Consider the following 288,358-nt stretch of genomic DNA (forward strand, 5'->3'; position numbering starts at 1 on the left):
TCCTACTGTTAATTTTATGTACTAAAGAACTACAAATTCTATCCACAGGCATAAAAATATGAAGTTATTTTGTTTTGTTTTGCTAAGAACAAACACTGAGAAAAAAATAAACCTAACAGAGTAAATTTCAAAAATGTCCAGAGATGTCATTTAAATAATAGTTAACCTGTTTAAGGAAAGATAAGTTTTTAATCTATTAATCTGCAGAAGACCAAATAATAAAATAACAAAAGGTAATCTCAGTTGATTTTTTTTAAGGTAGAAGGAATAAGGAATGTGTGTAAACAGTGAATTATTTCATCATTAAACCTCTTTGTCCTGACTCATTGGCTTCAACTGAAAACAAAATTGTAAAGAAAAAGAAAAAAGTAAGATGACAGATTTTGTTTCTTCTAGTATTATTTCACAGTGGCTCACAGTTTTGACAAAAATCCTATATATGATGTGTAATAAGCAATCTCTGCAATGCTGGCATTAGAGTTCTCATGATCCAAGATGTTCTGACGACTCTAAACCAGGAAACCAAAAATGACAAGTAATTTTCATTGTTTCAGTAATGTGAACCATTTGCAATTCATGCTGGGAAATACATTATTCCACATTCTAATTGGTACAAAGTGTGTACGCAGTCATTGCTTTCGGAACTAACCTGTGACTGAAAAAGAAAATGAGCACTGTTTCAGTGTAGGCCTAAGGAACAAAAAAAAAAGTGATGGCCTGAACAACATAATTCTGCCAACTTAATCAAAGAAGAATGACAAGAAATCAAGGGTGGGTGGTTACAGGTTTGGAAAGCACATAATCTGATCAGTAGTAGGAGCAAGTAAGGGTACTTTTGTCAAACAGAATGAGAGAAGGTAGAAAGAAGGTGAAGCCAGACTTCGGCCCTATACAACCAAAGCCTTGCTCAGTTGTACAACAGCAGGACTATTTCCTACTAGATCATACAGACCATTGGAGGTGCCAACTCCCACTCCAGCACTGAAATTTAGTTCAAAATATTCTTTATAAAAGGCTGGCTATATTATATACACATTTTTTTCTACATAGCATAAAATAATTAATAGCGATTACAGAAGAACACTTTTCCAGATCCCTCTTACGGTTCCTACATTCAGACAAGTCTTTATACAAGTCATTTCAAGAAAGATGACACTGCCGTGATCACAAGGAAAAACCATTGGCCTCTAGTCCAGCAGAACTAAAATTATGACGTTACTAAAAACAGGGAAATATAACCCACTTTATTCTTCCCAGTTTACCTTAACATTTCAAAGATACAGAAAGCTATTGTCTTACATAGATAGATAAATTCTGATTTATCTTTCTTGCAGGCTATTTCAAATCTATGATGTAAAGCTACTGGAGATGTTTCAGTTAAACTAACATGTTGACAAACGGAGTTGATAATCCCTTTCATAAAACACATTTTCATTATTACAAGCTTTTGGGCTCAGAAACACGTCCTGAAAGTAAGACTTAGTCTAAAAAACCCAACACCTACTTTTTTATTTTGCTTTGTTGTATGTAAATGTTGTCTTTGATCAAAAGCAATACTCACTCTGATCTAGGTATAAGAAATTTAACATAGATACAAAGAACAAGTTGACAAAGAGAGAGAACAGAACAAAATGCCAGCATATAAACCCTGGTTCATAGTAAACTAAAACAAAAAAATAAGTAATATGCACAGTCAAATGAAGATAAATTTACATTCTCACACGCACATCTATTTCTCAATTAGTAACACTAATTTATTCCTGAAAATTGTCACTTAATAAAAAGTCATTAAATGAAAAACTATTTCCATTAATTTTAATGAGGAAAATTACATGTTTCATTTCAATCCAAAATACCCAATTTTCACAGAGGAAAAAACATGTCTATTGAATAATGAAAACAAGTTATGTAAGTGATAAATAACAATTTGAAAGTAAGTAGTTTTTATATAAAATAGAATGCAGGTTTATTGTATTTATTCACGTTACTTTCTGCACCTTTCTCTTCACCAATTTTCAAACTTTTAAGAGTTTATAATTGCATTCAAACCATACTTAAGAATGAAGATACAGCACAGAAAAAGACCACAAGGCCAAAATAAAGACAAAACATGAAAGAGTTTAGATACCCAAAGAAAACGTTGTGTGTCTCCATCAGACTGAGAAGTCTGCTCAACACACACTTGGCAAAGCAAAATGCTTTCGGTCATACAAACATAGCGTGAAACTGAAATTTGTTCCATATGACACTTTCTGATTAGAAACTTTAATGTTGGGTAAATTGGTGAGTGTGTCTTTACCTACAATCATAATGTTGAAATATAACTTCTTAAAATACACTTATTTAATGAATACTGCAGTGAAAAATCTGAAATACTGAAAACAAAATGTCATTCAAATTATTAGGGAAATGCAAATCAAAACTACAATGAGATATCACCTCACACCAATCAGAATGGCTATTATTAAAAAGACAAGAAACGACAAGTGTTGGAGAGGCTGTGGAGAAAAGGGAACCCTCATACACTGCTGATGGGAATGCAAACTGGTGCAGCTACTGTGGAAAACAGTATGGAGATTTCTCAAAAAATTAAAAATAGATATACCATATGATCTAGCTATTCCACTTCTGGGTATTCAACCAAAGAACATGAAAATACTAATTCAAATAGAAGTATGCAACCCTGTATTCATTGCAGCGTTATTCACAATGGCCCAGAATTCAAAAGGAAACTAAGTACCCCAAAATGGATGAATGGATAAAGATGTGGTATCTATATATACAATGGAATACCACTCAACCATAGAAAAGATGAAATTGTGCCATTTTCAACAACATGGATGGACTTTGAGGGTATCATGGTCAGATGGAGAAAGATACTTACTGTATGACTTCACTCATATTTGGAAGATAAACAAACAAACACACACACATAGACATGGAAAACAGATCTGTGGTTACCAGAGGGGAAGGTGGGAGGGGAGAGGATGAAAGGGGTAAACGGACACATATGTATGGCGACAGATGGAAACTAGACTTTTAGAGGTGAGCACAATGCAGTCTATACAAAAGCTGAAACATAATCATGTACACCTGAAATTTACACAATGTTGCAAAGCAATGTGACATCAATAAAATAATAATAACAAAATCCAAAAACAAAACAAAACAAAAGCAGAAAACCATTCAAGAATTGTTTGAAGAAAAACTCATTAACCAAACAGCTGTTATCTGACGTAAGCATCTATATAGATGTGTGTATGTGTCTGTGTGTATACTTCATAACTGCGTTAAGTAAAGCATGGATAAATATCTGTAAGATAAAAAGTTATATTCAGATCTAGAAGAAAAAATAAAATAAAGGATTATTTAAAAAGTTGTACTTTGTTTCTTTGCTCTCCTGATAACTCCTAACGCTTCTAATTTTTGAACCTCTGGTACATGCCATGCAGTGACAAAAAGTCCTGCATTTTTGTCAGGATGATAGGTAAACCACTATCACTAGCATGGCACACCCCTTATTGATTCTCCATTCTGACTACACTCCTTAAATAAAATATGAAGAATCCATTTTATTCATTCTAAAATTATGGAATAGCAAAAATCTCACAGTAGATCTTTCTATCTCCAAAATGACAATTTTTCATCATCAAAGAAGCCTAAATATGTGTACCTGATATTTCATAACTGTTTATCCAGATATGGATAATATTCTTAATTTAATTTTTAAATTGATTGACAAAAAATTATACTAAACCTGTCATCAAACAATAAAAGAATACACTGTCATAGAAATATAGAAATGAACATTATACTAAATAAAATATAAGGTATTGTACTTTTGAAGACTCAGAGATGCCGCAGGATCTTGTATTTTCTGCGGGTCATTTTGTGTGTTAGTGACTAGAGGGCCCTAATTTAGATGTGAATGTTTCAGGGGATTAGGTTTAATCCAAAAAGATTTTATAACACCTTCCTTAAATTGCCCATTTGGGGAAGAAAAAAAATCACCAAAATCTTGTTTATTTGTCATCCAAGTTTCCTGTGAAAATATATATAGGGTCAGTCAAAGATGCCAAGATAGCTTTCCCAATTATTTATATTTACTAGTGATTTTGAGTCTAAATTAGGAGAGCTTGCTTTAATAGACATTATGAGGTTACTTAGTTAAAAAATACAGTGCCTTCTAGCAAAATCTACCCATGCTTTACAAAAATTAACTTTACTAGCTAGCATTTACTACTCAGAAATATTTTCTGGGATCAAGTATAATTACTATACATTGCACAGAGTAATAAGTGTCCCTGTAAAGCAATTAGAAGAAAGAATTGTTATAAAGAAGAACGATGAACAAAGTCTACTTAGATGCTTAAAGGCGATGTGGATATGCAGTTAGCTGCTTTTATAGTGCTGAAAATATATGTATTTTATTTATTTTCATCCTCCATTTCCACAGTACATTCCAATTACACATTTTCTGTATTTTCTGAGAGACAATTATGCTCAGAATGTTTAATTCTCCTTAGCATGCTTGCTCATAAAAGGCAATTGTAATTATGATAAATTTTTCATCATTTCAAGTAAAATGATACACTAAACTGTTTCATATGCCTTCCTCTAGAGCAGTTTTGGTAGGAAACCAAAACCCATTTCATGATAGAGATTTCCTGACATTTTTTAAAATTTCAATCATGTTTAAAACAAAAACAAAAAATTAAAACCAAATGTGTGTCATTTCTAGTTAGATCAGGAATACCTACCACAGAATCAAACTCTGACGGATTTGAAAAGCTAAAATAGATGCATATCTATCCCCCCAAAATAGGAAAGGCCACCTAATGTAAGAAACTCATGGTTCTTAGCGGCAGGATCAAAGTTGGGGAGTCGTGTCAGGAACTCAGTTGCTGGTTAATCTCCCTATGCTGTTCTCCATGGGTTTTCTGCCTCTTTTTAGGTGTGCGTGTCCTGCTTCATGCCTGGAGAGGCTGGCCCCCAGGAATTCATGACCCTAGTTCTCTCGCACCATGGCTTCACAAGGTCAGGCCACGGGAGTCACCATAAGAGACTGGGGATGAGAGAAGGGAGAGAGCAGACTCTTTCTTCACCCAGCCCCTTCCGGCTTTGGTGCTCTAGAAGTGGCAGCCAGGGATCCTGTCTTCACCAGACTTTGGTAATACTGGTTCTCCCTCTGCATCCTGGCTTTGTGATGATTCTAGCTGTTGGTAATTCCTGCATGCCTCAGTATTCCTCATTGGTTGCAGTTAAATAGTCTCTTCATTAAATTCTTATTTTTAAAAGCCCAGTGAAGTGTGTCACCTGTTTTCTGCCTGGTCCCTGACTAATGACTGGAGACTAAGAATCGGAGAGTCTGAAGGCAATTAGGTCTAAAATGACCTTGTAGGGGTCAGCCCCATGGCCTAGTGGTTAAGTTTGGTGCGTTCTGCTTCAGCACCCCAGGGTTCACTGGTTTGGATGCTAGGCACAGACCCGCACTACTCATCAAGCCATGATGTGGCAGTGACCCACATACAAAACAGAGGAAGATTATCACAGATGTTAGCTCAGCAACAATGTTCCTCAAGCAAAAACAGGAAGATTGGCAATGGATGTCAGGTCAGGGCCAATCTGCTTCACCAAAAAAAAAAAAGTATAATTGCATACTCACATGCATTATGGATATCTAGAGCTATTTACGATAAAATTCCTTAAGATCTACAACTTAGTTAATGATAGCTTCTGACTACAATAACTTATACGTAAATATGCATGCTTTATTAATAAATGTAAAGCATCATTTTTTTAGGTTTTCTGTCAGTTACAATAAAACAAAGGTCAAAATAATATTTAGTAAGCAGCATAGAAGTTAATTTTTCTCACAAATACTCCGAACAGAAATAGTCTCCAAGGGCTGACATGGTGGTTCCATAAGAGAATCAAGTATCTTTCTATTTCATTCTTCTTCCATCTTCAAACCAGGCTTTTACTCACCGTCTAGGCAGGATCATGAGTAGGACCTTACTCAGGATCCTGGCTGCTCCAAGATAAAGGAAGAAGAGATAGAGAAGGGGCGTGCACACTCTCGTCCCATCTATCACTTCAGTTAATATCCTACTGTTCAGAACCAAATACATTACCAAACCTGGGTGCCAGAAAGACTGAGGAATTTATTCTTTCTTTGGTTGGCGATAGACCAGACTAACGCTTCTCTTCCAAGACAAGAAAAGAAGAAATACTAGGGAAACAACTGGAAGTGTTGCCTCATTGCTTTGTCCATATTGATGCATTTTCCACTTAAATTTTCCTTTTCGCTAATTACTATTCCCCCATCTGTTAGCTACAATATGAGGCCACCAGCTTCATGCCGATTTTTCACTAAACATATAGAGTTAGAAAAACTACCATGGTCTCCTTCACATTAGTGGCTATTTCTTCTGTATGTGTTGCTGGTTCACTCCTAAATTTCAGAGAGCTACTTAAGGAGATACAACAGATCATGGTAAGAGAAGTCAGTTAAAATAACTGATTGAATCATTTATTATGTTTTCAAGAAAAAATTAAGTAGAAAAGTCTTCAGAGTCAGAGGCAAAACACGTTTTCTTAAGGACGTAGCCTCTAAAACAGCTGCTATTGATATTCACTGAAGTTTAAAGAGTAGTCATTTGTCTAATCGTCTATAGTTAGTAAGGATTTGTCAATTGAGTAGGGAAACGCTAATTTTATTCATTTTAAAATTAAAATATCTGCTTGAAAATAGTATGTTGACAGATACTTGGTTTGGGTTGGAAAATGTAAAAAAGTACAGTGATCTAATCAACAATCGGATAGAAATACAATATACTATAAAATGATACACTTCATTATTGCTCTAATATGTTTCCTATCTCCTAATGGATTATTGCATATGCCACATTCAGTCTCCATTTTCTGAGTGTCAGTCATCTGTCTTTAATCACATCAAAATCTCACAGTGAAAATATTAATTACTTTAGGAAGCGTTTGAAATTACTAGTAAAGGAACTAGTAAAGGAACATAATTTTCAAACGGTTTGAACGATAAATTTTATACAGAAATGTCCTTTCCTTTCAAGTTTCAGGTTTGTAATTTGATTATTGATTTATTTATTTCCTTATTCAAGAAGCATTCGCTTAGGGGGCCAGCCCGGTGGCATAGAAGTTAAATTCACACACTCCACTTCAGTGGCCTGGGGTTCGCAGGTTCAGATCCCGGCTACACACCTAAAGACCACTCATCAAGCCATGCTGTGGTAGGCATCCCACAAAGTGGAGGATGATTGACACAGATGTCAGCTCAGGGATGATCTTCCTCAGCAAAAAAGGAAGATTGGCAACAGATGTTAGCTCATGGCCAATCTTCCTCACACAAAGAAAGAGGAAGGAAGGAAGGAAGGGAAGGGAAGAAAGAAAAGGAAGGAAGGAAGGAAGGAAGGAAGGAGAGAGAAAGAGAAAAAGAGAGAGAGAAAGAGAGGGAAAGAAAGAAAGAAAGAAAAAAAAAGAAAGAAAGAAAAAGAAAGAAAGAAAAAAAGAAAAAGAAAGAAAGAAAGAAAGAAAGAAAGAAAGAAAGAAAGAAAGAAGAAAGAAAGAAAGAGAAAGAAGTGTAGAAAAAAAAAAAAAAGAAGCATTTGCTTAGTAAATAGCTTGGGCTAGACATCATGTTCAGGAAAGTAAGGTCTTCCTATAGCCTTTGGCTTCCATTTCTACACAGAGTCCTGTACAGGTGCATTGCATTTCTGACCAAGCAGTCACAAAGTAAATTTAAGGCATCTGCCATACTCCTAGAATATTTATATTTATGGGATGTTAGTTTTATGCCAACAGTACAGCAATATGACTGGAGAGAAGGAGAGAAAGTTAAGAAGTTAGGGTTAAACGCAAGAGATAACAGTAAAAGAGTAACAAAGGTGTTGCTAATGACAAATGTCAGGTTCCCCACCCTGGTTAATATGGTTAATAGAAAGCACCAAGGTTCTCCTTGTTATCAGAGGGGAGAACTTTATTCGATGTTCTTGTTTTTTCCCAAAATAAAAGAAAGGTGGAATTTTACATTTTTAGGTGAAGACACCCCTTCCTAATTATAGATCATCAATATATGTGAAGCTTTACTCTCGGAGTTTTGAAATAATATCAATCGTTAATTCATAGTTATAGTTTATAATTTATCTTCAAAGGAAAGACAGAAAATTCCACTCCAAGTAGAAAACAACCTGTACTCCTTAAAGTTGCACATGTTAGGCAATCAATGAATATTTATTGAGTGAATGAAAAGTATTTCACTTAATTTGAATACTATGCCTGATTCCAATCAGCCATTAACTATAAGACTTTTGTCTATAGTTCATGAGACAAAACTGTCTACAACATTGATTTTGACCAAAATATTAACGTAGAAAACTAATTTCTTAGCTACTGGGATTTTTAAGCATTTAAGCAGGTCTTATTGCCTCTGTTGCCTAGTATTCAACTGTCCGTGACTTCAGAATTAAGCAGATAGATTGCACATTGTGGAAGTTTTGGAGACAGTTTAAGGGAAGATATGGTTACATTTCTGCTACAGTGCTTTAAGACTGGGCCCATTTTATTCAAGAACGATAGCTATGCAAGGCCAGTGAGATGGTCAATGAGGTCAAAGAGATGTGATCCTTTAAGTTTAGAGTTCTTTTCATGTGAAAAAGATTTTGTGATTAAATATAAAAGAGCTAGATAAAAAATCACTTAAAATATGTATATTTTTCTATTTGTTGTTTATGTTATTTTCTTTGATGTTTTACTTCATTATTTTTTTCTTTCTAATGGCTGTAAAATTTACCAAAAGAAATCTCAATTCCTATTCTGTGCAAATATCTGTGCATAGCTACTACTCAGCAAGCATTTGTTAAAGCCCATTGATATTCAATTTCATTGCTATTCTTAATTTTTAGAAGCAGCAAATAAATGTGAAATTAAATATTTCCCACTCTACGATTAAAGATATGCTTCTTTATCTTCTTCTTTATTTATTTGTTTGTTTTAAAGAAGCATGTAACAGATATTCTTCATTGCCTACCCAACAGCCATTTCCATTTCTCCCTTTTCCTATGTGGCAGAATCCCAATTTTGCTCAAGTTTCTATATTATTAGAAGTACATCCTGATAAGGTCTGATATAGCAGGAAAGGTACATATGACTTAGTAATGAAAAATGAGGTTTGAAGGAAGGTTTGTGGGAGGGACACCTTATGGGTAGTTTCCTCCCCCTTAAAAAGAGACCAAAAAAAGGAAGACTTTCTTCATCCAATGGATACACAAAGACTGGAGGAGTAACTGCAGCCTTTTTGTGGCCATGAGGAGAGAGAGACGGTAACAGGATAACTGGACATCTGAGAACCTAATCACATTATTGAGCCACTGAATTAACTGACCCTGGAACTACTTTGTCTCTGGACTACTTTCTACATGAATAATTTTTTCACGGCTTAATGTCTGTTAAGTAGAGATATGTCCACTACTCATAGCTGAAATTATTCTAACTGATATGAAACACTATGAACAATGATTACCAGTGAGCGGCATACATTAGCCGGCAAGAAGTTTTAAATTTATGCAAAAAAAGAAACTGCAATTTTGTTTATTTAGCTCTACTAGCTGATTCTTGAATTAAGTCCAATTATTCTTTATTATTCATTTAAGTAAGTGAAGCCACTTAGGTTCACTGTGGAATATTTCCTTCCAGCCCTTGTCTCCTATTTAAACACTGTATTCCAAATTAACTCCATACTTGTGTGTAAGGTAATGCTTCTAATATGAAATCATTATATTATCCAAACAAGGAAACTCACGGATTTTCTTTATGAATCGGTATTTTTGGGGGTGGCTCTGTGGCCAACCGGTCAAAGTTCTGTGCACTCGCTTTGGCAGCCCAGGGTTCCCAGCTTCAGATCCCGGGTGCAGACCCACTCCACTCACCAGCCACCCTGTGGAGGCATCCCATATACAAAGTGGAGGAAGATTGGCACGGATGTTAGCTCAGGGCTAATCTTCCTCAAGCAAAGGGGAAAAAAAAGAGGAGGATTGGCAACAGATATTAGCTCAGAGCGAATCTTACTCACAAAAAAAAAAAAAAGAATTGGTATTTCTTCATCTATTTCCCAGAAGTATGAATACAAATATAAGGTAGTACACATTTTAGAAGAGGAGAGATACTTTCAGAAGAGCATAGTTATAAAAGAATAGAGAATATTCTCAGGATAAATGGTTACTATACAAAATTAAATTTGGTTTGATTTTAAGACATCTCATTTTTAGTAAAGTGTTTATCTTTCACTACATGAGTTAGTTTCTTAGGAACAATATTTATTACAGCGCTTCATAAGGAGGAAATGGAACCAAAATCACCAAAGAACTTTTCAACATCACAGTAATTTTTAGCCATATTCTTTCTTCTCCTTAGCTCTCCCCCTCAAGTTAAGAACCAATAATTTACTGATTTAAAAGCAAAATATTGTTTCTATTGTTAAACACCAGGACAACTATAACCAGAAGGTTTTAAAAATATATGTAAGCTCTTGGTGAGTTTAATCAGTCATGGCATTTTATTAGAGGGGAAAAAAAGATTTTTTTAAAAAATATTCAAATAACATCTCCAAATGTAGAATTTCAACTCTAAGAAAACTATGTGAATTTGTATCTGTATTATATGAATCAAAATAAATGCACCAAATATTATCATGAAAATGATAAAAGGTTAGGAGAGAACATATATGTTTCTGTGTGTGTATCTACATGGCATGCATTTGTGCATGATATATAATAATTATATTTTGTTTAAAATTTTATATATCACATATTATTCTACTTATGACTATATACTAATGTAGACATGTAATTTTAATCATATCTGCATAATATTACTTTCCATTTTCCACGGATTCAAATATTCTTTGGAGAATTCGAGAGCACCATACCTTCCCAAACATCATAATTCATTAATCTGAGTATTAAATGAAGTAGGATTTCTACAAGGTGATTAAAATAAATTAGGAAGAATGGGCTCAAAGAAAATTAGTGTGATCAGTAGACCACATGTTGTCTTTTCTATCCCTCTGAGCTTTTAAACTGAATTAGCTCTTAAAGCATCTGTTATAAGAGGAATTGTCCTGTACACACATATTCTCTAGTATCTTTAAAAACATCCTCCTTGGTGTATCTATAGAACTAAATTAGCTGAAAATGTAAACAGAGAATTGGCATATGCCAGTGTAAGAAATCAATTCACCAGAGAATATCTTTGTCTTTTTCTTTCTACTTGCTAGTCATGAAATGTTTTGGGATTGTTTTGTTTTGTTTGCACTCAGTGGCATGACTCATTTAGCATTTCCCATAAAGAATAGCTCTAAATACTAAAAACATTTTCCAAGCAACAGTCTTGTTGTGCTTGTTTTAATAAACAGATAAGGATCATTTGTACTTAGCAGAATTTATTTGCATATAAACAATTAATGTGTTAAAGTTTTTAATCTGCCATTTTCAAGAGGAATGTTGAATACACATTCTGCAATTTTATTGTCACTACTATTTGTTTCCCTTAAGACTTCTTTGTCATATTGCATCAGGAGGTGTTAATTTGAAAAGGGAACAAAGAAGAAGGAAAGAAGAGAGAGAGAGATGGGAAGGGAGGAATGAAAAAGCCAGAAAACAATATGGTAATTTCTTCCCTTCTTTTTTGCAATAATCCCACTTTGACACCTCCATTCATTCAAATGTTCATTAAATATCCAGAAAATAGCATGAATAGGCTCTTAGATATAGAAGAAACTGTAAAACTGTTAAGAGTGTAGCACATAGTAGGCAATAGACACATACTCGTTAATTAAAAGAGGTTCAGGAAGTTGGCCATACTTTCGCTAAAATACAGTTCATTTTTGCTTTAATATTGGTCAATGTTCATTTCTTTCAGTTTGGGAGAATTCTGTAAGGAAAATGTTCTAGGTTACATTTTAAAAGGAAATAAATTTGGAAGGTCAATTTTGTGAGGGAGTAAATAAAATTAACAGCAAAGAATTTGACCAAGGTCTATGCAATGACTTTTATTCATTGTATTAACATGTTCATTATACAAAAGAAAACACGTTTCACCGATGGATTCATGATCTCCTGAGGGAAAGTTTTCTGGAAACACCTGCTTCAAATGGTCATTCTTGGTTTCCCTTGGACCTAAATCACAATAGTCAAAACAACAGTCTTGGCATTCATATTCTATTAAGCTTAAAGGACACTTCATATGTAGTTGTCATTTTAAAATACTTTATGAGGACGGTGATGCATTTTCCCAAGTAAAACCTCTCCCACCTTCAGAATGTTCTTTATTTCATTTCCTCCTTGACTCTCCATTGACTTTCGCTGTTTCACAGTCCAAAAGGCTCAGCTTGGCATTCCAGGCCCATCACAAGCTATCTACCTTCATTTCCTGCCATGCCACAAAACTGCCTGTGATACAGCCCAGCCTACTTTCTCACCCGACTCTGCACACGCCAGGCCCTTTCACAGACAAATGACTGGGTGCCTGTTTTACCTGAAATTGTCCTCTCCACACTCGGTCCCCACCCGCAGCATCACGTCACAAGGGGCAAGATCCTTGGCTCATTTACTTTTGTATCCCTTATGCTATAGCTTATTCATGCTTTATGTAACCCTGACATCAGTGTCCTCATCTTCACAAAGCAGCCTACTCATAGTATGTGTGAGCAAGTGAGGAAAGGAGAGATGAAAGGACAACTAACGCATTTGTTTATTTGTTCATCCATCCAATATGTATCGGGCACCTACCATGCACTAGGCATGACCAGCTCAGAGAAGACTGGCAAACAAGATGCAGCCCTGCCCTGAACTCGCAGTCTAGTCGGAGAAACGGAATCCAGATTAGGACACAGGCACTTCCTGGTTTACAATAAGGTTCTCTTCAAAGAGTGGCACAGGTGGCCCAGCTTCTCTCAGAAGTCTGAGTCCTCCCAGCTTCTGAAGCAGGATACAAATATACGTATTTGCTGTCAGTGTCTTTAAGTCGATTCTGACTCCTAGCGACCCTGTGGACAGCAGAGCAGAACCCTGCCTGGTCTTTCTGCACCATCCTCTCCCCTTCCAGCTCCGTATCAGACAATGCTCCACTGCTATTCATAGGGTTTTCACAGCCAATTTTTTCAGGAGTAGGTGGCCAGGTCCTTCTTCCTAGTCTGAATCAGTGTGGAAGTTCCACTGAAACCTTTCCACCATCGGGGACCCTGCTGGTATATTGGTGGCGCAGCTTTCAGCATCACGGCAACATGCAGCAGCCACAGTATGACAACCCGCAGACTGGTGGTGTGGTTCTCTGACCAGAAACTAACCCAGGCTGTGGCAGTGAGAGCACCAGATCTTAACCCCTAGACCACCAGGACTCGCTGCATACGAATAGATAGGTTAATACTTTTCAGACACTTTTCAGATTGTTTCAAAGCCATCAAAGTCTTGCCTAAACTCTTACTTAAAATTGTGTGTGTGCACATGTCTGTGTGTGTTCGGTTTGTTAGCAATCAAAACCATCATCAAAGATTGGCCGATTTTATAAAAAGTCTTTTTAAGTAACAATAGTAACACTGGTAGGAGAAATAGCATTTCCAAAATAGATTTGTAGCAGCTAAATGACCACTACTTCTTTAATTCAATCACAGTTGGAAAAGGTGTACAATTATTTGTTTAAAATTTTCAGTGGTTGGAAAATAATTTATTTTTCCACTACAGATTTAGGTGTCCAATGACCTAATCTATCCCTCTCTTTTTGTTCTTTTATTACTTTCTATTATAAATATCAAGAATACAGTCACAAAAATTAAAACTCCCAAATACACTTTAATTACAGTAATAATTGTAACTGAAATCAACTTAAAGCTTAATCATTATGCAATATATGTAAACAATCTAACTAAAAGCCTTTGAGCTTATTTTTCCAGGATTATTAGTGGTATGTAATTCATCTGATGAATTAAAAGGAATCTAAACTTAAATACATACATTGTCCAAGACTTAAAAATTCTAAATTTCCCTGCGATTTAGTGTATATTCAATTCATTCATTCTCCAAAAGAAAATATTTTGTATTCATTTCATATTTGCAAATATACCTAGCCCAGGCAGGTAAACTTATCATAACAAATGATGTGGAAAATGTGTTTGACCAAGCTGAATGTCACTGCTTAAGGGATTTAAGCTAGACTATAAATTTGAGAACGTGAATCATATTTAACCTTGAAAACAACTTGAGCTAAAGTTTTAAAGTTTTTTCTAAAAAAACCTCAGCATTTTTAACCGAGACATGTTAGGACCTCAAACTCTCCTAGAGAACATATCTCTGTGTATTCTCAGTCTTCAAAAATATTTACTTAATTCTCAACTGTCTATGAAAGTAGGGAATGTGTGGTTTAGGAAAAACAGACAGCAAGGATATAAAAATAACTAATATTTAGTAAAAGTCTCACATGAGCATTATCTGTAGTCATCACGCATATACACAAATAATATCATAGGAAGAAAAGTAGTTAAAAAACGATGGTTATAGTTCAGAAGAGGAGTTAAGTCTTTGATTAAAGAGTTCAGCAGTGGGTCCTATTCACTTAAACTACAAAATGATCCTTAAATATTAAAGGTGAAATGACCCAGGAGAGAAATATTACATTTCCATCTCCCCACGACCTGTGGCAGGATTTGAAGGGACCAGCTTGCTGGCTTTGGAATTCAGCTCTAGTTACAGAACCCTGCATAAAACTGTGTCTCAGTTTCCTCACCTGAAAAATGGCATAAAAGTAGTAAGTACATCAAAGGATTGTGAAGATTAAATAAGTTCATATGTTAAAGCACTTGGACCTTTATACAATCGAAAAGGCCCATGATTGGAGCTGCTATTACAACCCAATGCTTTTAAGTCTACTTTGAAAACCCCTTCTCCCAAAAACAGCAATATTCCTACACCAAAGTGCTATTGGTTTTTGTACTAATTCTTCATCAGCACAAAATTTTATTCCTGAAAACCCTTGCCTGAATAGATAATTGCCCTGGTGACATCCTCTTATTCTTTTCAATGGCCAAAATCCCTGAAGAGGATGTAAACACAGCTTTAGCTTCTTCAGAACATTGTTTTAATGAGTAATGGGAGAAGAAATTTGAAGCATGAACTCTAATATCTCTTAAAATACACCTGAATTCAAAATCTGCTTGAAAAAGGCTGGAACATAACACCTTATTTAATTTATGGCAAATCAAATACACTAGAAAATATTTTGAAAGCAGAATCACATTATTCTGTTTACATATCTTCTGGTTATTGTGACTAAGCAACAACTGCAAATATTCATTCTTTACTCTCTTCTACAACTTTGAAATTTGGATTTCCAAATCTTCATTTTTTGGAAGGAAAGTTACTAACCACTAACCCGAAAGTCTCAGAATCAGTGTTTAATGGTTGGCTGGCACCAATGTCAAACACATCGAGAGATCCCATGTACCAGTGGTAAAACAAACCAGCTTCACAACCGTGAACTTCTACAATGTTTTCTTATTCTGCTGTTGTAAGCTCCTAAAATTACCATTTCTGTTCAAGTCTTCTGCTCCCTCACAGTGAACTTCAGAGAGAATTTTGCCACTTTGAGGAAATTCTTCTGGGTTCTGTGTATTTGTTGTTTCTCATCCTAAACAAGCCAAAACAGCTTGAACTGGATTTATTTAAAACTAGATAGATAAAGGAAAGACGGCTTTCAAAAAAAATGTATTGAAATAAAAACTCCCAGATTAAAGGAATAGGTTCATACCAAAAAGTGTTTTGAAGCGACATTACAACTGGCACGCTTTGCCCACTGACTGAAAATTATTTAATGCCTGCTACTGAGGTTTTGCCACTTAAAATGATAACTATTAGGAGTGGAGGTAGAATTGGGGATATGGTTGTCCAGAACTTAAATTAGACAGGTAAGCCCAGTAGAAGCATTTGACTGGAAAGGCTAATATCATTCAAATTAAGTCTCCTTGATTCTAATAATATAATATATTTTTTTCTCTCAAATTCCCGATGTGACTTGGAATAGAAATCATAATAGCTTTCATGGAAGATATTTAGTAGAAGGATAAGTATCAAAAATATGGGAGATTTTTGGAATATTTTGTTTACTCTAATTTTATGCTTAGCTAAGCATGCTGAAGCATTTAGGACCAAAACACTATTGATGATACCTTCAAAACTGCACATATGGGATTGTTGACAAATTTGAATTGACTTACTATTTATTTTAACAGCTATTGAGTATTTTCTGTGTGTTAGGCACTGTTTTAAGCACTTTCCATGTATTAACTCATTTAATCCCTGTAACAATCCTATATAGCAGGTACTATCAAAAGGCAAATGAAAAAGACAAAACAAAACAGGCACAGAGTAGTTAAATAACTTTCCCAACACCAACAACCAAGAAATAGTAGAGTGAATTTGAACTCAGATAGTCTATATATGGTGTCCATATTCTCAAGCATTATTCTCTTATAACTGCTATTTCTTAAGATTCCCCATAATCCCATCTCAGGCTGAAATATCAGCAGCCAGTGAAGTATTATGGCAAAGTAGTAGAATACTTCTATATAAAAATATAGTATTTTTGCTTTTGGAACCATTTGGCCAAATATAATCAACAGTTTATCTAAAGTAGAGAAGAAGAAATCGAGGCCTAGTTAACTTTGACATTTATAATCATGGACCTCATCTTAAGACAAAACATAAGCAGTTACCTTAAAATTGCTCCAAAACATAAGCAGTTACCTTAAAATTGCTCCTTCTCAAACATGTGCCTATGTTAATATCCTAGTAGCTAAAAAGCTGGACCAAAATTCTCGTTGACATTCTTCTACTCTATAACTAGGCAATATGACTTATTAGAATATGCAGTCTTCTACTTATAGTCTTGACAAAGCTATTTTCCACTTTGCTTAAAATAAAATCAGACCTGTTAACATTTAATGCTTTCGGAGTTGACCCTTGTGCAAATCATTTTTCTCCTTGCTTTAATAAACATAGAGTTTCCACGTAGTTTTATTACTTCTAATTCAGTAAACTTTTGACCTGAAATATTTCTCATGTCCCAATCCTAAACACACACACATACACACCCACTACTTTCCTTTTGGTATAACTCAGAATGAAGCCAGCCTTGTTAGTGAAGTATTTTCTAAGAGGCGGTGACCACCGAAGTTTTTTCATGGTGGGCATCACAACCCTATCTTAAAAGTCGGACAGGTTCTACCTTCAAACAGATATCAGTATATAACTCACTGCGATAGGCACAATAATTTGCCCCCCACCCCCTAAAGGGGACTACATCCTAATTCCAGGAATCAGTGAATATGTCACTTTACTTGGCAAAAGGGACTTTGCAGATGTCATTAACAGTTTTGAGAAGGGAAGATTATCCTAGATTATCAGAGTGGGCCTAATGTAATCCCAAGGGTCCTTAGAAGAGGGATGTAGGAGGGTCAGAGTGAGAGGGAGAAGACATAAGGATTGAAGCTGGAGAGAGAAGAAGAGAGAGAGATTTGAAAACAGAAGTGAGCCATGAGCCAAGGAATACAGACATCCTTTAGAAGCTGGAGAAGGTAAGGAAATAGATTCTTCTCTAGAGCCTTCGGAAGTATACAGCCCTACTGACAACTTGATTTTATCCAAGTGAAATCCATTTTGAACTTCTGACCTCTCAAACTGTAAAAAAATAAATCTGTGTTGTTTTAAGCAGTAAGTTTGTGGTAATTTGTTACAGCAGCAAAAACAAACTAATACACTTGGGAAGTATAACCTGGGACATAGTTTTTAAAAGAAATGCAAAAGGAAATGTTAAAAATAACTGACCATTTCCTTTAAAACAAAATTCTCATCTTTTTATCTTAAGCATTGGCGTCTACCCTAAATTATAAATACTATACAGTGAGGTCAAGAGATCAACACCCAGCTTTTCCTGATGAGCGAAGTGGTAAGAATGTTGACACTAGGAAAAATGGAATACAGTCCTTATATGAGAAAGATCTCGATTCCACGTATGATGTCCTACTGAACATTTTCTGAGTGCTCCACAGTTTTCTTGCCCCAGGGTGGCATGCACTGGGAGAGTTGTGTCCTCCTGACAGAGCCCTTATTAACCTTAGAAAATTATGTGCAGGATCTGTGTGTGTAATTACTCATTTGGAACGTCTGACAACTGATTGCTCTGAACGCTCAACTTCTGATTGTAAAGCACTTACTTCTGGCTCTATCTGTTGACACAAGACTGACTTTTGTTTGTGGTCCTGGACCTCAGCACACTCACTCTCACACCCAGTCTTCGGCTCTCTCTAATCTGTGCATCTTTTTGTCTCCTGCATCTTTGAATCTTGCTCTCATCAGCCTCCTCTACGGCAATGCTAAAATAGGGGGAAAGGTGATATTATTCTTATCCCTTTAGTGACAAGAGTCCATGCTGGATTGGGGCTCAAATTCCATCACTGTGCCAACCCAGAGAGATTCTGCTGTAAGACAACTAAACATCTCTCTGCAAAATTGGCTCCGAAGTGTAACTGTTTCATATGCTCAAGGACAATACTGTAACCTGATGCCTGCAACTCAGTTTTCATCTCAAAAATTTTACCTTCCACATTTCAGTGTGAATGTATAATAAATAATTTAAACTGTATGTTTATATTAACTGAGACAATACAAACTAATAGTGTTTTTTTACATATTTATAATGGGTTTTATACATTTATATTTTCTTAGGCTCAGATTTTTATTTTTTAATGCAGGAACTCTCCCCCAAATGCCACATTATAAATTAGATGCCTTTGTTCTATAACAAAGGTTTTAATGCAAAATTTGTTTAGTGCAAATCTAGGTTTGAAAATATCTCATTGTCTCCATTTAGCTCAAGAGATGTTCCCAAATATTTAGAGGAAAAAAAGCTATAAATCGTTTTAAATATTATTATTTAATATTAAATCATTTAAAATATTTAAGATATAGTACATATATATTATTAGCACTATTAAGAGTTAGTGAGTAAAGACAGCAGACATAAAAATTTCCCAGTGGAAATCTGCAGGTATCAAAATAAGTCCACTAAGTTTAGGAATCACTGTATAAAAGCTAGAATACATGAGATGTTATCTTGCAAATGAGTGATGATGTAATTATCTAGTCATCCATTTTCCCCATTGTTTTATTTTATTTATTATTTTTGCTGAGGAAGATTTGCCCTGAGCTAACATCTGCTGCCAATCTTCCTCTTTTTGTTTGTGAGCTGCCACCATAGCATGGCCACTGACAGACAAGTAGTATAGGTCCACGCCCATGAACCAAACCCGGGCAGCCAAAGCGGAGTGCACTGAACTTAACCAGCAGGCCACTGGGGCTGGCCCCTCATTGTTTTATTTTCATTCCAGTTTTATTGATGTATGATTGACAAGTAAATATTGTATATATTTTGGTTCTACAATATGATTTTTTAAAGATGTACAGTGTGATTTAATATATGTATACATTATGAAATGATTAATTATTCTAGAGTGACGATTTTATTACATTTAGGGTATCATGACTTGAAAATTTTTTTCGGCTCACTATTACTACATAACAAATCATCCCCAAATTTAGTAACAACTAACTAAAATGCCTTATTTCTCATAATTCTGTGGGCTGTGGGCTGGCTCTTCTGCTGGTGTTGCCTGGGCTCACTCATGTGGCTGCATTCAGGAGTAAGGTCAGATGGTCTAGAAGGCCCAGTTAGCAATTGTTGCTGGGTGGCAGCTACAGCCCTTTGATTTTTCTCCACGTGGCCTCTCATCCTCATTTAGGACAGACGGTTTCCTTACGCAGTGGTCTTAGCACAGTGTTCCAAGAGGACAAAGGGAGAAACTGTGAGGTCTCTTGAAGCCAAGACCCAGAACTGACACGATGTCGTTTTTACCACATTTTGCTGGTCAAAGTCAGTCACAAGGTCGGCCTAGATTCAATGGGTGGGGAAATAGACTCCACTTATTCATGCAACACACCATGGCTATGTTGTTGAATCCAGCACACACAGGGAACTTCAGCCCTTGTGAGGGGTCATTATTTTATCAAAGCCCATTTACTTTTTTGAGCACATAGTAAAAGACAAACCTCAAATGAAGCATTTGAGGTTGTGTCTACATTTAACAATTCTTTTTTGTTTTCTGTTCTTCAGAGTAGATATGACCTGTTCTGAAGAAAAGAATGAGAGAAAACCCAATATCTTCACATAAAAAGAAGTTTCCCCTCAGAATGTGGCAAGGAATTTATTAAAGTCAATATTTGTTTAAAACGCAAATTGAAAGTATAATTTCATGAAAATAGGAGAAAGGAGAAGAAGGAATTTGTATCTTCCCAAGTAGAATTCTCAGTTGCAGATAATAAAAACTGAGGCAGAAATGGAATTTATTGGAGGGAATTCGATAGCTCACAGAAAATGCTGGTGAACCACAGCTGAAAACCAGTCATGAACCAAGAAATGATAGAAACTGTCAACTTAGGACCGAGTAGTACCCTCATCCCACTGCTAGACTCAGATGGCCCTGCCTCAAAAAGACAGGGGGGCCTAAAAATAACAGCTGATTATTAAAGTATCCTTTAATATAAATATAACATCCTAGCTAGATTTATTTGTCCATTCTTAGTTATTTCATCTGGTCCTTTACATAGGAGATATACATGTATATACATGCATATACATGTGTATCTAATGATGCATATAATATATACAAATAACACTATATGCTATGTATGTAGAGAAAGAGAAACTATATCATTATTTAAACTATAAACATTTTAATGTCACTGAGTAGGCTAATTAAAAATGGATAACTACGTAAATTTGGTTCAAAACCTTAACCTATTTGCATTTTTTACAACAGGTTATGGTTTTATGTTTGCCTCATTCTACTCAGACTGGGTGGCTTAAACAACAGACATTTATTTTTCACAGTTCTGGAAGCTGGAAAGTCCAAGATCAAGGTCTTTACATATTTGATTCATGGTGTGGGCCTTCTTCCTGGCTTGCAGACAGCAGCCTTCTCCCTGTGTCCTCACATGGTGGAGAGAGAGAGTTCTGGCCTCTCCCTCTTCTTAAAAGGATGCTAGTTCCATCCTGATGGACCCACCCTCATGACCTCATCTAAACCTAATTACCTCCAAAGGTCCCATCTCCAAAACCATCACCTTGAGGGTTAGGTATAGGGCCCAGGCCTTGCTTGCTCAGCAAGAGCCCCTGAGCGCATTGCAACCATGTGTCCTTCTGGCTCCCTTCTTGCCAGGACGCCCAGCTGGGATTTGTAACAATCCAGGACCTGGCCAGCCTTATCTCACTTTAAGAACATCACATCTTAAAGGGACACAGAGCCCCTCCAAGTGAGCTACTGTTCCTGGGAACCCTGGTCGTACCAGGGACAGCCCCTTGTGACAAGCATATAGCCTTTGTGTTGCCTGTCTATATAAGAAACCCCTCCCCACACCCGTTGTGGGTGCACATTTCCATCCAGCCAGCGGTCACTGGACATCTCTGTAAGAAACTCCCAATAAACCTGCATGTCTCCTTCACTGTCTCCAGGTCTTTTCTTCGGTCTCTCCACAACTTACCCCACCCTGCTGACCCAGCTGGGCGTGCTAACCAGGCATTAGGCCTTCAACGCATGAATTTAGTGGGAAGGGCAAACATATTCAATCCATAACATCGTTGGACTGTGAAAGAAGAAATGGTTATGTATTTTTCATCGAACTCCTGTTTTATAACTCAACAAGTAAAGGAAAACTTCAAACTAGGAGTTTTTCATAATTCTTCTCCATAATAAATATAGATAGTAAATTTCATCAACCTTTCAGGGTGTCTTTGTTCTAGTCTATCATATTCCACTCACTTTGATGGAAAGCTATTGAAAATTTAAGTTAGGAAATGAAAGGTTTTTTATGTATGATATTAGTCTGGAGTAATTCATACATGTAAATAACTTACGAAAAGAATTATTATACTTCGGCATAAGAAGAATTCAAATGAATGCATAACAATAGCAAATAGCTACAACTCCCCCTGAGATGTGGTTAAATTTGTATCCTAAAAGGAATTATTATAATATGTTCCTCAATAGCAACAGTAAGAACCACCACCACAATAATGGCTACTATTTACTGAGAGGCTACTATGTGCCAGTCTCTTTGCCAGTTAGGCATAGCTAAACACAAGGTAGTGAGCATGAGACAAGCATCTGGCTCACTATGGCACAGCTAGATTACAGTCTCGAGCCCAGTGTGACTCTGCGACTCCTGTTCCTTGCCCTCCACTGTGCTTTCTTGTCAAGGAAATTGATCTAGAGTCAGATTTGGGTATCAGGGCAAACCATAGGTTAGCAGGCTAATGGAATATCTGCAGAATGTGCAATTCACATTGAATATAATTTCTAACACACAAAGAAACTTACATCTTCTTTTATAACATGATTTGTTTAAAAGATACCTCACGGCTTTTCTCTGACCAAACTAGCTACGAAAGCTTTGCCAATTTTTAGAAACTTTAATTTTTACACAGAAATGATGCCCATTTTGGCTGGCATTTCATATTCCTTCATTCATTCACTCATTTCTTCATTGACTTAACAAATGCTTCTTGAACGACTGCCATGCGTAACCACAATGTTAGTCTTTTGTAAAATGTGTATTATGTTAGTGATAGCACAACAGCAAACATCTGAAGCTCACTTTCAGTCTAGATCGTAGGTGCAATTCTCTCAACCACTAAAGTAATTTAATCCCCATTAAACACAGAATTTATTTCTGTCTGTTTAATTTTTTAATCTTTTAAATTTGTGTGATAAAATTGAGCAATGCTGTTACTTATGAGATTGGAATGATCCAGGTGTTCTCAAAGTCATTGTCACTCTGAAATACTCTAGAGTTATAACTAATTATGATTTTCAGCCAGGAGGGAAACCGTGAAGGAAATGATGGCTTCCATTTAGGATTAGAAAGTAAATTAATAGATCATCTTTATAAACAAGAAATAAACCAGCTGATACCCCTCTGTACTCAGTAACATATAAATCCACAGTTTGCTAATACCTGCCAATAATATTAAAGTGGAAATTAGTAATTAAAATACAAACTACTTTCCAAGCAAACAAAGGATATATTTTATCAGCTTCAGAAAAAAGTAACCCTCAATTAAGAAATAAATGATGGCTACGAAACCTTTGGTGAAAAGTATCAAAGCTGTGCGGGAAAAAATATTTTTCTTGTTGTTTTCAATTGGGTGGAATAGGGAAAGCATTCTTTAATTGCATGACTTTCTGTTTCTCTGCCTAGCCAGTCACAACATGACAAATATTTAAGTGTTAATTACAAAAATAAATAGGAAGATTTGTAAAGAAGAATGAGAGTAACTTCAGATTATATGGCATAAAACTATTTTTCCTGGTTTTAAAGGACCCAAATCAAATTTTTAAGTTTTACTTGTGAAAATTATTCAACCGAAAGGGCCAACTCTATAGAAATTCATTTCTCTTTATCCAGGGTAAGTCACCCAGGTGTGTGCTTGGAGGGTTTTCACAAGCTCCTGAACCGTATCTTCATATCGAATGGGAATTCTGAAGGTATAAATGCTAATTTACATCTGTGGCTTCAAACTGGTTAAAGTTCCTAGAATTTAAATAAATTCTCTCTTGTTCCCAGATCTAAAAATGTGAAAATTCAGTAAGAGGCTCACTAGTATTCCACCAGGACTTCTTCAGCCCTCGGGTTTCCCTGTTGCTCCTGGTAACCACTCTTACCGCCCACAAGGTACCAGAATATGATCTGGCTGCTGTGCTGTGAACATAATGAGATAGAAAAGGCCTGAGTCTCATGAATTCTAACAGCAGTATCTAGACCTGGAGAGGAGTTGGGGGCATCACAGATGGCCTAAAGGTATGATGTGTGACAAATAACTATGAAACTCGCTTCCATGGTTGTCTCCTGTCTTATTACTGTTACGTGTAGTCACAGCACAGTCATGTGAAGAGGAATGAGCCAAGGTCAGAAATTAAGTTCTCTCAACAATATTCCTGAGTTGTAGGAACTATCAACATCATTAGAGATGAGAGAAGTGGAGAAATAAAAAGAATCTGGGCAGGGTCATGGAGCTGGTAAAAAGCTGGGCTGAGACACAAACCCATGTCTGTCTCACCCCAACGTCCCTCTTAGCTTCTGTCACCCTCCACCTCAGTGCCCCTTCTGGAATTTCATATTCTATTCCATTCTCAAAAACAATAGCTGTTTATTATAAGTGTTGTAATAAACATTCAAATGTAAATGGACATTGAGAAAGTTCTTAAACATTCTTTTCCCTTTGTATCTCCCTTGTCACTGGGACAGCAAAATCTCCACCCACCTCCATCCCCCCAATCATATCCACATTAAGGAAGTTGGAACAGAAGAGATCCCAGACACCTGCCAATAACTCAAGAGTTTTCTTCATATTTAATCATCTATAATCACATTTAATCATCTATAATCACATTTAATCTTCACAACAATCCAGAAAAGTAGAGTAAGTATTATCATCACTTCGTTTCATGGGTGAAGAGATATTCTTGGAAAATGTAAATTGCCGAAGGACACATGATTAATAAATGTTAGTACAAGGCCACTGAACCTCTCTCAGTGTTGGAGCTACATGAGCCACCTGAGTTAACCGTCTTCCTGTCTACATCTAGGCTTTCTGACAGGTACCATTCAAAGGTTTGTGATACTGCTACGCTGCCATCCTCAGCCCACGGGGAAAATTATGCTTAACCACTGCAAATACACGTTGCAATCTATAAAATTTGGGCCATTTGTTTTCCTTTTGGTAACATCCTTGAAAAAGCACAATCTAGACTTGTGGAACATTTTTCATAGCAGAATCGTTTCTCTATCTACCCTGACATCTCTCTTACTTTTCCAGTAAGAGATAGTTACTGTGTATATATATGTATATATATATATATATATACACAGTATACACAAAAATATCAAGCCAGTTGTGTCAACAATATTAAAAAATGCTCTTTCCATATTCACTTACTGTGCTTCTAAAGGATTTACCCATTAATATAGTTTTGTTTTTCACTCATTGTGCATGAATAAAATAATTAGGAATGTGTCCTCCTCTTGTTCCACAGATGCAACCACTCCGGATGCTAATGGGCCCATGTAAAGATCAGAAGGCCAGCACTCTAATATTAAAATGCCATATAATCAACTGGATAACAGTTTCAGAACTCAAGATGCTAAGTCAAAATCTTAAAGCAAACGAGGATTCCAAATGTAATATTTCACTACTGCTAATATTTGCCTACATAACAGCACCTGGAATGGGAATATTTCTCAAGTACTTTCTATAGTCAAACATTTTACATATATTCCTAAATTGTAGGGACTATCAATATCACTTAGAGATGAGAGAAATTAAAAAGGACCTGGGAAGAGCCACAGAGCTAGTAAAATGCTAAACTGAGACATGAACCCATGTCTGTCTGAACCCAAAGCCCCTCTTGCTTCTGTTATACCCTATCTCAGTCCCCTTTCTGGAATTTTGTATTCCATTCCACTCTCAGAAATAATATTTTCTTATGATAAGTAATTTCATCAAAATTCAAATATAAATGCATATTCTGAAATTTCTAAACATTCTTGGCCTTTTCTCTCGATTGTCACTGGGGATGATATAATCTATGGTGATGGGACTTTTATTTGGCTTCTCAATTATATCGATGTCAAGCTTAAGAGTCTGAAGCCCTTGATGGAACTGCAGTTTTTGTTACGTACATTTTTATCAGGATAGGCTCTAATAGAATACACAGGGCTTATGTAAAACATGCTCTTGACTCTGTGGATTTAACTATAGAGCAAGGAGCACATTGATTTTTCATGCAAATGCCACAGGCTACTTGAAACCTAAACTTGGTTTGGTTTGCATTTTTTTTAAATGGAGAAATGTGGTATTCATATATATTGCATGGTTATTGCAGCAAGTGATGAAAACAGAGTACAAACAAAAGGGAGAATGAATGAATTGCCAAGACCTTGTAAGGCCTACCATCAGGAAAGTCATTTAAAACACACACATGATTTTGCCAAAATATCATATGTAAAATAGCCAGTGCTTCAGGATCAATCATTTCCTTTTCCATCTAATGATCAATAATTTCCTTTTCCATTACTTATCCGAGAAACGACAATGATCTTAAAATAAGTAGAATAACTAATTTTGCAGTTCATTTACATACTATCCAAACAGAATTCAAACTGCTTATTTACTTTGAGTTATATAGCTTTCATATATACAGTTATATAACTATATATACAAAAGTGAGTTATATAGTTTTTGCTGCAAAACCAAAGTTTTCCTTATTTAATAAAGTCCTTTTGGACTATGTTTAGGTGATTCACAATAAAAATATTTCTCATTTTCTGTTGCTTTAGACTTATCATATATGAGAAAACAGAAATTTATGTGGCCAGAATTATTAATTTCTCCAACCATGACCAATTATAGTAGCTATTTACTCTCATTCTTATTATCCTATATCTCTTCAGTTTCTTGAAAACTGTTGAAGAGAACTTTCTATAACCAAAGGTACTAAAAAGACAGTTGGTCACCTTAAGATTGTTTCACAGTAATTATAAGGAGGTAAGCCACCAGGTAAAGTTTGCAGTTTATGAATTCTAGAAAGTCAAAGTCAAATAATGTTTTCTCCAACATAAAATTAAAACAATATTCATAAAGATTTTATCTGAGCAGTTGTTTATAGAAGGACATGCATGAATAAAAGGCAGGTTAGATAGCAATAGGAAATTAACATGAATTAAATCCACATTATCTATAATTATATTTTTTATTTTAATTTTTATCACCACCAGTAAAACATGTATACTTCAATCAAACTTGACAGCTTACTTTGTTCCTAAAAATGACTTGAATTTTTATGTATTCTATCTTACTGGAAAATGTACATATCAAGGGTCAGCTTTCCGTGATGTATTTCTCACCCAACTGGGGGCTTCCCTTGTTGGAAGGGATGACTTTGGAATGCTCACAGCCTTTGGAAGAATGGAACATCATACAAAAGAAGGACTCGTCCTAAGTACTGCCTTCTATAAAGCCTTTCCAGGCTCACTGATCATAGCGACCCTTCCGAAACACTCCTCAGAGTGTTGGTCATCTCTGCTTTTTATCGTAACTGTGTCCCACACGTGCTTCTATTATAACATTTAAAACAACCACCAGCAATTATTCGTTTATCTACCAGTCTGTCCCATCAAAGTGGCACTAATTGTACATAATATCACGTTGGGCTCAGCTCTATATCTCCAAAAATTTCACAGAAAACAGTTAGTAAAAGTTGAACAAATGAACATAGCCTTTTCTTTAACATCTTTTGTTCTAATTAAGTGAACAGAAATAAGCACATCTACAGTAGAATTTAAAATAGATTTAGTTCTTGAAAATATATTTCTAAAAACAGTTCAAGGTAACAATGAAACAGATTGTCACGCCAGTGTATGACTCTCTGCAAAATGAATTGATCAGTTTATAAATGCTACCCACATTTATGAAAGCAAAGATTCCTTCATGCCATGGTGGTCAAGGAAGGCTTTGCAGGAGAGGTGAGAAGTGAGCTCCATATTACAGGCTGAGTTGGTTGTGAGTAGTAGAAAGGGCCTTCTGGGAGGGGAGCCAACAAGAGCGTCACCATTTCATGAAAGTGGTGACTGATCCAATTAGCTGGAGAAGAAGGGTTTGTTTTTTGAGAAGATAAGAATAAGAAGATAAGCTGCTTTGATTGAGAGGAGTGTGTAATGAGTGACTAAAGAGATTTTTCTTCCAATAAGAAAAGGAGTCATCTAAGATTTTGTTTATAATGGCATAATCAGAGTGGTACTTTAGAAAGATTTAGAATGAGAAATGGATAAGAACTGGAGTGAAAGATAGGACAGAGGATATGAACTGAAAGCACGCTGTAATAAGACAAATATTATCTAATAAGGACTTAGAGTAGAAGTGCTTGCAGAAAAGAAGGATTAAATGCAAGTGATAGTGTCAAGAAACAATTCACAGAAACTCCAAAACTGAAGGGATACGGGGCTTGAGAAGGCAGACAGAGCAAAAGGATGGTTGTTAAGTTTCAAGTCTTTGTAGAGTGAGAATTTTGGAGTCACTAAAAGACACAGGGAAGTCAAGGGGCTAAGGAGTTTTATAAGAGGAAAAGTTGTTTCATTCCAGACATGCTAAGTTTGAGTTGATGGCAGGCTAATCATGCAGAAATGCCAGACAAGCGACTGGAAAAGTAGACCTTTGAGAGAAGAGAGGGCCAGACATTTAGCGAGAATCATTTTCCAGGATGAAGGTTTAAGTCCTGAAAATAAATGAGGCATGCTAAAAAGAAAAATTCGGGTAGACTGGAGACTGATAAAGTATCCATGTTTGAGAGACAGGAGGATGAAGAGGAACTGGAGAAAGAGGTGGAGGAATAACCAGAGAGACAGCAGGAGGACGGGGAGAGCTGGATGGTAGAAATCAGGGATGAAGAGTGTCCAGGCAGAGGAGCTGGGGGGAGCAGAGAGCCCAGTGGTGCCCACAGAACAAGGAGATGTATTATCCAGAAGTCCTTGGGGTTACTCAAGAGGTTAGGAAGTCCAGAGAAAGCAGGTTACAGCAGCAATCACAAGGACAGAAGAGCCATTGAAGAAGTAGAAGCAGAGGCTTCCCCATCACTCAACTAGAAAGTTTGGAAGCAAAAAGAAGAAAAGAGGAAGGAGCTAGAAAGAACAATAAGATTTCAAGGAGGGGTTTGAGATAGGAGAAACCAGAGCATTTTTATACGAAGGGGAAAGACAGAAAGTGAAGGGGATCCTTAAAAAATCTGGATAAGTTTAAAAGGGAGTTTAATATAAAGAACACTTATTCTAAGAGCAAATTTGTATCTAGTAGTTTGACAATTTTTACGTAACTTTCTCCAAACTCTACTGTCTGTAAGGAACATAGACTGATGAAAGCCTTGCACTTCCTTTGGTTGCCTAAGATGCTCTCAGATTTCTCCAAAATCTTAGGAAACTTTACTTAAATTTCTTAATCTCTATTAAATAAGTTTATAAATCTACTAAATATTGTTTACCTCTGTTGTTTAAAGAGGAGTCATAAAACAACAAAGTCACATGGGGAGATGTATATAGTGAAAAATAATTCCTTTCAAGGCCAAAAGGAGTTCCTTGGAAAAATGTGTAAGGAGGTCAAAGGAATCGATTCCCATGGTTTGCAGGAAAAGGGATGGGGGAGGGGCTCATCAGAGCCAGGCCAGGGATGTCAATTATTTCCAACATAATGTATGGTATATTATAGCAATAAATTAATTATCACCAGTGACAGGTATAGTTTGAGACATAATTTCTAACTAACCCATCCAAATAATTTGCTTGTAATCTATTCTGAAGTTTGTTTTATATTTAATTACCAGCCATTTCCATCTCATAAATAGAGTGATTTCCAGAAATGAGTTCATAAATCAGTTGTGAGAAACTCAGAATGTATTCTTCACAGGTTTTCTTCCCCAATGATAATATATGGTAATTCTATTAACACAGTAACCTACAAAGCCAATTTATTCCATAGTGTACCTGAAAACGGATGCATTTTGAGTGATAGTGACTTCACTGAAATCTCTCAAGAATTCTGTCAGGTTGTGATTATTAGAATCCTAAATTGACAATGAGTCAATTGAGGCATTAGAGGTCAAGTAATTTGCTCAAGGTCCCACATAAAAGTACATAGATATATACAATAGATATTATATATAGTATATAAGTATATAATATATATGCATAGATAATATTATATAGAATATATATGATACAATATTTATCATACATATATACACATAGAGAGAGATAATTTTTCTTAACACTATCTAAGGAGATACAACTTTTTTCAATAAAATACTGCATTTTTCATGGTAAAAAAGAGAGTTCTTCAGAGTGGCGCAGCAGAGTGAAAAGGAGTCCTAGATTTGGAGTTCTAAGAAACTGCTTGAAGTTCCAACCTTCGTACTCACTCATAATTTTGAGGGCATCACAAGAGTCTTCAGAATTTCCCTCTGAAAATCAATTGTTTAGATTAAATGACTTTTAAGACACACTTTAGAACCGAAATTATGTTTCTGTGATCTGTTTGTATTGTGTTATTTTATGTGCTTAGCTAGATTTACAAGGAAAATTAAATCCATGTATTGCAAAGCCTCTAAAGTTCTTTGACTTTCACACAGAATGTAGTTACAAGAGAATTCTCTTCTAAGAGGCTTTTGAGACTCTTCAAAAGGAGTGGTAAAAATTAAGGCCTCTAGAATTGGAGAGACTCGTACTCAATCTTCCCTTTTATTCCCATAATCTCTTCTTTCATTTATTTTTATAGTCAGACACAGAGAGAAAAGTTAAAGGTCAGCATAAAAATCAAAGAAAAGTGGTGACTTTTAGCTTGTCTTAAAATACCTATTTCAAGCATCAAAAAAGTAAAAGAAGCCCCAGCAGCTGATATTCAGTACTTTTTTGGGCTAGGCATTTTGCATAAGTTAAATCACAACTCTACAGCCGAAGAGATTGTAATTGTTCAAGGCCACACAGTCATCAACAGACAAAAATATCATACAAACTTGCATGCGTTGAGCTTTTCTTATCCTTGGCCACCACCAGTGACAGACACTATATTCATTGCCTAAACAAAGCCACTGCTCTTTTTTCTCCTATAGAGGAGGCTGGATATCTCTCAGCCCTAGGAGGTAAATATTTATTGTTCTCAGCTAATTGTGGTGGTCTCTCTAACCTTGCCAAATGATGAGTTTACTGGTGGGCCTATGAGGTAATCTGGGCCAACAGTATTTTAAGAGATGTCAGTAATGGGGTTTCTGGGAGGGCCTTACCCTTAAAAAAAAAGCCATTTCTCTTACTTTCCCACTGGGTGTTGTGTTTTGAAAATGTCCTTTCTTTTATGACCCTAAAGGACAAGGCTGAAAAAAAAAAGCCAGAATGTAAAGGATTTCTGTGCAGGAAAACAGAAAGAATTTGAATTCTACCATTATTGAGCTGCTGGAACCGAACAAACTCTGGATGCCCACTCATGTGGGATAGTAAATACTCATATTGTTATGCCACATTTAGGGGGAATTTGTTGTTATTTTCAGCCAAAAGTACCATGGCTGACACTCACCACATGGTATGAAGTCATTCATGGATCTCTCCTCTCCCAATGTTTTTATCCCATAAGAATTCTCTGTGACTCCTTTTCTCTAATTTCCCCAGTGTTCTTCCCTCTCAACCTCTTCTACTATGTCCTAATTCAACTCCATAACAAACTTCCATATAGTTGCAATTTGTTCATCAAACTTACCCTTTGCCTCTTTGCCTTAGTTGCAACCTGGCTCTTGCATCTTCACTGAGGAATTACTCCCCCAACAGCCAACTTTGAAATTACTCACTTTCACTCACTGTCTTTTAGACCCCAAGTCCTTCTATCTTCCTAAATAGTTTAACCTCCAAGCAAAAATTAAACAATTCAATGCTCTCTCATCTCCTTGTACTCCTCATCTCTAGTACATTTTATCACCAATCCCCTTCAGACACACACTCCCATGCCCGACACTCAGCTGAAACTCCTCTAGCTCTTAAAATCTAAACTTAAGCCTCATATGCTACCAATAATCTCCTATCGCTCCATCTCTCACTCAGTTACTCCTGCTAAACTTCAGTTTCCCCAACCAGTTTAGAATCTAATATTTACCATTTCAGAAGCTTCAATTCCCTTATTCCCCCAGTCTTTCCATTGCCTCTGCCTAGAAATCTTAGCTCAATCCAACTGTCCACATCTCCCACAATAACATCCAAGCTTCTGACTATTGTTATAAAAAAACTGCAAAACCCATGGATTAATTCACAATCTTCAGAAACCAGGCCCTCTCTCCTGACCAATATGCCTTCTGTGTTATCTAAGTTTATTCTTTTTCCCATTATCCATACAACTATTTCTCATCACCTGATCCTCCATCAAACCTCCTACCTCATCTCCACCGTCCATTCCCAGAGAAAGACCTGCCTTCAATGGAACAGCCAAAAGAGAAGCTCTCAAGGAGGAATTACCTGTTTCCTGCCACCATACCTACTACAAATTCGGCCTCACCTCTACCCATCCTTTCTTCCTCCGCACTGGGAAACAATGTCCTAGCCTCTCCTCCAAAGATAATCTCCTCACTTGTTCTCTAGGTTCTACCCTTTCCTCCTACTATAGGAACTGGCTCTAGTGATTATTTCCTGATTTTCTCATATCTTCAACTTTTCCCCTCTACTGACTCCTTTTCATCAGCACAAAAAACCATGTTCAAGTTCTCTCTTCTTGAAAGTTAAAAAGTGAAAATATCAGTGGTAGACTGAATCCTGGTCTCCAAAGATAACCTGGCCCCAATTCCTGGCCCCTGTGAATGTTACCTTATATGACAAAAGAGATTTTGCACATGTGATTAAATGAGGATCTTGAAATGGGGAAATGACTGTTGATTATCTGGATGGGCCCAAATTTAATCAAAGGAGGAAGGCAAGGGAGATTTGGTGACAGAAGAGGAACAAGGCAATGTGAGGACAGAAGCAGGGGGAGAAAAGGTGACTGGCTATGAGGAAGGGCTCACAAGTCAAGGAATGCAGGAGGCTTCCTGAAGCTAGCAAAGGCAAGGAAATGGATTCTCTCCCAGAGCCTGCAGGAGGAACCCTCCCTGCTGACACCTTCATCTTAACCCCACAAGATCCATGTCATACCTGGCCTCGAGAACTGTAAGAGTAAATTTATGTTGCTTCAAACCACTAAGTTTGTGTTTCTTTGGAAACTAACACACCATCCCTCAACTCCACGTGTCCCTCTAGCTACTCTCTATGTATATAAGTCTACTTGTGTAGAGGTGAATATTTCCTCAAGAGTAGACATCTTGTAAATATGATAATAGCAATAATACCATCAACTAACAGGTTATATTAAAGAAGGTTAGAAGACATAAATACTTGCATTTTCTTCTCCATCATGTCACATTCCAGTAAAAAGTTGTAACAATTGAAAAATATGTATTAAAACCCTCTGGGGACATATCATCAGGTAAGCCATTGGGGAATCTGAGTTATTGTTTTTCCCCATAGTTTTTAAACTGCTACCACTACCTGAGACTGGACCAACCTATCATAAAACAGACTGATTACTTAGAATGATGAAATATACAAGCCTTTGAATTCCATTTCTGTATGTAACTAGGACAGTTGTCTTTAATGTAACTATCTCTGATTAGATTCTGATTTGGGGATAAGGTTTCCAGTGATGTGAGCATTCAAGCTTTAACCTGAACACTGAGAAAAAGGCAGACTGATGAGGAAAACAAGCAAATGCCAATGTTATCAAATGAGGTTTTGAGTACGTATATTGATCAAGTTGCTCACAATAGTATTTCCATGCCTAGAAGGGATTCAAAAAACCTTTAAAGTTTCTCCTATGCTGATTAGTGGATCTTAAGAAATGACTTTATAGGCAGCTAAATAATAAAACATTCAAGATTATTCTAAATTTCCGGTTCTCAAGGGGTTTCTCCATTCTGTTAAGATCCATTATCCTTAATTAGAGTTGTTCTTATAATGATTTGGGCACTCTATACTGACATCAACACTAGCTAACTCACTTCATGAAGAGAAGTATGTTGTATAGAACTATACATGAGGAAAATCCTTTGAAGCCACAACTTAATGGATTAACTCTATTTAATCATTTTTATTTTTTAAGTGGGCCAACATAAAATGGATCTAAGAATTAAGCTCAGGATTTTTATGCTATCTCCTTTGAAGAGTCTTACAGAATGCTTTAGGATCTGTGGCTATTTTTTGTCATTGCTGCTTTATTAAAGTTGAGGATGGAGTTCACTGATACTCTCTTCTTAGGTCTGACTTCCCAGCTTCTCATCATTTAAACACATCATGCGGACTAATTGAGAGCCATGGGCAAAGCTCGAACAATATGTTATTTGTTAATGTGCTTAAATACATAGATTTCTCCTAAGAAGAACCCATGGACCTAGAGATACGAGAACAAAGGTTTTTGAGTATCTTAGGCAATAGACATAAATTTCTTTGAGGTAATGAGGAACTTTAGCTGGCAAACCTACTAATATGTTAAAAGTGTTGATTTTAGGTTTCCCCAAGGGACTAAAGAACCACCAATGGGCTGTAATGAGGGAAATACACTATGCAAAACAACTTCAACACCGTTACCTAGAAAATAGATGGTATTTAGCTTTCTTCTTTGGGGCAACAAGGTATAACTGACCACAGATCTGTTGAAATGAAAAAACATGGAAACTTGGCTTAGATATTTGCCTCTCAATGTTTGTGCTCAACATAATAAAAATTAGATTCTACTTAGTGGAATTTGAACAATTTTAATGCCCCAAAACATTTAATCACTCTTTTTCCACATTAAGGGGTAACATAAAGAGAGAAATTGGAAAATAGATTCTATCAGGTAAGCATAATTTATACTAAGTGCATTTTTAATAATTCCCTTTTAATTGCAGCTAAGCGTATACAAAGTTTAAGGGTAATTAGTGTTTATTAGTTCTTAAAGTTTTAACCAAATAATTGCAACAAGAGTGACTCTACTCCCAAAAACATTTATCAAGTACCTTCTAGGGGTTTTGATTTTTTAAAAGGTTGCCTCGTACAGAAGTAAAATACACACAAAAGTAAAATATACACATCTTTTTTTCCTATGGGAAATTATATAGAAAATATATATGAATTTACAGAAAAAAAATCAATGTTTCTGCATACAAAACATTCGAAGAGCCGAAGAAAAAAAGATTTATATTTGTGAAAAAAAGATGATTTTCTAACATAGCCTTATTATCAATAATAATTATGTTAAATATTAGTTAAAATTCTATCTAGCACTTCTCCGTTTGCTATACAGTATGAGTCCACACATCAAAACATTACAAATCCTAAGTGCCTTATTCTTACATAGATTTATAAATTTCATGGGATATAGGAATCTCTCTACATTGTACAAATAATTTTCAGAGGACTCCTATAGCAACAAAGCAAGAAGATGCTTGACATGAACATCAACCTCCGTCAACTTTCTGATCGACAAAAAATCATGATGCTATACATCTTGAGAAAACAGTAAACTCACAATTTGTAACTATTGGAATACTTTTAACCAGGAAAGTTAATGTTTTCTACTTTTTGCAAGGGATGAAATATCTCTGTGGGAAAAAAAGAACAATTCTAAGGAATTGCAACTATGAATGGTTATTAAAATGAAATTATACACTTGTTGTTCAGCTATACTCTGTGACCCTTAAGAATACAGATAGTTTTTAATTTACATAAGTCACCATTTTGTTTTAAAATGTGTCCCTGTTAAATTCAATTGACTAATAGAAGATTTTGCATACTCACTTTAGCCTGTCATAATTTTTATTCTAGTATAAGAAAATGCATACTGATGCTCAGCCATCGAATATAAAGTCTATTTTTATATATAATGAAAAGTAGGCACCAAAAATGACATTAAAAACATCTGTTATAACATGAGTAATCCATAATATAAAATTATTTACTTCTTTTTTCCTTTTTGGAATTATAAAATATTGTCAAGGTAAAAAACAAAAAATTTGATTTTTTTGTTTACCATGGAGGAATATGCAAAATAGTAGTCTAAAAATCACACATTAGTGAGAATCTTTATTATTTATAATATTCACTTTATACGAAAATCTAAAAACCCAACACTGCTGCTTTTATTTAATTTTTTTTTTCTTTGAGGAAGATTGGCCCTGAGCTAACATCCGTGCCTATCTTCCTCTATTTTATATGTAGGATGCCTGCCACAGCACAGCTTGACAAGCAGTATGTAGGTCCGCACCCGGGATCCAAACCAGCAAACCCCAGGCTGCTGAAGCAAAATGCCAAACAAAACCACTGTGCCACCCGGCTGACCCCTTCTGTTTAATTTTTGAAAGTTAACACTCATTGAGGTTTATTTGATTGTTTCAATTTTGACTCATCCAACCGTGATGTGTCTGTGATGTATATAATCACTTACATAATATGCAGTATACTAGCTAATCAAAATTAGGTTTGAAATTTAAAACCTCTGTGTAGTTTCTAATTGCTTCTTGGTTTTTGTCAGAATATTTTGTCATGCTGGCCATGCACCTCTGCCTGCCCAATCTCGGGCCAGTTTTCTGAATAGTGGAGAGCTCACGTTACAATTTATCTTCCTAAAAGAGCCATATTCCTTATAGACATCATTTTTAAGAAACCTCAGACACAAATTTTGAATGTTTTGACTTAACTTCCCCTTTTCAAGATAATTGCCCATCCAGGCTGCTGAAAGAGCAATTTTAAGGCTATAATCTGGCAATTGGTCTTTAGAGATTTTACTAAGAGCAAATGAAAACAGCAAACTCTATAAGAAATGAAGAGCAGGTGTTCTTTCAATTAGAAAGAAACAAGAAGTTTCAGATAATGAGACTATGATGAAACTAGTGGAAGATACAAATGTATAAAACACAACGTTCAGGTTGATATTCTTCCCACAAGCTCATCTGCATGCTTCCTTAATTAAATGAGCATGTTTGCATCTTTTAACATTTAATCTTGAAACAACTCCCTCTTTTCATCTTTAAATAATGACAATGTAGATTGCTGAATATGTAAAACACTGTAAGAAATTAGTTTATAAGTCACTTAGTTAACTGAAGCAGATTGTAGCATCTTGTGGCATTAAACTAGATACATCAGAATTACAATTAAGACAATCCTTGTTCTTCAAGATATTAATACGTGAATACTTTGCATTTGTATAAAGCAGTTTATAAAAGTCGTTCTACATAGACTGCCTGTAAAATACTTTTCCTGAAATTCATTGTCTGGTACCCACAAAAAGTAACTCATTTAAAGTTTCAGGAAAATTCCATTATCTGAATATAACACAAACAACCGAAATCTTGCTGAACTCGTTATTTTTACAGGCACTGTTTTACTTGCTTCAGGGGAAGTCTAGATTTCAGATTTCTGTCTAGAGCACACATACACCCACGTCTATCTATCTAGCAATGCCTATAGGTGTTTACGGTTGCATTTAGCCACTTAATGGATACTCAGGATGATTAGGGCCAACCGAATGTGAGACTATCATGAAGGCTGCCATGGGTATTTTTTAGCACAACAGGAGCAATAAATGTAAGCTTCTTGGTCCAAATTACAAAGGTTTATCACTAAGACAAGCTGAACCGAACCATCCGCTGCGGCAATCAGACCCCACCAACTTCTGATCAGTTTCAGCGAGCTCTGGAATAATAATAAACCACTAACAATCACCCATTAAAAGAACCATATGTGTTCCTATCGATAATAACCTGATAAAACACATTTCAAAAAATACTCTGGGGGTCTCTATGCAAACTGAGACACTGATGAGGCAGTACAAACTTTAATCCAAAGATAGAAATACCAATTTGCGCTCTCCAGAAAGCCGTTTTTCCTTCATTACGTTTGAATATTGGAAATGCATGCTTGCCAGTGGCCCAAGCTTTCCCTTATCAACAGTGCACCTTTCATGTCCTCTTGTAGTTTAGATAATAATGGAGCTAATGTAGCAGAACAGCATCCAGATCATTTCGCGGATGGTCCCACCTACTCTGATATCCATTACTACCAACATCTGCCCAGAGCCGGTAATTTCATTACCTGGAGATAAGGTTGAAAGCAAAGGCATTTCCAGTTTCAAGAAAAAGGAAGTTTTTATGTACTATTTTATTCCAAAAATTTTCTAAAGGAAGTTGGACATATCAAAAAGCCTGCACAAGTTCTGTATAGGTACACAAAATTCCCAGAAAACTGTCAAAAGGACTACGTGGATATCACTATTGTTGCCAACTCACTCACTATTAAAGAAAATATAGAAAACATCTTGTTACTGTAGATTCCTGGAATTGTATCTTCTAAATGTCAAGTATTTTAAAGAAGTACATGGATAAAATATGGTTATAATAGTTGCAGCCATCATAGAAATAGAGTTACCGACAGATAGAATGCTAGAATTAGGAGAGAATAAAATTCATCTTTCTTTGAACTATTTCCTTTTATACCAGGCTATAAGAAAGTTGTGGAAAGATTTTTGGCCAGAAGGGAAAATCAAAGGTTAAATAATTCTGCCATCATACTGAACACAATATTTGGGAGGACCAATAGAGTCTTTATCTTCCGGCATCATGTCCTGCCACGTGCTTATATTCTTTCACAAAATTGGTAGAATCAAAAAAACAACTATTAAAACAGCGAATATTAACCCCATCGAGTAGGGTTAAGGATCAAAGTCACTGAAATCACTCCTTGGACATTGCACTGATGGCTTCAGTTTGAATCCCGTAACCAGAAGCCTCTCTCAGCGATGACGAATTACACCAACTCAGGCAGGGCTATAATCAAGCTTCTTGTCCCCTGATGCTCCCAGCCCCACACTGAAAAATGTGGAGAGGAATACCACCAGCAATGCCTTCTCTTTTTTTCCTGATTTTCAGGCATTCATTTTTCCACTTAGCATTTTTGAAATATCGGCATATGCAAATAAACCAGCTTGTCTACTTTTACAAATTAAAAGATGAAACTCTCCTGTATAAAGTCTTCAAGCAAAGCAAAGCAATAGCAATAAGGCTTCTCAAACAAGGGCTCTGCATACTGAAGTGCTCTGCATATCAGAACAAATAAAAGTGTCATTTTAATTTTACTTTGGTAAATATACATGCAATAAATTCTATGCAAAATATAGAGCTTTTATTATGCAATGTGAATATATTAATAAAATTCTGCTTTTCCCTCTATTAGATTTTGCTTTCCCCAGTAGGTTGAGAGAGAACTTATTTATAGTATATAACTTTTCTCAAGTTTCTGATGAAAGCCTTTATATTTTAAAATATCTCAAGGAAACAATACTGCTGAAAGCATGCATACAATTAAGCAGAACAGTTGTTTTATGCAGGCCTGTGTAAGTTTAAACAACCTCTGTGCTCTATTATATATAAATAAAATACCCAGAACCTGAGACTAGTTGAGAAAAAAAAAAAAAGTAGTTAAACTTGGTGAGATGTGAAATTAGGTTTTAATGCATGCAAAACACATTCCAATGCATATTTTTAGGTGTAGGCTGATTGACTTTTCTCAGTGCTTAAAATTAAAAGCTGCCTTTAGGCAGTTAAGAACCTTTGGAGAGCTTTTGATAGTTTTAAACTCAAGCACTTACATTCAGCTCTATGATAGAGCCATGCAAAGACCAACACTTAATTCTCATCCAGGATAGATTTTTACATGGCCCATCTGTCAACACTGTCTCACACAGCCAGCTCACCACTTCTCTTCCCACGGTGAAACTGCCACCCTACACAGGTGAATACACTCACTTTTTAACATCCCAATCTTGTTTCACTCATTCTCAACAGCTCTCATGAATATCATATTAACAAATAATAATGAAATAGTGATGGATATGTGGATGGATAGCTCAGTGTCAAGCATTAGTGACTGCACCCACATAACTATCTCATTATAGCCTCAAAATCTACACAGGGTAAGATACAATTATTAATCCCATTTTACTATTTGAGGAAAGTGACATATAGTAAAGTTAAATAACCTGAGCAAGTTCACACAGCTCGCAAGAGATGGAAATAAATCCATGTCTACGAGGCTCCAAAGCTGAGCAAAGACAGAGCATGTGCTATAAACAGCTTCTCACAGACTGTTAGATTACGTTAGTCTTCTTCAATAAGCAGGTTGCAACTCATTTCACTCCAAGTTTTCCATGATTAGGAAAATAAAGATCTTTTATACTCAAATTAAACTCTGTTCAATAACTATGTATTGGGTACTTTTGGGCAAGATACTTGGCGAATAGGTGGCTATCATCATAATATATTTACTAGTCATTATTTAAAGTCATTTCTTTACAGAGTTTAATATTTTATGGATTTAAGTCTCTTAAAGGTTATATGTGGGTTACTATTTTCTTTAACTTTCTCTTGTGTTGCTCCAAAACAGTTTTGTTTTGATACATTTTACATAGACATGTAAGTGTGTGATTTGGGAAAATGCAAATTAACAATCTTGCTCCGTCTATGCTGCAGTCTCGCTCCATCTGTGCTGCAGTCTTGCTCCGTCTATGCTGAGTTAAAACACATTGCTGAGTCAGCATAATCCATAAAATCTGATGCATCAGGTGCAAAGCTTCAACTATAGGTTCTGCTTTCATATATTATCATTTATCTCCTATTACACACAGGTCACAGGTCAAGATAGAATACAAAATTCACTAGAATGGTCATTTGGGAAAGTCGCGTTTTTCTTTTTATGACCGTCAAATGGTGATGGAACTTTACCCCAGGATAATCCCAATGATTTTATTACACAATAGTGCAAGTGCCTCAGAAGCCTGAGTAGATGACATGTTTACCCAAATGCTATTATCTATCTCATCTAAATGAAGAAGGAATGAAAGAGGCGCTTTAACTAAGGAAATCTGTCCTGAGCATACAGGTCATTTCTAATCACGTACTCACTGTGCCTCATAATGAATTTGGAGGGGGAATGGCGGTATGATCAGTATTAGAAAACAACTTCCAATCCAAGGTTAACTCAACAAATACTTATTAAGTGTTTACTATGTGCAACGCACTTTTCTAGATGCTTGGGATAAAACAAAATCTTTTTTAAATGCAAAAATAATTTGATGATAGTTGTAAAAAGAAATACAGAAACAAAAGATATTCAGTTTGTTAACCATCTTACAAGTACCATGCATATGGTTTTAACAATGCCTTTGAAATGTACATATCTGTAATATAAATTTGTAAGTGACAAATACGGATCTCAAAATAATTTCAAGGACAAATAAAAAGCATCAATGCCTACAAATAAACTTAGCAATTGAATTAATAGGGGAAAATCACTTTCCTCAATATAGCCTAAACTAGAGACTAAAACCAGAAGTTTTTGAGGTAATTCATACATGTGGAATTGGTATTTCAAAAGTCATTTTTGTAGCTCTCTTTGGATAAACAGATGTTTATGTAAATAAAGTCTTACTCCAAACTTCGTGTTATCTAGTCTTGTTCCATTAAGTGTGAGATTCATGGATATAGCAGCAAGTATGTTTTCTTCATATCAGTTATCTACAGCAGCGGCTAACTGGGTCTAAAAAAAGACTGTGGAGATACCAAAGCCACAGACTCTTGGCCAATGGGACCTGTCTTGCTCTCACCTCTAATAATCTGGGCAATTCTGGTTACAATCAAAGACAATTTGTGTCCTAAACACCCAGTTTCTGGACCATTTAGACTCCACTAGGATACAAACTTTTACAAAGTGGCATAAACTATAGTACATTGAAATAATTTGATTTGCTCCAAGAAGTAGAAGTCAATATGAAAAGTCCCGAAGTTCCTCTGGATTTGAGAAGAGAGGGCTAGTATTAAAACAGATTATTTTAATTGCAAATGAGAGAAATCAAACTAAGCTAATGTGTAATGAGGAGGGAGGAGGCTGAAGAAGGGAAAGAAGCAAAATTTATTTTCAGGGAAATATCACAGGACTCTAGGAAGAATGGGTCCCTCTCCCTTCTCTCTGCTTAGCTTCATTCTTTCCAGCAGCAGGGGTCCAAGGCTGCGCACTGCCCTTGGTAGACTAAAAGTTTACTTTGCAACCTTTTAAAATCCTAGCGACACTAAGAAATAAGTCTACTTTATCATCAGCAAATCCAATAAATTCCAACAGAGGCAACACTGCCCCTCCAGGATGAATATTTGAAATTTGTTAAGACAGTTTTGGTTGTCACAGTGATTCGGGGAGCCCTCAAAACCCAGCAATATGTGGGACAGTTGTGCACCACTGTGCTGGGAACCTAAGTCCATTTGACACATTTTTTTCTTTTACAAAAGTTAATTAATTTTTGCATAATTAATGAATTGTCCAGGAATATAAAATCCATGTTAGTGGAAAGAAATGCTGTATCTTATTTTGTTCAGAATTTACCACGAGCTGCTCATTACTTCAAAAAATATCATGTCACCACTAGGAACACCTACTCATGGAGTTTGAATGGCATACACAACACATCTCTGTCGATCTTTACTTGTAGCATTTGCATTCACTGTATCCCAGCATTTACATTTTGAAATACTTAGAATATCATCATAAAGTGCTTTCCTCTTAATTTCTTTTATTTCTCCTTTGTATTGAAATTAGGTCATGATATTTTCAAAATTATGTGCAAGTAGATTATATTATCAAAGCATTTACAAGAGAATTCTAAAGGGAGATTTGTAAAATTATTTGCAAGTAAGTTATATTATCAAAGCATTTTAGAAGATAATTTCAAAGGAGGTTTTATAAAAACTCCTTGCTATAAAAAGTGGATATTGGATTCAATCAGGTTGAAATCAGGTTATTTCATCCATATATCCCATCCAGGGAGAAAGAATCTAATTGGCCCAGCTTGGGTCCTATGTCTCACCACGCCCTAATTAGCCAGCAAACAAGGTTGCCAGAAGTCCATCCTTAATGGCAGGGCAGGCCATCCCCAGAGATGCAGAACAGACAGCCTATTATAGAATTTTCCTATAATAATGCAGGTCTGGCACAGGGATAACTATAAACAATATCATAAATTAGGTCATTTTCTCAAACTAGCACTTTACCCCTTCCAGAATTCCATCTTTACCTTCCCCATTCCTTTCTCTACACTACAGTTATGAGATCTTTTTCTGTTCTCTGGTTATGTAGGACCTCATCCCAGACTGCCCTACACAGGCCTTCTCATTCATCCAATTATTCATTCCTTCATTCATTTAATAAAATTTCTAAGTATTTACTGTATGCCAGGCGTCAATCTAGATACAGGGAAGACAGTGATCCAAGAAGACCACTCACTGCCTTCATGAGCTTATACTTTACAGGGAGAAAGAAATAAACAAAAATCTTTTGTAAGCTTATTTTGGAATGTGAAACTGACACTACAAGAAAATGAGATTTGATGATATGATAGGGAATAACTGGGATGAATTTCTTCCTTTTCTCTCATGGAGAATATCCTGCCAGAAGAAAAAGCACCCCTTCAGGGACCTGCTGAACCAGCAAATCTGATAAATAAGTTTGTACTGAGAGATTAGTGCTCACAAATGATTTAATGCATTATCTTTCACCAGTAGTTATCTATGACAGAATCAGAAAGGATGTTTTTGCAATTATTTATTTTAGCATCTTCATTTTACATTTGAGGTGAATAAATATTCTTACAAGAGTATTTTTCGTGTGTTTGTTTTTTACATAGACATCCAAAGTTGCTTGGCTAGTCAAGGTCCTAGAAATCATGATGCTCTTTATGGATTCCAAAACTTTGATTTAGCAAGCTTAAACAAAAACCCTGTGCGTATGTATTACTAAATTAGAAAAAGAAATCTTATATTAAATTCTAGCACAGAGAAGCAGTGGTATCCAACAACAATTAAAAACAAATAAGAAAAGAAAATGTAAAATTGATCATTGCCAACATTCAATTTTCAGATAACTAGGATTTCATGAGGGTATTTTTTGAAAACCAATCTCTTAATCCAAAGAAATGAAATAAAGGATGGAAATTTCAGACAATTGGGGAAGCATTTTTTTCCCCAGGAAGTAGGGAGATCAGAGAATCTTAAATCATACCACATAGCTTTCAGAGAATGTGAAATCATACCAAATAGGTTACTTTCTATTTCTCCAATACTTAGAACATACCTGATGATGCCCAAGAATATCCTCATCTGTGGCTAATCTGAAATTGAGCTGAATTAGGATTACTGCCACTAGTCCCTGGAACCAGATGGCAAAGTTATGGAAACTGGAAAGAAATTTTTTCCTACGCTAAGAATTGCAGAGAAGAGAAATCTCAAAATCAACTGCATGGTGGAGAGTTTGCAGTAAGATCTCAGCTACAAAAATATAGTTTCTATAAAGTTTTGGTGTGCATCACATTAAAAGTTGGCCCCAAAAATCCAAAGGGAAAATTTCCCCATCTGACCCAAAGATGACTTCTTATGCCATCACTACATGGTAGTGATAAACTTATAAAAAGCCTAAAAAACAAACAAACAAAAAGAGCTCATAGATGCAGAGAACAGATTGGGAGTTGGCAGAGGCAGGGAGTGGGATGTTGGGCAAAACGGGTGAAAGGAGTCAAAAAGCACAAACTTCTAGTTATAAAATAAGTCACAGAGATGTAGTGTACAGCATAGTGACTATACTTAATAATACTGTATTGCATATTTGAAAGTTGGTAAGAGAGTAAATCTTAAAAGTTCTCCTCACAAGAAAAAAATTCTGTAACTATGTATGGTGATGAATGTTGACTTACTGTAGTGATTATTTCACAATATATACAAATATTGAATCATTATGTTATACACCTGAAACTAATATAATGTTGCATGTATAATGTTATACCTCAGTTTTTAAAAAGCCTTAGAAATACGTAGTTAATCATTAGTCACAGGTACTGGGTACCAGTTACTTCATCACTTGACTTATGTTTTACTCAACGTTGAACCAGGTAACAAAATAAGTAGACTAAAAAAGAGAACACTACTTCCTGCAATATAAAATTCTGGTTAACCACCATATATTGCCATGTGTATATCAACAAGGATGAAATAAATAATTAACATGTGTCAGAAATGTGGTAGGTAACACTAGATATGTAAAATGTAAAATACAATCTACAATCCCTATAAACATATAAGTGTTTATACTTGTATGTTTATATTTTGTACAATGCAGATAGTATAGAGTTGGTGCAGATTGTGTACATATATAAAAATAAGATCCAGGGCCGGCCCAGTGGCCGAGTGGTTAAGTTCACGTGCTCCACTGCGGCAGCCCAGGGTTCGGATCCTGGGCGCGGATATGGCACCGCTCGTCAGGCCACGTTGAGGCGGTGTCCTATATGCCACAACTAGAAGGACCTGCAAATAAGATATACAACTATGTACCAGGGGGGATTTGGGGAGATAAAGCAGAAAAAAAAAAAAAAAAGATTGGCACAGTTGTTAGCTCAGGTGCCGATCTTTAAAAAAAAAAATAATAATAGGATCTAAAAAGGTAATGAGTTGCATTTTCCAGGAGAAAACTTCTTAAAAGAGATAATATATACTCTAGAGTTTATATTATATTATCTAGTTGTATTATATTATCTATAGTATAATATCTATATTATATTATCTAGAGTTTATTCTTCAATAAACTCTATTAATAACCCAGTCCACTTTTCTCCTTTCACAAAGATTTAGGAAACTTATAAAACACCAAGTTGGATAAATAAAAAGAAAATCACAGATAGACGTATCATAGCAAAATTGAAGAACATTAAAAACGAAAAGAAGGTCTTCGAAGTAGCTAAAGGGAAAAGAAACATCACCTCTATACAATGCCATTTGGACTAAGATTTGATTTCTCACTAACAACACTGGAAGAAAGAAGATAGCCAAATAGTACCTTCGATATGCTGAAAGGAAATATCTGTTTATCTAGAGTTGTAAACCAGAAAAAATATTTCAAACATGAGGGTGAAACAAAGACATTTCAGGCTACCAAAGAAATTGAATTTGCCATCACCAGGTGGATTTCAGACAACAGGAAAGTGATTTCTTGGAGGAACAGAAATCATGAAGTAAGATGGCAGAAATAAATCCAAGGTATTAGAAATTACGGTAAATATAAAGACACTAAATGCAATGTAAATTAAAGGCAAATAATTATCCAAGTGGATTTCTAAAGTTTAGATGTGTGCTGTTTGCAAGACAGAAATATAAAACTAGTGTTTAAAGAGGTTGAAAACAAAAGGATGAAAGAAATAAAAATCAGAAACGCCAAAATAAAGTTGGGTAATAGTATAGTGATTGTAGTCAAATCTGCTGTAGCTATATTAAAACTAGAAAAAAAAAAATTTAAGACAGAACTCACTACCAGAGATAAAGAGGTCATTATATAACAATAAAGGTTTCAATTCACCAGGAAAATATTACAATTTAAACTTGTATGCATCTGATAACATAGTCTCAAATATATAAGGCAGAAGTAGAACACCATCATAACATAAAATTTTAACATTTCTCCTAAATAATTTATAGCTTAATCAAACAAAATAGAAAGATTATGGGGGATAAAAACAGCATAAATAATAAACTTAATCTAATAGGACTTGGTTTCTAATGAGTGAAAAAATACACATTCTTTTCAAGAAAACAGAACTTTTACAAATATTGACTTTATACTGGCACTTAAGCAATTTGTACCAAGCCTCAAAAGACAGGGATCAGACAGACCATTTTTTCTACCACATACAGTTCAGTCAAGAATGTATAGTAGAGTTAAATGTACAAAGTGTGTAGGAACACAAAGGAAGAAACAATCATCTCAAGACTCAGTATTAGTCAACAAGCAGGAGTACTCTCAGCAAAGAAGCAGAGATGTATTCCAGGGACAAGCATATGAAATCTTACAAATGAGGGAAAGGAACTGACATGATCAAGGAAAAGCGAGTTGTTCAGTGAAGTTATGGTAGAACGTGTGAGTGTGAGAGTGTGTGTGTCTGTGTGTGAGTGTGAGAGTGTGTGTGTGTGAGAGAGAGTGTGTGTGTGAGTGTGTGTGTGCGCGTGTGTGTGTGCGTGTGTGTGCGTGTGTGTGAGTGTGTGAGTGTGAGAGTGTGTGTGCGTGTGTATGTGTGAGTGTGTGTGTGCGTGTGCGTGTGCGTGTGTGTGTGAGTGTGAGTGTGTGTGTGTGTGTGTGTGTGTGTGTGTGTGTTGGAAGGTAGGTAGGAAAGTGGCTAGATAGCCTGGAAATAAGCAAGCTCTATATCATGCGGTATCACGTTGAGGAGTATGGATTATAAAATAAGCAACAGGGAATCAACGAAGACTTTTAAGCAGATAAGGGATCAGATATTATTACTTTATTCTAAAAGAGAAATCTGGAAGTGCGGAATGTGGATTGCTTGTCAAATAGGCTGGATAGAGATAGGCCAATTAGAAAGTGTCAGGAAGCTTATTGGTTCCTTAATAAGCAAGAATCTCCCTTTCAAGAACCATGAACAGATCTTGCTTCCCAGAATCTGCCATTTTTGCAAATCATATTTTCTTAGGAGATCCCTCATCAGCCACTGTTATCAACGGCCATTCTCAGTTAGATTTTGGTCCCCCATTCCTACTTCAATCTATGCATATCTACTTAACTTAGTCTTATTAGCCCATACTATAAGTCCCGTAGAACAGCTAAAACACAGCTATGATGATTAAGTAACTTTTACTAAAAGACTAAGAATAACCAGGATAAAATAATGACAAAGCCATCTAACTAACAGCTGAGATTCACAGGTCGCTAACAAACGGAGTTCATTAGCTATAATGTGCATTTCAGAATTCAAACACCTAGCCTATTTTTATTGAGATTCCTTCAGGCTCGCCTCTCTCCCTAGTCAGGTGGCTTACTCTGTCAGCATACAGTCTCTGGGCCACCTCTTGGAGACAGAGCCATCAAATTCCCAAAGGCAGATAATATTTTTGACTACAAGAAATCTGATCAAACTGTCAAAAATACAGAAAATCATCTAACGAAATTGTTGAACATAATTCATGGTAATGGGGCAGTGTAATGCAAAGATTTCATCAAGGCAAAACCCCAAAATTTACTGTTATACTCCAAATAATCTGTGGTTTCCTTTGCCCCAATCTCAACATTTTATTCATAGTTAATCAGTGGTTACTATCAGGTCTAGCTTCCAGGAACCATCTTTTCTTCACTTTTGAGGGTATTTTTAGGCATTTCTAGAAACCCCTAAATCCGTCTTCATCCAGCATCAGGCCCAGCCTTGGTACACCAGTTTCCAGTCTTTCTGGAAGTCTGAGACAACTTACGAAGAATCAGAAAGAAAATATAAATCCCTTCACAATGACTCCAACTCCACCCTTGACCCTAGGGCCTCAACTGCAACATCACATTAGAATTCACTGCAATATGGCCAGCACCACTGCAAGAAATATACATATACTTCTTGGAATAAGAACATTTGACAAAAATTCAGATTAGAGAAGATGAGAACTTGATCTAGGGTTTTAACAAAAAGTGGGGAGGGGAGAACTCAGACTATGTGGTTTGATGGACTTGATGACCAATTAGATGAGTGGGATGAGTCAATGGGCTAAGAAGAAAAGGGTCCCCGGAACTCCAGCTGGGTGCCTGAGTGAATGACAACACACTAAACAAACAGTGAATAAACTCTTTTAGATTGAGATGACCATGAAACATCCAGATAAGGATTTCTGTAGGATATCAACAATTGGGAAAGAGAGGACGTAGCTGAAGTGAGAGGTGCAAGGTGGATGTGCATTACCATGCATCATCTCCTTGTAAGTAAAAATAGACGTGGTGGGTAGATAAGACTACCTAGGAAGTATGTGTAAAGAGGCAATCAAAATATACCACGGACAAAATCCCAGCAACAGAAATTTTGGAGAGGGCATGCACAAAGCAGCTGAGAATGGAAAGTAAAAGATTCTCAGAGTGAAAGATCAAATTGATAAGAGTTCATAAACTGCATTTAGACTGAAAATATAAAAAAGTGAAATTCTTGCTAAGAATTCAATAACATGTATACAAAAGAGTTAATAAGGTTTACATTTACTAATACCATAGTGAATCATTGGTGTTGTAACGTAAAACTTTACATACTGGATTATTGAAATCCAAGAGACAGATAGAATAATGGTTAAGTCAAATGTCCCTTTGGAATGGGAGCATAATATTTATTCTGTTTATTTTTGTGTTTACTTGGAGTCGTTCTTTCTTTTTCAATTAAGCTTTAAACTCCCGTTAATTTTCTCAAATTTTAATTGATGTGTCTTCTTGTTATCTGTCTTCATTTGTACTCCAAGACTACTCAACATAAAACAGGAAGTGGAAAAAATGAGATTTCAATCTCTGGGATTTTGATTGCAATATGCATGCTGGAAAACACTAAAATATAGTTCTACGACTTTGAATGAATGCAGAATTTAAAATAAAATGGGTAGGGATCTCACTAAACATCAGAAAATGCAACAGAGAAGACACTCTGAGCATGTTCACAGATAATATTTACTACTATGCAAGACTAACATTAAGTTAAAGTATAGTATTAACTGTTTACTCATTTGAGTTAGGCTCTTACCATATATAGTAAGTTTTTAGTATACTTGAATCATATCTTTGCAAAATTTTCTGAAATTCACTTTATGTGTAAAACTGAAATAGATGTTGAAAAAAAGTTACTAGTTGCAAACGTTAAACACTTTAAAGTTAGCTGTATTTTTATTAGGTATTTAGAGCTATTCTTGTTTTAGGAAATAAGTGAAACAAATATACATGTAACAATATATTAGTATTTATAAAATGAAGTAAGTGTTATATAGTAATTGGACACAAAAGCAAATGAAAGACCCTCAATTGCACTTGCTACATGCCAAAATATGTCTAACCTAATGAGGCTGTATATTTCACATCCACAATTACTAAATGCCTTAATTTCTCCCAGGAATGTTTTAATAATGAGGACCTTTATCATTAAGACACTACTTGTGCATGGAATGCTTACTATTTGAACCACGACTCAAGCATGAACTTTAAAAAACTTTATAAGATAAAATAACATATCTAAAAGTCTAACTGTCTCTGCTACCTAGAGCAATCAACTGATCAAAACATTGATTTTACAAAGTGGATCTAAAAAAATTAAACAAAACGCTTATTAACATGAGCTGATTTATTTTAACTTTTCTTACAATACTGTGTCCACATCAGACAAAAGTGATAGGCATTAGAAATGAAAAGATTTAGAAATGCAGGTGATCATTCTGCACAAAGCCCAAATTTGAGAACAATAAAGAAGAAGAAGAATTTAAGACAGAATGTCTTAGAACAAGTAGAAGTTCTGATAACGTAAGTGCTAAATCGCAATCTTTTACTCTAAGAGTTTAGTGGATTTCATTTTGTGGCAAGCAGGTTCACAAGTTATGCAGCCACAATATGCAATGAAAGTCACGCACAGCATAAGTGGATACACACAGCATGATCATTCAAACTTTCTAAACTTTGTAGCCTGAGGCAAATTAAAGTAAATGCAAACAGAGGTATAAGCTATTCAGAAGAGATGTCAAATATCATGGCATGTCCACTGAAACATTATAAAAATAACTGAGTCTCTGCAAAAGGTCTTAATAACTTTTAAGTATATATCTATTTATAACCACTCATTCTTTGTGAAAGTATTTAAGAATAGCGAAGGAAAACAAAGTATGTTGAGACCAGAAATTAGGCTGACACAAGTATACTTGTCAGAGATGGACCACAAATCTGCCTCTAAGCTTTTTAGCAACTAAGGCAAAGGTGGAAATACAATCAGTTTTATGATGAAAAAGATTCATGAGATCAAATATCAATCAGTTGCTTGGAAGTATAACTAATTCTTGTACTCAGACTACATTGAATTTCTCCCTCATGAGTCTCACGTGGAGAGGGAGGTGGAAACCTAGAATATAATTCACTAAGTATTTGGGTAAGCACTTTCTCTCCTTGAATTAGTTAGCTTCTCCTTCTGACTTGGATTTTAAAAACCCTCAAATACTCTGAGTAGATGCAGACTTGTCAAATCGCAATGATAACAGGATTTTCCCATTCATAACATTGATTTATTATATCACGTTTCACAAAAACGCTCTTGCAGCTGAATTGGTTGTTTCTACCTAAGAAAGGATCAAAGGCTCTTTTATCTTAGGTAGATAATATGTATTTTTCTGGCCATTCTAAAGAAAGATGGGAGTTTAAAACCCAATGTGAAATGAAGTTAGATAATGATAATGAGTGGGTTAGTAATTGAAGCATTACATGCCTCCAGCAAAGAAGAATACAGTAGGCTCTCGGTTCTCTTGAATTTAAGGTTTGCATTTTTAACTATTTAGGAGTAACCAGAATGTTTGCAGCTTACAGCCATTAATAATTCAGCTGAAACAGTGACGAAATAGGTGTGAGTATGCAAGGCACTAGCACGGTGAGTCAGCCTGTTCCACTACCCAGAAGCCAAAGCTCCAATCAGCTTGGTCGTGTCCTCTTCTCCGTGTCACTTAAGCAGTCACTCTGGTGAGTGATAGAAGTGTTATTTCTTTGAGGAAAATGATCCATAAGATTGCCAAAATCTTTTTCTGATGGTGAAAGGGAAGAGATATCAGAAAATGATGGTTCTTAGGCAGAAAATATGTGTTATCAGACAAATCATACCATCTACTTACATCCTTCAATGTTGACACTTGCGAAGGTTTTGAAAAGCATTCCTCAAAAAAGGTACTGTTCATATTGACCCCCTCGTAAATACAAAAGAGATGTCTTTCCAAAGTAATATCAAGTTATCTATATATCTTCCTTTATGATTCCTGGTATAAATAAAGTTTGGAAAAACTAATATGAAAAAAATCACATCAAGATTCAAAACCAAATTTATATTACAATCACATTTAATTCTATTGTCTCCAAGATTGCCATTGACAACTTTAGTTATATTATGGATTAAATCATCTGGTATTTATTTCCAGACTTTTGGGATAACATAAATTAGAAGGACTTAATAATTTTAGTGTCAGTATAATCACTCAGATCGATTTTTTAAATTTCAAGATTAATAGTAAATGTACATCAAGTGAAAGCTATGCTGGAGGTTAAATCCAATTGATGGTCCTAACAAAATGAAAGTTATTTGCAGTGATCCAAGAGGGAGAGTCAAAGATTGGTACAAGGTTATGAAAATGTTATCCTGTGGCCTAAATTTGTGATTTATTCACCACTTCCTCATAGTTTTTATTTACAAATAGCAACCAACAGTAATTTGGCCCAAAGTAACCGATTAGGAATAAGCATATTGGTTAAAATAAATATGGACTGTGAACAATTATTCTGTAACAAGAATAAACACTATGACTACAGCTAAAATACTACTACTTGTCTTTGAAGCAAGAATATTAGAGAAATTCAGTGAGAAACTTCTACCATCAGAAATGCTACGAACTTTCTGGAATTTTGCCCTACATAAAAGAGCATAGGATTTAGAAATAGAGGGCATAGATATGAGTTCTTATTCCATTATTTGTTAACCTTGTAATCCTAGGCATTTCACTTAATTTTTCCAAGTCTCCATTTTGGTATCCACAAAATGAGAATCTAATATTCAGCGGACAAACTTATTATGATGTTCAAACAAGGAAATATTTAGGGAATAAAAAGAGCTATATTAACCTTATCAATTTGAAAATGATTTTCCTCCAGGAGGACACAGAAATGTCATTCTCAAAAAAGCGCTCAGAGCCCTAGACTCTGAGACCAAGAAGACAGAGATCAACTGGTCCTGAGGTTTTCACCCTGTGTTCCTCAGTCTTACAGTTCTAGGCAGTGTCCCAGGGTCAACTGCAGAGACCAAGGAGAAAAAGACCAGACAGAGTCCTCAATCTCTCTTGAAGAAGGGTTGCCCCCTTTTTATTGGTATTAGATGGTACAAAGATGTTATTTGAACAAATTCTTCAGCTGTGGCTAAAAATGATTACAGAACAACAAATGCACTAATCAGATCCAATTCTCACCCTGCAGCAACACCATCACCTAAGAACCTGAGGCAAAGAAGGATTGTGACGCACCCAAGGTGCCACTTCTGATTGACAGCAAAGCAAGGGTTTGAACAAGGTCTTCTAAATACTACTTCAACCAGAGCAGTCTGGTTGGGCATGATTTGGGCATGATCAAATCAATGCCCTTTGCACCACACAAATCAATCCCCTTAAAGGTTACATGCTGTGAGATTTGGAGGGACAGCTTTAGTGCTTTAGGGTGCCTCTGACTTCGAACTGCTTCTGATCTTCATTTTGGTGTAGGGTGATTGTTTCAATTAACATCTAAGGCTGAAGCTTCAGCTCTTGTTTCCCAGATGGACATTGCCATGGCAATTAAATCCTTTCTGGTTGGATAATGAAATCCTTTATTTTTAAAGGTTTCTGAAGTCAACTTGGCTGGCGTATTACCCTCCAGATAACCTATCTAATACCAACAAAGCAGTATAAATGTTCTAAAGTCTGGTCAGGGCTTACAATATTTTTCAGAGTCAATCTACAAAAATATTGTTTAGGAGCGTCAAGAAAACTCTCAGGACACTGGGCACAAGTTTTAATTTTTAGGATGTGAGTCTCTGCAATTCTCTTGGAGGGATGGTCATCCTTTAATTTGCTCATTCCATGGTTGGTCTAGAAGTCTAGTCAGTTTTATGGAGGATATAAGATCACCTCAGGCTTCTAAACATTTGCCAACAAAAAGAAGAGACTTAGAGTAAAATAAAAACTCACATGTTAGTGTATTGAAACCTACATTTATATCAAATGAGATAGCTCACTTTTCGTAGCACAGAGATTTAGAAGCTAAGAATTTTATCACAAATCAAGCAAAATTCTACCAATTTAAACTTACAGACTTTTATTTTGACACAAACATTTATTCTTTTACACAGTTACCTATTTAAATGAATATACTCAAAAATTTCAGAGATTTGAACAAAAGTACATGGTCATTTTCGTTTCTGACTTAAAGTCGTAGCGTCTGCCAAATCGCATTTTAGCTGAAATTCCAATGCAGTTTGAGAAACACCTCACTAAATATTACATAAAAGGAATGCCCCAAGAGACACAAGCTGATTTATTGTCTTATAGCATTAAGCCATCTTGTGTAGCTATGATTTTGAGTCCATAAATCTTAAAATACTTTCCTTTACTGGGCCTTCAAAAGTTGATGTATTTTCAATTGGTAAAGTCTGGAGATCAGCAAAGCTGTAATAGCAAGTATGGAGACGGGGATATATGCTTAGTGATGACAGCAGGCCACTGAAAATGTCTAAAACAGTCATTTGCACAATTTCACTCAAATGTATTTTTCTTAATTCTCTTTCCATTCATATCAAAAATGTCCCCTAGTCCTTCCTAACTGTATAAAACAAGAATGTTTCATCACTGTTGCCTGAAGTTTATTTCACCTTCAATGAAACAAGTCCATATTCTGGATATAAAGAATCAAGGTTAACTGTTTCTAAATCTTGATGACCGCTTTCTGTTACCAAAAGAGAATTGGAGCTACACCTGGGTGGAGAGAAGTTATAATTCCTTTGGATGTGAAAGAGGTCAAATAATTAAGTATTCACAAACATGTTTCCTTATTCTAAGCCAAGAAATGAATATATAAGGCAGGTTGCTAAAAATATGGCATTTGTTAGAGAGCACTATTTTTCACTATGGTATGACTAACAAAAAAATACCACCTACTTAGACTCATGCCAAAGCCTCCTACACCGCAGCAGCCTGGCTTTTCTGGGCTGAGTGTCTTATTGATGAAACAAAAAACATTTTTAGAATTCTTCTAACTGCCAACTCTCTTATTTGATTAAAATTGTACACAAATGTACTATGAAACTTGCATTTTTGAATCAACCGCTTGTTTAAACACCTATGCATATTTTTGCTAGATTATCATTTCTCAACCATGCAATACTTTCTTGATGACCTAATTGTATTATTCAATTGCCCTATCTAGGGCAAGTTTCAAGTTCTTGCTAGATGAAATTTTATTTAAATTAAAGAGATAAAATTAAGCAACAATGACTGGACTATATTTAATTAACTCAAACAAGTACAACTATATTATTGAAAAGTTGTTTCATGCATCTCAGAATTAACCATGTAGTTTATCATTTTTGCCCCTTACAAAATGATAATGAAGACGAGATTCCAGAATCACACTGTTTATGTTCTGCAAGTAATGGAAAAATTCCATTTTAGCTTCTAGCCAGTCATCCCATTAAAGGAACAGTCTTGACAAATAAATAAACAAAAGCTGGGATCGAATAAGACTGCAATAAATTGTACTATACTCTTGATGTGTTTTATGCTTTTGATCTCAAAGCAAATTACAATTACCCACAAATACCTGCTTAGCATCTGAAAGCATAATTTCTTGATTGTCAAATTTATATAAGTGCATTAAAACTCATATTTCAAATGCTGAGGACAAAGAATCACCAAAATCATATGTATTACTTAAACATAACCATTTATCCAGCCTTGTATCTCTTATAAATGCTACAAAAAGCAAATTTACAAGTGTCACCTATAAAAGTAAGTGGCATTTCCCATTCAAGTGCATAAGATAATGTTGTTTAAAAGATAGCAACGGCAGAGCTAATACAAAAGCTAAAGTTATTATTTTAAATATCAACTTCTAAAAGTGCTCTATAACTCAGACATACACCAGCATAGAGGGTGTTTTCTGTAGTATCAATATTCATTAACACCCACATTTCCAAAGTGGTAACCCATATTTTGGCTTGTTGGATGTTTTTTTTTTTTCTTTAAAAGAAATACCAGGGCAAAATCCAGAGTAAAGTTTGTACATTTATTGGAGAAAGAAACAGATAGAGATGAAAAGGAAAAGAACAGACTAAAGTTCTTTGAATGAGAACTCTCTTTTCAACACTGATCTGTTTCATCAGCAGCTTGTGACAGAAGAGAAGATGAAACACGTTTGTCTTCATTAGCAAGTTTTATACACAAGACTATATTTTAGTTTCCCACCAGTAAATCTTTTAATGTGTATACTATGTTTAGTTTTGTGATAATAATAGCAATGGCTTAATGCTTAATTATTGAAGCTTATCTTTGGTTTAAAAACTTGCAAAAGACAACACTATTTACTGAATAATATATACAAAAATCAATGACCACACATCCAGCATAGCAAAAAATATACTTTGTTAAAATCTCACACAGAAAAAATAGTTTATCACAAAGAAAGATAAAGAATTAGCAGAATCTTCCTTTCCTAAAACCTGAGGGAAGCAGCTTCATCTAAAAATGACAGTAATGATCTAAAATCAAGCTAAATGTTACTCTTAGAATATTACGCACTTTTATTTATTTATCATATTCCAGTAAGCAGTTGTTTTCCTTTTCATGCATATAAAGCACCATAGAAAGTAAAGTTTTATATGGCTGTGCCTTAATGTAAGCATCTCTGATTCATAGGAAGAAAAGTCAAGCAAATAATGTCAAAAATAAGCGTCCTCAGCTTTTTTCTCCCCTCTTTCCACTGGCCACCATGGGGATCTCTTCAGCAAGAAGCCACCAGAAAATAACTTTAACTGGAATTGTCTAGAAAACCCAAGCCAATGGGTTCTGCAGATAAGAGGAAATCCAGACAAGTTATTCCACATTTAGTATACCCATCTCCACAAAGTATATATATTCCAGAGTGTAAGCGTTTCAAAGCCTCTGTGTTACAGAAATAAAGTCAAACCTGACAATACAAATTTATTTCCCAAACTGGAGGATCTCAAACATTTTCTTATAAGTCTTGACTACATTTCCTCTCTTGCCAGGTTTGAATCTCAAGAGTAGCTTGCCCCTGACACAATTTTTTAACAATCTCAACAGATCTTTGCCTCTAACATGCCTGCATTTCTTCCTCCTCAGTCATTGCCAATACACTCCCTCATGCTCAAGCCCTGCCAGTTTCCACCCTTGCTCTGGCTGTGAGAATCTCTGAGGTAACGTGTAATAGTTTTGAGGTTAAGCTGAGATCTCCTACTAAACTAGACAGATGTTTCCACAGTAGGCTTGCACTTTTGCCGATTTTAACCACAATTTGGTGGTGCCAGAGTTCAGAAGGGGTTTAGCTAGCAGGAAACTAATGGAATATCAGGGGAAATGGTGACCCCAAAACATTTTTCCCTTCCACTCCTCATATGAAAAAGTTTTCCTCTGTGTCATATCGTATATTTAACAACAACAACAACAAAAAATCTGGATACTGCGCCCCTGCATGAAATATACATCACAAACGTTGTTCACGTGCTCTCATTTGCATCTCAGATAAAACCTACCCCTCTCCCAAGAGACTGGGATGCTTGGGAAAAGGCAGCAAGAGATACTTTCAAACACAAAGGGAATGTGTCCTATCTTAGTATAGCACAGAGATCATAGGAGACCTCCATTCCAGGCCATGGTCTACTGACTGTGACCTTGGCCATAACACAGAAACTTGTTGTTCACCAACTTTAACTGGAGCAGTAAATACGCCTCCCCCCTACTTTACTTTTTCCAACAAATCCAGTGTCCTAAATGAAGTGGTGTCTTCTGCTCATCCTCCCTCACCCCACCTTTATGTACAGTGGATGGCGGGGCTGATTCCACAACGGGTCACTGTTCTCTATCCCTCTCTCTTTCTCCTTCTATGCAATTTAGAGTGCCAGGAGATCTGGGGTCCACATTCCAGAACTGGGCTCCTGAGCTGGGCATGCTCGGTGGCCAGGGCAGAGAGCAGGCTGCAGACAGAGGCTCTTGCCCTCTACAGGGGATTTCTCGGGTCCTCTCAGCTTACTGGGCAAATCCACTTCTCTGACATTCTGGGAAAACCTCTACTCGTCGTTTACCCCATGGGTAGGGGGGACTAAAAGTCCTCACCTGAACAAAGAGTCCGTCTGAATTGAATTTCTAGCAAAAAAAATAATAATAATAACCCTCTGAAGCAATATAGTAGAGTGTAGAAAACGCCCGGGGTAAAGAAGAGTGGAGAATAAACAAAAAGAATGCGCCCAAGTATCGCCCCCTTTCCTGCTTTTTCATTACAGTGAGCGGGACATTTAAATTATTCTGTGGTTTGTTGGTGTTTTAAGTTTTTTGTTTTATTTTTTTAAACGAGCACTGCAGGCAGCTGTGCCCACAGGCAGAGGGGCAAACTGTCAGCCTGGATGCTTTTGCCAGCCAGCCCCTCGCTGCCTCGCGGGGACCGGGGAGGGAGAGGGCGCGGCGAGGGTTCCCGGCGGAGCGGCGGGGGATACGCGCGGATCCGGGACGGCGGCTGCTCCGACGGCGGGGGAAGGACGCCAGGAGCCTCCCCAAGTGCCGCCCCCCACCCCTCCCCGCAGCCCCGACCGACTCGCGCCTCCCTGCGCCCCTCCCCTCTTCCCCAGACCCGCTCCCGCGCAGGGATGCTCGGGGCAGGCACGTTCACGGCGCTGGTGTCGCCAGGCCCGCGGGGAAACCTCATCTGTCCCTTCCCCCGGCTGAACACGAGTTCGCGCCCCGGGCGGTGCAACCGAGGAGGTGAAACCGTGTCCGCGGTGGTGGGAGAAAACGGTCTCCTTAGGTGCTGGCATAAAAATGAGCCGTCACCGCCGACGCCGAGCGGAAATCGGCTGTCCCCGCGTCGGGCGGGGGGAGAAGCGGCTCGGAGTGGGGAGAGGAAGCAAAGTGGCCGCGCAGCTCGGGCAACTTTGCCGGGCGACCAGGCGACAGCGGGCAGAGACTGCTGTGGCCGCCGCTTCCCAGGGCGAGGTGAACGGGCTCTCGGCGCCGGCTCTGGTCCCCCAAGTGCTGCTGTAACTGACTAGGAGGAGGACAGGGTGACCGTTGTCAGGAGGAGCAGCCAGGGAGGCAGCCTGGCCCCGGAGGGCGAGCCGAGCTCCATGTCCTCGGCCCTAGGAGGGGCGCCTGCTCCCAGGCACGCTTCACCCCGATGCCCAGCCGCTGTCCCGCGGGGCCACCAACTATTCTAGCAGCGCAAGGAAGAGGCAGCGAAAACGAGAGAGAGGAGAGCAAGAGAGCAGGCGAGCGCGAGAAAAGGAGGCACGATGCCCGCCCGGAGGATCACGTACCTTGAGCTCCTCAATGTCCAGGTTTGTTGATCTGTCCATGGAGCGAAACTAAAGGAAGCGGAGAGGAACCGGACAAGTTGGACCAAAAAACAATCTAGTCTTTTAGTTTCCAGCCTAAACTCAGCTTTCTCCTCCTCCAAGCCCTGGCAGCTTCGCTCAGTCTCATTCTCCGTGATCACGCCGCCTCCACCGGTTAAAAATAATCAAAATAAATAAATAATAATTAGAATTCACTTTGTTTTCACTTCCTCAAAGATTTCGTGACAGGTGATCTTTACCGCGGTCCAACGCAGCTCAGTCGAATCAAGCCCGGGGGCAAAATCCACTCTAAGATTATTTCTTCTTCAGCAATAAGCTTTAGAAACCAGCGAATTGCTGCATCCCAAGAAAAAAAACTGCTTCCCTGGACAGCATCATGCGGCAAATTTCAAGCAAATGTGTTCAAACTGAAGAGAAGAGTAGATGATGAAAGCCTTCCTCGTCAGGCTTACTCTGATGGCTAATTTAGCACACTGAGTCCCAAGCATTAGCAATGATCAATTTCCCTGGCAAGATAACCACATCCCCGAAGTCCTGCATAGACTTAAAAAATGTCTTGCAGCTCCAACGTATTCTCTCAGTGGGGAAAAGAAGATAATAAAGTCTGAAGGGAACGTTTTCCTTTGAAGGTTATGCTAAAAGAGTTGAGAGAATAGGAGGTGGCTCCTCCAGAGGAGAGAAAAGAGGCAGAGAGAGAGAAAGCAGAGAGGGAGAGAAAAATTTTTCTCCTGCTTTGCTGTTTTACTGGCCTTCACCACCAGGTGACTGACTTCACTTCTCTCTTGCACAGCCAGCACTAACGGGATTTCTCTCATCTGTCAAAAAGCAACATTTCCTCTCCAGACAAATACTGCGCTGCTGGGTCTTAAAGACTGCTCTTTGCCCGGAATCCACTAGTTGAGGAGCATTTTAATGCATTTCCCATGTTGTCTCGGCTTGTTCCCGGAGATCTGCAAGGAAAGTGCGTGAGCGTGCCATACACATGTGTTCACATGTATTCACTTTACATGGCTGCTGCTTTCAGGGTCGGGGAGTTTGTTGTTGTTGTTTTTTTTAAACTTAAGAAAGACTTTCAAAGAAAGTGACAAAGAAATATTAAAGGAAATTTCTTGCACTGATGCTTCTTACAGTAAAGCAATCTTTTGTTGGAAAATTATTCTTTAAATAGACCCTGACAGGTAAGTACACTTAACTTGTAGGGTGTAGATTTTGGGAAAAGGGTCATTTTCTTCATTTACCTGTCTTAGTGTAAAAGCTTGACTTTTGAAGGGATTTGAATAGTCTCCTCTTATTTTATCACGGCACATAAACTAGTGAGACAAAAATATTTTCAGATTCAGAAAAAGTGCTGAATACATAATTACCTGTGTTTCTAAAGAGCATCTTTCCATCTTTCTTTTTTTTTTTTTTTTTTTTTTTTTTTTAGGATTGAGATGTGCACCGTCTAGTCTCCTGGCATCCCTCTTTAACCTCATCTTTGTCCTCCTCCCTTGCTGTGCTCCGGCCACATGGTCCACCCGGTCCACCTGCCAGTTTTCTTCTGCCACCAGCTCTGTACCATCAGCTCTTGTCCCTCAGTCAGGACAACTCTCTCTCACTCTCCTTCTTGGCATGTTTAATTCTCATGCTTCATGAAACTAAATCCATCTCTTTGGGGAGGATTTTCCTCAGGTGAGTCCCTCAGGTGAGTCCCTCAGGTGAGTCCCTCAGGTGAGTCCCTCGGATGTTCTCCTCCTCTGTCCTCTTTTCTTGGCAGTCACTTCAATTTCCCATCATTGAATGTATGCATTTGTTACGTGTTTGTCTGACTCCTCCAGTAGGCTACAAGCTCTGGAGGGCAAGTTCTGTACCTTGCTTATTCACCAATACCTCCCAAGAGTCTAGCAGATAATAAGCACACAAATATGCCTGAAACAGATAAATGTGTGTGGAAAGAATCCTTCACAGTTAATATTCTAATGTCTAAAAACCTCCATGACTTCCTCCCTCCCCAACACACAAATGCCAGGTTTTTCCCTTCCAGTCTGCAGCTAAGCAGATTCAGCTTTATGATCAAGCATGCAGAGTTCTTTAGTTTACTCCTGTTTTATTCCACAAAGCTAGCTTTCCATCAAACTTTGACTTGTGCCTACAGTTTTCAAGGTCAACATCCAGGAGCCAGGAGTCCATAATCAGTGGAGCTGAACATCAGATTCCCAAAATAAATTTTGCGTTCATTTTACAGAATTATTTTACATAATATATGACAAAAAATAATAAAGCTGCAGGTTGAGAATAAATGAACTTATATAAAATGTATAACTCAAAATGTGTAAATTTTCTGGAAATTATCAATTATTCAACATGAATAAACATAATTACATATGTTTTTTAAAAGTCAAGTTTTTCCATGTAATTTTATATTCCCTATCAATTTGTTATTGCCAAACTTTACAAAATTGAATATAACAAGCAGATTTATTTTGAGCTTATTAACAAAGTGATACTGTCTCTGAGATAGCTTTAAAATGAGCACTTGTGGAAATGCAGTTCAAGAAAGATATCTGCAGAAATAAACATTAACATTTAAACACTATTCAGAAAAGATGGACTCCAGATAGTTTCTCAGTATGGCATAAAATTATAGTTGGAAGAAAAAGTAATATTGTACTTAATAATAAAGGCTAAGCTTAACCATGTTTTTAAAAGTTGTATAAGTCATATATACAAGGACTTTAATTCATCTTTAATAAGATGAAATTATATCCAACACCTGAGGTTGACCAGACTGGTATTACATGAGCTACAGAAACTATTGGTGTTTTCCAAATCGGTTCTAATTTGGGTCTAATTAAAGGACTGCAGAGCAAGAAACTTCCAATTGTTTTACTATTTTGTGAATTCCCATGCAAATTAATTAGGCTAAATATCCCTAAAATCAAAAAATGAAATTCGATCACAAAAATATGACTTGCTAAGACATATTTATATAACCTTTCGAGGCAATCAGCACTCCATTCCACTTCAACTGGCATGTGACTAAGTGAGTCAACTGTCAGAAAATGAAATAACTTTAAATAAATTTGAAACAGGGCAACAGAAGGATGGGGAAGTGAATTGAGGAAAGGAATATTATCTAGATGTCCTGAATCACAATTTCAAGATGAAGACAGCTACCCATGGCTACTCCAGGAGATCATGCTGGCACATGGCAGGGTATGTGAAAGGAGCAAGATTCAATTTTAGCAAAGATGTATAATTCACAGGCAAACTGCAAATAGCAATTACATCGCCTGAGCAGGAGAAAGGCAGTGTAGAAACACCTGCAGGTCATGAGATGTTACATTTCAAGATTACTCGTCCATGGATACATTCGTCAATGTCACCTTCTACCATAAGTATTCAAGCAAATGTCCACATGCCATTATGAGCTCCTTTATCTTAACTAAATTACAGAAGTGCAAAACTTACAGATATTCTTTTTTCTAGTAGACAATGTAATTTTTATTCATCATATATAGTTTTAAAACACTTACAGTTTTCAATTTTGTAGGCCTTTATACTCCTTTTCTAACACTCTAGCCAAATTTACAATTTCTATGTTTTTGTTTTGATTTTCTTAGTGTACTACATAGTAAGATCATATTTTATTTCAATTTTCTATAATTATTAAAGGGATAAGTAATATATTAGCACTCATTAAAATAGAATAATAAATAACTTATTTACAGATTTTCCCCAACTACAATGGGTGACAGCCCAATAAACCCATTGTAAGTTGAACATACCGTAAGTTGAAAATGCATTTAATACATCATAGCTTAGCCCACTTTAAACCTGCTCAGAACACTTACGTTAGCCTGCAGTTGGGCAAAATAATCTAACACAAAGTCTATTTTATAATGAAGTGTTGACTTTCTCATGTAATTGATTGACTACTGTACTGAAAATTACAAACAGAATGGCCGCCTGGGTACAAAATGGTTGTATGTGTTTGGGTTGTTTACTCTCATGATCAGGGGCTGGCTGGGAGCTGCACTCGCTGGGGCTGCCCAGCATCACAAACAAGTATCCTACCACACATCGCCAGCCAGGGAAAAGACCAATATTCAAAATTCAAAGTATGATTTCTACTGAATGCTTCTTGCTTTCACTCCAGCGTAAAGTCGAAAAATGGTAAGTCGAAACTTTGTAAGTCAGGTACTGTCTGTACAAAGGTGCCCCCAGTTAGTCTCTAGTGTTTGTATAATCTGGTATTTGTGTTCATACAATCTAAACACTTGCCCCAGAAAAGGTTTATTTTTCAAAAATGTTATGCTTCATTCCATGATGTTTTAAAAAATATGCACTAGAAAATACCTAAATATAAAATATTAGGTTTTTTTTTAGTTTTATATGAGTAAGAGATGCAATTATTTATATGAGGAATAAGGGAGAAATAATAAATTAAATGAGCTGTTAACATTGTGATATAGTTGAAAGGATATCCTTTGGCTCTTTCCCAAAATGATTGCTTCTATTATAGCATAGATGTATATTTAAAAAAGAAAATCAATGTTGAAATTAAGTTAAAATAATTTCTGCTCACTTTTAACCCAGATCATGCTCCTACTCCACATTTTCTTCAAGAAAAGAAAAGAAAAATAGGATTAATACCTCAGACAACAAGAGAAAGCAAAAGATAAAAAGAATAAGAGGACCCAGACATGCCTTCTTCTAGCCAAAAAAGAAGCCAGAAGGTAGAGTTAAAGCTACCAAAAAGTTGAAACTGGGAACATGTTTTCCTCTCCTTTTAGATCTATGGAGAAAAATATTGGCAAATGTATCTTTTAGTTAAAATTATACTTAATTAGTCACATATGATTTAAAAAGTGCCTCAGTCATGAGGCACATAGTTGTCTGTAAAAGATAATGGAGGATCCTCTTTGCAGAATTTAGAGCTGTGATTAATACTGACAGTTTTAAAAGCATCCCCCAAACCATTATTTATTGCAGCTCAGAGTCATGAACATTGATAATTATAGTTTGAAGTTTTAAAAACAACCCACCTCAAAATGTTAAACTTCCTGTGGAGTATAAGAAATAGAAACATAACAAATCTCCAAAAAAAAACAAGATAGCCTGATCAAAACTTGAGTTAAAGTTCACAACAAATGCATAGCAGTTGATGCTATAACACGGTAATAAAACAATAGAGAAGCATATCAAAGAGATCACATCGCAATTATTAAGCACAAATAAATGGGAAAGATATGTTATCAAATGTCTTTGATCAAAAGGCACTGTTGATCCTCAATGCACTTTTCCATCAAAAATGATTATCAATTTACCTACAAGCTTTAGAAAGTCAGAAACAGTGAATCCTAAAATTATAACCATATACCAAATAAAATACAACTCTGAAGAATTTTTTAAATTGCAACCTTCACCCGAAGACCAAAGATCTTACTATTAGAAAAAAGCCGTTGGCTTCAATATTCATGTCGATTGTATAAGTTGGTTCATTTCAGTTCAATAGCTCAATTCTTGAGCAAAATTTATCTCTATAAACAAGGTTATGATCAATTAATCTATTGAAAGGAAAGCAACTTTTTTGGAAATATTTTTACTCCAACAGAAAAACCTAAGACTGTTACACCATCCTCTTACACACAGAGAGTGATAAAGCCATGTAATACCAACAACAATAAAACTTTTATGAACTGTCAGTCTTTCAACGTGTTCCAGTGGCATCCTCTAACAGGAAATGGAGAAGGATGAGGGACGAGGCCACAGATACGGAAGGAGGGGAGTAAAAAAGTAATTGATTGGAAAAGAAAGGTCTGGATAGCCAGGAATAACGGAAAGCAGTATTGGCCTTGGATGGAGGACATTTGGAGCAGCAAAAAAAATCTGAGTCTGGAAGAAAATATTTAATGCAATTAAATTCTAAAACAGGCCACTCACTTCCAATTAACTTCTAGTTTGGAAATTTTTCTATTCTAAGAATGACAAGGAATGATACCATAAAATAGAACATTATTGTTTTTCTGGTCTGTTCATTGCCATGTGCTTGTTGTTTGAAACTTGTTTTGAGGAAATTAGCTAATGTGAAATTTCTTCTCTTCTTATTCCCATGCCTGCACTAAATAAATTAAAAATAAAGATTAAATGAATGAATTTATATTTAATGTTATTCTCTTATGTGGTACTTTATGTAATAACTTAGTATAAAATTGAATTCTAAAGAATACGCTATACCTCATTATTAATAATGAAATTTTGATTCAGTTTTTTCCAATTCCTTCATATTTTGAGGGATAAGATAGGGTCCAAAAACTTTCCAAACTTCAATTTTACCTTTATCTTTTGGCAATGTTTCTTATTATCATTAATATGTACTATTGCCATGGATCTTTAAAACTTTGACAATTTTCTCTGAGAGAATTTTGGTTTCATGGTCATTGCTAATAGTCTTATTATATATGAAGTTCTTCAAAGTTCTCCAAGAATATAGAATGAAATCTAAAAAGAAGAAAGAAGGTACAATACTGTAGCGTTGAAAACTGTTGTTGACTTTCTTGAAAAAAAAAGGAGAGGAAGGCAAACTGGGGGCTTCTGGAGCTGTGAGTTACTTGGGACCATCTCTCTGGCATGACAAACTATGTTTACACCCAGTGGTCACAAACTGCTTAATCAGCTGTAGCAACATCTAAGCCCATGCAGCATGATAGCGCCTGGGTTCATTTCATACTCCACTCATTTGGGACTGTTGAGAGGATTGAGGTAGGGAGCATGTAGTTGAGGTTTTTAAAGCCTAATTATGCATGACAATTTTGTTACATCAACTGATAAAGTCTTGATATTGAACTGAGAGTACATTCTCCATATACTACAGCCTGGCTAATGCCATACGTCAGCATGACAAGGTTTCCTAAAAAGCCCAAGAATATCTCTTTCTCCTAATTACAAATAAAATGTCATGTGTTCAGCAATAACTTTTAGCCAGGAAGTTGTTCCTTCTCAAATGCGAGGTCCTTAGCCTCTTTCCTTTTTAATATTAAACTTCTCGCTCAGAACGCAGTCGCCTCCATCGACGTGTGCTTCATGATGTGGCTTGTTTTCCCCGTGCTCCTCAAAAAGTACCTGCAATAAAGACTGCAAACCCGCTTCTTTTCAAAGGTGATGCATTTGGAAATGTACATTTGAAAGGGTGAAGTTTCTTAAAAAAACATAATTGGACATGTGAATTTCTTTGATCTAGAAAATAAAGACATAACGTTTATCTGTGATTAAGTATTGTGTTTTGATTTGTAAAGCATATATGGATAAAGTGCATATTTATTAGAGGTGTGAACATTAAAGGCAGATGAAACATCTTTGTAGACTTTTCTTTCACTAATCCATTTTAGAAACAGTCTTAATATCTAGTAAACTTTAGTTTACGTTATAAAATCACCTTCATAATTCTTTGTTACTCTATTGTTCTTTTTCATATGGTAATATTGTAAACTTAGTTTGCTACCTGCTTTTCAGATCTGGAAGAAAAATATGAATTTTATATATTTTCATTAAAAACTAATTCACAAAAAATACATTTTCTAAATGTTTATGAATTGATTACGTATGAGACTGGAGAACTAAAGATTTTTTCACGTCTGCCTATATTTGCCATAGCCTTGAATTACAAAAAACAACCATCTATCCATTCTTCTATGCTAATCAACTTTTGCTGCTGTGCTACATAAGACATTGACTCAAATATAAAATTTCCATAATTCTGATAAATAAAAAATTACTTAATTGTTCTTTTATGATAAAAAGAAGAAAATGCCTTATTATCTTTAGTCAACTTATTTAATCTTCCATAAAAAATGAATAAATAAACTTTTGGCACAGTGATATTATGAATGGTAGGACCACCAACTGAACCTAATCTTTATAACAACTGGGTAATTTAAGTTAATCAGTAATATTTATTGAAAGTCAGTGTACTTAAAATCACACACTATTAAAAAGCTGTAAGAACCTGAGGATATCAATTTTACAATAGCAGGTAATACAAATGCAGATTAAAAGATGAGTTCTAGACAGTGATAAAGGACACACAACCAAGTGCTGTAATCCCGTTCTGAGTTTACAGTCAAGGATCAACAATGTCTCAACCTTTGTTCTATGGTTTCAGGTATAGAAAATATGCTTATACCTTTTGCTACCTCAAAACTTAGAATGTGGGGTGGTGGAAAGAGAACTAAACTGGAAATCAGGAGAAATGAATTATAGTCTTGGCTGATCCGCTCATTTGTGGCCTTATGACTAGTTTTTTACCTCTTCAGGTCTCAAGTCTCTATAAAATCATGAGCTCCTGTTAGAGGAGCTATAACTACTTTATAGCATACTGGGTTTTTTTGAACACTGAGATAAGTAAAGTAACACATGTAAAAAGCATAACCACAAAGACTAACTCAAAAGATGTTGGTACATTTTCCTTTACAGTTCCTCCTAGTTCTAAAAATCTATGATATACTTTCATTTCCTCACAGGTATTCACTAAATAAAAATATGCCAACTATTAAGAGTTTCTGTCTTTACTGGTGGGATTATAAGTGATTTTTATTTTCCAAATTTCCTACAATCTGTATATATTAAGTAGTAGGTTAAATAATAACTGACTGAACACAGATACCATAAAGGAGGCACATGTCAACAGGGAGAAGATATTCACAAAACACAAATAGCTAACAAGGAATTAGTAACTATATATACATAACTCTCTCTCTATAAGTATATATAACACTATATGTATATACACATATGCATATATGCATACATATGTATGAGTATATATATACATATATGCATATGAAAAAATGCAGAGGACTGAACAGAAACATGAGTAAAAGATTTGAACAAATACATCATGGAAGAAGTTAACCAAAGAGTTAATAAACATATGACCATCCTCATTAGTACTCAGGAAAATTCAAATTAAATCCTTAATAGATACTATTTTATACCACTATATTGGCAAATAATTTAAATATGACAATAGAAAGTGTTGGGAAGAATATGCAGCCACTAGAATACTTTTATAATTCACTCATAGGACTATAAGTCAGTTCTACGATATTGGAGAAATTGGCATTTTCTAGTAAAGTTGAACATATACATAGCCTATGATCCAGCAAGTCTAGTTATAAGCATGTTTCTGTATCAGTCAACATAAGTAATGCTAGTTATGGCAACACTCAAACCTCAGTGGCTTACTACAGCCAAGTTTTATTTCTTGCTCATATCACATACTGATGTGGGTCAGTGTGTCGAAAGTTCTGTGACACACAATTACTCAATCTAATGGCTCTTCTGAATTTTAGAGTCATAAGTCCTCTATTGAATTACCTTCAACCAGTCAGGAGACAAGAAAAGAAAATAAATGTAGAGTAGTAGATTTTAAGGGATAGACCTGGAAGTGGTCCACATCACCGCCTCCACCATTCTATCAACCCAAACTCAGACACGTGGCCTGACATAACTATAGGGGATGCTGGGTAATATAGTGTGGTTTTGTGGAGAGAAGAAAAAGATAACGTGGCTACCAATGAGCACTAGCAATCTCTGTCACAGTTACTGCTTTTGGTCACCAAATATCTCTTTGCTCCCTTATTACCACGCGTCAAATACATCACTCTATTTCTAAGGAAGACTGACCCATCCAAACCAATTATCCAGCCCAATGTCTAGGATCTCTGAGTTGTGTGCAGTCTTCTCCAGATGTGGCTTCTCATTGATTAACCACCTATGAGTTAAAAAAAAAAAATACTCAACTTTCTCCAAAACTCCCATATGCAAATGTGCAACAAGGACAAGATAACCATAAGAAATCATGCCTGTGTAGAAACAGGAAGAACTGGAGACACCCAACATTCACTGACCCTTAGCAATTATGAAGAAACCTTGACAAATATTGCACAGATACCTTATCTGGAAATAGAGAGTGTTCCTTGATTAGACGCTGATATTACTCAGAGAAACCCCCTGGTTCAACGCTGTCTTGTCTCCACACTCTAGAAGCTTATTTTGTGTTTATCATCCTCCTTATCCACATCTTATATGGATATTGAGCAATAGGATCTCCTTAGGGGCTGGAACACAGTTGCAAGCCGCTTCCTACTGATGTGAGTTTGGGAGGTGTATTAGTTTTCTAGTGCTGCCATAACAAGATATTACAGATTGGTAGCTTAAGCAACAGAAATTTATTTCCTCTCAGTTCTGGAGGTTAGAAGTCTGAGATCAAGGCATTGGCATGTTTGGTTTCTTCTGAGTGACGTGAGGGAAGGATCTGTTCCAGGCAGCTCTTTGACTTGCAGATCGCTGCCTTCTCACTGTGTCTTCACATGGCCTTTCCTCTGTATGTGTGCATCCTTTATGTCTCTTTGTGGGTCCAAATTTCCTCTTTCTGTAAGACCTCCAGTCAGACTGGATTAAGGTCCACCAAATGGCCTCATTTAACTTAATCACCACTTTAAAGGCCCTATGCCCACATATAGTCACATTAAGAGGTATTGGGGGCCAGAGCTTCAACATACGAATCTTAGAGGGGACACAATTCAACTTATAACAAGAGCTCAAATGCTGTCTTGCAGTTGGAACATCCAATATTAAAGGTAGTTTCTTTGGCAGTGGAATTCCCTGAAAATATTAGTAAGCTTATGATCTATTTGCTTCCATTTAATTTCCTGTATCAGTAACCACACCCAAATTTCTTTCCTAGATAAAATTTTCAGATGTGCTTTGTTTCTTTGTTTTCTCCTCAGTGACCCCCTTTGTTAAGCTAATGGGTGACTACATGATGACAAAGCAACAGTAGGCTTGGGTGGAAGACAACAATCCAAATTTGGCCACAAGTCTGACTATTAAACTGAAAAATTTTGCTGACCCTTTGCCACACAAAGCTTCTTAAAATTTTTCTCTCTTATTTTATGAGGCCTAAAGGCAGTTGATGCTTCCATCCTTTTGGTGCCCCAAATTTCCAGACCACCTCTATTCCCTTTTATTTTGCTTATACCTCTTTTTTACCATTCCTTGCCAAAGGCAGCTAATTTTAGTGAATATACACTATGAACATTTTTCCCAACTTTTTCCTCTTGAGCTGAAAGCTCAGTAGGTGGATGATTTGCCTTCCAAGTTCTCACTGGCAACAGTCTTAGAAGATTTTTGCCATGCTATAACACACTCTCCAGCCTTTTAATCTCTGATATCTGATCCCTTGCCATGGTTGACTGATAACCCAATGCCACATTTTAGGTGTTTCTGGCTAGGAGATAAGGAAAAGGGATGGACATGGAGAGATTTCCAGGAATAAGCCAGGAAATGACACACACCACTTCTATGCACATTGCATTGGCCAGAAGGTGTTCACACAGCCCCACCTAATCGCAGAGGAGCCTGGGAAATGCACTATTGATGTGTGACTGGAAAGGAGAGGAAAACATAGACTCGTGTGAGGACCGGCATCCTCTAACACAAGACCCTAGAAAATTTTTTGAACATTCGTTGATTGTAGCAAAAAAATACAAAACAACTAAAAATCACATTAAGACTGGAATGGATATATACATACATACATACATAGAGTCTGGTTCCATATACTAAGTGCGAAAACATGTAAAACAATAAAATATTAAAATGGTTGATAGTATTTAATTGTATAAACATGTTATAAAATTACAAAGAAATTCTAAGGTTTGGGAGACTGAGGCAGCTAGCACATTTGTTGGCCCCTATGCTTATCACGATACATCATTGCACCCACCCATTGGCGTATTCATTCACAGACACTCACGGAGAACATTCTACCTCCCAGGCCCTGAGCTCTTTACTGTCTACGCTTTAGTAAAAAAGCCCTGTGACTGTTAACAAAAGCCAGCCCTTTGCCACAGTAAAAGCCTCTAATGGGAACATCTCCTAATAGTTAAACAACCCATTAGGTCAGAAATAGAATAGTCAAGACAAGCAAAACAAATTGTCCCAAACATTCATTTCTAGACACTGTGTGTTCCAGCAAATGTTCATAGAAAAACAAAAAGGAACAGTATGCCTTTGATTTTTATGCATACCATCTCGTGCAATCACAGAATTTTTTGAAACTGGGAAGAGACCATAAAGATAATGCAGGTAAACCTTCATTTTATAGAAAAAAAAAAAAACCCAGATGCATACATAAATAAGATTGCCAAAAGTAGGTAGGGCCAGAGCCAAGACTAGAACCTCTCCAAGGACAGAATAAGAAATGTTCAAATGGGGAGCTATCTCAAATAGCAACAAAATAAGAGAAAGAAATTATAGAATTAATAATAGTTTAGTACATATGATTATTTTATATAACTATTCATAGTGATTTTCCACACACAGGAAATATGCTTATATCCTCAATAGACTAATTGTTTTATCATCTTTTTTTTTCCCTCCAATGTTTGGATCTATAGCTTTTGTTTAGAATATTCCTTATTTACTTTCAATTTACATCATTTTCTTGCTCCAACTGTGGGTTGAATATTATTCAATTTTAGTACTGCCCATAGCTCACCATTGACAGATTTTCTATTCAATTTTTAAAGGAAGCAATAGGAATATTTTCTTCTATTATGGAATAAATGCTGTTATAAGAGATAACATAAACACACCCTTTTTAGCCATACTGGAATTAATACGTCCCTCTTCTAAGCTCCTATTGCAGCATTTTATGTGTATTCATCTCTCTGCCAAGATTTTACACTTTTTAACAGGTTCGCATTTATTTGTCTAGCACGGTGCCTTGCACAGAAGAAAAGTCCCATAACTATTTGTGGAGTAAGTTAATCTTTACACATGTACAATCTCTCTCTCTCTCTCTGTCTCTCTCACATACACGCACAATAACAAGTGTTACGCTGCTTAATGGCTGATTATTGACTTAAATTCTTGAAGGTTTATTCTCCTATATTTGGCTTTAGGAATAGAAGTGTAGTCAGACTCATTATCTTTTGGTGACAAACATGAGAAAACTCAGATCTTTATTATAGTATTCCAATGTTTATTATTACTTAACACAATGTGATCCAGGGGAGGGGCTGCGTTTCACACATTATCCATAACAATGTGAAAGTAACTCACATGGTAACTCAGTCAAATCATATTTCGTTTTAGGCGGTTGGCATGGAAAGCGCAGAATGATTGCAAAACTTGCTTTTACACATTATCCCTCTAAAGTGGGAAGGGGGAATGAGGAAATTGTTCCAGGAATGTCAGACTACTGATGGCTCAGTAGGAACTTATCCGGAGAGCAGCTCGTGAGAGAGGAGCCTGAGCCTAGGCCAGAAAAGATGAGGCAGAAGACCTGAGAGGAAGCACAGCATACTGACTGGAGATGTGAGCTCCAGAGCGTAGGCCCTGTGTTGATAACTATGTACTTTGGACTAGTTACTTAACCTCTTTGTGGCACGATTTGCTGATCTGTAAATTGCAGGGAGGCCAGGGGTGAAATTAAATTGGTTAACATGTCAAGTGCTTAGGACAATGGCTGGCATCTGGTAGGCACGAGATAAATGTCAGCCATTGTTTTTATTATTATCATCATCATTATTATTGTTAGCCCATACACTGCAGGCCCAGAAGTTAGGGCTAAGTCCAGGGGCTGGGAAACCACGTGGTTGCCTGAATAGCTTAGTCCTAAGTGGAACTGAAGCAGATAATCTGCAGAGAATGTAAAATACACATGTGGAAGGCATGGTCACTGGACAAGATATCAGGACAAGCAGGGAAGTTTCTATCTGTTGCTGTGTACTTTTGTGCTTGTGATTCTGGGCTAGGGGCAGTGTCTTAAGTGTCCATCCATTTGTGGAATGTTATTATACAAATTGATTTGCATTTTCTTGCTGACACTGTCATAAGGATGTCTAATATAAAAACTAAACCTTTTTTTGTTGATGCATCTGTATTGGTCAAACCAATGTCTCCTGGCGATGTCTAGATAACTTTCTTTTATAGAGTGACTAAGAAAGGTGCTATTTTGCTTATTTTGTTTATCAGAGATTAACTGCTTTTAAAAGGAAACTATATTATTATTTCCTGTTTTAAAGTTTTAATAATAGTGAGAATATTTGCATTTGCTTTAAGAGAAGAGTTGAGAATGACAACGTTTACAATGTGCACACAATTCATTAAATGGCAAATCCAGAGGATGATATTTACTATGACGTGGCTGTGATTTTAGGCAATTCTTATTCATTAAACTTAAAAATGTATAATCAATAGTCCTATCCTAAAAGGATAATTTTTAAGTTAAAGTGAAATCAAGACTTGTTTGATTTTCTTTAACTACGTTATTATCCCTTATTCTTGCATGAGTAAACAGCCTTGTTTCTTAGTGCTAATAATAAATGACCTACACCAGAAGATGAAATTTTTATAAGACGAAGTTCTGAAAAGTTATCCAAAATGAAAATTTTATCATAACTTAAAAAATGAGAATAAGAAGCATATTTCAGAAACAGCAAGTTTTCTTCTATTTATCTGTTTAATATGAACATGATATTATAATCATATTATGAATAAAACCAAAACTATGAATATAAAAGAGTTGTGGTTATTATTTTATTCACAAAAAGTGTAATATTCTTAAGAGAATAGATAGCTTAAGTATAATGATATATTCTAGTCAAAATAACCAAACATCCAATATCTCACATATGTCAAGTATAACTGTAATGTCAGCTATAATCAGACTAATTTGTATAACTTCATATTTCACATCAATTTATAATACAATGTGTTCCTGTTTAAACAGGCTAACAAAGGTTGGTTATTCAAAGACAAAAATTAAAAAAAAAGGAAGCTTCTCTGACAAAATATTTGCCCACACGGGACCTCCCTTGTCACTGTTCCATGTAAGTTTGCATCTTGCATTCTAAGGGCCGATCTCTTAAAGGGTGAAAGAGATTTCAGCACTAAGAGCAGGGCTAACAGAGTGGGTGCTGGCTCCACATACTAGGTATGTGCATATCACTATTGATATTCATCTCTAAGTTTCAATTTTACAATGTGCTCAACTTGTAAAATAAAGATATTACCTTCCTTATGGATTTATATTTTTGCAAAGGAAATGAGATGATTCAGGTAAAACTTACAAAGTACTAGCACACAGGAGGTAAGCATGCTGTAAAATGTTCTCGTTACTGTGTCTATCATTTTAGCAGTGGTAGGAGGAGTACTGACAGTAGGAGTATTGACAGTAGGAGTAGGAGTAAAAGGTAGTAAGGACTTAGGAGCAAGAGAAAAAAGGAGAATTTAAGGCCTATAAATGTGAAACCCTTGTTTTCCCCGGCCATCCCACCGGGGGACTAAAGTAAGGATCTTACTATTAGTTCTGGCACAGTATTTCTCTGCCTCTGCTTTTTCCACACCCTAAGTCTCTCATCTTGGTTTCTGCCCAGTGCCTCTGGGAATGCCGCAGAGATGTCTCGCTGGTCTCCACAGATGAGTCCCCTAATAATAGTGTTAAGCCTGCCATTTCCCCTGCTGCAGCACCCCCGGGGGGTCTGCTCTGCCAGCATCAGGAGCTTGGCCTGCAACGCCCTCTGGCAGGGTCACCCCTGGGCCTCCCTAAGGTGCCGCCACTGTTCACAACCCCTGCCAACGTTTAGGCTGCTCCTGCCAATGCCTGGTAATGCCCGCACTGAGGCTGCAAAGCCCTTGTCAAGACTGCTGATGCATCAAGGACTCAGCCCAAAGTCATGGAGGAAGAAGACTATGCCAGAGACTGGGTCTTAATTTGGCCCAGCTTCCAGAAAATATTTGGATTCTCCAAACGTTTATTGAGGGACTCCTATGTGAGGCATTTTCCTGGACTTTTTAAATTATTATTTTTTTACTACATCATGCTATCATTGCAATTTTTTGGACTTCATAATTACTTATAGACTACACAATGATATAGTAGATGGTTTTAAAAATGCACAAAATAGACAATCTTATCCCTTCTTAAAGAAAATAATAGTGTAGTTATGCATTACTGTAAGGTAATTGCAAATGACAACAATCTTAGGAACAACAACATTAAGAACCCATAAAGAGAATTTTTGAGGAGGGAGAAATTAAAAAAGAGCTACAGGTATGTATTTTTAAATGTTTATTTTTTTATTTCTCTTCAAGAAAATAAATAAAACACTCTGTAAATAATCTTCTTGCCCAGCAGGTACTATTTTAATAAGTAAAATGCAAGTAAGAGTCAGTAGTCAGGGAGAGAACAGCATCATTAGTTTATAAATCTGGTTTTAGGCCAACTCTTGTATTATGGGCCTCAATGGTCCTCTGTAGTCCAATCTAAAGAGTGAGCACTTGACCATTGCTTCAGTAATTGAAAATTGCTTAATGAGTTTCACTAATGCATTTTTGGCCAACAGCCCCCCTGTTTTAGTAGTCTACTTGTTAACTCCATCTTCAAATTCATTTACCTCTACAAGCATTATTACTCCTTTCCTCCCACAGTAGAATTACGTGTCCCTCCCGCTATCTAGAGCTAATTAATCACTCCACCTACGTTCTGGTTTCTTCTCCTTTTTCAAACAGAATTTTCTTACTCTTCTCTCCTATATTTGCACGGTCTTCCTCTCCATTGGTTATGTAACAACAAGTCTTTGTCCCTTTGAACACAGAAAAAACTTTAAATCCTACAATTTCTCCGTGTTCAACTCCCCTTCCCAGCCAAGCTCTTAGAAATAATTTTGTAAATTCGCCTTCTCCATTTGCTCATGTCCCGCTCACTCTTCCCATTTCCTTTATAATCTGGTTTAAATTCCCCAAAGGGAGAGCAAAGACAAGAATAATGAAATGACTTTAAATCCAGTGGCTACTTTTTGGTTTCTACTTAACATTTCTACACTTTTTAATTGAATCTCTCTCTTGCATTGGCTCCCATAATATTTCATTTGCCTTCTCAGCCCAGATTACCTTTGTAAATTCATCTACTTCTCTCCTTCCCCAAAAAGTTGCTCCAACAAGATCACCGCCAAAGCCCTCTTTCTCAAATGCAAATCTAGGGCAACTCTGTTTTAAACCCATTTCCTGCAAGGCTTAATATTTTAGCCTAATGGTCTAGTCTATAAAACCAACTCCATTCTCCATCTGAACCATACGCAGTTTTTCAATGTGCCAGAATTTTTCATGCCTCAGAGCTTGTGCACATTTTATCTACCCGAGATAAACCTAGAACATCCACCTTCAGTCAGCAATTATTTATTAAACACCTACAATATATGAGAAAATATCCTGGGCTCCAGGGATGACATGAAGATGACCATTTGCCCCACCTTTAATATGAGCCATCTCATGGCCATAGCGAGGAATATTTTTATATGTTACCACATCGGACTTTATTAACCATTCCCTTAAAAATTTTGGTGGCTCCCCACTATGTTTCACCTCTAATACCTTTTCCAAATCTGTCATACACAACATAACTCCTCCATCCTTTCTGCTTCTCATCATACACCTGCCTCTAATATGTGTCCAAAAAGGTCTAGAAATATGTTTTTTTAATGAGATAGTCCATGGGGAGAGGGAATAGCAAAATGCATTTATTTAGATATTCAATAAGCCAAAAGATGCGAAATAAAAGTCTTCTCACTATTATCTCAATCAGTAAGATACGTGCAATAAATAGCTACAAATCAAGTAAAAATCCAGATGCCAGAAGCGTAAAGCAGTTTACACAGCTTCCGCATAGTGAAATTGAAAGTATACACATTGACACTCATAAAGATATATATTATCTTTTTCAGTAAAGAAATGCTATCTATCTCTATAAAAAAGAAAAAAAGACCCAAGGAAATGGAGATAATCAGCATTTCTCATTCACACTAAATATTCAGAGACATATGCCTCATTATTAGAGCCTGCAAATTCAACCAGGAAACTAATATCACATTATATTAAACACAGTAAGTAAATAACCCTCAATGTCATTCACTTCACTGTTATGTGTAGATAAACGACCTGTATACACATTTGCATATATTTAGATAAAGCACATATAAGTATAGCAAAAGCGTTTTCTATCAAATAGAAATACATTTTCTTCAACCTATAAGTCCATCAACTGACAGCTCATGAAAACATATCCTTTCTAGAGTATTCCCAAATTAAATAATAAGAACTAAATGATATTTCAATATAGCAAAGAGTGCATGGAACTTTTATGACCGAACTTTCTGAACTACAATCATTCATACATTTATTACTCAAAAGTTTTGCTCCCAAAACCATAGGCACACTTGTCTTTCAACACAGCTATTTTTAAACTGGGATATATAAATTCTAAATTTTTATTTTTGGATAATTTATTGTCTTATTTTATCTCTCCATTGTGCGTGCAATGTCTCTGCAAACTTTGTCACTATTGCCTGCTCATGTCCTGACCTTTCTTTTCTTTGACGTCTGATTTTTCTCTTAACTTTCCGGACTCACCTCTTATTCTCCTTTGCAGGTCTTTCTTCTCTAGCCTTTCAAATTGCTGTTCTCAAAGTCCTCTCTGCTCATTTATATCCTCTTCACTTTCTCCTTCTCTGAAAATACCATCCAAAGCAGAACTTCAATTATTACGTAAATAGTAATCACCCTCAGATTTATATTTGCAACTCAGATATTTCTCTCATGCTCTAGATTTATGTCATCTTTTTTAATATCATCCCCTGGTCATACCACCAGTATCTTATAGTTAACATATACAGAAATGAATCTATATATTCACTTCATAAATGCGTTTAATTCTGTGCATTCCTAATCTCTATTTAGAAATATTGGAATTATTTTCATATGTTTCTCTTTCATGCTCCACCATCCAATCAATTACCAAAACTTCTTGATTTTTTTCTGTAAATATGTCTCCAAATTTTATCCTTAAACCATTTACATCGCCATAGCTCTAGTTCAGATATGTATCATTTCTTGCTCAACACTCTCCAGTCCACATTTCTTTCTACTACCAGTGTTATATATTTCAATGGTATGTTTATCAAGTGTTAGATCTATGTCTTATTCGTCATCATTTTCCCCTAACACAGTGCCCAGGACATAAAATTAGCACAGTAGAAAGGCTTGATCGTTCATTCACTCAGCAACAATGTAGCAAGCACCTACTATGTTCTAGACACTGTTCTAGATGTTCTGGATCCATCATGGAAGCAAACTTGGAAAGACAGAAACTTCCTGAAGCTTACCTTCTAGCAGGGGACAACAGACAATGAGTAATAAAGAAAATAAAGACGTAAATTACTAGCATGTTAGTATGATGGGTGACTCAGAAAAAAGAAAAGGAAGACCAGATAACTAGGGATGAAGAAATACAGGGCAGGGCAAGTTGGAAATTAAATAAGGTGGTCAAAGCAGGCATGGCTGAGATGACATCTCAGTAAAAACTTTCAGGATGTGAGGGAGTTACATATGCATTTATTAGGAATACAAATTTTCAGGTAGAAAGAATAGCAAGTACAAAAGTCCCAAGATGAGAACATGAATAATGTGTTCAAGAAACAGTAAGAAAGCCATGGCTAGAGGGAAGTTATGAGGGGAACAGAAGTGAGAGGTGAAATCAGAGACTTAACAGGCATGTGGAACCATTGTGAGGACTTAGGCGTTTAATCTAGGTAAGTACGTTGAACAAAAGATGATAAAGCTCCTTACGAAAGAAATAGGTCTGAAATACTAAAATTATTCACCAAAATAAGAGAGAGAAGATAAATGATCTCTTCACAAACTATTAGTTAGCTCAATGGTCTAACATCCTCATTTAAAAATATTGTTAGATATATCATGTTGGATTCCTTTAATATGTCTTCTAAATTTAATTAGTCAAATCAAATCCACAGCCTTTTCAACCACACCGATTTGAAAGCTGACCATGGGTATGTGTCTGACACTGCAGCATGCTGAGCACAGTTGTTCAAGCTGCTTGAGCAACAAGAGTTTTGAAAACGTTCCTAATGGTCTAGAAGGAAAAGTGGCACCAAACCCTAGTTACCAGCTCTAAGAAGCACTTATTGCGACAGATCACACAATTTTAAAACTGCCACTATAAATCAAGTGTGAATGGAAAAGGGAGATTCTGGAAAGTGAAGCCACCATCCACAACTAATTAGTGAGAAGTAGCACATTATTTCGGAAATGACCTTTGAAGGCTGATTTTCCTGGGAGGTCCTGAGTCTCTAAGTTTACTTCCTTGGTTTAGAGAACTTTGATACTGATGGAAAGCTTTGATTTTGAGGGTAGAGGGAGTTGTGAGCCCTCTACAATTCCATCATGACCCAGTGCACTGGGAAACCACCTAATCTGGAGACAGCGCTTTCATCAGACCCCCTTGCAAGGTCTCAAGTGAGCTCCACTGCCTTAGGAGGGCATTTAATGAAGTGGCTGCAGATTAAGACAATATGTCCACTGCTTAAGGATGCCTACTGTACAAGTTATGTTTTACATTGTGTATCCAACCTAAAATTTAGTTTGATCTCTCTCAGTATATCTCTGGATATTATTTTTCCAAAGCTAAAAATACATTAGATAAATGGATTCTCTTCAATATGTCTTTTCAAAACATCTTTCTCTACATGTATAAAAAATAAATCCAGGGATGTATGGTTTCAGCTGCAACATGGCAAGAGTTTAGAAGTTGTCACTCCCATCTTTAAAATAAGAAAACTGTAACAAACTAAAAATCAATGGCTTTCCTTGGACTCATCAGAGACCTGTGGTGGCAGGGAAAATAGCCACCTCTAAATCTAGAGAGACAAGGGAATCTGGAGAGTCATAGCTGATGTCTGCTTACCTGGAGCAGAAGTCACAGGAACCATAAAATGGTGGGAAGACTTGAATAGTAATTTCAACAAATTGCTGGCAACTGAGTATAAACTAACATGACAGCAAGAAACTCCAGGGGCTTCAGTTTTAGGGGACATCTCATACGTTTGCTAATTCTACCTCTAGGAAACCCATCAGGATCTTTTGGTGAGGAGTCAAGGAAGATTCTGTCTTGGCTCTGGCAGGAGGAAGAGACGGGTAATTACGAAATAAGCCCAGAGTGCTCTCCAGAACAAAAGCTTGCTCTCCAGCTGAAAAGATCTATCAGAGCCTTACTCCACCTGAGAGAAGGGCATTTCTCCCAATCTAGCCTCCTTTATTCTTCCCGTCCCACCAAAAGAGAACAAAGCTATACTATTGGAGCAATACTTGTTGTAAAGTTCACAACTCAGGGAAACAGTCCACTAAAAGACTGATATTTAATGAAAAGACTATATAGTGTTTCCCCTACCCCACACCACCACACACAAAGCTCAATACAGTAACAGTGGATTACAGCTGACAGAGCTGCAAGACTGACTCTCAGGCTCTCTCTAAGAAGGAGTCTCAGGGAAGCCCCAAGCCAAGAAGGGAGACAAAAACAGGGATGCTAAAGGAATTTTAATCTTCTCCCACCTACAGCTTTAGCAAACATTAATCACAGCTTAACTCCTAGCCAGATTAACATAAATCCTCACAAGAGAGACCTATTTACCTTAGTTCCCATTATTTCATGAAACATGTCTAGCTACCAACAAAAATTACAATGCATGCCAAAAAGCGAAAAAAAGAACCCCAAAGTCTTAAAGAGACCAAAAAAATCATCATACTGAGACTTAGATATGACACAGATGTTGGAATTACATAACACAGAGAATTTAAAATAACTATTATTAAAATTCTAAAGGCTCTAATGGAAAGTGGAGTGAAACATTTGAAGTGCTGAAGGAAAAAAACAAACCTAGAACTCTATATCCAGCAAAATTCTCCTCAAATATGCGAGAGCAACAAAGACAACCAATACTGGGGGAATTCATTGCTACCAGAGCTTCCTTGCAAGAAATGTTAAAAGAAATTCTTCAGGCAGAAAGAAAAAAAAAAACCCAGTTCGGAAACTCAGATCTTCACAAAGAAAAGAAGAGCTATGGAAAAGCAATAAATTAAGGTAAAATAAAAATCTCTCATTTTTCTTATTCTTAGTTGATCTAAAAGATAGCTGTTTAAAGCAATGCATTGTGTGATTATAGCATATGAATAAGTGTAAAAATGGCAGAAATATGATAAGATACTGGAGAGAGGTACTGGGAATACTTACTTACAAGGTAACTACACAACCCGTGAAGCAGGATAGTTTTAACTGAAGATGGATTTGGATTGGTTAAAAAAGTGTAATGGAAACTTTAGGATAACCAGTAGAAAGGTTTCAAAAGAAGTATAATTGGTATGCTAAGTGAGGAAATAACATCAGATGTCTATGCAAAAAAAAAAATTTCACAATAATGACTCAATTAGAAATGATCTATGAGGGGCTGGTCCCATGGCCAAGTGGTTAAAATTCCACATGCTCCACTTCAGTGGCCCAGGTTTGGATCCTGGGTGCAGGCCTACACTCGTGAGCCATGCTGTGGAGGCATCCCACATACAAAGTAGAGGAATATTGGCATGAATATTAGGTCAGGGCTAATCTTGCTCAAGCAAAAACAAAGAGGAGGATTGGTAACAGATGTTAGCTCAAGGCAAATCTTCCTCACAAAAAAAAATAAATAAGAAAGAAATGATCTGTGACAGGATTCTCAGTTGCAAACCACAAAAGCTGACTGTGTCTGGTCAAGCAAAAAATGGAGTTTATTGGGTAAATATTAGGTGAGCAGGCTGGAGAACTAGGTTTAAAACTCAAGTCCTAAAAATAATGCTCTGAACCACACTACAGAAGGGACAATGAGAAAACCACTGCCACTGGCACTCCTACTAACAGGCTGTAGATAGTACATGCTTTTTTCATTTGTTGCAAAGAAGTTAATTTTATTGCAACTGCTCCAGGTGCTGGCCAGAAAGCCACTCCTGCACTAGCACGCATCCCAGACATCCACCACCATCACCCAAGCCAGATACACCTGACATCATCTTCCCCCCAAAATGGATTCTGCACAGCACAACCTTCCATAAACTGCTCACTTATGAGTTGGATTCTCCTGCTGACACACCCACTTGGTGGGGATTAGGATGCATGTCTTGGCTCCAGCTGCAAAGGAAGACAGAAAGCAAGTTTTCTGGCTTCTACACGGGAAGGCAAGACTCATAAGCGAGAAAATTTTCCAAACATGCAAGGTTATATTCAAAAGTTCTAGGCAGCAGGAAACCATGAAGCTGAAAGATACTTAGTACCTTTCAAACTGATATCACTGCCTGTTCGTTTGAAACCTTGGGAGCTTGCTGGGTGAAATCTGAAATTGGCCCCTGCACACACAGTGCAAGAAGAGACCGAAGAAAAAGGCAGGCCACTCCAGATTGGTGGGTGGCAGGTTTAATAAGCGATGGAACCTACATATGAGGTTTTTCTTGGGTGGTGGCAAGATGAGTAGATCTCTGCATCTGCTCGCCAGATTCTTAAGAGTTTATATAGAGGCCTTCACAAAGTTCAGTCACACATACTGACCAGATGTCTCAACAACGCATTGCTCTCTAAAGGTTACATCCTTGAAAATAGCTCCCACTGTGGGAACGGAACAGTGGGCAGAGAGTACATTCCAAGAAGATGGGAGGGGCATGAGGAGCCTCAATTGCCCAGGTTTAGTTCGTGGGTCAATTGGCGGTCACGTCCTTTCTATGACCTCCTCCAACACTGCCAGAATTCTAAAACATGATGATCTCATTACTTAAAGGAAAAGAATATAATACTCAATGGCCTTACTCAAGATTACATAGCAAATGAAAGAGCATTTGTATTTATACAAAAACTCATGAAGATTCCTGTATAAATAAAGACCGTCTTTAGGTTGTCTTTAACCAGCACGATGAGTAGAACATTGAAGCAGAGTAGATACATTGAAGCATAGCACCAATTGCCAAAGTGCTAAAAAGTCTAAAAGAACTCTTTGTCCAACTTTCTAGCACCAAACTTTTTATTGTGTGCAAATCTATATGCACTGAACCTTTTACTCGCAAAAAGTGTTTTAAGATCAATAAACAACATACTGAGCTGATGAACACACAAGAAAACGTTATATCTATCTCATAAAAATGAGGGTTACATTCTTAGTCACACAATACAAACTGCTATTTCTGTTTCTTAAATAGAAATATCTTGCTCTCAAAAATGTCATGCAGCTTTGAAAGGGGCTTAATTTATAATCAGGTATTATTTTCTGGTTTGGAAAAATCCGTTTCAAAAATATAAAGCATCATAGATAAGCATGAAAGATAAGGTTAATTGGTATATTTCTGTGTAAGCTGCTACCTAGTTGAAGAACCTGAAACCTGAGTAATAGGTATTTTTCTAAATATGTGTTATCATGTCCTTATGTAAACAAAATCTAATAATCCTTCAAAGCATTGCAATTTGTCACAATACAGCATATATTCTTATATTTTCTGATGAAAATACAGAGGAAACTAAGCACAACATGAAAAACTGGATGAATTCCAAGTCCATTGTGTTTCTTAAAAATACATTAACATTTAACACAATATATATTTTAATTTATTTTCCTATTCCAATTATAGTTCCATAATCCAATAATAAATTCCTCCTAACTTCATAAACTTACCAGATGTATATGTCAAGGTCAAAAAATATTTTTTGATGTAAACTAGTCTGTTTTTCTCTACATCTATGGCATCATGCAAATTTCTGGGCTAGCAGAAGTGTTGGTTTAACGAAACTGCATTCACAGAGCTTTCTATATAACATGCCCAAACTGACAATCCTCAAAAATCTCCAAAAATGAGAATTTCTGCACTAAACTAACTTGATATGTGAGCAGTAGAAAAATAATTGTAGTAGTAAACTATCAAAAAAGGAAAATAGATTTTTTTATTCTTGATGCTCTTAGCAAAGGGACCTGTATTATGGTGAGCCAAACTCTCTAAGTGCATAAAACAGTCACTGGGAATAAATTAAGTGCATTAGGAAGCTACATTAACTCTTTCTGCACACCAGAGTCCCATTTGTTGCCAGGAGACATTGATACAGGATGGCTTGCCCACACAAAAGTGCTAGGGGACACATTGATTCTTACCATTAACCACAACTTTCCATTATGGCATTTCTCTGGAGCAGATCTCCAATTTGTCATGTTGACACTTTTTCATGCATTGTGTTTTCTCTGATTTTGTAATAAAGACTTTTGGTTATCTAAGAGTCCAGAAAATTCAGTGAAAAATCCATCATGATCAGAAAGACTGGAAAATAAGACCTAAGATAAACTTCTGGAAGAGCTGATTAATTTACTCAAGAGACAAGAAGGCTGAAGACAATTTTAAAACAGTCTTAAAATACATGAGGGTTATAATGTATAGGTGATATTCTGCACAAAAATAGTAATTAGCTGTTCTGTATCTCAACTGAGGATAGAAAAAGAAAAAAAGATATATATCTTGGCAGTAACATGAGAGATTTGGTTTAAAAATAATGAAAAATTTCCTGACTGTTTTTATAAAACTGTTGTTGTTTTCCTCTCATTACAAAAGATATATATAGTCTGTGCAGAAAGGTTTTCAAAGTGCAAAAATAAAATGAAGGAATAAATTCATACATAATCCTGTTACTCAAGGATAAACACAAAATGAAATGTTGATGTATATATTTTCAGATATACACGTTATGTATACATACATGTTTATAGTAATTTGGACATGATTTTTTCATGGGACATGTCTTCAAATCAGTAAATATTCTTCTACTACATGATTTTTAATTTAATCATTATATCTGATGGATGTGCCCTAAATGATCTGTCATATATCACATTTTGACTATAATTTTGCTGTTATATTTAATTCTATGGTGAATAATCTTATACACTAATTTCTATGCACATATTTGATTTTTGCCTTAGTATATATTCACAGAATATACAAATCTGAAGAGTATAAATATTTTTTCATGGTGTAAAATACCTTTCAGAATGATTGTTTCACTTTCACTCCTAACAGCGAGTGTATGAGTGTCCTTGGTCTACATGGGTTGGTATTTATTTCATCTTTGATTTACTTTGTATTATTTTCATTATTGTTGTAACACCCTTTAATGAACTGCCGGCCCATTTTTCCACTGGGTGCATTGGTCTCATTCTTAAGATTGTGCAAATGTTCTCCATTTATTTAGAGTTTCCTAACTTATAGTTTATTTTTATTTTATTTATTACTTATTTTAATATGTCTTTTTTTCTCTTTATGGCTCCCTTCACTTTTCTATTCCTTTAAAACAAAAATCATCTCTAAGCCCCAGTTACAATTAATACTCAAGTATATTTTCTTCAAGTAATTTTATTCATTTTTAATGTTTAATTATCATTGTGTAGAGAAGCATGAAGGGGAGTTCTAATTTCATCTTTCCAAATAGTTAACCAAATACATTCAGTTATTGAGTAGGCCATATTTGTTCTGCTAACTCTAATTGCAATCCGAGAATGTCTACGAAATACTTCCATGGACATGAGTCTATTTCTGAGCTTTGTATTCTTTTCTGCTGATTTGTCTTTTTGTCAGTATAATGTTAATTTAATCAGTAGGTCTTGGAATACATTTTAATATCTAGTATAATGTTAATTTAATCAGTAGGTTTTGGAATACATTTTAATATCTAGCAGTTCATGCTAGCTCCATTCCCCTATTGTTTTTATTTTTCCAAAGTTACTTTGTATGTGCTTCATGTGGACTTCAGATGCAAAAGTGTAATTCATTTAGTATTCTTATTGTAATTGAACTAGGAATCTGAATCCACTTTGGTGTTAGTTCATACTTCAACATACCTTCCTTACACTCAATGTAATAATAATAGATAAAAATTGGAAAGACAACTGAAAATCAATAGCAAGAATAGCTGGAGCTAAGGATTTGCTCTACTTTGGGGCCAGGACCAGCTGTTGTGAGTCAAAGACAACCAAAATGCCCACTTGAGATGAGGGTCTGAAGCTTGAAGTCAGTAGCATAAGTAAGTTAAAAAAAGACAAAAAGGGGGTGCCTTCAAGGAAATTTCTTGTATCTATGTGTTATGAACTGAATTGTGTCCCCCCAAAATTTGTATGTTGAAGTCCTAATCCTCAGTACCTCAGAATGTGACTTTATCTGGAGATAGAACCTTTGCAGAGGCAATCCAGTTAAAATGAGGTCATTAAGGTGGTGTGGGTTCTAAACCAATATGACTGATGTCCTTATAAAAAGGGGAAATTTGGAGACACACACACACACAGGGAGAACACCATGTGCAGATGAAGGCAGTGATGAGGTCATGCTTCTAAAATCCAGGGAATGCCAAAGATTGCAAGGAAACCACTAGAAGCTAGGGGACAGGCATAGAACAGATTCTTCCTCAGAGCCCTTGTAAGGAATCAATCTTGCCTTGATCCAGAACTTCTAGAACCCAGAACTGTGAGGCAATAAACTTCTGTTGTTTAATCTGCCCTATTTGTGGTACTTTGTTACAGCAGCCCTAGAAAACTAATATACTATAACTTTATAGAAAACAGTGGACCTATAGAATTTGGAAGATAAAGACATGGCCTACTGACCAAAAACTTAGCCAAGCCAGCTGAGAGTTTGGTGACTAGATCTGTGATATACCCAGAGCCATCAAACAGTCTTTATAAGATGCAACTCTGGCCTGAGGGTCAATGGGAAAAGGCAGCAGGGAAAACACATATTAAATTAAAAGACAGCCAGACAGCTAAGGAAAGAGAAAGGAGAAAAGAAAATTAACACTCAAAATTAGTCCCCAAACTAAAACTCCAAAACATTAAATAATCAAAAGCTAATAAAGATAGATAAAATTTAAAAATCAGAAGATGAAATCAGCTCAGCTCAATTGAAAATAATGTCTGGAACTGTATGACAAAGATTTTAAAACAAGTATGTACACAAGCCTCAACAAGATAAAAATAAAACTAAAATCCTTCAAAAATCAGCATGTAATGAAGAAACACAAAAAAAGTATATAAAAATTTAGAAATCTTAACTATGAGTAATAACCATTGAACTAAAGAACTTCATGAGACGTAAACTCTAACCCAGAACAAATTGAAAAAAAAAGAAACACAATAATGACATAGGTATCCAAAAATTAATTCACAGATGAAGTAAAAAACATGAAAAGTGCAAATAGGATATATGGATAAAAGATTGAAAGACTGCTTTCAACCACAGTTCCAGAAGAAAAAAAGATAGAGAACGGCAGAGAAGCTATACTTAACAAGAACACAATTGAGAGTTTTCCAGAATTTAAAAAAACACAACTTCGCGAATCAAATGTTTCCTACACGAACTAGGTGGCATATAAACGTAAATGCAGACTTGGGCACAGCATTGTAAAACTGCAAATCATCAAAGGTTTTTTTTTTAATTCTTAAAATTTACCAGAGGGAAAAGACAGATTATCTACAAAGGATTGCAAATTAGCCTGAAGCTGATTTCGCAAAAGCAACAATAAAAACTAAAAAATAATAGAACAATATCTTCAAGGTATGAGGGGAAAAGAATGCAATGTTACACTCATCTAAAGAGTCATTTCAGCGCAAAGGCAAAACAAAGACATTTCAAACACACAAAGACTAAGTATGAGTTTACAGCCCTGGATCCTCATTCAATTTTTTTTTTAATAATGTAAGCCCAAAGGGATAACATGAGACTAAAACAACATCAATAAGTGAAAACATTGATAAAATTGTTAGAAAATTTAATTAAAAGTTGATAGTAAAATAATGATGGTTTTTGACAAAAGCAAATCTCTAGGAAGCACTATATGAGAATTTTAAACAGTAAATTAGGGCACCCTACTGTTCTTGTTATGTTTAGGAGGGCCATAGCAACAGTAAATAATTACAGATTTAGAATAAAAATTTGTGACTAACTGGATTTTTTTTTGAGAGAAATTACTAAAGAAATAGAAATTCAAACTATAACTTCAAAATTAGAAAAGGGAAATGTAAACATAAAAATAATTAATTCAATAGGACACAAGGAAGGAGAGAAAACAAACAAAGAAAAAAGATTAGACAATTGAATGTAAGTTGGAAGAAATAAATCCAAATAATAATCACAAGTGTAATTTAATTGTTCACATCTTTTATAAGGCAGAGATTATCAAATTTGAAGAGAAAATAAACCCAGCCTGTTATATTCTGCTTTCAAGAATTAAACCTTAAAAAAATTACTTAGAGGGTAAGATATAATGAAATGGAAAAAAAATCAACTAGCAGATGCTAATCAAAAGAAGTAAGATATAGTAATATTAATATAAGGCAAGTTAGATTTTAAGGTAAAAGATATGATTAGAAATAATGTAATGGCATAAAAGTAGGGTGATATGATAGAAGGTGATGGATGGCTGTTTTAGATTGGGGTCTCTGTCATGCAGTGCTATTTAAGCTGAGACCTGAATTCTGAGAAGAGGTTAGTCATGTAAAGATCTGGGAGCTGAGCTTTACAGGCAAAAGGAACAGATAGCACAAGACACCCAAAGTGGAATGAGTTTAGTGTGTGGAGGAGTCAACCGGAGGCAATATGACTAGATCATCAGGAAGGGGAGAGGGAGAAACGATGAGTATAGGGGTAGCAACGGATAGATCATACTGGCCTTTGTAGGCTATGTTAAGATGTGTGCTTTTTGTCCAAGGGTCATGGAAACCATTGGCGAATTTTAACCCACAATATGACATATTATAGTTTGTATTTTTAAAAAGATCATTGTAACTGACGTTTGGAGCATGAAGCAAGAGTGCAGGCAGGACGAACATTTAGCGATGTGTTCAATAATCTAGAAGAAAGGAGATGATAGCAACATTTTCTTCTTAAGTCCTGCACTTGTACACATTCCACTAAGGTTCTGTCTTTGCCTTTTATTTTTCTCTTCATTATCCATTTCCATAATTTACATTACTGCTTTACATAGATGAGTCATGAATATTTATCTATAACCTATCGTTTCCCAAGAAAAATCTTTTATTATCAATTCACTACTGGACATTTCCAATTAGATAACCTGTGAGCATCTCAAACTCTAAAGTGCAACTGATCAACTTCACCATAACTAACCAGCATCAAATCCAATATTATTGCCATAACTAGTTCTCCAGTCACCTAGTGTTGAATCCTAAGCATCACTTTGAGCTTCTTCTCTATTTGTTCTTCATATCCAATCAAATTACAATCCCTACAATGTCTCTTTCACTATCTACTCTTCTCCATTCCCACGGCCACCACTTATTTAGATCCTTATTTCATCTCTTTTGTAAACAAGATTTTGGCTCCATAGTCTTCATCCCCTGATGTTACACTCATTGCATTTTGTAGAAAAACAGACTTGGCAGATAGAATTAGGGTGGCCAATATGCTATCCTTAAAAGAGAGAGGTTATTTTGATTATCTGAGTGGACCCAACATAATCACATGGGCCCTTAAAAGTGGAAAGGAGGGCAGAAAGAGTCGGGCAAAGAGATCCGACAGGTGAGAAGTAGGAGAGAGTCAAAGCAAGAGAGGGGCTTGACTCACTGTTACTGACTTTCAAGATAAAGCCAGGAAATGCAGGTGGCCTCTAGAAGATAAGAATGACTCCGTGACCAACAGCCAGCAAGGAAACAACGACCTCAGTCTTACAACCACAAGGACTAAAATTTTGCCAACAACTTGAATGAGCCTTGAAGCAGATTTTCCCCTAGAGCTTCCAGGAAAGAATGCAGCCCTAATGACACCTGGATTTTGACCAGTGGAGCCTGGAGCAAAGAAATTGGCCATACTTACAGAATTTCTGAACTACAGAACTGTGAAATAAGGAATTTACGTTGATTAAGGCTGCTAAATTTGTAGTAATTTGTTACAGCAGCAAAAGGAAACTAATGCAACCTCCCAACTATTCTCTTTATTTTCATTCTCCTCTGCCTTCAAGTCCATTTTCCCCATCAGTTCAAGATTAAACACACACACACACACTATCTTGACATGCTCAGAACTTTAAATATTTTGTTGCCTGTAATATTAACTATACTTCCTCCCCAATTAAGGCAATCCACAACATGATAGCAGCTCTCCTTTCTACACTCTTCTCTGCCGAGGATACAAATTAGAACCAGCTAAAGGAAGAGATGTATGGGGCAGAATCTGGGAGGGTACCAAGTGCAAAGATTCAGCCATCCTCAGGGTGTTATCCTCCTGGCATTGTTGTGTGACAATATACACAGGGGAATGGCAAGCCAGGAAGCTCACTCTAGCTTCAGTGTCCAGAGATTTTGATTGAGGCGTCATTATGTAGGTGAAATCAACTGAATTGTCCATGTGACTGAACTCAATTTCCAGCCCCTTTCTCTCTCTAAAGGTCAAGATAATATTATGTGGCCCCAAGTCCCAACCCTCTAACCACATCGTTGACCTTTCTGGTGTGGCAAGCTCCCATCCTAAGCCATCCTGTTAGCATATGATGGAGGGGTCTACTATGAGTCACCTCTTAGCATAAACTATCAGAAATGATCTCTGGGACCCAACGTGAATAACAAAGACACTCTTATCCAAGGATTTAGAGGTTACCTCCCAGGAGCCAGAACAAAGGCCAGACCTCTCTTTGGGGATCAAAATCATTACTACACACTCTCCCACAACTACTCTGCTTCCTAATTTCCCACAAAACTGGAATGCTCATTGCTCCTTACTCACTGAGTTTCCTAACAACCGTCTTTGACTCACGCCACTCCTCAGTTTGGAACGGCCTCCCTCTAAGGTCATTCTTGAAAAAAACATTTAAGGATCCTTCAAGACCTAGATAAAGTGCCAGATTCTTCATCAATCCTTGTTTCTAATTCTATAAATCAGAAGCAATGCTCTGTCACGTGTATCCCTATCAAATTTTGCTGGCAATTCCCAGGTGGCTTTCCTCTTCCTTTTCCTTTATTTCAGCAAATTCTGGACTTGTTTTAACCCATCCCCTTCTTCACTCACCCTGTTACACTATGAGCTTCTCAGGAGTAAGGGCTCAATCTTACTCAGTAGTATCCTATACAGTAGCTGCATAATCTGTAATTGTTGAATTGCATTTACCACACAAATACTGCTTGGAAGGCACGTGATTCCAAGGCCCTAGTACCCACTAACATAATTCATCATTGAGTGGAGCAAGTTAGATAGCTGTCATATCTAGAGGTGGGACTGGAAGATGTGGGGATGGTGTCACAAAAAGAAGTGCTGAAAAGTCTGAAGAAAGACACTTCCCTTGGAAATTGCCATTGTGATGGATAGCCCCTGTACCGAGGTGCGCCAACAAAGTGATGGGCAATGGCAGTGGTGGGGGTACTGGGTGGGTGTGATGCAGAAAGGAGGTAGAAAATTTTAAGTGTGCTAACCCAATATCCTCTAGGATTTATCTTCCATATCTTATGATATAAAATTACTTCCAAGGCACGTCAATGAACTTTCAAGTGAAAAAGTATGAAAACAGTAGAAATACTCCAAGTGTAAAGCTTTATAGGAGGTAGGTGGTATGCAGGGTTCTAGGCATTTTTCTCTGTGAGAATCTCTGCCGCAAGTAGTTTCATGAGAAGTAAGTAATTTCCCCACACTTTCACCCCCCAGCTAAGCGGCAGTAAAGGCAATTTTGCTGTAAAAGATAAAATAACTGGTTGATTGACAGTTTGGTTTTATTATGGTTTCATTTGGTTACAAGTATGCACTGTGGTATTTGGATGAAATTGATATGTCTTTGAATGAAGGAAGACGTTTTAGCGAAAAAAATGTGATGCCCAACGAGGAAACTAATCAACAAGCAAAAAAAAATGTATAATAGTATGAACAAAAGACACGGAAGATAATTGCTTAAGCAGCAATCCACAAAATAAAATCAGTTCTTTACCCAGGATTGCCATGAATCTACACACATTTAAATTTTCAAATATTTGTATTCAAATATTTTTGCATTTTCATTTTTCGCAGTCAAGTTTTTTTAATTTTATTGTTCGTTTTTCACATTTCATTATGAAAACCATTTGTAACCAAATGAAACTATAGTGAAACCAAAACTGTCAACCAGTTATTTTATCTTTTACAGCAAAATTGCCTTACAACCAATTAGATGTATAGCGAAAATGTTTGTGGTGAAACTGCTTTTTGCAAAGATGCTTAGGGCAGAGATACCAGACATAGATGTGGAGAGTATGGCAAAACCAGTGTCCTCATTCTCTCCTACATCTTACTGTCTGACACACTCAGTTGCAGCTATTTTCATGGGGCCATGTTCTCGCCACTTCGATAGGCCATACAGCCTAGTTCTAGATGGAGCTAGGCAGATGTTAGGCACCAAAAGCAACCATCAGGTAACATGGCAGGGCTTGTAGATAAAATTTCAAAATAGTATTGTTTGTGAAAGCAAATCATATAAACAATGGGCCACCAGTGGTGTAGTGGTTAAGTTCAGGCACCCCACTTCGGCGGCCCTGGGTTCACAGGGTCAGATCCCTAGTGTGGGCCTAGCACCGCTCATCAAGCCATGCTGTGGCGGCATCCCACATAAAGTAGAGGAAGACTGGCACAGATGTTAGCTCAGCGTCAATCTTCCTCAAGCAAAAAGAGGAAGATTGGCAACAATGTTATCTCAGGGCCAATCTTCCTCACCAAAATCATGATCATAAAAATATAAATGATGCTGCCCATAACTGGAGATTAGGTAAACAAATTGTGACAAATCTATTAAATAGAAGATCAGGTATCCTTAATAAGAGAAGCTAGGCTCTGTGTCTGATAAAAACATTTTCCAAAATATATTGATAAGTTAAGAAACAAGTGAAGAATATTATATTTAATAGTATAAACATTTGTGTAAAAAATATTTGCTATACTTGCTTATATGTCAAATATTTTGAAGCATTCAAAATAGGCTCTTAATGACTACCCCTGCAAAGTGGGACTACGGGTTGGGGACAATGGAAGATTTTTCCGTTTCTACCCTTCTGTATTGTTTTGTTTTTGAATGGTGAACATGCATTATTTTATTTTTTAAAAGCCTTAGTCATTTTACAATTTTGCTTTATTACACTAGCCCTTCAATTTCCGTTTTACTCATTTATCCTGTATTTTACTAATTTGCCTGTCAAAAATCCCCACGTGAATTCTGTGGCAGCAAGGATGAAAACAAATTACTTAGGCATAATCTTATTTTACCTCTAGGTTGCCTATAATAGTGGAAATAAAAGGTGTGAAACTTGTTAATACTGTACGTTTAAGATTAAAATCTCTTAGAATTTTTTATAATTCCTTTAAATAGATCCTTTCTAAGTCAGATGAAAGTATTTGTTTTGACAGATAATTTTCTGTTCACGTTTAAAATTGACTCCATTTCTAACTTTTTTCTCTGAAATTGTGGAAAATGAGTCGCTAAAAAAAGGTCACCTAACATTTTTCTCCTGAATAAATTGAAAGATTAATATTTTTTTACTTTTTTTAAAAAAATACAATTTAATTTAGATAACCTGGGTTTATGATTCTTTCTATATAATTAATAGTCCAAATGATCTTCTATAATTATATTTAGAATGGCCTCTGTATTTACTAAGACATGTCTTTATGATTATAACTCATTTTCAGGAAAAACAAAATGAAATGTGTAGATTTACTCTAGGATTTTATCTGAACCCATTGATAAGTTTCTGAGGATACCATTTGGGAGGAAAAAAAGAATTCATCTTTTATTACGGAAATAAAAATATTTTTGCATTTTATAGTTTTTACACCTACTTTTCTTTCTCTGATATTGCTAGCATAAAATCAGATTTTATATATAATAAGATTAAGTGATCACAGCATGAACAAACTAGAGATAATACTTGGTAGTGGAGACTGGTAAACAGTGCAGACATATGCTAAGTATTAAATATCATCTTTCCTTGGGTGATTTTCAATGTGAGAGAGTGAAAGGAAATTGACAGCTATTGAATATCTCCACGTGCCACACATTCTATTTGGCTCTAAAAGAAATCTTAGGGGTCCAGCCCAGTGGCTTAGTGGTTAAGTTTGGCTCACTTCACTTCAGTGACCCAGGTTCGGTTCCTGGGCGCGGACCTACATTACTCATCAGCAGCCATGCTGTGGAGGCAACCCACATACAAAGTAGAGGAAGATTGGTGCAGATGTCAGTTCAGGGTGAGTCTCCCTCAGCAAAAAAAAAAAAAAAATCTTATAACATATCTATGAAAAGTATTTTAGCCCACCTCAGATGATGGCAGGAGGCAGAGCGGAACTTACTGTTAATAGTCTCGGGTTGCCTAAGTGAGAACAGTTTTTCTCAAAAACGTGTTCTATGGAACACTATTCTTTTGTGAATTTTAGGGAAAGAGATTTCCAATGTCAATGTTATATGATAGTCAACATGCCAAGCTTATTCCCACCTTGGTTCTTCCCACTTCCTCCTCCTTCTTTCTGAAATTCTCCTATCTCAAAACTTTGTAGGGCTCTTCCTTCTTCTCAGTCAGAGAAGTTTCCAGATCATTCCTTTTCTCTCCAGTTAATCTCTACTGTATCATTGTATGTTGTTTTCTCATTAAAACTTAACATTATCTCAAAGTTTCTGCCCCTGCCTCCACCAACCACAAGCCTTAACACTGGATTGTCAACTCCATGACAGCAAAGATCTTGTCTGTCTTATTTAACACTATATCACCAGCACCCAATGAACAGTGCCTCATACACAGGAGGTTTACACTAAATAGTTGTTAAATTAATGATTTTCCATAATCCAGTGTCTCCTTGTACACAATGCACATTGCCTGTTAAGGGCTCTGAGCAGTATTACAATAAATGAACCTGCTTAATTTTATTTAACTTAGTGTCTCCATAACGTATTTGATCAATTGTTTCCCTAGTTACATCAACATCTTCTAACTAGTAGTCAATTTAAAAAGTCCTTTGTGAAACGTTGCCACAGTGAAACCAAAAAGGATTCTTATTCCAAAATGCTGCCCACTTCATCTGCCAAAATTCCTATTCAAGTGCAAATGTCACCTAAAAGGTTGCTTATAGGTAGCCCTTGTCAGCAGTTAGTACCACACCAAAAGTGAGTTTGTCAACTTAACTAACAGAGAGCCTTGTATAGAGACAATAGATCCTGGGAGAAGATCATGCAGGCAGACACGGTAGGAGGGAAGACTACAAGGAAAGACTCCAGACATCCAGCACCACAGTGGGGATACTGGCCTGGGAGGAGCCTAAAAGGAAAGGGTACATTGGTGAAAGGAGCCTTCCCACATTTTCCTCCTCAACTAACTGGGGCTAATGGGTTTATTACAAGGTTATTTTTGAACTCCTCCAATTTAGTGCATACAAATGAAAAGATATTAGAATTCTCAATGGTTGGCTTATTGGTTTGTTTGAGTTAGGATTTATTTTAGCTAGTTTCATGTCAGAGCCACAAAATCACCCACTTATTTGTTTCACTTCACTGAGGAGAGAGCAAAGAGGACATACAGAGGCCACCAATGCTCTAATTAGTAACAATAGCACTAACACCAATAATCAATCCTTGAAAACCCTTACTCTCTGGCTGGCTGTTCATCTACGTGGTTTTATGTAATGCTCATAAGAGCATTACAAAGATTTAATGTGAGAAGATGCTGAGGCACAGAGAAATTGAATAACTTGGCCAAAATCAAGGTAGTTAGTGGAGTAATTAGGATCCAAACTTACCACTTACTGACCCCAAATCACATCATCTTTCTGCTCTGCCAGGATTCCATGCCACTTTTCTTTAATTAGTAAGAAATGGAAAGGGGGAAAATCATTGCTCCACCTCCAGACAGCGTCTACCTAGCTTTGCAGGGTCATTTGCTACAGGGTTGGTTGGTTGCATACCATGCAGCTTGAAAATAGGGAATGTCCTTGAGGACAAGCCAATGGAAAAGAGGACAAGGAAAGAACCATACTGGAGGTAAGATCTAATAAACTACCATGATGTCCCTTTCTTGATGCTTCAGAGAAAAATCGCGACATATGTCTTTATCTAAATGGTTATTACACGAGGAGAAAAGAAAATAATTCATCTTGTTCCTTAAAGTGTTATCAACATCAAGCAACCTTGGGGAATGTTTAGAGCTTGGAATTATCACCCAAGTACAAAAGACGTCATACAGAGTTCATGTCAGTTTCTTTGTTTCCTTGTTTTAAAATTAGAATTTACCTATTTCCGCTTGATTTTTGATGCCCCGTACAAGATTTGACAGTATGTTACACAATTAAATTGTATTGAGCATAGAACAAAACTCTCAATAAGTGGTAAATATATAGATGTTTATGAAACATTAGAGTAAGTTAGTTACTATAGTCAGTCAAGATTATATCAAAAGAAAAAGAACAAATGGAAATATTTTGAGCTGCGCAGAACTGTGACTAATCAGAGAAAATATACAAGTTTATCTGCAAGGGCAAACTTTTTACTTGAACTGAATTTCAAGGAGGAATGAATATTTTAAATAGGTCCCTTATATAAAAGGTTTCTTAGCAAATTAATTAGCAGAGTTTCCACTAGGAGTGAAGCCTAGAGCATAGCACATTCCAAATTCTTTGTTCTTAATAGGTTCTAGAATGCTAGTCATGCATTGATTACCAAAGGATATTTTGGGCAACATTTGGAAAGCAAAGTAATAAACAGATCTAGTCAATTCTCTTCTAAAGACCCTTTGAGAATAATCTAAACCCGAGACATTTATTGGCTTTAATAATGAGAAAAGTGAGTTGGGAAATACCAGATGTTAATGAAAATCTGTTCGAAGCTCTGCCTTGAATGGGAGGTTGATCAGTTTATTCAAGTCTAATTTAGACTAGAAGCATGTTATTTAATAATTATCCAATATGCTTCCCTCCAAAATGTGCTATAGAAATATTCTGAACCACCTGCTCTTCTTCTGAAATTGTACTTGTGAGCGGGCCGCTTTGTGATAGCCTTTCCCCAGCCTCCATGATTTCGGGGGGAGCACTGATTATATAGGAACTTTTACAGGTCATGGACTTTTTCTTTTTTTTTTGGTCTGAAGGAAACTGAATGCTATTGGGAATTAATAATCACAATAATGCTCTAAATTTGTGTGGTATCAAGTAGGCACATGGTATTTTTTCCTGTATTATCTCATTTGCAATTTACAATTTAAATGTACTCTAAACTGTGATTCTTTGGCATTTTGAAATGTGTCTTTTTTATCAAAGTTGAGCCTTTGAGATTACCAAGTGCTTTGATTACTTATTCTTGTATTTATGTATTCCGCAAATATTTATTGGACACTGTGCTAAGTTCTAGGAAAACAGAAGTGAACACAACAGAATTTTAATAGAACAGGCAATAAATAAGGAATTGCAAAATTAATTATTTCATGATGATTGTGGCAAGTGCTCTGAACGGAGAAGTACAGGGAGCTTTGTTAATGATTAAGAGGGAGATTTGACCCAATCTTGTAGATTAAGGAAGATGTCCCCAGGGAAGTGATATTTTCCATGAGCTCTAAAAGACAAGTAGGAATTAAGCAGCGGAAAGACTCTTCGAAGCAGATGAGAAAGCAAGTACAAACTCCTTAAGGCCGGATAAAGTAGTCCAAGTTCCATGATCCAAGAATTCAATGAAAGCAGGTATGGCTGGGCTGAAAAAGAGTGTGTGTGGAAAGGATTTGGAGGGGTAGGGGTTATAGAACAGTCAAGATGAGGTCAGTAGTGGCTGAATCATGCAAAATCTTGCTATAGATTTTCACCCATGTCCACATAACAGCAACAAATGCTTATTGAGTGTTATGTTACTACTATGTGCCTTGTGTTTTAAGTACTTCATATGCCTTAAACTTCACAACAATCCTATGAAGTAGACCCTGACATCATCCTCATTTTTACAGCTGAACAGACAGGGTAGAGAAGCTTAGGTCACTTGTCCAAGATTGCACAACTAAGAAATGAACAGGCTGGGATATGACCCAGGTGGTCCTGCTCCAGGGCCTTCTCACCTGCCTCCACACCGAGCACTGAAAAACCAATGAAGGCTTGAGAAGGGAGTGGACATATCCACTTACACGCCCTCACCCCGGGGTTTATGGGTTCCTGTCAAGGAACATTTATTGAATACAAGTGATGTACAAAGCACAGAAGTAGGTGCTGTGATATCTTATATACTTATATACACACATCATTCTATTGATATGAAGAAGAAGCAACTCAAATACGCAGATTGAATGGACAGTATATAAATGCAAAGTTTACATAGATGTAAACTGTGACAATTAAGGCAGTATTTTGACAGGCATGGATTGGTGGAGAATATGAAAGAAGTAACAATTATGATGATGGTGGGAATCAATGTTTTTACAGTATCTCAATTTCCTTAGTGCTATAATTTCATCGGATCCTCACAATAACCTGGTGATGTGAGCAGTACCAGGATTGTCCCCACTTTCGAGTAAAGGAGCTGAAGTTCAGAAAGGGCGAAGTACTTCTGCCAAACACACACAGTGATGAAGCCTGACTCCGCTGGATGCCTGCTGCTATACACTTTCGTGTAAACAGAAGGATGAGCCTGTAGAGAACTATAAAAGGAGCGGACACAAAGAGCTGTATGTGACAAATGTAGTAAAACATTTATAAACTTTTCCCGTAAACTAATGGAAACAAAAAAAGTAAAAACAATGTTATACTATGCAATCTTCTCTTCTGGTAAAAATTGGCATAAAACATCTTTCACAGAACTACTGTTGTGCCTCCTAACTGCTCTCCTGCTCTTACACATGCACCTCTTGGTTTTGTTTTTCTTGTTTGGGAGGAAGATTCACCCTGAGCTAATATCTGTTGCCAATCTTCCTCTTTTATTACTTGAGGAAGATTGTCGCTGAGCTAACATCTGTGCCAACCTTCCTCCATTTTATGTGGGACACCACCACAGTGTGGCTTGACAAGCGGTGCTAGGTCCGTGCCTGGGATCTGAATCCGTGAACCCCAGGCCGCCAAAGTGGAATGTGTGAACCCAATCACTATGCCACCGGGCCAGCCCCTGCACCTCTTGGTTTTTTATCTTTCCCAAACCTATGCAAGTATTAGGAGATTATTAGAGATTATTAGGAAGATGTGATGCCTTTCTAAATTGAAAACTAAGTAAATTAATTGAGTTGGGAAATACAATTAGTTGCCACTGCTTGTTTTAATTTTTTTCTGTAAAGAAGTAATTTATTATTTGAAAGTATCAAGAAAAATTTTGTAGTTACCAAATGCCTTTTTTCTATCATGACTCATATTATAAAAGGAAGATGCAATCAGTCTTGAGTTGTGACTCTTGGGTCAATACACTAGTAAAAGACAGGAAGTTGGCTGCTGCTAGATGGTGCCGATGTCACTGACAAGAAATCACGTTGTGTGTGACTGTGTGTGTGCGGGTGTGTGCAATTTATTTTCTACCTGAGTTTCTGATGTGCAGAGCACCCAAGGGGACACCTCTGCTGTGGACTTGACAAACCCCAATTTTGGTCATGAGTTCTGATATCTCAGGGTTGTGAACCCTACGAATAAAATCGATTAAAGGATATACAGTTACCCCTTTTGAATTATTGTTCATTTTGGCCCATCTTCTTTTCCCTCATTAGTCCTAGGCATAAAGCCAACATGAGATTTATTTCTCACTCGTGGCCTCCCCTTTCTAGAATGTCTTTCTGTTATTTATGGACAGTAAAACTAATGCCTGAACAAATGTTGAATTCCACTTAAACCCTCAGTCACCTAGAATAACAGATGATCAAGTTATCTGACAGCCTCTGCACACATTTCAAATGAGATGATAACTTACCTGTGTTGAAATAACTTTCTAGACCCAAGATGGAGCCACGTCTCCCTAGGGTGCCATGTCAGCAAACCGAAACTTAGATTTAGTGTCCCTGTAAAGGCTCGTCTTTACCAGAAGTGCAGTATATACAGTCAGCCAATCCCCAAATGTCAAGTCAACTCTGGGCCTTCTAGACCTAAATAAGGTGACTCTGTGTCCCCAGGCAATCAGGTAATTTCTATTTGTCTCTTCCTTGTTCTTTATTCTTTATCCTTCCACCTCATTTCACAGTCCTTCACAGGAGACTGTTCACTTCATGAAATGTTAAAGTTTCTTTGTATCAGCTAAATTGTTTTCCTTAATCACTTTCTTTTTTTTTGCTTGAGGAAGATTGTTGCTACACTAACATCTGTGCCAGTCTTCCTCTAATTTTTTGTATGTGGGATGCCACCACAGCATGGCTTAATGAGCAGTGTGTAGGTCTATACCCAGGTTCTGAACCCACAAACCCTGGGCTGCCAAAGTGTAGCACTCAAACTTAACCACTAGACCACTGGGCTGGCCCCTCTTTAATCATTCTTCAATAGTTTTTGGCAACACACAATGGTATTTGAAGCTGACACTAACAGCCTATGAAGGAGATGCACAGGCGAGGTACCCGCTGATCCCTTTGAGTTCACGATTCCTCTCTTCATTATAGAGGACTGGAGGTAAGTCACTCAAATTTGAGCTCCACTCCCTTACATGCAGCTCTCTGACCCAAACAAACTCAATTTAAAATATATATATATAATATATGTGTATGTATATATATATGCCCACATTTATTGTTTCAAGAAAGGTTCTAGGGTTTATTAAAATTTCCAGAAAGCTTCTGGGGTCCCAGAAAGGTTCTGGGATAGTTATACTGGGAGTCTCACAAGGAGTGGCAGCTCTTAGGGTGCTCACCAAACCTCAGGGTAAGTTCACAGCATAAACCACTGGAGGACTTGGGAAAATAAGTTAAGACAAAAAATTCAAACTATTTTGACCCTCAAAATCAAAATCGAAGTAGGCACAAGTCATACTGTTAAAAGCCATCAGAGCATCCACCACTGTAAAGAAGCTCCTGAAAGATCTCTTGCTAATAGGACTCTTAGAAGCCAAAGCTGCAAAATTGGTGGGTGTGGTTGAGCATGTAAAAGCTGTTAGAGGGCTCGCCACCTAACTCTGAGACTCCTGTGCTGGGATAAGTTGGTCACAGAATGGGTTAGATCAACACTAGATCACCCTCCAACCTCAAGAAAATTCCCATGAATGAGGTACACTGTAAAACACCACAAAATCCGCAACCCAGTGGCACATCCCTCTTAGGTATTAATTTGTCTCCAAGAGACCCAAGGCTTAGCTAAAGAAATGGGATCCCAGAATTTTCAAAGCCTTGAATGTACCTCCTTCTAGCATACCTGCTTATTTTATTTCTAAGAACTCTGGTCCAAGATGCTGTAGCTATCTACAAAATGGCAAAATCTCACTAAGACAATGCAAGATTGCAACGGCCACTATGGGGAATGTCCCCATTAGACAAGACCATTCATTTAAGTATCCTTGAAAGACAGGTTTCCCAAATCAAACAAACAGGAAGGGGTATCTACTTTAATTGGCACGGAGAAGCCTCCAAAAGGCTTCAAGATTCCAAAATAGCCTCATTAAAAGATTCATTACAAAGGCTACTGAAAATTTAAAGACAAGAGGTACCTGAAATAAAAAACTTCAAGACTAATGTCACTCCTCTTACTTCCCTCTGCCCTCCTTACCTGAGTATTCGGTCTACTAGTCCTCTGTCTGAATTGCTTTTCCACTCTGAAGAGACCACAATACCGTAAGCAAAAGTCCACCAAGCTAATGGCTGTACAACTGCCGCAGCTCCAAGGCCTGAAACCAAAAACACCTAGGCCTCCCCAATTGCAGCCTCCTAGGGTTCCACCATCAAATCACTGGCCCAGAAATCAGTGTCTCATTTGCAATCAACCAGGACTCTGGAAAAAACTGTGCTCAGAGATTTGATCCAATCCCTCCACACCAACTCAAACGCCCCCATATCTACCCTAGAAGGAAGACCCTTCATGTGGGCCCCTCCCATGGTTGATGAGACTGAGAGATTCTCTAGTAAACTGCCACCAGCTATTCCTTAAACAGCCAATGGAAAACTAAAATTAATATTAATAGAAAACCTTACCAAATTCTGGTAGATACCAGAGTTACACTATCTACTTTAAACGCTACTCACACCAGAGCCTGCAGATGTGATTCTGGGGAAAACGGCAGAAGCCAGTGATGAGTGAGAATTCTTACCAGAGTCAGCTCTCCTGGATCTCTGTAGTGTCAGTCAAGAAAGGAAGGTAAAATTTCACATTGTCCCTTCCTTTCCAAATCCAGACTTGTGAATTTGGGTTTGGGTTGCCCATTGGTTGTTGATCCTTTCTGTCCCAGCAACAGCTATTGCCTTCTTGTTTGTCTTGTTTTGTGTCCTGAGAACTTGGCTTGGCTTTCTATCTGCCTGGGACACGCAGGTTGTCAGTTCTTGCATATGCAGGTAGCTCAACTGTCAGGTTGGGCGACCGAAAATATGCCCAGACAAAAATGCATGTTGCATTCCATTGGTGGCTAGGGTCCTACCAACTGTTGCTGGGTCTCAGGGGAGTGGTCTAAGTCCTTCTTTCTTTTTGCTTTCTTTGGGAGTGGCTCTGGATCTTGGGAGGGTTGCATCTTTTAGAGTTTTTCAATACTGTTGGGAATATTTACTGTTTGTCCTGGCTGAAACTTGACAAGATATTTGAAAGAATTTTTTTGGAAGTAGCTCTATGGTCAGAAGTTGGCCAACTGGAAGCTGATATTCAGGGATGATAGAAACTTTTTTTTTAGATCTTCTCCCCTAAATGAAACTATGGACCTAGAGGGAACAAAAACGTTCCGGAGACACATAGCTCTAAATCCAGAACATAAGAATCCTTTGATTTCTGTCTTAATTGATGACCTCCCTAATATAAAGAAGCAAATTGAAGATAATGTAGTTGGATGAATGGGTCAACACCTTAATATCATTCAGGTTACAACCCAATTCTTTAGAGAATTGAAAACAACTGTCCTACAAATTGAAGACAACATGTGCAACTTGTCTTACAAATTGAGTCTTTACAAGAACAGAAGAAACTCACCTATCCTTTTACCGATCCCAAGACTTCCTCTATTCTTCTCAAAAGGCTTGTAGGCATTGTGTGCCAAGTAAGTTTGGGCTGCGTCCTGGACATTTTTAATATTATGCTGTGAGCCTTGGTTTTTAATCCTGTGGAGAATGTTGATATTTTTGTTTTAGCAGGCCACAAACGCAGTTTGGTTCCAGCCACATATTCAAATCAGTCTTTCGTGGGTTATTGTTTCAATGTCACTTGTTTGCAAAGTCTTTGAAGTGTTTTTCAGGTCTGTCCGATGTATGTGGCACCTATGGCCATTCTGACACTTGAGTGATGGTCTATTGCTTACTACTGTTCTCAAAGTCTTTGGTATATTGTTTACAAGTAGATTCATGCATGTGTAGCTCTTGGCTGAGCACAGGAGTTGATAACTTTATTGGGTCATTTTTCTGAGCTCCATGATCTTCCTGGTACTTTTGTTCCCCTTAGGCTCCCCTTTATGGACCTTTAGCAAAAAGCTGAGACTTTATTTACCTCGGTCTGCTATAGACTTCCTTCAAATGCACTCATGTCTGGAGTCAAGGGGCAGAAGGACAGAGAAAGAGAAAAACAGCAGAGTTTCACTCCCACACTCTTGAACCACAGCTTCTCTGAGTTGAGAGGAATCTTCCTCCTCTTCAGAATTTTAGTTGATTGTATGTCCCTGCTGCCCCCACTCTCACTGCCAAAGGACCCCTTTCCTACTCCTCAAATCAAAACTGGAGGACTTCTCCTGGAACTTCTGTCCATGCAGACATCCAATTATGAGTTCCAGAAGCCTTGAATCCAGGCCAGTAGACACAACAGCTGGGTATATGGTAAACTTACAACTATTTCAGTAGCACTTTAATTCTGGTCTCCTTCCCCAATCCATCTGCTACTATTTACTTTTGAGAGATTTCAAATAGCTGCTCCATGCCTTCTGCTTTGTTTTTGAAGCTATGTTCAGTAAGAGAGTTTGCTGATCTCACCTCACCCAGGACCAGCACTCACCTCATTAGCATCTTAAAAGTTCTAAGCTGTCCCGCAAGAGACCATTTTAAGTTTTTTTAACCCATGTTTTCTCAAACATATTTATCCTCAGAATCCACCTTTGTTAGTATTACTAACAGCTTACAGAACCCTAATTCCTCAGGAATACGTTCTTAAAACACTGCTTTAAAATAAAACCAATAATTTTTTTAAATATTAAAACTATTGGTAGTCTTCTTTTACTTAACTGCAAGAAAAATAAATACGAGGAGATCATGTGACATTATCAACACATTCTGTTAGGTCCATGTTTAGGAAAATAATGCCTACAGATAGAGGCTATATTTAAGCATCCCAACAATGCATGTAGATTAGTCTATGGTCCAGTTAATATTATCCTAATATCCTAAACTCAAAGTGGATTTAGAATCATTAATCACTGAAATTAGCTCTCTATGTTGATTCTACAGTCTTAATGCACAACCCAGTCCTGACTTATGTAATGTAATGTGTATTCTGAATCTTATTTATATAGGCACTGCTATGATCAGAGTGTTTGTGTCCTTCTCCAATTCATAGGTTGAAATCCTAACTCCTAATGCAATGGCATTAGGAAGTGGGGCTTTTGGAAGGTGACTAGGTCATGAAGATGGATTCTTCATGAATAGGATTAATGCCCTTGTAAAAGAGGTTCCAGAGAGATTCCTCAACCCTTCTGCCATGTGAAGTTACAATGATAAGATGGTCATCACTGACACCAAGTCTGCTGGTGCCTTGATCTTGGATTTCCCATCCTCCCAAACTGTGAGAAATAAGTTTTTGTTGTTTACAAGCCACCCAATTTATGTTATTTTTCTTGTAGCATCCCAAATGGGCTAAGACAGGAACATAGTGACAGATTTAGTGATAAATCTAGTGAAGGAAAGCAGGGCTGCAGGACCCATCCTTGTGAGTGGATCCACCCAGGACTGTCCTACAAGCATGCGAACAGTGGATCTCCTAATTTTGGATCTCTACCAAAAGAGGGACCTGTCAAAAGCACTTCAATATGTTGTTCCATTTTATGATGCCACACAAAAAAAGACAGATGAACAGACATACTTTAAGTGAACAATCTATTTCTACTTATGGCACATGAATTATGGAATGACTTCTCTTGACCTATCCACTTAAAATACCCCTTGGCTTCTTTGACAAACCCTACAAACATCGGTACTATTGATTGTTTTCTTGTCATCCTTTCCAGAAGAGCTACAATTTGACTTGGGCCGATTTGTTGCTATCAGTTATCAATCCAGAAATGATTACATAAAGCACTGCTTTATATGATGTCATTTCGCCGTGAAGCATGAAACAGAATTCCTCTCTTTGGCAAGTAAACATCTGTTAATAACCCATGGCTTCACCCAGATACAGTGTAAGACAATAGTAAAGAGCAAGCTTTCTTCCAGTGGTTTGGTAGGACTTGATAGCTTTTTGAATGTTCTGATTTTCAGAGCACTTTTATAATAAGAACTGTGCTTTTGCTTTATACTGAGATTTTTTATTTTTGCCTACATTCTGTTTGGTTCCTGTCTCTTTAAGAAATACTGATTTTGGGGCCAGCTGGTGGTGCGGAGGTTAAGTTAGCACGTTCTGCTGCAGTGGCCCTGGGTTCCCTGGTTCGGATCCCAGGTGTGGACCCATGCATTGCTTGTCAAGCCATGCTGTGGCAGGCGTCCCACATATAAAGTGGAGGAAGATGGGCACAGATGTTAGCTCAGGGCCAATCTTCCTCAGCAGAAAGAGGAGAATTGGTGGCAGATGTTACCTCAGGGCTAATCTTCCTCAAAAAAAAAAAACAGAAAAGAAAAGAAATACTGATTTCCAGTTTACCTGTCCCTCTTCTTGGAATTCTAACTATGCAAAGCATATAATTTGCATGTGTACATGTGTGGGGGGGGGGTGTGTGTGAAAGAGAGAATACCAATTCTTCTGCATGAAGCACTTTACTAAAAATATTAAAATCAAAGTGTGTGTAGAGATAGCAAGAGAATTTTTTTACACAGAAAAGCTTCCTCATTGGTGTACAATAGGTCGTCTCTCGTTAGCCCTACTTTTACTTGACTTATATCTAAAAGTAGAGGGAAGAAAAAGAGGAGACTAAATATGTAAGACTCGCCACAACATTCTACATCAAATATTGCGGTATGGTTGGAGAATATTCTCTGAGTGATGACATAAAAGTCTTTGGAGTCAGGCACGCCTATATTCATATCTAGTCTGGCACTAATTTATAAGAGTTTTAGTTTCTTATTATGTCTAGTGTAGATAAGATTTTCCTTGCAAGGTTATAAGATATTAGAGATAATATGTATAAAGCATTTAGTAGTGTTAATAATCCATTAATATAGGGTATGCAACATACTGAGAAAAACGCCTGATACAGAGTAGAGTCTGAATAGTTAGTATTAAGCCCCTTTAGTATTACTCTTTAACATGTGTCTAAAATGAGATTAGAAATAATATGAATTTTTGCTTGTCAAGAGGGATCTTTTTCTATTACATCTTGGGCTTGATGTAAGGTCATAGAGTTTTTATTAATATTTCCCTAAAAAATGTCATTTATGCTAAGCCCTTTTTAAATGTTTCCCTATATTTGTCTTTTAAGGAGTGTCAAACTGTTTTTGAAAAGAAAATGAAAGATTTTTTGAGATATTTTGTCAAATATTTCATTTTGTCTCTTAGCAAAATAATCTGTATGGGGTATAAATTTCCATTTAATAAGAATTTTAAGCAATCAGTTGTAGTCATTCATATTTTCTTCTTTTCCCTCTTTAAGGTCTCCTTATATTCACAAAAAAAAGTAATAAAAGATTAGAAGACTCTAGAGTCTGGAATAAAACTACATTCCATCGTCAATGGTTAAAATTATGATTTTCCAGGCTTCAATATTCTAATAAGTAAGAGTAGAATCAGATATTTCCTTAAATAATTCTCAGAAGGAAATATGAAACCATGATATCTACCCTCAAGGCTTATAAACGAAGAGGATCTTACATTATATTCAAGTAGGAAAAAATACCCTAATTCTGTAATTAAGGGAACTATGTGGAATTTTTTTTTACCCAAATTGCCTATTCATTCAGTCATAGCAGAGATTTATTTAGTCTCAACTAGGTACCATGCACTATATTAAGTGATCTGGGAGATACAATAATGAATAATACTTAGCATCTGCCTTCAAAAATTTATCATTTAATGTGGGAGGTAACGGACACTAGTGAGTATCTTGGTCAGGGAGGGAAGTTGGGTGTGGGAGTGATGGTTCAGGGTCTGTGAGGTGCTTTCTTTAATCTATGCATGATACTTTCAGTAAGATTCAAATAGCTCCCTACAGTGAAGATGCTACTGACCCATTCCTGTCTCAACCAATGAGAATCCCTGCTGTGACGAGTCACTATTATGGATAGGATATTAGAATTGTTGAATTTGTTAATGTAAAAAAGTGGGGAGGGGTTGAAAACAAGGGTGACAGTTAACTAGAATTCAAAAGAAGGCATGATATCTGTTGCGTTATTTGGTTTACTGTTTTCTCATTTTTATTCCCAATGCAGTAGCATTAACTGCCCTCACTTATTATTTGGTATCTTGTGTTTAAGAAACCCAGTAATTGACCTTGACTTTACCATTTACCCTTCCAGATCAGATGACCACCCACTTTACCTGTTAGCAATTCTCTAGTTTCTATCTTACTTTTAATCAGGAGGTGTCTTTTTGTAGGGAGGCAATCACTTCAAGTTTCAGAAGTCAGGAAAAATCAGGAAAGGCTTCACATAGTAGGGTGATTTTTAAGTTTCAATAAATAGAGACATAGAATAATATATGACAGGCAGAGGAAATAGTATGAGAAATTAATAAATGAACATTTTTTGAAAAATAAAAGAAGTATTCAGAATTCAATGAATATTATGAATGGAATGTGAATGGAGAATACATCAAAAAAAAAGTAATGGGGCATAAAATGTTTGGAAAGGGGAATTGTAATCATACTTTAGTTTGGATATATACAATTTAATTTATTAGGCAATGGAAAACCATTTTGTATTGGAGAATTAAATGATTAATTCTATGCTTAAGGAAGATTAATGTGGAAGTAACATGTAAAAAATTGGAATGGATACACAAATTATATTATGAAGAAATGGGAATATCAAAGACAACCTGGGAAATAGTGTGCAAGTTCAAGCTGGAGGAACTAGCAATCAACAAAGAGAATAGACAGGAAAGACAAAATCCAGAGATAAAGAAGAAAGGATTTTAGATCTAGAACAGCTACTTGTTGGTGAAACGACTGGGAAGAGTGAGTAACAGCAAAAAACACAACTATTTCTCTTACAGTTTCTGGCCAGAGTGACTGAATGAATCGTGCTATCATAAATCAAAATTTCAAAGTCCAGAAAAAGAATTGGTTTGGGGAAAACAGAATGAGTTCACTTTTATATCTGTTAAGTTTGAGGTTCTAGTAAAAAATCCTGCAGAATGTGGAAATAGATCTGACAGCTGGAAATACAAGATAAGAACTCTAGAGAATAAGCTCAGAAAAGGGAGACCTTGAGGGTGAACAGATTACTGTAAACAGAGAAAAGAGGAGATGATAACAATGATGATGATGACAATGACAATGGCGACAATAACAGTAGAAGTTAAACTCAAGGAAAACATAACAAATAGAATGTGGAAAAGGTAAGAAGTTTAAGCACAATAGAGAAAAAGCTAAAAATAAGTGAGAAAAATAGGTTAATGCTCTGGAAACGACAGAAGTTCATAAAAGAAGGCGGAGGAGGTGACCATGTGCACAGACGGAGGAGGAAAACTTGGGAAGTGAGATTACTCTCAGTGATTAGGGAGTCATTAAAGTGATGGGCTAAGAATTTAAACATCAAGAGGTAGAAAGGTGGCAGTGAAATTCAGACAGCAAGTATAAACTACTTTTTCAAGATATGTGGCAAGAAGAAAGATAAAGAATGTTAACTTGGGGGAGGGATTGTCTTAAGAGAGAGGAGATCTAAATACTTGCATTTGCAAGCAGAGAATGGCAATATACATGTGAAAAGAAATATATACTAGAAAAGAGCCCTGGGAGAGTCACTCACAAAACAAATTACTAAGAGAAAATTAGGGAATGGGAATATAGAGCATATATATGGATTGGAACTGGTCAAAAGGAAAGCACATCAAAAGAATGGAAGGATTGGAATGGAAGATATGTAAAGTCGTAAGCGTTCAGAAAAAACGTTGCCACAATCAGAGAAAAATAGAAGCAACATATATCATTGAGATGGAGCTTAAAAATAGTGGGACACGTTTGTGAAAAATGACTGTGGTTGGTAGGAACGACAATCAACAAGAGGTAAATAAAAAACTGCCTAGGGATAGAAACGGCTCATGTTTCAAGTTCCTCAGTCATGTTCAGATTCCAAGCTTTTGTAGTGGATGTTCTAAGATGCTTTTGTGAATTACTGCAGGAATGTTTAGCAGTTTAGGACAAGGAACAGTAAAATCAAGTGATAAAATTCATCCAGAGCTAGGGACCCTAGGGCTTAACAAGAGAAATTTAGGGAAGTCAGACATTCTACAGTTCTGATAAAGGTATTGCGATGATGATCAGACTAGGTAAACAAACAAGCTAGAAGATGACATGACAAATTTTGGTAATGGGGAAGAACGAAGGGCTTAAAAATTATGATAGCAGTGGAAAATTCAGCAGGTGTGACCATGTGGTGAGTTTAAAGATTGATAAATTCTCATTAGAAGTGGGATCTTCCAACTCCTGGGCCAAGACCCAAGGTTATGTCAGGACGCAACTGGACCAAAGAGGAGAGAAGGGATGACTCTCCTCATCTCTGTTGCTGGCTGCATCCACTTCTGTTTAACCACTAAATATTGAATTGACCCAAGATACGGTCCTGTGCCACTTTTTCTTCTCATTCACTTTAGATAATATCCAGTGCCAAGGCTTTGCATCTATTTGTACATGACTCTCAAAGCTATTTCTCCAGCTCTTTCATCACCTCTTAACCCCATTATTTACAAATTCATCTGCATACCTGACATCTCTAGCTGGATGTCATTTCAAAATCAAACTGTAATTTGAAAACCAAACCCCTGAGCCTGCTCCTTCACAGAATTTCCCATCACACGAACCTGCACAGCCATCCCCAAACTGCTTAAGCCGAAAGCCTAGGAACCATCCTTGATTTTTCTTCCCTCTGGTCCCTATCACCCACATTTAACTCCTCAGCAAGTCCTGTCTACTCTTCCTAGCACCTGTTCTCAATCTGAAAACTACTCCACCTTCACTCCCACCACCATTTTTCAGTTGGACTACAGCGATAGAATCCCGTCTGATTCTGTTTCCCTTTTCACCACCGCCCCTCCCCTGGGCCGCCCAACAAACTGTTCTCCACACAGCAGCCAAAACAATCTTTTTAAAACCTGGATCAGAGTTTGTTTCTCTTTGGATTAAAGCCTTGCACTGAATATCTTTGAACTTACGATAAAATTCAAACTCCTCACCACGCTCTGCATGATCCACTGATGGTTCCCCTGATGACATATCTAGCCTCATTTGTGACCATTCTCTCCCTTGCCTGTTCCTTACAATTCACCTTGCCCTTCTTCCTGTTATTAGATGCTTCTAACGCCTTCTCACCTTACAGTCTTTGTACTGTCCATTTCCTCTACCAAGATGAACCTTACATAGCTGATCATCTTTACAATTCAGGTCTCAGTTCAAATGTACTTCAGTGATATAACTCAGTCTTAAAACTGCCTCCCGGTCACTATTTACTTTATTACATACTGTTATTTCTCTGCAGAGCCCTTATTAGTATCTTACATTTTATTGCTATTTATCTACTTATTTTTCTATCTTCCACACTAGATTTTAAGCTTTGTCTGCCTTATTCATCACTATATAGGTACCTAATACAATGCCTAATATATAAAAGGCACTCAATATCTATTTCTCAAATAAATGAATAGGTGATTAAAATCACTAAAGTTGAATTTGTCATTATATATCATCTACATTCAAAACATACTGACAAAAGAACCTTAAAAATGTCTCTTATTCAGACCAATTCTTATTTTGTCTCTCATCTATGACACCAAGGGAGGACATATTCGTTTTCTTCCAGAAAAACTTCAGCTAACAATGCAGCCTGTACACAAGCCTTATCCTTCAATTGTTCGTTATTAATCTCTGATCCATTCGCTTAAATTGATCTTTGGATGATACAACCCCTTATAGTATTGGCTACCAGGTTTCCTATTTAGTACAATGGCTCTCCACTTGGGAAGCACTCAATAACCATCCTATTAGTGACACTTACTACTCATTTCATGATGAAAAGTCATATTTACTTGTCCTCAAATTATCTCAGACTTCTCTATTGCTTTCTGAAAGGCAAGGAGCCATAATTATTAACAAAATACATGGCATTTTATCACTCACTCTCTACTTCTTGATAAATACTTGAAAATGATGGTATTTTATTACTCACTCTCTACTTCTTGATAAATGTTTGAAACCTATTCGCCACGAGAAGGGTCCTCAGATACTCATCTCAGACATACAACTGGTGGTGAGGCCATTCCTGACTCTCTACATTTAAAGTTGGATGAAACAGGAATAAAGGAACTATACCAAAATTTTATAAGAAGGAATTTCATAGGGTTGGGGAAGCTTTGTCTCTCTACAATGGATTGTTTTGCCTTTTTCATCTGCTAAACACGATCTGCTGCCTTCTGGGGTTTCCATAGAGCAGAAGGCTCATAAATAAAGAGGCTGGATTGGAACTCTAAGTATTTAAATCTGTCAGAGGAAAAACTGCATGAAACTTGATTTCAGACTGTATGTTTTAGAAATTTATTTTTAAATCAACTTTTCCTTCTGAGGGTTTCCATTTACAAAGGAAATATTTTTATTTTTGACTGGAAAAATTGCTTCCTAGATCTTAATAATAGAGCTCTGAGAATAGCCTTGGGGACATTTGCAATTAAATCTGTTTGCCGATGTGGGTAAAAATCTCTGAATTATCTATTATTGAAGTGTATCATCACTTCAATTTTATTTACATGTTTCATAACAGGTAGAATTTAATCTATAAAATTCACAAGAACATGCATTATTTATACTTGTCAGTTATCCACTATATGACCTTTGCTACAATTGCAATCAAGTCACCATTGCAAGGAGAATGGCACATAGACATCTGCACAGGTTATTGTCAACAGATGGAGTGCTAAGGTGATCAGACCATATATCATAACTTCAAGTTTCCTAAATTATGAATCCCTTCTAGAAGTAAGAAAGCTGGTAGTAGCAATGATCATGACATATCACACCATTTGTTTTGCTGGATAAGTTCTTGTCAGTGCCCACATAGGTGGTTTATAGTGTCTATGGATGTGTTTTTTGCTAAAATGAAAGTAGAGGGTACAATATTTTGACAAGTGTCCATTAATCTTTCAACATCAGAATCTCTAGGGTCCTGCAAGTTTAGCTTTCCAAACATTTTCACTAATATCATGAGGGAGTGTTCAGTTAAATTATATTGTTGTCTTCTTATCCCGCTCTCTTCACCAACAGGATAATATGAAAGTCCCATTTACCGTAATATTTTTTACTCACTTTTCTTCCACTATGTAACAAGAAATCCCAAAAGTGTTTTCCCGTATAATGAAAAGTTATTTTGCACCCTATAAGCTTTGAACTTGATCAGAGGTTCTTGCGATAGACATTTGGGAACTCTTAATGCTAATGTTTCCACACTTGAAACTTCCAAAATATTCTACATCTTCCCCCTTGTCATAGTAACTGATGATATTTCTTAAAAAGACCCCAGTCAACCACAAGGCAGGGTCAAGCAAGCCTTGAATGGAACCCAAGGATTTCTTCAGAAATGTACTAAGAAAAATAGTCCCTGTCTGCAATTTTCTAACTCAACCAGGCAAGTGGGCAAATGATTGAAAAACAAAACCCAGAAGACTGTCATTTACAAGGTTGGCAGAGTTCAGATTTTCAAAGTAGTATTTTAATTCAGATCTAAAAATTAAGCGAAACAGTGTTTATATGCAAATTTAGACACAACTTAACTTTAAGGAAAAACGTACTGGATTGAGAATTAAGTAATAGGCGCCAGTGTTTATCCTGACACACCCTACTAACTGAATTTGAGATAAAACTTGATTTGTTTGGTGAATCATGAGGATTCATTGTTCAACAATACTTATTGAGCATATACTGTGGGTTAGTCACTCAAAGAGGAGAAAGATATTATCTGTAAGGTACTCCCAGCTCTAGTAACCTGCACTTCAAAATAACTGTAAGGTTTGGGGTATAAATATTAAGTAATTTTATTCTTTCAATAATCATTACCACTTTGACTTTGTTTACTGCTTCACTGGGTACTGAACTTCCTTAAAGGCAAATTAATCAAGTTCTTAAAATTGTTTATCGCTTTCAATTTTAAAGATATTTCTTCTTTCCTTTAGAAACTTCAAACTCATATTCAAAGCATAGTTCTCTTCTGGTCTTCTCTCTTCTTTACTCTTCCTCTTCCCCAACCCCACACATACTCTTCCCTGCACTAACACATGTGATGTTGAAACAGAGAGCAAGGAGGGAGATTTCTCCTTGGGAGAGTGACCATGGTTAGAATGCAGTCCCCTTATTTAGCTCATGTTTTCAGGCTCACTGAGGAAGAGTAGAGGACTCAAGAGCCCCTGTTGTTCATGCAGGGACTCAACCCCAATTAGCTCCCAGATGCTGAGGGCACGTGGTAAGCCTCGGCTACATCTTCTGGCTGATCTTCACTGGGAAGCCCTCATGCGTCACTCTTTTCTGAGACTAGTGTCTTTGTCATGTTACAGTGCTCCCATGCAAAATTCCAGCCTCCAATTCTATCACACTGGGTCCTGGGGTCACATGCAGGAGCCATCTTCCACCTGTCTCAGAGCCTAGGAACTCAAGGTGGTAGTCTTTTCTCCCCACTCTGATTATGCCATCTCTCCCCACCTATCACTTCACTGGTAGCAAGAGGACAAACTAGCAGGCTTGAGGCTACGCAAATTTCCAGCAGGGATGGCAGCCTCTCCTTCTTGGGGACATAACCAAACTTTAAGAATGATTCTTTTGAAGCCTCACTCCCTTAGCTTTAGGAAAGAAAATAGGATGAGCATATATCTCATTACCCATCCAAGAGGGAAGGCAAGGGGATAAGCTTTCCTCAGGAGCACTGCACTCTCTCCAGGCTTCTTGTCCTTCTCTTTGACTCCAAATGGCAAAAGATGCCATTCCACTGATCCAGTAGAGCCTGTCTCACCCCCGATGGCCAACTTGAGTCTTGTGCTGAGGAAAAGGTCCTCTTTCAACTCAGCCCAAGCAAATTTAGTAACTTTGTTCTTGAAAGTCCTCTAAATCTTTACACTGGCCAGTATTGTCTGAGGAAAACAGAATTCAAGCAGTACGTTCTGTAACACACAGTTCCTTGAAAACGTTCACTAAAGTTAGCCATAATCTAGTAGCTGCACTTAACTTAGTTAAGGAATATACCCCTTTTACACTATTGGCATTTTACTAGCAATAATATTAACACATTTTTATATGGTAGGTGAATTAAAAAGTAATCCAAGCCAAGAAGTCAGAAAAAAGGTAATCTTCAATTAATCATAAATATTATATAATAGATTGGTAACTTCAAATTTATATTGAAACCATGAATTTAAGTATCCAAACTTAAAGCATGTGATGTCCTTGGAAATTTCAAGGTAAAATATGTAGAAATTATCTGAAAGTTGGAGATCACTGAATTTTAGCCCTGACCTGGCAAAGTAGGGAATTATTGTGGTTGTCCAGATGCGCTTTTTCTTAACTATGAAAGTACATATAAGACATGACTTACCTAAACAATTCCTTTGATTTCTACATTATTTAACGCTACTTCTTATATTGATGATTAACATTGGATTTCTTTCCTTTCAATTTTTTGCAGAAAATAGGTGGTTAAAACTGTGGATTATCATTTTTAAAAAGTTATTCTTTATCAAACAAGAATAAGTTATTTACCAAGCTTGAGCTGTTCTGTTAACAAAGTAAAAGAAAACTAGCACAAAATTGTCCAAAAAAAGTAATTAATGTATAATTTAAACCATTTTTCTTAGCAAGCCATAGTGAAAACAGGGGTAAAATGTTTATATACTAAAGTCTAGTGCAGAGCTAATAAATCAGACTTAGTTTATAGAAACTCTAAACATATACATAATATATTCATACATACATACATAATTCTGTTCCTGTATCACTTGAAATATGAGCGGCAATGTTACTTATTAAACTTTTTTAAGAGGAGAGTATCTTCATAGTTTTCCTTGAATATCAACTTATTGAAACACTAATGTTATTTCTTTTATGCATTCTATATCTGGATTCTATATCTGGAGTGTGAGGTAGGAAACATTTCAGCTAGGAAAATTCTATCCTGGAGAACAAGCAGAAAACTCACAAGTCAGAATATTGAGGGCACGAGAGCCACAAATGCCATTTTACCACTTGCAGGAGCAGAAACTCTTGAGGTGTTAGCCCTGCGTTTGTCAAACTCACTAGTAAAGATACTACGTGAGATTAACAAAAGCTATACAATCACAACTTACCAACTAGACATGATGGACCAAGTAATTAAACAGTTTAACATTTAGCTGAGAAAACATAAAGAATGAGATTTCTGTAATTCTTATCATCTGAATGTGGTTGAAGTCTTTAGTAGCTCTAACATGAATATCCACACCTCTGAGTTATAGAGAGTATTATTTTATTATACCTTTGTGAAAATAAGGTTGTTAATAATAGGTTAATACAGAGGCTTCACTGTGCTTTGTCTAGAGATAATATTACAACTAATAGCTATGCTTGTGTGCAGGTGCTCCTGGGAGACAGAAGTAGTCAGTAAATATTCTGTACACATAAAGACTCTTTGTTTGGGGGTGTATGTTCAATAATAACATTTTTCCAAAATGATCAGGGAACATGTTGGAAGCACTTAAGAATGCATAGCAAGTATTTGGCAGAGAATAAATATTTATTGAGCAAATACAATGAATGAGCAAATAAATAAGTGAAGACTGATATGCTGAGCATTAACTCTGCCTTCAGAAAGAAAATCAGTTTCATGACTTTATGGCCATGCCATTTGCTAATTTTATTTTTTGCCAAAAATGCTTTTACCCCATTTAATCGCCTATTTTACCCACAATTGACTTCAAATTTCTTGTGGCCAATTCAAAGGGTGAAAAAATGTACACACTGATAAGTCACAAGGAATATATTTCAGTGTCTGAACATGATTTCAAAGTGGAATTTTCAAAAGTATTTTTCAACAATGGTGATATCGATTTTCACTTTTGATATGGCAAACGAGCACACACGGAAGTCTACTTCCTCGGCATAAAAGCCTAGAAATAACTGAAAGATGGTTTTTAAAATATAGCTACAGTTAAGTTTCTGAGGACCAGAAAGCATGAGGAATATCCAGAACACTAAAAGCAGAGAGGAATACATCAAAGAGGAAAACATCAGCCCAGAATATATGCAAGAGGCCAGAAAGGACAGCCAACAAAGGTAGAAACAACTCCAGTGAGGGCCAAGAAACCACAAACAAAAAGACAATGAGGGACCAATACACGGGGATAGGTTTCGATACGTCAGCAAGAGCAACCAAGTAGATGGACCCTTTCTATCCACTACTCCCTCTCCCAGGATAAGCAGCCAATGCATGTCTGGGTGGCTCTGAGAGCAGTGCCCTACTGTTTTGTTCAAATACTGTTTCATCAAAACCAAGGATGGTGTTTCAGAAAATGTATAGAATGAACGGATAAAATAAACCGTGTTTATCCAGAAAAGAAAGATTTGAGCTGTCTTGTCATGTGAATGCCAACTAAGCAAATTTATTTGACAGGATGCATCTATCTATCTATCTATCTTTCTATCTATCCATCTGTCCAACTATCTACCCATTCATCCATCCGTCCATCCATCCATCCATCTGTCTGTCTCTAATCTACTGCACATTAGGTGCCAGAAGCCCACACAGTTGATAAGCCTTTCTACACAAAATGATCACAGCTGCTCATTTACCATGGGCAAGATGCCTCTGGATCTCCTTCTCTGTCATGTGTATGGAGGATTCAAGTCTAACCACATTGGTGATGCCACTTGGAGTATGCCTTTGATTTTTGCCAAGCTGTATTTTAGTCCCATGAGCTGTCAGAGAAAGCATCACAGTGACTGCTGGTGTGTCTTCCACAGAATTAGAAGCAGTATTAACAGCATTATAAAGAAATAGTCTTTTAGCTTTATACAAGGAATATATCATTTCCTTTGAGAGTGCAAACCTGGAGCAAGGCCCGCTAAGCAGCTCCACACGCAACCTCTGGCAAGACACTTAATTTCACTGCACTCAGTTTTCTCATCTATAAAATTGGGTGAAATTATAATGACTGCCTCGTGGGATTTATGCAGATTACATGGGTTAATATGCATAAATCTCTTAAAATAGTCCGCATCACTTAATGTTTAATGAATAATAGTAGCTATTATTTGTTAAGATGAATTCCAGTAAAAATAGAAAAAACTTTCTAAATAGAATTTCACTCATTCTATTCTGAGACTTCGACCAAATTCTTTTCTTTTATTTCCTATTTTCACTAATCTAGGCAGAGTCTTTCAAGGCTTCAGCTCATCCGCCTTCCTCCCATATGAGATGCTGTCCAATAGGACTTGGGATCTAGGGAGAAAGGCAGCTACTTCTCGGCTTTAGCTGCTTTATCTCTAAAATAAGACTAAAAACCAATTTTTCCAAAAATAGATAACTTTGCAATTGCCCACCTATACTGCCCATCTAGAAAGTTCCGTTTTATCTTTAACTCTCATCTATAAATTCCAGCATGCTAAAAATTAGGAAGAGGAAATGGCTTCAGAGGAACAGAGAGAGGAAATTGTGCAAATAGCATTTTCTTTCCTGGGCTGGCCTGCATCTCCCGTTATTGCTTGTTTCTCTCGATTCTCAGAGACCTTTAAAACAGACTGGTGATAGCACCAGGGGACTCATTCAAAAAGAAGAGCAAGCTGAGTTATGTTAATGGAGAGTGTCCACACCAATTGTCTGAGGTTGTATAAGCAGTTTCTCTTTGCTTCTTCATCATCAGTCATTTTGTCACTCTGCCTCAAATTCTTTCACTTTTAGGAGATTAATATCAGTATCATAGCTCACAGGGATTTGGGGAAATTAATGAGATTATATAACTGTTAAGGAAAAAAAAAAAGCAGTTGAACATCTCAGGAGAAAGGCAGCCAGCCAACATTAAATCTGACATTCCAGCAAATGGCAGGTAGGGACCCCTAAACCCTTCTCATATAGTCTTTTGCCACATTCTTGACTCAAAAACAGGGATTGTACTTCTTGGGGGGTATGATGACTTTGAAACCGTTCTAAATTCCTCCTACAAAAATGTTTTGGATAGCTATTTATCACTTGTGAATGAAATCATAGAATAAAATCATTGAAAATAATTGCAGGAAATTCTGTGGTCTTGTCAATTTTGTAAATAAAAGAATCTTATTGGGGCCGGCCTGGTGGCACAGCGGTTAAGTTCGCACGTTCCACTTCTCCGCGGCCCGGGGTTCCCCGGTTCGGATCCCGGGTGCAGACGTGGTACTGCTTGGCACACCATGCTGTGGTAGGCGTCCCACATAGAAAGCAGAGGAAGATGGACACGGATGTTAGCTCAGGGCCAGCCTTCCTCAGCAAAAACAGGAGGATTGGCAGCAGTTAGCTCAGGGCTAATCTTCCTCAAAAAAAAAAAAAAAAAAGAATCGCAATTACAAGACAGGACAAGTGGATGTGAAAAGTGTGTTAGGCCATGTACTTCATCCACTAACAGAATGCAAGTCTGATGCTAAGTTCTGTTCTCAGGTTCTTTACTTGAAATACTTGAATTTTTTCAGGGATAAATATTTTCCAACTCATCCTGATAGACTCCTATCCTCAAACACATATCTTTCTACTCTGTTTTAAATAATACAAAAACATTTTCCCTCCTTTAATCCTTTCAATGCTCTGCTGAAGGGCTTCTTTCTGAGGATGGCACCATCCTGATATTTACAGAACAATGCGTATTTATACATGCATTCGATTGCCAGTGTTCAGTGTTTTGGAAATCAATGCTATTCTGGATCTGATGCAGTGAAATAAACAAAGCTTTTTGATGACTTCAGATTTAGACCTTTCCACTTTCCTTAATATCACCATGGTAGCTACAGTGAAGCAAGGTGACTTTTATTTAACGTTCAATGAGAACTCTGGGGTTTAACTGAAAATAATAGTGTTGACCTCGATATCTGATGGGAATGAAGCAAACTTTGGTGCACTCTCAAACAATAAATGATCCCAGGAAGTGCTAACATTTCTATTAAGTAAAAATACTTTCCCATAACTCTAAGAGGTCTTTTCACACAGTGTTTGAGGATATCCACTTCATCACTTAATAACTTGTGCTGGGTTAGTTCTTTCTATTTCAGAAAAGGGAGATTTCCCAGCCACCAAACAACTCTCGAGTGTTTACGAAGCAAATATTTTTTCTTCACTGAACAGAACCTAAAATAAAAATACAGTTTTCTAGAAAGTTTTTCAGTAACTACATAGAAGCCTACTTATAAATTTGACGTTTCTTTTTCAACTCCTTTTTTAAATAATACCTGTTTTTTTAATCGTAAGAGAAATACTTGTTTATTATCAGATTCTTTAAAATACAAAACCTCATGCAGAAAAAAATTAAAAGTCAGCTAAAATTTCAAACTCACATAATTTGGGATGACCAGGTTCTCTGCTTAGATGATTGCATTCTTGTAATTGGAGACTTTTTTAAAAATATTTTCATTTGTGCATTTCTTTCTGGAGCACAGTGAGCCCTTTCAATCTAATTGAAGAAATTATTCCTTCTTTTCGTTTATTATCATTTTTTTCTCTTTTCTCTGGTCCCTTTTTCATGCACATCCATCCTTCAGGTATTGGATCTGGAACTCTGTCTTACATATTGCCTCTATTTCTTTTTAACCTTTGTGTTCTTTTCCTCAAATATGGCATCAGGACTTCATTCCACATTGCTAAATTGATTTTACTATGTTTTTCAATTTACTAACTCTAATGTGAGTTTTAATTGTTTTTATATTTGAGGCTTCCTTGAAATTTTCTTCTGTTTATCTAACAGAGGCCATGTCTTGTTGCATCCTAAGATGTCAACTGTTTTCTTGATGTTTTCTCATAGCCTGCAGTGATTTATTTCCAAATTATATACATCCTCTTATCCTTAACCTCTTAAAGGTTAGTATGTTCTTCTCTTTTCAGTAGTACTTTTCTCCATATGATTTATTTTCTTCTACATTCTTTTTTTCATTCTTCTGTGCTTTGACCAGATTCATCCAGAATAAGCTTTAACTAACAAAACAGAATATTGATTCTGTTGGTTTCATTTTCTTTCCATTTGAGTGATGGTCCCTCTCAACTGAGTCTGCTCATTCAACCGTGTCCCACATATCTTGGTTTAGGAGTTTGGAGTTAAGTGTTCGCATCTTCCCAGTTCTCCTACCATTACTTTCCCATCATCAGGTAAAACTTGTCCTTATTTCAAGGCCACTCAATCTCTTTCTACCACAGTCTACCTCTCTTTGTTGCTGACCAACCACTGAACTCCTAGAACTCTCACTTATTTAGTGACAATTTGGTACCTGGTTCTCTGATTTTCATTTCAGCCCAAAATACTAGTTAATACACTGGATACTTTCAACTTTTATGTGGATAATCTCTTCTCTGCTTTCGAACTACCTTGTCAGGCCCATCTCCATGCTACTTTAGCATTGCTCTCCCATGACCACGCTCTGGATCAAGCCATCGCATGTAACTGCAGTAACTCTAAAATGCTAAATTAAAATACTCCAGGGGCCGGCCTGGTGGTGCAATGGTTAAGTGTGCACGTTCCGCTTTGGCGGCCTGGGGTTGGCCAGTTCGGATCCCGGGTGTGGACATGGCTCTGCTTGGCAAGCCATGCTGTGGTAGGCATCCCACAAATAAAGTAGAGGAAGATGGGCACAGGTGTTAGCTCAGGGCCAGTCTTCCTCAGCAACAAGAGGAGGATTGGCAGCAGATGTTAGCTCAGGGCTAATCTTCCTCAAATAAATAAATAAATAAATTCTCCATATTATGTCCCTGGATTCCTTATCTTTCAGATCTCTAAATTGTATATCTCTATTTATAGTTTCATCAGCTCAGAATCTATTATTCTTTGACCCTTTCAAATTTCTCCTCTTCTGTTCACTTCCTTCCCTATGTAGTATAAATTTAACAGCCCTTCATTCAACTGGCAAAATTTATATCTTCATTTTTTTCCGATTCTCTCCTTGATACCATATCAGAAAAGGGGAAACTGCTCAAGAACATAACAACAGCTTGAGACAAGTGAAACTACACATTAACAGTATTAATATCAACAAGATCCTTGCATTTTTCACAGTAAATATTTTTTATCTCTTCAGACATTTGACACACTACTTATAACCTCATTCACAAGAGATGAATAGCCTCTTACTTTACAAAAAAGGGGCAGCCATCAGATGGGGACTTCCTCACCTTATTGGTATCCAAAACAAACATTATCCTGTACTGATAGAGCTCAAATGCTTAGCAAACACTCAGCAAGAGAAAACTATACCAAGATGCATCATAATCAAATCGCTCAAAACCAAGAAATCTCAAAAGCATCCAGAAGTAAAAGAAACCTTATATACAGACAAACAAAAGATAATGATAACATAGATTTCTTGTTGGAAAAAATGCCAACAAGGAAAGAAGAGAGGACTGTCTTTGAAGTACTAGAAGACAAAAAAAAAAAACTTAATGAAAATATATTCCCAAAATAAAATTGTGATAAGATATTTTCAGACATGTGAAAGCTGAAAGGATTCACCACCAGCAGACTGAACTATCAGAAATGTTGTAGGCCTTCAGGCACAAGCAAACTGATATCAGATAGCAACATGGATCTAGAAAAAGGACTGAAGTGCACCAGAAATACAATCCAATGGAAATGATGCAAGAATTCTTTTAACATAAAATTACTAGAAAATTGGGAAGAGATTTATTTGAACATTAACAAATTGCTGTGAGATAGAAACCCATGGGATCATACAGTGCCTCATAGCCTTCCATCCAATATAGGTGAATAAAAATGCACTGTCTCAGCAGAATTCCAATTCACTCTAGATTAGAGAGAGCTGAGGTTGAGAGCGGCAGTGGACCAAGTACGTTGGTAAAATGATTAAAGTGTTATGAGCTCCTACAATGAGTGCTGTTGGACCCAGCATTTGTCCTTAAGCTAAATTGCTTATTAGAAAATCTTACAGCGACCTCAGGGACTATACTGATATGCAAAGAGGAACCTTAAGTAATTCCTCTTCTTCATGATACATCATCATGCAAGATCATTATGACACTTGATCATTATGAAAATTTGACACTGCTGTGCACCCCCTACTTCATGAAACAGTCTATTTAAGTACATGACACTACACTCTCCTACTTTTTTTCCCCCCGAATTCATCTGATTTCAAATCACAGAGTAGCAATATCCTTCTTCAGCAATTCATTGAAAAACCAGCTCTTCGGATATCCTCAACAAAATGAAATTATTGAAAACTATGATGGGTAGACAATAGACAACACTTTCAGAGAGCAGAATTTGACAAATCAGCAGTATAGTGACTTGCTATTCTGTGAATTGGTATTTGGTAAATTAGGTTCGGTGAATTTGATCTATTATTATTGGCAAGGTGCTGTCAGTGATCGTAGCTTCCACTTTCTCTGTCTACCCTTAAATGTTGGCTTTCCTCAGGATCCCCTTCTAGGTTCCCTTCTTCACTCCAGAACAGAATTCCGAACAGATGCCTCTGGGCTGAATCTATCCTCACACAGTTTTACCTAATTAGCACAGTGATTGAAATTTTCTGTGTCCAGCATTAAACTCATCTTTTTCAGTCTCTTGTAACTAAACACTCTTTCTGTGTATGCAGAGAAGGTCACAACTCCATCCAGCCTATAACTTTGATGTCATTATTATTTTCCCCCAAATTTTCTACCCTCACATCTTATTAAAGAGCATCTACTTAATCATTACATCTCACAGGTTTCTTGCCATGTGTTCTCCTTCATTCACTTTAGTTTAGGTCAGGATAATGTCTCAACCAGATTCCTACCAGTGCTTCAAAATTGGTCTCCTTCCCTCTTGTCTTTTCCCTAAGCTGCATCCAGGGTGTACTTTTCTAAAATGAAAATGTATTTGTGCCACACCTTTATCATCACCCATAAATGGCTTCATACCATTTTAAATAAAATAGAAACATTTAATTTTCACATAGAAGGTTTCTCTTAATCTCCCACCTATTGACCTGCGTTTAATTCATGACATTTTCTCACGGTCACAAAGGGGCTTTAAAAATGAGTAGTTGTGATAGGCTGTGAGATTTTTTCCCAAGTCCATTCTACCCTTTTTCTATAGCATAGAGCTTTATTTGGGCACAGGGTCATCCAGTCAGAGACTACACATTCTAGCCTCCCTTGCAGCTAAGTGTAGCCATATGACCATGATGTTGCCAATAGAAGATGAGTGTGGAAGTAATGTGTGAAACCCCTGGATCATTTCCCCCAAAAAAATTGTTTGCCACAATCTTTCTCTCTCTTGCTTTCCATGGACTAGAAGGTATACAAGGAGCTAAGTCAGTGGTAAGCAGGCAAATGAGGACAATATGCTGGAAACAATAAGAAGGAAGAACCTAGATCACCAAAAATCTTTCTAAAATCAGATCTGCTTTCTAGCCTTAAATCACCACCAACCTGCAGACTACTACATGTCAGCTAAATACATTTTTATCTGTTTAAGCTACAATATTTTGGAGTCTTTTCATTACATTAGCTTAGCCTGTAATTTAACCCATAAATAACTGAAGAGGAAAGGCTTATACATGTTCAATATACAAAATATATTAAAAATATATATATTGCAAAAATATATTTGCAGATGTAGTTGCAAAGAAAAGAAAAAGAATGAATATTTCTGTATCTTGAGTACTTATATCTTAAAAAAGTCTGCACAAATTCCAGTTAGATAAACGAACCATGCAGTCTCTCATTTCTGGGCTCTCATTTCTGGGTTCATGTATCTGTTATTTCCTCTCCCGGAACACATTTCCAATCTTCTTTTCAAGGGAAAACCCTACCAATCTTTCATGTTTTCACATAAACGTCACTTCATAAAGGAAGTTTTTGCTAAATTCCATAGCATGTCCAAATTTGAGGACCACTACTGTTGCTTCTCATGGGCACAGATCCCACTACCTTGTCATGACCTGTGTAGTTGCTGGTACTCACCACTAAATTGTGTGCTCCATGATGGGAGGGACAGTGTCTATCATCTGTGATGTCCTATTTCTAAAGCCTCATTCAATGTTTGGTACATAATAGGCTCTCAAAAATTATTTGTTGAATCAGAATTATATAACTCAGTTAATTATATGAAATTAACCCATTATGTAACCTCCACCTATGTCAAGAACTGCATAATGTTCAATTGATCAAGAATATATCAAAGTCCAAGAAACGTACTCATGGCTCCCTCCCAATCATAACTCCCCCTCCTCTCCCAAAATGACCACTATGTTGAATTCTAACATCATAAATTAGATTTGTTTGTTTTTGAAATTTAGTAAGTGGAATCATTCAGTATGAAAATATATCTTATTCAGTTCAGGCTGCTACAATAAAATAAAACAATAAATTGGGTGGCTTATAAACAACAGAAATTTATTTCTTATAGTTCTGGAGGCTGGAAGTCTGGGATCAGGCTGGCATGGTCAGGTTCTGGTGAGAACCTGGTTGTACACAGTCGTCTTCTTGTTATATCCTCTTAATACCATCACATTGGGGGTTAGGATTTCAGTGTATTAATTTTGGGGGAACATAAACATTCAGTCCATAACAAATTATAAATTACGGAAGGCAGCAAGGAAGGAAGAAGGAAGGAGGGAAGGGAAAAATATCAATAGATGATAACCAAGTGTTGCAAATCTGGGTAATTATAGTTGGAAGCTCACTTATTGGGGAATAGTTGACTACTTTTAAAAATAAGAATATTGTCTATTCATATATGACTATTTTACGCTCTTCAAATTATCTACTTTGAGCATTATTATTCCCTTTTTTAAGTGCCTGACTTCTGCCTAATAGTAGCACAAAACAAAACAAAACCAGTCTTTGAATCATTTTCAGTTATGGGTTTAACAGATTAAACTAACAAGTCTTAAAAATTAAGGCTTATCAATGCTCTATCTTACAAAACTCTTTTAATTAAGTGAATTTTCTCAAAATACTATTCTCCACCACTTTAAATCTAGTATCTAATAGTGATAAACAATAAAAATTAATAGTTTTAATTTATATCAACATGTATATAGCACTGCAAACTTTTTTCATTCTTTTTCTCAGGTTGCTTATCAGTATAAGAGATTGACTTATACAAAATGATTTCCTCAACTACAATCTCCTAGGAATAGCTTTCACCCTGTCAGTTCTTTTACTTCTGAGTTTAAACCTGAATAATAGAGTCTACACAGCCCCTTACTATTTATGTATTTACATACCATTCCAGAATCCCATTAGAATAATAATTGATTATCTAAATGCTATCATCTTCTTTTAAATATAAATGTATCTATTTTCCTAGAAATAAGAAGGCAGGTATTAAAGAAATAGAGTGTATTTCCAAATATTTCTCTTCTGCCTTTAACAGTCTCTTTAACTCCATGGCAATAAATATTCAGTCATTTTTTGTATATTTATTACTCAAAAGTAGATTTTTACCTATTCTACTCCACATACCTCCATGCTCTTTGTGTTTAACTTTAAGAGTATGAATACATTTGAAAATACTTATATTTTCTCATAAATTATTGATTAAAAAGACACATTTTATTTCTATCTTATTTATTTTCTTATTTATTTATTTATTTTTTTGGAAGAAGATCAGCCCTGAGCTAACATCTGCCAATCCTCCTCTTTTTGCTGAGGAAGGCTGGCCCTCAGCTAACATCCATGCCCATCTTCCTCTACTTTATATGTGGGACGCCTACCACAGCATGGCTTGATGAGTGGCTCCATGTCCGCACCCTGGATCCCAGCCAGCGGACCGGAGGCCGCTGAGAAGCAGAACGTGTGCACTTAACCGCTGCGCCACCGGGCCAGCCCTTCTTTTTCTTATTTAGATCATTTTTCTTTAAGTCATTTGTGAACAAAAGAACAAACCTGTATTATTAAAAATAGCTATTTTCATGATTTCCAAGACTTACCCTCTCAACCTACTGACTTGATGTAACTTGGGACAATCTTCAGCTATCTTATAAAATTTAATGAGAGGAATAATTCTGATTCCTGAAAACTGACATATTAATATTTTTTAAGTAATAGAATTTGACCTCAATATTGCTAACCTTAATTTTAAAGTAACATTAATGAGAAACTAAACAAGAAACCAAAAAATAATATATCTTGAAAAACTGAAAAGGTTCAATATATCAAAATAGGTTTAAGAAAAAGTAAGTCTATATCAGAGGAGTGGGAGGCATATTGAGAGCTTTTAATAAACCCCACCCCACCAACATCTGAAAATACATTAGGCATGGAACTAATTTTTTTCTTAATTCTGACAGAGAAAATGCATAGACTCCCACTTATCCTACAATATGAGGATATAGAAATAGTTCTTATTATCTGATTAACAGCAATCAAACCATTCCCCAGCTTTCTTTCTTCAGACCAAATCAACCCAATTTCCTTCTTTTTTTTATTAGTTGAATTTTAATCACCTTTTTGGCACTCAACTACAAAGCTATAAAATTTAGCCTCTGAGAAAATTAGAGTGGAAAGATAAGAAGTTAATCCAAACTGCGTATGGATGAAATCCAGACCAAAGCAAGCTTTTCATGATTCGTATTCATTGTAAAATCCAAGACATCATAAAAAAGGTCCCACACTATATTCAAATTCAATATTACTATTTTACCAGTTCTCAAGTCTCATGCTAGTTTTCTTAACTGTAATTTATTCCCTGTGGTTTTTTGCTCTCCATTTTGTATCTCCTAAGTTTTTGTATTAAATCTCGGCATTGTCAGAGATGCACAAAATTGTATTTGTTTTGTGTCTTTTTCCTCGTAAATTTTATAGCTCTATATTTATTTAAATTTCCCATTTGACCACTTAACACGTTCGCCATGATTAGTTAAGTCTGATCATGCCTTAACTATGTTTGTATGGGGTTATTCTGTCCATGGGTAATTCCCCATATTCTAGTTATCTGTTTGAAGCCTACTATATAACCTGTGGGCAACATTCCTAACCAGAACGTTTCCTATTGAACCCACTGGTGCCTTAGAATCCATCTCAATACACAAATTGAGGATCTTCCCAATCTTGGAGGAATCACTTTGCTCTCCTGGAGACTGATGCATAAATCCAATCAACAGACATGTACACCAGATTCCTCGGAAGAGAGCCATAGCAAAAAATAAAATAATATTATTGAATGAATATAATATTTTTAATATATTGAGGAAAAAATAAAAGTGTATCTGTTTTCTAGAGCAAGATTCTTTATGAAAGATTCTTGGTCATATATCTAAAAATCCTTAAATGAACTTCAGGAAGACCATTAGCATCTAAAATTTTTATACTTCATTTTGTGTGAATGTACATGTGAGTATTATGCTAAGAGAACTTATGGTTTTCCCCATGTTCTTAGAGTCATCTGTGACTTTGTCTATTCTAGACGCCCTACCATAGAGTACAACTTAGGATAAATATTTCACAGTAGTAAGGTACATCTTACAAGCTATATGTTAAAACTATTATTTTTCAACACAGTATAGGCTGCTTACTAAAGAAACATTGTCTCTGATTGCAGTCCACAGACCATAACTTTTTAGAAATGATCATCAGGGCAAAATCACGGGGACACCAGTGGCCATTAGATAGCTTGGCATTTGCCACAATGAAACATACAGTAGGAGTCATGTCTGTCTTGATGATTTTTCTCTTCTCAACAGCTAATACAGTGGTACAAATGAGGTACAATATTCAATTTAACTATGTTGTGTGGAATAAGTGATTGAAAAAAGGAATGGATGCATATTGATGAAGTTTTAATGCCATAGACATAAAGGATGAATGACTCTTTTAGTTCAGGGTTAAAAGTGAGGACTTAGGTTTAAAATAAAATTTCTAATAAAGTGAATAAATGTAATATTTTTAAGTACAAGTAAATATGCAAACAGAGGCACAATGGTCAACCAATACACTAAAGCAGAATTAGCTTATGATAAAGCCCTATGTAGGTACGTAGACATATTTTTAATGTCAAGTAGAAAAGTAATGTTATAGAGCCAAGTTCTACACCCCCTCCCAAAAGAAGATTCAAATTATATTATTTGTAATTTTATTTAAACAATAAAATTTTATTTAAAGAATAATCTTAACAAGACATATATATGTGGAAAAATCTGGTAAATTAGTCAAAATTTTAGTAGTGATTGAAGGTAATTCTGTTTCTGCTGCCTTGGATTTTTTGGTATTCTCCAAATTTTGTAATTCTACTGCATTAGCCTTTTACAGGTCTCTGTGCTTGTACACTAGTCCCCTGGAATCTATTCTCAACACAGCAGCTTGAAATATTCTTTTGAAATATGACTCAGTCATGTCATGGCTCTGCATAAAACTGTGATGGCTCGCAAGGTCTTCACATTGACTGCAAGGCTGTGTCTGATCTGCCCTCCCCAACTTGATCTCCTACTGCTACACTCCCTTGTTTAACTGCTCTAGCTGCATTGGGCTGCTTGCTCTTCCTCTAGAACATGTCCAGAACATTCTAACAGAGCATTTGACCCAGCTGTTTCCTCCACTAGGTGGATTCATCCCTTAGACATCTGCTTGGTTAATTTCTTCTCCTTAAGTCTTTACTCAGATCTCACCTTCTCCATGAGGCCAGCTCTGGCCATCCTACTTACTACCACCTGCCCAAAAATATCTGCAAGTACCTACTTGCCCTACTGACTGCCTTGATCCTGTTCAATCAATTTTCGTTATATCTAAAGCACTTATCACCTTCTAATATATATAATAATTTACCTATTTCTTACATTTATTTAATGTATGTCCTCCCTTTCCCAAACCCTAAATATAGAAACCACCAGCTGTTTGTCTGTTTCATTCATTCTTACATCCTGAATTCTTAGTAGAGTTCTGGGCCCATAGTATGTGCTCAATAAACATTTATTGAATACAATAAAACTTATTGAAACATCAAATGTTTTCACGTTTTATATAAAAGGGTAGGTAACAAGAGAAAAATAATTTCTTCTATTCTACTGCATTATTGGAAGTAGGAAGGAAACGAAGGTAGGAAACTGCAATGAGTTATTATTATAAGAAAGGGAGAAGAGAGGATGAGATTAAAGGGGATTTGCATTCTTTGTAAAATGACCTAATTGTAGCTGCCTTTCCTGACAGTGTCATCCTTCCAAACAATATATCCATGACTGTCCTCATTCCCCTCTCCATCTGTGACTTGGGACTTGACTATTTTTTTCTAATCGTTAATGTTAGAAGAGTCACAATAAATTACAGTAATATGACTACGTTGTGATAACCTTATTAACTTATTAATGTGGATGTGGATAAAGAAAATACTGTCAGCCACTGGTCTCAATACTCTCTTTCATTAATAGCATATGTACCAGATAATCTATAAGTCTTAAACTTCACAGAAGCACGGATTCTCAGAGTTTAAATAAATGTTGGAGACGATCTAATCCTATTCCCTGTCTGATTCTTAAATCCCTTCAATTCACTATCTCTGAAAGCAGCCTATTCTATTTTCAGATATTTCGACTCTTCTCCCTGTTGAGACAATCTATCAGCCACACTGGTGGCTTCACACAAGGGTCGAGTTCTGCCCTTGAGGCATTGTAGATAAAGTCTCTTCTGTTTTTCCAAAGGCTCTTGTCGTATTTGAAGACTGTTCCCATTTCAGCTTTAAGTCTCCACTTTTCCAGTATAGGTTCTTTAGAATGTTTTATATAAATCAAAGCTTCCTTAACTTTCTAAAAGACCTCCTGTACAAGCTTTAATTTGCCAAGTATTGCTGATCAGTGCATAATTAAGCAAAACTATCACCTCTCTTATTCTAAATATTTTATTTCTTTCAATGTATACAACAATTGCTTTAGCATATATGACAATTACAACATTTAGTCATTCAAATCACTTTGTAAAAATCTTTAGAAGTTATAACCATGAGAGAGATCCAAATTTCAGTTATATATCATGGTAACGTCCATAAGAATACTGTGGTCCTAAAAAGACATAATTTATCTTAAAAATTCAAGTTTGTATCAGATAAGAGTTGATCAGAATTATATGGAACAGAATAGAGAACCCAGAAATAGACTTCTGTAAATATATTCAACTGATATTTAACAAAAGAGCAAAGATAATACAACGAGCAAAGAGTCTCTTCAACAAATAGTCCTGGAACAACTGGGCATCCACATGCGAAAAATGAATCTAGACACAGACCTTACACCCTTCACAAAAAAGGAACTCAAAGTGTATCATAGATCTAAATGTAAAATGCAAAACTAAAAATTTCGAAATGACATAGGAGAAAACCTAGATGACCTTGGGTATGGTGATGCCTCTTTAGATACAATACCAAAGACATAATTCATGAAAGAAACAATTTATAAACTAGACTTCATTAAAGTTAAAATTTTCTGATCTGTGAGAGATAATATCAAGAGAATTAGAATACAAGCCACAGACTGAGAGAAAATATTTGTAAAAGACACATGTGATAAAAGACTATCACCGAAATATACAAAAAACTCTTGAAACTCCACAGTAAGGAGAAGAAAAAAACCTGATTAAAATGTGATCCAAAGACCTTAACAGACACCTCATCAAATAAGATATACAGATGGCAAATAAGCATATGAAATGATGCTACACATGATATGTCATCAGGGAAATACAAATTACTGAGATACCACTACACATCAATTAGAATGGCCAAAATCTGGAACACTGACAACACTAAGTGCTGACAAGGATATGGAGCATGGGAACTCTCATTCATCGCTGGTACAAATACAAAATGATATAGCCAATTTGGAAGACATTTTGTCAGTTTCTTACAAAAGCAAACAGACTCTTACCATTCAAACCTGCAACTGTCTGTGTTGCTATTTACCCAAAGGGGTTGAAAACTTATGTCCACACAAAAACCTGCACATACATGTTATAGCAGCTTTACTTGTAATTTTCAAACACTTGGAAGCCACTAAGATGTCCTTCAGTAGGTGAATGGATAAATAAACTGTGGTACATCCAGACGATGGAATATTATTTCATACTAAAAAGAAATCAGTTATCAAGCCATGAAAAGACAGGGGTATTACTAAGTGGAAGAATCTAATCTGAGAAGGCTACATACTGTATGATGAAAACCATATGACATTTTGGAAAAGGCAAAACTATAGGGACAATAAAAAGATCAGTGGTTGGCTTGGAGGAGGCAAAGATGAAAAGGCAGATCACAGAGGATTTTTAGGGCCATGAAAATACTCTATATGATATTATAGTGAGGGATATATATCATTATACACTTATCCAAACCTGTAGAACATACAACACCAAGAGTGAACCCTAAGGTAACCTGTGGACTTTGAGTGCTTATGATGTGTCAGTGAAGTTCACCTTTGATAAAGAAAATGTACCACTCTGGTGAGTGATGTTGATAATGGGGGAGGCTGTGTGTGTGGGGACAGGGGGTATATGGGAAATCTCCATACCTTCTTCTCAATTTTATAATAAACATAAAACTACTCTGAAAAATTAAAGTCTCAAAAAAAAACAATTAAACTTCTTAATAGTCTTTTCTACATACAATTTTAGCCTTGAAGGTATTGTAGGGGAGGAAGACATTTCCTCTTCCCAAATGGGGGTTTGTCTGGCTGGAGAACGAATTAAATTCACTTGAGACAGAATAGCAAGAGAAAATTAAAAAAAGCTTTTTGAGGAACCATGGCCTGGGGCCTTTCTTCCCTATGGAAGAAAGGGCACGGAAGAAGTGGGGTGCACAGAGTGGTAATATACCCCCAAACAGGGTGTTTCACATATGATTGAAATGTCCCTTTTACAATAGTCATGAGGCTGCTCTGTCAGCACAGTGCTTGATGGAAATGGCAGATAGGTCTGCTGTCTCAGTGAACGCCGTGGGGTGGCAGGTGTGTTGCCTAGGCCTGTGGGGGTCACAGATGAGCGCTGCAATCAGTTCCCAGCTAAAGAAAGATGCTTAATCTTTAAGGAGATGCCAACATTGGGAGGGGGAGGGAAGTCAGTTACAGGAGGTTACCAGAGAAGCACAATAAAATGCAGATTTTAAGTCCTTGCCTTTGGTATTGATTAAGAGTTTCTAGAGAGAAGGTCATCTCCTTTCTTCTTCCTGGTACAGAGAGGGAGGCACCTTTTACAGATAGAGATTTACCTTACAAATGTAAATGTGTCCTAACAAAGGGCAAGTTCCATTCCTCAGAGCCTCCTTCCCTGTCCCAGTTTATCAAAAGCAATTGGCCTCAAATAATCCTGATGCCAAAGAGACATATCTTGGGGTGGCCAATTCCAGGTCCCTACCGTATCAAAGTAAATCACATAATAGTTGTTAGTATTTACTGAGTGTCCACCATACCAGGAAATGTGCATATTACACTATTAATGTGTATATTCCAAATTGTTGTCTACCCTCTCTACCCTCTTCAGCTGCTCGCCACAAGTATACTGAGAATTCCTTTCTTCCTCATCACTCAGACATTCACAATTAATGTTTTGCACTCAAATGTAAAGGGACACTTATTACATTTTCTCCTTTAAATTGACTCTAATTTACCTCTCTACAACAAACAAGTGTTGATCCAATGAGGTGCAGTCAGTTTCATGGTTAGTTTACCAAACCTTCAATGAAGAGTTCATCACTATGCTCTGCACATTATTCCAGAAATTAGAATAAAACAGATTTTTTCCTCAATCCCTTTTAAGAATCTAGGGTTTCCCATATGAGATACTTCTAGGCAAGTGAGAAATTTTAGCTGGGCACATTGCCAGCCTGAACACAATCAAGATTCTGTAGTGAAAGAAGGCTGAAGGGAAACTGGGTAGCGGTTAACAGTATCTGTTCTCAAAAATTAGCAGATGGTGAGAGGAAGGGAGGGTAAGATAAAAGTGCAATTTGAGGCATGTTAAATTTAAGTTGTCTGTGGGGTATCCAAAGAGACATGTCAAGTGGCAGTTGCATATTTGAGTCTGCAATTCAGGGAAGAAGATTCTTGTGAATCTTCAGTGTATACCTGGTTTGTAAAGTGTTAAGAATGGATGAAATCATCTAAGGAATGAGTGGAGATAAAAATCTACAGAGAGTTTTCTCTGGTGGAGAAAACAAAACCCTGGAGCAAGCCAACACTGAGAGGACACAAAGAGGAAGAGGCCCCTGTAGCTGCCCCTGATGCAGGAAGGGTTAATAATCACTGGAAAAGGCTTGCCAACAAACTGTGACCCGGAGGTGAGAAGGCCAGTCAGCCAATGACAGGTAAGACCTCCATGGCGGGGCAACCTAAGACAGGCACGGTCGCCTGGGGGCACAGATGGAGAAACGATATAGATATTGGGAGCAGGAGGGGCCGTTGCCTAGGAGACCTTGCCTGCTCTGAGATAAAAATATACGAGCACAGCAATAACATGATAATATCAAAACGGAGGCCGAGGGAGGGCTCCTTGAGAAATCACTAAGAATTCTTGGCATTTGCTAATTACTTCATCCAGAACACCTGTGTATGTTTAACAGATGTAAGCTATGTATATATTAAAACGCTGGTTATAATAAACTCAGAGTGGTGATCACACCTCTCCGCATCTATCCTGATGTGTACATTGGATTGCGACACCAATAGCCCCAGCAATGAGACTGAGACTTAGCATCAGGTGAGTGGGGAAGCAGAAGTGGGCAGCACCCTGGAAACAAAGTGGAGAAAGGGCTCCAGGAAGGAGGGAATTTTCAAATGCCAATAGGAGGTCGAGTGAGGTGAGGACTCGTAATTGAACCTTTAATCTGGCAACGTGAAGTTCACTGGTGAACTTCAACCCAGAGATGTGTGAAGAAAAGCTTAAACTGCATGGGGTCAGTTAAAAAAGAAAAGATATTGATGATCTGGAGACAGATAATATAGACAACTTTTGCAAGAGATTTTGCTAGAAAGAGGAGCAGAAAAATAAAGTGGTAGCTGGAAGGGCTAGCCTGGTGGCACAGTGGTTAAGTTCACATGTTCTACTTCAGTGGCCCAGGGTTCACTGGTTCAGATCCAAGATGCAGACCTAAGCACCACTTGTCAAGCCATGCGTGGCAGCATCCCACATATAAAGTAGAAGAAGATGGGTATGGATGTTAGCTCAGGGCCAGTCTTCCTCAGCAAAAAGATGAAGATTGGTGGCAGATGTTAGCTCAGGGCTAATCTTCCTCAAGAAAAAACATAGTGGTAGCTGGAGTATGGAACATAGTTAGAAGAAGGTATGTTTTCCTAAGACTGAAAATATTTCATAGTGTTCATATGTTAATGGAAGTGATCTATTAGGGAGTAAAAAAATTGATGATACCAGAGAGCAAAAAGATAATTATAGAAGCAAAGACCTTAAACAGAAAGCAAGCAATGGAATCCAGCATCCAAGTGAAGAGTTTGGCCATAATGATGACCCATTATGATGGGTGGGGAAACAGAGCATTAGGACAATAACTGCTTTTAGGCTGGGCATCTGTGGTAGAAGGGAAATGAGGTTTTCTTCTGATCACTTCTACAGAGAAGTGGATGGAAGTTGGAGGAGAATGTGTAAAATAGTTGAGTTAACAAAGTAGAAGACCAAATTAACTAAAGAGGTATAGTTAAGCTTGCCAAGGCAGTGCTGAGTGCCTACCGGGGATTTGCAGTCACGCATTTAATGTAAGCACTGTCCACATGGTTGTGTTTTCTCCAAACACATTGTGCACATGCAAAGCAGATGATTATGCATTAAACCAACGTTTGAGTTTTGACCATGCAAGTATGACGGAGGGAAAGAGAAGTTCAAAGTTACTTTTTAACTAATGATGTGGATCTCTATATTTTAACATGGAAACTTGCCCTTGATATATTACAGTAATTTAAAGCTCCTAAGCAAACAGTATATATCATTTTATCCTCTTTGTTTCTATCCATATGTAAGTGAGTAGATGTGAGTACATATGTGTGCATAGAAAAGTAAAAGAACATACATCAAGTTATTAACAATTACTTTCAGGTCTCTTCGTTCTTTTCGGAATGCTTCCTTACAGCTGATCTAAATAGTTTGCTACATCATTCCCAGAGGTGTCTGGGGAAAGTAGTCTCTGTTCTGATTCCACAGCACCAAGCTGAGAAATGGACTCAGATCAGGCTAAATTAACCTGGATTACCACTCTGATTGCTCCTAATGTATTATGTACTGCATTCTGTGGTCACATGGTTCATTGACAAATTCTGAAATGTATCAGGTACTCATGGCCCAGGTACAAGGCCACGTGCAGGAATGCTCTAACTTCATGAATTTAAGATTTATGTATACGACTGAATCCAGAAGTAGGAAGTCATGTTTCCAGAAAATTTCATATGACTGTTATTCACTTATCTAAAATTGCTGTCCATAAATCTGCATTCCCTAATGAGATCTTTTTTGAGATGGAGAACTCGCATTTCTTCCGGTCCTGGATAATTATGCTGATTTCTTAGGGATGTGTCCTGACAGTAATACATATAATTCTGTATACTTTAGATAAAAACATGAGTGAATTACAATAACATTGCATTATAAAGAATAATATATAATTTTTCAATTTACCTATAATTATTTGATATCCATCATTACAGAGTTCATGTGTCAGTGGTCTAAAATATAAAATTCCTATTCCTCCCTCCCACATACACACCAAATTCACAGCCTAACCACTTATTGTCATTTTTATATGATTTTTACTTTTATAATTAGATAAGAATGAAGCCATTTCCACTTTGAAAAATAAAGACATAAAAAATACTGATTTTAATTCATTCAGAGTGATAGGATTGCTAAGTTTTTCTACGACTATTCAAATTCTACCAATCATTTGAGGTCCGGATCAAATTCAATCTCATCCATAAGCACTTTCCTGATGAATTCTAGCTTCACCAACTTTTTGGGTCTTTGACCTACTGCATTATCATCACCGTAGCTATCACCATCATCTGGTCAAAATCGGCATGTAAAATGGCGCTCTAAAGCTCTTTCTACTCACTGTCTGATAAATAACAGTAACAATAATAATGAGATAACAATAATAATTTAAAAGATCTGCACTGCTGTGAGTTGCTTTTTTTCTATCTGTCTATATTTGGTCTTGATTTCAAATGATACTTAATCTCCTTTATGAGAAAGATTTCGTTTTACATTTATTTTTAGTGGATTATCGATTTTTGACAAAGAATCATTTCATTATACCAAAGCTGACAAGGCAACTCTGTCTAATACAACTCATACACTAATCAGTTTTTAGAAATTGATGACTAATTTATGCATATGAGTTATATAAACAGAACTATATAAGTGTACATAAAAGTAATAAATATAATAGCTTTACATACACACACACACCCCTAACTGTATATGTTACGAAAAATACATAGATTGTATAAAATAGACATCCTAGAATCATATTTGACTAAAGGTGTAATTATTTTCATTTTATTTCTTGACAGTTATATTGGAAACTTAGCGATAAATTCATGAACATGATGGTCTAAATTTAGCCTGCTGTGAATAACGGAAATCCGGGATGTACTTCGTCTTTATTTTCTGTGCAGTGCCTTATATGTTCATATGCACTTGGCTAACTTTAAATGAGATTGCTCAGGCAATTAAGCCAATTGCATTACCCTGGTATTATTGAAATGAATTTTCTCATGCCACATAAAGGAGTTACCCAACTCCTTGTTAACTCTCATTACACGTTTGCATAATTTTTGCTGGGTTCACAAAGGTCCTGACAGGGTGGCTAATTGGATCCTACCGAGCGGTTAAACACAATGGCATTTTTTTAAATTGCAGAATTTAGAATTGGAATAGTTTAGAGAGGTCATCTGGTTTAACCTTCCACATGATGATAAATCCCTTCTTCAATATCCAAACATTTAAACGTGGATTTTTTTAGCTTGAATTTATTTTTCCTTAATTCATAAAGTGTATTTAATTCTTCAACCTCCTCACTGCATACATAAAACTGAGGAAAAAAACCCGACCAAATTAACTGGAGGCCTATAAAAAATAGCTCTTTTAAATCTGGTAATTCAATAACGACGATTTCTTCAAAGATGCATTTATTCACTGAAGATAAAATCATATTAAAATGCCTGCTCTCTTTAGTATTTGCTTAACTTGGGCAAAAATAAATAACTTATCTTTTTAAAGTACAAAGAACTGGGGCCTGGCCTGGTGGCATAGTGATTAAGTTCACATGCTCTGCTTCGGCAGCCTGGGGTTCACAGGTTCTGATCCCAGGCGCAGACCTAGCACTGCTTGTCAAGACATGCTGTGGATGCATCCCTCAGAAAATAGTGGAAGATTGGCACAGATGTTAGCTCAGCAACAATCTTCCTCATACAAAAAGAGGCTTGGCAACAGATGTAGCTCAGAGCCAATCTTCCTCACACAAGCAAAAAAATACGAAGGACAGTGGTTGATTTCCTTCATTATCTCAAGTGAAGACTGTTTGTGTTTTTGCTTTATGACTGTCCAAAGATATAGGGAAAATATTTCCTCAACTGTTGACTATTTGCCAGACTACTCAGTCTGTGCAACAAGATAACCAAGCCCTTCTGAAGAACATGTCATAGTAAAATACTGAAAGAGTGATCGTAGTGGCTCAGTAACAATTATTAAACCAATTCGTCTTACACATCTATTAAGCTATTTTTTGTTCTTATTATTAGAAGCTTCCTCCAATAACTTACCAGAAAATTTTTCTTAAAATATGTTTAATCTAAGGCCAAGGATTTCTCTTGGGGGGGGGGGGTGTGTGTGTGGGTGTGTGTTTGGTGTGCTTTGTTTCTAAAATCCATTCTTCATCCTAATCCTGTTCACAGATTAAATTTTCTGGCAAACATCAACTGGAAAGGACACTAGCTGTTATTCAAGGTCAAGTTATCTGGTCATTTCTAAGACACAATAGATATCTTTGCAGGTATAATTTGTCCAGTTGTGTCTTCTGAAAACCAGGACCTTAATTTTTCTTCCTTGATAAATCTAGACAAATCTCCAAAAAGAGTTCTCAACCTGAAACTATGAATAATATTTCAACTTCATTTTAAGCATCATAAACTTCTCTTTTATGAACAGACTATAAAGTTAATTTCTAACATTAAGTTATATCCATACAACTAACATCATACTCGATGGTAAAAGACCCTAAGATATGGAAGAAGACAAGGATGCCACTTCTGCCACTAATATTCAACATAGTATTAGAAGTTCCAGCTAGAGAAATTAGGCATGAAAAAGAAAGAAAAGACAACTGAGTTAGAAAGAAAGAAGTAAAATCATCTTTGTTTGCAGATGACATGATCTTCTATGTAGAAAATCCTAACATTCCACAAAAATACTATTAGAGGTAATACATAAATTTAGCAATGTTGCAGGATATAAAATCAAAACAAAAACACTTGCATTTCCGTATACTAGCATGAATAATCAAAAAAAGGAAATCAAGAAAATTCCATTTACAATGTCATAAAAAAAGACAAAGTATTTTAAATAAATGTAACCAAGGAGTCCAGAACCTGTACACTGAAAACTGTAAAACGTTGCTGAAATAAAGAAGATATAAATCACTGAAAAGACATCCCGTGTTTATGGATTGGAAAACCTAATATTGTTGACTATCTTACTCAAAGCAATCTACAGATTCCAAGCAATCCCTGTCAAAATTCCAAGGGCAGTCTTTGCAGAAATAGAAGGACTTATCTCAATTTTTATATGGAATCTCAAAAGACCTCGAATAGTTAATTTTGTATATGAACAAAGTTACAGGTCTCACACTTTCTGTTTTCAAGACATACTACAAAGCTAGGAAAGACTACAAAAGTTATCGAAACAGTATAGTACTAGCATAAGGACAAACATTCAGACCAATGGACTAGAGTAGAAAGCTCAGATATAAATCTAGTATATATGGTCAATTGACTTTCAACACGGGTGTCAAGGTCACTCAATGAGGAAAGGACAATCTTTTCTATATTTCCTTCTTTCTGAAGTATGAGTAATATTTCATTGTACATACATATACCACATTTTCTTTACCCATTCATCTGTTGACAGACACTTAGGTTGTTTCCATATCTTGGCTACTGTGAATAATGCTGCAATGAACATAGGGGTGCAGATACCTCTTTGAGATATTATTTCCTTTGGATATATACCCAAAGGGGGATTGCTGGATCACAGGGTAGTTCTATTTTTAATTGTATAAGGAAACTCTAGACCATTTTCCACAATGACTGCACCACTTTACATTCCCACCAACAGTGCACAAGGTTCTCTTTTCTCTGCATCCTCACCAACACTTGTTATCTCTTCTCTGTTTTGAAGTTAGCCATCCTAACAGACGTGAGGTGATATTTCATTGTGGTTTTGATTTGCATTTCCCTGATGATTAGAAATGTTAAACATCTTTTCATGTTAGCCATTTTTATGCTTTCTTTGGAAAAATATGTATTCAATTTCTTTGTCCATTTCTTAATCAAGTTATTTCTTCTTTTTCCACTGAGTGGTATGAATTCCTTATAGATTTTGGATATTAACCTCTTATCAGATATATGATTTGCAAATATTATCGCCCAAGGAATGCTTAACTTTAGAGGAATTTACTATGATTTAAGCCCAAGATCTCATTTGTGAGCATGGACCTTCATATATGGTTTGTAGTTAATCTTGATCAAATTCTAGAGTTATATATCGATGACTATGTAATTTACTGTTCAAGTCCTCTATACTTTCATGAATGAAAGAGAGCACTAGTAATAATTAGGCCAAGACATCTGACATAAACCAGACCTGTCCTGGGCAAAATGTCTAATCACCCAGCCATATATCACATCTGGAACAGGCCCTTTTTCTTAGAAAAGCAGTATCTCTTTCAGTTAAATTATCGAGACTTCCACTATGACTTGCCTTCCTAGAAAAATGGTGTGAGCGAATGAAAATTTCAATGCAGAAATTTGCTGGATTCTATCACCTATAGTATTACTCAAGTGCAAATATTTTACTGACGGGCATAACAGATGCTTATGTTCTTGCACAACTTTACTAAGAAAATATTTACGGAGGAGTTGTAAGGCCATAGTTTGAAATTGAAATCACAGAGCAAATACCTTATTACTTACTCGAAAAGCTTGCAGATGAGCGGGAATGTACTGTATGTCATTAATGTTTTAGCTTGTGAGAGCAACTCCTGCAAGCTAAGCAAGATAGCGGCTATCCAAATGGACAACGAAGGCTTTTAGTAAAGCACATTATGGAGGACAAAGCTGTTTTTAAAAATAACTGTTTCCAAAGAAGCACTACTTTTTAATATTGTGCCTTAGCAGGGCCACTTGTTAGGTAATTATTCCAGAAAGAATAATTTTTAAAAATGCATATTTACCTGTCCTTAATCATTCCATATGTACTATGTGTGTGGGAGTTTATGGAAGGACGTAAACAAGCAGAGAATAAAAAAGATTTCACAAACTTTGTGTCCAGATAAAACTTCTATGTGTCCAGATAATTCTCCACAGTCGTGGAATTGGAAAGCTGGAGCAGGACAGAGTTGACGTTGAAGTGAGATGCTTCTCGCTGTTCCTGAGAACATTCCTCCCGTGTGCAGAGAAAGCCAGGGCCTCAGAGGAGCGCCTCAGCTCTCTCTGCTTCTCCGCATACTCAGTCCCAGGGCCAGTACTCAGCTTAGTTTTGCCATGAGGTTCGTCACCAACATAAAGAACTCTCAGTTACTCCTGGGATTACTGGAGTAATTGTGGAACTTCGGGATTCAGTGTGTGGAAGTCTCTTTGGTTCCACACCAAGTTAAGCCTCCAACTATCCTTAATGAGCAATTGTGGAGATCATCTGAGGCCCCTCCTTCTACTCCTTTGTTCATATTCCAAGTAACTCAGCACAGATGTGATACAGAGGTGTTGACCCTTTAAGAGACCACAATACTTGAACGAGGATGCTCTGTCTTCCTACAGCTGAGATTTGTGATGATTGGCAAGTGAGAAGGGAGGCTTGGATAAAGAGGAACTGGTCTTTTCCGGATTTCTCCCTTCTCCTCAAGTGTATATGTGTTCTCCTTCTAATCAAAATTATTCCCATTTCTGTCAACATCTGAGGCATTAGAGTTGGGGTGATAGGGGAAAAAGTAACTGAAGGAAGAAAAAGGGGGAAAAATAAGAATTAAGGATCTATATTGGCCAGTTACTTTATGTTAAAATCTCAAATTCTTACAATAACGTTCCCAACTAGTTACAATTATCTCAAGTTCATAGATGAAGAATATTTCCTTTTTCTCTTGCTGTATAATAAACCACCCTCAAAACTTTGGCACTTAAAAGAGTGATGATATATTAGTTCTTACAATTCTGTAGCTTGCCTGGGCTCAGTCCAGCAGTTCTTCTGCTCCATTTGGTGATGACTGGGTCACACATATGGCTGCACCCCAGAAGGCTTCATTCATATATCTGGTGTCTCAAATGGGATGGCTGAAATCAATGGAAGCAGGACGGCCTCCATCTCCAGCAGGGTAATTGGACTTCTTGCATGGGGCCCCAGGGCTCCAGGACAGTGAAGGCAGACACTGCCTAAACTCTTAAGATCTAATCCAGATCTGGTACAGCATCCATTCTGACATGTTTTATTAATCTAGCAAGTCCCAAAGATGGCTCAGATTTAAAGGGAGGAGAAGAGACTCTGCCTCTTGACAGGATGAGCAGCATGTGTCTAAAGAGATAATAGATATTGATGGCAGCCTTTTGTGAAGACAACCTATTATAAATAAATTAAAGGCCAGAGCAGTTAAATATTGCATCCAAGATCACACACCTAGAAAGTGTCAAATCTGGTATTAAACTATGGTGTTTGTCTGATTCTAAAGCAAGGTCTCTCAATTCTACTAATGGTTTTCAACCTGTGCTTCACCTGACAACCCCTAGGGTTCACCCTGAGTCCTTCAGGGCCCCCAACTAGAGCAGTTCCACCCTCAGCTGCATGATAATGTATTCTTTAGGTATGATTTCCTTTGAAGGGACGGTTCAGAGGCTAACAAATTTGAAAAACAACACCCTACACTGCATTTGCTTGCTCTAAGAGATGAAGACAGCAACTATGTTCTCAAGTACTTTACAGTTACTCAAAAACGGGACAGCAGAATTTTGACCATAAAAGAAAGAACTAGAAGATTCTTCCCTCAGCCTTAAGAACTTTGGTTGCCATCTTCACAGGCATAAATATAAAAGTTCCTTCAATATTTTGCCATAAAAGTTCTTACACATCTCAGATAAGTTTTCAGTACAATTTTGCCACCTAAAAGCTTACTCTTAATATCACAGTATAAAATAATTTCCTATGAAATTAGGAAATTTTCTAAACCAGCTTCATTTGGCACCTTATATGCTTCCAGATTATTTTTATCTTCTGTCAGTTGGTGAGTGTTTAAAAGTTAGTCTGTGACAATTACATGGCCCATAAATAAAAGAAAATAATTTGACTGAAAAAATAATAGTTTTTGCAGTTTAAAGTCAAGTAGATAATTGCTTGAATAAGTTCCTATTTATGTAATCCCTGCTACTGTTTTATTCTTCGTATGGAAATACTTGAGATGATTATAATTATCTCAAATATAATTTTTATGGAAAGAAATCAGAATATCTTTCTTGACGGATTTGATGTTTTTATTAATAACCCAGGTTAAATGAATATGGACATTATGGTTAAATTCATTTATCCCAGGTTAAGTGAATATGGACAAGAAGTTTCAGAGACAGATTGTCATTTTATTTATTTGTGTTCATTACTCATGAGAATAAAAATAAACATAAGACCAACAAAAGGTGTTTTTTCTTCCTTTTTATAAAGTTTTGTAGAATATGCATCATTGTAGGGCTTATGGAAAAAGAAATATTTTAAAAATTTGACTAGATGACATACATATTCAGGGAAGGAATTTTATTGCGGATAATGGAATTGGATATTAGAATTGCAAAGCTAGAGAGAAGATTAAAATCATCTGGTTTATCTTTCATTTTAATTTGGGATCGCTAATGCCCAAAGGCTTGTTCTTTGCTTCAAGTATGCCATCTAAGGTAAGCATATTCCTAGGGAAAATCTCAGGTCATGTTTTCATCACCCCAAGTTACTACATACCTTGGCTTTCTGTCCTTGCGTTCCTTTGTCATTTAATAAACATTGACTCACATATCATAGTAGAAGGGAAGTTGAAACACAACATAAAAGATAATTCGAGTGTGTAAGGCAGCGTGGCTATCATAAATCTACCTTTAATAACTGACTTAATATATCCACGCCTAAGCTTAAGTGGGGTACAGTGTCATTTAACAAAATGCCGTCAGGTTTTAGAATTTTTTCTGTTCTCTAAGAAATGATAGAACACCATAATTTTATCCCTAAGCCTGTCAGCGCATTCCAAATTCTGATTTGAAGATTTTAAAATAACAAATGAATTGAATTGTGAGTAGGTTTGAAATAACGTTCTTTTATTTGATTGCATTAGAGTGTGCTTAGCAACCTATATGTAGGACATTAGCAAAGTAAATTCTGCTCAGACTAATGTCTTAGGTTTATTCTTTTCTTGTACTTTCGAATACATTATTCTCATCAGCTTAGTGGATGTCAGACATTCCTGCTTATTACTAAAGTACACACAGCAAGATTGTATTCAGCAAAGTTTGTATAACTCTGTTGACATAAAGTTATATATTAACCTACCCAAAACTTTAAGAAAATTCTCTTTCCTTCTGTGACCATATGCCTTATGAAATCAAGATGTGGAAGTAAATAAATGCCTAACATATTTTGAAAATGAATATAATTTTCATTGATCCCAAGGAGAGAAAAAAATCTTTCCTATTAACAACATATCACATACATGAGGTAACTGAGCACATGGCAAATATCAAATTTTCTAATTCTCGGAGTATCTAGTGTTTTTCTGATTTCTCTTTTATTTCAAAATAGAAAGGAAAATATTTCCTCTTTATGGGTAGCATTTCAAAAGCAATCAAATAACCTCCAAATCCTTGTGCTCTGGAACTGTTTTTCTTTTCTTTTTTTTTTTTTTTTTTTTCGCTGAGGAAGATTCACCCTGAGCTAACATCTGCCACCAATGTTCCTCTTTTTGGTTGAGGAAGATTCGCCCTGAGCTAGCATCTGTTATCAATCTTCTGTTATTTTGTATGTGGGTCTCTGCCACAGCACAGCTGCCAACAGGTGGTGTAGGCCCACACCCAGGAACCAAACCCAGGCTAATGAAGCACAGTATGCCTAACTTAAACATTACGCCACCAGGCTAGTCCCTGGAACTCTTTAAAATACCACTGAGGTGCTCTCAGCATGTAGCACTGGCTCAGTTTTCATTTCATTTATGTATTCATCTAACAACTACTTATTATATGACTAATATGTAAAAAGAAACATTAAGATACAGCTCTTGTCCTTGATAAACTTACCATGGATAGAGCAGGAGGAAAAAATAAATTCTTACTCTATTAGCAACAAAAATAACAAACTATAATTCTTTCTGCTTCCTGCATGGATAGTATAATTCCTACCAGTGGAAAAAATAAAGCTCTATATTTCTTCCTTCCATTTAGATGGACGTGAGTGTGATTAAAAAAAAAAAAAAAACTGAAATACCAGAGCATTAGGATTGCTAAAGGATAAAGTCTGAAATGATTGACGTTCTTTTTTCCTTTTTCTAAGTAGATCACATTAATTAATTTTGGGCAATGTAAAGTAAAACCCTTGAACTCTTTTATGTAGGTGATAGGGACAAAAATTATATGAAAATGGAAAGGCAGGAGTTTCATTTCAAGCATTGGCAGACGAGATGGTTGAGAGAAACCAGAAAACCAGCACAAACTATACAATGTATTTTGAACACATCAAGCAGGAGAAAAGATAACTCAGAGAAGTTAACCCAGCATCTGGGGCTGCTTTTCCTCCAGATGTTTCTGCTGAATCTGAAGCAGGTACTAAGAGACTGAGAAGCTGACCATAGGTTTTGAAAGACTTATGGAACTACAAGGAGAAAAACTGAATTTTAGAGCCACCAGTAAGGAATGGTTTTGGTAAGCCCAATAAGGAAGACATTTAGGAAAGACTGATCTGGAAATTCAATAGCAAAACCTCAAAGCTGGTTTTGCATCCTCTCAAGGGTTGATTGGATTGAGGTTATCGGATTCTACAACTGTTCCTAAAGTAACAGCCAACCAGAAGCAGACATCATTCCTCCCAGGAGAAAGATAGTATCATCCAGAGCCTCAAATGATCTCTAGTTGTTTCCTGTACTATGTCCAGCACTCAGTCAAAGGTGTCAGGCATATGAGAAGGAAAGACCAGGTTGGTAAAAACCAAAGGAAACAGCATGATGTATAAACACAGGCACAGGGGATCCAGAAAAAGGAGATGGCATACAGATTTTGAAACGATTTAGCTTTATATGCCCAAGGAATTAAGATATGTGATTAAGCGTTTTGACAGAGTACTGAAAGCTATAAAGCTACAGAAAGGGGCCAAGGATAAACTCAAAACTAAAAAATGTAAAAACTGAAATTAAAAGCTCATGGATGAGTTTAATAGAAAATTAGGCAAATGAGGAGAGATTTGGTTAACTGGAAGATTTACCAGATTAAATTATCCAGAGTGAAACACAGAGAACACAAATGATACAAAATACAGGAAATACAGTTGTTTAAGACTCTTACGCAGATATGGTGAAAATGTCTAACTTATGTGCAATTGGTCCCAGATTGAGAAGAAAGGTAAAAGAAGAGAATGGCTCAGAATGTCATTAAACTATAAGACAAATGAATTTTATTTTATAAAATAACAGAATGGCAAGTCATTAAGCTATAGTTTTAAGAAGTACTACATATTCCAACTAGAAAACACGTATATATTTAAAAAAAAAAAAAAGCACAAATTAAGCATTGTATTACTTTCCCAGAACTGTCATAAAAAATTACCACAAACTTAGTGGCTTCAAACAACATAAATTTAGGGGCTGGCCCGGTGGTACAGCAGTTAAGTGCGCATGTTCTGCTTTGGCAGCCCACTGTTCGGATCCCAGGTGCGGACATGGCACCACTTGGCAAGCCATGCTATGGTAGGTGTCCCACGTATAAAGTGTAGGAAGATGGGCACGGATGTTAGCTCAGGGACAGTCTTCCTCAGCAAAGAGAGGAAGATTGGCAGCAGATGTTAGCTCAGGGATGATCTTCCTCAAAAAAAAGACCCCAAAAAAACAAACAACATAAATTTATTCCCTCACTTTTAGGGGACCAGAAGTCTGAAATCAAAGTATCAGTAGGGCCATGCTCCTTCTGAAGGTTCTATAGAAGAATCCTTCCTTGAGCTCTTAGTTGCTGATGTCTCCCAGCAATTCTCTGACGTTCTTTGGCTTGTAGCTTCGTCACTAGGATCTCTTCTCTGCCTTCACATGGACTTCTTCTCTTTGCCTCTGTGAGCCCTTTTCTGTCTCTAAGGACGTTCACATTGGATGTAAGATCTACCCTAATCCAATATGATCTCATCTTGATCCTTTCCCTAATTACATTTGCAAAGACCCTATTTCCCATTAAGGTCATATGCTAACGTTCTGGGTGGGTATGAATTTTAGGGAAGACACTGTTCAACCTGCTACAAATGTATAATAATAAAATTTCTGAGAATAAATGAGGAAGAGAAATATTTAAAAGTTTGCATAGAAATAAGACTGATAGCTGACTCGTCAAGACAAATAAAAGAAGACAGAAGACAACAGAATTATACTTTAATAGTGCTGAAATAAAACTATTGCCAGTTTAAAATTCTATGCTGAATAAAATATCATTTACAAATAAGATTGAAACAAAGACTGTTTCAGAAAAATAAAAGCAGACAAAACATATCACAAAGACACTTGTATTAAATGAATCTGTGTTAAATGTTCTCAGAAGAAAATTTATCCCAGATAAAGTTCAAAGATGAAGCATCAGATAAACAGCAAAAGAAAGAATGGTTATGTGGGTAAATTTCAGGGGTGTGAATTGTATAAAGTAATTATGATAATTTATTATGAGGTTTAAAAATATGCACACATACACATGTGTGCACACACACATATCCCCATAGAAAAAAGGATGGAAACAGTATCCAGAAGTGGTGAGGGTATCCAAATTTCAAAGTAGACATTAGAGCAAAAGTCACTACTAGATATGAAAAGAGACACTTTGTAATAACTACAGAATGAAATCATGTGCAAACTAAAACAATTATAAATTTCTCTGTACATAAATAATAATGTGATTTCAAGTATATAAAGAAAAAGTTGACAGAATCAAAGTTAAATAGTCAAATCAACAATCACATTTTTAATACACTCATGTCAATAACTAATATAACAAGTAGGGAAAAAACAGGAAATTCAATCAACACAGTTAACAAAATGAACCTTGTTAACATACAGTGCACGGATCCAACAATTGCAGAATCTCTGTATATTGTTTTCCAAGTTCACATGGAACATTTACAAAAATTAATCATTATCTGGTTCATAAAGTCTCAACAGTTTCAAATGGAGTTTCGTAATGAAAACATGCAGAGTATATTCTTTTGCAGCACTGGAATTAAGCTAGAAATCAACAGAAACGGAAAATATTAAATCCCTAACCATTGGGAAATGAGTTCACTTATAAACAACACATCAAGGGAGATTTTAATAAAAATAAGAAGATACTTGATTAATTAGAAGTGAAAACATGTCATAGCAAAAGTTGGAGGACCTAAGGACAGCCATGTTTGTTACATTTAGTCACACACAAAGGAAAATTTTCTGGTAATTTAAAGTCAAATATTTTGAAGTGGCAAGTGAGTGATATAGATAAGCAGAAAGAGGTGAGAAAGATAACTCAATGTTCAAGCGATGAATAAAGGAAAACAGTCAGAATGCAGAATGCCATAAGTAAAAGGTCAAATTCAAATGGCCATAAAGAAGTTCACAGCATCTGAAGAACAGTTATAGATTTCCCAGGTGAAATGGAAACAAAAATATATTACAGACCTCCAAACTGTTGTGAAGTAGTTTGTCATAATTATTAAATATTGTTTAGGGTTTTTGCAAATTGTATTAAATTATTTAGAAGATATATAAATAAGGTGGTAGTTATTCTGTTTAATATAGTCTACGGATCTGTACATCATTTTCTTTAATTGTGGTAAAATGCACATAAATTTACCATCCTGGCCATTTTTAAGTGTACAGTTCAAAAGTGTCACATTGTTGTGCAATGTGCATATGTATGTCTAGCTTTTTCGTCCCTCATTTCCTCCTTTATTACGTTCATTTGTTTTTAGTTGATTTTTTGATAGTGACGTTGTAATTCCCTTATCATTTCCTATTTGGTATATTATATAGATGTTTTATTTGTGTTTTTCATGGAGATTACATAAAACATCTTAAAGCTGTGACAATCTATTTTCAACTAACTTTAATTGCATACGAACACTCTAATCCTTTATAGCTCTACCCCCTCTAGGTTATTGATGTCACAAATTATATCTTTACATATTCTGTTCCAATTAATATAGATTTATAGTTATTTTTATGCTTTTCTTCTTTTTTTTTTTTTAAATTGGCACCTGAGCTAACATCTGTTGCCAATCTTTTTTCTTCTTCTTCTCCCTAAAGCCTCACAGCACATAATTGTATATTCTAGTTGTAGGTCCTTCTGGCTCTGCAATGTAGGATGCTGCCTCAGCATGGCTTGATGAGTGGTGCTAGTTCCATGCCCAGGATCTGAACCGGCAAAACCCTGGGCCACTGAAGCAGAGCATGAGAACTTAACCACTCCGCCATGGGGCCAGCCCCATGCTTTTCTTCTTTTAAATCCTATAAAAGAATTAAATGAGAAGTTACAAACCAAAATTATAAAATAAATTTTAAAATTTTTCATATATTTGCCTTTGCCAGAGAACTTTATGTTTTCATATGACTTTGAGTTGCTGTGTAAAATGTTTTTATTTCTACTTGATGGACTACCATTAGCATTTCTTATAGGGCAAGTCTAGTGTTAATAAATTCCTTCAACTTTGACTTATCTGGGAAAATCTCAGTTTATCCTTTGATTTTGAAACACAGTTATGCCAGATATAATATTCTTGGTTAATAGTTTTATTTCCTTGAGCACTTTAAGTATAACATCTCATTGTCTTTTGACCTGCAAGCTTTCTGCTGATAAATCCACTGATAATCTTATAGAGATTCTGTTATGCATGATGAGTCACTTTTTCTCTTGCTGCTTTCAAGATTCTCTCTTTGATCTTTAACAGTTTGATTATAACTTTTTTCAGTGTAAGTTCTGTTGGGTTTATCCTACCTGAAGTTCATTGAGCGTTTTGTATATGTATATTCATTTCTTTCCTCAAGTTTGGGAAGTTTTTGGCCATTATTTCTTCAAATAAGCTTTCAACCACTTTGTTTCCCTCTTCACTTTCTGGGACTCCCATGATGAATATATTTGTCTGCTTAGTGATGTTCCATAAGTCTCAGGCTCTGTTCACTTTTCTTCATTCTTTTTTCTTTTTCTCCCTCTATTTTGATAATTTCAAATGATTTGTATTCAAGTTTGCTGATTCTTTCATTTGCCTGTTCAAATTTGCTGTTTAACCCTCTGGGTATTTTTTAAATTTAGATATTGTATTTTTTAGCACAGAATTTCTATTTGACTCTTTTTATCTGTTCTATTTCTTTGTTTATATTCTCATTTTATTCATGCATTTTTTTCTTGGTTTCATTTAGTTGTGTGTCCATGTTCTCTTTTAGCTCATTGAACATATTTAAGACAGTTGTTTTAAAGTGTTTTGTGATTTTTTGTTGAGATTTGGGTATTTGAAAAACCAGTCATCTTTCCCAGTCCTTACAGACTAACTTTGTGCAGAGGAAGAACTTCACTATTCGGTCTGGCTTAAAGATTCATGGTTCTCTCAAAGGTTTTTGGTAATGCAGCATCACTGGGCCTGTTTATGTGTTTTTATTTAAGTTCCTTCTATGACTGCTTTAAATGTGTTAATTTTCCAAAGAGTCTCACCCTTGTTTTTTCTCTGAATCTTAAGATTTTTGCTGTATTTCTCTGCCTATAATCTCTTATCTCCAGGTGTCCAAGTGTCTGTAGACCTCTTGTAGCCCTAATGCCCCATGGTGACTGCTATATCTTTCAGCAGCCTCCACCCTAATACCCAAACTATGTGACTGTTACAATTAGTCCTCAGGTCATGTGAGACAGAAAACAGTGCCTAGGGCATCCCCTTAAAACCCTAGAACATTGTGAGCAAGTTCTGGTATTGACCTTCTGTCCTGTGTAAGGAGCTAGGAAATGGGCAGCCTCCTCCCAACCACTCACCCTGTGCTGGGGAGGGAGTGGGGCAAAGATGAGCCAATGTCAGGGAATTTTTTATTGCTTTTACTGCAATTTTTTCTTGGTTAGGTATTCACTTTGTGGCTAGAGCATTTTAACTGGTTTATAGAGATCTCACAAAGGTATTTCAGTCCATTTATTGTTGTTTATTTGGTATCTCCATAGGGAAATGATGGCTGGCAGCCTCCCAGTCTATCATCTTGCTGACATCACCCCCATACATTTTCTTTAAAGAATGAGGCTGAGTTTATGTAAACCACGTGTTAAACTGTTACAAAATAAAGAACAGTGTTTAAAAAATAAAAATAAATTTATTTTAAACTGCATTATAATCTAAAGAGAAAGTGTGAAGGCTGCAATAAGTCAATAATTCTCAAACAGCTTTGTGTGTGTGGAATCTTGTGGTTCCCCTAAAGTTCTCCATGTGTGACCACAAGAGGCAAAGGGACCTGTTGACTTCTGATCCCACATCCAAACAAAAAGACATGTTTTTAAAATTCCACTCTAGATATTGAGTTTTAACATAAATATAAACTGGAAAAAATATTTGAAGAATCAAAGACATTTTTAATATTTTAAGAAAATTTGTAAAATTTTCCATAATTATAAAAATTAAAGTAACTTGGATTTGTCTTTGTGTAAAGGAACTAATGATTTATTAATTTTATGAATTATTGACATATTTTTGCTGAGGAAAATTTGCCCTGAGCTAACATCTGTTCTAGTCGTCCTCCATTTTGTATGTGGGTCACCACCACAGCATGGCTGACAAGTTGTGTATGTCTGGGCCCAGGATCTGAAACTGCAAACCTGGGCTGCTGAAGAGGAGCATGCCAAATTCAACCACTATGCTGTGGAGCTGACCCCTGACATTTTTATTCAAATAGTCAAAAGGTAGTCAGAGGCCTAAATTTACTGAACCCAGAGGGAATCCTATTAAAGGCCATGCTGATTTCTAAAAGCAAAATCACAATGAATAATTTTTATTGCCAAAACTGTACATTTCTAAATAACATGGATTTTCAATTATACGTAGAATTTTCAGATAATAATTTGGTATAATTAATATGTGTGTTTATAGAGCTATTCACAGGATGTTATGGAAGTGTATAGGAGAAGCATTTCGTTTTAAAAAGAATCAACATCTTCCTGAAGAGGATGACATCTAAATGGAAGAATAAGAATTATCTAAGTACAGAAATGTGAGAATAAACGTTGTTGCACAAGTGAATAGGAAGAGAAAGCATAAAGTAGCATTGAACAGGAACTCCTAATGTTTCTGTTTTATTAGAGCACACAATGTGAGAGAGTTGTAGAAAGATTGTTAGGAGCCATGTGTGGAAGTCCTTGTATGCCACGCTTATGGTATTGGGTTTGATACTCCAGGATTGTAAGAAAGGAAATGGCATTTTTTTGTTTGTATTTTAAATAAAGTGCTCTACCAACATTTTTAGTGGTTGGTTTGAGGATGAAGACTGGAGTCAGAGAGACCAGATAGGAAGCCATTGCATTACACCAGATGGAATAAGATAAAAATCTAATGAGCAGAGTATAGACAGAGATAACAAGGAGAATAGAGATTAAAACATATTGAAGAGATAAAAATAGATAGAATCTAATTGTTTGCATGCAGGGGAAACTTCAGGGAGGAATCTAGGATGACTTCCATTTTCTAGGTTGGCTGGGCTGACCAGCCTCTTTTAGTCTCAGTTTCCTGGTCTGTAAGATTGTATAATAATGTAGACACATCAAAGGATTAAATGAGATTTCATATGCAAATCCCTTGAAGATAGCCTGAGATATACCAGGCACAAATAAAATACACTTCCCTTTGCTTCCTCTTTCTACAGAAATATATAAAGAAAAATTGAGGAAGTCTGTCTGCAACTTTGAAGGAATGTTCCTTTCAGTCTTTGTCTTGTTGAGGAAGGAAAGTGAGATACAAGGCTATTGCTGGTTAGACTTAATCAACTAAATTTATTTCATTTAATGCAAATATCTCATTAATAAATTGATACATTTAGTCATTGTTATCACTTAGATTGTTTTGTGTAGAAAAATTATTCAACTTGTGGAGCATTCTTATTAAATGCTAAAATATGCAGTTGTATGCTTGTGAGAGAAAAAGGAATTGAGCCAAATTACTTTCCAATGAGCCCACACAAGAATTCCCAAATGTATAATCCCATGTATAATGTGTTTTTGTTATATCTATGCACTTTGTTACCACCGTGGTAAATATGTTAGGATTTAATTGCCAGTTAGTTCATAGAATTTTATACAGCTTTGTTCTGAGGCTATTGTGACTTCAGAGAAAAAGAATTTTTAAACATGCAACTTAAAGGGCAAATAAACCTTAAAGATATAAAATAGCAAGATTATTGAAAGTTTTGTAAGAAACTAAATCTTCTAAAATGAGAACATTGTTTTAGCAATAACACAGCAATAACATCTCTAATTGTCACTACTAAAGAAATATGAACATTTATAAGTTACAATTTCTATTCAGATTATACATTAATGGTATCCATCATACTTGTATTCCAAAATGATATTACATGCTGATAATATGGTTATAATCTCCAATAACAATCTCTTGTAGTTTATACATAAATGTTCTTTTGATGTGTCTACTGTGAATTTATTATTATGTAATAAACAAATGGTGCTGTTAAATAAATCAAAAACTAAATCTCATGCTCTAGACATAAGTACTATCCTAAAACTTCCACTTATTTGCTCCATGTAGAATGGTCTGAATTTTGTCTTCATTTGCTCAAGATCTGAAGTTTCAATATACTTAAGTTTGCTCTCCAGTGTTGTTGTTCTTTTCCATTGAAAAGGTGTTTCCAAACTTAATAGAATTACATATTTATTCTTGTATTTTGGCCTACAAGCATACAAGGAACATATTATAAATATTTATAAGTATAGAGCCTATATCACCTAAATGTAGTAAATAATCAGTGACTATTGAATTTAATCCAATCTGCAAGTCTTACTGAGAACAAATTGAGAGTTTGTTTTTTAAAGAAAACAGAAATGCAATAAGAAAAATGTCTAGTATTTTCTTTAAGGAGATTATTTTTTTCTTAAGATATAAACCATTTTTGTAACGCTTAAAGGAATTCTAGCTAAAATGATGAGGTGAGAACAGGCCTATAACTCCTTCCATTCTTATACCAAATCTCAATGAAAAGTTAAAAAGATGATGCATTGGAATTAGAACCTAAAGAAGTCTACCGCTCATGTGCCTTATATTTAGAAGAATTTCTGCTAGAAATGTAGTGCAAATAGAAACTTAAAAATCAGAAGGTACACACAGGTCAAAGTTAAGTACACAGCTCCATTTTCTGAAAAAGCAGGGCATATCCCTGGGAAGTGATAATAAGAGATTTTTGCTTGATTTAGTTCCAAGGACCAAGGCTGGAGGGGAAATGAGATCATGGTACTGACATCCTTCTAAGATGTGTTTAACCACAACATGTCATCAGACTTTAAAAGCAACTCTTCTTGTGGCTTAAGGATTCAAATAGGTATAAGAAACAGACATTCAGGAAGATGGCAGGGCTTCTCTGAGAACAGCCAAGATAAGACCTGATGGAACAGGTATTAGTGCTGGGAAGGAGTCCAGAGAAGGCCACATCACGTACTAGGATGTAGACCAGGCTCCTCTTGGGAGACAATTCTCCGTGGATTTCTCATATTCCCGCATGCTCAGGGCCATCTGAGCAAAACAGATGTTAAGTAACAAACAACCTTGGAAGATAGAGATAGTATTCCCTCTGGAGAGATTTAAGATGTACTTTCCTGAGATGTTCCAGAGTAGTAAAGATAGAACCGTCTTTCTCTCTCTGAAGACATTTGCTTATATTCCAGGGTAATAGATCCAGAGATGCCTCTCCCCCAACTCCCTTAGAGGAGATTTGCTTACATTCCAAGGTACTGAGGAATATCTTCTTCCAGCAGTCCCATAAAAACTCAGAGTCTCCCAATTTTAGAGTTTATTTCCTAAACCAGGTGTATCATTCAATCCTTATCACATCACCCTGATAGGTATTGGAACATGGCAATTTGATGCAAGATGCTGCTCTGGCTGCTGTTTTTGCTATGAGTAATAATGGTCTCTTTCTTTGACCCAGGGGTGGTCAATAGATAAAGATAGAGGTAGAGAGAAAGATGGAGACAGAGAGAGAGAGAGAGATGGAAATAGAGATGAGAGATGTATATACATACGTACACATAGGCACATACATATATATCTGTATCTTTATCTAAAGAACTGTGGCAGGCTAATGTTAGCTTGTAAAATAGGGTAAAATCTCAGTCCCTTCACACTGTTTCTGACCTAACGGCCCCAAAAGAAAATTGCCTTCTTGTAGAACAATTTTGTCAAACACAGAGGAGAAGTTAGACAAAGTGGAAATTTCTACTGGGATCACTTACACGTCTGGAACTAACCTTTCTTCTTTTGGGTCTCTGAATCACTAAGCTAATCATATAAATTTCTGGGAGGAAAATTCTAAACCACTCAGGTACACATTTTGAAAATCCATGGTGAACCCACGCACTCTGCTTAACAGAAAATACCAAACCTGGCTAAACCCCACAACAGATTGACATATGGCCCACCAAAATTTCTCAAAAATAAAAGGAGACATTAGCATTTATGGAGCATACTTTCATAAGGCATGTATAAGAAGGAATAAATTATGTGCAGTCATGCAAAATTCTATAAAAATGAGATTTGTGAGCAAGCCATGATAAATATGATAAATATGAAATGATCTGACAAAATATCAAAATAAAAGGATGACCAAAAGTCAAGCAGAAATTACAAGGAAGATTATGAGATAAAGACAGAATGAAAGAAATGCAGTGGGACAATATACAGTGCAGAAAGTTTGAAAGAAAAGTGGGTTATTATTAATGAGATTTTTTTCCTCAGAATGCAGAAGGAAAAGATTAAAAAATAAAAAAAATGAGAAAGAGGATGAGAGATATGAAAATAGACAATAGCTATTTGACAACATGGGTAGTAGGAATTGCAGAGGAAAGAGCAGTAAAAATTGGAACAGAAGAAAAACTCATTTCAATAGATGAAAATATTTCTGAGCTGAAGAAAGTCCCATTTTTACAGATGGAGAGGAATCACCATGATCGGGTGATTCTATGTTTGTGTTTGTGGGGAAGGCGCTAGGTTTTGCCTGTTAGTGTATACAGGAGGTGGGAGGTGGGGATAGAGGGGCGTGGTTCCACCCCTGGTGGCCTTCTCCTGCCTGACGTAGTCAAATAAAGGCCTCTGCTAACGTTTCTCTGGTTGGCTGATTCTCTTTTACCATCTTTAAAATTGAAATTTCTTCTTTATTTATTGCTAATTTTTTATTTTAAAACTAAAGAACAAATCAGCAAAATAAAGTATTGCATTAGGTATGCAATTTATTAATTGCCTAAATTATACCTTTTGAGACACTTTGGTTTTAGCAAAATTTACATTATCTAAGACTATTAGTGAATGGTCCAAGTTCAAACTGTTGGCAATACAAACTATTGAATAAATAGTTGTGCCTTTTTGTCGTACAGAAACTTGAGTTTTACACTATTTCTATAATATGAGCAACTGGTTCATACTTATTCTGAAAAAATTTCTTGAAAAAATTTTAAGTTGAGTATGTATGCCAACATGAAATGACATTGACCAGATCCAGTGTGAAGCTCAACAAAGAAGTATTTTTATAAAACAAAAAAGGATGTGATTGAAGCAATATATGAGTATAGTCAGATCTACTTGGAAACATCGAATGTCTTCAACATCATATATAGTTAAGAAAAATAGAAGAAACTGGAGAAACGCAAGCTGGCACATGCAGAGAAAACATACTAGAAATGAGACAGGATTCCAATGACACAAGGCTGAAAGATGACAAGATATCATCTTCTTTTTAGAGGTGTTGACATGACGAAGAGAAAAGAAATGATTCACTACAAACAGGGTTAAAAATAATAATACAGGAGAAGAAAAAGACAATAGGTAAGACTTTTCTTAACCATTTTATATCTATTACATTGTTTAAAAAAACTTTTCAAAATTAAATTCATAAATACTCCAACAACTAAGCTGAGATAGATTGAAAAATATGACTATACTGTATACTGAATGTGAGTACCTAGAGAAATTTTAACAAAATTATCAACATTTGCGAAAGTCCCCAAAGAGAAATTGCAATGTATTCATTACTGCAACCAGCCATACATAGATATAAATTATTCCCATTATAGAAAAAAATTAATATAATTAAAAATATTAACCCTTCATTCCTTTTTTATACTTTAATATTCATTTTATTTTTCAAATTTTTGATTTTTGCTTGAAACTGGCACAATTATATAAGCAAGTTCAAAATAGGAAAATTTTTACTGCCTACATTTCTTTTCTGGCCATTATTATTTCTTGTTTTATTTCATCACAATTACTGAAAATAATCTTGTCAGATATAAAAGGAGTATATATGGTTATTTATTGCTGCATAACAAATTACTCCACAAGTTAGCTTAAAAACAACAAGAATTTATTATCTCACAAAGTGTCTGTAAGTCAGAAATCCAGGCTCCGCTTTGCTGGGCGGTTCTGGTTCAAGGTCTCTCATGAGATTGCAGGGAAGCTGCTGGACTGGGCTGCAGTCTCGGATAATATGACTGGCTCTGGGGAGTCTGATTCCAAGCTCACTCACATAGCTGTTGGCAGGAGGCTCCAGTTTCTTGCTGTGTGGGCCTTTTCTTAGGATGCTCGCCACAGGGCTTTCCCCAGAGCAACTGACGTGTAAAAAAAAAGAGTGTCCAAAACAGAAGACATTTTTTTAATAACCTAATCTTGGAAGTACCTAGCATCACTTCTACCATGATCTATTGGGCACATACACCAACCTTGGTACAACATGGAAGGAGATTACACAAGCATATGAATACCAGGAGGCGGGGATCATTGGGTACCATCTTAGAGGTTGCTGACCACATGGCAATGTTGACAAATTATCTGCTCTGGGTTTCAAATAGCCTAGGTAGGTCACTGATTCCTCTTATCTGGAATGATTACTAATATTCATTAATTTTTTTCTCCACTTCCGATTCCATGTTCCAATTGTCTTCAGTCGGCATCCCAGCCAGTCAGTGTGCTTTTGCAGAGTAACTTAAATTCTTATTTCTAAAAGCTGTGAGCTTTTGGTAGACTTGCTTGCTCTTGATTGCTATTTTTATTTCCTGGGCATGGCAAAATTAGAATGTACCCTAGAAGATGCAATGGAACTAGACAGACATCTTTCTTCTCCCATAATAAATAAGTAAACCTGTGCCTTCCTACTAATTGGGACTATATTGTAACCCTCTGTTATTTGTTCAGTTAGCACATAAGGAGCAATAAATGGCGTGGGGGTAGTTAGCTTTCAATTTCCTGGAGCATTGTTGTGTAGCCTGATGAAAGTATTCCTTTCTTGGGAATAAAGACACAAACCAGAAGTGTGCAGAGTTGCAGAGAAAGAAAGCAAGAAAAATCCCAATTAGATAATTTCTTATGAAGCAAGAGATGCGATTCACATTTACAGCCCTTGTAAGTTGATGTACTTAACGTTATTGCCCTTCCACTCCCAGCAATTTCAAAATTTGGTTGAAGAGAAAACTTCAGGGTGAGCCAGAGTGGTAAAGAGAGCTACACCTGACAACAACTAAAAGCAAAGGCTTCTGAAACTCTCCAAGGTGTAGCCACAAATGTACCCTATGGCTCTAAAGAGGAACCACTTATTACATAGGTTATGATTAACTTTCCAATTTAGATACACAAGAAAAGAATGAGCATCTGTCCTGTACTAAGAGAAAATTATTGCTGTGGGTCAAAACAGAGTCAAGAATACTGACTTCTTTCTTTGTTATCATTTTTCTTAGGTTATTGAGGAAAAGTGAGGATAACGTTAAATATCTTTTGTTTGTTTGTTTGTTTGTTTGTTTGTTTGCTGAGAAAGATTCTCCCTGAGCTAACATCTGTGCCAATCTTCCTCTATTTTGTATGTGGGTCGTTGCCACAGCATGGCAGCTGATGAGTGGTATAGGTCCACGCCTGTGAACGGAACCCAGACCACCCAAGTGGAGTGTGCCAAGCTTTACCACTAGGCCACGAGGCCAGCCCCTAAATATCCCTTTTTTAATTCTACTGTTTGTTTCTCCAATAGAGGTTAGGCTAAAGACCGATTTATTTTTCCCTCTTCACCTCTTTTCCTTCAATTTGTGAGAATAATTCTAGAAATATGGTGAGAGAGTAAAAAGGATTCTAAAACTAGTTCACCTCTAGAGTTAACGTTGAATAGCTCTTGCATTCTATCAATATCTGATAGTCTTGGCTTTGCTATGTCTTTTTCATATCAGTTCAGTAATTATATGGTTAAATGGATTATATATGTCCTTCTTTCTTTTCTTCAACCAATTTGCTCTTGTTACACATCCTTAGTGAACACACAGCACACACTCTGAGTTAACAATAGCTACAGATTGATCAGGGGTAAGGTCTTGTAAAATACACTGATAAAATCAGACTTCTATTCAATTTCCTTTTCTTCTATAAGGGCTACATTGACTTTAAAGTTTAAACCACTGATTAAATTCAGTTACAAAAGATGAAATCACTAGTTAATTGTTCTTTCAGGAATTTGGGCAGACCCATAAAAAGGCTGCTACCTCCAGCAGTGGACATGAATCTCCAGAAAACAGAAATAAGCAGAGTGCCTAGGGGTGGTAGTTACTCAAAAGTATTTGTTGACTAAATGAACTATTTATTTAATGAAGTCACCTAGTTCCTAATAAAGGAGAGCAGCCTTCTTTGCCTGGAAATCTAAACATTTAGGGAAATATCTTGAGGTAGAAAACTTGTCCCCCTCAACATCTGCTCCTAGCATTCCTCGCAGCCTCCAGGACAACAACCAAGGTCAGGGTCAAGCACATCCTGAGCAGGAAAAGAATCTAGAGTACAGAAGGAAATAGTTATAAAATGAAGGAAATATAGGCAGGAGCTGGCTAATATATACCAGCAAGATCCTTAGGTATGTATGTGAGATTGCTTTGGACTGGTGTGAGTACAGAATATAGGTTGGTTAAGGGAGAATTTATTCAAATAATTCAGTGATTACTATTATGGCAAGAATACTTGCAATACAGCCTAATACATTGCCAGTATGGTTTTTTGAAACTTGGACGTGACAATGGACTATAGTAGATGAGGTGGAAATTAGAGAATTGCTTTCATAGAACACTAAAAAATAGATCAAAAGTCTCAGAGAGGTAGGATTGTGAGAATGAATTTATAATATGAGAATGGAAGACTCTCTACTTCTTTCCCTATGTTCTTTGGGATGGCGCAGTGGACACTTGGTGAAGTGGACAGTAGTATCCTTGAGAAGCTTGATAATGATAGCCTTCTGTAGTTGCCAAAAGGACATATCTCATGACACTGGGCTCCCTAGAATTATTGGTGAGATCAGATTCCAGAATGGCAGAGCCAAGAGGTAGTACTGAAAGTCAAAAAAATTCTTATCTTTTTCTTTGTTACTTTTTATTTTGAAATAATCTTATAGTTAACAGAAAAACTGTAAAAATAGCACAGAGGTCTTTTCAACAAATGGCATTGGGAAACTGGATATCCACGCGCAAAAGAATGAATTTGAACCCCTACTTCACACTATACAAGAATTAGCTCAAAATGAATTATTGATCTAAATGTAATAGCTAAAACTATAAAACACTTAGAAGAAAACATAGAAGTAAATCTACATGACCTTGCTTAGGAGATGGTTTCTTAGATATGATACCAAAATCCCAAGTGAGAAAAGAAAAAAAATAGATAAATTGGACAGCACCAAAATTATAAACTTTTGTGCTTCAAAGGGCATCATCCAGAACAGGAAAATACAGCTCACAGAAGGAGAGAAAATACTGGCAAATCATGTATCAGATGAGGAACTTGTGCCTTGAATATGTAAAGAACACTGACAATGCAAAAATAGAAATATAAATAATCCAATTTAAAAATTTGCAAAGGATTTGAATAGCCATTACTCCAAAAAGATAGGCAAATGGTCAACAAGCACATGAAAAGATGCTCCACATCATTAGTCACTAGGGAAATGCAAGTCAAACCACAACGAGATAAAATTAAAAAGACAATAACAAGTGTTTGGGAAGATGTGTAAAATTGGATCCCTCCTATTGCTGGTGGAAATATAAAATGGTATAGCCATTTTGGAAGACTTTGACAGTTCTTCAAAGTAGAGTTACCATAAGAACCTGCCAATCCATTTCTAGGTATATACCCAACAATGCCCATCAACCGATGAATGGATAAACAAATGTAGTATATCCATACAATGGAGTATTATTCAACCATAAAAGGAATGAAGTATTGACAAATATTATAATATTGATGGATTTTGAAAATATTACACTAAGTTGAGAGAAACAAGTCACAAAAAGACACAGTTTTTATATGAATGTCAAGAGCGGACAAATCCATAGAGACAGAAAGTAAATGAGTGGTTGCCAGGGGATGGGATGGGGGAGGGGGGGAGATGAGAAATGACTGTTAATGGGTATGGGATCTCTTTTTAGGGTGATGAAATGTTCTGAAATTAGGTAGTAGTGATGGTTGCACGATTCTTGCATTTTAAGAGAGTGAATTTTATGGTTTGTGAATTATATCCCAATACAGCCATTATTTAAAAAGAAAAATAATACAAAATCTAACAGAAAATCTTAAAAGCCCTATATTTATCAAAGAAATTTCAAAAAATAGTGCAGAGTGTTTATATATACTCTTCACTCAGCCTTCTCTAATGTTAACAACTCATGTAACTTTAGTATAATTATCAAAACTAGGAAATTAACGTTGGTATTGTACTAACAACTAAACTACAGAGCAGATTCAAATTTCACCAGTTTTGCCACTAATGTTCTTTTTCTGTTCCAGGATTCAATTCAGTAAGGGAGAAGTATGTCTGGAACCAGGGGATACTCTTGGATATCGCTTCAATCTTTTAAAATATTTACTTCAGGGATTAAGAATTGTAAGATTCTTTTAGATAGATAACAGGAAAGGGAGGGAAAGAGGAGGAGGGAGGGAGGACAAGAAAAGCCCTCAAGATAGAGGAACAGATGCTAAGTGAAGTCAGTCAGACTGAAAAAGAAAAATACAGTGTGGTCTCACTTATATGTGAATCTTAAAAAAAAAATGAACTCATAGATACAGAGAACAGATTGGTGGTTGCCAGGGGCAAGGGGTTGGGGATGGGGGAAATGAGTGAAGGTGATCAAAAGGTATAAACTTCCAGATATAAAATAAGTCCTGGGGGATGTAGTGTGTGGCATGGTGACTATAGTTAACATCACTGTATTGTATATTTAGAAGTTGCTAAAGAGCGTAGATCTAAAAGTTCTCATCACAAGAAAAAAATTTATGTGTATGTTGATAGAGATTAACTAAACTTATTGTGGTAACCATTTTACTATATATACATATATCAAATCATTATTCTGTACACCCAAAACTAATATTATGTTATATGTTAATCATATCTCAATAAAAAAATCAGTGGTTGACAAGGACTTGGGGTTGGCAGGCAGAAAAGGATGAATAGGAAGGTTAGGTGGAGCACAGGGGATTTTTAGGGAAGCAAAACTATTCTGCATGATACAGTAAGGGTGGATACCTGTCATTATACATTTGTCAAAAACCAAAGAAGGTACAACATAAAGAATGAACCATAATGTAAGCTAGGGACTTTGGTTGACAAAGATGTATCAATGATGGTTCATCATAACAAATGTACCACACTGGAAAAAGATGTTCATGGTGGGGAGGCTGTGGGAGAGGGGAGGGGCCATGTAGCAACACTCTGTACCTTCTGCTCAATTTTGCTGTGAAACTACAACTGCTCTAAAAATTAAAAATTAATTTAAAAAATGCACTAGACAAGATTAACAGCAGATTAGACATTGCAGAAGGAACAATTAGGAAACTCGAAGACATAGAAATGGAAACTCTCCAAAATGAAACATAAGATAGGAAAAAAATACTGAAAAACTATAAACAGAGCTTCAGGGAGCTGATGATTAACACTATAACCAATTTGACTTACTCTATGTGCACAAATGTGATAATCTAAATGAAAATTACGAATTACTTGAAAGACACAATCTGCCAAAACTCACACAAGAAGAAAGAAATGATCTGAAAGGCCTAAATCTATTAAAGAGATTGAATCAATAATCAATTACCTTCCAAAACAGAAAGCACCAGATCTTGCTGGGTTCACCGGTGAATTCTACCAAATGTTTAGGGAAGAAATTATACCAATTCTCTATAATCTCTTTCAAAGAATAGAAACTGTGGAACTACTTTCTGACTCATGGTAGGAGGCCAACATTACCCTAATACCAAAACAAAACAAAGATAGCATAAGAAAAAGAAACTACAGACAATATCTGTCATGAACATAGATGCAAAAATCCCCAGCAAAATATTAGCAAATCGAATCCAAAAAATTATAAAAAGAATTATATACCAAAAGCCAGTGGAATTTATCCCAGGTATGCAATGCTGGCTCAACATTCGAAAATCAATTAATGTTATCCATCGATCAGCAAAATAAAAAAGAAAAATCACACGATCATATCAACAGATGCAGAAAAAGCATTTGACAAATAAATAAAGAAGAAGATAGAGAAGCAGAAAAGAAATGCTCTGAAAGCATGGTGGAGGACACAGATATTATGAGTTCGAATCTCAGTCCACAAACTTGGCCATGCAAGAGATATAGTAGTTCTCAATTTTCTTTAATCAGCCTAAATCTGTTTTGTAGTCCTCGCTTTACCAATCTGGCAAGAAGTTCAGTGCCAGTCATTACTCTCATCCAGCTCCCCAGCCCATCTCCAAAGCTATCCCTTTTGTTTTTATTTGGCCGCGTGCATTTGGTCCCATTGGCTTATTCCCTATGGTCTCCCACCTCTTGTCACCTACTCTCATGGACCTGTATCTTATCATCCTTAGGACCCTGGAACTTTAGCTGATGCTGGGGGCTCCCAGTATCTAGGAAGCAGCTTCCCTAGGTATAACAGAGCAAGCCTCTGAAATCTTGGCACTTTTCTTGGATTCTTTCAGAAAATAAGGAACAAGTGCCCACTTCTTGCAGCATCAATGAATGGAAATCTTAATTTCCAAGCCTGTCTTCAAGTTATTTCTATCTTAATCTCTTCAGTGAGTTTAGGTTTTGCAAAAGACAAGCTTTTTAAGTCCTGCAAAAATGCCCAAGGCAAAGAATATGCAAAAGATCTAGCTTCTCACTGGGAGAAGGGAAATGAAGCAGAGGAAATACAAATCATAGTCATAAATATACAATTTATCTTATTCCTATTCTGGAGACAAACAGGCAATTCAAACAGAGGAAAATGCTGATTGCAGAATTAGCTAACATTATAGAAGAGGTGTCTTAACCTGAACGTGGGGAGGTCAGGGGAATTTCATGGACGAACTAATCTCTAACCTGAAACCTGAGAGATGAATAAGAGTGAGCCAGGGAAAGAGGAGTGGAGTGGGAATCTCGTGTGTGTAGTCTCTCAGGAAAGAAAAAAGTCACTCTTGAAACATTGCAATGAATTCACTGAGTCCACAGGTCACAAAATGTGATAAAGAAAGAGTTGTGTGATGAGCTGGAGAGCTACACATAGGTTAGATTGCTGCAGAAGCTAGTAAGCCATAGTAAGGAGCCTGGTTTTTACTCTGTGAGCAACAGAAAATCATTAAAGTGTTTTAAGTCTTGGAAAGACAAAATCAGAATTTCACTTTAAAAGATCATTTTAGTTTCAAATAGACAATTAGGGATGGAGGGTAGCCCTGGTGACTACTGACCAATGCCAGAGGTGGAAGGACCCATTATGAGGCTCTTGCAATAATTCTCAGGAGAAATGATAGCAGTGTGACCTTGAGAATTGGCAGAGAAAATGGAGAAAAGTGGGCATATTTCAAAGATATGAGGTTGTACAATCTACTAGATGTGACTATTATATTTCATGGAATCTAAAACTCCATTGATTTAAAATATATCATTTTATATAGCACTAGGAAGGAAAAACTTGCCAGTTAATAAAATATGATACAGCATTGGTTTTTAGAAGCACCACAATTTCAGAGATGTAAAATGTGTTGGGAAATGTACATTGTGGAATTGATGCAACACAGTAGATTGGATGTAGGAAGAGAGTAAGGAGTCAAAGACGTGACCGGGCAACTGAAGAAGAAATGAGTGAGTGGGCAACAGAGATAGAAATGTGAAGACTGAGTAGGACAGGCACCAGAAATAATGATCTCAATTCTGAATATGTTGCATTTGAAGTATCTGTGTGGTATCCAAGCAGAAGTGTCTACTAGTCAATTTGTCATGTGTGTTTGGAGTTTAAGCAGAGGTCTGAACTAGAGATAAAAAGATCTGGGAAATTTTCAGAATACATATGAAAAATGAAACTGATATAAGAAATGAGAGTATTGTGGTCAACAATGTCAAATAGTACTAGATGGTTAAAAAAATAGAAACATTTATGTCAACTGGATTTTTAAAAAAATGGGTGGGCACTGATTATAGATGCTAGGGATGAGCTACATTCTCAATAGGGAATGAAAGATAGTTGAGCCCATGAGAAAATAAAAAATTGGCGGAAAAATAAGTTTACTGGAGAAACCAACGTTGAAAGAAGGTACAAAGATGAATGAAGAGAGGAAGAACATCAGAAACAAACTTTACCTAATTCTCAAATTAGCCAAGATGGGCTTTCATGAATATGGCAACATACATAATCTAGAACATTGATTTTTTTTCCCTTAGGAAGAATTCTGTTGCATTTACTTCTTCAATTTTATAATTTACTAAAGAAGATTATATAGCCTTAAGGGAACAGAAAACCTTATTGATAAAATCCTGTTTACATATACAGCCATGTCTCACTTATGGGCAGGGATATGTTTTGAGAAATGGGTCGTTAGGCAATTTGGTCATTGTGCAAACATCATAGAGCGTACTTACACAAACCTAGATGGTATAGCTACTACACACCTTGGCTGAATGGTACTAATCTTATGGGACCACCTTGTATTTGTGGTCTATCAGTGACCAAAACATCATTATGAAGTGCATGACTATATGTTATGGACTGAATTACATTCCCCTCAAAATTCGTATGTTGAAGCCCTAACCCCCAATGTGACTGTATTTGGAGATAAGGCCTTTAAAGAGGTAATTCAGGTTAGATGAAGTCATGGGGTGGGGCCCTATTCAATAGGACTGATGTCCTTACGAGAAGACGAGGAGACGCCAGGGATGCATATGCACAGGGGAAAGGCCATGTGAGAACACAGCAAGAAGGTGGCCATTTGCAAGCCAAGCAGAGAGGCCTTAGGAGAAGCCAATACTGCCAACATCTTGATCTTGGACTTCCAGCCTCCAGAATTGTGAGAAAATAAATCTCTGTTGTTTAAGCCCCCCAGCAGGAGGGAGGAGGGGAAGGAGAGAGTGTGGGAGGGAGGGAAGGAAGGAAGAAAATTAATGCTGCTAAATTTCCATTCATAGATCACAGTAATGGTCCAACTTCACTAGCTCTTCCCCCTTAAGTTAGAATTTAATATTTAATTAAAACTTGCATTTCAAATGTTCTGAGTTTCATTTAAATAGCTTTTATTAATATTTTAAAATCTAGTGTTTAAGCCAAGGAAATTCTAACTAGAATTATTCTAATTAGAACACCAGAAAATATTCAGCTTATTGCCTAGAATACCCAGCTTAGATATTGCTAGATATAATAACTTTTGGCAGAAAACTACGATTGCTTTCCTAAGTATCAAAGCAACATATTTTTATGATTTTATTGACATGAACTTTTCTTAGCCTGACATTCCTAAAACTATACTGTCACAGAGCTCACTGGACAACTAACGAGTCATGAATTTTAGGGTTTGGTTTTTATTGACTCAGCACTTCTAGCTGGTATAACCTGTTCACTCAAAAGCAGTTTCTGCCTCCCTTTTCCAAGCTTCAAGTCAATAGATCTCCACAAGTGTACGGAACTAGTGGAGAAAGTCAGTTTGGAATCATTAAGAATTTGATACTACATTTAGAGGCATTTATTTTCTATATGACACACATAATAATTATGCTATAAGCACATCAGTTTTAAATGTATATATTGCTGATCAGTTCAGTTGCAGAGAATTCCCCATGAAAGGGCATTTTGCGTACCACATAAATATGAGGCATTTACATTTGGATATCTCTCAAATCTTAAATTTGTGCCATCTTCACTCCAAATTTCCATATTATGCAGTTACATAATGGAATTCTATTTCTGACTATTTGCTATAAGCCTTGATGCTAATCCTTGTCATGAGAACAGCAACGATTTTGGAAAGGAATCTGTGAATATAAAGTAAACAGTATTTTTGTTGAGTACCAAGATACCTACAGAAAAATTGAAAGCCCTTTTTCCCCCTAAACTGCACTGCTGAAAACTTCAACAAAAATATTAATTTTACAGGTTTTGCAGATTAAACTTTCATTCCTGCCTTAATATGTGAACCAGAATACACTAAAATAGAATGCTACCAAACTTTCAAGATAGATCCTATATTTCTTATTTATGGAGTTTGGGAATAATGCAAGGAAGGCCTGGATGATAGAAAAGGTTGAAATAACAAATTCATTGGATTAAACCCAATTAGGACAAGAACGTTAAAAGGACATCAGAAGCTTAGAAACTCTAGTCTCTCTGGAGAAAAGGTGGGGCATTGTATTTTACAAATGATTTTAAGCTGGTGGAAATGTCATTGAAAAGAGACCTACTGAGCTAAATGGTTCTTGCTTCAATCTTACCCCATTTAGATAGTTTTTACTTCTGTGTGGGCACTAGTGATCTTCAGAAAACTGAAGAAGCATGCAAACGGTGAAACACATGAAACAAATGTAGGACAAATATAGTCAGAAAACAAAAAGGAATCCAGTTTGGTTCTTCAGAGTGACATACGGGGGTTAAGGTGGTGTCTTAGCCTGACCTCCCTATGAAGCAGAGCCTGAGGCAAAGGTTTGCCCCTAGGGGGTTGCTTGGAAAGTGATTTCCAGAAGCAGTAGTAAAGGTCAAGCTGAGTAAAGTGGGGAAGAATGTGCCTGCAAGTTGGCCACAACTACTGCAGACTCAAGTTCAGTTCTGAGAAATCTTCTGAGGAGGCTTACGAAGTGCATCTCATAAGGGAAATGAAAGGGAAAAGCATTTAGCCATCAGTTTCCACCCACCCCCTCCTCGCTGGTCAAGAGTGGCCTCAGGGACATTGACTCCCTGCTCCTCTGGTTTATGCACACATGAGTACCGTGTAGTTTGCTGTTGGCATTCCAAACTGTGGCATCAACAGAAGCCCCAAGGAGGTGCCATGCTGTACGTGCATGAACCTGTGTAATACTGGTCTCCACAACAGTGGTTGATGTAAGAGGAGGGCTAAGATATTGTGATGTGCTCCACGAGAATGTACGCCTTTCACTTCTCAGGTCCACTGGACCCCCTCCTAGTCCAATCCTTTGGGTGGTGGCCAGCCACAATGTCTGAAAGGAATTGAGATTATCAATGACAGACCCTCTTGCCTAGCTGGTCCAAGCCATAACTGATACTCATCACCTCCCTCCCCCTTCATCCACTCTACATTTCCTTCACTCTAGGCTCATTCGGTGGGTCCAGGATTCTTGCTTGTTGCATTGATCCAGACCTTCACCTCCTAGTGGTTTGTATCTGCGATGATTAGTTTTATGTGTCAATTTGACTGGCCATGAGGTGCCTAGATAGTTGATAAAACATTATTCTGGGTGTTTCTGTGAGAATGTTTTTACATAGGTTTAACATATAAATCAGTAGGCTGAGTAAAGCAGATTACTCTCCCTAATGTGGGTGGGCCTCATCCAATCAGTTGAAGGTCTCAATAGAACAAAAGGCTGACCCTCCCCTGGATAAGAGGGTATTCACCTCTTATTCACCTGACTACCTTGCAAGCTGAGACTTTGATTTTTTTCTTGCCTTTGGGCTTAAACTGAAACATCAGCTCTGCCTGGGTCTCAAGCTGGCTGGCCTTTGGACTGAACAACATCATTGGCTCTCCTGGGTCTCTGGCTTTCCCACTGCAGATCTTAGGACTTGTTCTCTGGGGAACCACGACTAATAGGATGTCCTTAGTTGACTTGCTCTCATGAGTCATGGTTGCTGAGTTGCCTGTTCACAGTGGCCTCCGGACACAGAAGCCCACCTTCTAGTCCCCTGCCATGCTCTTCTCATTCCTCCTATCCTCTTCCTTTGCACCAATGCCTAGCTACATAATGAGTCATTTCCTTCTTCACCCTTCTCAAGAAGTTGTTGAGCTCCTGCCTAGAAAGTTGCAGAGACAAGCATCTCACTACCTAGTAAGATAGCCTAACCCATCTCCCAAAAGCTCTGTTACAAATCGCCTCCTTACCGTATTTCAAAACCTGTTTTCCCATAACTTTGACCTATTACTACCTTGACCTATGTGGGGCAACATAAAATAAGTCTAGGAGCCAGCCTGATGGTGTAGTCGTTAAGTTCGTGCACTCTGCTTCAGTGGCCCCAAGTTCACAGGTTCAGATCCTGGGTGCGGACCTCACGCCTGTCATCAACCCACACTGTAGTGGTGTCCCACATAAAATAGAGGAAGATGGGCACAGATGTTAGCTCAGAGCCAATCTTCTTCACACACAAAAATAAGTCTAATCCCTCTTCATCATAATAACTCTAAAAAAGTTGAGAATAGAAACCATGGCTTTCCTTCAAGCTAAACACACCTCACATTTCCTCATATAAGATTATGGTTCCCAATTCTCTCATCTCCCTACTTGCTTTCCTTTAACACAGGTCACTGTCTGTGGTTCGTATAAATAGTGCTGCCCTGAAGCAAGCACAGGACTCAGGTGTGGTCTGCCCAGTGCAAAACGAAGAGGGACAATTCTTGTGTCCAAAGTTCTGTGCCACTCTGATCATCGCTGTGTATTCTATACAAATACTCAGCTATTTGTATACTTACCCTCTGACAATTCCGCTCCCTGCATGTAAGCATCTTCGATTTCTCTCTCTGTCCTCGACAGATATAAATTTATCTAGGAGTATTTCAGTCCTCTCAGTCATGTACCATAATGGTAAACTCAGGCCACCTGCCTGGAGCATCTCCTCCCAAACTCCTAGCAGTGGTTTGAGGAGATACAATATCAATTGATGTGAATTTGCAAATTTGCAGCATATTGCAACCATCCCCCCACATAAGTACACAAAACTCCAGCTGCAAGTAAGAAAAACTGGCTTTGGTTCCACTGGCTGAATATTTTTATTCAGAGGCGTTGGAGCCCATAGACATATTTTTTCCACCCAATATTGCTGAGCCAATGAAAAGACACTAAAATGACCCTATTTCTCCCAACCCCCGTATTACAGGCAAGTCCTCTAGGCCAGTCAATCCCCCTCTCAAAATGGGTATGACTTATAATAAGTGCCATGTTATCAACCTCTTTCGACCAAGATTTTACTGAAGTAAGCTGTTTAATTTTGCTTACAAAGATCACGAAGCGTTCTGCCCATTGTATTATAATGACGTTTCCATTAGACTTCACCACAGTCAATTAAAGAAGTTGTAAATAAGGTCAGAACACTTCTCTTCTCTGAAAAATATATCCAGTTACGGGCAATGCTCTCTGGGGGCTACCCCCCAGAAGTGAGAAGTACTAATTCATTCAGATATGCGGGAGAAAAACGAAAGAGCAAAGGCAACTTGTTTTGTTTGAATTAACTCTTATTTTAGAACAGTTTTAGATCTACAGAAAAATCCCCAAGATAATACAGAGTGCATAAATTGTGCACCCAGACTCCCCTATTAAAACACCAACATGAGTATGGTTCATTCGTCACAATCAATAAGCCAATACTAATACATTATCATTAATTAGGAAGTCCATATTTTATTCAGATTGCATGAGTTTTTCCTAACGTCCTTTCTCTGACCCAGGATTTCATTCAGGATATCACATTCCATTTAGTCATCATCTCTTCTTAGGCTCCTCTTGGCTGTGACAGTTTCTCAGACTTTTCATGGTTTTTTTATGACCTTGACAGTTTTGAGTAGTACTGATAAGGTATTTTGTAGAATACCCCTCAACTGGGATTTATCCGATGTTTTTTCTCATAGTTAGCTGGGCTTATGTGTTTTGGGGAGGAAGAACACAGGGATTAAGGGCCATTCCCATCTCATCGTATCAAGCATACATACTGTCCACGTGAGTTATCACTGTTGACATAGACCTTGACCACCAGGCTGAGGGGTCAAATTCATTGCTATTTTCAAAGTACCCAAATTAGGACTACTTCTCACTTAAACAATGGCTTCAAACATTTGTGTGCAGCGCTCACGGAGTTGGGAGTTATGCTTCTCCTCTTTGAGGGTGGAGTATCTATAAATTACTTGTAATTCTTCTATTTGGGATAGTTATTCTCCCCCATTTATTTACTTATTCAATCATTAATTTATATCAGTATGGATCATGAATATTTAGTTTGTAATCAGGGTTATAATCCAATACTACCTTACTTGATTTTACTTTATTGCTCAAATTGTTCAAGTTTTGGCCATTTGGAGCTATTTCACTTGGCTCCTATGTCCGTTTGACTTACCCCCATCACTGTGTTTGTGTGTGTGTGTGTGTGTGTGTGTGTGAGCATTTCCCTCTGTTCTGGCTCTACAAGATACTCCAGCCTCATCGTGTATATTTCTTGCTTTGGTCCTACACTCAGCCATTTCTCCAAGGAGACTTGGCTCCTTTTATTGGAACATAGTATTAGAGCCCAAGATCATTGTGTTAGGTTTGCTCATTGCTACCGGGGTGTCATTGCTTCTAGGCCCTGTCCACTGACAGAACAAGGAAATATATGTATATACAATAAACCCATGGATATATACATGTCTGTTAATATTTGTTTACCTGACCATCTGTATAGATACAGATACTATATTAAGTAATATAGTTTTTAATTAATGAAACATAACTTATTAGATCAAAGTATATAAAATTGCTATTTTGTATATCTTGACCAAAAATGATCAAGAGCTGACCCCATGGCCTGGTGGCTAAGTTCAGCACTTTCCAATTCAGTGACCCTGGTTCAGTTTCCAGACACAGACCTACACCACTCATCAGCAGCTATACTGTGGCGGTGACCCAGATACAAAATATGGGAAGATTGGCACAGATGTTAGCTCAGGGTAAATCTTCCTGAGCAAAAAAAAAAAAAAAAAATCAAATATCAGCAATTTCATATGGCTCAATCTAAAACATACAGAAAAAAGTAAAAACAAAAATATACAGTTTAGCAAATATCTGTGTAACCCATACTCAGAAAAAAGGATGTTGCCAACACACACATCCCCACCACGGAATCTTTCTCCCTGGAAGAATCTACTCTTGTAAAGTTTGTAATAATTATTTTTTACTTGCTTTGTCTATAAAATAAGATTTAATACCTAAGTATGCATTCCATAAAGAAACACTGTTTCCCATTTTTGCTTTTATGTAAATGAAATCATAATACATGTAACATTTTGTGTCTTGTGAGAGTCATCAAGTGTTACATGTAGCTTTAGATCACTCCTTTATTTATGATATGGATGTGCGATAATTTATTTCTCCATTTTACTGTTGATTGATGTTTGGCGACATTGTTTTGACTAGAGAATGAAGGAACAGCATAATTACCTTTTGCCTGATCTTCAGATTTCTTGTTAGCATAAAACTTCAAATATATTGCTATTTTAAAAGAATCAAAATTAGGACTACCTCTGATTTAAACAGTGTCTTAAAACACATAATCACTAGGGAAATTTCTGATTATAATTTGACCTCTCAAGTAATTCTGCCTACAGAGAGAAAATTATATGATCCATTACAAGGATTCCAGTTTCTGTGACAATTGGACTGCTCATTGTGAATGAAATGAATTGGCAGTATGTTTTCATACATCTGTCTCAGGGGTTTGGTTAATGAACCCATCTCAAAGAGATGGATCTCCTTTTGGTATGTTGATAAAATCAGGTAATAAATTCCAACTCATGAGGCCTCTTGAGGGGCAAGCGGGCAGCCTTCCACAGACAGGCATATATTGCTCTCCTTCAACTGTGAACATGACCACGCCAGAGCCTAATTTCCTACTTGAACTTGTACCATATCTGACTCCTATGCTCCCAACTCTGGGTGAATTGAATAAGACAATTCAACAAAAATCCTTCCAGAAGTTTATTAACGTTTCTTATTTATAAGGATTTTTTTAATTGTCTTTCAAATAATCTCTACTTTCCAAATTTACTGATTCTCTTTTTACGTGTCCTAATTATATACTATTATCTGTGACAGAGCTTTTGTAAGGGCATAAAATTCAAAACATAGCATTTTAGGAAAATTGCATTAAAGATCTTAAAGAAAAAATAGATAACTGTATTTCTAACAGTGCTGTATGTGTTTAAAATGCCTTTGGGGGTTACATTTAATTTACAGAAAAGTAGGTCAAAACTTCTAAGATCAATTTCTAATCAAATAGCTACTCTGTACTCTTATAATATTTATTTTATAGTTCTTTCATTAATGTCATTCTGTATTTCTCTCCCAAACAAAATTACATGAGTTTTATCTTAACCACCATAACATTTTTCATTTCATGTATGGATTCGTGTTGTTAGAAGAAAAGCAAAAACAATTCATCTTTAAAATAAAGTGTATGGGAGGCTTTAATTTTAATCCTCCCTAAATGCACTTTGATATTTTTATAGCAAATTCTGGAAATGAAAGAGCAAAAATCTATTCCTTTAATTCCCCTTTCTTATATTACGCTCTTCAAATGCACGGATCTTACAGATGTAAACAAAGCTTTATGAACTCTGTCAGATAAGGTCAACATACTTCAAGTGTTTAGTTAGTTTCTGGGCTAATTTTATAGTCTTGTTAGAAAGCATCCCAGTTGGAATGAAGGCTTAAATATGGGATGACTCGGCTACGGGACAGCTGTCATTCATCATATGTCGCCATCTGCTGGGAATATTGGGCACTGCAATTGTGAACAGACCCACAAGCATATAGTTTAGCGTAGACTGAAGCGTGGGAGTAGAATCAAGGATTAAATTAATTGGAAGACACCAAATTTATTAAATAAATTCCATAGTTTTAATACTCTGTGTCATATTATTAAATATTATCTTTAAATAATTGTATTCAATGGTTATTTAAAAACAAAAAAGATAATTGTACTTACACGGGAGCAGATACCATTCTCTAATGTGCCTACTTTTCAGTCACCAGAAGGGGGCGCCTCGCATAGTTTCCGGTAAATATTAAGTATTCAAAAAGGATTTGTTGAGTGATTGAATAATGAATGGTAGCCACTATATCCAAGGAGTCATCTGTTAACATATTTCTCATGGCAGAAAATGATTTCTGCAGTTTGAATGGAAAGCATTAACTAATTGAAAGAAGCACTGTTAATTTCTACTTCAGTGCCCCATAGACTAATTTTGGAGCAAGTCCATATAAAGTGAATATAACCAGAAATGCAATGATATTTCATATCTTAACACCATGAAATACTCGGAGGTGATTAAAGATTTTTATGAAATAAAAATTATGCAAATTTCTGAAATTATGTGATTGATTGAAGTGTCCATTTGAATTATGTCCATGCCCAAAGACTTTTAGGCAAACTCAGAATATTAGTAATGACTCACTTATGAGTTTATAACTTTGAGACAACTAGAGATAAGGGTATATATAGAGAATAAACTGTCTGACATACATGAGTTTGGAAGTTTTTTCATTTGTAACACTAGTTCTTTGAATAAGAACAAGGTTGACAATTCTTCTCCAAGTGCCACAATCTTTTTAACCGTGGCTCCTAACACAGGGCCCAGCATAAGAAAGCCTTTGTTGAGTTATTTGAATTTAATTTAGGTGTTACATGTAAATGTTCAACGCAAGTAATGTGTGAAAACTATTTATATGCCCTTTTCATCAACAGAATGTGAAAGCTTATTAAGAACAGAAAATACGCAATAGTTTGTTTTATATAAACACTCTGCTTAGTGTGGGTAAACAGTAGACACTTAATAAATGCTTATAATTCACAGTTAATGAGGGGAGATTACAAAATCTCCCCTCCTTTACTTAAGAAATAAATATAGACTGCTACTAAGAAGTGGTGAGGTGAAATAATGAACGCACTCTTGGGTATGGAATACTGTTATTTTTCTAGAAATGTCTTTTCGTATCGGTGTCGTGAAATGAAGACTGAAACTTAGTTTCATCAAGGTTGCAACCAGGAAGGTTTAAGACTCAGGCCCAAGTCCGCCTGTGGTCTCCCTTCCTCTCTCTCCACCCCATCCCATCCCCATCACTTCGTTGCTGTATCCCACCACACTGCAGTGCCAGTCACATGGCAACCCGATGGTTTTAACATGCACTAAATTCCACAAGTCCTCCTTCTCAGCCAAATGCTCCTTTTTATTTTTATATCTGCTCTCCTTAAAGCAAGTACATGCTAGAAATAGCCAGGAATGTTAGGATAGGTGTGTGTAGGCAAGTCTTACAGCAATAAGGCACTATGAACTCTCCTCTTATTCTAGAAATGAAGAACCCAATCTCCTTTTATGCCAAACCATTGTGTACTGCTGGAGAAAGAGGTCATGCATTTCAAGGGGGGCATTCATTCACCCTCACACTCCAACATGGCTTTAGCAACACTCACCATGTCCTGTTACCACATGATGTTTAAAACTGCCTAGAAAAGCTAATTGATGTACTGGTCAATTCAAACAATCATTGTTATTCACTGAACTGTGTCCTCTCCCCAAATTTATATGGTGAAGCCCTAACCCCTAATACCTCAGAATGTGACTCTATTTGGAGATAGGAGCTTTACAGAGGCAGTTAAGGTTAAATGAGTCATAAGGGGAGGGCCCTGGTCCAGTATGACTGGTGTCCTTCGAAAAGCAGAAGAGACACCAGGAATGTGCTCGCTTGGATTATAATTCATCTTTGGGTGGTGAACATGATGTAACCTACACAGAATTTGAAATCTATTACAATGTACACCTGATATTTATGCAATGTTATAAACCAATGTTACCACAATTTAAAATAATAATAATGAATAAATAAATAAATAAAAAGGAATGTGCTAGCTCAGGGGAAGGTCATTGAGGACACAGAGAGAAATCAAACCTGCCGACATCTTGGCCTCGGACTTCCAGCCTTCAGAACTGTGAGAAAATAAATTTCTATCATTTAAACCTCCCACTCTGTGGTATTTTGTCATGGCAGCCCCAACAAACTAGTACAACCAGGGAGCTTCTAATTTCAGCAGAATCTGTGGCGTTTGTTACACAGATGATGCAAAATCTGTGTGTGGGGGCGGGGGGGTGGGTGATGTTGGTTGGTTGATTGGTTTTTTTCTTTTGAATCTCTAGAAAGATACTGATATGATTAGTATTCACTTCCATGATGTACATGCCCTTCATTTATTAAATATCTGAGAATAACTTGCATTCATTCTATTGCAGCTTGCTATAAATGAAATTCTTTAAAGACTCAGGAATGTTTTTACAAAACTGTCATCAACTGAGAAGTGTGTGATAGTCTGATAAAAAGTGCCTGCTAGTGATTTGTTGGTCTGTTTCTTGGCAACTGAATGGCTTCTGGAGTGTCAAATGATTAGGTGGAAGAAAAATAAGGCTTTGTTAAAACGCAGTGAAAGCTGAACCTGTGTTATGGGAACTATGCATTTATAATTTCTTGGTTATTTAGAAGATTCAGATCAAATTCTGTCAAATTAGGCCATGTGACCAAAACTAACCTCTCCCTTTCCAGCACAGCTTTTGAAACGCTATGATGAAAGTTACGTGTTTTGTTAGTATTTTTTTCTTCCTCTTCTTTTATGTCAATATTCTTGTGGTGAGCTCCAGGTCTCTAGGCGAAGGAAGGACTTTCTTCTCCCAACCCCAAGCCCCCCCAACACACACAGCAGTATATGCATAGTATAATTCTGTGCCCCGTAAAGACATTCAGTAAATATCAGAGAAATTAACATGATGCAAGTGTTTTGAAATTCAGCATCAGTTCCCGAGACAAGTCCTATAAGTGTAGATAAAATGAACTGAGAAAACTAAGCAATTTTGAAATAAAATGATAAAGTAAGTGTGGCAGGGAACAGCAGGTGGAGTAGAATCAAGTTTTCTAGAAAAAGTAGAGTCTTGCAGCTTAAATTACCTAGACTGAGGTAAGGGAATGTTTCCTCAATTCCAGTGCATATGCAATGCTTAAAGCTATGAACGTTTACGCTAGACTGATGGTTTTCTTTTTGTCTCCTGACAGAGATTTGTCCATCCCTGTATTATGTGGGTGTGAAGTGCTACATTATAACTGTTGTCATTGGCTGGGAGAGGAATACAATTAAGGATTCTCAAGCAGTGTCATGGCATTCATCAAGGCGAGATGGGGAATTGTCTTTACCTTGAACCCCAAAGAAAAACGGATCTTCTTGTTTAAAAGGAGCTAAATAAAACCTCTTCTTTGGAGATTAAAAAAAAACACACACACAAGCTAGAATGAACAGTGAACTATCAGAGTGTAGCTGACAAGGGATGGAAACGGAACTGAGTACTCAGATTAGAAAAAGTGCTGCAGAGCCAAAGAAAAAGTCAAGTCACTCTTAAGGGCCACAAGTAGAGCAGCAGCAAGCATTTTGCTGAGAGTTACCAGAGGGAAACTAGCAATTAGAACTCAGAACCCACTTTGCACTGCATCTGCCAGAGCTAGCTAGATTCTCAGAATAAACCACGTCAAAAAATGAGTGCTTTATTAGTAGTTTAATAAGCTGAAATTGCATTTAAATAGTTTTTCTCTGGCAAAATGTTGTGCAAACTCTAACTTGAGATGCATCTCCTGTTGTCACATATTTTTATCTATGTGCCTTTTTAAGTTGGGTATTCTCAGATGAAGGATCGCCTGCACTAGCTTCTCTGACTTATCTTAGAACACTGTTTCTCTCACGCATCCCCTACCAGCTGGCTTTTAATAATATCCCACAGAGAGTTCTATGCTACTGTTGCCTTTATAGTAACCACCCTACTAAGAAATAGTTACAAGTTCAGAAATGCCCTTGGTCAAGTTCTACGCTGGCATTTCATCATAGCCAGGCTTTTTTTTTTTTTTCAGCTGGGGCAGACTGGAGTTGTCATGCCTCTGAAGCAAACCTCAATGATGTGTTTCATCCTTTTGAAGTAGTCCTCTCTCTGAGATCTCTCTGATATACATCTCTGAAGTCAGAGTCTGTTTCACTTTTGATCTGCTGCCACTGGTGAGAGTCATAGCAAGTCTTTCTCCGAGGTGCCCTTTATTGTATCAGAGATCTGTGGCGAGTTCATTCTGCTTGGCTGGTGTCAAATCAACCGTGTGTTCAGCCAATGTTTGAGAGCTTACTATCCACTAAACACCACGCTGAGACAGGCGCAAGGATTATTCAAGGCTGTGGTTCATATACAATGAATTCAGAATTTAAAATTTCAAATTCAGGATTAAGAGATGTCAACAAGCGGAAGGAGGAGTCGTTCATTCTGCCTGAGGGAGCCAGGGAAAGGCATTACGGAGCGCTTGGCCCTTATTCTAGGTCTTAAAGGATGAAAGGGATTTTTTGAAAGCTAATTCTGGCATTTAAACTAATGAGGAGGATAAAATCAGTTGAGGGAGAAAACGGTGTGAGGGAAAGCAATAGGCTCGCAGTACGTCAATTAGAACGGGATGCAGCTATGAGCAACAGACATCAACAAACAGTAGCTGGAACAAGTGTGCAGAGGGAAGCAGTCTAGGACATCTGGGAAACAGATTCTGCCCCTCAAAGTCCTCAGGAACTCAGCCTCCTTCTGTTTGGTTGCTTTGCTTTACGTGGATGCCATTACCAAGGTCACCTCAAGGTCCAACCAGATGAATGTTTCAGACCCAACAACATGTTTTCTCTCCAGCCAGAACAAGGGGCAAGTTCAATATCTGCCTCTCACTTTCTTGAATGATCTTTCGGTGATCACATCTGTCATTCTTCCCCAGACACCCACTCATATTCTGATGATCATAGTCAAGGTCTTGTCATTATGAGTACCTGCAACCACTCCCTAATCTCCATTGTCTCCCACTCACTGGCCTCCACTGCCTAACTTTCCCAGGAACTTCTTGTAATGCATTGCCAGTACTTCCACTTCTCTAATCTTACCAATTACCCTTAATTCTCTCAAGTTTCCAGTAGCTTTCTTACTCAGTTCACAGTCAAACATTATAATTTTCTCATGCATACACCCCCAACTTGCTTACCTCTCTGTCAATTTGTCATGCTCCCTTAGCAAAACCACAGTCCTAGTTGGATTCAACTTCCTGCCTTCTCTCTACACCTACACAGCTCAATATAGTTGGAGAAAAACTACAACTGTTCTCAGTTTCAATAAATAAAAAACTGAGAAGGCCTAGCAGTTACACTGTACTGCCCTACCCCAATTATTCTCCCAATCTCGTAGGCCCTATTTTCACCTTCTCGCATGTCCTCAAACCTCCAGTGCTTCCTCCTCCATCTTCTCTCTCAGCTGATAACCTCTGACTCCCCCTACACTCTCCCACCTATGTGTATCTGCATCCATCCACTCTGCATCCCTGACCATTCCGTCTCCTGCCCAAGGCTGGTCCTTCTTGTTGACTAGACTCCATCACTCTCTTCCCACTACACAACTCTACCCTCTCTCCTGTGTTTTCAGTGTTACCTTCTACCCTGGTTCATTCCCAAAATCGTCTTCTTGATCCCAGTTTCCCCATGAGCTACCAAACCCATCCCTCTGCTACTCTTTGTGTGGAAAGTTTGCTCCCCTACTGCTCCTTGGATGTAGTAGACACAATCCTACAGTGACATTGGCTTTTTGCTTTGTCTGGAATTCTCTTCCTCCAAGTATCTCCCTGCCTAACTCCCTCTCCTCCTTCAAGGCTTTGTTTAATCACCCTCACAATGAGACCCACTCAAACTACAGTAGTCCCCCCTTATCTGCAGTTCTGCATTCCATGGTTTCAGTTACCCACAATCAACTGAAATCTGAAAATATTAAATGGAAAATTCCAGAAATAAAAATTCTTAAGTTTTAAATTGTGAACCCTTTTGAGTAGTGTGATGAAATCTCTTGCCATCCCACTCTGTCCCATCCAGGATGTGAATCTTCTCTTTGTCCAGCGGATCCACGGTGTCTATCCTACCAACCTGTTAGTCACTTGGTAGCTGTCTCAGTTATCAGATTGACTGTCTGGTATCGCAATACTTGTGTTTAAGTAACCCTTATTTTACTTAATAATAGTCCCAAAGTGAAAGAGTAGTGATACTGGCAATTCAGATATGCCAAAGAGAAGTCATAAAGTGTTTCCTTTAAGTGAAAAGGTGAAAGTTCTCAACTTAATAAGGAAAGAAAAAAATTGTATGCTGAAGTTGCTAAGATCTACAGTAAGAATCTTCTATCTTCAAAATTGTGAATGAAAAAGAAATTTGTGCTAGTTTTGCTGTTGCACCTCAAATATGTATATATAGGGAAAAACACGGTACAGATCTTCCTTGACTTACAATGGGGTTACATCCCGATAAACACATTGTAAGTTAAAAATATCTTAGGTCAAAAATGCATGTAATGGGGCCAGCCCAGTGGCATAGTGGTTAAGTTTGCACACTTTGCTTCGGCAGCCCAGGATTCGCGGGTTCAGATCCCAGGCACAGACCTACACACCACTCACCAAGCCATGCTGTGGCAGCGTCCCACATAAAAAATAGAGGAAAAATGGCACAGACGTTAGCTCAGGGACAATTTTCCTCAAGCAAAAAGAAGAAGATTGGCAACAGATGTTAGCTCAGGGACAAGCTTCCTCACATACACACACACACAGAAATGCATTTAATACATCCAACCTACCGAACATCATAGCTTAGCCTAGCCTACCTTAAATGTTCTCAGAACACTTACATTAGCCTACAGTTGGGCAAAATCTTCTAACACAAAGCCTAATTTATAATGAAGTATTGAAATCTCATGTAATTTATTGTGTACTGTACTGAGAGTGAAAAACAGAATGGTTGTGTGCATACAGAATGATTTTGGGAGCTGCTGCTGCTGCCACTGTCCAGCATCACAAATGAGTGTCTTACCACATATTGCTAACCCTGGAAAAGATCAAAATTCAATGTTCCAAGTATGGTTTCTACTGAGTGTGTATTGCTCTCACACCATCATAAAGTGAAAAAATCATAAGTTGAACCCTCGTAAATCGGGGACTGCCTGATATATAAAAATATATAGGGTTCAGTACTATCCCCAGTTTCAGGGATCCATTGGGGGTCTTGGAACATATTCTGTGGACAAGGGGGGACTACTGTACCCTATTTCAAATTTTTCTCAGAACTCATTCCCACTTCTGCCTCTTATCCCCCTATACTGCTCAAACATTTTTCTGTAGAATTTATCATTTCCTAAGATACATTGGAATTTAGTAATTTATTGTGATTATGTTTCACTGGTTATCTCCCCTAACTAAAATGTAGGTTTAAAAAGGACAAATTTGTTTTTTTAAAATCCCATGTGCCTGGAATAGTGCCTGGAACGTATTCAAAACTCAATAAACATTTGTTGAACGCACTGAGTTTACTTTCAATTACCCAAGGCTTGGCGTTCAGATAGAATAATGTGCTTATGTCAGTAGGACTCTTGATTTGAAGGGACAAGAAGCTAACTCTAACCAACTCAAGTACGAATGGTTTGTTCATTTGTTCAATTGTTTTGTTTTGTTTCGTTTGGTTCATGTAATGAGATGGTCCAAGATTTGCACTAATTTCAGTCTCAGATGAAACTAGGTCATCCAAGAAGGCCAACTGCCTCTTAACTCTACAGTCCTCCCTTTATGCTTCGTTCTCCAGGAAGATCTCTCCTTTGGAGGAAAAGTGAGCTCAACCAGCTTTAGGTTTACATGGTCTTTGGATCCCAGAGATCACACCAGCACCCCAAAAGACCCAGGGGAGACACTGTCTGGCTCAGTTAATGAGCCAGTCATGCCATGACGATAACCCGAAAGGCCAGGCCTGGATCACAGGCCCCTCCCTGAGAACCTGGGTAGGGAAGAGGCACAATCAGAGTAAACACATGGAGGTCATGTGAATGGTACAGGCTCTGTCTAGAAGGAGGGAGAGGTGATTTCCCTAAAATAGAATGCTGGGCAGACATGTTTGTATTTACTTTAGAACTAAAGAAAACCTGAGAAACATTTATTTTTTGCTTCTTTGTTATTTTTTTGATATGAAATTCAGCCCCTGAAAGACCTAACAACAAAAGCTAGCCTCATTTGAGTAATACCATTTTCAAATGCCCCATCAGATATGTTTTCAAAAGTTTTTAAACCAAAAAATAATATTTTAAATGCATTTTTTTGCAATTTCATCAAAAAAAAGCTAAGCACAGAAATATATTAAGAAAAAGATGTAGCTGTTTTTTTCTTAGCAAAGAAAATTTAACAATTTATCTTCCAAATTTTTGGTAAAATTATATTATTATAAAATGTAATTAGGTTACACAGATCTTAGCTTAATATTGATTCCTTTATACTCTAGAGGTATTTTTCACTTATACATGTCTCTTTGACTTCATGGAAGTAGATGAAATTTAGGTAATTACATTAATAAATAAGATAAAGTTTTGGAAAGCTCAAAAAGTAGTAGCTAGGTTTAAAATTACCTTAAGGAAATGTGTCTGAATTTCAGCAAGTTTGAAAAAATAATTATTCTTTGTATATAACCATTATATGATATAGTGAATATCACTATAATTTATTAAAATAAAATATAATCTGAAGAATTAAAGTTTATTTTCGTATTAGGGATCATTAATATGTATGAGAATTTTTTACAATTAGTATCACATTATTAGCATTCTCTGGCCTACAAAAAACCATCGTTTCATTAGAAGGTATTAACTTACTTCTACATACATGAATACTTTATCTCTAATTTATCAAGGCATTTATTTAAAAATACTTTTAAATTAGTTCTTCTCTAAAGTATATAACCATTATAATATAGTAAAGGTCATAATTTAGGCTTATAGAATTATTCCATTAATTAAAATTCTATCTATGGTACCAAATAATTATAACTTTTTTTTTTTGAGGAAGATCAGCCCTGAGCTAGCTACTGCCAATCCTCCTCTTTTGGCTGAGGAAGACTGGCCCTGAGCTAACATCCATGCCCGTCTTCCTCTACTTTATATGTGGGATGCCTACCTCAGCATGGGTTGATGAACCGTGCCATGTCCTCACCCGAGATCCTAACCAGCGAACTTCAGCTGCCGAAGCAGAAGGTGCACACTTAACCACAGCGCCACGGGGCTGGCCCCCTAATTGTAACTGTAAAATAGTCTAAATAAGTTTATGTGTCCTAAAGACTAAATATGAATTATAATTGAATATATGTAAAATGATTATAGGAGAAAATCTAAGATTATGTAGATATACTGCACGCTAAGCAACAAATACTTGCTTGGAAAGTTGTGTATAAATTGAACTATATTTGAAAGTCTATTTCAGGAGAATTTACTATTGATATCTCTATAAAATGATTTTTTTTTTAAGTTTGCAATGTCCTGGTAAAATGAAGGAGTCATGTTCTTCTTTTAAATTTCTGAATTTTCTCAAATAGGATGCATGTGAAGTAATGTCCTCTCTAAATTGTTGAGCACATCAACTGATGCTGGGCCCACCAAGCTCAGAGAGAAAGAATGTGGGTTAAGTCTGCCTGGGAGATGCAGTTGACATTTATAAGTACAGGTGTGAAAACAAGTAGCATACGATATTTCCAGATTCTAGGAAAATTATCAAGCCACCATTTTCCTAGGTTTTCAGGTATCTTGCCCAGCTATCCCTAACACGTGATGGCTTGGAAAACTTCCCTTAGCATACAGATTTTCTGTAAAAATTAACTCTAAAGATGAGGCATTAGATGCGAGGTAGTATCCATAATTTTTACTATATTTCACTTTCAACAAAATATGTACTTACCCTCTTCTGTCATAGAGATAGCGTGATCTTAGGTGCAGGGGAAAAACATGAAAATTATTACATTGAAAATTCTTTTAATTCAGATTAATGAATTTGATGCAGCTGACTGATGCAGCTGATAAAAGTTTGTTTTGTTAAAACTAATTTATACTGCATATAACCTTTCTGAATATTTCTCCCATTTAAATGTAAATTGTTCCTTAGAAATTCTTAATTTCAGTTGAACATGGATATCTGAGATTTTGGGGATTTTGAAATAATTTGAAATGATGTAAATTGTAAGGGGTTTCTACTTTTTAAAAATTCAGTTCTAATAATTAATTATGAAATATAGGGTTTACTTTAAAGTCTGTTACTTATGTGAGCATTTTTATCATCTTTATTGAGATATAATTGAGATATAACATTGTATAAGTTTAAGGTGAACATCGTGTTGGTTTGTACATTTTGATACATTTGTATATTGCAAAACGATTACCTCCATACCCTTACCTAACACCTCCATCACTTCTATCTGAACGTTTATTTAAATGTGTGCTGAGGAAGACTAGTGTTGAGGAATATAAATACCTGTTGCAGAAAATAAGGATCTTGTAGTAGATTAAGTTAGATAACACAGAATTAGACAAAGATAAAGACATTTCTTTACTCTGGAATCTTTAATATGCCAATGCACAATGGGAAGATCCAAAATAGGGACGAAGAGAATTTACCTACTTTATTTGCTAAGAATTCCTTCCTTCTTTTTTTTTTTTTTTTTTTTTTGAGAAGCATTTGTGGATCTGTATTTCTCAGACCAAACTTTGGAGTCAGTCAGTAAAAATACACTGTAATAACACCAGGAAGGATATGGTAGGAATCCTGAGAACACTGTCATTGCCACATCTAGAATGTTGTCACTCAATGCTTGATTTTGTTGGAGACTATTTAACTTCTCTTAGAATTTGGAACCCTTAATCCTGCTACACTTTGGGAATTTTTTTCTTTACATTCGTACCTTTGGATATAATAATGCCTGGTGCATGGTATTTAATAAAGAGATATTTGCTTAGTGAATAACCAGAAGTTGTCTCAACTCAACCGTTGACTATTCACGTGGTTTAGGATGCTTTGTCTAATCTCTTTAAACCTCAGATTATTCATATGTAAAATGTAAATAATAACACCACCATATCAGTCAGCTAGGGCTGCCATAACAAAATACCACAGACTGAGTGGTTTAAACAACAAAAATTTACTTTCTCACAATTCTGGAGAGTAGACGTCCAAGATCAAGTTGTTGGTAAGGTTGGTTTAATTCTGAGGGCTCTCTCTTTGGCTTGTAGATGGCCATCTTCTCCCTTTGTACCCATGTGGTCATCTGTCTGTCTGTGTGCTATCTGTGTCCTAATCTTTTCTTCTTATATGTACAAGGACATCAGTCATATTGGATTAGGGCCCACCATATGACCTTCTTTTACTTCGATTACCTCTTTAAAGGCCGTCTCTTCAAATACTGTCACATTCTGACATACTGGGAGCTCAGACTGCAACATATGATTTGGAGGGGCACAAGATAAAATGCATGACAAGCACCTACATCATTGGATTGTCATATAGATTAAATAAAATAACTTTTATACAAAAGTCAGCACAAGGTCTGGAATGTAGCAATCACGTATCACAGTTAGTTCTTTTTTATTTCCATTGGTCCAGATTGTCTCCATTTGAAAATGGGCAAAAGATCTGAACAGATATTTCTCCAAAGAAGATATACAGATGGCCAACAGGCACATGAGAAGATGTGCAACATCCTTAACTATCAGGGAAATGCAAATCAAAACTATAATGAGACATCACCTCACTCCCATCAGAGTGACTATAATTAACAAGACAGGAAACAACAAGTGTTGGAGAGGATGTAGAGAGAAGGGAACCCTCGTACACTGTGGGAGTGCAAACCGGTGCAGCCACTATGAAAAACAGTATGGAGATTCCTCAAAAAATTAATAATAGAACTACCATGCAATCCAGCTATTCCACTACTGGGTATTTATCCAAAGAATATGCAAACATGAATGCATAAAGATACATGCACCCCTATGTTCATCACAGCATCATACACGATAGCCAAGACTTGGAAGCAACCTAGGTGCCCATCAAGGGACGAATGTACAAAGAAGATGTGGTATATATACACAAGGGAATACTACTCAGCCACAAGAAATGATGAAATCTGGCCATTTGTGACAACATGGATGGAACTTGAGAGTATTATGCTAAGTGAAATAACTCGCAGGGTGAAAGTCAAATACCATATGATCTCACTCATAAGTAGAACATAAAAACAATGACAAACAGACATGTAGAAACAGACATTGGATTGGTGGTTACCAGAGGGAAAGAGGGGAGAGAGGAGGGCAAAAGGAGTGATTATGCATATGTGTGTGGTGATGGATGGTAATTAGTCTTTGGGTGGCGAACATGATGTAAGCTACACAGAAATTGAAACATGGTAATGAGATACTCCTGGAATTTATATAATATTATCAACGAATGTTACCACAATAAATAATTTAATAATTAAAAAAAAAATGTAATGTCCTAAGATTTTCAGATGATTTTCAAATACTCAAGTGTTTTTGAAAATAAAACAACATAAACTACAGGAAAAAAATATGATAAATTATATAATTCTGACCAAAGAAATAGATTTTGAGGGGAAAAAAGGTCATAAGATTACCAAATGTGGCCATCCTGAACTCATGCTGAAAATTATCTATATTTTAGCTGTAGCATCTTCTTAAAAGCAATTTGTAAAAGGTGCAGTTTCTAAACACAGTTAAGGTATAATCCATATACACGAGTCATTGTTTTGTGTCATTGTGGGAGCTGTATGCTCATATTGAGCCAGATTCTTCCAGTTATCAATCTCTTGTTATAATCAATGGATGCATCAAAGAAGAAAATAGATTCAATGAACTGGAAATCAGAACCTTTGAAGAGAAGGTACTGGATTTACTCTTTGAAAGTTGAGTCTGGCTTATATTTCACAATAAGTGGCAAAGTGTAAATACTAGCTAACGAAGAGGAATTTTCCTTAAGTATGAAGAGAAAGTCAAAGTAGATGCAGTAACAAGACATGAATACTAGATGAGCATGAACTGAATATCTAACTTTTGGCCTAAAAATATATATAATTTGTCATTCAACTTATGAATGGGCTACATCACATTTTAAGTTTTTCCAGCATAAACATTTTTATGCTTTCATGACTTCCAACTTCATAACAACTGGTAACTGACTAATTTGGGTATTTAGCCATAAAAGAAGGAGTGTTTGTTACCAAGCCAAACAGCAAGTCAACCAAAAGCCAGGAGCAGGGCTGCCATCACAAATAGGTTTTATTAATAGCAACAATAGCTGCTAACCAGATGAATTAATCATTAAAATATGTGTAAAGAATTATCCTACTTATACTCCAATGAATAACAACAGAATCTATACTTTTGATTTGAATACAATTACATACGTTATTGCATTAATTAAACCTGCAGAGTCAGTGTCCATGGCCCAATATACACTGTGTTAGTTGAGACCACTACTCAGAGGTTCCAACTGTCTATTCTTTCTAGTCATTCAGGCCGGAAGTCCGTTCTCCCACTACCTAATTGCCTTCTGTTTTCTGACCACAATGCCTTGGTCCTCTTGGATAGTCTCTGGTCCTAAGGTATTTCCAAGCTGCCATCTCATTTTTTTCTGTCCTTTTCCTGTCCACAGCTGTATAATTCTGCCACTCAGGATGGTATGATCAAGTAGAACCAGTGACAGGCTGGTAAAAGTCTAACAGCCAACTCTTGGGGAGGGGTCCTGATTTGTAGAGCTGCTGAGCTGTGGTGTAATCTGGCGATTCCCAGCTACCAACATGATGTCAACAGGCTGACTGAATTCCGGGAAGTGTAACAATATCCCCTGGCCAGCCAGTGCTGGCTCTGCCATTCCACCAACAAAGGCAAATGAGTCTTTCCTCCATTTCACCAGCAGAATGATTTAGGAGCTGAAGCATTCTGGAAATAAACTTAGAACAAGAAGGATCTTTGAAGGTCGCCACTCCACCTATCTTATTTCACAGGTGAAGAAATTGTGTCCAGAGAGGTTAATTGTTACTGTTGTTTGCACTGTATCTTTATGACTGCTATCTTTATGCCAGTGTGGGTTAGCAGACTGGAGTGTGCTCAGATATTCTTTCTTCACCGTGCTGGATTAAAGATCAGCCTTTGATTTGCAGCTACTGTCACTATTTGTTCAGCTTTTGCTGTTTATCACTTAAAATAATAAAATCATGAGATCTGTAAGTTTGCTACGACTCCAGAGGTTATCTCTCATACAAGACAATCCTTTCTATATATTCTCAGGCATAGGGTCATTCATCTCATATTTAAAGTAGTCTCTCCTTTTCAATATTGGTCAGCCCTAACTGCAAGAAATTTCTTTTGAAATAGAAGACAGGTAGTAATAACCCAATTTTACAAATGAGATGGCAGAGGAGAATCCAGTAAGCCTAGGTCCAAAAGAAAGCCAGTAATATAACTGGAATTAGAACCCTGAAAATAAATCTAAGCCGGTAATCTTTCTCTTATACCATGTAATACCTCCTTGTTCCTGCATATGATTTGCAGAGGGAACAGGAGAGATTGTGCCATGTAGATTGATTCTACAAAATTGATAACTTTTCCAAAGTACAAGGCAGTTTTCTACTGACACATATTTGTTTAGTTAACTACAGTATGCCAAAAACTTAACTAGGTGCCACGCAGCTTGCAAACAAAGGTAAAAGGGGCTCTTCCTTTAAAGAATTTAGCATCTAATTGGAGAAATGACAAATATATAAGAATAGATAACTGAAGGCAAAAGACTATAAATAGTACATGCCTGTGAAGAATACAAAGTGTTACTAGAGGTCAAAGGAAAAAATGATCTTAACCCTGATGAATGCAAAAGGCCCAGAAGATTTGCTAATTCCGTTTACAACTGACTCTTTGCAATCTGATCCCAATCTAATTTTCCAGAATTATTGTTCCTTACCTTCCTACACAAATAGCTCAAAGCAAACATTGTCATGTTGAAGTACCTGGCATTTTCCTTCCTCTGGGTGTGTACTCCCTCTGCTTCTAACTCTAGGAATGCATTCCCTACTCTTCTCCACTGTCCTTATCCTACCAACTTCCAAAGCTCAGATCTAATTGCATCTCCTTATCTTTACCATCCGTATTTAACCAGAGGAAGTCAACTCCAAACATCAGAAATGCTATGATGCTCCTTCATAACCTTTTTAGGATAATCTTCTTTTAAACAAAACATCATATTTGCATACGCAAATAGATACTTTTCTTCAAAGTAAAACGCCGGGAGTGTCTACATATTTATTACAAAATGAGGTTACCATTGCTTAAAACATTTTTTTCTTTTAAATTCTACTTTGGAATTGCCATCAGAGTTCATTTTTAAACCAAAAGAAATTATTATGTTACTGCCAATTGTCATTTAGTCATTGTTTCTTTCTTAATCAGTCATTATTTATAGTCATATCACTACTTTAGGACTACAGGAGGCCATAGTCTTCCTGAATTTAATTTTATAATTTCAACTATTATGAGTGACACACAGAAGTTACGACTCGTATCAGATGCAGTTTTTCTAAGATAAAAAATTGAGTCATATATGATGTAAGATTGCTGTGTAAAGGCAAATTACTTACCTGATAAGCAAACTTACCTAACCACCCAGCATCCAGATCCCAATGGAGGCTTTTGTGTTCTCTACCCGTCAAACTATATACATAAACTTCTGTGAAATGATGCTTTTAAAGTGGTTCCGAAAATAAAGCCAATTCATCAGTTAAACCAGAGTGTAATAGAACTTTGGATTAAAAAAAAAGTGAAATGTTGAAATTGGTAGTGAATCAAATCAATGATGCGAAGAAGGGTACCATATACTTTGTATGGAAAAGAATAAAAGAGATTTGTGAAACTGTTACAGTGAATGCTCCAGCCAGAATATTAAGTACACAAGTGATAGAGAAAACTTGAAAGAAAGTCGAGATTGTGAGTTTTCTTACTTTGACAGAAGTATTATTCTACAGAAAATTCTGATATTTGTTATTTAAATTACTGCAGATTCATATTTATATGTTCATTAAGAGTATGAAAGAGTCATTTCTTATATTTTATGAAGGAAATTACATATCTAGTTCAGTTGTTCTCAACCCCTTTGAGATTAAGAAAACTTTGAAGAATTAATGAAACAGTATTCATCTGAGAAAAATATTTCTATATGCAAACAAAATTTTGCACACAATTCCAGACATTTTACACCCTGAGGATCACCCATGGACCCAAGATAAGAACAGCAGCTACCATTAAATTTGAAGCTTATACAGACATAAACACCTCAAAAACATCAAGCGGTTTGCCCTATTTTATATTTCACATCATGCTTAGCACGTTGCTTTGTAACAATCTGTGTCCAGGAATATTGTAAAAATTTTCAACCTCAACATCTTTTGTGTCTAATCAAGTGATATCTGCAGGTAGTTTCCCATAAATTTTATTCCCTATATTTAGCTAATATACAAAGCACTATGCTATGGGATTTGATCATTGTCCACATAGTTACAAGTGGGTAACCCATTATTTCCTTCTCTTTCAAAGGCTGAGACACCCCAATGTGAATTCATGACTATAAGATTAAGTGGGACAGAGCACATGAGACATGATTAGCATATATGCAATTGAATGGTAAGTGGTCTTCACTATTTTTTTATCTACTTGACAGGCAGTGACAACACGTTAAAGTTATTAAGATTAATGGCTTAATGATTAATGCTAGAGTGCACATTTATAATCAGTCTGGAGGGAAGACTGCAGTGAAGCATATGGGAAATATCTGGAAGATAAATTCACTAGTGTAGCATTTGTACCGTTGAGTATCTTGCACTTAGTTAGTATATCAATGAGATCATGTAGTGAAAGCGTTTTACACTGGAATATGAAATGTAAAATAAGGGATTCTTATTGTCATTCCTTCTCACCAATTTTGGGGTTTGTACTGAAATGTATAAGTAGTGAAATGAAATTCAAAAAAGTTTAAGTAAATTATTTAAATGTGAAATGGAATGATGTAATCTACACAGAATTCGAAATATATTACAACGTACATCTGAAAGCTATATATTGTTATAATCCAATGTTACTACAATTAAAAAAAATTAAAAAGTTAAAAAATTAAAAAAAGAAAAAGAAATGAAACGCATCATCTTAACAGAACATTGATGTTGAAAGACTGAAACAAATTAGGTTTATTAATGTTATAAAAAATGTTCAACATATATGTTGAATACATATATGTTGAACATTAAATGTATTGAATAAATATATTGAATATTAAAAATAATAAATAGAAAATGGAGCAGATTCATTTAAGAGCTTATCTCAACAATGTTCCTCTAGTACACAAAATGGAATGTGATCTGGTTACAAGCCTATGATTATAAACGGTAACTATAGGTCCTTCTCAGTAAACGGCTTCCCTTTCCCATTGTACTTCTTAGGTAAAGATGTCATCAGAGGACAAACATGTAACACTTGCTCAACTGGGAAATGTTTTTAGAAAGTCTTTCCAGGGCTTATTCAGAGAAATTCTTCAGAGAGAAAATGACCAAGTTTTAAAATCCACAATTTGTTTTAATCAACTGATCAAAGTGTTAGCAATCATGCCCCTTGGTCATCTGAAATAGCTAAAGATATAGCACCATGGCACATCCAGGTCAAAAAGCTCTAATTTGGCTTAAAATAAATTGGTGGAAACCACTTTTGAAACACGAACACCATGAAACAGATTTACATTTCTCTCAAAATAGTCTGGAAAAGAATAATTGGAATTCACTAGAGAAGATTTTATCACTAGCAAACCCAAAGTAAAAATCTGTCTTTGTACTGTAAATATTTCACTGGCTTCAGAATGGAGTAAGCTCCCTTCTGAAAAAAACACGATGCAACAATGAAATAGCCTTTCCTATAACTGCTTGTCCTAAGTCCCACAATCAGTAATGAGATCCTGGCAGCATCCTTCTATCATTTTCAATCTATATAAGATAGACGTTTTAACTTGGCATTGGGGTGAATATGAGTTTTTAAAAAAAGGAATTAGAAGTGGTAAAAACTGTATTTATATTCTTATGTAAGTCTTCTCTGAAAGACCTGTGCACAGATAAGCCTGTCTACCCTTTCTTTTATTTGAAACAGGAAATCATTTGAGGTTTATCCCTGTAGGTTTGAGGATAACTTTTGCCTTGAAGAACTCTTCTAAACTCACAGATCTTTTTGAAGACAGTTATTCAGTTACTGCTGCTGATGGAATACAAAAGAGAAACAAGAACTTTGAGTTACAGACTTCCTATATAAAAACGAGAAATGATTCACCTCCAAAAATATTACACACATATTCTTGATTAATATTCTACACGATTCTTGTTTCAGCAATTGGAAGGAGACCAAAAGGAAGCAAATTTTGCAATGTTGTAAATAGCAATGTCCTCTGATAAACCCACAAACTACCTGGCCACTGTACGGTAAACGATGGTAATTCCTGTTTCTCATCGTGAAGCAGTGTCCTGATTAAGGACTGAGGACAGCTCAAACTGTGCATGAATCTTTCATCTGAGATCCAACTCAGTAGCTTCAAGTGCCCATTGGATCTTCAGTCCCTTGATTATCCAACTATCAGCTCAATGTCATTATTTCCAAAAGTAAACCTAGCTGCTCACCCGCCTCTTAACTCATTCTCCTTACCAATTACCCTACTTCATTATCAACTCCAAATTCTTTCCAATATTTGGCTGGAAATATTAATTTTATCTCTCATCTCCCTCATCAGCCATCTCTAACGAGTCACAAAATCCTGTCAATTCTTCTTTTGAAATATTTCTAACATTTAGCTCTCTTCCTGTTTTTTGCTACAACGATTATAGTCACTACTTCACTGACAGTCCTAACAACTAGCTAACTAGTCTCTCTGACTATGGGCTCTCCTTCCACAATCCAACAAGTCAAATGGCTTCGTCTTTCTTATTATTCAAATGGTGAATTACAACTCATTGTAGCTCCTAATTCTGCTACACACAGATCATGAGCACGCCTAAGTTGTAAACAACAAATTTGTTTTCTCCGAGCACATAGTTATGAGGCAGTAAGTATAAGTGGAGATGTTCTCTCCTTCCGGAACCATTCTATCAACCTGTTTAAAAAATTTAGGAGTAATCCTAAACTCTTCTCTCTCCCTCCTCTCACCTTAAATAAATCCCCAAACATCTCCCTAAATGCATCTCAAACTAATATCTTTCTAAACCTTCTCAACTGCAGTAGATCAAACTTTCCTCTTTTCTTTTTGAACAATCGCAATAGACTTCAGTCTTCTCTCCCAACTTTTGCCTCACCTCCAGTCTCTTCTAATCCATCCTCCACATTACTATCAGACTTACTGTTCTAAAATATAAATTTGATTATGTTGTTCTCTTATTGAAGTCTCTTCAATAGCTTACCATCACCCATGTCAGTTTCTCAAAGCATAGTCAAAGATCTGCATCTAAAGAACCTGGGATGCTTGTTTAAAACATAGATTCCCAAATCTTACTTCAGACTACTGACCCCAAATTTCTGAAAGTGGACTCTGAAAAACTCATTTTAACAAGAATCCCATTGACCTTCGTGTTAGTGTCTAATTCACGCGCTACTGTGACCTTGTTCCTGCCTGCTTTCTAACTTTCCATCACCCTGAACCTTCTACCTATACCTATGTTGCAGTCCTGAAGAATTGTTTGTGTCCCCTTAAGACCTTGGGCTCTTTCATACATCTGGATTTTCAAGAATAGTGTCTCTTCTGTCTTCGTTAACCTTTGCTACAATGTCTGTATAATAAATACCAGTCATCCTTCAAGAACCAGTGGAAGCGACATCTCACAGGGAAGCTTTTACTGTCCTCAACTCCCTAGTTCATTTTGATAACTCACTTCTGCCTTATCCGAGAGTCCATATAACACCATTCTGCCATTATTTTCTCACATGCTTGTTTCTCTTAGGGGACCATGAACTTAAGAACTGCTAATACATCTTACTTAAATTTATATTGTTAGTACCTTCCACAGTGGTCAATAAACATTTGTTAAAGGGAAAAATTGAATAAATAAATGGATGAGGGAGGGAGGAAGTAGAGATGAGAGTGAGTACATGAGTGACCTCTTTTGAAATAGTGTCTTACCAAAATATCCACCATGAATTTTATTTTATGGTATTCAAATCAAACAGTAAATATCCATTTAATTCAGAACTATCAAACTCACAATTCTTTTTTGAATCTCTCCCCAATTTCTTTTCCCATCTGCCAGTCTGGCATAATTACAATTCCTACCTCAGGGTAGTGAAAATTAATTGGCTTGTAAATAATGATAAATTAGTCAATGTTCATAAAACGCTCTCAAGATGAAAAGCACTCCATCACCTCTAAGCATTTTTACTTACTAGAAAATAAATTGATGCATTATCAATATCTAGACCACACCTGTGATTTATGCCCTAAATACAATTAAGCTTTTTCTCTATCTAGTTGAATGAAGTGCCTTTCATTCTGGTGTGTAGAGCTTTGCATCACTGCCACTGCGATAAGTCATATGATGAAATTAGATACCATATACAGAGCCTAAAACAATGATGAGGAGTTTAGAATTTAGAGCAGCACACTCATGCTCTCATTCTAACAGTGACACTCGTTTAAATTTTACTCCCAGTCTTGGAAGTCCTAAGGGTGGTTGGGATAAGGCAGAGTTGTTTAGGCCCAGCTCAAGATATCTCAGGAAATATAGAAACCCAACGGTCTTGGCAAAGTCAAAAAAATGATGCTAAGGGGTCAGCCCAGGTGGCCTAGTGGTTAAGTTCCTTGTGTTCCACTTTGGCAACCCAGTTTCAGTTCCCAGTCTCCACTCGTCTGTCAGAGGCCATGCTGTGGTGGTGGCCCACAGACAAAACAAAGAGGAAGATTGGGAGTGGATGTTAGCACCGGGCAAATCTTCCTCAGTAAAAAAATAAATAAAATAAATCATGCTAAGAAGCAAAGGTAAGGTTTATAGAAGAGCTTCTTTCTGAAGAGGACCAGAAGCATGTTTCAAAGAAGACTATATCCAAGGGATCCCTGGATCCACATCTATATAAAGATAGATATGTAAACACATGGGGAGGAGCGGTACGAAGTTACCAATTCTCTTTTCTTCGTAAGTACAGTCCTATACTCTATGTATTTGGTGATAAAATGTAATTTCTCTCATGAAATTGAGGCAAAAGTAGATGATCTTACATGTCAAACCCTTGTTTCTCTCCCCTCTGCCATTGTTTGCTGTTATTTTAGTGATGCATTAAATCTGAAGGTCTTGGGAAACAACACAATACATCACTGAGTGTTCACAACAATTATGATGTTCATCTTACAGAGGAGAAAACGGAGCCTTTGAGAGACTTTTTTTTAACTTGTCTGAATGCATGCAGTAAGTCAGTAGCAGAGCTGGGTCTCATTCTCAGTTCTGTTCCACTGGTCTCTGCGGCTGTTTTTATGCCAGTACCATACCATTATTATTACTATAGCTTTGTCATAAAGTTTGAAATCAGGAGGTATCATACTCCTCTCTTTGTTATTTCTCAGGATTACTTTGGCTATTTGAATTCTTTTGTGGATCCATACAAATTTTACTATTGTTTTTTCTATTTCTGTGAAAATACCATTGTAATTTTGATAGGGATTGCATTGAATCTAGAGATGGCTTTGGGTAGCATGGACAGTTTAACAACGTTAATTCTTCTGATCTATGAACACAGGATACTTTCCATTTGTTTGTGACTTCTTCAATTTCTTTCTTCGGTGTCTTGTAGTTTTCCATGTACAGATCTTTTACGTCCTGGTTAAATTTATTCTTCCGAATTTTATTATTTTTAATGCTATTGTAAATCAAATTACTTTCTTTATTTCTTTTTCAGATAGTTCATTGTTAGTGTATGGAAATACAACTGATTTTTTAATGTTGATTTTGTATCCTGCAACTTTACTGAATTTGCTCATTAGCTCTAACAGTTTTTTGGCGGAGTCTTTTAGGATTTTCTATATATAAGATCATATCATCTATGAACTGAGACAATTTTACTTCCTCCTTTCTGATTTGAATGTCTTTCATTTCTTTTTCTCGCTAAATTGCTCTAGCCAGGACGTCCAGTGGTATCTTGAATGGGACTGATAAAACCGGGCACCCTTCTCTTGTTCCTGATCTTAAAGGGAAAAATTTCAGCCTTTCACCGTTGAATATTAGCTTTGGGTGAGTCATATATGGCCTTATTATGTTGAGGCACATTCCTTCTATACCCAAATTGTTAAGAGTTTTTGTCATGAAAGGATGTTGAATTTTTTCAAATTCTTTTTCCGCATAATTGAGACAATCCTGGACAATGTTCCATGTGCACTTGAGAAGAATATGCATTCTGCTGTTGGGTGTAGTGTTCTGTATATGTCTATTGGATTCATTTGGTTTAAGGTATGGTTCAAGTCCAATATTTCCGTATTGTTTTTCTATTTGGATGGTCTATATGCTGTTGAAAGTGGGATACTGAAGTCTTCTACTATTATTGTATTGTCATCTATTTCTCCTTTCAAATCTGTTAGTTCTTGCCTAATATATTTAGGTGCTCCAATGTCGGGTGTATATATATTTACAACTGTTATCTCCTCTTGATGAATTGACTACTTTATCATTATATAATGACCTTCTTTTTCTCTTGTTACAATTTTTGACTTAAAGTCTATTTTGTCTAATATAGGCATAGTTACTGCTTTTGGTTTCCATTTGCATGGAATATCTTTTTCCACTCCTTCACTTTTCAGCCTATGTGTGTGCTTAAAGCTGAAATGAGTCTCTTGTAGGCAGCATATAGTTGGGTCTTATTTTTTAAATCCATATAACTACTCTATGACCTTAGATTTGAGACTGTAATCTATTTACATTTAAAGTAATTATTGGTAGGTAAGAACTTACTGATGCCATCTTATTCTTTTCTAGGTTTTTTTTGTAGTTTCCTTGTTCCTCTCTTTTTCTCTTGCTATTTTTCTTTGTGAATTGATGATTTTTCATAATGGCATTCTTGCCTGTTGCAAGTTTTAGTGGGGGGTATTCATCTCTCACTTCATTTAGTTTACTTGTCCCTTATTTTAGGTTTTACCCAAATATCACCTTTCATAAAGAGACACTCCCCGAGCACTACATCGAAAGTAACTCCAAAATCAGCCAGCTACTCCACCATAACTCTATCCCATTATCACGAGGCCTTAGTCTTCATAGCCCCTTGTCTCCTCACTATAGTACTCCCAATGTCAATTAGTGTTCATAGTATATAATAAATAGAAAAAATATTTATTGAATGAATAAAATCACTCATTAACTAACATTTGCCAACTACTCTGTGTGTGGTGCAGTGTTATTTGTCGGGTATATGGTAAGGAGTTCAGTAGTCATGGTCCCTGACCTCATGTAGCTTATAGTCCAGTAATTGAAATAAATATTGATCAAAAAGTCACAGAAATAAATATGTAAAGCTTATACTTTATTTCTGATGTGGCAACCAGCATCTAGATCACACTCCAGTGTACCTGGTGAATCCAGTGGATCACTCAGGTTCTTGCCAGTAAACAGAATCCAACTCCAATTTTTCAAAATATTTTCAAGGAAGGAATACTTACAGAGGCTTGGACATTGCTGAGGGAATGGATAAAGAAGTTGAGGTGCCCAGAGAACACCAAGAAGAGAAAGCCACTGCTGCCCTTAGGGGTAAAAGTTTAAGGGGAGGAAATAACATTATTGGAACTCAGTGAGTACTGAATCCATGGAATGGGGCCACATAACAGGTGCAGTAATCAAGAAGAGATGGCAGCCACTGCCAGAAACACAGCCAAACAAGGGTTGAGTTCAGGAAGATATACTCCAACATCTCTCTTTGCCTCTTCTCTGATCTTCTGCTTGTGCATCCCACTGGCCAAATCCAATTGGAATCCAGGTGACAAGAGAGAGTGTGTGATTAAGTCGTCAGATGTCAACATTTTGGGGCACAGAGCAAGGCAGAGAAAAACAGAGACTGGATTTTGAGTGTTTTAAGAGAGAGAGGGTAGGCAGGAGTTGGGGACAGAGAAATGCCAGGAAGACTTGGAAGGGCTGAACAATATAGTAATCGAGATTGATTGGCTCCCCTCTGCATCTAGTCACACAGGAGTATAGGGTTAGTACCATGACAAATACCCAAGAAAGGGAAGAATTGAGTCACTTAAGCTTTACACAGTTTTCAAGTTTAATTTTATATTTTTAATCTCACGATTTAAGCATTTGTTCATAATCCTGCAATGTTCTGCTAAGAGCTCTTTCCTGACCAGAAGAAAAATTTATTTTCTTTTAACTTCCAGAAACGTCTCTTCCCCAGAGTATTTCAAGATGAGATAATTTGCTAAATATGAATCTGTGGAAAGAGTCAAAAACCAGTCCTAAAACAATCATTATACAGCGTGGTCTATTTTAAAACCAACTAATAAAAGACTGGTCATTTTTTAAAACCTGAATTATCATTTAAATAAGTATTACTATGTTACATATATTTGCCAAATGCCTGTGTATTCTTGTCAGTTTATTGTAACAGTAGGTTTCATTCCCCTCTTACCCCCATGCCAGTTATGAAGCTATTGTCTTTCAGCTCTAAGCCTCCCCATCTATACTCTGCTCTGTGATGCTAGAGCAGGGACTCCGCAAAGTACATTTTCCCTCTTTCAGCTGTTATGTTCTGTCATTGGGATGAAGACTGGAAGGCAGGAGGGGGAAGAGGGGAACACATCAATGTTTCCTGTTTCTACCAGCATTGCCGCAGCAACAGCAGATTGTTCCAGGAGCAGTTGGTCCCAGTTGCCAACTTTTTTCTCGCTCCCAGATCCAGTTTCCTTGTGCCCCTTTTGAAGCACCAGCACCAGCTGGGCTGCATGCGCTCCAAAGAGGTCTGAGCCCCAGCTTCACAGAGTGCCTCCTCCCAGCTTCCAGATCCGAATGATCCCAACCTCTTCTCTTTGTTTGAACCCTGAGGATGGTAGTTGCTGCCTGTGTTTACTGTCTCTATGCAAACTTAGAGTCCCCTTTTCACTTTTTCAGCTCTCTCATACCTGTTTAACGAATTTCCTAAATTAAATTCTTTGTCAAAATAACTGGTGTGGTTTATGTTTTCCTAACTGGACCTAGACAGATACACTTGTTCTCACTGCACCATTATCTCCCTCCCTCGGCTCTAACCGACCTAATCCATTTTTTTTAAGAGTGGAGTAGTCCTCCCTATAGCCATAAGTGCATGCTTCATATAGCTTGAGATAGAATCTCAATGAATCAAGAAATAAATCAAATTTATTTGTGCATCTTCTATGCGTCAGGTTCTATGCTTAGCATGGTGGGTTTGTGTGTCATCATAAATCTACGATCTGGTAGGGAAGATGGAGGGGAAAAAACTGCCATAAAATGCAAGGCTGTGTATATCCATGATATTTGACATTTGGAGAAAGAAGGGACTAGGTGAGTATTCAATAGTTAAAAATTACTTCCTGCAGGAGTTGGGAATTGACCTCCCTCGATCATGGGAAGAAGGTACTCAAAAGATTGAGAAACCAGAGGGCATTATAAACAGAAGACAACTTGAGACAAAAGGTGGATGCAATATATGTAGATTTTATTTTCATTCCATTTATTTGTCTATTTATTTATTCCACACTTTTTTTTATATACCTTCTCTATGCCAGGCCCTCTGAGATCAATGGGAGATCCTGAGAGATGCTGATGGACCAAAGAGACACGCCCTTGTCCCTGAGGGGCTCATATTTTAATAGAAGAAATGGAGTTTGTCAAATAATCACACCACTAATGTACAACCGTCATTGTGCTGTGTCCTCCCAAAAATGGTCCATGGGCCTACTGGAAGATGCAATGGAGGCAACTAAGCAAAGTGGAGGAGGAATAGTCTTTCAGATCAAGCAATTGGCATGTGCATAGATCTAAAGAGAGAAGGAATAAGGTGGGTACCTGTGCCTGGAGGAAGGTCTGCGCACCTGGGAGGAGGAGAGAGCAGGGAATCATAGGTTCTATGGAATGCCATTTATTGTCATCTTATCAGACCCCTAATTAGAAGCACTGCAAATCAGCAGATACGGGAGACCAAAAAGAAACAAGAAGGAAATTGCCAGAGCCATCTTCTGTGTAAGTAAACCATCAGCTCTTGGTCAGAGTTTCAGCACCAGGAAATAGCATTCCAGGCCACCAGCTGAGAGAATGGAAGAAATGAGTCCTTACCCCATGTGCTATAGAGGAATCTTGCTCACTAATGATTCCACAGGGGAGAAAGAAACAGGAGCAGTGTCTGATGTGGAAACGGAGGATGAGCTCTTTAGAGCAGGGCATTTTAATTTCACATGTACAGAGTAAAGCATGCTAGAATCCTCTGCGAACATAGCCTGTTGGTCTCCAAAATGCATGAGTTTATTAAGAGTGCAGATGACTTGGTTATAGCAAACAGTTTCCACATTTGGCATAATTAATGTAAATATTGCATGCAATAGGAAAATAATCTAACACCTTCTTTATTTAAAACAGGTTTAATTAATGTCAAGTGCTTTAAGGAGTGGTGATCTCCCCCTGCTTGCCACTCTCCTCACCTTGTGTGCAAACGCTCCCCGCTGCCTAGTTTACCTGCAGACTTTAGCATCTAAAAGCACAGGAGGGAGTTTATGTTTTATTTCTAAAGCTTTCTCTTTTCTTTCCTTCAGAGAGAGCTTCTTTCTTTCAGTAAGAGAAAGTATTCCCAAAGCCTCTTGAAAATTCTTTTCTTGTAGACACGTTCTGTGTCTTGCATTCCTTGCAACCGCCTACACAGACCCACTCCAGGTTCATAGGCCTGACCATTGGGAGCAGCAATGTAGGTCATTTTTATTGGCCACTGCCTAACAACTGGACTCCTTTCTCCTCTCATTCTGCCTTCAGATGGACTCCACGGGGATCCTAAACAAGACAAGAAACTGGTTGGGTGTCAAAAGCAAATGTCAAGAAAACAGAGAGAATTGTATTAGGGTTACAAAATAGCCAGAAGGGATTCTTCTGGTGATCAGCCTTCCTTAGGAGTGAAAGGGCTTGCCTGCTTAGCATCCACATTTACATTAGCAAAAGGGCTAAAGTCACCGGGGAATCCCTCTCGCTATTAAGCATTTGCATCATATATCGTAATTTCTAAACTAAGGCACGCTACTGTTCTTAGTGATCTCCTATGCACTATTTTTAGACTTAGACCATTAAAGAGGTGGAAGAGGTTTTAAGGGTAGGTCTTCAAATAAAATTTCTTGTATCTTTTGGCTGACGGTTGAATATTACCATAGAAGAAATATTCAGTGTTATTTTCTAGTTTCTTATAGTACCTAGGGAAATAGTTAAAGTGGTTACCAGGGAACAGGACCTCAACAGGATGAAATGATGGAATGTCAAAGGGCCTCTTACTCACCAGAGCTATTCCTAGGATTTGGAGTACTTTATCTGTCTGGGGTTTACAAATTGCAGATTCTCTATCTTGCTTAAGTCGTTTTGTTTCAAGCCACAGTTTTGATACAACAAAGAGATCTGGGCAAACGCTAAAATCACTTTAGGTCAGAGGCCTTCAAATCCAGAGTCGTTAAACTCATGAGATTATTTCTGCACAATCAAAGTCTGAAATGACTGGATGTTTTCCTTGTCAAGGAGTGTTTTACTTGAAGTGTTACCTGCTGTTTCAGAGATCTAGTTTTCCTTCATATTTAAACATGAAGAAAAACATTGGCACCAAAAAATACTTTTCTTAAAGTAAAGTTTCATGTTGGTATAAAAACACTTTAATTTGCTTAAAAGTCACTTAATAATTCTAAATCAAAATATATTCATAATTTATAGGGTTGGATTTTTCTACCCAAAAAAAATGAAGCTAATTCTGATTTACCCTAAATATAATTTCAAGACATTTAGACTTTAAAATGTACATTTGTGGTTGTGAAATTTGCTTGCTATTTTTACAGAAGACTCGAGTGTCTGATTTCAAAACAAAATATTGCAAAGGAGTGAATCAAAGCTGAAGAGGTTTAATTGCTGCTGTGAAAAGTTCCCCGGGCTCTTACGAAAAAAAAAAAGATATATTCAGAGTATATTTTCTATAATGTAAAAGCTTTCATAAATGAAGCAAGAATCCAGATCTACATGCCCACTGGTCAGAACTACTAGGAACCACAATGGGGGAAGAAAACTGGCCTCATGATGAAAACCCCATTTCTCCCACCATGAACCAGCCCTAAGAAATTGGGAAAATTTGTTCTCCCACACATTATTCTACCTTTCAATTGTTGGTGTTTTCCTGCTGATTAACTTCTTTTATCCCACGAGGCCCCTAAATTGCTTCCTGTCATTCAAAGACCCCCTACTAAAGCAAAGAGAGATTCTTTTCACCAGACATCTACTTCCCCACGACTGAAACCTAATTCCCAATGATAGCTAAAGAAGAAGATAGGCCAGCAGGCTCTCCTGGGGGCACTTGTAATAAAGGCTGCAGGAGTTAGAGAAGAGACGCAATCTAGAGAGCCTACAGTGCTGGAGGGAACGCGGGAGGGCGCGGGACTCGTTCAAAGCCTCAAAAGGTAAAATTATTTGGATGGATAATTAGGAAGCTGCCCTACCTGAGTGCTCAGAGATTAAATATGTGATATTTTAAGCCACATTCATAACCAAAACTGTCACAGTCAAAGTAAGATGGGCCAATTGCCCTGGGAATCACTGGGGTGGACACTCTCAGAACCACAGGTGCACAATGAGTAGCTACAACAGTCCTGAGAGAATGGTTTAAACAAGATGTGAGTTCTGAGAATTTTCTAAAAGCAGTGCCATACCTAGGGAGCTGGTCACAGAGGAGGAAGAGCAAATGGTGGTTCCACTTCTTGAGAGCTCCAGACACTGGTCCCATGCCCACAACAGCTCTCCTGGGGCGAGTCCTACCCATTGCCCAATTCCAAAGCCACTTCCACAACTGGATGGCTTAAGACCATAGAAATGTATTCTCTCACAGTTCTGGAGGCCGGAAATCCGAAATGAATGCAGGATTGGTTCCTTCGGAGAGCCCTGAGGGAGAATCTGTTACCTGCTTTTCTCCTAGCTTCTGCCAGGTATTGGCAATCTTTGGCATTCCTTGACTTGCAGGTGACTTTTCTCTCTGTGTTTCTCTGTCTTCACATGGCTTCTCCTCTCTACGTTTCTCTCTCCTCTTCTTAGAAGAACACCAGTCATATTGAATTAAGGGTCCACCTTACTCCACATATTAACTAATTGCATTTGCAATGACACTCTTCCAAATAAGGCCACATTCTGAAGTCCTGAGGGTTAGATCTTCAACATATCTTTTTGGAAGACACAATTCAACCCATAACAGGATGTAATTTGAAAAAGTGCCAACAACTTAGGCTTTCTAGGTATGATGGCCCCTCAACTAAGTGTGATAATGGGAAATCACCCTTGCAAAAAGAACCACATAAAGGCAGCAGCTGGAGCAGAGAAATTTTGGACATAAATTTTTGGAGTAGATTTGTGGTGTAGGTGGGTTCTTCATATTCCTATAGCCTCCTCTTTTCCCAGAAAGGCTCACTGGTTACAAGGATGCTCATATGCAATAATGGCTCTGAGGTCATGTCCATCGGATCATCATCTGTTTATTCAGAATCAGCCCAATCTCCCCTACCACCTGCATTTGAAGTGGCAAAGGATAACAAAATCTTTAACATATGAGTTCTGGACACTTTGGCTTGGAATCCACTTCTCAATGATTAGCTAATCCAGTGTGGCAGATTGACTGCATTAGTGGCCAAATTTTTCATATCTTTCTGTATCAATGCCCTTTAGTATGTACTCTGACTCTCAGGTTTGCCAAGTCACTTGCTTTGGCCAATGGAATAGTAGTAAGTTTGACTCAAGTAAAGGTTTGAACAAAATCCTTGCACAGTGCTACTCTTTCTCTGTTTTGCTCCTCTGCCTTTGCCTTGGTAACATGCCGACCTGTCCAGCTGGATTGCTGGAGGATGAAACATGTTAAGCAAAGCCTAGTCAGTTATCACAAGTGAAACCCTAGACAAGTGAGAGAGCCCAGTCAATATCAGCAAAGTCACTTAGCCAAACCACAGTTAACCAAAGACACATGAGTAAACCTTGCTGAGCCCAGCTCAGCAGAACCAACTTACCCATACATTTGAAAGAAATAATAAATGGTTATTGATTTAATCTACCAAGTTTCAGTGGTGTTTGTTGTTTAGTATTATTATGGCAATGGATAACTGATGCATGCAATAATCAATGCTACTCTAACACCATGACTTCTACGGTAGCTACAGAGTATGGTCAGCATCCGCTCTTCAAACAGAACTCATGACATTTTGGTGCAAGTGTTCATAATAGGAAAGCTGTATTTTAGGAAAAGACAGACTCTGTTTTGCATTCCTTGCAGAGATCAAATCTTCTTCCTGTAACTGTAGTCTTTTTCTCAGTTCCTAGAACAAACTAGATTCTCAGAAAATATTTTTGGATTAAAGAATGAAAGATTTTTTCCATAAAGCATCTCATAGGGAAATGGAAACTGCAAAAGGATGATCATGATGTCTTACACATCTTATGTTTCCCACTTTTGTAATTACGGTGATGACTGTGTAGTAAGAACTCAATAAACAGTACTTGCTGATTTGTTAATTGATTGATGAGACTTAGCTCCTATCAATTACTCTTGAGGAATGAACCAAGAAAGAGAATTAAACTTCATTAAGAAAGATTTCCTTTGGCCCATAAGAAAACTTTTGTGACTTTCAAGGTTCCTAACTACTAGAAAAAGATATTATATTGCTTCTCTAAAGAACTGATGCCTCTTATGAGATTTTCAGACAATGTTCTTCCATACGGGATGTATAATCTAGTCACCAGCCATGGAATACACTAATTATTGTTCATCATCCTTTCTCTTTTTTTAATTGTACATTCACATGTCAGCTTCAAGTTCTTAAAATAGAAAGGGCTTCCCAAATTATATGCTATTTTATTCAATAAAATATTTTAAGAAAAGTGTCCCCAATATAAGGGAGTAGTATTTTATGAAACAATACCAAAACAAAAATATTGACAAGACCCATCCATTAATTAAACATTGAGGAGCCTTCATAATATGCAGGGAATGTGCTTGGGGCTGGACCAACAATGTATAAGCTCTAATTTCCATCCTTGAGGAGAGAGAAACAGGCAAGTAACTGAATATGGCAACATGATGCTATAAGGGGCATATATACGGTGGCAGAAAAGAGGGAGTGACTAATTCCGCATGGAGAGAAAGGACAGGTTTCACAGTGGTGTCAACATTTGAGCTGAAAATAAGCAAAATTTCACCAATTAGAAAAGAGAGCAAGAACATCTTGGCAAACAGAACAGACTATGCAAAGTCAGGCTAAGTAGCTCAGTCTGATGCGACATGGACTAAATGAGGTCAAGTGTCAGATGAGGCTAGCATGTAGACTTGAGTCCTTACCTGCAAAATCGTGTGTGCCTAGCCAAGAAGTCATGTCATGGTAAGGCACTGCAGGATTTTTATTTAATTAGGATTTAACATGCTTACGCCAGGGAATAACGCAAAGAATGAGTTAGAGTAAATTGACACTAGAGAGGAAACTTCGTTACACATTCGCATGTGAAAATGCTAAGCAGCCATCATCTGATGGCTACGCTCTAGGTCTTCAGAGAGACGGCATGCCCAGTTGGTGAGATAGTCTGTAAGGTAGCCAGCTGGAATATTTGGCAGTTTATGTTCCTGATTAGTGTTGCTTGTGGTTAAGTTGTTGGGCTGTTAAACAAGACTGTGGTCTTTCTCTTCCACTCTCAGTATGAAACTATCTTAATTAAGTCGAGGAAAGGGAAGAAGGTGTACAAACCTGCCAATATTAATGAGCTGTGGGGAAGTTCTTAGCAATGTTACAGAACCAATTATTAAAACGCTATAAGCCGGGGAAATTGTGACATTTTATCACACTTGAAAACAAAAGCTTTCCAGGTATCCGTTCCGTTAGATAGACAGTTATGAGAAGTTCAGACTCAATAAAAAAGGGAGAAAGCAGGGTACTATTTCATGAAAAAGAAATAGAATCAGTAACAAATCAGCACAGTAAGTCAGTGAGTCAACAACAGTCATTAAGTGCTTGATACTAAATTCATTAAATGGGCTTGCGGCTCCTGTTTTTGGTCAGCTCCTGTGGTGGCCTATTAGCAACATGCACACAGCTTGTCTCTCCTGTCATAAAGATAGGTAATATTCATATCTGGACAGGCTGAGGAATGTCAACAAAAAGTACTTATTTTTATTTATTTATTTTTTTATTTTTTGCTAAGGAAGATTCACCCTGAGCTAACATCTGTTGCCAATCTTTCTCTTTTTGCTTAAGGAAGATTCGTCCTAAGCTAAAATCTGTGCCACCACAGCATGACTGCCAACGAGTGATTTAGGTCCACACGTGGGAACCAAACCCAGGCCGCTGAAGTGGATCGCACCAATTTAACCACTAGGCCATGGGCCAGCCCCAGCAAAAAGTACTTTTGAATAGACATTTTTCAACTTAGATTATACAGTTTTCCAAACAAAATCATTTTCATGCACCAGAGTCCTGAAAGTTTTAAGTTTTTACAAGTATTTACTTCAAGCACTATTTCTCCAACTTCTGCTGTGAGTGAAATGTTTGTTTTACAAAGCTGTCATTAATCCCACAGGGCTGTCCAGAACCACTATGAATAGATGGAGAAGGGAAAAATTAGGAATCAGAAGATTTTATGTCAGAAAATAAAAATTAATCAAATTGGCACCAAAAGGTGATGAGAAATAACGTGAAATAGTGGGAAAGGAAAGGGAATAATGAGAGTTAAGTCAATAAGGTTAACACTAAAAGCTCAATGCTATTTTTGTCAGTACCCAAAAGTTAAAATTAAGAACCAAACATTAAAAGTGTCATGCAGCTAAATTTCATCTAGACAATATAAGACAAAATGATTCTACATTTCCTCTTTTCCAAATAACTCTTTTGACTTCTCTGTGTAAAGAAGTCCTTTGTGTCTCATCCCAGTGAACAAAGAGACTGAAGGAGCTGTGAGAAAGGAGGAGCTTTCTGTCCCTTGATAAAAGATATGACATAAAAGATTAAAAATACTTTCAAAAATTGTCAAGTGTCGCAGTGTTTTCATTATAATACAGAGAAAAGCAGCTGATAGGGAAGATTGAGCTGTTGCATTGTCTGAGTGGTTGTCTAAATTTTGATACACTAACTGCCTAGAAAGACAGTTCGAGTTCTGTATATTTTATAACTGAAGTCAGATGTCGTCTGATTTTTCATCCTTGCTTTTATGAGAAGATGGCATTCATAATATTTTAGAATGTTTATTCATAAATTTAGCAAATATTCATTGAACACATATGCTACCAAATTTGGTGTGGTGAACATATGAAAAAGAAATAGCAGTACAATTCTTTCTCTCAAAAAGTTTCCAGTCTTGGGGTATATGTGCATGAAAGAATGCAAAGCAATGAATTAATGAACTCGTGTAAACATAAATGCCAAGATCGTCCATCCCTTACATTTACAATTCAACTTAGAGTCTTAGAAAGAAGACTGAAGCAACTGTACCATCTTATACAGCTGGCTTCTGTATATGGTCAACATCGATTTCCTTGTCTATAAAATGAAGATTTGTGTTTAATACTATATGTTTCTCGGCCCATTTTGTATCAAGTACAATGGAATAAGAGATCATTTAGTACAATGAATCATAAATACTTTGAGAACATTTATATTTTGTAAAGTATTTATATTGTCTTTTATAAATCCATATTCTTGGATTTTTCAAAGTATTCTGCATATTCAATTAAAATCATCAGGTAATGGTCAACATATTTCAAAGGATTCATCCAAAATATGCACTTTGAGTATTAATTTTATTTCATCAAATAATAACATATATCTGTGGATAGCGTGTCATCAATAAGTAACCTTTTTTAAGGTAATGTTGCAAAAGATAACATTTTAACCAAGTTTATACACGCTTAACAGAGTATTGTGCTGGCCTTTGAAAATTCACCTTCAGAAAGTTACATTATAGTGATAAATCGTTGGCTTTTGTAAAGGTCACATTAAGTAAAAGTCATGTGGAATCTGCTTCCGTATCAAACAAAACCTCCTCTGACCTCATTTTCCCCACCAGCTACCAACTCATTTGTCTGTTCCCCTTTCCTATAAAATTCTTCAAAAGGTTATAACTTCTTTCTTTACTTCATTTCTTCCCTTTCTCTCTCAAACCATGTTCAATCAGGTTTCTCTTCCCACTTTCAAAGAGTGCCTCTGTCAAGGTGACCAATGACCTCTTTTGTCAGCAGATTTTAGCAATGGCGTCCACTCCCTCTTCATCGATACACTTTCTTCACTTGGTCTTACACCACACTCCTTTGTCTGACCTTCCAGGTCTCTATTTTCAGTCTCTTATGCAGATGCTCACTCTTCTCCCTAATGTCCTAACTTTGGAGTGACCTAGGGCTCTCTTTTTGACCTTCTACTCTTCTTTAACAATGTCCAATTTCTTGGTGATTTCATCTAGTCTCTTTGATTTAATGTCTTTTATATGCAAAGGGTTCTAATTTTTTTTATCTCTTGTCAAGACTTCTCTTCTGAACTCTAGACTTGTATATCTGACTGCCTACTCAACATCTTTGCTGGAATGTGGCCTAGCCATGTCCACCAAAACATGTTCAAAACTGAACTACTAGTTCTGGTACCCTTCCCCAAAGTGTTCCATTTATAGTCTTCTCTGTCTTACTTGATGGCAACTCAATCTTTCCAGTTGCTCAAGCTAAAATTCTTAGAGTCAGCCTCAATTCTTCCTAGATTTACTATCCAATCAGTCATAAAATCCTGATGGCCTTCTAAACATATGTGAAGCAAATTCCTCTTGTCCACATCCCCATTGCTCCCCTCATGGTTGGAAACACCATCACTTAGCTGGGTTACTCCCAATAACCTTCAAAGTGATGTCATTGCTTCCAACATTGACTCCTCCACAGTCTATTTTCAACAGCAGCCAGGGTAATTCTTTTAAAACAAAAGTTAGATCTTGTCACTCCTCTGCCCCTCTCATATCTCCCCATCCCATTCAAAGTAAAACCCAAGGTCCTCCCAATGGCCCACAAGGACCTATCACATCTGACTCTTCATTACCTTTCTGACTGAATTTCTGCTGCTCTCTCTTTATTCTACAAAGAAGACATGAGGCACTGGCCATCTTCGGGCCATGATGCTAGTTATTCTCTCTGGCTGCAACATTTTTTCAGATGTCCTAATTGCCAACTCCTTCACCTTCTTCCAGTCTTTGCTCAAGTATCACCTGCTCAAAGAAGCATCCCAAACCACCTTATTCAAAATAGCAACCTGCACTCCCAGGCCCCCTTACCCCATTCTACTTTTTGTACCACTTATTTCCATCTAATAAACTATAAAGTTTATTTTATTTATTATATTTCATATTGCCTCTATCTCCCAACTAGAATGAAAGCTCCACACAGAAGGGGATTTTTGTTAGTTGTGTGCACTCATGAGACAGTGAGCAAAGAACATAGCAGGTACAGAACACCATGGGTACCTCTTCATTGTATGAATGCCTGAGTGAAACAGAGCTGAAAGACAGAGAAAGAGAATGAGATCTGCACACCATCTGAGACCCTGAATCCTGGGCATATACGGCATAATGATAGGATGGCACATGCTTAGAGTTATATCATCCCAAAATTCCAACTGAGTTTACACTAGTTTGATTTTATTTTTTCATATAATGAAACGTGGAATAATTATTTGTTGAATGCGTCTTGAACTCAATTTTTTCTTCTTTTCCTTTTTTCCTCTTTCCTAGGAGCATCCTAATCCACTAACTATACTTATTACTTATCTCTTGTCCTGTGTTCCAAATGACATACTTTTAACTCTTTCTGATTCTTTTCTTTGTCCATCTTTCTAGTATTCCTCTTTCCTTTACTCTTCCTCCGCCAAAATACCTCTCCTCTAAAATTTGCTAAATGAATTTAAACTATAGTCAATTAAATATTTGTAAGTACTATATTCTTTTATGTGCTAACTACATTAGTCTCATGTTACTATTATTATTCTTGTGTAAGTTTATGATACTGAGTAGTAAATAGACAATATCCTCAACAAGTCTTTTATTCTATTCTTTCCTATTCTAATCAATTATGTCCTATTTTTCCCCCTTGATTCAATACCACACTATCTCAATTTCTATTACTTTGTAACAGGTCTTCTTATCCACTAGAGAGATTATTAGGTCCTTGTTCTTTAAGCTAGTCTTTTCTAATGTTGACCTTTTGCATTTCCATCACATTTTAGAATCAACCTGTCAATTTATACGCACACAAGTACACATGCATGTGTGCACATGCTGTCACCTGTAATACACACGCACATATGTGTATATGTATGCATATCTATTTGTGTATATGTATGTATCTAGCTGGATATGGATATATAGATGGATTTCATTTGCTAATATTTTTGCATCTATAGTAATGAGAGAGATTGGTCTGCAATTATCCTTTCTTGAAATGTCCTCGCAGGATTTGATTTTAAAGATGTGCTTGGTATATTTAAGATGAATTGACTTATATGTCCTCCTTTCTACTCCAAGTTCAGCCTTCCTTCTAGGGTGCTGCACACCTGGTTTGCACCTCCCTGGCAGCTCTCACAAGTCTGTATAAATTCAGCCTCTTTGAGAATCAGCAAATGCACCCAGGAGAACAATATCTTGAAATTCTAAATTTGCTTCTCTCTGTTTCTCTCTTCTGGATCTTGGCCCAATAATTTTTCAATTCCTTGTTAGTGTACAATGTTTGTTCAGTCTTACTCAGTTTTTCTAGTTGTACCCAGCAGGAGAGGACTGGAAGTGCAAGTCCCTCCAAGGGTTCACTCCTGACCCTCCTAACGGAACAGGATGGGCTCACTCCAAGGGGAAAAACCAGTCAGAGGTTCCCCTCATCCTCCTTATTATGAAGTATGCCTGAGGTAAGTGGGGAATTTTCTGAGCTCCATGGCCCTGCTTGCCCTCCTGAGCCCTCATAATAGAGGAAGGAATAGAAATCCCCATTCAGAAGGCTCAATTTTGATCCCTGTTGGGAGGGAGTGAAAGTACCCTTATTGTCTGGAGCATTTTATCGGCCCCCAGATGTTTCTGGAAATATCTCCATTTTTCTCTTTCTGTCTTTATAGTTTATACAATCAGAGAAGATGGACATGGCAGCCCCAGGATCACATCATCCCACCTTAGCAACTCTAGCAAATGGGAGGGTTTTTCTCCTCTCCAAGGAGTTATTTATCAATCTCAAAATAAGACATGAGAAACCAAACCCGGACTGTGTCTAAGAGGAGGGAAGAGAAAATGCGATACTCTAATAATCCATAAAAACAACAGGAAATGGAATAAATGTGGTTCCCCAAATGAAAGTGTCTGGGTAAACAAAAGTGCCGTCTGCCCACTGCAGCTCTCTAGGTCGCCAGCACTATGATGTTCAGCCCTAGGGATGCAAAGCTGAAAAAATAGCCAACACCCTGCTCCCTTACTAGCTTTAGGGGGTGAGTAGACATGTACAAAATAATTATATCAATGACCATACTATGACAAAGGTATTAAAAACGTGCTATTTTCTTTGGGACAGAAGTGTTCAATTCCACTTGTGGAGGTCAAAGTTTTCCTTGGAGAAAGAGTTAAAAACGGACATCTCTTTAGGGGTAAGTAAGTTTTGCCAAGGTAGGCAAAGGAATAGCATGATTAAAATGAAAGAGCATCTTCTGCTAGTGAGGGAATGGAGATTAAATGGAGTAGTAAAATTTTTAATTTGCAGTGAAGAATGTTAAAAGAAAATCACTGAAAAAATTACTAAGCAGTATTCAGGGTCCAGTTGAGGTTGAAAACTATGAATTTGTCCTGGTACCAACCTTCATAGCCGTGTGATGTTTTTTTCCTTAAGAATGCTTTAGCAGCCGCTGTTTAGGATTGGCAAAGACAAGTCGACATGCAGCAAGGTGAAACTTCTTCTCAAACGAAGCACCATGATCCTATGACAAAAATTAAGGGAAGACTTCTGGACTGAGAGAAGGGGAGATTTCTTTATTTGGGGGATAGAAAACGCAGAAAGCAAGAGAGATGATTTTTCACGTAGAGTTTGCATGTTGCCTGGAAAACCCATCCCTTGGGCACAGTGGGAGGACCTTGGGGAACAGGTGTTTGTGTGTAAGTTCAAAGTCTTTCTGAGGCTGAGCCATCAGTGCGTGACACTCAAGGCCCTGCATGCTGAGGACTTGTGGACCAGAGCCAAAGATTGTATTATTCTCTACCTTTTACTCAGATAAATCTCTCATGGCCTTGTTTTTGTGACTAGAAATTTCTTCACAATTTAACTGTGCCTGTAAAAGGACAGAGGTTATGCCAGGCTGCCTGATCACCAATATCTTCCCACAAATATCACCAATTTATCCTGCGTCACAGCTCACAATTAAAATATGCAAATATATTCCTTTAAATATTCAAACTAAATGATCCTCTCTTGCCCATTCCAGCCATCCAGAAATCATCACCCTCACCTCCCCCAGGACGTTCTCCCCTCTGATAATTCTACTTCTGTGCAAGATGCGTACCTAGTCCAAGTGGTCAGTTCTGGTTATTATGTGCTCACGGTGAGAAAACTGGAACTTTTGCTGTTCTTTATGAATCTGCTGCTGATACTGACAAACAGGGTAGGAATACAATATAGGTAGTCTAGTCACACTGCTATCATCCTCATCGTAGCAGTAAACTCCACCGAAACTTTTACATTAGGAATGGTTTCTTCTATTTTTCTTAATTAACAAACTTTTTTTAAAAAGCAGTTTTAGGTTCACAGCAAAACTGAGCTGAATGTACAGAGAATTCCCATACACCTCTGTCTCACACACACACAAGTTCTCTACTAGCAACATCCCCCACCAGAGCGGTACATTTGTTACAAGTGACCAACCTACATTGACACATCATTTTCACCCAAAGCCCATAGTTTACATCAGGGTTGGTATGCATTCTGAGTTTGGGCAAATCTACAATGACATGTATCCACCATTTTAGTGCCACACAGAGTAGGTTCACGGTCCTAAAAATCCTTTGCTCTTTGCTCCCTGCCTATTCATCCCTCTCTCCCCACAGCCCCTGGAAACTACTGATCTTTTTTCTGTCTCCGTAATTGCCTTTTTTAGAATGTCTAATAATTGGACGCATACACAGTGTAGCCTTTTCAACTTGCTTCTTTTACTTAGTAACACGCATTTATGTTTTCTCCATGACTTTTCATGGCTTGATAGCTCATTTCTTTTCAGTCCTGACTAATATTCCATTGTCTGGATGTATCACAGTTTATTTATCCAGTCACCTACTGAAGGACATCTTGGTTGCTTCTAAGTTTTGGCAATTATGAGTAAAGCTGCTACAAACAGCCTTATGCATCTTTTTATGTGGACATAAGTTTTCAAGTCTTTTGTTCTTTACCAAGGAACTATCAAATGCTAAGCATATGCTTAGTTTTGTAAGAAACTGTCAAACCCTTCCAAAGTGACTGTACCATTTTGTATTCCCACCAACAATGATTGTTGCTGTTCCACATTCTTGCCAACATTTGGTGTTGACAGTGTTTTTTATTTTAGCGATTCAAATAAGTGTGTAGCAGTATCTCATTGCTGTTTCAATTTGCAACTCCCTAATGACAGGTGATGTTGAACATCATTTCATTAACTTACCTCCCATCTGTATATTTTCTTGGGTGAAGTGTCTGTTCAAGTCTTTTGTTTATTTTTTAATCAGGTTGCTCATTTTCTTATTGTTGAGTTTCAAGAGTTCTTTGTATATTTTGGATAACACTCCTTTATCAGATGTTTCTTTGAAAATATTTTCTCCTAGTCTGTGGCTTATCTTCTCATTCTTTTGACAGAGTGATTCACAGAGTAGAAATTTTTAATTTTAATGAAGTTCAGCTTATCAGGTTTTTTCATGGAGCATGCATTCGTGGTCCCAATTGCTTCATTGTCTCTTGAGAAGCTTATGATCTACAGGGTCAGATCCCTCTTTTATTATTATCTTCCAGTCTTTATTCTCATTTTTTCCTCTGTGTTCTGGGAGAATCTGTGTAGCTTGTTTTTACCTTTCATTAGTTAATTTTCTTTTGGGTCAAATCATCTATTCGTTTACCTCCTTCATTATTTTTAATTCAGCACCTGGGCTTTTGTGGGTTTTTTTAATCTCTCCACAGTCTTTGCTCAACTCAGATTACTCCCTTTTTATTGAGGAGTTTCATGGAAAATAATTTTTAAATGATTTGAAAGTAGCACTAAAATGTCTTGTGAATATTTCTTAAATTATATATTCAGAAGGGATAAATCTCCTGAATCTCCAGAAAGGACCCCGTCTACTAATATGGAGGACCTTTTCATACCCACCGTCATTTTTTTTGTTTGTTTCCTCATGCTTTTCTAGAAGTCTCCATGATGACCCAGGGTAGTCTTATACTCTGGCAAGAATTTTGTTACTTATCACCAAGACGAGTATTACTCAATACCCAAGTACTTCCTAAAGGAAACATCAGATCTGAATTTAAGGAAAAAATGAAAGTCTGGCAGTATATAATCCTTATTAATTTGAAATAATGAAAAGGAAAATGAACCTCTAATCATTGGCAGAGCCGTGATCATGAGTTACATCTCTGCACAGATATAGATAGTACCCTTAGAGAAAGGTCCATGGCTGTGTCTGGTCTTGTTTTTGAGTTAGTTCACTGTTAATGCACCTGCCCCAGTGTCCTGAACCACAGAGGCAGGGAGTAATGAGATGGAGATCCTTGACACACCCCTCAGCTTCCTGTGGGCTTCCATCTCTTAGGGAAAAACAATTTTTACTTCTCAGACAAAATGGTCTGTGGGATCTTACCAGGTCATCTGTCTTCTTTTTTCCAAGGCCAGGGGTAGAGAGGGAACATTCCGTTTCTCTCAGGAAGATAATTATACAACAGTCGTCAACTTTGTTTTTCCACAAGGTCTCATCAATAACACGTTTATCAGAAATACTTCAGATTTCTGATAGGCACATAACAGTCATTTTCTTTTTAATTACTAATCTATATTTTACTTATTTATAAATTATTTTGTGGCACGTTCTTGCGTTGACACCACCATCTTGCCAGCAGCAGATCTAAACTGAAGTATATTTTATTTTATAAGATGAAGTTTCAAGCTTCTTTCATGGGAAATAGAGTGAAGTATAATGTTGGACTTTAAATAAGAATATTGTAGAAAGATATTGTGGACAATAAGTCCTAAGAAAAAAACAGATTAACAGGAAATAAAATACACTGTACTGAAAAATAGCAGAGACAGAAAACAGAGAGAGAAGAAAGATCATTCAAGATGATCACTTACACATGCAAGAACTGTAGAGGGCTGAAGACTCCAGCGGGAGACAAAGTCAAAACCATGGGCCACCTGCTGATTTTGGTAGAGAAATTTACCATACTGGCAGCAGTTTCCAAGAGAAGCCAAATAGGTGTCTTCCTAAGGTCCAAACAAGAGAAAGCTTTACTCTTTAAAAACTAATATTAGTAGCTTCCATTGAAACTGGGAGGTGAAAGCAAGATAAATTAGTGCAAACAACTACAACCACAAGGCTTAGGAATTAGGAAAGTGTCCCAGCCTAAAGCAGAGTTATGCTATAGGCTTTATTTATAGTTTACTAAGTGATTCTGGTTAGAATGGGTTCAGTCGAATTCCTTCACATCATGCTTTCAAACCAAGTTGTTGACTGAGTGAGCCCGAGACACAGAAAGGTTATTGTGAGGGAAAGAGATCAATAGAGAAAAGCTCAGACTCGCTTTTTGACAAAAGAGCTTTTCTGTTTAATACCTGTGAATGAGGTAAGAATGAATCCCAAATAGAATGTCACTCTAACGCACACTGTCTTGTTGACTACCCTTAAAAAACCCATCAATGTTGCCTTTTAATCATTCTCCATAGTTTTTATTTTATTACTTTTTCATCAAATTTGTGGCTGTTTTCTAAATCCTTTCCAAATATCCCAAGCTCTTAGACTGTGTAGCCAAAACTGTACACAAAATCTAGTCCATACTTTCCTGCGTGTAATGGGAAAAGCACATCTCAAATGTCAACGAAGTGACAATCAAAAGGAGGGAGAAGTCACGAATTTAAATATCAGAAACTAATTCCTTTAAGTAAAGGAAAGAAGTTTTTTCCACAAGAGGATGAGAGAAACAATGTTCAATGATCAATGGCGCTCTCAGTGACAAATTAAAAGTGGAACAATTGAGAATAGCTACCTTCCATCCTACATGGAGAAGTACACTCCCCCAGAGGAAAATCAAAAAGCAGAAACAATGAAAAAAAAAGAATGACTCATTTTAAAACAAAATAGCAACAAAAGAAACATGAATTAAAGAAACCCCATATAACATTTGCCCCCTCCACTATTCAGACAAATGCAAAAGAATATTTGAGAAATACCTGGTTGAAGGTAGGTAGCTAGTACGTGAGTTGAGAAAAGATTAAAAGTCTCTTAACTCAAATGTGAAGAATAAAACTGTTTCAAGATTCTTAATAGCTTAATTATGTATGCACTATTGAATTCTACTGAAAAAATAAGCTAAGAACCACATTTTATATTATCTAAGCACTTCCCTATATTGGACACACCTCTTTCAGTATAAATTTAGGTTTTTATCATATTGAAATACTGGGTTAACTTATATAAGATTCTAAAGTATAGAAAGTCGTATAATTACTTTGAGTATTAAGATTCTGTGCAATATAAAAAAGTATTTCAGTCCCAAAGAAATTGACTAGAGAAAGATAATTTTTAAGTGATTTCCTCTTGATGTAAAGAGTTCTTTAGATGTATTCAAATTGTTCCAAATGAATGTGTCTGCTACACTTAGGCCCTGGTAGAAAAGATATCACTTTAAGAGAAAAACAACTTTAAAAATGCACCTTTCAAAATAATAGTGATTTCATTACAGTCTGTTTCAGTGAATCTAATGTAACACTATTTGACTATTTATAATGTGAACTATTGTTCCCAAGAAATAAAGAGGCATATACTAAGGTTTACAAACTCGAAATTTCCCTCAGACAAAAAATTTTGAATTTGGGTTTTTATCAAGTTACTCTAAAAATGCTTTTCTGGAGAGGTGTACTATAAACCAAAACATTATAAAACACAGATTAAATTCATTTCAATATTTGTTGAGTGTTCTGTACTGAACTAGGGGCCATTCAGTGGATGGTGACAGAAAATGAAGAAATGCTTGCTAACTTTGAGGACGCCCAGTACCTAAAACAGGCCCAAGAGGAAACTGACCAATTCGGCATATTTGAGCATTTAGAGAAATGAACAGGTATGTACTGTAGAGAAGGAACTAATTCATAACAGGGTCTTTATGTTTGATCTTTAATTACAAAATATTAGGGATTATTTTCAGTATCTCTTCATGAAAGGTGCTGCAGATGAAGGTTCTACATGAACTTGACTTCTCGATCTGAAAAATAAGCCTTTTATAATTCAACATCATGAGCACTAAATGCAGTTTTATGTAGCAAAACTTTGTTTGTTTTATGAATATAAGGTATATTCTTTTAACATTTTGACACCTCTGAAATCAGTTTGCATTTTGCAGTCAAGAGTGTCCTTCGATCATTGTTGGGATAGATCATTGTTGAGACCATTTTGAGGTAAAATTTCTTCATGAGTTTTTGGACCACGTTGGCGGTGTGAATTCAGAACATAAATCTGGTCGTGGTTCAAATTCTCAGAGGAGATACATTCTGTTTCCTCCCACTACCTACTGCTAAGATTGAGACATGCAACTTTCCTTGCTCTCTCTGTCCACATGGTGCTTTCATTTATTTTTATCCTTCACTCAGAGCGTAGCCTTTTGATACCCCACCTTGGATGTTTCTGCTTTCATGATGCTATGCAAAATAATGATGCATCTGGCAAGGGAAGATCTCTTACATTCAATGTCATTCAAAAATTTGTCTTAGAAGTCTTCAAGGATTCCTAAAAGGTACCACTTATGTCCAAGTTTTGGACAGAGAAAAGAGCCATCATATGACTCATGAAGGTGTGATCTCTGAGGGGTAATAAACTTGCTATGAATAAAATGAGTTATAAACGCATTTGCTTTACAGACAATAAAAAGTTTAGAACTCTATTATACACTTGTTTTGGTTAAATATGAAGATTCCGTATCTCCAACTGAAGAAGTACACTATTGATAAACTGAGGTAGATTAAATGCTACTGGCTTAAAAATTTAATGTATTAACAAATATACAGTGTATTTAAATATTGAATAACTTTATCAGATGTGCTTGTTTCATGCTTCAGATAAATCACTTGAGCGAAAGCATCATGAAAACTTAGGTTCTTCTCTTTCTATTTACTATGGTTATGCCAAGATTTAGAATATTGCTTGGCATATAATAAGAACTCAAGAAATATTTGTTGAATTAATTAATTAATGGGTCAAATCACATCCAGCAATATAAAGTTATTTGTATATGTATCGTGTGGTCCCTCCTGAATTATCAAATATTTGAAGCTACAATCTATGCTTGTTTCATTCTTGGGTCAGTTTAATAAGACTTCAACCCTGTACGCAGAACCATCAACCTAGCTGACATTAGTCACTCCATGTCTGCTCTGTTGAAATACACTCTAGTTAAATAGACTCCGGTTCTCATCTGGAAGCATCAATAATCTGGGTAACTGGTAAACCATATTGACCAATTTGCCCTGCTCCAGTTGACAGTATATACTTATGGTTTGATTAACTCTTTGAGGCTTTTAGAGTACAATTTGCTAGAGTCTTACTAAATAACATAGCAACATCAGGCATCATTTTCCACAAGACCAACAGTTCCCTCATCCATAAAACTGTAGTCTAGGAATGCTACTAAAGAAATGCACAAGTGCACTAATAATCAAAAAGGCAAGTAGAGCTTGATGGGAAGGAAATAATGGAACTTTATATGTATGGTTTTGAAAAGATGTAATGTCTTAGCAAACTCTGGGGTACTCAGAAATGAGTATACATCACTTTGCTATAACAGCATAATCATCATGGTTTTTTTATTTTTCCTTTTTCTCCCAAAGCCCCCCCAGTACATAGTTGTGTATCGTTAGTTGTGGGTCCCTCTAGTTGTGGCATGTGGGACGCCGCCTCAGCGTCGCCTGATGAGCGGTGCCATGTCCGCGCCCAGGATTCGAACTGGCGAAACCCTGGGCCTCCGAAGCAGAGCATGGGAACTTAACCACTCTGCCACGGCGCCCCTCCCATAATCTTCATGGTTTTAGAGAAAGTGTAAACTGATAACCATCTCTGACACCAGAATATAAGCCAGGCTACATGAGTTTTCCGTTTATATTCTCTTAATGCAGGTGGATGAAAAGGTAACTTAACGGTGCTTTGCAGCACTAATTATTTGGTAATAATCAGAAGGTTTCATGATCTGAAAAAGTTGTTTCAGTGCAGTCCATTAAACAATATGAAGAGCTATTATTCCATCCTCCTGCCTTTCTGCCACTCAGGTGTTCATTTGCCAGATGCTTTCTAGTGAAGAGCATATAAAGGGATAATAACATGAATTGCACAATCAGGTAAGTCTCTCCAGTCCAATTTTGGTGCCAATAATAAATATTTTCTTTTATTATAATTTTGACCAAGAAAATTATTTTCTTAACGTTCATATTGACACTATTCCAAGCCACTGGGAAAAACTCTGAGCCTAGTTTATTTACGAATCATAGAGATGAATGACCTCTCTGACTTTAGACTAGCTAAAATAACAGTATATAGTTTTAATCTTACCAATATGTGTAAGGTTATTTAAAATTCATGCTGAGTAATTTGCAGTAAATCAGTCTCCTGCTGAAAAATTTTATTCCATGTATTCTATAATTACTCAGTTGCAATACTTCTGTGTTGATGGATCAGAAGAGTAGTCCTCTCAACGTCTGTAAGCCAAATAGGAGAGAGGAAAAGAAAGAAAAGGAAAGGAAGTGTAAACAAAAGAAAACAAAGGAACCTAATTGAAGTCATTGCCCAAAGACTTTCTTTTTGCCCATTCTTTCGTTGCCCTTTGCTGTACCTTTACAGTTGAGAAGTTGGTTTTGGACTTGTTCCCCCCGCTGGGAAAAAAGTACCTTCTCTTTCCTTTGGCTTCTCTCATCCAAGGAGTTGGTGACTCAGAATTATTAAGAGAGCAGCATCCTTTCTGCTCATTATTGGATTGTATTTCTGACACCAGAGCTTTAACAGCTTGGTACAGGTGCGAAGGTAAGTTGTCAGGCAGGGAAACAGACATCAGTACCACCACATGCTAGTGAAATAGACTGAATTTTAAGAATTAAATGTCTCTAAACCAACTTTTTGCCATGTCTGTACAAAAATTTTTTTTTGGTTTCAACATAGGGTTGGCTTCTATTCAAAATAACACAGTTTGTTAAGGCAGTAATACTTAGATTCTTCTGGACAAATATTGTCCTGAGTTTTGAAAATTGATTTTAACGCCATAAGGGAGATAACTTTAACACGTAGTCATTGTGTAGAGGGTATGATCCAGTTTGCATAGGTTGAAATCCTGACTGTGCCACCATGAGCGATCTTTTTAGCCCCCATGTGCCTCAGTTTCCTCAACTATAGAATGAAAATAGCAGTTGGTCATTTGTCTGTATTCTTTGGAGAAATGTCTACTCAGATCCTTTGCCCAATTTTCAGAGTTGTCTTTTTATTATTGAGTTGTAATAGATATTTATATATTTTAGATACAAGTCACTTAGCAGATATATAATTTACAAAATTTTACTGTCTCATAGGCTTGTTGTGAGGATTAAATGATTGAAGACATGTAATGTGCTTGGGATTGGGCCTGACAGATGGTATGCAGTAAATAGGTTATTATTATGAGACTTGAACCAGGTTCTCTTAGTAACCTAAAAGTCATTAATACTTCCCTTGTAATCCTTAAACATTTTTCATCTATTAAAGAACTATTGATATTTCATAGAATCCCAAGATTTTATAATACAACTTGCTCAGAAGAGAGTAAAGAAAGAAAACAGTTATGGTCGAAGATTTGATGCCTGTTCCATCAGGAAGCAATGTTAGCCACTCTTCAACCATCCGTTCACTTTTCGCCTTCATGACTTTGCTATAATCTCCAAATACCCATACTATATTTTCATAAAATTTTTCTTTCTATTGAACTAAGTAAATTTATTTTAAAATGAAATCTTATGTAATTTTAATCTCTTAATTTGCTCGCATATGCAAATCTATTTTTGCAACTTTTACTTTGACATGGACACAAATGTCTACATTAATTAATAGTTGGTTATTAGAAAATTCTGAGTTTTCTTCAACTCCCAATTGAGCAAGAATATTGCCAGTCATTAATACCAACTAAATAAATATCTAAAATAATTTCCATGATCACTTTAGAACTGAAGAACTTTCAGGACTAGAAAGTCCACACTGTTATTGGATGCAAACTAATATTTGGCTAGGAGTTTATTGATAGCTGAAAGCTAAGCACAATAAATATTGCACTGGTGAAATTTTGTCACAGCAGGGATAGTTCCAGGCCTTTTTTCAAATCTACAAAACAGAAAACTGAGTGATGAGGCTATGAATGTAGACATTCAAAGGATTATCAGATCTAGACCATTTAGGGAGATCATAAAAAAGGGTTAGCTACCTCAACAAGTATTTAATGAAAATGAAACTGGTCTATACGGTGAAAAGATTTGAATAGAATTTATATCAGGAAAGGCTAGAATAGGCCTGGTTTTAACACTTTCCAAGACTCACTCATAATCTTAAACTCTTTTAGTGTCCTTTGGCTTATGGTACTAGTGGACTGAGCACAGCCTTTCAAAAGTAGAGCAGCTTATGTATTAATACTATGTCATCTGCAAAGCTAAAGTCTAAGACTTCTTTTTTTTTTTTGCTGAGGAAAATTAGTCCTGAGTTAACATCTGTTGTCAATCCTACCTACTCTTTTTTTTGCTTGAGCAAGATTGGCCCTGAGCTAACGTCTGTGACAATCTTCCTCCACTTTATATGTGGTTGGTACCATGGCATGGCTGACGAGAGGTGTAGGTCTGTGCTTGGGATCTGGCCTGTGAACATGGGCTGCCAAAGCAGAATGCACAGAACTTAACCACTACACCATGGGGCCAGCCCTAGTCTAAGACATTTTTTAAATGTTATTTAGAAGGAATTGGCCTTTTGTCCTAGCAAATATAAACTGATGATTCTTCCCTACTGAAGATTAGTTAGTGGTCCCAAGTTACTTGTCATTCTGAATAATATAGAAAATTAGTTTTTATTTGAGAAGTTAGGAGGAGAGATATCCACTCTTACTTTTTTTAATTGGACCTCGGGTACAATAACTGGGTTATAGATTCATGTAAATCGTTTGTACATGACACACTCATCATTGGCCCATACACGGCCTGAGTTCATTTAACTAATTATTTCTAATAGTGAAATAAGCACCTTTTAGCACATCTTCCCACACAAAAGTGAGGACCTTGACCTTTAAGCTACGTTTTGCTATATGATTTCAACCCCATGCCATCTCCCTGCCTCCCCCAGTAGAGGTACCATCACCCTGAATTCCGTGCTCCCCATTCCATTGCTTTCCTTTTTACATCGTGTCAACGCATCTAGATGTATTCCTAAAAAGCATGTTGATAAACGGTAGGGTTTTTTTTTTTAATTTTACAGAAAGTGTATCAGTCTATGCATTAACATCTGGAACATTTTTTTTTACTTAATAGTATATTGTTAAGATTCATCCATAACTTGAGTGCTATAAATTATTACAGTTTGTAAATATAATGCTGGTTTTTTATTTACTTTCATATAATGGGTTTTTAGTTGTTTCCAGGGTTTTGCTATTCTGAACAACAGTGCTATGAATGTTCCTGTACATCTCTGTGTTGTATAGACGCAAAAATCTCTCTTGGTTGCATAAATCACTGTGTCATAGGGTATGTAAATGCACATCCATAGTCTCTCCCAAATTTGGTAAGGTGAAACTTTTGAATTTTGACTGTGCAAGAGGTATAAAATAGTATTTCATCACGGTCTTGATTTGCATTTTACTTATTACATATGATTTCTGGCTGTATGTTTTTCTTTTCAGGGAAGTTTGCTTTTCTATTTGTGCTTTTCTTAAAGCTTGTGGAGTTCTTTACACATCCTTGATATTAATCCTTTGCTGGGTTTTTGTATCGTAAATATCTTCTATCAACTTGAAATTGTCTTTTCACTTTTGAAAGTGTCTTTTAGTGAATGAACGTTTTCAATTTTAATAAATCAAATGTACCTATCTTTTCTTATTTAGACAATGCCTTTGAATCTTAGCTAAGAAATATTTCTCTAACACAAGATCTGAAAGATACATAACAAATTTTCTTCTAAGAGTTTTCAAGTTATTGAGCTTCTCTCCTACTCTTCCTCCTCTTCCTTTTTCTTCTTCATTTTGGTTTGTTTTTTCTAACCCTATCTGTGAGATAAGAATCCAATTTGTCTTTATTCACATGAACAACTGTTTTTTTCCAGTTTTATTTATTAAGGAGATCCTCTTTTTCCTACCTCTGTCTAGATCAAATTTCTGTAAATGAATGACTGTTTTTCTAAGCTCCCTATTCTATTCCATAGACGACTGTGCCCCCCCCCCCCCCCCCCCCCCGTAATACTCCTTTTAATTACCTTAACTTCATAATAGGTCCCAATAGGTGATTCTCTCTGCTCATATTCTTCTGCAGTATCCTGCCTATTATTCATTTCCATTTCCATACATATTTCAGAATAGTCTTTTATATTTTCTGTTCAATTTGCTTTTCTTCTTCCTTATAGTCAAGAGGTTGGCAAACTAGTGGCCAAGTTGGCCAGAAATCTGTTTTTGTCCAGCCAGAGGCAAAGAATGGTTTTTACATTTTTAAATAGTTTTTTTTCAATTGTCTACAGCACGAAAACCATGTGTAGCTCACAAAACCTAAAATCTACTAGGTGGCCCTGCACAGAAAAATTTCCCAACTCCTATTCTAGAAGAATTCCCCAATCTAGAGTTCTGATGCATTAATTTCCTCTTCAGTTTTATGTTTTCAGATATTTAGTCTATCTATATATTTTGTTCATTCTTTCAAGAAAATTATGCCTAATATTTATGCTGGGTCTTTTCTCATGTTTTCTTGCTCAAAGACATATTGCTAATCTCTTCCTAATACGTTTTAGAACATTTCATTATACTAGTTTTGTAATCTTGGTCCACCTTGCTAATATGTCTGTTCCTAATACCTCCTTTCCTACTTCTGCCATAGCCTTTGAGGCTGGCTCCTGCCCCAGGTCAAAGTCATCACCTGACCCAATTATCTCAAAACGCCCTGCCCCGCCCCCCATTGCCCTAAGGGTTTTCCACAGTTTTCTTGATCTTTCTCCTCTTTCATACCTCTAGAATTCCTCTTAGAGAAGAGACTCAGTAATTGCTAGAGCATATTCTAAAATTTTAAACTGATATACTTTACACAAACTTGGAAATTATACAGAAAATGTTTATATTTAGTATGAAAAATATATACAAGCCAATTGACATGCTCATTTAAGTTGGTGATTAAATCAAATGCTGACAGCTTTAGGATATAATCTTCCAAACTGACTCTGACTACTTGGTTCTAAGGATTGGGCAGAGAAGTCCAATACCTCCTTCTCGAAATTATTTCTGGTTCCATAATACATACACAATAGGGCTCCGTGTGAATTACAGCAATATTTGATTAATTTTGCAAAGTAAAAGGAACCCTAAAAGAAGAAAAAGAAAAGCTAGGCAGAGAAAGTTATGTTCCTTATAAAGGACAGAATTGAAAGAAATCAGCTAACTGGCAGCTAATTGGAGCATCAATACCTGACAGAAAATCTGGCAAGATAAAATGGATTCCTTTAGCTAAATATAATCTAGACATAACCTATAGATTCCACGTTGGGAATAAATAGTCACCCTATTCCTGAGAACTAGTCCTTTGTGTAATTTTATAAAGCCCCAAGTGATTGCCCCAAGTGGAGTGTTCTATGAATATGTTTAAATCCTATTTGTCTAGTTCTTGGCTCTTCAGGAAATCCATGCATTTATGAACGTGTTGAAAATGTGACAGTCACAGCTAATGAAACAGCAACTAGATGGGAAAAGAAAGTGATTTGTTAAATGCTTCATAGCAGTGGCATCAAGTCAATTTGCGCAAGTTGACAAGTCAAAAGTCTGATGGAAAATCACCAGTTTTTCTTGAAAGATGCTGACAGGAAAGGAGCTACTTGATATTTTAATGGTGCTAGAAAAGCAAACAAGCAATGTCATTGAGATTGAAATGGACATTAAATATATATATATATATTCAATTTATTTTTTAATGATTGGGAAAGAAGAGTATTATTTTCATAGTTTGGGGGCATTATTAAAATTTGAAATAATTGTGATAACTAATAATCATTAACACAATAATGTGAAGTCACACAGCCAGATGTTCTTCAAAAATGTTGTCCTAATTGGCAATTTTTGAGCAATCACATGTATAAGCTGTGTGTTGACCTTTACAGAAAGCAAAATAGATGGACCTGGTCACCCATGTCTGCATACTAAACTCACCTGCCTGTGTGTATATTACATTCTATCCTAGCCACTGATTCCAGCTACATAGCTCATCTGTGTACCGTAGTACTTTTATTTGAAAAGAAGTAGTACTAATATGTTTTACTTTCTCTTAAAGTTTGGAAGAGTTGTAGAATTTAAATAGATATCACCTGCAACTGGGAAACGCTAACTCTGGCGGTACAAGAGTAATTTCCATACACATTTAACGAAAGGAATTAGTAATCAGTTGCCCTTTGCCTTCATTAATTTATCTTCTGATGTTTAATTTAAAAGTTCATCCAAATTTCTTTTTTGACCTTGAGAAATGCAATATTTAAACCAAGAACTCAAAACATTTTCAAACAAGTTTGGAAAGAAAGGGAAGTGGGAAGAAACTCAGCAAAGGAAATGTTCCATTGTTGACAAATGTTTTCTTCCCTGGAGAAAAGAAACTGACATTTTTCATGCATATCACAGTCTCATGTCCAAAATAAAACAAAACAAACAAAAACATCCCCAGGTTCACCCTAAGCAAGGTAAGATAGAGCCCCTACACCAATGGCAAAATGATAGCTTTGTTCCCACTCATTTAGTACTGGCATGGAAAGATGTTTTAATAAATCTGGTTAAGAGTAAATATATACACATTTCCCATCACAACCACCACAAAAGAGTTATTTGAAGATATGGAGGCAACCTAGCTTCAGAATTCGGAGCGTGAGCTCTGGACTCAAATTTCTGGGTTAAAATCTTTATCATATTGCTCATTAGCTCCATGACCCTGGTCAATTTTCATAACTTCTCTGTGGCTAAATTTATGGCAATACTAATAACAACTACTTGATATGGATGTTCATAGAAATTACATGTGCTATTACAGTTAAAACATTTTAAAAAGTGGGTTTTTTACACACATAGTAAACCCTCAATGATTTCGTGGTTCAGTTCATACAAAATACTGTACCCTTAAAGTCATATCATAATTACTATAGGCAGGTACAAGAAGGAGTAGGAAAGAGGCAGATGATGGTGATGGAGCGGAGGGCTTTCTTATTTTACTTGAGTACTCTTGTGAGGCATCATTCCCCTTTGGGGGCTGCCATGATCTAGAAACGTCTCACAGTACAAAAGCTGAAAATGCCACACACTTGCTCCTCCAGCCTCCCTTTGCAGCTCGGGCACAAGCTCATGACCCAACATCATCAAGTGGATTTTGAATCAAGAGCTAGCGAAGTCCAGGAAAGGGGCTTGTGGCGCATCCCCTCTGGCAGCTGCAGTTCTGACAGGAGTGGCAATGGTGCCGGTCATCGTGTCTGGTTCACTGCCTGCAGTGTCAGCAAGGCAAGCCACTGTCCAGATTTCAGAAGCGTGCTCACAATGAGTGGTTCCTGGCAGTTCTGGCTCTGCTTCCCTGGCCCCCTAGAGATTCTGTGAGCCACCCATACCCTTTTAATCAGTTTCTTTTCTGCTTGAAACAGTCAGCCAGAGTCAATTTCTATTTAAGTATAATTAAGATCTGGGACTGATAGCACTTTGGTGCTATTGAAGCACTCTCCATCAGAGATGTATTAATTGTGTACTTTAAAAAGTGCATCTTTTACGTGGGCAAAAAGAGTCAATCCTAAATAGTTCACCAAATGAAGTATGTATCAAATACATAGAAAACAGTAGTTTTCTAAATCATCTTTTAATGCTAATTTTTAAACTTGTTAGACAAGTAAAACCTGATCCTTGTTAAAAAAAAAAAAAAAGAGAGAGAGAGAGTGATAAGCAGATACACACACATAAACTTTAACACTCCATTACCCAGAGGTAAATAATGTTGCGTAAATTCTCCCAGACTTTCCTATATGAACGTGTGTGTATAAATATATATATATGTGAAACTGTCACGTATCTATTTTAGCACTACTTCTTTTTTACAATGCATCACAAATATCTTTCTACTTCAATTAAAAAGGCTAAACCAAATTTTAATGCTTGCCTAATAGTTTAACAAACATTATTTAAGCAACATTGTAATATTATTGGGCAAAACTATCTCTGATATTTCAATATTGTAAATAATACTATAATGAACACTCCTCTACATACACTTTTTTCACATCCGCCTTACTATTTTCTACAAATGGTAGAACATTTGAAAGACAGAGTGGGTCCATCTGTGAAATAGAAAAAGGCTCCAAAGGCAATTCTGATATGTGCATTTTACCTTTATCGATATTAATTTACCTTTTAGGACAGCACTGTGCAGCAGAACTTTCTGCCATGATGGAAATGTTCTGTGTTTATGCTGTATGAGAGATTAGCCACTAACCACACATGGCTAGTGATCCCTGGAAATGTTGATAGTGTGACTGAGGAACTGCCCTTTTAACTTTAGTTAATTTAAATTATTTTAAATTTAAATACCCACATGTATCTGGGGGCTACCATGTTGAACAATGCAGCTTTGCATCCTTTATGATTTGTTTTGGACTATGCATTATCTTATATAAATATTATGAGGCTATCTCTGTTTTTCTATGTTCTTGCACGACACCTCTTCTCATTTTTTCACCGGTAACGATTTTTTGACATTTTACATCATATACACTTGACTTCCTGCAAGGAGGCAGATATAATGTGCCCTCAATAAGAAAAATGAAAATAACTGAACAAGTGACATAATTACCTCCATGTTTTCAAAGTTTATCATTAGCCCACATTTCTGAAGCATGTTTGTGTGAAGAGTGTCAAAAATGACAGAGAATCTTTGTGTCAATCTACTTTAAACAAGGCATTTGGTACATTTTCATTGCTTTTTTCAGCCACCAACTTTTTAGTTTTCGCATGTTTTGAATTGGAAATATTTCATTGAGTTTAAAATTTCTTCCCAGAAAATTTTTTAATATTTATTTTTAGCTTTATAATGAAATATATAACAATAATTCAAATTTGTGTTTAATCTCCATTAATGTTATATCTTCCTCATTCATGTGCTTTTATTTGTTTTTAATTTCTATCTTTGTTTTTCTAACAACTGAATTACTAACATGCATATAAATTGAGTTATAATGTTTTCCCATCAAAACTCCTTGGATCTTCCTCTTCTGTCTTCTGAATTTTAAGGTCACATCCTTGAACTATGATCCTAGTTGTTTAGGGGGGTTTTTGAAACCTGTTTTTTCCTGAACGGGTGTTGTTATGGACTGAGTTGTGTCCTCTCCAAAATTCTTATGTTGGAGTCCTAACCCCAATGCAACTATATTTGGAGATAATTGCTTCATGGAGGAAAGTTAGTTTAAATGAGGTCATAAGGGAGGGGCCCTAATCCAGCAGGACTGGTGCCTTTAAAGGAAGAGGAAAGAGTCCAGAGATTCTCTCTCCACATGCACAGAGAGAAGAGGCCATGGGAGGACACAGCGAGAAGGCAACTGTCTGCAAGCCAGGAGGAGAGGCCTCACCAGAAACTGGCCGTGACTGTCCCAGCAGACTAATATGGATGTTCTTCACATTTCTCTTTACACTTTGTCTTGAACTAAATTTAGGAACATCTGTTATGCATATGAACACTCTAGATTCTCTGTCATCTTCTCATTATTTTAGTTTTATGTTTCTTCCTCTGCATTTAGGGAACAGTATTGAAGTTGCTCTCTACATTACCATTGGATTTTCTTCAGAAGAATTTCCATTCTTTACTGCCAGTATGAATTTCCATTTTAATATTGTGGTTTTATTTGTTTCAGATCCTTTATTTACCTCCCTTTTTGTGCTGTTGTCTTACCTACACTTGCATTTTTTCACATTTTATCTCCGTTTGTTCTCTCCACATGACCTGTTGCTCCTTTTCCAAAGAGGCCGTATCTTTCTTCATTCCATAGATTCTTACATTTTCCTGGAATTTTTAAATAGATCCTGCAATAGATCATTTTTAGAGTTTTGCTTTTCCCCATCAGGAGAGATTGTTTTTTTCTCCTTATTCTGCAATGATTTTAGTAGCCTACAATTATTTTTTATTCTTACCTATCCCTGAGCCAAAGAGATCGATAGACATAAGATCATTTCATTTTCCTCATTCCTTATCTCTTTTCTCTATCCTCAGATCTGTAGCTGGAGGGCAGTTGATGTCAATAGTTTCATGCCAAATTTCTTGTTTCTAATAGACTTTCTCCCAATTAATCTGCTTCTTTTCTCTACTGCCCGGTTCTCTGGTGTCTAAACTGACATAGTGGAAAAAATGTTTCCCAGCTTGTCCTTCTCCTGGGTCTGAAGTTCACAACATGTTCTGTACCAGCACTCCACTCCTACTTCCTTTCCAGTAATTTACTGGGATTTTTGCATTTCTCTCAAGATCAAGAAAATAAGTGGAGAGATGAGGGATGGAGAAATGGTTTCTTCCTGCCTCTCTGGATATCATTTTAAATGTAGGAAAACATTTCTCTTTCTCTCTACGTATAATAATTCTAAACTTTTGAGTCAGAAAACAGATATTTGGGAGGTATTAACAAAGATTCTCCTTGACCAAATATGGTGAGTCTCCTCTGAACTCTCTTCCTGACGAGGCTCTGACTTTCGGGCTTCTGTGTTCATCTCTGCATTGTCCAACGTTAGCAGGAATCCTGCTCAGTCAGCTTAGCCGGATTCCCCTGCCCTCAATATCTGATCACCCTCGTGACTTGATCAGGTTCCTCCTCCTCCACCATCCCTCAGGTGATGTCTCATCACCCTTGCCTGTCTACAGCAAAACTTCTGTTAGGTCAGTTTAGTCAGAATCCCCCCAACCTCTGGTGTTTCCTCTTAGTATTTTCCATCCACTGACCCGCTACACACACCCTGCTCCCTGGTTATAAATTTCTGTTTTTCTGTGTTGTCTTTGTAGTTGAGCCCAGTCTCTCTCCCTTAGTGTAAAACTTCCAGGCAGTAGTCCCTATATCTATTCCAATAATCCTCCTGAATAAAGTCTGCCTCACTGTTCTTTAACAAATGTGAATTATGTTTTTCTTTCACAACGTGTAGCCTCTTACTTTTCGGATGGTCGACTTCGTGAAGCAAAGTTGCAATGTGTCATATGCTGTAGCCTGAATAGGATGTGTGTATGCATGTGTGTGTGCATGTGTATAATTATATCAATTAATTGCTTACTAATGTAAAGGAAAATTTTGCACCAGAAGCATGTTAAAAATGGCAAGACAGACTTTGTTCAAACTACTGCAGTAGAGGAGCAAGACTTCAGTTTAGCTGGGCAGCTGAGAACTGTACTCAACTCTGAATACAGCAAAGACAGCTGGGGATTTATTATCTACAGGCAGAGTGAAGGAGTCAGTGGATGAGAATTAATAAGAGGAGACATCAGGAATCTTTGCTAAACTGGTTTAAGAGGTTTCTTGCTAAAGGCAGACCAAGGACTTAAATATCAAGGATGGGAGAAGAGGAACTTGATCACCTATTAAGGATCAGGGAATTCTCATTGAAACTATGCTCAGCAAGGCATGGACACAGAAAGCCAAGGTGGAGGCCTAGGTGAGAAGTGGGCTCAGAAGAATCTGACTAAAGTTTGGTCAAGGAGGGAATTTTTGCCACTAATGGCATTAATTCCTTCTAGATCATGTCATAAGGCATTTATCAGTCAATTTCCAGTATCCTACATGTTTATCCTGTACTACATTTTCATGGATATTTTAGTGAGAATGTAAACAAATAATTGACTGGGAACAGATAATCAGATATCCTTTCCTGACAGAACTTTACTAGTTTTGTTAGAAGGCAACAAGTTTGCCATCAGTGCCATTTTCTTTCATTGGGATTTAAAATAGAGGAATGGGAATTCCAAATTCAATAATGCACTCGATATTTTAAATCAGCCTTTCTAATAACTTTATCCTTGTTTCAACTCTTTGCTCTTCCCTATAATTTAGCAAATAAATAAATAAATACTTTACCTTTTAAAATACTTCCTTAAGTCACTTTTAGTTACTTTCTTACAGAAATAATTCATGTAACTGAAAACTGTAAATAAAATACAACATGACGGTATAAATAGTATAGTTAGTATAAATTTAGGTAGATCACTGAAAAAAATCATCCATATGTGTGTATGTGAATACATAAATTTCTGTGTGTATATATGTGTGTGTGTATAACAAAAGAAGAAAGGTAGATAGGAATAGAGACAAAACTAAATTCATGAAAGAGTTAAACAACATCCATTCTTAATAGTTTGATGTCAGTTTTGGTAGTAAACTTTCTCTAAGAACTATTCCAAAAAAGGAAAACCTGGTCCCTTCAAGTGCCAACAAGACAAAAGCAAACCAAGTTCTCAGGAAAAGAGCAGCTACTTGGGGGAATAATGCTAGATAGAAATTTCTCCTAGGGATCTGCTTTCAGACCATTAAAATGGATATAATAGCTGTTGTTATAGTTGGTCTCTATTAAGATCCTTTATTTGCTCTACACTTAGCTTAAAGAAGCAGAATCAAGAAGCTCTAAATCATCCATCCTCCCAAATCGTTCAATACAGACTACGCAGGGCAATTCATGGAACTTTTCATTACTGCTTCAATATATCCCCACGTTCTCTGTAATAACATTCAAGTATTTGAAACTTAGATAATAGTTACACTTATTCCAATCTGAATGATTTTTATTGGTAGACATGCTTAGCAAGGAGCAAGAGGTATTCCTAATATTGTTAAAAGAATCGCTCTCACAGTTGTCTTTTTGTTAATTCCCAGCATAGCTTATTATGCATTGTAGCGATTCTCTATGTTTACAAGTATAATTTCTTTCCATTCAAGAGTCAATGCTCCAAGAGGATAACTAACATTGGTTGGGGCTAAACAATTCTTTGGAATTTAGTAAGTATTAATTTTTATAGCAATGTAATAGATCTCACTGATTTGATTTTTAATTTAGCTTTATTTATTCATTTATTATTTCACTTTTAGTTGCAAGGGGGAAAACAAACTCAAATTAGCTTCAACATCAATGCGGAATTTATTAGAACATACAATTCCAGAAGTAGTCCTTGCCTCAAGCATCTCTAAATCTATGGACTCAAACAGATGATTAGAAATTGGTCTGTCGATATAACTGGGCATTGCTTTCCTCTTTGTTGGAGCCATCTTCTCCACTTGAAGTGGCAGTTGCCATTATCTCCAGCTTAAAGCTAGTATTTATCAGCATCCCCATCAAAAGTGTCTCTCTCTCTTGCAATAATCCCTGCAAAATCTCCACAATTGGGAATAAGTGCTCTGCTTGGCAGGCCTGGGTCACAGGGACACCTCAAAGGCTAAAGTGAATCTGGTTCCACCTAACTCACCCAGGTTTATGATGAGGAAGACATAGTTTCCTGAAGAAACTCAGGGGATCTATTCTAGAGAAGTTCACACAAACATGCACAAACTAGCAAGCACGTGAAAATATAATCTTTTTAGCATAGTTTACAATAGGAGGGGAAATGTAAGCAATGAATAAAAGAATGGTTAAATCAACTATGACATTCCATTTTATAAGACACTGTGTCTCAATGTCTTCAACAGTCTTCTAACCAGTCTCTTTGACTCCCCTCTGACCCCTCCCAACTCTTCCTCCAACACTGCAATGTCAGTGATTTTTGTCAAAATGAAAATTTCAGCGTGTCATTCCCAGCTTTAAATCCTTCAATGGCTTCTCATTGCTGTTAGGAAAATTACCAAAATCCAACACAGATCCTCAAGGCACTGTCCAGTCTTCCTTTTGGCCTTCTCCTTGGGCCCACCTCCCACCCTCTCTTTCCCTTTCACTGTGCCCCTCTCATATGGGCTTTATTTTATTGGATGTGTCATGCTCCCCACAGCCACAGGGACTTTGCACATGTTGTCCCCACTGTCTGTAAAATTCTCCACCCTATCCCCCTCTTCAATTTGTTAACTCCTGCTCACCTTTCAGCTCTCAGGTGAAGCATCACTTGCTCAGGGAAGCTGTCCCTAAAATCCAAGGTCAAAATCATGCGAATGTCCCTTTTTTCAGAGCACTTATCTCAGCTTGCAGTTATGCATAAATTAGTACCATCATTTGACAAAAGCCTATCTTACAATACCATGAGAGCAGGGACCATGTCTGCTTTTTACTAATCCCTATGCCTCACATTAGGCACTCATTATATAACTATTAAATAAATGAAGAATTAAATAAATGAATTATTTTAACTAGTATCCTTTGTGTTATTTCTAATGAACAGAGTGATGTAATAATTAAAAAGAAAGCATCTTACTACTAATGAACTAACAGACTGGTTGGATGTGTTGAGAGTAGACAGACTTGTACAGTGAGAGGATAGTGCAAGGCAGAAATTAATAAAGACTATATGAAAGGGACAAACATGGGAGGGGGATATTTATTGAGATAAAGAGAGATAACACAGTACATATGTTTAATTAAAAAAAAAAACAGTCTATAATCCAAAGCACCTGAGGTCTAGTCCGCACTTTCAAATTTGTATTATCTTAGCCAAAAGCATCTGACCTTGTTAAAAATGCAGTGTTCTGGATAATTCCCATTTGCCATTTCAGATCCACTGGTCGTTCGCCACTCTCTCTGTAACTTAGTGGAACAAGAATTACGGACTGCATTAGCGGGCTTGCTTAACCTTGGCTTCCAATCGAGTTTGGCCTGTGTGAGCAATGGCCATAGATAAAAGGGAAATAGAGGAAGTTCAGATATTTATTCCCCTGGCTTCATTCCTGTTGAATCCCTATGGACTGTCTGCATTCCTGAACGAGGTCACAGTCCTGTCAGGCAGCCCTCTCCCTCTGGGTCCAGGTAACCCCTCCCATCTCTCTTTGCCCTTTCAGGCCAGCGGAGCCAATGGCTTCTGCTGTCACTAGCCTGGGATACTGCCCTATCTTCTGTGGTTTCCTCACATACTGACCACACGATTGTAAAGAGTGTGCTTATTAAACTATCCTCATGTTAGCCAAATTGAATGAGCTGTATGTTTCCTGCCAGGACCCTGACTACCATACTCAATTTTACCATCTTTGAAAAGGGGATAATAATGTCTGCTCTGCCTAACTTATGGGATGGTCCTGAGAAAATCACCCAATATAATGCTTCTTAATGCAATTTGAGAATGATGGTGAAAGCCTATACTGAAGTTAAGGACTGTTATTATAAAGAAGATCATGCCTGGCACATAGATAGGCTTCAATTCACTGAGTGCATTACCAATATAAAGCACCCTCCTTTGATCAAGGTGGTCTCATGAAGAGCATGAGTAGACTGGCCTTTAGGGTTTTGTAGGAGCACCAAAAATATCTCATCCGCTTGTCTAATTCAAGTTCCTGAGATCCTCAGCAGAGATAATAACCCACAATTATTGGTCCCTAGGACTTAACAGGACAGCAGTCTCTGTCCGCTGGCACTTCACATGTAGAGTCTCCAGTCCACACGACAACCCCGCTGCATAGATGAGAAAACTGATACTCAGAAAAATGCAACAACTTGCTAGTAACGAGTAGAAAGTTTAAAACAAAGATCTAGGTGCTTGCAAAGTCATTATTCTGTCTACTGTTTGTAGTACCATTTTGGCATCACTTATTCGGGTTGGAATTGCCCCACTCTCTGAAGAGGGTGACTTCCTTTTATGCATCAGTAGACGTGAGTTAAATAGAGTATATTGCAGACAGAATGTTCTCCCCTGAGTTCTTGAGAATATCACTGTAGGAGAAAAAAATGAAACTAGCGATATGAAAACTGGTTTCCACGAAGAAACAAGCTGTCTGGTTTCTGGGACTGCCCAAAAGGCACGGCTGGAAGCATGCAGAAATGAGCCTTGTCTCTTCCCGTTATTTCAAAGCCAGTCCCACTTTTACTGATGCATATACCTTTTAATATCTAGGTAGAGCTTTATATCTTAATGTAAGGTGATTGTCCTAATGTATTTCATCCGTACTATACTTTCTTAATGCTTTCAGAGTTCAAAAATAGTGCAAGGAAAAGTTAAATATCCTTATCATTGCCACATCCTTCAAACTCAAACTAAATAGTTTGAGCTCTAAGCACTTATAATAGACACAGAATAAAACCATGAATCTCTTTCAAGCTGACATCAGCCGAAAAAGTAAGAAACATGCCAAAGACATTCTGAAAAATAGTAGTTGCTTAAAAATGTAGCGAACAGAAGCATGTTCCCACTAGACAGAATGGCCTCAAGGTTTCATCCTATTTTGCTTTGTATCTGATGAAATAAGTGGTACACGTCAACTGCTGAAAAGTCTTGTCCTTTGAACTTTGCAGTGATCTCCTATTTCTTTGTTCATATAACATAATTAACACAATTACAATGGCACGATGCAATGGCAAACCGGTGCAATGTTTTAAAGCAAACACAGAACTTTTAAGGATTCTGCAATTTTAGAGCTATTTTAATATTTCACTTCAAAAGGCTAATTTAATTTTCTTCAAAATAATGGCAAATGAATAATTTTTTTAATTTGCCTATTTTCTGTGTTCTTTCGTCAATTTTAAGTGGCAAATTGTTGAATAGTACCAAAATTGCTTTAAATTCTAATTTGCCTAATAGAAAAAGATTGATCTGAATTAACAGCAAGATGGAAAATAACAATAAGAAAATATATATTTTCCCAGAAGTCCAAAGACCTGGGTTATATTTCAGACTGTGCCTCTTCCTAGATGTGGGGGTATCACCTACCCTCACTCGGTTTCCTCATCTGTAAGATGATCTTACAGTTGTGAATGAAGTTAGCGACACTTGCAAACTATGAAGCACCATATAACTGGTTCATTTTATTATTACTAAATGTGTGTTTCTCTAAAAGTTCTGGATTTTTGCATCTAATTATTCATTCTGCTTTCAATCGCATAGTGAACAAGTAGTGGAACCAGAATTTGAACACATTTAACCTAAATCATCATGCTCTGTCCTCCATACTGCTTTTGTGAAGCTCAAAAAATTAGTTCATTTCTCTTAACCTCGGTTTTCTCTGCATAAAATGGAGGAAACTTTTAGCTCATAAGATTCCTTTGAAGATCGAGTTAGCCTAAACAAAACAGCAAAGCAGAGGCCTGGAGCGTGGTGGATGCACACTCGGTTGAATCTGAAATTCAGAACTGTAGCCGACTGCATCTAACAAAGATGGCTCAACCAAAGTACATTCCATCCCACATGCTCTCCTTACAATCTGACACTGGCACAATTCCATCCAGCAGTGGTCTATGTCCCTTCCCTTTTGTAACTGTTTCAGCTAATAGTGTGCAGCAGAAGTGACCTGTGTGACTTTCAAGACTGGGTCATAAAAGGCAATGCGACTTTCACCTTGTTCACTCTCTCTCAGACTTACTCTGGAGGAAGGCAGCCTCCATGCTGTGAAGACACTCAAGCAACCCTGTGAGAAAGGAAGCCCCCAGTTCATGGCCAGCATCAAATTGCCAACCGTGTGAGTGAGCTATCTTGAAAGCGGATGCTCCAGCTTCAGTCAAGCCTTCAGCTCTCTGCAGCACCAGCCAACTTATGCCTGTGGCTGTGTAAGACACCCTGCTTGAGAGAGGACTGCCAGTCAAACCCTCTCTAGAACCCTAACCAACAGAAACCACGTGAGAAAATAATGATGTCTGTCCTAAGCCACTAGGCTTTGGAGTGATCTGTTAAAATAAATAGCAAATAGACACCAAATACAAGACCAATTGTTCAATTTGTTGATTAACCTCTATATGAAAATTACAAAGGTATACCTACCCAAATTGCAAGAGCAAACAAGGCACTTAAATTCTTTAAAATCCTTACTTCTTACTTTATATGCCTTAATACAAGGTGAAGCTTTACCCCTCTAAGTTACCCTCTAAAAAGAGAGAATCAACTTACATATATAAGTTCTTATAAAGTCTCTTGTCTTTTTTAGGTACTGGCTCTAAAGCGGTTCAATAACGTTGTTTCATAACTTGGGAAAGTGGAAAAAGTCCAATATTTCTATATTAGTATTGTATTTTTTTATAATATGCTATTTGAAATACTCAGGTATTATCAAAATTAATAAAATAAATATTTTATGTAGACATTTAACTACTTCATCTCTGTTCCTCAAGTTCATATATTCAAGTTTCAAAAAAAGTTGGAAGTCTTTTCGTTAGGATGAAGAATGGCTTTATAAACTGAGCATATTCAGTACTTCAGATCAGAGAATAAATCAACTAGTTCCATTAAAAAAGATTTAATCTTTGAAAGACATTATTTAAAAAGGGAAAAGCAAGTCACAATCTGGAATTTTTTGATAAAGCACAATTGAAAATTTTCACAATACGTATTATTTGACAAAGGACTTGTAACCAAAATATATAAATAACTTTTAAAACTCAAATAATAAAAGACAACCAATCAGTAATGGTCAAAAGATTTTAGCAGGCACTTTACTAAAAAGATATATAAATGGCCAATAAGTACACAAAAAGATGCTCATTATCATTAGTCATTAGAGTAATACGAATTAAAACTACAATGAGATAACATTACGCATCCGTGAGAATGGCTCAAATTTAAAGTCTGACTACAGCAAGGGTTAGCAAAGATACGGAACAGCTAGAACTTTCGCACATTGCCACTGAGAATGTAAGACGGAACAACCACTTTGGAGAACTGTTTGGCAATTTCTCACACAGCTAAATAAACGCTTAGCAAACGACACAGTTATTTCACTTCTAGTTAGTTACCCAAGAGAAATAAAAACATATGTCCTCAAGAAGGCTTGTACAAAATATTTATAGTAGCTTTATTTCTAATAGCCCAAAAACTGGAAAAATCCAAATATCCATCACTAGGTAAATAAATTTTGGTGTATGCAAATAATGGAAGACTACTCAGCAACAAAAAGGAACCAATTCCTGAGACACACAGTATGAACGATTGCCAAAAAACACTTTCTCAGCAAATGAAGCCAGGCAAAGTGAGTATATGCTGTATGATTCCATTTAATGGAATTCTAGAAGTGGCAAAATTAATCTAGAGTGACAGAGGGTGGATCCAAGAATTGCCTGGGCACAGCATGTGGCTGTGTGTGTGCATGTTTATGTGTGTTGGCGGGGTTTTGAGGGGGTTTCACTGAAAAGAGACTTAAAGAGAAATTTAGGAGTGATAGAAATATTCTATATTTTAATTGTTGGATTGTTGTGGTGGTTGCACGTGGTGCGCATTTGTCAAAACTCAAACTGTATAATTAAAATGACTGAGTTCTATTCTATGCAAATTATACAGCAGTAAAGTTGTTCCAAAAATAAAGTATAGAGAGACATGTTGGCAGTCACTGGCACCAAAGTTGACTTCATTGGTGTGGTGTGGTGTGGCCTCAAGGTGGCCACACTCCAATCTACACATGAACTATGTTGTTTTCCAATATATATAGCAATAAATTTCCTGAATGAAATAAAACTTTTATCTAGAATGAAAGAAGTTACTCCAGTACCAAAATGTCTTTTTGTTCACATTGTAATAAAAATCTGAATTTTAAAAATGCCAAAAGGGCCAACAACATGCCCAGATGTTGAGTAAGAAATTCAAGGATAGAGTAAAAATTTATTTATTTGAGATTGGGTCATGAGACTTGATTCCCTGGTCAACACCCTCCAGTATTAAGGAAACTGGATACATTTTGGGGCACTCGTATATTGCATATGCAAGTGCTATGTAAACATCTCATTTAATCCATTTAATATTTGCATCAACTAAATTAGATACGTATTTTAATTTTACACAGCGGGTAATCAAGGTTTAACAAGCTGAGGCACTCTAGTTGCGTAATGCCAGGGCGTGGCATAGCTAGGATTGGAAGTCAAGAATATATGTCTCCAAAGGCGTACTCTTTCCGCAATATCACTTGCCCCTCAAATGTAGCGTTGTCTATTTTATTGAGAAATGGATAAAATAATTTGCATGAAATTTGCTTCCTAGTGCTCATTCATTATAACAATTGCTGTTAATGACATTTTCTGGCTATTTCCAAGCTGAAAACCACTATCCTAAAAGAACATATGATTATTCCTGGAAGAAGATATTTTTTATCTAGTCATTGCCATTAAAAATTTGTCTTCACTTCACCTCTGAGAGCAAATGTCTTAAATTTACTGAAATTTTTAGGGAAGAAGTAGACATTCACATAAAAGACTTCATGAATCATGGCGTTATAAATTTATAACTGTGAAATTTCTTTCCAGTTCCACTGATTTAATATCATAATTGAAGAACATAATTCACAAGTTTCAGTGTGTCTTCTGGCTATGTGCACAAGAAAGAATTAATTAAAATAGCCCACCCTATTCAATCAAGTTATAATCACAGCGAGCAAAATTTTAATTATTCAGTAATACATGTGAAATATAAAATAATTCTTAGCTTGGAGAAAATTCCTTTCATGTATTTCTAGTGGGAATATCTGGGAAGAATATTCCAGTTTGAATTAGCCTGTTTCAAATATCCTATGGAGAAGGCAAAATAAAAGTCTCTTTAGCTTGTGCCTGAAACTTGATTTGCCTTTCTATGGTGAACTTCCAGAATGTCTGTCCCAAATGATTTCTGTAATTTAAAGCCTTAAAGATGGTGAAAGATTTTCAGACCAAGGATAATTGGCCTCCAAAATGAACACAAAATAAATTTCTAAAACTTCGTTATCCGTGATGTTGAACTAAAGTTCTACATCATACTTGTGCCAATTTATGATATTGCTATGAATAAATCATTTTTGTAAGTGACTTTGGAAGGTCTGAATTTTGTCTCTGTCTGGGCTTTCCTTCCATCAAGGACAAAGGTATGTCAAACCCTCTCTCGTCATCTAATTTCCTTCTCAAATATTTGTCAAGCCCAAGCGTTCTGTTCAGAGTGGGACATCAAAGTGAACCATATTTTTTTGCTTCTGAAGTAAAGCTCACTTCAGTGATGTCCAGGATGGCATAAGGACCCACACAAGAAGGCAATTTGCCTAGGGCTCTCCAGTCACAAACTCGAAATGATGTCAATTTTAAATTTTTTACTTCAAGTGGTATCAGTAGTAATTCACACTTTTACTTCTCAAAAACAAGGTCAAATCTATTATGCTGTGAAAATCTGTTCAAATATTTGCATGAAGTGAAATGGTAGATGCATTACAGCTATAGTTAGGCAGAACGCATATGTTTAGTATGGAATATGTTCACTGATCAGACACAAACATTAGCTTATAGTTAGGTTTTACGAAGTCGTATCTGAAATTGTACGTGAATTCTATATCTATACCTAAAGCAAAATATGGAATAATTAACTTTATTTTCACCTTAATGTTATTTATGTAAATTGTCTGATACAGTCACTGTTTTGTTCTTTATGTGTATGAATGATAAAGTGGTAGAAACAATACTGACTGAAGTCAGGCAGATCTGGCTTCTAATCCCAGCTGTGAGCCTCACCAAGAATGTGAACTTGAGTAAATTGCATCATTTCAGTCTCAGTTTGTTGGGAGAAACAATGTTTTCATCCCACAGATTCTTCAAACAGAGAAGAATATTTCTGGAGACAAAATAATTATTGAGCCTTTTGTTGGCCGTGGCATCAATAAACAGCTTCCCAGACTTACTAAGAACTAATTTGTGCAGTTTGTTCTCAGAAATATTTGCCTGAACATGTCTATCAGCCATGGATGAAAAAAGTCAATCCAGTGTAGTTTAAACTTGCAAAAGAAGAAACCAAAAATTAATATCCTCTTACTAAGTAGATTTTTTTAAAAGTCTCCTGGAAAAGACAGAGCTATAGGGGGCTGGCCCTGTGGCTGAGTGGTTAAGCTTGTGCACTCCACTTTGGCAGTCTGGGGTTCGCCAGTTTGGATTCTGGGCATGGACCTACGCATCACTTTTCAAGCCATGCTGTGGTGGCATCCCACATAGAACTACAATGACCTACGACTAGGATATACAACTACGTACTGGGGCTTTGGGGAGGAAAAAAAAGAGGAAGATAGACAACACATGTTAGCTCAGGGCCCAAAAACAAAGAAAAAGAGCTGTAACAAAAATAGGCTGATTCTCAGTGACTCTCAAGAAAGGATAAGATTATTTGGGGTCTTTGTTGCTACTAACTCAATAAAACCCCACTCGCATGTACTTTGCTCCTAAAATGACATGAATGATATTCAGTGGATTAAAATGTTGCTCTTTCTAGGAACATTTGCATTTATATAGGGTGCAGATAGTGGTATTTTAAGTTTGAGCCAATGAATTGGGTCATATGGGCCTTCCCTGTATATCTGAAATATTACTGTAACTGGCCAAAAGATTAGCTGTTGTGCACCAATGTTGAAGATCTGCCCACCATTTTTTTTAGGTTCACATGATGTTTTGTAGCATCCTACATGGATTGAAGTAGGAATCCGATTTATTTTTCTTTTCATGCAGTACCAGTTGTTTCAGGGTGGGTTTTTTATCCTAGTGATTTGTAGTGTCCACTCCATGAAATTTAAAATTTCTCTTTATGTCTGAGCCTATTTAGAAGAGCTCTATTCTATCATACTGATCAATATGAGCCAAGGTCTCATTGTCTGAACTAGTATAGCTTTATATTATGCCTTGATCTCTCTCAGGAAAGTTCCTCTGGCTTTATTCTTCTTCTTCAAGAGCATTATGTCTGTTGTTTGTTTGGTCTACCATATAGCCTTTACGATCATGTTGTAAATTTGAAAAATTCTATTGGAATTTGGAAGGGAATTGTACTGACTTTTTGTATCAGTCTGGAATAGATATTTTCAGTATATGGTATAATTTCAACATTGATGTTACCTCGAAAAATAGTCAAACTGTCCCCTGGGGGAGAGTGATATATCAGGTGTTCTGATGTAAAGAAGAGGATCCATAAAGCCATTAATGGACTTCCTTAGGTTCTAATAGGTTTCTCAACCTATTAGTAATCAGGAAAATGCAAATTGAGATCAGAGTGAAATGCCATTGTATCCCTCTTCAATGGATGAAATTAAAAAACTTAATAATATCAAGTTTATTGAGAATATTGTCCAGTAGGACCCTTTGAACAACACTAGTGGCAATGTAAGTTATTACAAACATTTTGGAAAATAATTTGGCACTGTCTTACAAAGTTGAACATTTGAAACCCTACAACCTAGCAATTCCAACCCTAGCTCTAAACCCTAAAGAATCTTTTACACATTTGTACCTGGATAAAATACACAAGGATATTCAGAGCAGCATTGTTTTTAAGAGTCCATCAGTAGGAGAATAGAGAAATAAAGTGATGGTATATTTACTCACTGGAATATAATACAGTAGTAGAAATGAATAAACTACAATTACAGGTGACAATATGGATGAACACTAAAAAAATAATCTTGAATTTTAAAAATGGGTCTCAGGAAACTACATACACTATGATACCATTTTATAGAACCTGAAAATAAACAACGCTAACTAATGTAAAATTTAGGAGGCATAGGTATATAATAAAACCACTTTTTAAAAGTAAGAGACTCATAAATACAGTAATAAACACAGTTTATTTCTGGGAAAAAAAAACAGGAAGATGGGATAAGGAAGGGAACACACAGGTAAAATCAAGAGTATTGATAGTATTGTACTTTTCTTCATTTGGGTGAGGTGTTCATAAATATGTATATTGTTATGCTTCATAACTTACATATATACTACCTATACTTTTTGGCCTTACTAAATATTACAAAATTTTTCAAAATAAAGACAGAATAAGCATGAATTTGTTCAGGGTACATTTCTGTAGAGTGACTTTCTAAAACCATCCAGCTTGCAACTTTGGAAGAGCAGATCAGTTGGTGTTACGATTTTGTTAAATTAGCATTTGTTAAGTAGAGCCCTGGCTGCTGGATTGTAAGCCTGAACGTTCAAGAACAGACCACAAGAGAAATCAAAATAGAGAAATTTACTACTCACAGATCCTGGAGGAAGTACATGGCACACTTGGAGGGGCCGCGTGAGGAGGTCACTGCAGGGTGCAGACAGAGAGAGAGAGAGAGAGAGGATCTGGGGCACATGTCTTTGTTAGGTCTGTGGGTGGAGTGCTTTGGGATTCCAGGGCTAAGCCCAGATTAATCAATTCAAAACAAAGAGTGAGATTTTCGTAAGCTCCCCTGGGCTCCCATCTAAGGGGCACACAGGGGAAGCTCCCTTGGAGGTAGTGGGGACTTGATTACAAGGGCCATTGAGGAGTCGTGTCAGGAACTTAAAATTGCTTGTAACTTTGCAGACTCTTATCTAGAGCATGCGCACTTACATGAGGGGAGGCCTAGTGTCAATTTAAGGCCTTGTAGGCTGAGTGACCAAACAAAATGGATGCCAAGACAACAATACTGTAGAGTAGCTTGGCTAACTCCCGACAGTCAGTGTTTTTTTGGTAATTTTTAGATCTTTATTTTTTAGTGTACATTGAATAAAATTCACTATTTTGGTACATAACCCTTTGAGTTTTGACAATGCATAGCAGTATGTGACGACCACCACAATGAAGATTCAGAAGAGCTCCCCAATCCCAAAAACTCCCTTCTGCTGTCCCTTTAAAGTCAATCCCTTCCCCATCCCCACTCCTTGGCAGCTACTGATATGTTCTCCACCTCTATAGTTTTCTTTATCCTTAATGTCATATAAATGGAATCATTAAGTATATAGCGTTTTGCATCTGCTGCCTTTTACTTAGCATATGCACTTGAGATTCATCAAGAGTTTGCCCCTTTTTGTGCTGAATAAGATTCCATTGTATGCATGTGCCGCTATTTATTTATATCCATTCCCAGCTGAGCACATTTGGGGGTTTTCCTACTTTGGCACTTATGAAAAAAGCTGCTATAAATATTCATATACAGGTTCTTGTATAAAGTTTTAACTCTCCTTGGAATTCCTAAGAGAGAGATTGTTGGGTCACATGATAAGTATATATTTAACTTTACAAGGATCTGCTAAGCAGAAATTGTTTTCCAAATAGTACCATTTTGTACTCCACCAGTGCTGTAATAGAATTCCAGTTGCCCTGTATCCTTGCCAAGACCTGGTGTTGTCAGGGGGTCTGTCATTGATTGGCTGATTGGTTTTGCTATTCTACTATGTGAGAAGTTATATTTCACTATAGTTTTAATTGGCATTTCTCTAGTGACTAATGATATTAAGCATCTTTGCATGTGCTAGTTTGCCATCTGTATGTCTTCTCTGGTGGAGTATCTCTTCAAATCTTTTGCCTTTATTTTTAATTTCATTGCTTGGTTTCTTATTATTGAGATTTGAGAGTTCTTTATATATTCTGAATACAAGTACTTTGCCAAATATTTGATTTGCAAATATCTTCTCTCAGTTTGTGGCTTGTAATTTATTCTCGGCAGTGACTCTCACACATAAAAATTTTTTATTTTGATGAAGCAGAATTTAGTAATTATATTGAGTAGAGAATCCCATAAATGTCAAATAGGTGAAGTCGGTTGATAGTGTTGCCTGGGCCTTCAATATCCTTAGTGATTTTGTGTCTGCTTGTTCAATTGATTAGTGAGAAAAGAAGTACTGAAGTCATCAAGCGTAACTTGTTTTTACTGCCTTCTGGCTTCCATTATTTCTAATATCAAATTTAAAGCTATTCAAATCATAGTTTCCCTATAAGTAATGTGTCATTTTTCTACTGAAGATTTCAAAATTTTTTCTTTATCTTTGGTTTCTAGCCATTTAGCCATGATGTGTCTGAGCTTAGGTTTCTTTGAGTTTACCCTGTTTGTCATATAGCTTCTGAAACCTACAAATGTATGTCTTTTACCAAGTTTGAGGATTTTTAGTCATTATTTCTACCAATAATTTTACATCACCAATCTCTCCTCTGTGATTTCAGTGACATTAATTTAAGACATTTTTACAATATTCAGTTCATTTTTCTCCATGTTTTTCTCTCCATTCTTCAGATTGGATGAGATCTACTGATTTATCTTCCATTAATTGTTTCTGCTCTGGTCTCCATTCTGCTATTTATCCCATTGAGTGATTTCTTTTTTTAATTTCAGAGTTTGTATTTTTCTTTTTTTGGTTCTGAATTGCCCTCTTGATTTATTTTGTACTTTCTATTTATTTGCTGGAGACTTCCTTTTTTCCATTCACTGTGTGTGTCTACCTTTTTCTCACTGGAACATAAATTCTACTCTAAAATCATGGTCTGGTAAGTCAACGTCTGAGTCATATCAGGGTTAGGATACGTTGATCCTCTTTTCCCTTGAGAATTCGTCACATTTTCCCAGTTCTATGTTGAGTAATTTTGAACTGATCCTACGCATTTTGAATACAATGTTGTGAGACTCTGGGTCTTATTAAAACCTCTGCAGGATTCTAGTGTTTCTATTTCTATTCTAGCAGAGAATCTGGCCCATTACGTTCCAACCACAAGTTCTGTTCTGCCTTCTGTGGCAATGGTTACAGTGTCAGCTCAGTTTTCAAAACCTTTCCCACACAGTTTTGGGTTCTCTACCACTAAGGTGGTAGTCTGGAACTTTTGTTATAATTCACGTTTCAATGTCTTCGCTATGCTGCTTTGGGTTTGTCCCATGGATATGCAGTCTGAGACTTGTGTTGGTTTATACCCAGAATGAGGACATACCTGTCTCCATCTCCAAGATTATACCCACATCCCTGGATCTCGGGAGCCTCTTTCCCCAGGCCTCTGGCCAGAAAGATGAGTGTCACTTAGAATCTTAGCTGCTCATGCTGCCAATGTACAGTCCAGTGTGACTACGGCCACCCGTAGGGCAAAGCAGCAACGGAAAAGATAAAAATTAACAGAAAGCCCCCTGACACACTCTTCAGACCACAGGGACTTTTCTTCCTGGTTCCCTAGCCAGAAATATGGGGCTTCTCTCAGAGTTTTTGCTGCTGTCACTGCCACCGTGCAGTTCCGTTACTGGGGCTACCTTTAGGCAGGGCATGAGAGAAATACGAGACACAAATGGGCGTTACATACACACTCATCACTTGCAGTGGCCCCTTTCTGGTCCTTTCACCAGCAACACAAAAAAAACAAAAAACATAGGGTTTCTTACAGTTTTTTTCTGTCAATATCTGCTGCACAATTCTGCAACTAGGTCTACCAGCAGGTCAACACCACGTGAGGAAAGAGGGAAAAACAAAACAAAACCAACTAGAACAATTCTTTATGTTTTGACTCTCCTGCTTGTCAGGCCTGCTCTTATGTACTTTTCAGAGTTCTCAGATAGTTGTTTTTCATTTATTCCCAAGTTTTTAGTTGTAACTAGTTGGAAAGAGAGGTCGTGGTAGGCCTACTCTATCTTGGCCCAGAGTTCCCCATGCCCCAGTTCCCACAGGGCAACCTAAAGAAGGCCAGATGTTTACCTGTGCGTGTAGTGGGTTATATCACAAGAGAGAAAGCTCAAACTGAAGCAGACTCTAACCTTTACAGGCTGCTGGTAGATCTGCATGTCTTCCACTCCAGACAGAGAGATTGCTCACTAGCCTGAAATGTAAGCAAAACCTGCCAGGGAGTAGAAGGAAATTTTACTCCCTAGAATGTCTCCAGGGATCTCTGCTTTTAGGGAGACACAATCTCTAGCTTCTGAGACATGGTTGCTGCTCAAATATGCCCTTTGTTCAGAAGTCACAAATCATGCAGGAATGTGAAAAATCCATGGAGAATTTTCTCCCGACACAAGGAAGGAAGAAAGGAAGGAAGGAAGAAAACAGCTTGGAAAATATGCTGATCCAGGAGGAATTAAGCATTAATCAGAACCACAGTCAAAATCATGTCACACAAAAGGACTCCAATGAGGTTACTGAAGATGACACCAGTAAATCTCTAGTTTATATAATTTTCTTCATTGATTCTGGACACCACTGCTAGAATGCTAGAAATGATGAAGCCATGGAAGTCTGTTCCAGGCTAGTTGATATTGCTGCCATTTCTGTCACCATCTGCCCGAAATGGATTTTCTGTTAGCTCTCCATCTTTGCACCAAAAACTCTAGATTTTGCACCAAAATTTGAGATGAATGCACCTGAAAAGGGGAACATAGATCATGTGTTCCTCTCCAGCTGGAGAAAGTGACTATCTGTCATTTTCAGGTTCCATAGGCAGAGGAGGCCTCTCTGTTACACCAAGACAGGAGGCCCACAAGTTGAGGAATTCCCCAGACATGAGCAACGCCCTTACAAAGGGCCATGTGTCTGTTACAAATGTATACTCCATTACTCAAATTGTTGAAATACAGGTTAAAACCAAAATACTACCATCAAAAGCCACATTTAAGAGTGAAAATATTTGCTTTGGCAGACTGAGTATGTTATCAAAGAGGAGAGAACATTTATAGACATAGACAAAGAAAATTAGAAGTTAAAATTTACTTATCTTTACTTGATCTTATATATTTTGATAGACCATTGGCTAATGACTAAAGGAAATGGTAGTTAAATTATATTTTACTGGCAGGGTCACTCTTCAGAGAATTCAAGGACATTTCTAATTTTTGACCCCTTAAACCAGAATGAAAAAAATTGTGAAAATATAAAAGCATAGCATGCTTCTTTGGATACCTTAGGAAATTATCAGTTATCCATAAAAAATAAATATATATATAATATGCATATATATACATATGTATCTATCTATATGTATACACACATACACACACATAGCAAATCACACTTGCTCCTAAGCAGGTCATTAAGATCCTTTTAAAAAGTATTTCTAAGTTCAAACTCCCCTGAGTTGATGTCCAGTACCAAACGCCTTTCCTCCTGCAGCTGTTCCAGAATAGTTTTGATTTAATTATCTAAATAACATTCTTAAAGCTATGGATGCTGATTTTGCCTGGATTTTGTTCAATTCTCTATCATTCTTTTAGAGTAGGAGAAAGAGAGAGACAGAGAAGAAACTGAGTCAAAAATATCAGCTAAGTGATGTGTAGTACTTTCCTATTCAAACCCAGACAAAACAGAGGTTCCCATTTTATAGTGTGTGTTTTATTGAATCTAAGTTCTGCAATGACTTTATAGCACAACTCACTTAGGAATTCTACACTTTACATATTTCAATGTATTTACATTATATATATGCATTTGCATATTTCATATTTCTTTTTCAAAATGCTAACATAAGCTAAAACATAATTACAAATATTATTGTCCTTGAGTAAGTTAGCATTTAAATGCCTTTTTAAATATTCCTAATAAGAAATGAACATAGTTATGGAAAGCTATTGTTCTGGGATTTTACTTTTGTTTTGTTTCTTTCATTTTTTATTTCTTTTTCTTTTGGGGGAACGGCAGACCAGGCAACATGAATGTTAGTAAAAGATGTAATACCACACCTTAGAGATCCAAAAGGAGGGAAACAATTTTATGCTTAAACAAATTTTAAATTTAAGCAAATTTAAACAGTCGTTCAAAAGGGGGATGCTGTGCAGGGAAGTTGAGGGGGATGACCCTGATGAAAGTGATAGTGGACTGCAGTTCTCACTTTAAAAAGCAAGTCATGGGATTGGCCCAGTGACATAGTGGTTAAGTTTGTGTGCTCTGCTTCAGCGGCCTGGGGTTCACAGGCTCAGATCCTGGGCGTGGACCTACACACCGCTCATCAAGCCGTGCTGTGGAGGCATCCCACATACAAAATAGAGGAAGATTGGCACAGGTGTTAGCTCAAGGACAATCTTCCTCAAAAAAAAATAAAACAAGTCATGGAAGAACTCCTCAAATGGGGAGATGAGAAAAACTTGACATTAAGAAGTGACTTTTGCGTACAGAGATCACACATGTAACATCTCATAAAATCATCTCTACAGCTCTACATGAAGAGTTGATAGAGTTTTGTCATTTTAAATAGAATAGGTAATTTTAGTTATTTTAATATTTTAATTATTAATAATTAAATTAAATTCATTGTATTTTATTGATTAATAAATTAATTTACTAAACAATTTGTTAATTTCATTTTTAATGACTAATTTTTTTAATTATTTTAAATAGGCAAATAGAGTTTCAGTGAGGTTAGACATCCTACCTAATGTTATCTAACCAGCAAATGACTGGAGTAGGATTCAAATCCATGACTATTTGGGGACAAGGCCAAACCCAGGGTCTTTATATTGTGTGCTACCTTCATGAAACTGGATGGAAAGAATCTCGTGTTGGGCCTATGCTACTCATTCTTTTCACTTTCTCCCATAGAAGGTCTCACCTCTGAGTTAACATCCATTTTCAACATACTGAATTGTTAATATTATACTTGGAAGATGTGGCACTTACATGTAACTTGTAACTATTTGACCAAAACATCTGATGATGCTTATAAGGGGTACCACCTTGACTGTTTATGCTGTTACAAAAACAATTTCTGTTCAATTTATCTGAAAGGAAATCTTCCAGCCCATACTCTGTCCTTGCTAGTAGAATAAATGTCACTTTCACATGAAAACATTATAGAAAAAAGCTGTCTTCATCTGAATTTTCTCTTTAATTTGAAGTCTTGTTGGACTGTCACTCAAAGCATTGGTTTGGAGTTATGGGTTCATAGAGCAAGTAAGAAACTCCAGCTTTACTCAGCAAAGAGACCTAATTCCATTGACACAGTAATTGAATTTCTCTAGGAGTAACGAATGGAACAGGTCTAGGAAATGCTGAGTGCACCCTGGAATTTAACTTCATTGCTGGGAAAATTCAAAGAAAATAATACATAATTTTTTTTTTAAAGATTTTATTTTTTTCCTTTTTCTCCCCAAAGCCCCCCGGTACATAGTTGTATATTCTTCATTGTGGGTCCTTCTAGTTGTGGCATGTGGGATGCTGCCTCAGCGTGGTTTGATGAGCAGTGCCATGTCTGCGCCCAGGATTCGAACCAACGAAAAACTGGGCCGCCTGCAGCGGAGCGCGCGAACTTAACCACTTGGCCACGGGGCCAGCCCCAGTAATACATAATTTTACAGCAGGGGGTTGGGTGATACTTTTTAACAAGTAAATATGTGCGTTTGTTTTGTCATTGTAGGAAAACTAAAAATTGAATATTCAAAGAAATGAGAAAATACAGTAAAAAAATAAGTGAAGTAACTAGGCAATGTTGACAGTTTAGAACTTGGGATTTATTTCATAATCTCACTTGTATTCTTCCATATTCACACGCGCTCACGTCCCCTTCGCCTGCCACTCCCACCCTGAGCATCCCCACCAGCCTTTCCACGACCATCTCTAGCAGAGTGTTTAAATCACTCTGCTAATGAAGGAACTCTTCACCTATCTTCAAGCCACCCCTCTGTCTGTGACATATATTGACAGAGATTCATTTACTTTATTTTGCCATTATCTACTTTAAATGTTTTGATAATTGTCAACTGCTACAATCCAGCCACTGCATTATAGGTGTCTCCTTTAGTCATGATTTGCTGCTACATAATAGTAGCTAATTTTACTGAGCAATGATTACCTTGTCAGACACTGTGCTAAGCCCTGAAGCCTTCAATTATCCTATTTAGTTTTCACAACAACCCTGAGAGGTTTGTATAATTACTAGATCCATTTTATAGATGAGTCTAGAGATGTTAAGAAACTTGCCTAAATTTATAGAACTGGCAAAGGACAGAGCTAAGACCAGAATCTGAATTAGTCTGTCCCCAGAGATAAAGCCACTACCCTACACTCTTTCCCTGAGCCCTTTGTATGGCACTTACATAGTTAAGGCAGCATTGGAGATCGTTTTTAGGTAATATCATCTTTGCGTCTAGTTAATTAGTACCAATATTATTCTTCCCATCTGTCAGTTTTCTGTTTATCTCTCAGCCTCTTAGTCAAGTCCCAAACAAAATTTTAAAATTCCCCTAGATAAACTTTGAGATCCAAAACTGTTTAACCCTGCACAGATACTTTCCTTTTTATAGAGTTGAAAGAAATGTATTAACAAATAAACTGGAAAATTGGAGCTTTAGAGTCTTTGGGATACACACCATTACAATAGCTATTTTTTAAAATAAACTAATCATTTTAGTTTTATATGAAGATTATCGGCTTAAGTGTGTTTTTGCCTTAGTTTAAATTGTGCACATTAACATAAATACACAGAGCAAAGGGAAGTAAGTAATTTGCATTTTATAAATGTAATTAGCATTAATAGGATGTATGCACTCTGAAAGTCTAGATGATATAGTTGCATTCATTCTCTTCCCCTGATAGATTTAAGTGATTCTAGAATATATTTCTTTCTAATTAGATTGTTCTAACAAGGATAACTCAGTTTGATGAACATTTAGAGCTCAATAGAATAGAACTTCTGGAACTTTAGCAACATAATGAGATTTTTTTTGGCTTTCTGTACATCAAGCTTTCAAAGATATCTTTAAAATTGTTCCTGCAATACTTGTTGGCTCCTACTTAGAAATTTCATTCTGAATAAGTGAATTTTTTTAACACACCAAAGTGCAGCCTGTACCCAAGGAATGACTAAGTAATTGTGTGATTTTTCAAATAGGTTTTATGCTCTTATGTAAGAAAAGAATCCATTTAAAGAAAAAAAAAACCAGTTAGTAATATCTAATTCAATGTGAGCAGTAAGCAGAATATAATAGAAAAAAATCTACAACAATTAGTAAGGAATACATTTAATCACCCGAAATATATGTCTTATTTCTTAATGTATTATATTCTTTTAATTCTCTATTATACTGCACCTTTTTTGTATAGTTCAGAGGCTTAGAGGGTGTGTTGACATTAACTCATTATGGTCTTTTGACTGATTAAGTAAAGTGATTTTTCCCCTAAGGACCGCACTTGCTATATCACCAAAGCTAGTAAATCCTCAGACAAGCAGGTTTATGACAGGGCTCACTTATATTTTTTAAATGTAATTTACAAAGGAATTTGTTCTATATTGTGCTCTATATTGGAATTTTCCAATTCCATTGATCAAAAGAGGGTAAGCGTCCCTCTACCTAGTTCTTTATGGGTTCTATCTCTCCCTCCCTCTTTTTTAAGTTTTCTAGGATGGAGACTCAAGAAACTGCCTACAACCTAACCTCAACCTTTCATTGTAGAAATAGTTTAATTCTGCAAACAATTGCTTACAATCAATTAACTAACTTGGAAAGTTGACCCTACTTTTCACATTCGACAGCTTACAAGAAATAAATCTAGTGAGAAATATATCTGTGCATATACACATGGCGCTTTCATATAAATCGTCAAAGAATTCTAGGTCATAAATCAGTTGATATTGACTAAGTTATCTACTTGCTTTCCTGCTTTATTTTTTTTTCTTATTTTCCTCTTTCTTGCCTATTTCTCAATTGGGCTTCATAACATTACCCAAATGAGTAAAATGTCCGTGGAAACCTTCATGAGGAGATGGTCTGGTTGACTTGCCTTAGTCTGCTAAGGCTGTCATAACAGACCGAGTGGCTTAGACAACAGAAATTTATTTTCTCACAGGCCGCAGGTCCTGGATCAGAGTGCTGGCAGAGCTGGTTTCTTCCGAAGCCTCCCTCCATAGTTGGCAGATCATTGTCCCTTTGTGCACTCATGGACCCGGTGTCTGGAGGAGTCTTCTAATGTCGTCTTCTCCTAAAGACGCCTGTCAGATTGGATTAGGACTCCCCATATGACCTCATTGAACCTTAATTATCTCTTTAAAAGACCGCTCTCCAAATACAGTCACATGCTAAGGTACTAGGGGTTAGGGCTTCACATAGTCATCGGAGGGGGTGGATGCAATTCACTCCATAACATGACTAAACTACTTTTCTGTCAAATAATCCACTTTCCCTCACTCCAGAACCATTCTCTATGGGGAGATTATCATTATACGTTCCTGACTCTTTGTCCTTGATATGGCCAGTGAAATGTAAGCAGAACTTTTAAAAGTCACCAACCTCCCTGAAGCTTACCTTCAGTGGATGTCTTTGGTGAGCAAGGAAAACATTTTTGTTGATATAAGCCACTGATATGTTGGGGATCCTTGGTTTCTGCAGCATACAGCTTATTCTAATTTGTACGTATGCACATATACATTATTGATGTGCCATTAAGTCCTTCATGGTTTATACCCCAAGAGTAAAAATTGAGTACCTTGTCCCTCATTTTGTTTACGCTGACTTTGAAAACAGGAAATTAAATTATTTTATTGATTACCAAAGTGAATATATAAAATTTTATGAATTAGATGTTTCATTTTAGATCCAGGAATCTTACGCATTCAATATCATTCTCCAGGAAGTCATTCTTCAAGACATGTAAAGAAAACAAGTTACAGCTTCTACTGGTGGTTTCGTGATTAAAATTAATATAATTAAGAAAGAAGTTGAGTATCAGCGTACAAATCACTATTCCTTTAATCACGTTTGAACCACTACAGAACATTCCAGGCCATTTGTATAATTACCCTTTCAACTGTATGAGACATACTAAATCTAAATTATGGTACATATACTCAATAAAATATTAGACCGCCACTAAAAAACTGTTTATAAAGAATTTATAGTGACATGGAAAATTAACACTGTGGTGGAGTAAAGTATGATATACACAAAATAATAACAAATTTGTCTGTGCAGAAACTCTTAGGAGTAGGAAAAAAAGTGGAAAAACTATTTTACGTGCAGCATCTTTGTTTGGTAGGATGAGTGACCTTTTTCTCCTTTTTCAACTTTCTTAGTGTTTCAAAATTTGTACATTGAGCACACATTACTTTAAGTAATAACTTTTAATAAATTAAAATAATACTTGTTCAAAACACAGAAATTTAAATCATATAAAAATTTCAAGGAAAAAGAGTCATTTAAAACCACAAACACTCACAGGTTTAAAACAACCTTAAACATTTGCAAAACATACAAATACTCCTCCATTCATATATATTGAACAGGAGACAAAGGAGAGGAAAAGAGAAGAATGTGTTAATACCATATATGCTCTTTTTAAGTTAAATCCTATTAAAGTTTATTGTTAATTATATTTCACAAAAGAAACTGGAGTAAAACTAAATATATTTCTAAATTTCAGACAAATTTTCTTGAATGATATGTTGTTAGTTTGTTTTCTTTTTTTTTCTTTCTTTTTTTTTTTTTTTTTGGTGAGGAAGATTGGCCCTGAGCTAACATATGTTGCCGATCTTCCTCTTTTTGCTTGAGGAAGATTGTCCCTGACCTAACACCTGTGCCAATCTTCCTCTATTGCATATTTGGGATGCTGCCATAGCATGGCTTGATGAGTGGTATGTAGGCCCACACCCAGGAACCAAACCTGCAAACCCTGGGCAGCCAAAGAAGAGCACAAGAACTTAACCACTATGCCACTGGGCTGGCCCTGAGTTATTAGTTCATTTAAAAAAATATTTCTGAGATTAAGAATAAAGTAGATGATTGTGATTTTTAACTAGGCGTTGATTGTTTCTCTACTATAAAAGACGGATGACTGGCATTGCTCTATGTTCTCCTTCTTTCCTCTCCCATCATGCTATCATTACATTATGTCTACCTAAGTGAGATTTTTAATATTTTACTTTTGGTTATGCAACCCAAAATTTTCAAATTGCTTGTTGACTTGATTTAAATGGATTCAATGCTCTCACTCAGCCCTTTGCCACATGCTTTCCATTTCTGAATTCTCTTTGGTTGGTTGGGAGTTTTACCATCAAGTAGCTTATTTTTAAAAAAGGCTTGTCCCGCATCTGTTATCTGAGATCTCCATGTTCAGGGAAATCCACCTCTTGCATTTATATTTATTCTGGGGTCAGACTTCCTTTTTTTCCTTAGCAGACTTTTCCTCATTCACTTCTCGCCGTAAATGTTGCTATGAAAAAATCTGAGACCAGTGTGCTTTTCACTGCTTGGAGCTGACTTCTTGTCATTTCCCAGAATCCTGAGGAAGTCTTTTATTATCATAGACAGTCAATTACTTAATAGGATATTTATCAATGACGTTAATTTTTCTTGGTATGAATGGTACCCTTTAGAACTTTAAAATCAGTTTTTCCTTATTTCAGGAAAATTGTGCCGTATTATATCTGACTACTTTCTGTGTTCCATGTTTTTGGAATCAGTACATCAGGAACCCCATTTTTCTTTATGTTTACTTATGTTTGACCGGGTAGTACCTGTCCTTTGTCATAAGCTTTTGCTTTATTGAGTTCCTGGTCTTTAACGATTTTCTACTGCATGCATTGTAGGAAATGTCTCTATTCCCTGATCTATCTTTCACAGCATTATCATTTTTCTTCTTTTATTGCTTTTTCATTATTGTGTCTGTAGTGTGTTTACATAGTTACCATGTTATTTTATACCTCTGATTCTTGATTAAATAAGGCAGCTCTGGGCAGACCTACTTTTTGCTCTAACACATTGGATGAACTCTCTTTGACATGCTTCCCATTAATTAAAGAATTATATATCATCTCCTACGAGCTATCATTTAAAGACTAGATGTCATTCCATCCACTTTTCCGTAGTACAAGCCTTGTTTCTTGTGCCTTTGCTTATGTTCTATCACCAGCTCTCTCGTCCCCTTACCTTCCCCCCGTTTAACTAAGTGCACCAATGCAATGCTGCCACCTTCAGGTCCCAGGCTCATACAATTGGATATTATGAATTGATGCCTTTGAAAGGAAATGTCTATTTCCTGATGGAGTGTAAATGTAAGTCAAGTTCAAAGACATCATTCTTAGAGTCCATGCTTTCCTTCAAATTCCTGATGGTTTTTCTAGACTTTTGAGTTCAGTATCTGCTTTGTGTGGTCCATAGTACATGGTAAGTTCACCCTCTATTTTCTCCTATTCTGCCTGACTCATCCCTTGTTCTGACCTAGCCTCTGACCTACAGAGGGTTACCCATCTGGCTCTAGAGGGTCTATGCTTTCTTTTGTCTGTGGACTCTCAAATATTTATTTGCATATTCTGGCAAAATCCTTTGCTGCTTCGTGCCCTAGGAATACCGGGCACGTGGACAGAGACAATGGCCACTTACGATCTTGTGCCGATGTAATGCATCTCCTTCCTAGAATATAATCCCCTCCACATTTCCAAATCCTCATGATGCACATCTTAACCCAAATCCCTGCTCTTCCCTATACCCACTTCCCCAGGAAGCCTGTCATCACATTGATCTCTCCTTATCAGAAATGAACATAATTCAATACTTAATTGTTCTCTAGTTGCTTCATTTGTGCTCATTTAGATATATGATTATTTTATAAAGTTATGGAAGTAAATGCTTCTTTTGCTTTCTCCACATTCTCTAGCACGATAGAGGACACACAGTAAATACTCAATAACCTCCTATATCTATTTTATGTGAGACATATCTAAGTGTTCAGTAAAATGAGATCTAACATATCTATCCCTTTCTCATTCTTTAGTAGGACTTGGATGAAAAGTAAAATTAATCTTGAGCACCTTGCTTTTCATACAAATAATCTGGCAATATGCTATATTATTCTTGATATGTACAAACCAGTTGCTTAACGTGGGCAGCTCTTGCTTTGCATAGTAGTACAGAGTTGTAAAAACAACTGTGCAAGCTGAAACTGTGCAAAGCAATCTTAATAATCAATGGGAACAGTTATGATTGGTCAATGACCTTTACCAGTTTTGTCAAAATATGAAAAACTCTTGGGTGAGGGCAGAAGGGGTAAAAGGGCATATATGTATGGTGACGGATGGAAACAAGATTTTGGTGGTAAGTACAATGCAGTCTATACAGAAGTTGAAATGTAATGATGTACACCTGAAATTTACACAATGTTGTAAACCAATGTGATCTCAATAAAATAATTGGTTTTTTTTTTTTTTTGCTGAGGAAGATTCTCCCTGAGCCAACATCCACTGCAATAAAATAATTAAAAGAAAAAACTCTTACTGTTGGTTATAAAATATAGAGGGAAATGGAAAATGGTAAAACAAATCTGTATTTTGTACATTATAATTTAAAACATTAGAAAACTGAGAAGTAAAGTGTTTTATTCCTTTGAAAAAAACTTGTCAAGAGTAATTTGAAAGTGCTTATTTTCTTCTCACAGTATAGTTTATGATAAGGAGCGAGAATCTTTTATGTGTCTTGGAGAGGCTTAATACTCCACTCTAAGATTAGATCAGCTAATTTATTTTTTGTTCATGCTTTCAGTATCAAAAAATGTCTCCAAGCGTTCCTTGAAAGTGAAGTTTCTTGCCAACATCTCTTCCTCTAGGACGCTTCTGTCCCCTTGACACAACCACATTCCCCATTTGTGTCTATAAGTTCACCGTCACCAATTTCCTCTGGTTCCAAATATAGAGTCTTTCAAGCAGTAGCAATGTCAACATTCCCATTGCCATCTATTTATTCTGTAGCTCTGCTTCTCTTCAGTGTGAATCTCACTTCTATCGTTACCACTTTTTGTTTCTTTGCTGCACTTTCATCTTTATTGGCTAATTCCCTCTATCGATTACCATTTTTGTAAAATGTCACAGGGGTTTATCACTGGGAGACGAGGAAGCAACATAACTACACACTTTGCTGTCTGTGCAGGAACTGAATAACAGGCGTACAGTGATCAATTACCCACAGATTTTGAGAGAAGTGATGTGATTGGTCATTGCTCATGATGTCTATCTGCTATTTATGTAGTAATTTGTGTACTGAAGAACTAGCAGCTAAGTTTGCACTTTAGGTAATTATTCATCGTTAATATACAGCAGTAACTAAAACTTGATCCATATTCTTGGAGGACTGGTGTCAACTAAAATATGGCAACTGAAATTCATGCATATCTGGACTATACGAACCAAGACTGCCTGTACCGGGTTTTAATATTTTTCAGATTGATCATTCTGTAATTTCCAAGAATAATTCTCTTTTCCTCTTCTAAGGTTCCTAAGATGAACATATTATTTTCCTTTTATTAATTTTCAGGAATGGATTCTGTATTCTTTTCTTCAAAACTTGAAACTAATAGCAATGCAAATATATCTGCAGCTCCTTAGGTATGCCTGGATACTCAATAATAGGAATATATCCAGGTACTCTGTATACTTTCCTAGTAACTTAAGTCTTGTGTCTTTTTAATGTAATTGGAATATGATTCAGCAATCATTTAACATCTAATCTTATACAAAGGGGCAGGAATGTATTTATTGAAAATCTTCAATTTTTATGCCACCGTATGTTATTAGTTTTCTCTTATTCCCTGGCAGAGCAATAAAACACTGTGTCTTTTTTCTTCATTGACTATTGTATTTGAGGAATATTTTCCTGATTTGATCATCTGTTTAGTTTTATTTTTGCATTTCAATCCTCTCAGCTAGTTTCATATTTTTCTTCTTCCAGTGATTTGACCTAAATTCTACTAATTGATTTTTTCCAGCTAACCTGAAAATATTGGCTTTCAACATATTATGCTGTTGCATTCCAAAGCTTTTGAGTATCCTCAGAAACAAATGATTTACCTTGCTATTTACTCCCTTGAATATGTTAGTGACTGGCCATAATAAAATTTGAAAACCTGATTATTTTCAGTCTGAATTAATGTCTTGTCTAATATTCATTTTGATAATTACAGTCACTGATATTGGCTACAGTCTGTCTCAAAAAATCTTGGGTGAGTTGACCAAAGATTAATTAATTTATCTTATTTTATTTAAATATCCACCTTTCTCTGGTATATTTGTTTCTGTTTACTGAGATGCTAAACATTTAAAGAAAATATTAACACATGAAGTAACACCAACTGTCTTTTTAGTTTCTCAATCTTTATTTTAGCTCAGCATTTAAATTAGGTGCCATGCCCCTTAATCTGTTATTTACAATATCAGTACAACTTTCTTCATGAGCTAAAGCACCTATTTACCTAAGTAAATTCTATCTCCCTACATTTGCATTCAAAAAATATCCAAGCTATCTCGTTATTTTTTTTCTAAATTCTATCTCCCATGTTTCCAAGAATCACCTGTTTTGGGCACTGTTGTCTTAAAATTTCAAAGCAAACTTCACCTAATTTATTGTCTGTTCTTAGTTTATTGTTCTCATCACTTGACTAGTCCATATGCTGACAAGGATGTTTTCCTTACTAAAATGAAGAGTAGTCGCATGGAGTTGTTGAAAACACGCTCATCTGGAATTCGGATGATCTGAATCCTACTCCTAGCTCTAATCTAAGCAGTGTGGCCTCTAGGAAACCAATTTTCCTGAGCATTGGTTTCATTATCTATAAAATGATGTTCATTTGGGAAGGGAAGGAAGATTTAAAGTGGACGATATCTATGTTTCTTTGACTCTGTGTCCTATCCTGATTGACATTTCCTTTTCCTGTGTCACCTAAAAGTTTTCTTCAATATTAATGTTGAATACATGCATTTATCTCTAAAATATTTCTGTCACTTTAGTAGCATCTTCCTCTCAACTAAGAATATGAGTAATTATTTGACTTTGAGACTCCTCACCCTTCCCATAATCTCACTTATTCTTCCTAAAGAGTCCTTGCTATTCAAACTATAGTGTCTCAGAATCCAGTCTATTCTGAAACAAATAAAACATTCAACATAGTAAAAATTAATTCTGATATGGCTGGACAATCATATATTATGAAGTCTTATGGTTCTGTTGGTGCCAACACAGTCAAAAGAAAAGACTTGTCTTTCTTTTGTATTGTTTTACAAGGACAGTGTATCAGAGGTTTTAATCAGAAAGTCAGAGTCCTCAACAAGTATTTACAATGGAAGGAATTTATTGCAGAGATTTCTTTTTATATGGATGATGGAAGCACTAGAAAGTCAAACAGGTAATGATGAGTAATCCCAGTTATTAGGACCAACATGAAGCCATCACCACTAGTAGGCAGGAGAGATGAAAAGGAAAGGCACTGTTACCAGAGGGCAAGAGCCAGAGTCACATCCTAATAAAGCTGAATTGTGGCAGGACTGTCCCACGGGAGCTGGAACCACAGATAAGGCATGGCCCCCACCAGATTGCTGCCCGAGGAGGAGGAGGAGGAGGAAACACACCTTAGCTTTCTCCTCTCCTGCGTCACTGCCCCCTGCCCCCATCATCACCCTGCAGTTTCCAGCAGTGCCTCCCACTAGCTGTACCAACTACAGTCCTGCTGATACTGAAGCCTGGGAAATGCAGGCTGCACAGTCCACTCCTGCAGGGAAGAGATTGAAGAGTGGACCTGAGGGTTAATAGGCCCAGGACAGCACAAGTAAGGATGAGCATGCTGGTTTCTTCCTCCTATAAAACAGTGCATCCTTGTCTCAGAGAGGTGCTGATCTGTTTTATGTGATAAGCAAATCACTCTCTTCTGCAATGAAGATTATACTCATCAAAAACAACACACTGTTTTATATTATTTAGCAAAACGAAAGAAATTCACCAAAACAATGAAGAAGATATTTTTCTCATAATTTCCTTAACCAGATTTGTATTACAAATCTGAGTGAGTCTCTGGGAAATCCAAAGGCCTACCTGACTAACAAGATTGGATTTCTCATGGAGGGCTAGGATTACAGACCTATTCCCTAACCACTGAATTCTCTCTCTGCTTACCCACACTATGCCAAAGAGGGCCGCTGATCCTTGGAAAAGGATCCCTAACCTTGCTGTGCTGGACTCTCCCCACCTGATTTACAAGGCAGAGGCTGGAGAAATGAGGGCCAAGTAGCATCTGGGAACCTTAGACATGTTTTAGGGGCCACTCGTCAACCCAGAGACATCAGCTAAAGAGAACCGACCCAACAAGCTAGGTTCTATTCTAAGTAGTTTACACGTATTAGCTATTCTAAATGATTTACCTTTACTTTGCATATGAACAACTTTAATGTTCTTTACTGTGGCTAGTTCCATTTGACTACTTAGAGGTACCCCAAATCACTAGGCAGTCTCATACTTCCAGGTTTTTGCATGTGGTTCCTGCATCCTGAAATGCCTTTACCCCAATCTACCAGGGTGCATCTTATTCATGCACTTATTTGTGAAACATACAAGGAGTACTTGCTACATGGAAGTCTCTGGCCACCATCTTGGAGCCCATTGGGCTATAGATATGTGCAGGGGTCTGTGGGAGCACAGAGGAGAGGCATTTCAATCCTATTTGGGTAGAGTGATGATATGAATTAGCACCAATTTAAGATGCCCATGCGTTGAAGTTTTCCCTGATTGACCAACTCTCATATCAATTATATTAATATGGCATTAACATTAGTTTCTCAGTGTTATTTCCATTTTCTTATTTGAAGAGCTCGTATGCAGTAGAGGCTTCTCTATCCGGTCCCAGAAGGCAAGATTAAGGACAGTGAGAGCAAGATCAGCAGCTTCCTAATTTGTTTTCACTTTAAACATGAAATATTCTGATATTAGAATATCAAAACTGATGACTTGAAGTGGTAGGAGCCCTGTTTCTAGAAGTGTGCAAACAGAAACTGGGTGGTCCCAGGAATATTACAGGTAATGCATTGAGGAGGGAATTTGATGTGGTGACTTCGCAGATTACTTCAGACATAAATTACAGAATTTTTTCATATGTCACAATGATATTCTTATGAGATTTTATTTTTGCATATATACAAAAGTTGCAAAAGATGCAAAAATAAGGGAGTTGATTGTCTAGTGATCACGCTTTACTCTCTTCACCAAGTCCTATAATACGTTGTAAAAAAGACAAAACTGATGATAGCGGCCACTATTTATTGAACGTCTGGTGTGCACAATGCACAGTGCTAGGTGATTAGTAAATATAATCTTTAATTCTCATAAAAGTTCTGCAAAGTAGGCATTATTAAAAGAATAAGAATTAGAGTGGTTAAGTAACTTGTTCAAAGTCACACAGTGAATCAAAAAGCTAAAAATTCTACCCTAGTCTGACTCCAGATTCTGCACTACTTTACTGCATTCTGGGAGTCTCACTTTGAGACATCAACTTTAAAAAATGAAACATGAAGTATTTATTGAACACTTGATGCTGGAACAGCAATAAAATTTTAAAATAAATATAAAATGTAGTTCCTGCCCTCAGGGATTGAACTATCCAGTTAGGAAAAGAAGACACTATATACTGAAAAACTGACAATCAAGTCAAAAACATGGGTGTAGCAGATCAATTTTAAATTAATTTTACATCTAGAATATAAAGTATATTCTTTTACTTTGTAGTAATCAATTAGTCAATTATGACTTTTACTTTTGATTGCATTTAGAAACAAAGATATAAGAATGTCTAAATATCACCCTTCTTCATGGCTGAAGGACTATATTAATGGTTTTCACTGAAAAAGTCAATAAATTTGCTATCACCTCTGTAGTGATTTGTGCGCATAAAATTCACCCTTTGATTTACCAGTCCAGCTGCTATTTACACAACATGGTACTATTTGCACTTCCTTTACTTTAGACTCATAACACACTTGAAATCTTTGTTCAAGAATAACCCTTCCATACCAGCTTCTTGCTCCTCCAGCTGCTCTGCTCTCTGGCTGCTGTTGTCCTCACAGGCTCTGCTAGGCTGTGTTTTTTCAGGTGGTCTTTCAGTGTGCCATATATAGTCAATGAATTTTGAGTCTGAAATCCTCCACAGTATGTGGATGTCATATGGAGCCTATTACGTGAATTGTGTGAGTGACATGGAGCTATGTTTTATCAAACAGGTAATAAAATTATGTACCCTAGATGAAAGACACCTATGTAATAGTGAGACATAGGAGTTTATTAAGGGGTATTTGTGAAAAGGAGAATAGGAAGCAAGAGTGAACAGAGATACATGGTGAGCTCTCATGCAGGACAAATGATAGCCTCAGCTAGCCCCCTGAGGGACTCTGGAGCTAGAAGTTCCCTTCAGAGCAGTCTCAAGTCAGCCTGAGATCAGTCATTGGATGTGGGTTAATCACGAAGGCTTGTGATCTTTCAGAGGCCAAGGCAACTGTTGAAGAGGATTGGCTGAAGAAGGCTTTCCCAACGGCCTTTTTGGCAGCTAGAATAACAAGTACTTCATTGAAAGGAGGTCTAGGCAGCACATCACAGTATCCACAACAGCCCTTTCCTTATGCCACATGGAGCCACAATTCCTACATTCTGAGAACAGCTCCTCTAAGAAATCCAACAGACCACTCTTCTAGAGGGAAACTTAGAAGAGAAAGGTCAGGAAAACAGCTACCGCCTCCACCACCGTAGCTGGTCTCAAAACCAAAACTAATGCTGATCATTTTCCTCCTCCATCCCTGCCCCCAGGACCACTTCATTCATGTGCCATTGTGCCAGCATGGGGATGACTGATGACAGAGGCTGTCCAACATCAATTAGCCAAATCTTTCTGTCAAATTGGTGCCTCTTCCTTGGTGGTTGATCACTGATGGGAATTAGCATGTGATACAAATATTCACACTTGTGCCCTTTCTCTTAGGTCTAACTACATATCTTTAGCCCAGACTTACTTTCCCAATCTTCTACACTTTCTCCTTTCTGAACTCTGACAAGGAAGGAGACTAGGCCATATACTATGTCCCTGAATAGCCAAGCAATTCACCACTGTCCATGAGTACAAATATATTCTAACATTGAGCCACTTCTCTTTCCATGCGAAGTAGATGAAGAAGCACATTAGTCTCAGCACCATTCTTCAAGGTCCCCCCATCAAAAGGGCTGTGTTGCAGCTGCTCTCTATTTTTGACTTGTATGCATTGAGCCATCCTATCTGTGAACCAAACTCAGGCTTAGTTCATAGATCCTCCATCTGTCTATAAGCTGTAGGAGAGGTATTTGTCCAACAGTGGCAGATGACATGGGTGTCTGGGATACTTGCTCTAGTGCCTTCTCATGTCAGAGTATGAGTTCTAGCACAAGCAGAACCCAAGTGTGATACTTCCATATTTAAGTGACTGCTATTGGGCCTGCCCAACCTGATGACTTGGTAGTTCTTACAGAAACCAACTCATAATGAGCAGTTATGGCTACATGGTCACTTTGTACTTGTATTCATTTCCTATGCCTGCTATCACAAATTAGCACAAATTTGGCAGCTTAAAGAACACATATTCATTCTCTTACACTTTTCGAGGCAAGAAGTTCGAAATCAGTATCACTGGGTCAAAATTCCGGTGTTGGAAATACCACACTCTCTCAAGAGGCTCTATGGGAGAATCTATTCCTTGCCTCCCCTTCCGGCTCCTGGTGGTGGTGATCATTCCTTGGCTTGTGGCCGCATTGCTCCAATCTCTGCCTCTGTGGTTGCCTTGCCTCCTCTTCCTCTCTCTATGGCAAATCTCCCTCTGACTCCCTCTTATAAGGATACGTGTGATTGTATTTAGGACCTGCCCAGATAATCCAGGATAATCTTCCCATATCAACATCTTTAATTTAATTACATCTCCTAAGACTTTGCCATTTAAAAACATTCACAGGTGCCAGGAATTTGGGCGTGGCTATCTTCTGGGAGGCCATTTTTAGGCTACCACAGCATCTCATGGTCAGGCACTCCATCTTTACCAGCACCCAGTAGCAGGCCTGGAAGCTGTTTTTCAAAGGTGTATAATTGTCTGCTAAAGATGGCATGGCTTTGTTCCAGAAACCTGGCAATCTAAATTGTGAGTCTCCCATCTGGACAGCACCTTTTCCTACCACTAACATGACTAATACCATAGTCTGCAGGGTCATATGGCCCAAGTGGCAGGGAACTTTATAACGTAGCTTGGACCTCCTGCAGAGCCCCTTCCTGCTCTGGGATCATCTCAACTCTGACAGTATTTTGTATCATCCAGATTATGGGTCAGAACATTATTCTCAGGTATGGAACATGCTGCCTCAAGAGCCAGAGTTCTACATGGTGTTGTGCTTCTTTTGCCAGACTGGAAGACGAGAGATGCAATAATTTGTCCTTTGCCTTTGTTGAGATGTTCCAGCATGCCCCTGACCACTGGACTCCTAAAAATTTTACTGATGAGGCAGGCTTCTAAATCTTCATAGAGCTTCTCTCTCACCTTCTTACCAAGGTTTCCAGCACTTAAGCCATATTTTGAACACCCTGTCTCATCGGCGTTGTGTCATGGATGAATGTGATGTGATGCAGAATGCCCAGACAGATCAGACCTCTTTGCTCTGTATTAAGATAGAGAATGAGAGAGAGAATGTAGTCCTGCAGCAAAACTGGTAATATACACTGTTGCCTTTTCTGTGTAAATGCAAACTGTTTCTAATTGTCTTTTATGATAGAAATGGAAAACAGTTCATTCATCAAATCAGTGGCTGCATGTTGTGTATCGGAGGCCAGATTAATCTCTTCTAGCAAAAATAGAACACATATGGCTTAGCAGATGCAGTTGGGGAGTCCTTTTGATTGAGGTGGTGGTGGTCATTTTCTAGGATCCTTCTGGCTGTTGCATGGTCACCAAACTGCTAAATTAAATTGAGGTGTAGTAGAAACCACCGCTCCTGCATAATTTAGATGTTTTAGAGTGGCACTAATTTGTGCACTTCCTCTAGGACAAAATAGTTGTTTTTATTGCTCTCTTAGCTGGAGTAGGGAAGGAATGGGGGCAGTTTCAAAGGATTCCACTTGGCCTTCCCAACTATAATAGTTCTTACCTCAAAAAGAGCCCAATGTTGGTGTTTTACTAACTACAAATTATTTATATTGAGTATGTATTCAAGAACCATGGAAATGAATGGGTGTGTTCACAGACCCAGTGGACCCACTATGCTGGGACATTGACCAGGACTTCGCTCTTTACCACCCCATATACGCCCCATCTCTAGCAGGAGCCTATGATGATGTTTTCAGTCTTGACGTGTTAGTGACAACTCAGGTTCTGTGACTGGTAGCCTTTGAAATGTTTGTGCATTCCCCTTTCTCTACTGTATAATTCTACCCAAGAAAATGGCTATAGATCCCCTGTGGAAGGATAAGAACCTTTACCAAGTATATTGCCAAAATATTTCAGGGTCATTATTCCAGGGAAAGTGGGCTTTTTTGTTGTCAGTGGACTCCAAATCCAAAAACTAGCTCAGATGCAGAAATTGGGAAAGAAATTATAGCTTTGTATTGTAGAAATTGCCTTCAGACTCATAATTATCCACCTTTACTTTCTTTCGATGTGCAAATTGAGTCTATCCTTGTTTACTCCTCACTTATTTTGTCCCTGTGGTCATCATGTTCTGTTAAATTTGTAGATCCCTGGCTTCTCCTTCTACTTTGCCATTAAATATGAAAATTGCATCCACTTGACTTCTGACACTTCTACCAAGAGTTCTATCAAGTAGCCCCTATTGTTCCAGAGTCCTATCATCCCATTGCTATTAGTGATCCTAGCTCTCTAATCCCCTCTCTTATTGCCAGCTGTGTCCTACAGAGGAGAACCAAGACCACTAATCTTAGTAATCCTGGTGCCCTCTCAACAGCACATTCTTTGTAGCCTTAATAAATGGTGTACCCTCTGGATCTTTCCAGGGTACATAATCACCTGGTATAAATCCTGGCCTTACATAGCATGCCCTCTTCCCTGAGCTTTTAAACACATTTTATGCTCTCTGCCAAAGTGATATCTGGCACTTCAACCTCACTTAGCATAGGTCATTGATTATTCCATGCTTCTAGGAGCCATCCTAATAGTGCATTTGCACGATCAAGTCGGCTCATTACCAGAGTGTTAAATCGAGTATTCTGTGAAAATGATCTCAAATGAATAAACTTTCCCTTTCCAACCTTATGCACTGGTCCTCTTGAGCAAATACCCTCAGAGTTCAAGCCAACACATACTTTCCTGGCTGTTGCTGACGAGGTCTTGCAAGTCCTTTGTGATAGAGTTATTTTCCTCCCAGCTAGGCTATTCTGTGTTTTAAGCCTAGATATAGGCTCAGTGACTCAGTGGAGAATAGGAATAGATCCTGAGGAAAGAACATGTCTTGCATGGAAGAAGCATCTACATTATTTCCAAGCAAAGAGGAGTGAGTTAATTCAATAGAGAGGGCTGGCCCATTTTAGCATCCCACTGTCCTTAAACTTATTATTTCCCCCATATTTCTCAAACTCAGGATACATCACATTAGCTAATTTGGTCCCTTCCTTTGCATACCACGCAACTTCACCACTGATAAAGCTGTAACAATTACACAGTGCTGCGGGCTGTCCATGTTCTAGCACTTATGGGATCCTCATTGCCAGCAAGTAGTGAATGATGCAGCTCCAAATCCCATATTAGCACCTGCTTTCTCAAAACATTCCTGGTATCTGAGCATCACAGGTCAGTTTGGGTTCCCTGTGAAGCAGATTTTAGATGGAGTTTAGCAGACAGGATGCTCTCGGGATCAACACCTGTGGAACAGAGGGGCAGAAAGCAGAAATTTCCATTGTTTCAGATCACAACCATACAATTATTTCTAATGTTATCACATGTGTAAAATTTGACCAGAGAAAAATAAAAATAATACTGGAAAATTCATTTGAGAAGTCCTTTCCAAAGGTTATATCTTACGTTAAATCTTAAAATTTACCACTTTGTTTTGAAGGAATTTTCAAAACCTTAACTGATGGGCATAGAGAGTTTGCAAAGCAGAATTAAAAGAAGCTGGTAGAAGAAATCTAGGAAGAATAAAAGGTGAATTTCCTCATTCTTTTAACAGATAGTTATTGAGCATCTCCTATGTGCCAGACCCTGGTTAGACACTAGGAATATGTTAGTGAACACAACAGAAAAAGTTCTCTGTCTCCATGAAGATGAAGGAGGCAAATGATGAACAATAAACTTGATAAATAAGTAAATGATATAATGTGGAAAACATGATACGTGCTATGGGGGAGAATGAGCAAGGTAAGAGGATAAAGAGTGTGACAATGATAGCTTCAAATTAATGGGGTATTCATTGTAAGCATCTCCAAGTATTTTAAGTTTGAGCAGAGACTAGATGGAGAAATGAACCACGTGTATACAGGGTGTCAGCATTTGTCCTTAAGCCCCAGTTCCCACAGGATGATGTAAAGAGGGCCAGATGATGAGTACACAGGCAGTGGGTTGCATCAGAGCAGAAAAATCCCTAAGCGTTGAGTATCCAAATCTTTCATAAGGAGTAGTAAGCCTGCTTGACTTTTGTCCCAGAGAAAGACTCTATTTCTCTCTTCCAAGGTTGTTTACTGCACAAACATCCCTAAATGATATTCTAGAACAAAGGGAATCAGTGTCTCTTCTCACAAAACTTACAGAAACACAATAGACACATATGGAATGGTCTCCTGGTCAATGAGAACTTGAAAAGAACAATCCGTTGGGGTGATGGAATTTAAAGCCTAATTGGACTTCAGTTCTAGAGAGATTCGGAGAGGATTTTGACACAATAATTATAGACAATTCTTTTGAAGAGTTTTGCTGCAAAGGAGGGGAGATAGATGGGAAGGTAGCTGGAAAGGAAATTTGCTCAAGACAAATTTTCTCTTTTTGTTTTTCAAGATGGAAGAGACGAAAGTGTGTTTGTATGCTGATCAGTGACTTATTAAACAAGGGAAAATTGATAATTTGGGAAACGGGATACAAAATTCCTGGAATGGTGCCTTTGAGTAGGGAAACAGGGTGAGATTTATTTGAAAATGTAGGTTTCAATCTTAAGATTATAGCTTCCAGAGGGAAGAGATCATACGAATACAGATTGAATAGATGAGTAGATGTGATGAGAGTTTCTGGTAGCTTTCTTTTGATTGCTTCAATTTTCTCAGTGAAATAGGAAGCAAGAGCAAAAGCTGAAAGCGGAAATGAGAAAGCGTTGGAGATTTGAGTAGGGGGAACGAGGTATAAAATTGTATTCTAGGAGAGTGGGAATGTGCATGACGCAGAAAACTATTGTATAGTTGCCAAGGAATCCACTTCAGGCTCCTCGCCGTGAATTTGGAGTCAAACCACTCGGCATGGTTTTGCCTTTTTCCAACCTTGATCTGTTGCACATGTGCAGGTGTGGATTAAGTGGAGAGTTGGAAATAAACAGTGTTATGGATCTCCCTATCCTCTGCAGATCTCCTGCTTTGTTGAGGTTGGAGGAAATGAAACATACATAGGTTCTGGTTCGCTCTCATGCATTCTAGTTTTATTTGTTTTCTTTCCTTTCAAGCTTTTCCTCACAATTGTTGGCTCTGCTGACTTACGGTGACTTTTACCACATCCAGATGCAAAGACTAGAGCCTTTCATAGACCAGTTCCTGCAAATGTGTTAGCCCTAATCCATGTAATAAATTCCTTTATTCCCTGTCACACATGGCGTTTCTGCTTACCTAATTGTACCTCAGCTGATACAGGTGGTTCTCTGTTTTTTTCCCAAAGACCTTCTGAAACTTGTCCTGAAGATCAGCTAGGTGTTTCCTTGTCTCTCATTTCTGCCTCCAAATTATCCTCACTACTTTTCCCTAACCTCTCAGTTTCAAATCTCATATCATCAGCTTATATCACGTGCTACTTTCCATCGTTGATTTCATCTTGATGCTTTAGTTTCTAGTTTACTGTCAATCTCTCCAATATCAAGCTGGTCTCTCTTTCTCCCTTTTTCCTCCCTCTCTCTCATTTTCTGTCTCTCTTTTACATATCTGAAATTCTTTAGACATTTTTATTTGTTTTTTTAATATATTTTCCTTATTGAGGTATACTTTCTATACAATGAAATGCAAAGATTAAAGTGTGCAGTTAAATAAGTTTTGTCAGATTAATACATCCATGTTGCCAACACCAAATCAGATATACGACTTTTATATTACTCCAGAAAATTCTCCTGTGCCCATTCCCAGTCAGTTCCCACTCCCCCTTCACCCACACACACACAAGGCAATAGCTGTTTGGATTTCTATCACATTAGACTAGCTTTGCCTGTCCTTGAAGTTCATCTAAATAGAATTATACAGTGTGTATTCTTTTGCATCTTCATTCTGTCACTCAACATAATTTACAATCCAGTATTAACTCTTGGTAACTTCAATATCCATATAGATAATATTTCTGGCACCCTGTATTTTTAACTCCTTTCCTTCAAAGATTTTGTTTTCTAACGCATTTTACCCACTCATTCCCATGGTTAATACTAGCCTGGTCATTACCAGCAACAGAATCCACCTACCCCTAAAATCCAAATTCCATGCATCCCATTCTCCTATCACCACCTCAAAATTCTCTAGCCAATAGATTTTTATATCCTCACTGCAACAACCCTTTGGTTTCATCAGGACAAGAAATTTCTTAATCTTACTACCATTTACTTTTCCTCATCTCCATAATGTCCTCTCCCTCCTCCTTGCCCACCTTAAATTATCTTATCATCATTATAATCATTCCCTTACATATATCCTCTATTCCCCTGAAACCCTCTCTCATCACCTCAAACGTTAACAAAGCAGGGGACCGGCAGAAGAAGGTGGAGCCTTTCTCCATGGAGCTACACACATACCTGGCACAGAACCTGGAGAAATGGAAAGAGGTGATTAGGAAGGTTTTTGAGGAGCTCAGGGCCCAACCTGCTGTGCCACATCAACAAATGAATCCTGAAAGTAGTGAAACTGTGTTTCACTGACACACTTCACTGTCCTTCAGAGCTAGAAGGGCTACTGCTTCATTTCTGTCTCCCGAATCTCTTGCAAATTTCTCTTGGAGCCAACTTCTCAGAGCCCTAAGGGAAGAGAATTCTATGAAACATGGTTCCAGCTTAGCTGAGTTGACCCAATACAAAGCAACCACATGACCCCTTGAGAGAGCCGTAGAGGAAGCAAGGCTCTTAAGAGAAAGCCAGGTTTCCTTTAGATCAAGAGTAAGAAAGGAACATTTAGAAAAATTATGACAAACCATGAATTCCAGTGGGAAGAGCAGAAGCATTTCTGTAGATGGAGAGGCACTGTAGGATAGGACAAGATAAGGAATGCCACCAGTTAATTAGAGAGAAGAGTGCAAGTGTGGAAGGGTGACGTGGGCGATTGGTGCTTATTGAAGCCACATAAATAAGGATAATGGGGTGTAATGAGGTTCGTCCTGGTGTGCTCCAGGCTGACCGTGGTAGAGCGGCTCTGATGGTTGAGGACAGGTAGATTGGATATCTGCGAGCTGCCTTTCAGTGCAAAGAGGCCTGGGCAGGTGGTTTTACTCCAAACTCAGAAGAATCTCTCTTGATGGAAGTGAGCAGATCAAGAGAAGTCAGGCTTTCCCTTATTCCATACTTAATGCAAATGTAATTTTCTCGAGAGCCACTATTTTATAAGTTGTTTGTTCTCAACTTAATTTATCACCAAAGGTCTCACAGACTCCTTTCTCCCTATGGCATTCACATTTTGAAAGTATTTTTTTTTAATCAAATACATTGGGATTTTTTTAGTCAATCTAAGATCAAACTGCCAATCAGAATTTTAGATCATTATGAACTAGCAACGGTTATCGCAAAGAAGAGAAAAATCAACATTATAGCTGATCTGAGAAATTTCATAAAGGAAGCAAATAATTTTTTATATTTACTCAGCTTCCAAAAATATTGAAAATAGTTTAGGCTCCAGTAGAACCTGATAGATTATGTCTTTTGTAAATTTCTCTTTAAAAACAAACAAAAAGCCCCACTAAATAACATTAAATAGATTTTTTTAAGTTCTTAACCTACAAAGACAAAGAGAATGGGACAGGAAACATCAGTAGACAAATTATTTGAACAAAGTTTTGGAATATGAAAAGTTCTGTAATTTATTCTCTATTTATGCATATTAAGCTTTCAGAATTACAGAATGGAAGAATCTCAATTCTCTTTCTTTCAACCAGTCACTAGCCTTGGCCTGGTTAATATTTTTCAAAAGTAATGAAATAACTTTACAATTTTAAAAGTACGAAACTTGTCTCCCAGTATAGCTAAAATTCCAAATAGCAGTGTTCCTACCTAGTCTCCCTACTTCCTTGGCCCATCTAAGTTTAAGACTGAGACAGTTTATGAAAACTTAGAACACTTGAAAAACTTGCTCCCCATTCATCTACCTTCATCAGTTTCAGCGTCTCTACGTCTCTACACTCCTTTACCCTGAACTTCAGCCACAAAAAACTATGAGGTTTCTCTCTCATTATTTTTTTTCCCTGTTGAGGCTGTATTTAACCCACTTTCTCTTCCTGCACTTACTTTCTCTCCATTTCTTAATTAAATCTATCATTGCACACTCAAGGGTGTAACACATATATTAAATATATACCTCCGCTTCCATGAATCCTTTGAACCCAAAATCTTGATCAGTTGTCTCTTTGGTGCACACATGGTACTTTGCTTCTACTCCACTTCAGCAATTAGCAAAACTCAAAACGTTTATTCTGCCCAGTAAGTCTCAAGTTAGTGGAAAACAGGACAATGTCATATTCATCTTTGACTCACTAGTGCCTTAGAAATAGTAGCCGCTTAAAAATATATTGAATCTGGAATGCTGGTAGGTTCTCTTTTCAACTTGTCAAGTTGGTCGCAGTATTTTGGGAGCAGGGAGGGAGAAGCCAGGTTGATTTATGGTAGTGGTCCTCAACCTGGGGGAAGTCTTCCATACACACCCAGAAGTGTGGATGAGAGTCTGCAAATCACACTCTTCTCCCCCTACTCCTGCCTTTCGTCTCAGCAAAGGGCAATAATTAGAATGATAGATAGTATTTATTGAATGATTACTGAGTACCTACAGGATGTTGATTGCCTTACTTGTTTCTAGTGCTCTTTTAAAAAGTTTTGATTTCTATCAAAGTCATGCTGGTACAAAGTTAAAAATCAAACTGTATTTGAAAACATACTTAATAACAGCAGACTCATCTGCTTGTCCCCACATTCCTCCAGTCTTGCTCCCTAGAAGTAATCACTGCTAACTTTTAATCTATTCCTTCTGCTATTTACCTCCATGTTTCCAAACAATATGCTTATAAGGCTATTTCTTGATTTTTCCATTTTAGTTACCACCTCTTGATTTCCTGTTTTTATGAGGATGTAATTGCTTTATGCCACCATTCCTTATATTTTACCACCATTCATCCTCTCAATACAGTTACATCACAATTTTTACTTAAAGCCGCAGACTTTAGAATATTTTGACAATGTTCACATCTAAGCCAAATAGTAAACCATGACTGTGTCTTCTTTTGTACATTTTTTGAAGGAGTCTATAAATTCCTTATTTCCTCACTTGCTTAGTTTTATATATACATTCTTATTTTTTCCCCAAATTCCCATCAATGATATGCATTGATATGCCTAGATTTACTGTGCTCAACCCTCAGAGTGGTTTTTAAATCTAGGAACTCATAATGCTCCCCCAAATTTGACTGGATGCATGCAACTTACCATTTTGAGTGATTTAGTGGAATACTTAAGAATAAATGTTGAGTACATGATCTTATTACTGTAAAACTGCCACAAGTAAGAGCATCTAGGGCAGAAAAAGGAAGTGGAATGCATTTTTTGCACAACTGCATGTCCAGGTACAAGCTAGCCTCTTATTTTCATTTTCATTTGGGACATGTGATAACACACTACATCACATAGTTTCCATTTCTCTTCTAATTTAAGATTTTTAAAGAAATTTGAAAAGTCTAAGCTATTTTTCTTCAACACTCTCTTATTTTTCCTGGGTCTCAATTTCTCCATCCATATAAATTAAGCTGTTTCTGCAATAAAATTCTGTAGGATAAATAAAATACACACACAATATCTTTGAATATATTAGTCCAGTTATGGTAGGCTGAATAACGGCCCCCCAAAGATGGTCATATCCTGGACTCCAGAACCTGTGAATATGTTACTTTCATGGCAAGGGGACTTTGCAGATGTGATTGAGTTAAGGGTCTTGAGAAGAGGAGACAATTCTAAATTATCTAGATGGGCCAGTGGAATCACAAAGGTTCTCGTACAAGGGAAGCAGGAGGGCCGGAGTAAGAGGAGATGTGGTAAAGGAATCAGAGGTCTAAGAGAGAAAGAGAGATGTTTGAATATGCTGTGCTGCTGGCTGTGAAAACGGAGGAAGGAGCCACAAGCCAAAAACTGCAGGCAGCTTCTAGAAACTAAAAAAGAGAACATTCTCCCCTAGAGCCTCCAGAAGGAACCAGCTCCACTGACAACTTGATTTTAGCACAGTAAGACTGCTGACCTCCAGGACTACAAAATAATAGATTTGCATTGTTTCAAGCCACAAAATATGGTAAATTTGTTACAGCAGCAATAAGAAATAATATACCAGGGGCCGGCCCAGTGGCGGAGAAGTTAAGTGCGCACGTTCCGCTTCTCGGCAGCCCAGGGTTCGCCGGTTCGGATCCCGGGTACAGACATGGCACAGCTTGGTAAGCCATGCTGTGGGAGGCATCCCACATATAAAGTGGAAGAAGATGGGCACAGATGTTAGCTCAGGGCCAGTCTTTCTCAGCAAAAAGAGGAGGATTGGCAGTAGTTAGCTCAGGGCTAATCTTCCTCAAAAAAAAAAAAGAAAGAAAAGAAAAATAAATAAATAATATACCAGTTTACTAGTATATCATTTTTGGAACTCACGTTAATCTGGTTTTAGCATATAATTATCATGTCGTACTAAATGACCGATTCTATAACAATCTCTTTGGGGATATATACTGAACTTTCACTTTATAACTAAGATTCTCACATGCTTGGGCTGGAGGATGTAAGAGGTGTGGATATAAAGAGAATTTCTGTAGAAAAGAACAAACAGTTTATTTCTCCCTATCCACTGCTCACTTCAGACTAGAGTTGAGCAGGCACACAATACTTCCAGCAAAGATAAATTTTTCATACAAAAGAGTAATGGTTAATTGTGTAGGCCTCAGTGCCAGACTCCCGGGTTCAAATGCTGAGTCTGTCACTTGCCAGCTTTCTAACTTTGTAAGCTTCAGTTTCCTCAATTGTAAAATAAAGATCATCAGAATCCCTACCTCGCAGAGGTTTTGTAAGAATTAATTTAATCCATGTAAACTCCTTAGCACAATGCCTGGCACAAAGTCGGTATAAGCCCTCAGCAAGGACAAGCTGTTATTAGTATTAGTTATCGTCATTATTATGAAGCTCAGTTGATGAAATTACTCTAAAGGAAATACATTCCTGTTCCTGCCATACTGTTTGTTACTGCTCTTTCTTAGAACTATGTCCCCAGTTGCCAGACCGAACTCCTCTATTAGAGGCAACATTCGAGTTATATTTTTGAATTGTGTTTCTTTCTATTTTGTAATTCATGGGTTTTTCATTTCAAAAGAGTTAGAGACTTCCTAAACAATACTATTTCAACATCCATTAAACATTAAACACAATAGAAATCTTACTGTCAAACGGCAAGAGTCTGGAAATACTGCCTTCCACATTATGAAAATATGACAGATTGCCCTCCATCCACCAAGCCTACAAAATATCCATCAGTTGGAATAAATCACCTCTGTTATCAACATGAGAACTGGTTTTACTCCATGACTGTGTTCATATATGATTCAGGTCCTTTCCACAGCTACTTTTCTGTGATGACATATTTTAGGAATACTTCCTCCAAAAAGACATCGATGTCAGTAAATTATACTGCACTGTCAGTTCTCAAAAAAAAAAAAAGAAAGCAAGAAACCAGAATGCTGTTCTGATGGCCAGGATTTTTATCTGTTACTATGGCATTGTGCCAAGTATAGTTGTTTTCTGACACATTTTTAGGTTTGTACTTAATGTACTACGTCTATTTCTTTATCAGTTAATTTGAGTGTTAATTACTGGTGCATAATCTTAGCAACATTATTATCCCTGTTGCTAAAATCTCTAGCAGTGAACAACTGTACATTTTGATGGCGTGTTCCATTGCTACACTGGTTGTATCTTCCTATTCTGTGACTTTCTTGACCACAATATTTCCCAAACTTCTCTGTCCTAAGAATCAGCAACTAAAAATAGAAATACTCAGGCTTCCCCCATGAAGAATCTGATTTAGCAGGTCTGAAGGGGGGCCATAAAAATCCTATTTTTAACCAACGAACCCTATGATCAGGCAAGTTGGGAACACTACTTTGTATTTGTGAAGTTACAAGTCTGGCTTTTTGCTTTCGATCCTTCAGAGGAAGCAAGGATTGGTAATAAACACACAAATGGATTCAAAAGGCTTCCGGGTTGAGCAAGAATATTCCTTTCCTGTACTTGAATATAGGCCTCTGCAAAATCTTAGTGAATGTATTCTTGCTCAATCTGGTCACATAAACAATTAGGACACAGTGAAGTGGCTAAAATCGGACACCATCCAGGTAGATAATGTCAGAATTGAGTTGAACTGAAGGACAGCCTGCTTGTGTCTGAGAATTGTTTGGTGGTGTGTGGGGAAGCCCCTCCCATACGCACATGTTGGAATTCAGTCCAAGAATCCAAAAAACTATCTCAATGGATTTGCCCATTTTGGATATTTCATATAAATGGAATCATACAATATTTGACTCTTTGTGTTTTTAAGTTTCATTCAAGTTACAGACTTAGGCACAGACTCCTAATTTTCTTTAAATATAAATACGTATTGCAATTAAGTACAGGAAAAAATGCTCAACGTCGTAAATCATTGATGAAATTCAAATTAAAACCACAAAGAGATATCACTACAAGAAAGAAGGCAGTAGAATAAGAGGAAGGGATTACAAAGGGACATGAGTAATCCTTTGAAGGTGATGAAAGTGTTCATTATCTTGATTATAGTGATGGTTTCATAAAGTGTATGTATATGTAAAAGCTTACAGATTCTATACTTTAAATAGGCTTATTTTATTTGTATCATTTATACTTTAAGAAGGTTCTTTTAAAAATTGCAAAAGGAATAGCTAAAAGAGTTTAATATGGTCGCTTCTGAGAGACAAAAAGTATGTGGGAAGGATTGGGTGAAAGCAATTGAATTATTTTAACAAAGTGCTTTTGGCCCTATTTAATTTTTTATAAATGCATGTATTAGTTTGGTGAAAATAAAATGAAAATCTCTTTTTTTCATTTGAGATAAACTTAATACAAGAAAACATAAGATTGTCAATTTTTATTTCATATTCTAAATTAGTTTTCAAAACTATTTCTCCATCTACTATCTTTCATATTCCAATCTATCCTAATATCTGCTTATGATTGAATCGTCCTAATGTAGCACTTGAAACATGCCTGAAATCTTTAACAGCTCTGCACTGCTTACCAAGAAGTGCTTGCATATCTTAGATTAGTGTTTGCTGCATAGCAGGCAGCTTATCAATTTAGGAAGACAACATCCACACTCCTGCTATAAATTCTGGATTTATGAGGCCTGAAGTACAGATCATGATACAATGAGGTAGTAACACAAAGCAGGGACGGATGGGGCTCACTTTAGAGTAGATTTTCCTTTGGTAGAGAATATGATTATCTATGCAGATTGTGTTTGGTCCCTAGAGGAGTGCATACCTGCCCATAACTCTTCACCACTGTGCAGTTGGGACTCCTGTCAGAGTTGAGAAAAATACTGGCATCTCACTACTCAACAGCTCTTTTGTAATCAGGCTTAGATCACCATTCTGAAGAGAAGATAGAGTTTACAGTCATCAAGGACTCCTGGATCTTGAACCAGATTCATCATCAGGAAGATCCTATCCTTAACAGATTAGAGCAGCATTCGTGTAAGTTTCAGTCTTGAAATGTACCAAAACAAATAAAAAATAGGAGGAAAAGGTCACAGATAAATAAGACCCTACAGTGTGAAACAAACTGAACAATAAGAGCAAGATTGTTGGGAGACAATTCTTCATGGATTGCTTGTTTCTCATCCTCTTCTGAGCAAGAATTGACAGCTGGATTCCAGACTACCTTTTCAAGGATGATTGTATGGTAAACAGCTTTGGAGGATAGAGTTGGTGTCTCCCATCAGGGCTGAGGGCAGATTCATTTCTTGACCAGAATAACAATAACTTCTCCCCCTGCAACAGTTTAGCCAGTTTTGCTAGCAGCCTGTTATTACATTGGTGGTTTTCTAAGCTTGAGGTTCCTCAGCTGTGTGCACAGTATCCACCTGGGCACTCTGTGTTGTTCCCTTGTGGGGCTTGCAGGGCAAGGAGAACCTATGCAAACATTAAGCTCATGCTGTCCACCATGCCATGAGTAATAAAATTCTTGTCTCTGACCCAGGAGTCTTGTGTCTTTTGCCAGCATCAGTGAAACTGTAGTAGGCCAATTAGTTAGCTTTCAAGTACAGTAAAATCTCAACCCTTCACAGTTCTTGACAAAGATGCACAATGCATTTCTACTGACCTTGCAGAAGACAGCAACCAGGTGGCCTTACAGTCTTTGCTTAAAAATAAGAGGCTCAAGTATTCATAGATCTTGAGAGAAGCAATAAATACCCCACTAGCGGTCCATTTCAACCTGAAGAACAGTGAGTAGGTTAGGTAGAAGAAGGAACCACATTGTCATATTTATTTTGTTCAACCAGCCCTCTTAAATTAGAAGCAATGGGAGGAAGATGGGCATGGATGTTAGCTCAGGGCCAGTCTTCCTCAGCAAAAAGAGAAGGATTGGCAGTAGATGTTAGCTCAGGGCTAATCTTCCTCAAAAAGAAAAAAAAAAGAAGCAATGGTGAAGATGATAATAGTGATAAACAGCTAAATTTAATTGAATTCTCACTACATCCAGACACTGTGCTGAGTTCTCTATATGTATTATTTAATTTGCTCCTCACAACATCACTTTGAAGAAGGCAATTTTAATATGTCATTTTACATGCAAAAAAACTAAAGCATGAGCAGATTAGAAATTTTTCCCTTGATCACATCACAAAAAATAATGCTTGAGTAAATGTTGAGGAGCAGCAAAGAAATACTGCTGAGCTTATTCTTCACAAGACTAGATACAAGTCTTCCATTCCAAGGTGAGTAAGATTTGTGGCTGCCACTTAGGACGGAAAGAGCATCGCTCTCACTTTTACTACAGCAACAGCAATAAAATCTGGATAACATGCAAATTCACTAGTTTTCTTGAAGCCATCACAGAACTGAGATTATGGGGCAAGCACACAATATGAAATACAAGGGAAGACAAGCAATTTAAGGAAAAACAGGAAGTGAGAACTTACCTGGGGCAGAAGCTTCTTTTCTTTAGTAAGAATTTGGCTAAAATTCTAATGAATTGCTAAAAGTCAAATGTGAACTAGCAAGAGAATACAGAACTCCTGAACATTGCAGACAAGGGGAATGTGTGTCTACTCAAAGGCTCATCTTCACAGATCTCACTGGATGCTCACAAAAACAAGACTGGTTACAAGAGGAGAGCCCTGAGACAGGCTCACTCAGGGTGGAGGGGGTGTATTGAGGAGTGGAACATCAGCCACTGGAGAAAAGGCATGATGCCCCGTCTGGATCTTCAATGACTTACACCACTGGAGGAAAGTGAACAAACCCTGTTTTCCTAGGGCACTGATCAAAAGCCATTGCAGCTGGGAGAAAGTAACAGAAAGAATTCTCTATTCCTGGGAAAAGAGAGGAACACATCCCAGACTCAGACCTATAAATCAGATCAGGGCTAGACCACAGAAAAGGCCCCAACTCTGAGAACTAGATACATAGAGCCTACCTAAGACTGAGGTTTAATCAGAATAACAGAGAACACCTCTTCCTATTCCTTCATACCGGGCTAGAAACTGCTGGCTAATAATCCATAGCAGTCTACTGCTGAGAGAGGGACAGGGTTATGGAGAGAGATCTCTCAAATATACTACAAAGGAAAGACCTAAAGCTGAGGGTGGAAGAAACACTGAAAAAAAGTCTTCTATTAAAAAAAAGTAAACAAAAATGGTGGAATAAGGATCTTCTCTCCATAAAAGTAACTTTTAAATGTACTTTTAAAAAATTTTAAAGTCAAATTCTTCCCTCTATAAAAGCAGCAATAAAACTGGAAAAAAATTTTCAAAAACCAACTTTTTCAAAGCTGTAGAAATTAACCAAAGGCTTGCAACAAACTAGGGGTGTAAAATCATGAAATGTAGGTGAATCTTGGTAAGAACAGAGATCCTCATGGGGTTTGAACTAGCCCTAGTTCACCCCCTGCTCTACAAATCAGTGGTAACCTTGAAAAAGAACATGCAGTTCTGGAGATCTTTCAAAACTTCATTCTCAAAGAGTTGTTATTATTTGATCTACCTGGCGGTTCCTAGAAGAGCCCACTGAAGGGTCTTTGATGAATGAAGTTCTTCCAATGCTAAAAAATCTCTCCCCAGGGGCATTTGCTAAAAACATTTAAAGGCAAGTGTTTTAACATAACAGCTGCCTGATGTGATGGATGACGGTTACGAACAATAGACTAACCAAAGAGCTTAAAAGGAAAAGCTGAGGAATGATATGTAGGTTTACATGCACACTCAGGAAAGACCTGAGAAGGCCCTAAGCTCTCACCTCAGGATGATTTGCAGCTCTCTGCAAGTGGGAAGTGAAAGCTAAGGTGAAACTGTCAACTGTTTCTTTGAATGATGCAGGTGTGGCCAAATGCAAAGAGAACCCTCAGCAAAGATGGGAGGCTTATGGCTCCAGGAATTTAAGGAAAGCTCTGTCTAATCATCAGTTTACCATAAACTAATGAGTGGAGACTTCAGTGGCCACACATGACAAAGAATACAGACTACAGATTTAGTTCAGAAAATTCGCTAAACAAGCATGCAACAAGAACTACAAGGAGCAACAACAAAAACCCCTGGGAGAGGAAAGAATCTGATTTCCTGAATTAGTACATTACATTATTTTAAATGTCCTGTTTTCAACACAAAATTACAAGACATATCAAAAAACAATAATATATGGCCCATACACAGGAAAAATGCAATGAATCGAAATGATCCCTGAGAAACCCCAGATTTTATACTTACTGGACAAAGTATTTAAATAAATTCTTTTAAATATTTTCAAAGAACTATGAGAAATCATGTTTAAAAAAACTAAAGAAAAATATGAGAATGATGCCTCACCATACAGAGAAATAATAAAGAGATAGTAACTATAAAAAGCAACCAAAAAGAAATTCTGGAATTGAAAAGTACAATAACTTCTATAAAAAATTTACTAAAGCGGCATTTAGTCATGTGCCACATAATGTTTCCATCAACAACAAGATGCATATACAATGGTGGTCCCACATGATTAGTGCCATGTAGCCTAGCTGTGTAGTAGACTATATCACGTAGGTTTGTGTAAGTGCACTCTATGATATTTGCACAACAACAAAATTGGCTAAGAACTCATTTCTCAGAATGTATCCCCATCGTTAAGCAACACATGACTGTATTTGAGAAAGCAGAAGAAAAAATCAACAAAATTGAAGATAGATCAATTGAGATTATGCAGTCTAAGGAACATAAATCTTAAAAATGAATAAAAATGAAGAGAGCCTCAGCGATCTGTGGAACAATGATGAGATAATAGCGTACATACAATGGAAGTCTCAGAAGGAGTAGAGAGAGACAAAGGGACAGGAAGAATATTTGAAGAAATTATGGCTGAAATCTTACTAAATATGATGTCTGTATATCCAAGAAACTCAACAAACTCCAAGTAGGATAAACTTAAAGACATCCACATCTAAACACATTATAATCAAACTGTCAAAAGCCAGACAAAAAGATAATGTTCAAAGCAGCAAGAGAGATGTTACTTATCATGTACAAAGGATCCTTAGTTAACAACAGCTGATTTTTAATCAGAAATCATGGAGGCCAGAAGGCAATGGAATGAGATATTCAAGTGCCAAAAGAAAAAACTCTCAACCAAGATGTCCATATCTGGCAAAACTATCCTTTAAAAATAAAAAAGAAATTGAGACATTCCTGGATTAATAAAAACTGAGAGAATTTGTTGTGCAGACGTACTCTATGAGAAATACTAAAGACTGAGTCTTTCAGGCTTACTTGAAAGGACACCAGACAGTAACTCAAATGCACATGAAGAAATTAAGGGAGCTCGTGTAATGGTTAGTTTTATGTGTCAACTTGAATAGGCTATAGTAGACAGCTATTTAGGCAAACACTAACCCAAGTGTTGCCGTAAAGGTATTTTATATGTGTCAATCTAAATCAATTGATTTTAAGAAGGGAGATTACTCCTGACAATATGGGTAGGACTCATCCAATCAGCTGAGTGGCATTAAGAGTGAAAACTAAAGTTTCCCAAAGAAGAAATTCTGCCTCAAGAATATAGCATCAATTTCTGCCTGAGTTTCCAGATTGCTGGCCTGCCCTATGAAATTCAAACTTGCTAGCCCTCAAAACCACATGAACCAGTTTCTTAAAATAAATATCTTACTAGATAGATAGAGAGATAGACAGACAGACGGATTGACACATCCTATTGGTTCTGTTTCCCTGAAGAACCCTGACTAATATGACCATTAAGGTAACTTCATAGGTAAATATAAAATAAAGTATAGATATGTTTTCATTTGAATATTCTTTTTCTCTTCTATGTCTTTTTAAGAGACAGCTACAGGGGCCAGCCCAGTGGCCTAGTGGTTAGGTTCATGCACTCTACTTCAGTGGCCCAGGGTTCACTGGTTCAGATCCCAGGTGCAGACCTATGCATCACTGATCACATCATGCATTGGTGGCACCCCACATACAAAATACAGGAAGATTGGCAACAGATGTTAGCTCAGGACTAATCTTCCTCAAAAAAAAAAAAATAGGCAAAGGACTCAAATGGACATTTCCCCAAAGAAGGTGTGAAAATGGGTAATAAGCACATGAAAAGCTGCTCAACATCACTAGTCATTAGGGAAATGTAAATCAAAACTACAATGAGATACCACTTTGTACCTAGTAGGATGGCAAAAAAAAAAAAACAAAAAAAAACAGAAAACAAAGGAAAATAACAAATGTTTGCAAGAATGGAGTAATTGGAATCCTCATATTTTGCTGGTGAGATTATGAAATGGTATAGCTACTGTGGAAAACATTTTGTAGTTCCTTAAAAATTTAAACATAGACTTACTATACAACCCAACAATTCTAATCCTAGGTATATATCCAAAATAACTGAAAAACATGGTCACACAAAACTTCTACACGAATGTTCAAAGTAGCATGATTCATAGTAGCTAAAAAGTAGAAACAACCCAGGGGCTGGCCCCGTGGCCGAGTGGTTAAGTTCGCGCACTCCGCTGCAGGCGGCCCAGTGTTTCGTTGGTTCGAATCCTGGGCGCGGACATGGCACTGCTCATCAAACCACGCTGAGGCAGCGTCCCACATACCACAACTAGAAGGACCCACAACGAAGAATATACAACTATGTACCAGAGGGGCTTTGGAGAGAAAAAGGAAAAAAATAAAATCTTAAAAAAAAAAAAAGTAGAAACAACCCAAATATCCAGCAATGGATAAAATGTTGTGTATCCATATAATGGAGTGCTTTTCAGCCATAAAAAGAACTGAAGTTCTGATACATGTTATAACTTAAATGAACTTTAAAAACACAAAAAGCCACTCATATAGTCCCACTCTGTTTATATGAAATGTCCAGAATAGGCAAATCAACAGAAACAGAAAGCAGATTAGTTATTACTAGGGGCTGAGGGGAGGGAGGAAAATGGAGGGTAATTGTAATGAGTATGGCATTTCTTTTTGAAATAAATGAAAATATCCTGGAATTAGTGGTGATTGTTGCACAGCTTTGTAAGTATACTAAAAACCACTGAATTGTACACATTAAAAGTGTGAATCCTATGGTGTGAGAATTTTTTCTCAACAAAAAAGAGGTGATGGTGAAGCACACAGGGACTGGCGATATCAGGAAGCCATTACCTGCTGGAGCAAGGGGGTGGAACTGTTCATGGAACCAGAATAGACGTGTCACCAAGAGAGAGAGATCATCTAACTTCAGCGGTGGCATTGAGTAGAAGATTACAGCCACTGCCAAAGTACTTCCTATCAAGGAGAGGAGACAGAGGAATACACATGTCTCTCTCCTCTCACCCTCTGACTCTGCCAGTGCTTCTGATTTGCTGAACTCAACTGGAAGGCAAAGAGCAAAAGAAGCTCTGGTGATGTAGACCGTGGAGGCCAACCTCCAGGACACAGATCAGGGACAAAAGGATGGAGAGTAGATTTGGGAGGACACAAAAATACTGTTCAGCACATCTCTTACCCTCTACTTCACTTTAACTTCCACCTTTCACCTCCTCTTTAGTCTAGGTTTCACTAAAATTGTTTATTACTTAGGTTCTTTTCTAATATTATAAGTCACCTTCCGGAAATCTGTTCTGGTATACACACCATTAATTAGCATTTGTATTATTTGTTCACAATGAGCCATTATTTGTTTAAATTTAACTAAATGTGTATTTCAAGATTCATTGTTCCACATTATTTCCCTTTCTCACATGTCCAACTATCTTAAGGTCCTTATTTATTTATTTGGTTAGAATTCTTTCTCAAGTATATTCTTCAGATGGGGTACAACACTGATATGTTTTCTAAATCTTCATATAACTGAAAATATCTTTCTTTGTGATAGACAAAAGGTGTCTTGACTAGAAACAGGACTTGGGAGTTAGAGTAACTTTCTCCAAAGAATCCACAGATGTTTTCCATTTTCTCAGTGCTCAGTGTTATTCCTAAGAATTCCAATGCCAGTCTAATTTTTTTTCCTGTGTAGATAAAATTTTCCAGAGTGGAAATTTTCCTCTCTGGAAAATTTTACTATTTTCTTGTAGAATCCAGAAAATTTACCAGGATATAACATATTTGCACTTTCTCAGCAAGCCCACCTCTCTAGCACTCTGTAAGTCCTTTTAATCTCTTGACTCAGGACTTCAACTCAGGGTTATTACATCCTATTATTTGATTAATTCTACCTCTCTTCTCTCTGTTTCTTTTTCCTCATTCTGGAGGACAGAATAAACAAGAGATATTGTTGATAGGTTCTTTATTTAAAATAGTTGAGGACATGGAAAATAGGTTTAAGACAGTTACAAAATATTCTGTGAGAAAGAACATAGATACCAAGGAGACTGCACACAGTAGATAAACAGCAGTAATCTGCTATATGCAGGAGAGGAAAAAAGAAAAATGGAACAGAAAAAAAGTATTCAAAATATCATTAAGAAAAGATATCCTGAAAAGAAGCCCTAAATGTAAGGATCAAAGAGTTTCACTGTGTAAAAAAGGGAGAATCAATCAAAAATTAATAAGACCCGGCAGATCCTGGTCAAGTTTCCATAATTTAAGTATAAAAAAGGAATCTTGGAAGAATTCATAAAAAAGAAACATAGCTCACTCAGGAAGAATGAACAAGAAGATAAAGAAAAGGAGGAGAAGAAGGAGCAGGATGAGGAGGAAGAAGAGGAGAAAAATCAGTGTCAATACAACAGAAGAAAATAAACGTGATGGTTGATTTTATGTGCCAATTTGGCTGGGCCATGATGCCCAGATGTTAGGTCAAACATTATTCTGGATGTTTCCATGATGACATTACCCTTTAAATGATGGACTTTGAGTAAAGTAGATTATGCTTCATAATGTGGGTGGGCCTAATCCAATCTTTTGAAAAGTTTAATAGAATAAAGACCGATTTCTCCTGAACAAGAAGGAATTCTGCCAGCCAACTGCCTTTGGACTCATACCCAACAATTCCTTGAAGATCCTCCAGCTGCCAGCCTACACCATCAGATTTTGGACTCACCAAGCCTTCACAATCCCATGAGCCAATTCCTTAAAGTAAATTTCTCTTTCTTTGTATATGCACACAGACACAAACACACATGCATACACACACACATGTAAATCTCTATACATATTATATACATGGTTGGCTCTGTTTCTCTGGAGAATCCTAATACATGACCCAAGAATCTTTTCTCCAAAGAGGATGCCATTATAATCCAAAATATTCAAGAAATTAGGATTGACATACTCATGGAACTAAGTTAAAACATTGCTTGAAAAATTAGTACAGTCACCCAAATATTAAATGAAAATAAAGAACTCACAAATGATTGTGTCATAATATATAACAATTGATTATGAGAATTAGATCCAAATAAACATTGATTAAGTATAAGTAACTTGGTAGCTGTAAATGTGGTATAATTGTTGCAATTCATAAAATAAAAACTATACAATAAACAATAATTTGATAGTAATGGATAAAAAAATCATTTAAAAAATATCCATTGGGGCTAGGCCTGTGGCCTAGTGTTAAATTCAGTGTGCTCCACCTCAGTGGCCTGGGTTCAGTTCCCAGGCATGGACTTACACCACTTGTCAGCCACCACGCTGTGGCAGTGACCCACATATGGAATAGAGGAGGACTGGCACAGATGTTAGCTCAGGGAGAATCTTCCTCAAGCAAAAAGAGGAAGATTGGCAACAGAAGTTAGCTCAGGATGAATCTTCTTCAGCAATATATATATATATATATATATATATTAATGGGAAGATGGGGCCTGGTGGTTGGAGTAAAATTTCCATTTTCTATATCTTTTGTAGGGAGGATCAAAAGTTACTATTTAATTTGTTGGATATAAATGGAGAATTGTAGACTGTTATTTAAAATTGTGAAGGCAATGTCTAATCTAAAATAATACTGCATTCAAAGTTTCCAGAACTCATAGGAAACAACTGCTTAGCACGGCAGTTCAGCAGGCTCTTTCTCTTTCCAATCTACCTTTTTATATATACATACATTTTTTTTTATTGAGACAACATTGGTTTATGACATTATATAAATTTCAGGTGTACATCAATATATTTCGATTTCTGTGTAGACTATACTGTGTTCACCACCCAAGGTCTAGTTGCCATCCATCACTGTATACAATGCCCTTTTATCCCTTTCATCCTCCCCTCTCCCTGCTTTCCCTCTCATAACCGTCAATTTATCCTCTGTGTTTATGTTTTTGTTTTTGTTGTTGTTGTTTGTCTTTCACATATGAATGAAATCATATGGCATTTGGCTTTCTCCATCTGACTTATTTCACTTAGCATGATGCCCTCAAGTTCCATCCATGTTGTCACAAATGGCAAATTTTTCATCTTTTTCATGGCTGAGTAGTATTCCATTGTATATATATGTATACACACACACACACACACATATACACCACATCTTCTTTATCCATTCATCTGACAACAGGCCCTTAGGTTGTTTCCAAGTCTTGGCTATAGTGAATAATGCTGCAATGAACCTAGGGTGCACAAATCTTTTGCCCAAATTTTCTCTCTTTTGGTCTCATCTCCATTCCATCTCCTGGTGTTTCGGTTTATCTTTCTGTCCCTTCCTCCTCTCC

The sequence above is a fragment of the Equus quagga genome, chromosome 22 (genome assembly GCF_021613505.1).
Source record: "Equus quagga isolate Etosha38 chromosome 22, UCLA_HA_Equagga_1.0, whole genome shotgun sequence".
NCBI lineage: Eukaryota > Metazoa > Chordata > Mammalia > Perissodactyla > Equidae > Equus > Equus quagga.